The sequence below is a fragment of the Sciurus carolinensis genome, chromosome 15 (assembly GCF_902686445.1).
Source record: "Sciurus carolinensis chromosome 15, mSciCar1.2, whole genome shotgun sequence".
Classification (NCBI taxonomy): Eukaryota; Metazoa; Chordata; class Mammalia; order Rodentia; family Sciuridae; genus Sciurus; species Sciurus carolinensis.
In genome coordinates, this window is record NC_062227.1 from 50417093 (window position 1) to 50705450 (window position 288358).

General features: G+C 36.0%; 1 protein-coding gene across 1 annotated transcript; it reads left to right on the forward strand.

Moving 5' to 3' along the window:
• Window positions 1-76304: 76304 nt before the first annotated feature.
• Pik3c3 (phosphatidylinositol 3-kinase catalytic subunit type 3) lies at window positions 76305-193806 on the forward strand. Its single transcript, XM_047526300.1, has 25 exons — window positions 76305-76446; window positions 79838-80026; window positions 81628-81771; window positions 90608-90737; window positions 105400-105486; window positions 107425-107520; window positions 110534-110605; window positions 111504-111608; window positions 112249-112341; window positions 118864-119049; window positions 125144-125298; window positions 126862-126952; window positions 130769-130836; window positions 138421-138526; window positions 140093-140209; window positions 142815-142946; window positions 146472-146600; window positions 147210-147279; window positions 149299-149363; window positions 150897-150981; window positions 152652-152726; window positions 164038-164206; window positions 171531-171621; window positions 182266-182391; window positions 192702-193806. Exons 1-25 carry the CDS (start codon window positions 76379-76381, stop codon window positions 192714-192716), a joined length of 2664 nt encoding a protein of 887 aa, XP_047382256.1. The 5' UTR covers window positions 76305-76378; the 3' UTR covers window positions 192717-193806.
• Window positions 193807-288358: the final 94552 nt, after the last annotated feature.

A 288358-nucleotide genomic window follows, 5' to 3' on the forward strand; every position in this document is an offset into this window, starting at 1 on the left:
ATAAGATAAACTGGTGAAACTCAAGGAACTCATCCCCAAAGTCTCTTTCAACAGGCCCCTTGTCTAAGTTGCAAGTTGTCTTTGCCTCTTCCAGCACTGGTAGTTATTAACAGAGTCAGCAGGGTAGGAGAGCTAAGTTGCCTAAAAGCATATTGGAAACTAAAGATTGGAGTCAGATCATAGACTGCTGTTTAGGTCCAGGGTGCTGTTGAGGAATCAGCTGTACCTAGTCTGAGTATTAAGTTATAGTTCTCCCCAGTTAATGTTCACTGCATCCAGTCAATTCCTTCTGGCCTGGGTTTTTGCTTCTATTCTTGCCACAAATCCTTGCTGTGACCCCCATTTAGTCAACTGGAATCTGAGCACCTCTTCTCCACTCTCAGCCTCACCCTTTCTCCCAGGACTGGCTCCTGTGTCCAGTATTGCTGTCCCCACCTGGACAATCCTTTCCGAAACACAACTCTGAGGCAGACACTGCAATCTGCCAGCAATGAGAAGTCCTTGCTTCCTACCACAGCTCCCGTCCTTCAACAATAACAAAAAGTTATTGAACACTACTGCATGCCAGTCACTAGAAAATTGTGATATTCATGCAAACAAAATTGAATATGCACAGTGGCAGAGACAGACAATAAACAAGTACACAAAGAAATGATGTCATTTTTAGCTGCTATTAAATGATCTCATTGTTGTATTGACAATCGGCTAGGATTGAACTTGAGTTAAGTCTGCCTTTGATACTTTGTATTTCCCACTCCTGTTCCTCCCAAAGAAATGAGGGTCACCGCAGATAACACAGTCCACTGCCCCCCATGATTACTGAAGCAATCTCCCTCATTTCTTTCTCCTAAGAGCTCCCAACATCCCACAAATTTCAACTCAAACTATTATGAACACTTCTGTGATACTTAATTTCATGAGTCAACTTGGCTGGGCTCTTCAGTACCTATATAGTTGGTCAAATGTATTCTGGGTGTTTCTATGAGGGTATTTTTGGGATGCAGTTTACATTTAAATATGTCGACCTTGAGTAAAGTAGATTTCCGCCAATAATGTGACTGGACCCCAACCAAACAGTTAAATAGCCGAATAAAACAAAAAAACAGCCACCTTGGGCCTCTGTCTCGAGAAAGAATTCTCCAGAAGACAGCCTTCAGACTTTATCTGCAACATCAGCTCTTTCTGGCGCAACAGCAACAGCCTTTGGACTCCAACTGGAACATCACCATTCATGGGTCTCCTTGTCTTACTAATTTTGTATGCACTAGCTGCAAAATTGTGAGAACTATTTCATATAGTAAATATCTACTCCTCTCTCTCTTTCTCTCTTGCTTTTACTCTCACTCTTACCCTCCCCATATATGTGTGTGTATACATATACAAATATGGTGTACATATTTATTTTTATAAGATTATATGAGATTTCTTTTTAAGTAAATGAGTTTACACACACACACATTCCATGAGTTCTGTTTCTCTGGGTACTCCTGTTTCAACTCTCTATGACCACTTGAAGATTAAAAATAACTTCTTACCCCAAACAAAGAAGAGAGACTAAAACAAAACCCCAAATATCCCCAAATGAGATTAAGGCAAATGGTACTCCAACATACACTCACCAGTTGATTGACTAATCCAAAAAAGCATGATACTCATTGCTGAACTTAGAACTATAAATGCAAACAAAAACAAAAGATGAGACATTTCATCAAGAAGTTGAATGAGAACCATTGACTAGAGAATCAACTGGGGCAAGGAATCATATATACTATCTAATCATAAAGAACAGAAATGGGAGTGGAAGAAGGTAAAAAGATGCTTGTTTTATTATCAAAAAGTGCTAAAAGTGGCAGAAACAGAAAGAAATCTAGATCCTTATTACTCAGATCAGTAATGTCAAGCATAAAATGAAGATAATATTAGCACCTACTTCACAAGGTTGTTGTAAGGATTAAATAAGAGAATGGAAGGTAAGCTTAGTGTCTGACTGTACTTGTTAAGTGCTCAGTACAGTTGACTGCTCTATTGGCATTTGCCTATCTTGTATTTTGAAATGTAAGGTCAGGTAAGTTCAAATGGAACAGGGATTAAAAAATAAACAGGTGAATACAATACAAATGGGCTCTGATTCATGATGGTTCTACTTGCAAGTTTTTGACTCCATGGTGGTACAAAAGCAGTTTGCATTCAGTAGAAATCATGCTTTCTTTTTGGAATTTTGATCTTTTCCCTGGCTAGCAATTGGCTGTATGATACTCTCTTGCAATGCTGGGCAGTGGCAGTGAGCCACAGCCCCAAGTCAACCAAGCAATCTTGAGAGTAAACAACTAACACTCTCCAGTGTGTGATGTTGCTGCGCTCCAATGTCCTGTAGGTTAGATACGTTAAATGCTTTTTAACTTATAATATTTTCTGCTTGACTAAGGGTTCATCAGGATGCAACCACATTGTAAGTCAAAGAATATCCATATTATCCTGAGGAATATTAATTCATTAACATGGCTCAAGCCCCATGAAGAGAGCAAGGAAAGGTGGTTTGAATTTGAACTCTCCCCTGAATCTGCCTGGTAGATCCATTAACAGACAAACAAATGCAATTCCATGTAGGAACATTTAAGCATCATAACAGAATTTCAAGTACTGCATTGTGAAAGTTCAGGGAAGAGAAAGAAATAACTGGATATACAGAAATTGTAAAAGCAAATGTGAAGGGGTTGCTTTAAAGAAATGAGATCATGTATGTAGGTGGAGGTGGGTGAGGAGAAGAGAAGAAGATTGTGTGGAAAACATGCAGGTGCAGTGTCTTTGGTAACTTAATGTCGTCCAGGTGACCACGGATGGGGGAAGAGTGCCTCAGGCAGCAGACATAGGAGGCAGATGTGGTACTGGCAGAAAAGTGAAATGCCACAGGTAGAGGTTAAAAGACATTCCCAAGGTCACATGGCTGAGATGAAATTCAACTCCCACATCTGATTTCAAAGCCAGGACTTGTATTACCCAACCCTCAATTTGGAAAAAATAAATTAAATTAAAGCCAATATCTTAACAAAAGTAGTATTGCCATTTAATTCCCTAGCAACAAACACAACTTCAAGCAAACAGTAAGCAAGTATTCTAAGATGTAAAAGAATAATGAAAGGACCACGAGCTTTTTTAAGGCGAAGAATTAGTACGATAAATGAAACTTAACAAAGATATATTGAAATACTTACTAAGCTATATTCAGAATTTTGAGTTGGAAAAATCCCTCAAAAGGGGCTCTGCCCCTTTATCAATACTCCAGTCTCAGTAACCTAGAAAATTCTCACTGATAACTAAATAACAACCACCTCTGTGGGGTCCCATTTCTAACTTCTATTCCAAATCAAGTGAATGTACTTAATCTTTCCTAGTAATCTACAGCAAATTCAAATCTCTATTTAGAAAACCATTTGTAAGGTATTTCACCAATTCTAATTTCTGCATTAACTCTGAGCTCAATTCATGAAGAGATCTGTAGCTGACCCTTGAGCCAGGCTGAGTATTATGTACACTGGTCTAATTTCCAAGGAATCAAGACATGCTATGTGACAGGCCTGAACACAAACTCCTACCCATGAAAGCGTTTAAACATTCCCTGATCTCATAGGCCTGTCCAATGTAGCAATGTTGTCCAGTCAACAGTAAAGTTTTACCAGGCCAGATAAACATTTTTTTTTTCACTATATGGCTTTTTTCTGATTTCCAAATATTCATTGTTGATGCTAGCAAGATCATTTGTGCCCAGGGTGATTTTTTTTTTTTTTCTGGTGCTTCTTTTACTTATAATGGATTACTAGGTTCAGAGACGAGCTTTGGATTTTCTCTTGTCACTTCTCCAAGCATGTGTTTTTTGGCTCCCCGGCCCTTCCAGTATACATAAAGTATGTTACCACTGATGAATACTCATGCGTTTCTACAACTAACATATTTAATGAGCTCCTACTATGTGCCAGACTCTGTGCTGGATGCTGATTAGATTGCCAACATCCCATGAAAACAAATAACATAAATTAAGAAAAAAATACCAAGTTGAGAAACTCAGTAGCCTCCCTGGAAAAGGAAACTGGTATGATCATCCAGAGGATTGAGTTTCTAAGTTTGGATGTGCCTTTAAAAATATGTCTACATTTTTGTTTTTCATATAAAAAATTAGGGAGCAGGACTAAATGAGTAATGCTCCTTCCAGTTCTAAAATTGTAAATTTAGAAATCTATTCACAATTCCCTGAAACTGTTCATGTTCCATAGCATTAGAAAAAAAAACCTTGTCAATTATCTCATTGCAAATTTCTTCAATAAGTCCTCCACTGATCAATGGCCTCCCCAATATAACAATAATTTATCTAAGAAAATCTCCAAAACTTACCTTTTATATATACCTTAATGTCCAGACCCATTTGACCCCTATGTTCTGAAGTCACCCCATCCAAATGTCTTGTCTTCCATTGTTCTCTTAATCTGAAATGTTTTTTCTACCATCTCCACCTCTTTTCTGTGTGGTTCAAGGAAAATGTTTCCTAATTCAGTTGCATTAGTTAGCTGTGATTGTCTTTAGCACAGATTTCCATAGAACGTTTTACCTCCCTAATGAAACTTGTCCTCTCAAGTTCAAGTGTCACATTGCTACTGTCTGTTGCCATTGTGGACTGACTGATGCAGTAATAGTCCCCACTACACTCCCAAGCTTTGTGCCTTTCTATAGTAAGTGGCTTTCTGAGTGAATGACAACCTAAGAGTTGTGAGAGGCTGGCAAATGTTTAACAACGAGTTCTCAAGAGAAAAATTAAATTAAATGTTAATGGGAAAGATGAAAATAAAACAATAGAAACGTTGGTGCTTTTGGCTCAATCAGATAGTAGTTTTTTAATTTGAGAAGAATACTTTCTCAAATTTGTTATAATCATGATGTAATGACTACAGAGACAACACACTTTTAGCCATAATTCATATTATCATCATCTTCACCAACATTTTTGGAGTCCAGACAATCAACAAAATAATAAATCAAGACCTGATTTGTAGTGTTCGCTGATTTCCATGGTGCAAATATGCCTATCATAGTTACCTTTGAGCTACCATTGTAATGTCACTGCACATGGAACTCATGTTTCTAGACACTGCTCAAACATCATGAACTCTAAGAAAGATTTTCTGACCCCTGACTACCATCTCAACTTTCCAAGCCACCACTTCTACCTTTCTATAACATAGGACTGATAGCATGTCCCTTATCTTGGATATAATTTCAAGGCTCTAAACAATGTACCTTAACTTTAAGAAAGCTTGCTCTACACACACACATATACACACACACACACACACAAAGTTAAATATTAAAAAGATAAACCAGGAGACTAAAAGGAAAAGTATAGAGTAATGGTACACAGTCTTTACCATCTCTTAGCTCCACTCTATTGATAGCTGATGGGTTGGCACACCCTCCCTGCTGTGGGTGCCAGGAAAGGTCACTGAGCACTTGTGCAATTGATCAAACAGCAGGGCTGCCCCTCTTGAATTTTGAGGTGGAATCTGCTCCATCTTCAAGAGCTTTGTTCTACATGCCCATCCTTTCAATTGAGTGAACTACTTGAAGTAATTACCAGAAAAAAGGAATATTAGGTCAATCTATGTCCCCCATCTGAAAGTAACATAGAGTGGAGCTAGATCCCTTTGTTGGTCTTGCAGCTTTCCTACTCAAATTCACCAGGTCTCCTCTGTCTCTTGATAGATGGTTATGTGTTATCTGGGCACTAACTGAAGCTCAACTTACTCTTAAAATTTTTACTAATGTTCTCCTCTGAACTAATCTTCAGCAATTTATAAGGAAACTTGTACATTATAATATATTGATAAAATCATTGGAAATCATTATAATATAATGATATAAATATAATTACAATATAATAATTGATATTATACTTGAACTATGCAAATAACTTCCCACTTTGTAATTTTCACTCACAGCAATTCATTCTTAGGAACCATTTGCCACCTCAGATGATTCTGTAGGTAGTAAAACATAGGAGTGCATGCTGGTAGGTGCATCAAGTGCTGCACTAGCACTCAACTAACTTTTATAGTTAATTTGGATGATCTCATCCTTCCCTGCTGCACAAATTTGACCCTTCAGTGTCTTAGAACCTGTTCACCCCTATCTGAACCTTCTGGAAGGATCAAGAAGAATAGCATTTTTTTTTATTACTGAAAATGAAAAAATAAGAAGAGAGCATCTTTCCCTTATGGTATCTACTTCCAAAATTCTTTGTACTGCTCTGGAAGATCCAGAATAGATATCTAAGATTTTCAAAGCAGGAGGTAATTCCTTTGTCTATAAACTATAAAGATTCAAAGGAAGTACAAAGACTGGCAAGGTTGAAGTCAATTAAGTTTTATTAGTATATCTAATAATTGTACTCACCCCTTCTTATGATAGAGTTTCAAGTATAAGCTTCTATGTTGCATAACCTACACGTGTCAACATTTCTGTCTCATTTTCAGACAGACAGAATCAGAGAAGTGAGATGCCCACATTTATTCATTTATTGGTGGAGCCAAATTTGGAGAACTACCAATTCTTAAACCAGCGTGCTTCCATTTAACTACAAATCTTTTTTTCACAATGGTAGGGGAGAGAATTTATGACATTGTAGAGTGTTAGAATTTGGAAAGGGAATGGAAAGACATTTGAAATTTAAAAGAAGAAAACTTAAAATAAAAGTTGCTATTGAAGCAGTTTAGCATAGATGTCATGCAGATAAATCCTCCAATCAAAATACCTGCCTCGGAATCCAACGTTTTTACATATTCTAAGTGTGCCATAAAGCAAAAATACCTCCCCAAAAGCTGCAATGTAGCCAGTGCAGTGGCACACACCCATAATCCTGCAACTGAGGAGGCTGAGGCAGGAGGATTGCAAGTTCAAAATCAGCCTCAGCAACTCAGTGAGGCCCTAAGCAACTTAGCAAGACCCTATCTCAAAATAAAAAATAAAAGAGTTGGGAATGTAGCTCAATGGTTTAGCACCCCTGAGTTTAATCCTTGGCAGACATACACACCCAAAAGCCTCTATCTAATCAGCTGGAAAATGGGGGCTATCAGAGTATCATCCCTCTGAAGGTCATTCTAAGGATGTAGTGAGATAATTCATGTAAAGCAAGCAGTAGAATAAAACATAATACATAACAAAATTTCACAAACTATAATATCAAATAGAAATTTCTAAGTAGCTTAAAATTCTTGTTATGAATTCATAGATAGCAGAACTAGAGTTGTTCTTGAGAAGAATTGGGGTATTTAGGAAATGCTTTTAACTCCTTGATTCCAGGAAGAAGGGCTAAGGGCTTCCACAATCATTTTGTGACTTGCTAGGATAAATTCTAGGTGATGAAACACATATGTATGTATAGAAAATTTGTGTCTGGGTTAATACACCCATGAGATTATTGACTTCTGGAGGGCAGGGACCCTGTCTTCTTCAGATCATCTGCAATCCTCCCAAAGACCAATACACTGCTGCACACTCAATAAAATAATTTTAATCCCTTATTTATTGATGGAAAAAACATGAGGTATTTGGAGAGATTTGCCAACAGCAATTGATCTTGGAAAAGAGCAATTAAACTATCAAGCAAAGTCAATGGCAGGCAGAAACCAAGAAAATAAGCCCTGAGAAATGGGAAACTGAGGCAGCAATTGCCTGATAAAGAAAATACTTATAAAACACTATAACTTTACAGTGAGCATTAATTTTATATTAACCACTGCATTTGATCATCTCAATTCTCCTGAAAGGGAGATATTTTAACATATGACAACTCTGAGATTCAGAAAGATAAAAAGGCTGGCTTGGAGGCACACAGTTAATAAGTTAATATAAAAAGGTAAAGTCAAAGCCGTGGATAAGAAAAAAAAAAAAGGCAAACAGTATTTGGAGAAATGATCCTGTTTCAAATTTCTGTGTTTAAAAGCAGTTATATTGACAATGATTTTCTGACACTTCTCTATCAAGAAAATAATACTTTTGCATCATCAGCGAGTTTTGTTTTTTGATGGAGCTATAGTTGCTAAAATATAATATTTGAATATTTGCTGACTTACTGGCATAAATCTTGAAAACATAAGCTCATAGACTGAAGTGTGTGTGTGTGCATGTGTGTATGTGTGTTCTCTTCTAGCAACAGTTTAGCCCACTATTCATCTGGGGGAAATCTGGTGATTAAGTCATGCTGTGAAGAACCTCGGAGTCCGCCAGCAGAGTAACCTGAGCAGTGAGAAGTCCCCTGGGAGCCTTCGTCTCTCCTCTGTTGTCTCTGAGGAACGTGCCTCTCAGTGCTCACCATTCCACACCCCTTAGGAGTCTTCCTGACAGACTTATGTGAAGGTCCATATTGGTCTGATCTATCTGCCAGTTGTCCTGAAAGTCCCTTAAGATCAACTTCAATTACTTCTCCTTGTACAAGAGCAGGTGCTTGACAAATATTTACTGATGAATGTATTTGGGCTGGGGAATTGTAATGTAATTTAATAACTGTTTGAGAATAAATATGAAAAAATCCATAGAAATACAGAGAAAGAAAAATTATTTCTGACTGGAAGAGACAGACCAGACATTACAGCATAACACTTAAAGTGAGCCATGATGGATGAGTGGATCACTCCAGAATTAGGATAATTATAGTTAGATAAACAAAGGACTGGATAGAATTTTAGTGGTAATGTAGTCCAGCAATACTTTATGAACAGGAAAATCCCTTCATAATTTGAAAAGATTTCAAATTTTTCTATCACATAATATGACTAGGTGCATAATCGTGAAATTAATGAAATAAGTGTGGGATATCATTTATTAGTACAATCCGGATCTATCTAGATTCCATTTATGGTTTAGTGCCATGATTGTGGTTTTATATTCCAGATTAATATTGATGGGGATCATTCAGGCTGTTGGGGCTGGCTGGGACTTCTTACATTACTATAACAATTCTAAGAATCACTTAATTATATAACACCACTTCTACAAACCTGGTTAGGGGATAGTGGGCCTGGAGAATATAAACCCACTTCCCCAGATGGGGTTGCCCATTATTTCCCTATTTAACTTCACTCCCCTCTTCCTATTCCAATGGGCTCCCCTAGTCCTCTACCCCTAAGAAGATAAAATTTAGCCAGCCTCTTCTGAGACAAAAATAAATGGATAGAGGAGCCAGTTGTCAAGTACATTATATGAAAATCACCAGGGGCTCATTATCACAAGATTTTGCTATATTCGATTTCCTTCTATGGCCTATGAGAGATCAATCAACATATGCTTCTGTGCCCCAGTTGTAAAGCAAGCAGTCCATCCTTGAATACTTCCAATCGATATAAATTTATATCCCAGACAATATGCTATTTTAACATACATGATATATGTATATGTGTATGCATATGTATATGTATATATACATGTGTATATATATATATGCATATATACGACAATCTTGAAAGTTAGATCCTTCAGATTTGGAGAAATAGTGTCTATTTACTAAGTTTTTTCCCTGAATTCCTTCAAAGATTGTCTTCCTTGTTCACTAATTCCTAGTGTCAAGAGAACTGCTGGCAATGTGATGGGCACTGAGAAAAGGTGTGCCAAATGAATGAGTAACAGTCTGCTGAAGAAGTAAGTAAATGAATGAATGAAAGGTTTCAAGTGCTTTTGTCCAATGATGGCCATGCCCTCATATGCCTCCGTGCCTCTTAAAGTATTGAACCCAAATTAGAATGAAAACTATTGTCCAGCAAGCACAAAGGGCCAAATTGATTACTACTCTCATCCTGGATGCTAAACATCATGAATGCAATCCAAGACTGACTTCTGCTGTTGAAGAATCCTGTTACTATGGATTCATATCAAGTTTATAGTCAGCTAAGACCCCCCCTGAGATTTTTTTCACAAATCTATTCTTAAGCTACGTCTCCCCCAATTGAGTTTTCTGGCTGAAGTGCAAGACCTCACATTATTCCCTGTAAGTTTTGTCTTATTGGATTTAGGCCATTACTTCAGCATCTAAAGACCTCTTTGAGCCTTGATTCTGACCCCTGACATATTAAATATTCAGCCTAGCCTTGTGCCACTTATAAATTTGATCAGCATTCTCACTGTCCTCACACAGGTCTTCAATAAGTAGCTGGACAAGGTCCTGCATAGAGCCCTGAGACTTGCTTCAAGAGACTTTCCTCCAGATTAGTGGTCATTTATCTTGCAGTTGCATTATTGCCTGAAAACACATGGGAAGAAACAAGAAAGAGAAATAATATATCATCAGAGCTTAGACAGACCTACTTTGTAACCCCAGCTTATCATTTACTAATTGTGTTCATCCTTGCAAGAGATGTATGTTGAACCAGACTGTAGGGCAGGAAGGCTATTCCAACAGATGCAAACAACAAAAACAGTGACTCAGAGTTGGGAAACTAAGGCATACCCAGAGGACAGGGGACAAAAAAAAAGTGTTGCTTTGAAAAAGAGATAAACTCCAAAAGGATTTTTTAACTTTTATGTTTGCATAGAGGTTGCCTAACCCTTTTTTACATCTACTAGCTAAGCCTTATTAATTGGAGAAAATAACCATTTTAAATAACATAATTTATCTCATAACAAGTATTTACATGCAATTTGGTATATCAAAAGAAGACTGAGATTCCTGGTTCTTCATAAACTTTCTTTGTGACATTGCTTAGGTCATTTAATTAGCCTCTTGACTCGTTCATCTCTTACAAGGGAGTTAGACTAAGTTCCCTGTTATTTCTACTGTGGTGATGGGAAGGGTGTGTGTTAAGGGGAAAAGTCTATGGAACCCAAAGCAGTAAGTTCCGTTCAAGTTCATGCTGATACCTGTTTTTCCTTCTTTTAATCTCATTGCTGTTAGGTTTAAACTCCAAGAAATCTTTCTGCCAGTCTATTTTTGGTCCTCGTTAGGAAGAAACATGAAAGAAGAATGTTGGCAGGCCTAGGACCCCACCAGTCATCACAGTATTTAGGAAAAAAGCCCAGAGGCTGGTGAAAAAAAATTCATTGAGTTTCCTTATAAAATGTAGTAAATTGCTGCAAATATTATTTGATTCTGTTCTAAATAATACCTCTTACAGGGAAAGCTAATACTTGTGCTTCAGGTCATGAAGTGATAATGAGTCAAGATGATCAAAATTAGAATTATGGTTGTATTTTCTTGCACAGATACTATTATCTCTATTAGAATCAGAAGAAAAGCTGCACTAAAGATTAAATTCGTAGCAGCGTTGCATGTGCCATATTAGGAGACTCAGTTGGACTGGTTGAGAAACATACCAGTCAAGATCCTCCAGATTGTCAGAGACAGAAACCCTGTTCCGTATAGTTTGAGCTAAGAAGGGAATAATTGGATCATTTGACTAGGAGGGTCAGAGATGGACCCATTATCACATCTTCCTCTGCCCAATTCACATCTCTGCTTCTTTCTCTACAAATTCACACAGTTTTTCTCCATGAAGCAAGGAAAGGAGGGAGCAAGGGTACCAAAAATCCCAGGATTCCATCATACCAGCTTTTCAGCTCATGATAAAAAGGTAGCATTTTGACATAAATAAAATCCCAGGGAAGAACTGTGACTGGTTTTGGACCATAATTCAGTTATGTACCAGATACTATGATTGACAATATGCTTAACTTGTAACCAGAATATTGACATACTGTCTTTGGCAGACCCAAAATAACCACACAGGGTAGAATAAGATCAATCCCTCAAAGGAAGAAATATCCATAATTGAAGAAAAAGGAAAAATAGCTGGACAGAGAAAGAATAAAAGTCCACCTCAAGAAGTCATTGAGTCTGCAAATGACCATTTCTCATAGATGACCTGAATCCACTTCATCCTACGTAAGAATATTCTGGTCATCTCTTTGGTTTCCACTACCAATAATAGCAAGAATTTCCCATACAGATATCTGTTTCTTCTAAAATTCAGACACTAAAACCTAATACTTAGTATTTCTTCAGAGTTAGAGCCTTTGGAATATATTTGGGTCATGAAGGATGAGCCTTCAAGGATGAGTCTTGGGGTTAGTGCTCTTATAAACGAGGCCCAAGAGAAATTCCTCATTCTTCTGTCCTGTGAGGACACAACAGAAAGAAGCTATGAACCAAGAGATAGGCTATCACCAGACAGCAAATCTACCAGCCCCTGGACTTTGACTTCTCCGCCTCCAAAGTGGAAAAATATGCATTCTATTGTTCATAAACTACCTAGTCAAGGATGTTCTCTCAAAGCCCTAAAGCACTGGCAAGTGGGACTTCTGCTACAACAAAGCCCCAAGAATGCATAAGCTGTTTTGGAACCAGATAATGGGTAGGAGCTAGAATAGTTTTGAGGTGCATACTAGAAAAAAGATGTTGCTGCCAAGGGCCTGCTGAGAACAATCCCAGGCTTAGAACAGAAAGAAGAGAGCAGTTGAAAAGACTCAATCAACTTAGAGACTAAGTAAATAATACTGCACAGAAATATTGATAGAAGTATGGATGGTAAAGGTCATTCTGATGTGATTGGACAATAGATAAAAGACTGTCCTTGTTATTAAGATGACAAAGAATTTGACTGAATTGTTTTGAGTCCAAATTTTTTTGTGGAAGGTAGAACTCCCAAGCAATGAAATAGCTGAGGAAATTGGCTGAGGAAATAGCTAAGTGAAGTGTTGAAGGCGTGTCCTGGTTCCTCTTGACTATTTATAGTAAGAAGGCAAAAGAGAGAAATGATTTAAACATGTGATTGTTCATCAGATAGGAGGCAGAACATTTGGAAATTTTTCTGTTTATCCATACCAAAAAGAATAAGAGAGGCTGTTCAGGAGAGAAAAGGAAGGTTCTGATCAGAGAGCATCTAATAAGATCACCCAGTTACCTAAAGAGAAACTGGGAGCTGTTATCCAAGACAAGGGAAGGATGACCCCAAAGGCAATTGAAACATAATTAGGGCTGCCTTTCTCATCATGACCCAAGGTATAAAAACCCCTGCAAGCTCAGGACCACCACAGAGGTCCCTCCTTAAGACAATGCCCAGAGGAAATATAGGGCTGATAAGGGAAGCCGTGGGCATGTGACATGGGCACAGGACCACTGTGGAGCTGTAGATACACAGAGAGCTGCTGCAGGAGCAGGGTTCAGGCACAAAACTGCCACGAGGAGTAGGGCCTCCCAGAGCCACAGGAATGGGACTCCCCACCTCAGTGGACCAGGAGCGCAGAAGGATTTTTCTTGAGCTTTAGCTTTGTTAACCCCACTGGGTAATGGATGACTCTAGATGTGTTGCTCTGACTTCTTTCCTATTTCTTCCTTTGGAAATGACAATGCCTGTTCATTGTATTTTGGAAACATCCTCCTGAGTTCACAGATATACAGATGAAGAACAATTTGCCTTGGAATGAATCATACTTTGAGTCTCATGCATACTTGATTTAGACAATATTATTGAGATGTAGCTTGTATTTGTACTTAAACTCTTGAGTTAAAGCTGGAATGAGTTAAGATTTGGGGATATTGGAATTTCATAAATATATTTTGCATGCAAGAAAGGCATGAATTTGGGAGATCCAATGGGGAAATGGTATAACTGGGATGTTTGTGTTCTCCACGATTCATAGGTTGAAATCTAATTCCCAATATAGGGCAATCAGAGGTGAGGCATTTGAGAGCTGATTAGGCCATAAAAACTGATCCCTCATAAATAGGATCAAGGTCCTTATAAGAGGGCCCCAGACAATGAAATTGACCAAATTATATTGTTATATTATTTGCATGTATGAATATGTAACAATGAATCCACTATTACATATAATCATAATGCACCAATGAAAAATATTTAAAGGTCCCAGAAAGATCCATCATGGGTTGGGGGGACATAATAATAATAGGCCATCTATGATCCAGAAGTTATATGAACACCAGACACTAAATCTAGTGTCTGGAACTCCCTAGCCTCTAGAAATGTGAGAAGTAAGTTTCTGTCGTATATAAATTATCCAGTCAACAATATTCTGTTATAGAAACTCAAACAGTCTAAGATATCTAAATCTTTAGACTTTCTCCTAACAGTGCTTAATGCCTACATGTTCAGGACCACCATGCTAGGGAGGAAGACTAACAAAACAGAGACAAATGAGGCTCCACCCCTAGCCAACTCACTGTTGGCTGTCAGCAGGACTGTTTTATGTTGACCTTGCTGTCAGCAGGACTGTTTTATGTTGACCTTGCTAGCTCTAGAACCTGACGGTCTTTTGAAACTGTGATTCCTACTTTAACCCTCCATAAATATTGCTTCTCTCTTTTATTGTATTAAGGAACATTCCATATTGCCTCAACTCAGCTGGACTCCAAGCCCCTTTGTAGTTTCCAGTTCCTAATGATCCTCCAGCTTTCCATGCATGATCATCAAAGTATATTCTTGCTTTCCCATGTTCTTATGTGGCCTTCTGCAAATTCCAGCACTTTTTCAGTAATTTGGCCCCTATTTATTTCCTCTATAAGTTTAGTCTATTTGGTTTGATTGAAACTATAATGCACGCCTCTAATCCCAGCTACACAGGAGATCAAAGCAAGAGGATTGCAAGTTTGAAGCCAGCCTCAGCAACTTAGTAAGACTCTGCCTCAAATTAAAAGGAGTTAAGGGTATAAATTAGTAGGATAGAGTTCATCTAGCATATACAAAGTCCTGGGTTCAATCCTGTGTATCACAAAGAAGAAAAGAAAAAAGAAACCAGGAAGTCAACTAGGCTGCTATTCATATATTAGTCTAGGTACCTTGGTTTAGTTTTAATAAAATACAAAAGCATATAGCTTCAATGGTGGCTTTGCAAATGAGAAGGCATTATCTTTGACATTGCTTTCTAACACTTGCATTCCTACCATTAGGATTTGATTCCATTGTTTTATCAGATCCATGCTTTGTCTTCTGTTAAGTTGACAATCTTTAGTTAGAATTGGTTTATCAATTCTCTTCCTAAGGTAGAATTTCATAACACTATTTGGAAAAGAGCAGGCAAACTCCAGATAAGTAAGAAGAGGACCAAGAGATGCCAACCTGAAGGTCAAAGGCACAGGACCAGAGACATCAAAGAGGGGTCCTGTGTCTGGTCTTGCACATCCCCAGTACCTACATTTTTGTTTCTGATTTCTTTTACACTTATGACCCAATCTGTTCTTTTCTTTTTGCCCTTTTTGGATTCCCTGACCTTACCCTAATCTTCTTTAGGACAGATGTCCCTTTTATATCAGATCTGGTGATGCTTCAAAGCGTGTGCTTATAGCAGCTTAGACTAAACAAGAGAAAGCTGAGGCTACTGAAAGGCCAGATTAGAGGAGCCCTGAGAGAGATCGGGATCAGCTCAGTGGTGACAAGCTAATGGGGTTGGCAAAGCTGTGACTGGCAGATTGCCAGCATCTTACCTCCCAGAAAAAGGAGTCCTGGTTTCCTGGGTGGTTCTAAATGTTGATAACCGCTCCAGGGCCAGAAAAATGAGAGGCACAGGTCAGGCAAAAGGTCGATAACTCTGGACCCCCCACTGAAGTGTCTTAAATTATTAAGGGTTTTGTTTCTTTGCTTACTTGCCTCTTGCTTATTGTGGTGATTCTTCTTTTGATGATGTGTCCTAGACGAGTCTCTCAGTACAACAATTGTGGATGACGTTCACAGTTGCCATCACTGTTTGCATCATCTGAAAATGTCCAGATGAGTAGACAGCAGCAATGAACAACCAGGCAGCCAACTCTCATGAAGATGAATCAAACTATGGTGATCTGATAAGAAGACTTGTGAGATCTATTTTTTTTTTCCATCCTAAAGGGTGAGAGTTATTACAGCATCTGAAATCGTCAGTGTGATAAAGTAACCAGTTGGAAGACCCACTCTTCATGCTTCACCCAAATGCGCTAACTGGGTAAATAGAGAACCATGGCTCATACCAGCAACCATAAATTTAAAGTTCGTATTTCAGGTCTATATCTAAAGAATGACAGAACATCATCTCTCCTGATTCATCTACCAAGAATGCTTCATCCTTTTTCTCCGAATCTAATCAGGAACACTTCTGCCACGTTCATTTTTCTTTATAAGTGAAAAGGCACAGAATAGATTTAAGCTTTCTCTCCTACACCCTTCTTGACTCAGGGTGGGAGAGGAAGTGGGCTGCATAAGAGCAAAACCTCAAATTCTAGTCTCACCACAGGTACTCTGGTTTTCGCTGGAATCAATTTCAAATGCTGTACACAAGTGCCATCTAGTGGCCATCAATAAACTAACATAGCTCTTTAAGAAAACAAGGGAAGACTTAAAAGTCTTTCATGAATAGCCAAGCGTGTTTTTATCTTTTTTATTTAAACAGGGCAATTTTTCCATATTTGCATTCTTTTTTAGAGGAAACTATTTCTTCCATCTGTTTCTGTTTGGTCAGGATAGAAGCATCTTGGCTCATTTTCTCTCAAAGTACACTTAGAACCATAAAAATGTAGGCTGGGGTTTATTCACAAGGAAGCACAGTGAGAATGTGTCCTTTATCGCCCGTCACTACTTTGTGGAATAAAATGGAGTCAGTTCTATTGCCTCTGCCCTCTAGCAAACACTCCAGGGCTGAGTGGTGGCTGGAATGAGAGGGAAACCTGAGAACAGAGGTTAAGCCAGCCACACCCATCACTCCATGTGGTTGCCCCAAACCAAAGTCCCTACCATCTCACCCAAACTCACCTTTTTAGCCTTTTTCTCCTGCACTCTGCCAAAAAGTTTTATCTCCACATTACCCTGTCCACTGACTCCTGAATAAGCACAAATTTTTGCCAATCATCCTTTTCTTACTCTTACCCTATCTCACCAATCTGATATTGGTCCCTTCCCCTCTCTGCTTATTCAACCCTATTCACTCTGCAAGCTACACATTATTGTGGCAAGATGTCAAAGTCCGGTTTTTATTAAGAGGTGTATTGATTAGTTATTGCTGCATGACAAATCCTCCCCAAACTTAGTGGTTTTAACCTACAAGTTTCCATTACAATTCACAAGTCCTTGGGGTAGCTGGGTAGTGAACCATACATAAAACACTTGAGGTCCAGATTCGGAACTAGCACCTTGTCACTGCCATCTTATGCAGTTGACCAAAGAAAATTAGATCAGTGCAAATTATGATGAATTAGAATCCATCTTCTGATAGAATAAAGTTAAAGATACATTGCACAGGGTTTGGATAAGTAAAAAAAAAATGGTTATTTCTGCAATCAATTTACCTCAAGGACTAAATGGGTGCTTCATTTCACAGTGAGGTGAAAGCCCATCTGTAGAACCTGCTATTAACTCATCCGTCTCATCAGGAGTGGGAGATCAGGTGAGATGCTGTGCTTTGAATATAACTCGCACTCCCACAACGCATACACAGATAGGAAGGGTGAGAAGAGGCTGCCTTCAAACTGAAGTCTAGAAAGATAATTTGTTGAGGACCCCCCTTTATTTTATTTTATCTCTTTTTTTGTACTGTGAATAGAACCCAAAGGCACTTTATCACTGAGCTACATCCCTAGCCCTTTTTATTCTTTTTATTTAAAGTCAGGTTCTTGCTAAATTACGCAGGGCCTCACTAGGTGCTGAGACTGACCTGCAATCTTCAATCCTCCTGTCCCAGTCTCCCAAAGATGACAAATGTGTTCCACCTTGGTCAGCTGGTGAGACCTTTTAAAGGACTTGATATGTCTCTCAAATTCTGGAGGATACTGTCAACAGTTGTCTGACTTACCTGATAAATATAAAGAAAGATCATCTGAATAAAGCACTGTAGTTTTTGAAGATACAAAATCCCACCAACAATGGTTCACAAATGCAAGACTTCCTGTGAGATGGATGTGAACCAAGAGTGGCAGAGAAATGGTGTGAATCTGTCTTGGATCCTTATCAAAAGGGCAACGAAAATCTAACATGGAGAAGAACACAAGCAAAAGGAAGCAAAATGTGTACCACGGAATGCCTAAAAGCCAAGTGACCAGTTGGAAAGGAAAAACAATTGCTCATTTTGAAAAACCTGATGTTCCAAGATCCTTAGTTTGGCAGAAGGAAGGTTCTAGATAACCACAGAGCACCCCTAAAAGAGAAAGAGTCAGCCTTCGGTGCAGAAGCTCAGATCAAAGAAATACCATAAGTCAAGTAAAAATGTTCTTGCTGCCACTGAGTCCTTCACCCTCACCCCAGCTCCCAGCCCCTCCATTACGTTCACGTTAAGGAAGGTGACCTGAGAGCCGCACACTAGGGGAAGAAAAAGGTCCCAGCTCCCACTCCCTTTGCAAGACCCAACTTCTCTTGGAGTAGGGTGGTGGAGAGTCTGTGATTTCAAGAGAAGTTTTGCCTTTTTATTTTTCTACTAGAAATACCAATAACTGAACTAGAACCATTTTTGCTGCTGCGGATTTGCCAAGAGTCTACACGGACCAAGCCTCAGTTTTCACGCAAAGGTAAAGACAAGGATGCATCCTGCAGCGCACGTTTGAATGAATGGTAAAAAATGAGTCAAGTTGTTATCTAATTACAGCTTGTGAGTGTGGAAAGTTCAAAATGATTCCCTTCTGTTGCCTCCTTAGTGCAGCAGTCCCAAGTGCCTATTCACAGCCATTGTCCTCTCTTCTTTTCTAGGTTGATCTGGCCTTTGCTTATCAGAAGGCATAAAGTCCATCTGGAGTTGAAGACAATAAATTGGAGTAAATTTTGCAATTTACAGTATGACCTCAAGTGAGTCCCATAACACAAACTTTTCTTTAAAGAAACTCTACTTTAAAGAAACTCTACTTTCTTCCTTTTATTTAAAAAAAAAAAAGTTAAATACATTGCTGGTAGAGCTGCAAACTGGTGCAGTCACTCTGGAAAGCAGTGTGGAGATTCCTCAGAAAACTTGATATGGACCCACCATTTGACCCAGCTATAACAATCCTCAGTTTATACCCAAAGGACTTAAAATCAGCATACTACAGTGATGCAGGCACATCAATGTTCATAGCAGCTCAATTCACAATAGCTAGATTATGGAACCAACCTAGATGCCCTTCAGTCAATGAATGAAGAAAGAAACTGTGGTATATATACACAATAGAATATTACTCAGTCAAAAAGAAGAATAAAATTATAGCATTTGCTGGTAAATGGATGAAAGTGGAAAATATCATGCTAAGTGAAATAGGCCAAGCCCAGAAAACCAAAGGCTGTTTTCTTTGGTAAGTGGATGATGCTATATAATGAGGGGGGTGGTGGGGGAAAGAGAAGATGGGGAAGGAGAGGGTGGGAATGGAAAGACACTAGAATGAAACAGACAGTATTACCCTATGTATATTTATGATTACATGAATGATGTGAATCTACATTGTGTACAACCATAGAAATGAAAAGTTGTACCCCATTTGTCTGTAAAAATAAAAAAAATTTAATAAAAAATTTAAATGTTAATAATGCCTTCGCTCATAGTTATTGAAAATGTTGAAGAGGTAACACAGATCAAAGGGATTTTTAAACTATTTATTATATTAGAAATTAAAATGGTTTAACCAGGTATAGTAGCACATGCCTATAATTCCAATGACTCAGAAGTGTGAAGCAGGAGGATTCTAAGTTCAAGGCAAGCCTCAGCAACTTGGTGAGCCTCTGTCTCAAATTAAAAAATATAAAGGACTAAATGTGTAGCTCAGTGGTAGAGTGCCTTTGGGTTCAAGCCTCATAACCACCCGCACAAACCCACATACAATTTAAATTATTTAAGACATTTTTATTTATAATAACAATTATAATAAATTTATTCCATAGTTATATAAATAATACACTTGTGTGAAAAATACTGCATATTCCAAAATAAAAGAATTTAAGGAGACAAGTGGCATTGTTTGGTTTTGTTTCTCACTTTTGCAATGTTTTTTTTTTCTTTTAATGTCTACTGCAATAGAAGACAGCTAAATGTTTATATATGTATTTTTATATCTGCTTCTGTGTTTGTATCAGTGAGGGTTCTCTAGAGGAGCAACCAACAGGAGATATATATATCATATATATATATATATATATATATATATATATTTATTTATTTATTTATTTATAAAAGATACATTAGATTGGCTTACATAACCAGAAGTTAGTCCCACAGTGGCAGTCTATAGGCTGGAGAGTTGGAGGAACCAGGAACGGTTCAATCCAAGAAGCTGGAGCCTCAGAACTAGAAGGATCAATGATGTAGCCCCAGTCTACCTCTGAAGGCCTGGAAAGTCACTGGAAAGAAATCTGTTTTGGAAGAATGAAGGAGCTGGAATCTGATGTCCTCAGGTAGTCGCAGCAGCAATCAAGAACTAGCTTGAGGAGAATCAAGCCTGCATCTGCAGCTGCCTCCTTGTTCTTCCAACTTTTGTTTCATCCAGGCCTCCCACCTACTGGACGGTGCTGTCCACACTTAGGTTGGATCTCTGCCTCAGTTTGCTATCCCACATGCTGATCATCCCTAGAAACAGTCTCATGGATATACCCAGAAGCCTCTTAATCTTAGTCGTCTCTTAATCCAATCAAGATGACAATTCACCATTGAAATTAACCATTTCAATATTCAACATATTGAATTTCGATATTCAATATATCTAGTATAGTACATGATTTTGTTTGTAGTACCTAAAGAAAATTGGCTTCAAACAAATATGAAGTTGAAAGAAGGAAGAATGTTTTAGTTGTATTTTATAAAATTATGGATATCTTAATACTTCATCAAAACTCAACAAGTAGGAGTGTGGGGTTGTGGCTCAGTGGTAGAGCACTTGCCTAGCATGTGTGAGGCACTGGGTTTGATTCTCAGCACCACATACAAATAAATGAATAAAATAAAGGTCTATCAAAATCTAAAAAAAAAACTCAACATGTGGTCATTTCATGAAAGGTAGTTAGATATGCTACGGAATCTGAGATCATATCAACATTTTTGTAGTCTGTTATATAAAAAATCCATTGGTTTACTGTGCACTTCTAGTGGATCTTTCATGCATGTGTGATTTTATAACATTATGTATTTGTCATTTGGAAAATATTCACTCACTTAGTTATACAGGTCATTCAAAGGCTGGCATATTTGATATTTCAAACAAATTACACTTGCTAATATTGCTTCTGGTCTTATCAGAAAATTTTTAAAGGACTGGGATGCTGTCATGATCATGTACAGATAACAGATATAAATGCTCCACACAGTTATTTATTTGTTTATTTAGTACTGGGGATTGAACCCAGGGGATCTTAACCTCAGAGTTACATCCCCAGCCCTTTTTATTTTGAGACAGGGACTCCCTAAGTTGCTTAGGGCAGTGCTATGTTACTAAGGCTGGCCACAAACTTGAGATCCTCCTGCCTTAGATTCCTGAATCTCTGGAATTACAGGCATAAAGATAATTTTTGCTTAAAATCACAAATGTTTTTCATTAGCAATAGATATGTTCATGGTTTCCTTGAAGTGATAGACTCACATTGCTCATACCTGTCAAATTCTCAAATCTGAATGGTCACAATTTTTCTGTCAATTTGATTTCATACAAAATAGTGTCCCATAAAAAAATCTACTAGTTAAATGATTGTGAAAGTGTGTTTTCAGTGGGTGTTTGTGATGTTGACTGTGCTATGTCTGGGTCAAGTTGACAAGAACCACCTTCAGTCATATATCTCAATAGAAATTGTATTTTAACCAGAATCATCCAGAAGAGCAAGAGTAGTCAGGTAAATGTACAAATCCTAGCATGATCTTGTGATATAATGAGATATACATATTTAGTTTTTGTCCCTGGCACAATGATCTTAAAAGGCTCATAATTTTCTAAATGACAAGAGTCACAGAAACTCCTTTTGTTATTACATCTGGTCATAGTTCTTGATCCCTAACACTAGAGTTTCTAGGACTCTTGGAATCTCAGAAGTGACTAGTTTCTTTTCTATGCTAATAAGATGACTGGTGGCTGGGGACATCTAATAGCTTCAGGATGGGGTCTGACTGCCAGAAAGACCAAGGTGTGAGGAGAGGGTTGGAATTTTCTGCCTTTACCTCCCAATATCCTTGGAAGCCATTATGAATGATCAATGATTTAAACAATTATGCTTATGTAATAACACCTCCATTAAAACTCTCAAACTCCTGGGCTCTGCAAGTTTACAGGTAGGTGAACACATTGAGGTGATAGGAGGGTGACAATCCTGGAGAGGGTATGGAAACTCCATGACCTTTATTGTTTTGCTCTAGGTCTCTTCTCTTTGGCTCTTCCTGAGCTGTATCCTTTATAATAAATAAAAAATAAATAGTAAGCGAAATGTTTCCCTGAATACTTTGAGTCATTCTAGCAAATTTTCTAGCCCAAGGACAGGGTTACAGAAACCCCAGATGAACAGCTAGTTGGTCAGAAGAACAGAAGGCCTGGGATTTCAATTGACTACTGAAGTGGGAGCAGACTTGTAAGACAGTGCTCTTAGCCTGTGGGGTCTGATGCTAATTCTGCAAATGTCATAATTGAATAATTATAATTGTATATAATTGTAATAATTGTTGGACACCCACTTGGTATACAAGGAGTTGAAGAATTGTTTATTGGTGTGGAAAAATCCCATATATTTCACCAGAAATGTTGTGAGTAGAAAAGGTTTACCTAGAATTAAAAAACATTTTAAACATCATCTGCAGCACCCTTGACATGAGGTCATTCAGCTTCTGACCAAGCACTTCCAGTGATGTGAGTCTCCATAATTCTCTAAGCAGCCCATTCCACCATTCTTGGATAGCTTCAATTATTATGTAGATCTTCATATTATGCCAAAATGATCCTTGGTTCCATGATGCAGAAGAGAATGAATCTATTCTCTCTTCCATATGGTTAAACTTCAGGCACTTAAACTTTCAATTTCTTTGAATTTTAAAGACTACTTTAATCCATATCCTTCTCTCTCTCTCTCTCTCCCTCACACACACACACACACACACACACACACACACACACACTCTTCCACCATCATGGTAGCTCTTCCTTGGGACAGAACCTGGCTTCTTCATTGCCCTTCCTCACACAACATGGTTTCTAGATTCCTCTCATCCTAGACCTCTTCTGCTACTTTGTGTGCCTCTTAACATTAGCACCAGAATGCTATTAAGACATGTTGAATTAAACATCTCTAGAGCAGAATTCATTTCCTCTCTGTACACTTGTATTATGCGGCCTATAATTGTATTCACCATTTCCCTTGTTTCTGTTTGTTTTTAGGAACCACATCAGATTGTGAGCATATGTTGAATTAGTCTTCAAACAAAATAACCAGGTCTTTTCCCCCATGAACATTAATTTGGCTTATTCAATACACTTTTTTAACCTCGATGATATAATTTATATACTACAATGATAAATCTTATAAGTTTATGTTCATTTAGAATTACCTAGATTACATAAATTTTTATCAATGTCAGTGTTACATCTGTAGCAGAGGATGTTTGCTGGCAACCAGAAATCTATTTTCTTCTTCTAGCTACATGACCAGATTACCTTTCTCAGCCTCCTTTGTATTAAATACTACTATGAAAATTGTTTCTAGCCAATCGAATATGAGTCAAAAGTGTGTATACTAATTTAGAGAGTAGCTTAATCCATTTGTGCTGCTTAAACAAAAGATTAAGTAACATAAAAAACAGAAATTTATTTTCCAACAGTTCTGGAGCCTGGGTGTCCAAGTTCAAGGTGCTGGCAGGGTCGGTGTTGCTAATAACTGTTCCTTGGTCCAAGATGCAACTTCGCCGCTGCATCCTGCAGAGGGGTTGGATGCTGGGTCCTCACTTGGCAGAAGACAGGACAAAAAGACACAAACTCTGCTTCCTCACATAGTAGAAGGTAAAAGGACTAAAGGAACAAATGCTATGTTCTCATTTGGTAGAAGAGATGGAAGGACCCTATTCCTGTCCACGAGGGCTGAACCCTCATGACATAGTCATCTGCCAAAGGTGCCAGGTTTTAATGTGATCACATTATCAATTAAGTTTCAACATATTAATCTGCAGGGAAACATTCAGACCACAGAGGAGAGCTTTAAGGCAGCAGCATGCCTACTGTGCCATTTCTTTTCCTCCCTAGCCTTGAACCTGGACATGATGACAGCATTAATGATACTGTTGACAAGAAACTATTGAATATGACAAAGCCATAGGCAGGAGCTGGTTCCTTGAATCTGTGCAGAGAAGAGCTGCCTTCTTCCCTTGAATACCTACCCTGGAATTAAATGAGCAAGAAATAAACTGTTGATTAAGCCAATGAATTTAAGTCTATTTATTACAACAGCTTAACTTACATTAACTAACATAATATCCCACATATTAATGGAGAAGATGAATTAAGATATGCCTTTAACCATGTGTGGATGTATCTTCATCCTCACTGACTATTTTTTCTATGTTTAGAATAATGGTAATAAATATAGTATCTACTAATAAAATTAGGCCTTCCATATGTCTAGGCTTCATCTTTGCTTAAGAAACCTATTTTATTTCCTAGAAGGTACTTTAAGTGCCTGATTCTGGACCTTTTATGCTTTTATCACAAGTAGCCCCCTCCTTGAAGTTCTCTTCATGGTCCCTAGGCAGATTTGGCTCTCTTCTCTAGCATGCACTAAAGCCTTGCCCAAGCTTCATGGCTGGTAATTCCATTAACATTGTTCAGAACTTATCTTTTCCTTAGACTATGCGGTCCTGAACATAGAGACCTTGTTTTACTTTTTTGTATATGCTCAGTCCTGAGCAATATGTGTTACATATTCACTATGTATCACAATTCAATAAATAATTGAAAATAAATCCACAAATAAGCACATGGATACTTTTATATTTGGACCTACAAGGAAAAGAAATCATCAAGAGTTAGTGGTACTGACATCATTAAGTTTCCATTAGTGCCCAATAAAACCTGAATCTCTAAGTACAACTTATAGGAACAGTAATGATTATCCGGAGGTTCTTCCTGGCATTCTGAAATCTGTGAATTCTTTTACAAACTTGTTTTTATTTCTTTTTTTTTTTTTTTTTTTTTTTTTTTTTTGGTAATGGGGATTGAACCTAGGGATGCTTAACTACTGAGCCATATCCCAAGCCCTTTTTTTTATTATTATTTTTTAAATTTTGAACAAGACTTTCCTAAGTTGTTTAGAGTCCTGACAAGTTACTGAGGCTGGCCTTGAACTTTCAGTCCTCCAGCCTCAGCCTCCCAAATTCCTGGGATTACAAGAGTGAGTCACTGTGTCTGACTTACAACCCTATTTTTGCTTTGATTCTCTAGAACAGTCATGGTGTCATGATTATCTATGACAAATCTATATTCCACATCACAATGAATAAGCCCCTGAAAACCAGAGCATGTTTCTTAAACTTTGAACATTCTCTTAAACTCAAGTAAGATGGAAACTACTGTCTTCTTATATTTCTTACTTTTGGTTCGATTTATTTAAGACTATTCATGACAGCCAGATGGTCCACACTAGTTTCAGACAATTTATCACAGTGCTCAGCTGTTGCATTAAATTTATTTCTTAAAGGAAAAAAATCATTTATAATTTTAACAGGAAAAGAATGGAAGATCCAGACCTACATCATAGCCCAGATGTCAGCTCAGGGATTCCTGCCCTTTAGAATCTATGTCTTTTACAAATGTAAGTGGCTCAAATTCCATTCAGTACACTGTGGGAATCCAAAGCCCTCACCAAATCTTCTCTAAATTCTTGAGTCCATGGGAGTGAATAGGAAAGGGAAATTTCCTCTTGGTGACCCGTAGCTTGGAGGTCTTATTCCTACTTATCAAGCACACACTCTTCATTCTGTATCCCACCAACCTATGTATAAAGCCAAGTCCCCTTCTCTGCTCCCCCTAAAAATCCCATCAGATTTGGGGAAAAGAGAAAGGAAAGCTTATACTACAAAACTGCAAAAAAAACCTTGAAATGAATATTAACCTTTCAGGTAGCCTTGTTCTTAAACATTTTTTGTTTCATTCCACAGGGAATTTTTTCCACAGGCCACATCCCCTGTGAGGTCTCAGCCCTGTGTCATCTCACTGACTCCTCCCTCCTTTCTCTTCAATCTCCTAATTCAATTTCTGACTCACTCTAACTCAGAACAGTGCAGTCATCTCATTTGTAACTTGGGTCCCTGCAGAACCACTAAGGGTCTCACTTTTGTCTCTGCATCTTACTGAGATAGTTTCTTAAATAATGAAATGATTTTTATAGGTGTAATTCTGGCACCAGCTGTAAGATAATACAATTTCAAGTCCCATTCCCAAATACATGCTGGGGAAGCGGGCCAGTGGGAAGGGGAAACTGCTGATAGGCAGACCTCAGTCATTTTGTATAGACTTGTCCAAGGCAAGGTTCCATAGTGCATCTGCTGCAGAATACAACCCTGCCTCCAGACTCCAGAATCAAGCGTCTCTTCACCACAGATCCTATCACCAGCCTCTGCCATCGTGTAGTGTTATGATTTGGATTGAGCCATGAGGCATTCTACCACTGAGCTACATCTCCACTCCCTTTTGTTTTGAGACACAGAGTCTCCCTAACTTGCCCAGAATTGTGTCAAATTTGCAGTCCTCCTGCCTCAGTCTCCTGAGTTGCTGGAATTCCAGACAGGTTCCACTGAACCCAGCAAGTTTCAATCTGAAATGTCCCCCACAGGCTATATGCTAAAAGGTTGGCCAACAGCCAGTGTCACTATTCACCAGAGGTGGAAATTTTAGGAAGCAGGGTCTAGTAGAAGGAAGCTAGATCATTGGGGGCATGTCCTTGAAGGAGATATTGGAACCCCAGCCCCTTCTTCTCTCTCTTGCTTCCTGGCTGCCCTGAACAGACCTCTTCTGTCACTCATTCCTGCCGTGATATGCTATGCTGTCACAGGCCCAGAGCAACAGGGTCAAACAATAGTGGACTGAAACCTCTGAAACTATGAGCTAAAATAAACTTTTCCTCCTTTTAAGATGTTCATCTCAAGTATTTGTCACAGTGACAGACAACCACCAACACATGCTGTAAGAGTATTTTAGACTATTCTCCACATGAAATCAGCTCCCATTCGCCTCCTCTCTTTATGACTCACTTTGGTAACAGATCACCTTTCATGTTCCCTGATTCTATTTCCTGGCTTTACAAACTGCCGGTCCCTTTGTCCATGTAAGATTGGGACTCTGAAATTATAATGTCTCTAAGATTAGAACTGCAGTATCAGCTTTCAGTATTTCACTAGACCAGGCTATTGTAATGTTTCCAAGTACAAATTACCATATTTTGTTGATATATATATATATTTTTTTTGTGGGGGGAGAGTGGTACTGAGGAATTAAACCCAGAGCTGCTTTACCACAAGCCATGTCCTCAGTCCTTCTTCATTTTTATTTCGAGCAGGTCTCATTAAGTTACCTAGGGCCTCACTAAATTGCTGAAGCTGTCTTTGAGCTTGCAATCCTCCTGCCTCAGCCTCCTGAATCACTGGAATTATAGGCATATGCCACCCCGCCCAGTTGTTTTACATCTTGAACTAAAATTTTAAACAGCATTTTGGCCATATCTGCCTCCTATTGAAAATGCATACAATGTATCTTATTTTAATTCACATTTTCTGAGTTACTCAGGAAAAATGGGTATTTTCTTATCTTTATCATTTGAATTCACTGAGAATGAAATTACCTTGACAAAGTTTTAGAAGTCGAAATAGAATAGAATAGTTGAGGGATAAAAAACAAACAATAAAAAAAAAAAACCTAGAAGTAGGTACAATGCTTAGTAAACCATAGGAAGAATGAAGTGATCAATATTCTATAGCCAAGTTGGATTGGACATTAGATAATCAGCATTCATTATTCTGACATAGAGCAGTCAACATTTTATCATAAGACTAATAAATGATAAGAACTATATGTGAACATTCCTCTAAATGCTATCATTCACACTTTCATCTCAAAGTTGGGTATTTAAAGAGGGTTTAAAGACTGTTTCAACATGATATAACTGTATCCCCTCAAAAAGTTCAAATACACACACATTCCAGATGTGTCGTCTTTATTTTCCAGGCACCTGGTTGCTTCAATAGCTGGGTGCATGGCCTCCTGCAGGAGGAACATCTGGGTGATTGACTGCATTCTTCCCTATTCATCCAAAAGTTTTGGCAGCTAGTTGCAGACAGATTGAAAATCTTCTCTTGAAACAAGCAAGAGTAGCCTCCGTCAGCTGAATATTGACACAGGATCTGTGGTGAGTTGGGTTTTTTTTACTTTTTTCTTTTTTTTTTTTTTTTGTTATGGCTGTTGTTTTTTTCCCCAAAATCTCAACTACCATCAAAATGTCATTTTCCAGCCTCTGAGCACTGGTTTTTTATATTCTAACTCAAGACCAACTATCTCCGGAATAAAAAATTTAAAAATTCATTTAGTAAAATTTCAGTCCTACTTGAGGTATTTAGATTACAGATCAAGTTATTGAATGCTATACAGGGTAATAAACTTGTGAATATTGGATTATTTGACAACTGAATTATTCCTCATGACTCATTTGCACTTTAGGTACATGGGGGAATTCGGACCTTATCATCTATTGCCAATGAAACTTACGGTGGTCTAGTCCTACGTGCATCCATTTATTTTAATGAGCAGTGGAATAACAAATTAAGGAATTTTCTGAGTTCTGAAGAATAAATGTGGATTCAAATGACTGAAGATTATTGGGCATATGCTATGACAGGTAAATGATGTGAAATGCAGCACTATGTGAGGGGGGTTTTGCCATGGTCTTCTGCAGCCACAGAAAGAAAGCAGAGAAGTGAATAAAATTTAGGTAAGAAGTAGGTATGAACACAGAAGAGAGAAGCAGTCCAGGGCAAATATAATAGCAAAACCACATTTCCAACCCTGCCATAGGTCTGGGAGGTATTATTTAAATTATTTCTCACTATCTGTCATAATGCTGCCTCCAAGTTTGTGCATTCACTCACATGGCTACAGTGCCACTCCTCCATCCACCAAGGTCAACTCCTCAGTCTTTACCTGATGCATTTTCAAATTGTGGGTCCTTCAATTTCTAGCTTCCTTTTATCTCCACAACCCTTCCTGATTTCCCTCTGCTGCAAAATCATGCCCAGTTTTACCACGCATGTCATATTTTTGTACTTAATGATCATCTGTAATGATGCTTTTGTGAGCCTTAATATCAGCCTTGAATTCCGATCCATATCTCCTTCCACATTCCAAGATCAAGACTTCTCTTACTGTGTCCTGGAGTCAGGGCTGACTGCTTGCCCATTTCCTCCTTAACTTCTAAATATTCAGTTTATTTTCAGAAAACACAAAAGAGAATTCTTAGGAAAAAAAAAATAACATTATACTAACACCATTAATGTATACTTAAAATACAAATAAAACACATCTGATAAAAGCACATAGAAATATGAAGGTATATATTAAGCAAAATAAAGTGTCAATTGAAAACACTATGATAGGAGGGCAGCATGAGGTGAACTAATGATGATATGCTGCAAACCAATAATGATAAGTCAAACTTTTTCATCTGAGTTCCTATGTAAATTCTTAATTATGTACCTATATACAGGATCAAAAGTGCTAACAAGATTCCCCCACAGTTTTAAGAAATCAGAACTTCCTCAAGCACGTTTCATTATATATTCCCTGTTAACCCAATGAACAAAAGGGTTGCACATTAATGGGGGAAAACGTTTTAAAAACCTCATAAGAAAATATGAACAAATCCTAAAACATTCAAAATAATTGCTGGGCAGCAATTATTCCTATTGTCTGAAAAAAAAAAGTATGCTATTCAATAGGTAACTTGCTGCAAGGTAAGCTTAAAATGGAACAGCCCAGTTGCATGTGGAAGCATACTTCAATTAAAATGTTCTTCTACTGACAAACATTTACCTCATGCCAATATTGCATCAAGAAAAGCAGCTCGGTTTTGTGTGTGTGTGTGTCATTGAATCTCAGTCTTTCCAACCCTAATTTACACATCACGTAGCTTAACAATGAATAGCATATGTTGAATAAAATACATACCAGAGAAGTCCAACAAAACTTACTTAAAAGTCAATTAACTGACTTAAAAATACATTTTCTATGTATGAGTTAAAAGGTATTTTGGGGATATTTTTGTTTTGTTTTGTTTTGATGTTGATAAGAACAATGTAAGACCTCAAGAGCAAAAATACATGGTGCTCTTTTTTCTGTAATTCCCAGATTTTCAGGATCTGATGATGGCAGAGATCAAGTTAATGATTTTAATGACAGTAAGAATATTGAAGGCAGAAGTATTCAAGACAGGTAAAATGAAAAATCCTATTTTTGAAATGGGCCTTTTAAAATTGTCATTTCTTCCTTTTATTTTCTTCTTTCTCCATTGGCAACAATGAGTAGAGAAATGAATAATTTCAAGCTACACTATTTTCTTTGACACAGAGGACTCTAATGAACACCACCGTTTTCAACCAGGGTGTCATGACATGCTCATTTGTTCTTAACAGGAAGGAAGTACGTAAGGATTAGTCTTAGTGTGTGATGTAATTAGATGTTAACAGGGAAAATGCCTTAACATGTGATTTTAAACCAGTTTATTTGAGGCTCTATCATAAGCAATATTGTCACTCACTTTCTTTCAAATTTTGTTCTCCCGAGAGGGGAAAAATGAAGATATGACTAGTATGCTGAAACTTGCACATAAAGTTCTTTTCTCTTTTGTCCATACAGCAGTCTCATGGTGACAAACTTTCATATATCCTCATTTCAAATGGCTTGTCATCTAATAAACAAGGAAAGATCCCAGCATTCAAATCTGTCAAAATCTGAATCCAGCAATGTGCTTCCCAATGGCAGAACTGGTGCAAAAGTCTTGTCAAATTCTGAATCCTGAATTTTTGCTGGCAAAATATGGTCACCATAGAAATATGCTAAAAATATAATGTTTGTTTATTGTCATATGAACCAGAGAACCATTACAAACATTTAATCTGGTGCAAATCAGATATAAACCAATAATATGGAAACCCAGATCAGTTAAAATTCTTCTTCATTATAGCAAGACATTTAAGTTATCATTTCAACATTCTCCTTCTCCAAACTCTTTTCACCATGTCTGTTAACAAAAAGAAAGAAAGAAAAAGAGAGAAAGAAAGAAGGAAGGAAGGGAGGGAGGAAAGGAGGGAGGGAGGGAGGATGAAAAGAAGGAATGAAGGAAGAAACTGCAAAGGGCATCCAAGCTTCTAAGAATTTAAAAGACCCAAAGGGGAGACATTTGGTTATATTCGTACCTGCAATAGATTGCCAGTCATTTGGAGTGCACTGAATAAAGAATTGCCATTTTCAATTCACACTGGGAGAGAGAACAGGAAAATTCTATAGGTAAAAAGGAAAATGTCACATTCACACAAAATACTAAAAATACAAAGTTAAGTGCAGAAAAAAGTGATAGGGAAGAAAAGGGGAAAAGAAACCTGTGGGTGTCGGGGCAAGACTGAAAGAGCAGGGAGACTGAATTGAGTTTTTAATTTTAAGAGGAGTAGGAATTAAATTCTCTAGCAGAAAAATAAATCAAGGGAACTTTTATAGGGTGACTAATACATTAATAACCCACAGAAAGAGCTGAGCTCTCAGGTGAAGCCGGTTCAAGGACAGAAGGGCAAGCTCCCACTCTCTGGATACTGTCAAGGGAGCGCTAATGAATTCACAGGGCAGAATCATGGAATCTGGATTTCTTAGAGATGCTCATCCACGTCTGGAAAGTCTCTTATGTGCATCTCTGAAAGGCCTTATTATTGACTAATGAGCTTGTCTGAATCACCTATTTGCTTTATTATTTGCAAGCAAACATACAATTATGCCTGAGCTAATTTGAGATTCCAACTTTTCATTTTTAACGCTGCTTAGTTAACGCAGAAAACCTTTCAGTGTTCGTGACAAAAGGTTACTCTTTATTCTTTTGTGCCAGTGATTTTTTCAAAGTGAGCTTCGCTGGATGTCATTTTCTCCAGAAACTTTTTTCCCTCCTTCCATTAGTGGAACAGTCTAATTACCGCATAATCAAACAGAAAAGCATACGCGGCTGCCTAGCTTCACCACATCCACACAATGGTGCAGAATGCGTCTTAACAGTCCAGTGAACTGTCAGCAGCAAAAGTAATTGGAAATTGGGGGCTATTTCTTCGTGGACTGGTAGTGGGAGTTGTTCTTGTGCTTTGTTAATAGGCAAATCACTCTCGGGAGGTTGGGAGTCTGAAGTTAGTTTGTAAAGACTCTTTATAATTTTTTTTTTTTTTAAGTTAAGATTCTGCCTTACTCCCTTCTAAAAAAATTTTTTTTCAATTACACATTAAATGACTTGGCATTTGAGGTAATGTTATCTAGTGTTAATTCACCTGTTAGGAAATTGCCTCTCTCTAGAACCTGGGGTTAATAGAGTGCAAAAGACCATTCTTATCAAGGGGTGGGAGAAAAGCGATTAATTTACACTATAAATTAAAACATAGAAAATGGAAAGAAAACAGACTCTGAGTTCTGGCCTTGCTCCTGAAAAGCTATTATGTTTTGTTGTTTTTTCTGTTTTTAATTTGTTATTTTTATCCACGTTAGCAGGCCTCTAATCATTCCAGGCAGAGCACACAGCATGGATGAAACTATACATGAAAGAATATGCTTCAGGAAGCAAAATTAATTGACATTGCAGGGAACATATTCACAGAGTTCATGGAGTTACAACTGTGTGGCTTCTATTCACATCACAGGAGAATTATTTGTCTGGTTAATATTTGCAAAAGCACATTTGAAAAGGAACACTATGCAGTGCTAAGTAGCCTTGTTGACAAGCATTAATCTTTTTTGTCATATTTCACCTTTAATAAAAATAGTGATGATAATAATGATAAAATCCCTTTGTGCCACATTCGGAATCCATTGCAAAGCAATGTAGGTCAAAGGACAGCTTCCAACAAGTAAGCCTGGAAATAATAGTTTATGGACCACTATGCAGCTCTTTGTTAAGATCAGTTACTATAAATAAAATCTCTGGTGAATTAGTAAAAGAAATAAATGGACAACTGAAGACAGATGCATAAGTTATTCATTTTCATCTCAGGAGCCAAGTCTTTGTTCTCTACTCCACCCCCCTCCAGCAACTAACGGTAACAGCAGATATTGTTAAATGCAGAATTCTAAATGAGCTTCCTTTTTGCTTCCCCAACTTCCAAGCCCCAGCATCCATAATGCTGGGTTTGGCAATTGCCCAGGTGCCTACCCTCAGATGCCTCGAATTAGACCTAACCACTTCATTTCTCCTACTCTGGTGGTACTTACTTTTTCATGGAACTAAGGATTGAATCCAGAGGTGCTTTACCACTGAGCCACACCCCAGCCCTTTTTATTTTTTATTTTGAGACAGGGTTTCACTAAGTTGCTTAGGACCTCACTAAGTTGCTGAGGTTGGGTTTGAACTCACAATTCTTCTGCCTCAGCCTCCTGAGTCACTGGGATTACAGGCATGCACCAGAGCAACGGGTTTTCCTCTTCCTTTCTTTCAAGACTGTGACAGAGGTAATCAAATGTAATAATTTGGTCTAACAACTCCTTATTGTAGAAATCAACTGAGTAATATGTGTAATTTATTTACTACCTACAGGTTTTGTACCCTTGAGCATACTGCCCAGTATCTTAAGCCCTCATTTCATCATTTGTAAAAATTGGGTCAATGATTCTCCAAGGGATGGGAGAAGTTGAATATAAAGCACCTATCCCACTGCCTAGCACATAGTAGATACTCAATAAATATTAGAGAATGGATCATTATCCTCAGAACCATGCACATTACCTGTCACATAATGGGAACTAAATATATGTTTGTTGACTAGAATTAATGAATACAGACAAGTTAGGTCAGATTACCATTACCTAAAATACCAGAACAAGTCACAATCAAGTAGCAATTACCCTATGCATAGAATATCACACAAGAATCAATGTGATTTCAAGAAGAACACACCATTTTAGACTGATATGGATACTTCCTATGGTTAAGCATAGATCACAGATAAAAGAGAAATGGGCATGCTTTCAGTAAGGTATTTGAAGAGAACCCCATATTAACAGTCAAGGAAGCATGGAACCGTTTCCATCCTTGCTACCTGGGATTGTCTGAATTGATAATTACTTAACCAAGATTCACTCTTCCCCGGACAAATTCCAGTGGTGGCCCTAATAACCCATCATTGGTATCTGTTCTACCAACCTATTTTGGGGAAACAAGGGTCAGATTTTTACAAAAGACTATATTCAAACCTGTGATTAAGAAATTTCAATGTATCTCAAAGTATTCAAATCAGAAGAAAAATTGGAAATGTCCTTGGCAAATTTGAAAAGTTGTTTTAAAATAATAGAAGATCAAACAATCAATGGTAACAACCCATTTACAGAAAATAAATAAGGACAAAAAACCAGACGAAAGAAAAATCTCTTGGAGACAAAAGGAACTTTTTAAACAAATGAGCTTGAATTTGAAAAAAGCATTCATCACTTTCTATTTATTTATTTATTTATTTCAATCACTTTGCTATTTAACTTTGTATACCTCAGTTAGCCTATTTTAACTTGTTTTTTTTTAAATTTGTCTTTTTAGTTATACATGATGGTAGAGTATATTTTGACATATTTATACATATATGGAGTACATCTTATTCTAATTAGGATCCCAGTCTTTTGCTTGTATGTGATGTGGAGTTTCACTGGTTATGTATTCATACATGAACATAGTAAAGTTATGTCTGATTCATTCCACTGTCTTTCCTATTCCCATCTCCCTCCCTTCCCTCCATTCCCCTTTGTCTAATCCAACTTCTATTCTTCCCTGCCCTCCTTGTTATGTGTTAGCCTCCATATCCCAGAGTGCACCTGTTTTCTTTTAAAATGGAAATTATAATATCAATTGACAATCCTTAACCCAAAATATCTGAAATCCAAAAAACTCCAAAATCTGAAATATTTTGAATTCCAACATGATGCCACAAGTGGAAAATTCCACAGCAGGTCTCACATGATGTATTGTCATCAGAATGCAGGTGCTCTAAAAATATCAGATAAAATTACATAAAAGCTCTGTATATATGGTGCACATGAAATATTATGAGTCTGGGTTTGGACATGGATCCTATACCCCAAATATTTCATTATGCAGATGCAAACACTCCAAAATAATAATAATAAAAATTCTGAAAACTGAAACACTTCTGATTCCAAGCATTTCAAATTAGGGGTAATCCAGCGGTATATCTCTGAACGGTTCTTGTGAGAATTGCAGTATAAGCATTCTGGGCACCAAGGAACCACTCAGTAAACAAAAGTAGTGGACATGTAGGTGGTGGCCCCAAAAGCAGCAGCAAAGCAGCAGCAGTCACAGTAGACTAGTCTTTGGGGAGTAAGATTTAACTCTAGGCTAAATAAGAAAAGCAATTTCATGTTATATGGGGGAAAAAACCCACAATATTCTGCAATGTGTTTTTATTAAGCATACAATGGGAGGGGAAAAAACAAATAGTCTACAAAAATGAAAGAAGTTTGATTTTATTAGTGACCAGGGAAATGTAAATTATATCATGAAATACCATCAGGCACCTATCGAATGACCAACATTAAGAAGGGTGACACTAAACAATTCCAGTGAGGATGAAAAAGCAGGAGTCGGGATAAAAACTTTAGAGACCAATTATCATCTGCTGTCCAGTGACACTTCTCCACTGGAGATACTGTCACATCTGAACTCGAGGACATACTACAGCATTGTTTATAATAGAAAAAATAGGAAAAATTTGTCTCTTAATGGAATGGATACATTAAAGTGTCATATTCATTAGATGGAATATGATAGAACATTTAAATGAATGAATGAAAGCTATGAGTATCACATGAATAAATCTTATAAGTTGAAATAAGGAAACATGTTGCTGAATAGTAAAAAGTTTTATACTACTTTATAATGGTTCTTTAAAAGAATAAAAACATGAAATAATGGTAGGTGTTTTTATGGAATGAGAATAAGAACAGAATTAGACAGGAATGCCACAGTCTATGTTATTGGATCTCTTTCACAAAAAGCTGAAGCAAATATGGCAAATGGGTTAGATTTCCTTAACTTGGTGCTATGCATACAGGAAGGCCCATGTAATCACATCACATAGACAGGTCTCTGGGGCTTAGAGTCACCATCTGTAAAATGAAGTGACTGGACCGGCTAATCACCAAGTTCCTTTCCAGTTGAGAGAATCCATAACTCAGTGATAAGATGAATTTATAATGATGGGGTGAGCCAGTCAAGTTGTTCTCTCTGTTGTAGAAAGAGGAAATCAATTTAAATTTAAGGAGGAATACTACAAAGTCTCCAGTATCAGGACAGTGTGGTCCTGGCATAAGAGTAGACATGAGGATCAATGAAATAGAATTGAGAGTCCAGAAATAAACCCTTACACTTACGATCAATGAATTTTCAACAAGGGTGCCAAGACCATTCAGTGGGGGAAAGAATAGTCTTTTCAACAAATGATACTGGAATAACTGAAGATTCACATGCACAGAAATGAAGTTGGACTGATATTTCATTTATACACAAAAATTAACTCAAAATAGACCATAGACTAAATGTCAGAGATGAAATTGTCAACCTTCTAGGAAAAAATAGGACTAAATTTTTGTGACCTTGGATTAGACAATGTTTTCTTAACTAGACACCAGAAGTAAAAGATACAAAATTAAAAAAATGGATTACATCAAAATTTACCACTTTAGTGATTCAACAGACACCATCAAAAAAGTAAAAAGAGCCCGCAATGGAGCACTCCTGTAATCCCAGCAATTCAGGAGGCTGAGGCAGGAGGATCACAGTTGGAGGTCAGCCTCAGCAACTTAGTGAGGCCCTAAGCAATTCAGTGAAATCCTATCTCAAAACAGTTTAATCCCTGGTATAAATAAATAAATACATAGGGCTGGAGAAGTAGCTCAATGATACAGCCCCAATGGGTTCAATCCCCAATGCCAAAAAAAGAAAGAAAAGAAAAACACAACACTTAGAATGGGTGAAATACTTTTATGTCCTATGTCTTATATCAAAAATATATCAATAATTCTTACAAGTCAGCAATACAAAGACAAATATCTCAAAACTTAAAATGGGCAAAGTTTTTAGTAGACATTTCTCCATAAGCAAATATAGTACAACTAATACACAAAGGAATAATAAACACATAAAAAGATGCTTAGCATGATTAGTCATTAGGGCAATGTAAATTAAAGCAACTATGAGATGCCTCTAGCATGTCTATAATCAAAAAAAGAGGAACAATAACCAGTGTTGCCAATGATAGATAATGGAAACCTGTTACACTGGTGGCAAAAATTTAAATTGGTACAGTCGCTTGAGAAAACAGAGTGGTAGTTTCTCAAAAAGTTAAATATAGTGTTGGAGTTGGGGTGTTGCTCAGTGGCAGAGTGCTTGCCTATCATGCACAGCATGCAGAAGGCTCTGGGTTCAACCCCCAGCACTGCAAAAAGAAAAAAGAAGTTAACATAGTATCACCATATGATCCAGAAATTCCATTCCCGAGTATATGCCCAAAAGATTGAATTGTACACAAATGTGCCTAGCAGCACTATTCACAAATAGCCAAACAGTTGAAACAACCCAAATGTCTATCAACTGTTGAATGGATAAATAAATGTGATATATCCATACTGTGGAGTATTACTTAGCCATATAAATAAAATACTGATGCATACTACAACATGAATAAATTTTGAAAACATGTTAATTGAAAGAAGTCAGACATAAAAGTCTACTGCTATAGTCTGAATGTTTGTGTCCAACCCCCCACTCCAAATTTATATGCTAAAAAACTTACCACCATGGTGATGGTCTTAGGAGGTGTTGACCTTGTGAGGTGATTAGGTCATGCCCTAGTGAATGGGATTAATGCTCTTATAAAAGAGGCCCCTGAGACCACTCGTACCTTCCACCATGGGAGGACACAGATAAAAAGTGACATACATGAACCAGGAGATAGGACCTCACCAGACACCAATCTTCCAGTGCATTGATGCTAGACTTCCCAGCCCCCAGAGAAATGAATATCTGCTGTTTACACAGTTTGTATTTTTGTATGTATATGGTACTGAGAACTGAACCCAGAGTCCCTCTACCACTGACCCACACCACCAGCCTTTTAAATTTTTTTTTCATATTATATATATATATTTTTTTTTTATTGTAAACAAATGGGATACATGTTGTTTCTCTGTCTGTACATGGCGTAAAGGCATACCATTTGTGTAATCATAAATTTACATAGGGTAATGTTGTTTGATTCATTCTGCCATTTTTTTCCCTTCCCCCCCTCCCCTCCCACCCTTCCCCTCCATCTATACAGTCCTTCCTTCCTCCATTCCTGCCCCCCTCCCTAAACCCAACTCCAACCCCAACACTAACCCTTCCCACCCCCCATTATGTGTCATCATCCACTTATTAGCGATACCATTCTTCCTTTGGTTTTTTGAGATTGGCTTATCTCACTTAGCATGATATTCTCCAGTTTCATCCATTTGCCTGCAAATGCCATGATTTTATCATTCTTTATGGCTGAGTAATATTCCATTGTATATATATACCACATTTTCTTTTAAATTTTATTTTGAGACAGGGTCTCACTAAGTTTCCCAGGATGGCCTGGAACTTGGGATCCTCCTGGCTCAGCCTTTTGAGTAGCTGGGATTACAGGCATGTTCCTCCAACCTAATTATTTTATAATATTTTGCTAAAGCAGCCCAAATGCACTATGATAGTCACATATTATAAGATTTGATTTATATTAAAAGTCCAAAATAGGTAAATCTATAGCAAAATAAAGTAGATTAGTGATTTTCAGGGTATAAGGAAAGGAGGTGTGGAGAGGAATTAATACTGGATAGAAGATGTCCTTTGGAAATGACCAAGATGTATTAAAATTAGATAGTGGTTTTAGGCACAACAGTGCATGCCTATAATTCCAGAAACTCCAGTGTCTGCAGCAGGAGGAGCCCAAGTTCAAGGCCAGCCTCAGCCACTCAGTGAGCCCTGTACCAAAATAAAAAAATAAAATGACTGGATATGTAGCTCAGTGGTAAAGTGTCCCTGGGTTCAATCTCCATTCCAAAAATATAATGATAATAGTGACAGATATACAACTCAATTTACTAAAACCAACTGAATTGTACACTTTAAAAGGGTATGTGTTAAGGTATGTTATTGATATTTCAAAAAGATGATATTTTAAAATTTAAGGAGGAAATTTTTAGGTTAGGTTTTTACAAAGAAGAGCCTGATCATTACAATTATTAGTATTTCCTTGGAAAGCTATAAGAAAATGTGTGGGGACATTATCAGAGAGGGCTTCCAGAAGAGAATGTGCCACAGCCTGCCCTGACATTTTTTATTGTCTGAGGGTATGAGATTCATTCATACTATTTTATGGGATTTCTTCCAGTTTTATTCAATAATCAACCTAAAACTTTTATCACCAAATATTGACTTTTCTTGCATTTCCTTCTTGGGAGTTATTTCTAAATACAAAATATGCTCTCTTTCTCATCAGATTTGAGGAAAACCCTTTGTGGAAATCCAAGTATCCACCATTATTAAGGAAAGAGGTATTCCATCTAGGCATATACACAAAGTAACTGAAAAGAATCCACAGCCAAGCCCACATTGTGTTTTCCTAAATCATACTTGACAGCAACACCTTGAAAATGCTTCTGTGACCAGGTAAGGTGGCAAAACCCTGCAATCCTGTGACTCAGGAGGCTGAGGCAGGAAGATCACACTTTGAAACCAGCTTCAGCAACTTAGCAAGGCCCTAAGCAACTTAGCATGATCCTGTATCAAAATAAAAAATAAAAAGAGCCAGGCATATGGCTCAGTGGTAAAGCACCCCCTGGGTTTAACCCCCAGTACCAAAAAGAAAACAGAAAAAAAAAAAAAAAAAGCTTCTTTTCCTGACTTCTGAAGCCCAAGAACCACACCCACCTTTTTCTTTTTTTCAAGAAGTGGAGTCAGCATTACGATTATGCATGCCCTGAAATTCACTGTTTATTATGTTCTGTCTGACTCTGTACTGGATTGGGTGTCATCTCCTCCTAGACTGTCAGCCATCACTGACTGCTGTTGTCATTCCAAGATGAACTCCATGAAATCTTTCATATGTTTAGAAGTATTTCAAATGTCCCTATCCCTCCACAATGTCTCTGTCAAACAACTTCTTTCATCTCAGTCCCATTTTTTTCAAAAGTTTTTTTACAGAGCGAAAACGAAAATAAAGGCCCACTGCTCTTATTCCCATAATTTTATTTCATCCAAACTTAACTGATGGTTGAGGGCTCTTGAGTCCCATCAGTATTCCTCTGTGTGAATGGCTTGTGGGGGACTCAGGGTTGAAGGATGAACAGGCCCACATTTTTTTTCTTCAGTACCAAGGACAGCCAGGGGAATTGTGATGGGTACTGAGATTTGATTTTCATAACATGGTCACATTCTGTGACCAAAATCCCTTCTCCCATCTCCTCCCTCCTCACTAACGTTCTTTCACATGATGGTAAGGGTGATGGGGAAGGATTTTAGGAGGGGAGGAGGTAACTGGAATCCAGGAGTAGGGTTCATATCTTGATTTATTTCCTTTGAAGTTATAGCCAAAAGTATAGGAAATTATCATACTATTAGTTTCTTAATCTTTCTCAGATATATAACTAACATAAATCAGAATATTCCTCTGACTGCTTCATGTTGTCCAAATAGGGTTCTATTTTTATTCATGTAGTATCTTTCATCTTTGAACAGTGAATATTGGAAGGGGTTTGATGTCTATTTTTTTCTAAAGGAAAAAAAATCTGCAGCTAAGCACATGGCATGCACCTGTAATCTAGCATCTTGAGAAACTAAGGATCCCAAGATCAAAGTCAGCCTCAGCAACTTAGTGAGGCCCTATATAATTTACTGAGACCCTGTCTCAAACTAAAATATAAAAAGGGCCAGGGATGTGACTCAATGGTTAAGCACCCTGGAGTTCAGTCCCTGGTACCAAAAAAAGGAAAAAGTAAAAATCTGCAAATAAAAATTTCCCCCAGACCAGTTCCTTTTTCTTCTTTTGTCTTCCCAACATTTCAGTCTTAGACTATTACAAATAAAACTTAAATGGCAATTTGTTATCACAACATAATCTACCAATCCAGACTTATATACGTTTTGAGTCTAAAGATGGAGCAGATCTCTATGGAAAGATGTTCAGCTTGAGCAATGTCAAGAATGGTTATTACGTGGAAGAAAAGAAAAGTTTTCTGGGTTAGGATATGCGACTTGAGCAAGAGGAGGAAAATGATATCCACATGAGTAAAGGAGAATGAAGAAAGTAAAGAATGCATTCAAAACATCAAGGAATATGACTGGCCACATAGTCCAGTCCTCACAGAGCCTTCAAAATATACGGAATTACACAGGACCCACTAACTGCAAGTGATAGAAGCCAGTGAGTTAGCTGTAGATAAAGCTGGAAATTATTAAGATGATATGAGGGTCTGGGGTTGTGGCTCAGTGGTAGAGTGCTTGCCTAGTACATGTGAACCACTAGGTTCAATCCTTAGCACCACATAAATAAATAAAGCAGTTTTTTTTTTAAAAGATGTTATGAAAGAATGTAAAGGAATAAAAGTGCAAGAACATCTCCAAAACTAAGAAAAGGTTGAGAATCAGACCTAGGAAAAACAATAGATGTGCTTTCATTAAAAAATTTACTTCTATCCTTTTGCTTATTGTGTTTCTCTCTCTCTCTCTCTCTCTCTCTCTCTCTCTCTCTCTCTCTCTCTTTCTCTCTCTCTCTCTCTCTCTCTCTCTCTCGGCTTTCTAGGTTTTCTGTTTATATTTTTCAATCCCAGATCTAATAGACTGGACAACTATAAATTTCAGTGCCAAATCCCCAGAGAAATGGATGCTGCCCAAGTTAGACATCCCCAACAATCCAATCAACTGCACTCCAGAAGGCTGGATCCCATGGTCCCCATACAACTGCTGGGAGTTCACACTGAATTCAAGAGTCACCCAGAGGGAGGTGGCCCATAGGCTCCACTGGCCCTCCACACTTGTCCACTCTGCACTGTAGAAGAGTGATATAATGATACTTTATACAACAAGGGAAAGGCAAATAATATGATACAAGCTATTTTAGGAAAATTATCTTGATAATATGGAGCAGAATACGTCGAGGTCAAAATAGATCAGAGCAGAGTAGATCAAGAAACAGATACCACTGGTCATGATGATGATGCATGCCGGTAATCCCAGTGGCTTGGGAGTCTGAGGCAGGAGGATGACAAGTTCAAAGCAAGCCTTAGCAACTTAGCAAGGCCCCAAGCAACTTAGCAAAACCCTGTCTCAAAAACTAGAAAAGAAAGAAACAGATACCACTGAACATGTGTGCTATTAAAATTAACTGGCATTTTAAAAGTAAATATGAAAGGAAATTCAGTTAAATCATATCAACATTAATGATTATTTCTTGTTTGATGTCACTGGACCTAAAAAAATGGGTGCTCACTCTAATTTCTTATCCCATCACGGGAATGTTGAATGTGACCAAGAATATTTTTAATGGAGCTGATCCAGTTAGTTTCTCAAATTTTAAAGATAAATACACATACACCTCATAACATTAGTAAATAAAACATTGATGCCTTCTGCCTGGTTATTAATGGGAATTTCCCCACTCTTTAAACATTTAAGTCAGAAGAGTTTGCTGTTTAACTTTTCAAGCTATGAATAATATATTTTCTCATATTTTTTTTCATTCAGAATTTATGTCCTCTTTGGATTCAATCCTGCAAGGAATGATATTTTAATGAGGTGAAGAGGGTCCTAGCTTGATAAGTGAAAAGATTGCTCTGAAATTGTAATTCTGCCTCTCTTCATTTTGAGTCCTTGAACAAAGGACGTAGCCAGTCAGATTCTTTTTTTCCCACCTAGAGATAGTCATTTCTAAAAATATTTAACAAATAGGGCTATCTCTTAACCTGTACAAAAATCAACTCAAAGTGGATCAAAGACTTAGGCACTAGAACAGAGACCCTGGAGCCTAAGAGAAGAAAAAGTAGGCCCAAATCTTCATCATGTCAGCTTAGGACCTGACTTCCTTAACAAGAATCCTAAAGCACAAGAAGTAAAATTAAGAGTCAGTAAATGAGATGAATTCAAACTAAAAAGCTTCTTCTCCGCAAAGGAAACAAACAATAATGTGAAGAGAGAACCTACAGAATGGAAAAAAATCTTTACCACACGCACCTCAGATAGAGCACTAATCTCTAGGATATATAAAGAACTCAAAAAACTTAACCCCCCAAAAACAAATAACCCAATCAATAAATGGACTAAGGAACTGAGCAGACAATTCACAGAAGAAATACAATCAATAAATATATGAAAAGTTGTTTATCATCTCTTGCCATTAGTAAATGCTAATCAAAACTACTCTAAGATTTCATCTTACTCCAGTCAGAATGGCAATTATCAAGAATACAAGCAATAATGTGTTGATGAGGATGTAGGGGAAAAGGTACACTCATACATTGGTGGTGGGACTGCAGATAGGTGCAACCACTTTAGACAGCAATATGGAGATTCCTAAGAAAACTTGGAATGGAAACACCATTTGATCCAGTTATCCCACTGCTTGGTTTATGCCCAAAGGACTTAAAATCAGTATACTACAGTACACAGTGTATAGCATACTACATCAATATTTATAGCAGCTCAATTCACAATAGTTAAACTATGGAAACAACCTAGATGCCCTTCAACAGTTGAATGGATAAAGACAATGTGGTACATATACACAATGGAATATTACTCAGCCTTAAAGAAGAATAGAATTGGGCTGGGGTTGTGGCTCAGTGGCAGAGCACTTGCCTAGCATGTGTGAGGCACTGGGTTCAATTCTCAGCACCACATATAAATAAATAAAATAAAGGTCCATTGTCAACTAAAAAATATTAAAAAAAAATAAGAATGAAATTATGGCATTTGCAGATAAATGGATGGAATTAGAGAATATCATGCTAAGTGAAATAAGACAAACCCAAAAAACCAAAAGTCAAATGTTTTCTCTGATAAGCAGATGCTGATCCATAGTGAGGGTTGGGTATGGAACAATGAAGGAACTTTGGATTATGCAGAGGGAAGTAAAGGGAGAGGTGGTATGGTGGGGCTAAGAAAGACAATAGAATGAGACAGACATTATTACCCCATATACATATATGAAAAAAAAATTAATTAAATTAAATTAAATTTTAAAAATATATAGGGCTTTGAACAATACCAAGCAAGCACTGCTTGGTTCAGGCTGAACAGCTGGTGGCCATGTGTCTCCCCAGTCCTATGCCACTCTGTGGAGTAGCATACTTAGCTAGGCATCACTGGTTCCAGCACAAGGCTGCACCCAAGGAGAAGAATACTGCCCTCTTCTGTGCTCCCTCTATGTGCTCTCCATTGCAGAGGACATAACATAATCCAAGTGTGGACATCAAAGTATCTGAACTTGGGTGCAGATGTTAGCCAACATACAGGAAGGTGATGTGTGTGAAGTCAACCACTAGTTATTTACTGATCTGATTTACTTTCCTGTTCTGGGGTAATGTCTGTTACTAACTATCAGTCAACAGAAAGATTTCTATACATGATAATAGTCCTTTCCACTATCTCAATAACAGGCTTGGACCTCTATTTTCAAACACATGTTCTCCCATTAGAACCAAACTTGCATGAGGGTAAACCATGACTCTGTTTGACCCAACTCCTAGCGATATATCTTACCACATTGCCATATTAATATTGGTCTCCCTTATTGAACTCTGAAATCCTAAAATGAAGGTAATTCGGCTTTTCCCTATCCTTTTGTCACTCAAATATTTTATATTGACTAACACAGAATGTAGTAGATATTTGACAAATAGTTATTGGGTAAATTAGATACAAACTATATCTTTATAAATAGAAAAAAGAAAGAAATGAAGGTAAATGAAAATTTAAAAAGTAAGCATGCAGTTTACTTGGGAGGATTAGGTAGGAAGATCCCAAGTTTGAGGTCAGCGTGGGCAACCTAGAGAGACCCTGTCTTAAAATAAAACACAAAAAAGACTGGGGATGTAGCTCAGTGGTAGAGTTCTCCTGTCCTGTATTCAATCTCTAGTACTAAGAAGAAGAAGAAAGGAAAAGGAAAAGTAAACATGTAAATGAGTACCTTACAACTAAAGTTCCAGTGAACCTAAGGATAGGCGTTTTTTTGTTGTTTTGTTTTTGTTTTTGTTTTGATAAAAAGTACAATAGGGATAATTAAGCAATACAACATGCTTTTCTCTCTAGCCCAGATGCTTTTACTCTCCTCCTATCTATAACCATAGCAGGTATGATATGTTGAATTTATTCTTCTGGGGGTTGACTCAGCTTTTTAATGTATAGGTTTATGACTTTTACCAAATTTTGGGATATGTTAGCCACTGTTTCTTTGAATAATTTTTCTGTGTCTCCTCTTTTTTGAAGACTCTCATGTTATAATGGTTAGCTCAGATCCCTGAGACTTTATTTTTTCAAATTGGGTAGTTAATAAGAAATAATAATCTTTACCCTATTACTAAAGAAAAGTAAAATAATGTATGACTTACAAGAAAATACAGTAGATGCAAAAAGTAGACAAATAATCAATGCAAACCATTGCAAGAAAGATAATAAATGTAACACTGTTGGGTATTGAATAGAAAGTAATCAGCAGAATGTAGTACCAGCAATTCGATTAAAAGACAAAAATGTCAGACTGTCTTAGAGAAAACAAAATGACAAACAACCCAACTACCCCTTTACTGTAAAAGACACACAAAAATGTAAAAGGGAAGGAGTCAAAAATATTAAGAGCAAAAAGAAAACACCAATTAAAAGGGAGATGGGATATCTTTAACATCAACTGCTTTTGAGTATTACATAAAAGAAAATTAAGAAATTAAGAAAAATTTTTTCATCAAAAAAATACAATTTTTAATGTGTGTACACTTGATGGCATGACCTAAGAGAACATAAAGCAAGAATTTAAGGACATAAAAATACAAAAGAAGATCCTTGCTTATAATGGGAGATGTTGTTTTACTAGTGGGTAAAACAAAAACTGCAATAATCAGTACATTGACCAGTCTGCCACCTTCCTGAATAAATGGGACAACACTAGTGCCACAGCATCACCCCATGTAGGATATCAGCTCAGTTCCAAGGTGTCTCCCCTCAAAACCCAGAGTATAGGAGAAAAGCATGGGATGTCAACCACTCAGGCCTCCCACTAACTCCTTCTGTTCTGGTCGATAACAGGTTTGGGGAGGGTAGTGGCAGGAGGGGAGCTTGCTTGCTCTGTCTCCTTCAGTCTCATTACCAGTTTCTCACTTGGACCTTGGGTCAACAGTTGGACTTCAGAGGAGTGAAGCACCTGGTCACTGAACCCACTACCCTGCCATCTCACACTGTCTTGTAGGTGCCTAGTGGTGGTGGATCCTCAGCCTGCCGTTGAACCCTGCAGCTGAGCAATAGTACTGTCTGTTTCATTGGGCAGAGGATGAGGGAACAGCCCCTCACTGGGTCTCATATGAGAATTGTAGAACTGCTTCCTATTTCCACTGTGGGGTTGGGGTGGAGGGTCTGCACCCTGCTCAGCCCCACTGAAACCCAAAACCTCAGTGGGCACCTTCATGGGTTTTGTGTTTTATTAAGCCACATTTTCCCCATTGTTTGGCTAGGAGAAACAGGCTTTTCTGTGTCTGATGGTGGTACCAGGTTGAAGGTTTCTGCAGAGCCCCATCCTAGGTATATGAGGAACAATAAGGAAATCCAGAAAACTCACTGAGTCTCAAGTCTTGAGGTTCCCAAGCAGTCGCCTCCTTTCCATAGTTCATGTGTCATTTTGTTTTGAGTGCGGGGATTGAATGCTTGGGCGTTCTACCACTTAGCTATCTCCCCAAGTCCTTTTGAGACAGGTTCTCACTAAGTTGCCCAGACTGACCTTGAACTTCCTTTCTTCAGACTGGGATTACAGGTATACACAACACCCAGTGCAAGCCTTCTTATTCTGTTTTTTTCTGTTACACACGAAGTTTCCCAATTGATGTCTATCTTGGCCAGAATCAGAAGTTCCAGGTGTAATTCTTTTAATTGGGACATCTGAGACATTCCTCAGATTCGCAGGAAGGAGCAGGCCTAATCAGCCATCTTCCCAGGCCAACGCATTTACAGGAACAAATGAATCAGTGAGTTAAAATTGCAGTCATTGCCACTTGATTTAAAGAGAAGTTTTATCTCACTGTCATCCATTTTCATGTGATTTAATACAACCAGTCTTTATTTTCATTTTTATACAAAAAGACATTTTACTAAAACAACTAGACAGATCAGCATAAAAACATTCTATAGTTAATTACAATACATGCATTTTGAGGTTTTAAAGAATAAATACTAACTTATTAACCTAATGCTGGTCTTCAAATTTGATTTTAAAATCTGTATTCTTTAACTATTAAAGAGTTTGTTTTAATTTTTATTAGAAAAGCAATATATGCTTATTATGGAAAACTAGAAAGATTTAAAGAAAAAAAACTAAAAATATCTTTAACCTTACTATTAATTTTGGAATATTCTGTTTGCCCAGACTGTTTTGTTTATTCTACATAGCTACATTAATTGGATTCATATAATATATAGTTTTAAATTCTGCATTTTTTCATTAATCCTGTATCCCAACCATTTTATTATGAGTAGAGATATTGAGAACATTTATTATACTGGTAGCAGAGTTTGCCATCTTAGGGATGTATCTGATTTTATTTGGACAATTCTCCCTGAACATTTAAATGGCTTCATTATTTTTATTTTTTGCTGCTACAAATAGTACTGCAAAGTGTAATTTTTTGAATAAATGTTTACGTTTATATAATTGTGATTATTTTCTCAGGAAGATTGTTTGTCTTCCATCTTTATTTTGAAGGGCAATCTTGTCCCATATTGTTAATGCCAGTATTTTGGTCTGTTCAGTAAAGGTGGAGAAGTAGTCAACTTTCTAGTTTTTCTGAAATGTACTTTGCAGTACATTATAAAAGCATATAAATGTGTATAAGCAGTTATATTGAAAGTAAAAACTTCATGATTCTGGTACATATTTATATCCTTATTATTATTATTTTCCAAGACTTATTAGAACTTGTGAATTTTTCACTGGTCTCCATTATTATTCTGAGTTAGTGATGTGTGATTCTTACCTGACATGTCTGATTTTCCCACTAAAATGTGAAGATTTCATTTTATTCTGAAACAGTGAACAGCATCTTTAAAATAAACCTGAACCTGATTGTTGTTGTTTTAGTTTGGGGGTTTTGTTGTTGTTGCTATTTGCAGTTTTAGGTCTTTATCATGAGAGAATATATGCCATGTGAATTTTTTATTGTCCAGTAGGAAAAACACTGTTAAACATACAATTTGCTTGAGAATGAACATAAGTAGCATATAAATCAGTGGAACGTTTAAATATCTTTGAATTCTTTTAATTGAGACATCTGAGACATTCCTCAGATTCGCAGGAAGGAGCAGGCCTAACCAGCCATCTTCCCAGGCCAATGCATTTAGAGGAATAAATGAATCAGTGAGTTAAAATTGCAGTCATTGCCACTTGATTTAAAGAGAAGTTTTATCTCACTGTCATTCATTTTCATGTGATTTAATACAACCAGTCTTTAAAATGAATTTTTAGGGTGAAACTGTTTAACATTATGAGGCATAATAATTAAACTTCAGTAGAAATGGGTACAAGAAATATCACAAAAAAATTAAACAAATTGTTTGCATTCAGATTATTTGAAGAAAAGACACTGGTTGTCCCTGAGTTCATTTTCTTAAGTGTTCCATGGTAGAAGAAATATTTGAATAAAAGAATTTAAAGATTAAATTTTCTTAAATTGCCCTTTCTTCCTTTAGAAAATAGACACAACATGGCTCTTGGTAGCAACAGATCTCTTCTGCAATTGAAATGATAAATAAATGGAGCAGGGCAGAACCCGAGGTGGTTTGGAGTTTGAGCTGGGAGGATTGCATTTACACTTTCCAAGTTTCCTTTCTTAACTTGTGACTCTGGGGCTGAAATAATGATCTCTTTTTTTCCCTTTAAAATAAATCTTTCCCTGCTTCTCACTACCAGGGGAATATTATGAAAACATTCAGAACTAACATTACAGAACTAACATAGCTAAAAACCGTGCATCAGCATTGTGAAAAGGCCTGTAATCCCAGAGAGAGAAAAACTCCAAACATTGTCAGCAGTGCAGGGCTCTTTACTGTTGATTCTGAGAAGCAGTAAGTTTGGGGTTTTTGCTGCTCATTTAGCAAAAATAAACTTACAGAAAAAGAAGGGGAAAAAAGAAACTATAGAGGAAGCACTTCCTTGTGTCCTTGTGTTATCCCACACCTCTCTATCTCAGGAACCTGGGGTTGAAGATGTAGCTCATTTGCAAGCACTTGCATAGGAAGTGTGAGGCCCTTGGTTCAATCCCCAGTGCTGCAAAACACAAACAAACAAATAAAACAAAAATAGCACATATCTCATGACCAGGTACCCTGTTCCACCCTTACAGGGTAACTACATATAAGAAAGGATAGGAAGAGGAGGAGGGGCAAAGGATGAGGCACCAAGTGAGAACTACAAGCCGCTGGGGTGTTGCTTTCACCTCTATGTTTCTCTCTTCAGAGAATCATTCATAAAATCAGCCATGGTGGCACACACCTGTAATACCAGCAGTTCAGGAGGCTGAGGCAGGAGGATTGCAAATTCAAAGCCAGCCTCAGCAACTTAGTGAGACTCTAAGCAAATTAGCAATATCAAAAATGGATAAATAAATAAATAAATAGGACTGGGGATGTGGTTCAGTGGCTAAGCACTGCTTAGTTCAATCCCTGGTAGTAAAAAAAAAAAAAAAAAAACAGAAGGTCACAAGTGGCAGACATCAGTTTTAGTCCAGTTTCTTTCCTAACTGGTGTGGAACTGGGCAGGGAATCTTAAACAGCTCAGATTAAAAAGGTTAGTATCCTCAGGACAGTTATGACACCCCCTGCCCAAATACGCACAAAATTAAACTCATTGCCACCATCTTATCAAGAATTGTCTGACTCTTTTTCATTATGTAATTACTTCCATGTAGTATGCAAATCTGCTATGTACTTCCATCATTTCATGGTGGGAAGGGAGTGGCAATTATGGATTTGACTCTCTCTTCACTTGATTATGAACAGCTCGAGGGTTTCCTTGAATCCCTAAGACCTTGCAGAGTACCCATCATGCCGTAGGCATTCAACAGGAATTATCATTGCTGATACTTACTGAGTTACTACCCAGGAATCATGTTAAGTGGTTTTACATAGATAATACACACAGAGTTGATAAAGTAATTAGTCCAGGGTCACCAATTACTTGGGTAAAGTTTAGCCTCTGGAGCGGTTTTCCGACAAGAAATAATTCCACCCACATTTGTCCGATGGAGACAGAAAGCTCGCTTGCTCACTCCTCATTGTGATAACCAACTATGACTACAGGTAACGAAAACCCAATAATTTTAAAGAAAGAAATTTTTTAAATGCATCCTTTCACTATCACAAAATATTATTTAACACTTATATACACTGAAATTTCCTCCCTTCTAGGAAGCTAGAATCCAGGGCACTTACATTATGGGATGCACAAATACATAAATATATATAAATATATTTATATATGTATATAGTGAGTGCAGTGGTGCAGGCCTGTAATCCCAGTGACTTGGACACTGGGGCAGGAGGATTGAGAGTTCAAAGCTAACCTTAGCAATTTAGTAAGGTCCTAAGAAACTCATCAAGACCCTGTCTCAAAATAAAAAATAAAAAGGGTTGGGGATACAGCTCCCTGGGTTCAACCCACTGGTACCAGAAAAAGAAAAAGAAAAAAAAAAAAAGATCCCAAAACAAAATCGAACAAACAAAGAAAAATTCCATATAACCTGCAGAATAAAAACATTTCCTAATATAGTAGTAGACCATAAAATAATACTTAGGAAGTCCCATTTTTCAAGTTACACTTAAAACTTCAGACATACACATATTCATATATATATATATACACAGACACATATAAATTGGTAGGTATATGCGTGTACATGTTTGTAAATAGGTTCTTGTGAGAATTAAATTCCTCTATAAATAGGTTTTTGTGAGAATGAAATTAGATAAAGGGTGAAAAGTGCTTTGAACACAATCTGTACTTTACTGGTCATTACACACATCATCACACCAAGAGGAAACAGTCCCTTTGAGGCTAAATTTAGCATTACAGAGTGCAAACCTCCCACCAACTGTCCACATACTTCTAAACAATGTTTATAGCTAACTCACCGTATTTTTCACATTTATGTTTGCCTCTATTGGGGTTCAGGACTCAAGACCTCACAATATGGCACCATGCATCTGAGAAAACAGCAGAAGCAGGAAGGGCACCCTCACCTTCCCTTGCTCCTCTACCCTAAAGCATGCCATAAAAACCTAGAAAGGTTTTCTGATCTTCTCCTAAAGCAGGGGATGAGACCTTCATAGGGCATATGACTTCCCTCTACTCAGAGGAAAGACTCACCTTTATCTCTGAAGGTAAAGGGTCACAGAGAGGAATCTGAACAAATAGGTCTTATCATGTGTGTTAGTCAGCTTTTCACCACTGGGACCAAAAGACCTGACATAAACAACCTGGAGGTGGACAGTTTCATTTGGGCTCATACTTTCAGAGGTTTCAGTCTCTAGTCAGCTAATGCCATTGCTCTGGACCTGAGATGAGGCAGAGCATCATGCATGGAAGGCTGTGGCAGAGGAAGGTTGCTCAGTTAATGGCAGCCAAGAAGCAGAGGGGGGAGAAGGGACAAGATATAGTCCCAAAGGACATACCCCTGTGACCTCCGTTCTCCAATCGACCCCACTTACCTAGTTTCCACCTCCTCCCAATAGTCCATTCAAATCATCAATCCATCAAATGATTGACTCACTGGTAAGTGTAGAGCCCCCATGACACAATCACTTCCCAAAAGCCCACCTTGGACATTACTGCTCTAGGGACCAAGCTTTCAATGCACGAGCTTTTGAGAGACGTTCCAGATTCAAGCCCTTAACACTAAGTTTCCTTGAGTCTATTAGCATTAGATCATTCCTTTGGCTCAATTATAGTTATCCATATCTGTAGCTTTTCCATCAAACCAAACATAAAAATACACAAATTAAAACATTCCTTCAAGATTTTATTTTTTTCTGATGACTCTAGTGTCATGTAATATATTTTTCATATTTTAAAATTAAATAGACTTTTTCTTATTAAAATGCTGTTGTTATAGAATTCTTGGCCATGAGCCTAGGATGGGTAGAGAAAAGTTGTTTTTTGTCAGTTACTGTGGTGCATGTCTGTAATCTATGCTATTCAGGAGGCTGAAGCAAGAGAATCACCAGTTCAAGGCCAGTCTGGGCAACTTAGTGAGATTCTGTCTCAAAATTTAAAAATAAAAAATAAAAAGGACTGGTTATGTACAGTTCAATGGTAGAGTACCCCTAACCCTGGGTTCAATCCCCAGTATCACTGTGAGTGTGTGTGTGTGTGTGTGTGTGTGTGTGTTTATGTACGTGTGTGTGTACAAATCACTCCTTATTTTTGGAAGTCCAGGTCATCCATCATTACCTGAATTTTCATTTCCATTTGGCCATACCAGCCCTAATCTAACTCAACTCCCTCCCTTTATCCTCTCAATCCTTTCACTGGGCCTTCTGGAACTTTATTCTGAGATCCGAGTAGAAAACCTTATCCTCGTGCCTTGTTCTTCATCTCTGTGCCATACACGTAACATGTCTATGTTCTAAGGATGACCTTCTCCTTTTCAGATAGACAGAGGCTATTTTTCTTTCTTTTTTTTTTTTTTTTTTTTTTGGTGCAGGGATTGAACCCAGGCGTGCTTAACCACTGAGCCACATTCCCAGTTCTTTTTATTTTTATTTTTTAATTTAGAGACAGGGTCTCACTGAGTTACTTAGGGCCTCACTAAGTTGCTGAGGCTGGCTTTGAACTCTTCATCCTCCTGCTTTGGCCTCTGGAGTCACTGGAATTACAGGCGTGTGCCACAACAACTGGCTCTTGTTTCTTTTTCCACCTTATACAACCCACTAAGGGCCATGTGTGGATTAGATATATTCTTTTTCTCCATTCCTGCTTCCAACAATCTTTCCTGCACCCCCCCCCCCTTCAAATGAAGGTCAATGTATCCACTGGGCACAGTAGCTACAGGGGTCATGATACTTTAAAGAGGACTAGGAAAATATTTCAATTTCTTTTAAAATCAGAAGAAAAAATGCATATTTTTCAACCTAGGACTACATTCATCCTATCCTAACGCAGTTGTAAAATACACTGTTTAGTATTTTTTTGTAAGAAGGAAGTGGTTGATGTGTTTAGGACCCAGGAGTCATAACGTGACCCTAAATCACACCCTGTCTCTTTCTAAACTTCTGCCATCAGGGTCAATACCTCCATTCCATGACTCACTACTTAAGGACCAGGGGATCTGCCTCTACGTACTGAGGACCTGAGTTCCAGGGCATTATTTTCACAACTGTCCAGACTGCAATATACCGGGATGGTCCCACTGTAGTGGGTAATTGACCCAGGCCTGGATACAAAGTAAACTAAGGAGGCTGTTCGTAAGAATTAGTGCTTGGGAAAAAAAGTTCCCCTTAGCTGGTTTTCAGGGAACCTAATTAGCACCATTCACTCCTTCCTTTTGGATTGTAAAGGACTTTCCCTAGGATCTAACTACTTTCCTTTGACATGTAAAGGCCCGTGTGAAGGTTCCTGGCCCAAGGCTAGAGATTTACCAAAGGCCTTGTAAGAGGAGCGGTCTCCCTTATCACATTCCGTAAACACACTTGCTTGAAAACCCTACACAGGATCATATATGGTGTTTTTTTGAAACCGTGCACACCTATGCATCATTTTAGACTAGAAAACTTAAGACACTAGATAGACTATAAATGTGAAAAACTGATAAGGGGTGCTCAGAACATGGAGTGCTGATCTCTTCTGGGCCCGCCCGGGTAAAATAAAGTTTGGTTTCTCCCACTCTTTTAGTGTCGTTTGCTGTTTCTTGCGTGATGCCCATAACACCATCATGCATTAAAAAATTAATTTCTAGAACAGTCTCTCCACTGGACTGGAGAAGGGGTGTGTGTTTCTAAGTGGGTGCAGAATGGAAGAATAAGGAGGAGGTGAGGGATAAGGTGGAAACAGTATTTCCTATTCATTCAGGATCCTCTCAGACATGGAGAGAGATTGAATCTGTCAGGGCCTAGCAGGCCATGAGAAAAGCTGGGAAAGACAGAGACAGGTGTAGCAACTGAGGCTGGGAACAACTCAACCCGGGTTGCGGGTTGCGGTGTTCACCATTTGTTTTCTATGGATCACTCCCATGCACCTGGCAGGGCTGGATGAGGAAGGGGAGGGACAGTGTCTGCACTTAAGGCCCAGGTGCTACTCTAGGGGCTGGAGGTGTAGCTTAGTGGTAGAGTGCTTGCCTAGGTTCCATCCCCAGGACCATCTCCCCCACCCCACCAACTCCTCAAAATCCATAACTGGCTCAGCAGACCACAACCCGCCGCCTCTGAAAGCAGCAGTGTGGGTTTTCAAGGTGTCTCAACACATCCTATAGGGAAAGCAAATGCTCATCAAAATGGAGGTGGAGAAAAATAATCCTGAATCCTTATTTCCCCTGAAGCTTCCTAAGTTCTTGAAGTGCAAAGTAGAGAGAAGAGAGCACTCTACCTGTGCAGGGGGCCCTTGACTGCTGCACAAGCCAGTCTGAGAGTGGCAGGCAGCTCATTAGACAGGAGCAGGAGAAACCTCTGCTTCAAAAGGCAGGAGGCAAGTGAGCCACTGATGGGGCACATGTTTGTTTTAGCTTCAGCTGGGTCCTGGGCCTGCACTGGGGGGGAAGAAGAATTGCCTGGGGTCAGAGAATGACCCTGCCCCGGGCATCTCTCTCCGTCTCTCTGTCTCCCCCTTTGTTAAAAAACAGATTTACATTAAGAAGCAGTCCAGTTTCATAATGTCGGAGCTGCCTCTGTGCAGATACAACCTCTGATTGATGGGGTGTGGGAAGGAAAAGGAAAAAGGAAAATGACTAAAAGTTTGTGAATTCACTCTGAGATTCTAATCACGTGCACTGCCCCCAGGCCCCGCCCTCTTCAGCATAAAATTGGTCATCTCAGAGATCAGTACTTTGTGTGTTGATGTTTCTCTTTCTCCCTGCTTTCTCCTAATCTGTGTCCAGTCTCTTAACCTACTGAACCTGCAAAATCAAGTCTCATTGCTGCCACCCCAACCGTACAGAAGGCAAAACAGAAATGAATATTCTCCCCCTACACCCTCCCAGCTTTTTTTTTTTTTTTTAATTACCACTCTTCCCTGAGTCACCAGGAACATGAACTTATTGACCTATTGGCTCACATTTTTTTTTTTTTTTTTTTTTTTTTTTTTGGTACTGGAAATTGAACTCAGGGGTACTTTACCACTGAGTTACATCCCCAGTTCTTCCTATTTTTTTTTTTTTTAATTTTTATTTTGAGACAGGGTCTTGCAAAGTTGTTTAGAGACTCCCTAAATTGCTGAGGTTGGCCTCAAACTTGGGATCCTCCTTTCTTAGCCTCCTGGGTTGCTAGGATTATAGGTGTGTCTCACCATGCCTCGGTTAATTGGCTCACTTTTGAAAAAACTTGCATCGAGTTTCTCCAGTGGGTTACCCTGAGGTTATTTAGTTTACTAAATCCTTAAAAGATTAAGGATTAATAAATGGGGATTTGCAAAGGCTCACTGTCGTCTACCTAGAAACAATGACTCAAAAGATGAACAATTTAACATCAATACTTTTAAGTGTCAATATCTGTTTGACACTGATCTGGGACATTTAGTGAACATTAGAAAGCAAATGTCATATTCATGCTCATCAATGGGGGATAGAAAAGCAAATATATGTGTCACAATAGCAAAAAAGAAAAGAAGGTAGCATGCTAAATAAAAAGTACCAACAGGCATAGCAACATATCTTATGCACTCTAACACCATATGTGTTAAATAAATAAAGCTTATAGTTTATGTACAGTTGTACTCATCTGAAATATACTATTTCTGTTCATCTCACCCATACAATATGTAAATCTCAAGTTGCAATGAAATAAAAAAGAGTGTGGTCATTTTCCTGTTGAGCTGAGATTTTTTTTTTTTAATAAAAGAAAGACTAAGTCAACAAACTACAAAAAATTCTATATCATGACTTGACTAGTAAGTGTGCTAAAAATTAACTTTTAAAACAGGAAATCCACAGGAGACTGAGGCAAGAGGACCACAAGTTCAAAGTCAGCCTCGGCAACTTAGTGAGGTCCTAAGCAACTCAATAAGACCCTGTCTCAAAATAAAATACAAAAAAGGGCTGGGGATGTGACTCACTGGTTGAGTGCCCCTAAATTCAACCCCCAGCACCAAAAAATAAAAAATAAATTAAAAAGAAAAAAAGAAAATAAAGAAAGGAAGAAATCCAGGGTTTCTTTACTTTGCACTGAAAAAAAAAAAAGTTGAATACAACTAAGGTTGAAGAGGAAAGAATAATCTCACTGAATTCATAAATTGTTCAGTAAGTCCTAAATTGCACTCCAGAGCTACTTGGAGGAAGTTGGAATACAGAACCCAAACAATCAAAGAAATTGATTTTATCTAAGCTATTGCAATAGGGAGAACACCCCAGACCTGAGTTTCTCAGCAGTGTTATGGGGTGCAACTTAAGAACAGACCAATCACCACTGAGAAGTCCAAATTTGAGAGTCTTTATTAAGCCAGCCTACTGTTTCACACTATGCCCCCCAAAAAATGGCTATTGGGAGAACAGCCCCAACCACAGGATTGTAGGGATTCTTATACCAAAAATCACATCAGTCATAAGTGTCTGTTGCTCTGATTCGAAATTACAAAGTAACATCATGAGATCATCGACAGAGGGGGAAGTGGGTCAAAATGACCCTTACCTAGGTACAAACTAAAGAATGGTTACTAACATCTACGTAATTACTGTTTACATGGTACATTGGTTAAGAGCAATAGAGATCAAGAGAGAGCAATTTTTTATAACATAAGAATTGTCATTTTGTTTTGTTAAACATGTCACACTAAGTAACTGATGATGGGTACAGAGGTGGGGTGTTCCCATGGGAGAAGCTTATTTCTTACATAACATGGAGTCTCAGAGCAATGTGGAGTGAGTCTCTTTAGTCATTTCCCTTAGAGTCTGGCCTACAACATTCTCATGGAGCCAGATCTGCCAGCCCATCATAGCAGGATGGTTTTATCTCAAACTTCTACAGGGAGGAGTAGACAAATTATAGGTGGGGTGATTTTACCTTTGGGACTGCTTTTATAATCAGGAGTTATCTTAGCTGAACAGGGTGTATTTCTCTCTGTGTCTTGCTAATTTGGGAAAGACATACATTTTAGGTAATCATTTATGAGATAATGGGAATTTGGAAGTCCTATGTCTGGTCTTGTCATAGTTAAAAAGGGTTTAATTAGCAAGTTTTATCAACTCAGAGGGGAAGGGATGGTTCTTGGCAGTAAGCCATTTTTCTCAGATCACAAAAACTGAGTTTTTTTTTTTAGCCATCCCTGTTTTACAAAAATGTGGAGCTCAAATAAGTTCAGTACTGTCATATTGAGTTTAGTGTTAATTAGAACTAAACTATCAATTCTCTTTTGAGTTTTCCTAGTATGAAACCTGGCTTATTCATACAGTTGTTCATTTGTTGGTGGATTACTCACTGAACCTCTTATAGCTATGAAAGATAACTTTCAGGAAAAGGCAAAATTATGACTCTCACTCAGATATAAAATGAACATGTATTAATAAATTCATTCTAATTATTAATCAATGAGGGAACTGGAATAAGATGATTGTTAAAACCAGCTCAAAAGTGAATTCAAGCCAGGCATGGTAGGGCATGCCTATAATCACAGGAGTTCCAGAGGCTGAGGCAGGAGGATTGCAAGTTCAAGGTCAGCCTCAGAAATTTAGCAAGACCCTAAGCAACTTAGTGAGACCCTGTCTCAAAATATAAAGGGCTGGGATATAGCTCAGTGGTAAAGCACCCCTTGGTTTAATTCCCAGTACCAAATTTAGAAAGTTAATTCAAAGAATATCATTAATAATTTTAAATTGAGAATATTAAAATGAATATGCAAATTATAGCAAAACTAGTTAACTACCTTTAGAAAAATAAGGAAAGTCAATTGGATTTGGCTATAGGGATTATTTTGCATTGTAAATCATGGTTGTCTTGTATTTGCAAAATATTAAAATAGATCAAGGACAATGAAAGAGGAGAATCATATAACCTGAAAGTGTCACTAAGCATTGCATAGCTCACTAAAGCACACTTTTTTTCTACGTTGTCTTTAAAATCAAGTCCAAACGTTTTTGAGTTCTTTTCCAGGACCTGGCTCCTACCTCTCACCCCTCTATCATTGTCTTTCTTCCCTTGTATGGATTGAATTATAACTCTCCCATCAATTTTTTTAATTTTCTGTTTTGTTTTGTTTTTTGGTACTGGGCATTGAACCCAGGGGTGCTTAACCACTGAGTCACATTCCCAGTCCTTTTTATTTTTTTTACTTTGAGATGGGGTCTTGCTAAGTTGTTAGGGCCTCACTAAGTTGCTGGCCTCAAATTTGCCATCCTCCTGTCTCAGACTCTGGAGCCTTGGGAAGGACAAGAGTACACCACCACACCCTGCTCCCACCAAAGGTTTATGTTGAAGTCCTAACTATCATTTACCTCCTAATGTGACCTAATTTGGAAATAGGATAAATGTAGTTGTCATTAGTTAAGTTGAGGTCATACTGAAGTAGGATGTTTCCCTTACTGATATAACTGGTGTTCTTTTATTAAAAGGGGGAATTTGGACCCCAGCAAAAACAAGAAGAACATCAGGTGGAGGTAAATATAGAAATCAGGGTGATACTTATATAAGCCAAGAAACACAAGCTTACTCACAAGGCACCAGAAGCTGAAGGACTGGCAGGAAAGATTTTTCCTTAGAGTGCCCAGAAAGAACTTGTTGACCCTTTGACCTTGGTCTTTTAGCCTCCAGAGCAATAACGCAATACACTTATGGTTTTAGTTAGCTTTTCCTTGCTGTGACTAAAATCCCTGATGAAAACAACTTAGAGGAGGAAAAGTTAATTTGGGGCTCATGGTGTTAGAGGTCTCTGTTTATAGACTGATCTATAAACTCCATAGCTCTGAGCCCACAGTGAGGCAGTACATCATGGGTGAGGGGTGTGGCAGAGGGAAGCTGCTCCCCTCCTGGCAGCAAGGAAGCAGAGAGGGAGGGTCAGGGAACTCGGGAAGATGCACCCTTCCGGGCCAGCTCCCAGTGCCTCACCTCCTCCACCTGCCTCTCCATCCATTCAAACCAGGATGGACTAATTGGTTTCAGATCTCACAGATCTCTTTATCTACAATCATTTCTGTGTTAACACAGGAGCTTTTGAAGTTTATCTCACATCCAAACCATAACACTTCTACTGTGTATGCCTTTATTGCACATGCCTCCTCTTTTATAATGATACATTGTTGCAGCAACCGTAGAAAAAGGGTACACTCCATTCCACCATGTTGTGCTTCTTTCAAGCTAAACTCTCTTGAGGAACCCAGACTGTTTTCTCTACCCAGAATGCTTTTCTTCCTTCCTGCCCATAGATGTTTCTCTCCAGGTGCCAAGTCAACTTCTACTCATCTTTCAGATACTGTTTTATCCTTTCTTCTCCGAAAGGCCTTCCTTGTCTCACATGCCCACCACAAATGCAGAGTACTGCTCTGATGTGTTCCCATGACACACTCTATTACTTACCACATTTATCATTGCTAACTATAGATGATTCTGGTTATTTGTTAAGGACATATGTATAAACTAATTGTGAACACTAAATAAGCAAATACTGAACCATTTTTCCTAGTGGAAATGCAGGTTCAGACTCCTGCAAGTCACTGGTTACAACATTTTCATTAAATGATGAATATATAACCTTGCTTTGTATGCTTTAACAACCTATTTAATATATATTGTTGATTAACTAATATTGAACTTTTAGCCAGCAGTACTAATCTCATGCCTGAAGGAAGGTTATCTTCCACAAGTATTTTTCCCATGAGGCACATCACAGTCTGTTGCACTTAGGAATACCAGACAGCAGCATTTCAGTATTGTACTTGGACCTTATTTTGAACAGTGAAATTCCCAAGAAAAGACACAAAATGCAAAACAAAAAAACAAAAAGAAAAACAAAATGGTAAATGGACTATAGCGAAGAAGATACTTGTTTATGGTAGGAGAACTGAAATAAGTAGAGTTTTGCCTTGTTTGACCTCCTTTGGTAATGTGTGCATTGGGCAACTCAATTTTTTGCTACTCTGCACAAATCTGTGAATATTTTGGCATTGCATACAAATTAGTAAGAAGGAAATTAGCAAAATAAATAATACATGAATAATGAAGATCAATTAGTAATGTGCTGCATAAAAACTTTTAAGCCAATGATGGACCACATGTATGATGATGATCCCATAAGATTATAACGAGCTGAAAATTTTCTATTGTGTTATAATGGTTTTGCCTATCTTATGTTTTGAGGTGTCCCCCTAAAGCTCATGCCTGAGACAAGGCAAGAAAGTTCAGAGGTGGAATGATTGAATTATGAAAACTTTAAGCTAATCTGTGCATTAATCCCCTGATAAGGATTAACTGGGTGATACCTGTAGGCGGTTGGGGTGTTGCTGGAGGAGGTTGGTTATTGGGGTATGCCTCTGGAGTATATATTTTGTTTTTGGTGAACAGAGTGCTCTCCCTCTCTGCTTTCTGATGCAATGTCCTGACCTGCTTTCTTCCATCACACGCTTTTGCCATAATGTCCTGCCTCATCTCAGATCCCAAGGAATGGAGTCCACCATCTAAGGATGGAGATCTCTGCAACCATGAGCTCCAAATAAACTTTTCCTCCTCTAAAATTGTTCTTGTCAGGTCTCTTGTCACAACAGTGAAAAAAATGACTAAAACATGCCTAGCGATGTCCTATCCCTCACTATCATTGGTGCACAGCACACTACTCGTGTGGTTTGTGGTGATGCTGGTGTAAATAAACCACCTGCACCACCCCTCACACAAAGTACAGCACATACAAATCTGTACAGTACATAATACTTGATGATATAATACAAGATCACGTTACCGGCTTATGTATTTTGTCATTGTTTTGGAATGTCCCCTTCTACTCATGAAACATTGCTATATAACAGTTGTGTTGTTTTTCTCCAGCAGCAGTCTAATGCACTCCTGTTTCCTGCACTCCTTGATTGCATCATTTTCTTTTGTTCTCAATTTGATCTCACTTTATTTTTACTTATCTTGGCCTAGGGGTGATAGTTTATCACAAACACACACACATACACCATATAGTCAAGTTGTGTAGTGGGCTATACTACCATTTGTGCACTTGTACTCTATGATGTTTATACAATGACAAAATTAGCATTACATTTCTGAGAACATATGCATGACTATATTTGTTTAATTTTCTGCCTTCCCTGTGAGACTACACTCAGAGAGACAAGAGGCTTTATTTATGTGCCTATTTTTTTCCCGGTAGTGTGACTGGTCCATAGTGATAATCAATAAATATTTGTTGAAGGGGTTAACATTTGGCAGATGCGATAATAAGTGTTCATACTATTGTGTTATGGCAAATACAAAGAAAAATTAATTTAGCCCAGCTACTTATATAAGATACCCAAAGCACATGCAGATGAGTTCGGTGGTGCAGGCTCCTATTTTCTGCATCTCCCAGTGACTAGGCAGGCAGAGGCAGGAGGATCAGCCTCAGGAAATTAGATCCTGCCTCAAAATTTAAAAAATTAAGAGGGTCAGGGATGTAGCTCAAGTAGAACACCCTGAGCTAAATCCTGAATACTGCAAAAAATAAAACTTAAACAATTTAAAATCCATATACATATCCATGCCCATAAGTGAAAGGGTTTCAAAGACATCTACAAGTTTGGAATATTTGTGGCTAAAGATTAAGGAAGGCTAAATAAAATAAGTTGCTTCTTGAAGTAAGTGGGACAATGAGGAAGAGGAGAATTTTGGGGTGAATATAGTGTGCTAGCAACAAATATCTGGGAAACCTGCCTTGCATAGAAGACTGTAGTTGGTTGGAGCACAAACAAATCTATCCTGAGCCAGGTCTATAATCTCAGCAACTTGGGAGGCTGAGACAGGAGGATCATAAGTTTGAGACCAGCCTTGGCAACTTAATAGAACCCTAAGTAATTTGAAATGAGATCTTGTTTGGAAATAAAAAATAAAAAGGGATAGGGATGTAGCTCCAGGGTAAAACACCCTTGGGTTCAATTCCAACATAAAAGGAAAAAAAAAAGAAAAGGAAGAAGATGGAGGAGGAGGAAGAGAGGAATCAGAAAGTCGATCCTGGGAAGTTATAGGGAAAAAATACAACAAAAGGAGGCAGAGTTAGAATTTGGAAGATGAAATGTTCCCAGAGAGGAGAAATGGTTTTTAATCCATCAGATGTGATTAGCCATTGAACAGTTTTGATCAAGGGAAGGATATACTCACTGTGATATGTAATAGAATATAGACCTGGTTAAAAAAAAAAAAACATATCTAGATATGGTGTAAAGAATGGAACTAATTTTATCAGAGCTTAAAGTCACCTCTTTTTTTGTTGTTGTTTTGGTACTGGGGATTGAAACCAGGGCACTTCATCACTGGGCCACATTCACTGAGCTACATCCTCCGGCATTTTTTTTTTTTTAATTTTATTTGTTCTAATTGGTTATACATCACAGTAGAAAGCATTTTGATACATTGTATACCAATGGAGCATAATTACTCATTCCTCTGGCTGTACATAGTGCTGAGTCACACCAGTAGTGTAATCATGCATGTATATAGGGAAATAATGTTTGTCTCATTCTACCATCATCTCCATCCCCACCGTCCCATCCCTCCCTTCACTCCCCTCTGCATAATCCAAAGTTCCTTCATTCTTCCTTATCCAACCCCCACTATGGATCAGCATCCACTTTTCAGAGAAAACATTCAGCCTTTGGTCTTTGGGGGTTGGCTTATTTCACTTAGCATGATATTCTCCAGTTCTATCCATTTACCTACAAATGCCATACTTTCATTCTTCTTTAAGGCTGAGTAATATTCCATTGTGTATATATACCACATTTCTTTATCCATTCATCCACTGTAGGGTATCTAGGTTGCTTCCATAGTTTAGCTATTGTGAGTTAAGCTGCTATAAACTTTGATGTGGCTGTGTCACTGAAGTATGCTGATTTTAAGTTCTTTGGTTATAAACCAAGGAGTGCAATATCTAGGTCAAATGATGATTCCATTCCAAGTTCTTGTAGGAAACTCTATACTGCTTTCCAGTTGTTGCACCAATCTGCAGCCCCACAACAATGTATGAGTGTACCTCTTTCCCTACATCCTCACCAAAATATTATTGCTTTAATTCTTGGTAATTACCATTCTGACTGGAATGAGATGAAATCTTAGAGTAGTTTTGATTTGCATTTCTCTTAATGGCAAGAGATGATGAACATTTTTTATCTGTTTGTTGATCAATTGTATTTCTTCTGTGAAGTGTCTGTTCAGTTCCTTAGCCCACTTATTGATTGGGTTATTTGGGTGTTTTTGGTGTTAAGTTTTTTGAATTCTTGGGGGTTGGGGCTGTGGCTCAGCAGTGGAGCTCCTGTCTTGCATGTGTGAGGCACTGGGTTCAATCCTCAGCACCACATAAAGACAAAAAAATAAAATAAAGGCATTCAAAAAAGAATGCTTCATAATTTGGATAGTAATTTTAAAACAAAATTTCTTGACTTCTTTATCCATCCTGGAGATTAGTGCTCTATCTGAAGTACATGTGGTAAAGATTTTTTCCCATTCTATAGGCTCTCTCTTCACATTATTGATTATTTTCTTTGCTGAGAAACTTTTTAGTTTGAATCCACTCCATTTATTGATTCTTAATTTTGCTTCTTTTGCTTTAGGAGTCTTGTTAAGGAAGTCAGGTCCTAAGCTGACATGATGAAGATTTGGGCCTATTTTTCTTCTATTAGGTGCAGGGTTTCTGTTCTAGTACCTAAGTTTTTGATACACTTTGAGTTGATTTTTGTGTAGGGTGAGAGATAGAGGTTTAATTCCATTTTGTCACATATGAATTTCCAGTTTTCCAAGCACCATTTGTTGAATAGGCTATCTTTTCTCCAGTGTGTATTTTTGGCACCTTTGTCTAGTATGAAGTAACTATATTTATGTGGGTTTGTCTATTTTGTACCATTGGTGTACATGTCTATTTTGGTGCCAATACTGTACTGCTTTTGATACTATTGCTCTGTAGTATAGTTTAAGGTCTGGTATTGTGATGCCTCCTGCTTCACTGTTCTTGCTAAGGATTGCCTTGGCTATTCTGGGTCTCTTATTTTTCCAAATGAATTTCATGATTGCTTTTTCTAGTTCTATGAAGAATGCCATTGGAATTTTAATAGAAATTGCATTGAATCTGTATAACACTTTTGGTAGTATGGCCATTTTGACATTAATTCTGCCTATCCAAGAGCATGGGAGATCTTTCCATCTTCTAAGGTCTTCCTTAATTTCTTTCTTTAGTGTAGATTTCATTGTAGAGATCTTTCCCCTCTTTTGTTAGTTTGATTCCCAAGTATTTTATTTTTTTTTGAGGTTATTGTGAATGGGGTAGTTTTCCTAAATTCTCTTGCAGTAGATTCTTTGCTTATGTACAGAAATGCATTCGATTTATGGGTATTGATTTTATATCCTGCTACTATGCTGAATTCATTTATGAGTTCTAGAAGTTTTCTGGTGAATTTTTTTGGCTCTTCTGAATATAGAATCATGTTGTTGGCTTTTTTTAAAAATTTGAGACAAGTTTCACTAAATTGCTTATGGCCTCACTAAGTTGCTAAAGCTAGCCTCGACCTTGTGATTCTCCTGCCTGAGTCTCCCTAGCCACTGGGATTACAGGCATGCACCACTGTAACTGACAGCTGTTTTTTCTCTTTTTAAGAAGTTAAAGAAGACCCTCCTTCGCTTCGAGATGGCCTTCAAGAAACTCAAAGAGATTTTGGAAAGGGGTGGAGCAAGGAAGAAGCAAGAAGTAATCAAATATGGTCAGAGGTTCCTAGCATGCCCTGACCAGAAGTGTAATTTGGTGCCTGTCAGCATCACAGTGGTCAATCTCTTATAGGAAATCTCAGAAATTGCAATGAAGTTCCAAATCCATAGTTATCAGTATGACCCTCAGCATTTACTTTATTTGCTACAGGATTAAATTTCTAAATCTATTTCTAAATTAACAACAATGGGTGGTACAGATTAATGTTACTTAGGCAATTTGGACCTCTCAGGAGAAATACAGACTTCAGAGCCAAGTACAATGGTGTAACTCTGTAATCCCAGTGATTTGGGAGGCTGAGGCAGGAGAACTGCAAGTTTGAGAACAGTCTCAGCAATTTAGCAAGGTCCTAAGCAACTTAGCAAGACTCTCTCAGAATAAACAATAAATAAAAAGGGGCTGAGGACGTGACTCAATTTCCAAAAAAAAAAAAAATGGAAATGAAGACTTCAAGTCTACTGAACAAGTCCACACACCCTGAAATGCAATTGTCACTTTACTATAATCCCCACTGAACCCTGCCCACACTGGTCCAGAGAAGTTCTTCAATCCCTTCTGAGTTGGTTCTCATTATTTCCAGATTCCATAACTACAAATTCACCTGCTTGATAAAATGCGTTTGTAACAATCAATACTTACAACCATTTGTGGACATATCCAAAGTGGCAAAAAATTTAAGCATGATGGGCATGTTCCCAGGAGAGGCCAAACAAAGCAATATAATGCCTTCGCCCACTCCCATTCTGTAAACAACTGTCTTTTTGTGCTTATTTAGTGCCATGTACTTGCATTTTTGTACCGTGTGTTGATGATTTAATGAAAATGTTGTGACCAGAGGTTCACAGGAACATAATCCTTATTTCTCCTAGCAACAATGGTTCAGTATTGCTAATTCATGATTCACTATGACTTTATAGAACATCACTATCACAAATAATTAGTCAACTATACTGCTACTGGGTAAAGATGTAGGCATGATGTGAATACGGTTTAAAAGAAAGTCTACTACTGAACTGGTATCCACAAAAATTGAGGAAAGAAATATAGCAATAATTCCAAAACAACTAAAACTTTGCTGGATTTTTGTGTACTCCCTGAGTTCAGGAAAGTCTCTGTTTTCTCTGAATCACTGAGGAGAGCCCTAGAATATAATAACACTTCTGTGTTTTCCTGTCATTTGAATCTTTCTTTTTTCCCTTATGGAATCTCACCTCCAGCCCCGACAAACATTCTGTGTTCACAGAGGAAGTATTAACTTTCAGAATTCTTAAACTAGTTCAGAGCTGAAATTCAAACCAACTCCCAGGCAAACCTCCTTTTCCCTTTTTATTTCAAAGTTTATACAGAAGCTTTTTGTTCTGTTTCTCACTAAAAATTTATTCCTCTGCAGTGAAGGTCTTACCTTCTTTTGGGGCTTCTGTCACTGTTTTCCTGTGCACTTACAGAATATGGCTAGGTGGCAACATACTCATAAGGATGCCAGCGATCACAAGGAATTTGCATCAGTAATTGCCATCTACGGATTCACAGGCTCTAATTGCTCTTCTTTCTTCTGGCTCAGAGATGCAAATCTGAGTGGTGGGTCAGTAACCTTTTCATGATTAAATATTCATGCACAAACACAAATGCACACAGGGCAAGACTATAAGAAGTACCAAGAAATAACAACAGTGCTTCTGTTCTGTGGAGAATGTAGATTCACAAGTAAAGAATACACACAGACCAGAATTGCAGATCAAACATAATGTGGGCTGAGCACATGCTCTGGGTAACAGGTTTCCTGACAACAATGAGTTCTCAGGAATACCTGAAGTCATTATAATCCCACAATATTTATAGAACAAAATAAATAAAGCTCTTTCTGGCCTAAAACATTATAGGATAGGTTGCATGATGACACAGAAAACATATACAAAGAGCTATCAGGAGCGGTACTGTACATGAATGGGCTAGATATTTACTCCCATGTGAGACCATAGGTTAATGTTAGTATAGTGCTTGGGGTAAGTGGTGGTACCTTTTAAGTACTCAGTAAATATTTGTTAAATAAATTGATGACCTGCAAGATTCTGAATGGACCCAAATCACCTTTCTCCACAGAGCTAAACTAGTAAGTCAAGTTGTTTACCTGAGAAAATAATCTGTAGAGAGGTAGAGGGATCAAAGGTAGTGCTAAATAACACTGAGAATGCTAAACATACTAGTGATTTTTTTTCTGTTGTAAAAAGGGGAAATTAGTCTGCAATATTCCCTTACCATTGGATAAAAATAGTATGTCTTTAAAAATCAAAAACACCTGGTTTTGCCACATATCACCTATTAATCCTACAAATCACCTAAACTACCTCTCAAAAACTTTTCTGTAAAATAGGGTAAAAACACATACTTCACTACTTTTTTGAAATAATTAAATTTTAAAAATCCATGAAATCACCTATTGTGATGGGTGGTGTTTCAAGTGCTATCTTATTTCTTACTTTCCTTACTTTCCACATATGCTTTGGGTCAGTAACTAAAGTTAAACACAGGGTACAGTGGTATCTTGGTCAATTTGGGCTACTGTAAGAAAATACCACAGACTGGGTGATTTAAACAGCCAATGTTTATTTCTCACAGATACAGAGGCTGGAATTCTGAAATCAAGGTGCCAAAAGGGTTAGATCCAGGGGAGGGTTCTCCTCCAGGCCGCAGACTGCTGACCTTTCATTGTAGCCTTATGTGGTGGTACTGCAAGAGTTCTCAGTCCTTCTTTTCGAAGGACACTAATTCATTTATTTTTTACCTAATTATTCCCCAAAGTCCCTGCTTTCAAATATAATCACACTGGGGCTTAGATTCAACATATGAATTTGGGGGTACACAGACTTTCAGTTCACAAAAACTGGTAAATAAAATTGACACAAGTTCCCTCACAGATGTGCCTCTAGAAAGGGAGAATTCTGTCAATCAAATTATTATGATAGAAACTCTTGAAGAATACAGAAAGAATAGATTTATTATTAATTAATTAATTAATTAATTTATACCAGGAATTTAACCCAGGGGTCCTTTACCACATCCCCAACCCTTTTCACTTTTTTTTTTTTTTTTTTTTTTAGTTTTTGAGACAGGATCTAAGTTTACTCAGTCTCCTGAGTTGCTGGAATTATAGGCATGTTGCCACTGTGCCCAGCCAGGATAGATTTTTGAATGAGATAATCTAACTAATATTAGGGAAAGAAAGTTGCTTCAGAGGGAGGCATCCCTAAAGGAGAAATCTTAGACTTGCAATTCAGAGACCTAAGGATCTGTGGGAGTAGAGGAGGAGGATGAAAATTCTCCCAGTGTCCAGCACAGCTTTACATAGGTTCAGACTTGCCAGGCACAGTGGTATACAGTCTGCATTTCCAGCAACTCTAGAGGCTGAGGCAGGATGGCAAGTTCAAGGCCAGTCTCAGCAAATTTAGCTGACATCCTGTTTCACAAGAAAAACTTTCAAAAGGCTGGGGGTGTAGCTTGGTATTAGAGCGCCCCAAGTTCAGTCCCCAGTATTTCAAAATAAATAAATAAATAATTAAAGAAAAATAAATAGATATACAAATAAAGGTCCAAACTAGATGGAACTTAAGAGTCGTTCATTAAATTGAGACAAGTACAGAGTGCCCGAGGAAAGCAGTGTGAGAACATAATGTTTTTGTTTTGTTTTGTTTTGTTTTGAGCTTTAACCCAGTGGTGCTTTACCACTGGGGCTACATTCCCAGCCCTTTTTAAAAATGTATTTAATTTTGAGAGAGGGTCTTTCTAACTTGCTTGGGTTCACTAAATGACTGAGCTATCCTGGACCTTGAGATCTGCCTGCCTCACCCTTCCAAGTTACTGGGATTACAGGTGTGTGCCATTGTGCCCAAGTTAGGCCACATTCTTCTAAAAGTTTTTCTTTTACATACAGCTGAAAGCATACTAATCCTAACACAGCATTAAATGACATTTTCAATCTGGGCATGGTGGCCCACTCCTGTAATTTCAGGGACTCCAGAGACAGAGCAGGATGATGCAAGTTCAATTCCAGTCTCAGCAACTTTTCAAGACTCTTAGGAATTTAGTGACATTCTGACTCAAAAACAAAAAATAAAATGGACTGTTAAAGTAGCTCAGTGGTGAAAAACAAAGTGAGAAAAAAGATATCCAGGTGAAGATGACTTTAGTTACTCCACGTTATTATAAAAAATGCAGGAACCTTTTGTTCTTCCATTCTTCCAACTGTAGTATTTTGGTTTTTATTATCAAACTCATATTTCAGGGTTTTCAGATGATTACAGAAGCTCCCGACTTCATTTTACCACCTCAGCTTCCAGTGTAAGAAGAGAGAGTGTTCTTGATAATAGCCACTCTAATTGGAGTAAGATGAAATGTTAGAGTTGTTTTAATTTGCATTTCTCTAATTACCAGAGATGTTGAATACTTTTTTGTATATTTGTTAATCGCCTGTTTGTCTTCTTTCGTAAAGTGACTGTCCAGTTCTTTGGCCCATTCATTGATTGGGTTCTTTGTGTTTTTGGTGTAAATATCATGCTAAGTGGAATAAGCCAATCCCAAAAAACCAAAGGCCAAATATTTTCCCTGATAAGTGGATGATGATATATAACGGAGGTGGGGGGGTGGTCAGAGAAGAATGGAGGAACTTTAGAGGGAAATGAGAGGGAGGGAGGTATGAAAAATGGAGGAATGAGATAGACATCATTACCCTATGTATATGTATGATTACACAAATGGTATGAATCTATATCGTGTACAACCATAGAAATGAAATAATATACCCCATTTGTGTACAATGAATCAAAATGCAGTCTGTAAAAATTTTAAAAATGGGATTCTGTTAGCAATGGCTAAATGGAATTAAAAATTGGGAGGAGACTGCTCAGTGCACACCTGTAATCCCAGAGACTTAGAGACTGAGGAAGGAGGATTGCAAGTTCCAGGCCAGTCTCAGCAAATGAGTGAGACCTTAAGCAATTTAGGTAGACTCTGTGTCACAATAAAAATAAAAAAGTTTGGGATGTAGCTCAGTGGTAAAGCACTCCTGGGTTCAATTCTCAGTATCCGACCCCCATAGACAAAAAAATTGGGAGGGGACAAATGAAAGTACTGGCCATATCATATGCAGAATTTGGGTCTTTGTCTTTGAGAGACTGAACATACACATGAGAAAGGTCTGACCTTACACAACTTGGGCCCGTTCTGCACTTAGCTCAGGGAGCTTCATCACAACCTCCATGGCATTTTGCCCCAAATGGTTAGCACTTCTTACATGCCAGTGTCCCAACTTTTGCTCCTTCTTCCAATTCAGGACCAAACACAAAAAGATAAATATGTTCACTTATAGTTAATTGGCACCAGCTTCCCCTTACCTCCAATTAGGACATGCTGGAAGCTTTCCCTTTTTGCTATCAAGCTTTTACACTACTTGTTTGCATTTGAGTTTTTACTAACTGCAAATGATGGTGGCAACATACAGTGCCATAGCAAGCTCTGAATGAATTGCTTTTCTCCTCCTCCTCCTCCTCCTCTTCCTCCTCCTCTTTCTCCTTCTTCTCCTCCTCTTTCTTCTTTTTTCTCCTTTTCCTTCTCCTTCTTTCTGGGAATTGAACCCAGAGACACTCTACCACTAAGCTACAGCCCCAGCACTATGTATGTATGTATAGGTGTTCTCTCTAAATTGCCCAGACTGTCCTTGAATATGTGATCCTCCTGTCTCAGCCTCTTGAGTCACTGGGAGGACAGGCATGTGCTACCAAGCCAGTCTGTATGTTCTTATATGTGTTGGTCTTTGTTTATAGGAAGAAAAGTATTAGAAGATTTTAAGCAAAAGAGAGTAACATAATGAAATTGCCAGAAAGAGGGGATTTGAAACAACTAATTTTGAAGTAGCTAAATGCTTTAATAATCTAATCCTAAATCTTGCTGCTTTAACATCATTAAAAAATACATTTCTTGTTCATATCCAACCCTAACAGGTGTTTGTAGATGGTTTTCCAAGCATTGATTTAGAGAACCAAAGTTTTTCTACGTTTTGGTTTGCCAATTTTTAAAGTTTCAGAGACCACCACTGGACCATCTCCATCTGACTAGGATATAAAGTAGAGACACACAATGTGATAAATTGCACTGAGGTTTTATGGCCTGGAAAAGTTACACTTTTGTTTTGCCCAAATTCCATCTCCCAGATTTAACCCCATGACTACAGCCTGTATCCCAATGAGACTGAGAAATGCACTCTTCCTGTGTGTCTGAAGGAAAATGAAGCAAGTTGCTCATTCACACAATATTGAGTCTGCCCCCTGGAAGCCATTAGAACAGTGCAGGGAAGAAGTGATGGTACCTGAATCAAGGAGAAGGTACTGAAGATGGAAAGAAGCTGACAAATTCAAAAAAATACTTAGGAGCTAAATTGATAGTGTATGCAAAGGTTAAAAGGTTCTGGTGTATTAGTTCATTGAGAATTCTAGAACTCTAATTCATTGTAGTTTGTGATTGATAGTGGGGATGAGCATACTTTAATTGCTCAAATTGAAAAGTCTCAGGCAAGATTAAATACTGAAAAGAAATTAGCAGGAGGAAAGAGATCAAAGATGTGCCTCCAAGTTTCCTAAGAAGATGAAAATTCAGAAGGTATTAGAATTCAGAGAACAGGTAGAGGCATTGGCCTTAAACAGAGGAATTTATGCCAATTTTATTGTAATAAAGAGAGAAAAAAAGAGCAGACTGGTGCATATGCACTTGACTATATTTAACTTTTTGAAGGAGGTGGTTGGCAGGGGAAGTTGAGTTCTTATCTCATCAATCTTCCCTTCTCTGAGAAGTAGAAGGTGAGACCATGTGCAGACAGTGAGGAAAGGAAGTAGAAAAGTCTAAGGATTGAGAATAGGAGATAAAAGTAGCTGTATGGTCATAGAGAATACAGAAAGATGTTTGACCACAAAGAGCTTTGTGATTAGGAATTCATAATTATATCAGAGAGTCCCGTTGTGGACTTTGTTCACTAGTCATGTATTGTGTGGGAACAGGTATGGAGCTCTGCAATCATGTTGTACTTTCAGAGTTGGTATTTTACCAGGTAAATGGTGTTAAAAGAGAAGTAAAGAGGTAAAATCTAACCACAAGTTTCAAACTAAAATACCCAGAATTCAATGGATATATGTGAACCAATGAAACAGATACTGTTTGAGGCAACTGAGAATTTGGGGGTTTTACAGTAAGTGAGAAAATGCATGCCACACTTGAGTCATAAAGAATACATGGAAAGGCAAATTATAATCAGAAGAAAGCTTGTTGAGCATTGAATCAGCAAAACAGGAATTAACTCTAGTAGCTAATTGACGGAATTCTTGTCAACAGTGAAAATGCTCTTTTATTTATCAGGTCTTCAATCAAGTAACTTGAGTCAGTGACTAAAAAATTCAGAGCTTTAAAATACAGACTCAGTGTAAAAATGCATTCTACTGTCATGTATAACCAATTAGAACAAATAAAAAAATTAAAATAAATGAAATACAGACTGAAACAAAATGTGTTTCCAATAAAAATATTTTAAAATCTTGACTCAAAATAACATAAATAACAGTAAGATCATTCCTATGCTGTTATTCTGCTCTCCTTTCCAGGGTCTGAATACCAGAGGTCATTTCCATAAGGAAGGAAAGTCACCGGCATGTTCCTTGCCACAACCTGATCAGACATCGTAGGGAAAATATAACCTAATTTTATTGCTCCTTTTATAGGCTAACATGCTTGATAGTGGTGCCATTCAATTCCAAGTTTTCTTTGCTCATTTGTGGCACAGAGAGGGGAAACTTCTTTATATAATTGGGCGATGGCAAAGAAGCACACGTGCAAGACATATTTTTATTATTTTTCAGGATAACTCGTGATTTTTATTCTTTCCCTTTAGTAGGTGACATAAACTTCTTTTTGAATGGAACCTGTGAGGTCTTGAGGGTTTCCACACTATGATGACTCATGGTTATGCATCAAACCCACGTTTTCCCACACCATCCCTTCACCAATGTCCATGTGTCTTGGATTATGAGGTAGGATTTGCCAAGTTTCTTAGCACCGTTGTCTGTTCTGTCATGTGATAGAATTCTAAAGTACTTAGGGTTATAAGAAAACTTACAGGGCAAATTTTTAATTGGAGAAAAAGGATTTATAAAATACTTCAAATCTCCCAATATCATATTCATTTGTTCTTGATGGCAGCTCAATAACAGATGGTTGTTTTTTAAGCTATCATTGCCTTTTTAAAATTACAAGCTAAAAATAATAAATTGGGTCATAGAAACTGGCAAAAACAAATCTGATTATCACTGAACAATTGGAGGAATGGACTACAATCAACCAATTTCTAAACCAGTATTAAAATACGCTATTAGAATAATTAAATGTGAAATTGGATCAAGATGACAAAGACAGCACAAAATCAAAACTGTAATTCCAAAGGCAAATTAAGTAGGACATTGTATAGTCAGTGAAATAGGCTATTACACAAAGAAAACACTGATGGCTATATGTAATTTTTATACAGATAGGCCATTGTGGTTTCTTGCAGTGCAAATTATGTTCTATAATTATACATGTATGTTGTATTCATTAATGGGAAGAAAACAATCATTTCTTTTCTTTTTAAGAATAAGATACCTGAAGTTTCCATTTATCCTATGAACATGAACTTGTTAATTGGACTATGGTACTGAAATCTACCAATCAACACCTCCCTGACTTATGGTTGGTCCAAGAAAGGCTCTGTTATTTTTTGCTTCTCTTGTCTCTTCCCATGCATCTTTGAATTATCAAAACTTTCCTCAAAATTATTGCATTTGTTTATCTCGTGGCATTAAAGTATATAACAAATTATAGTAACATTGTGTAGGAAGGATTCTTCAACAATAAATTTTGAATATTGTTAGAAATTTAATATAACTATCTTGAATTCTATGAATGAGTATAAGTACTGATATTTTATTTTCACGCCTTTTACTGAGTTGTTTTTGCAACTCTTTTGGAGGTGGGACAATTAGTGTTAATTTCATTGTTATGAGTTAATGAGAAAAGGAAAGAGTTAGGCTTAAAACAAAAAGATGCTTTGGAACTAAGTTGAAGCCAAAAGACCTTTTGGTGATTATATTAATGGAGACTTCAGGAGGCTAGAAAAGTGAATTGCCATTTGAACTACAAGAGTACATATGTACTGAATTTCAAAGAACCAAAGGAGTAATCCAAGTCTTATGCCATATTCACCTTGCAAGCAATAGCGTTTCAGCAAAAAGACATTATTAAGATTGCTAATTTGAGGTTTTTATATTCAATTTGTAAAATTATTGGTTATATATTTTATTTGTTTATACACTAAATAACATTATAATGAAACTAATTTAAGTAAGGACTCTAATTAGATAATTTAGTTCTTTTTACAGTCAAGACTTTTCTGAAGTTTGAGAACCTGTTTCAGATCAAACCTCACACTCCCTGCTGAAATTATAAACAGAGCACTTGTGACAATTTGTTTTATTCTTACACACTCTTATTACTAGAAATTTCATTTTTTATTGTTTGTTGAAATTACATTTTACATATATTAATCATTTGGAGGTAGTTATTTTAAGGAACAAATCAAATATATTCTCTTTTATAACCTTCAATTATAGAATATCATCACATTTTTCTTTTGTCAGTTTGCATCATTTTATAACTTCAACAAGTATTTTTGGGAAGTATCTTTAAGCAAAATATTGTGCATTATTCCTTTCTATTCCTTTCCAGGCTAAATAGTTCCTTATCTTTCAACCTACCTCTGAAAGGTTTTTTTTTTAAAAAAATCTTTCTCTCTCTCTTTTTTCCTGATTCCTCAATATCCTATTTACTCTACTTTGCACATACTTGGATAATGTCTTTCTTAAAATAAGTCATTTAGAAATTGGAGACTTTCAATGTCATCAGTAATAATACATAGGAATTATTAATTGAGAAACATATTAGGCTCTGAGGGGGGAAATATACATGGCACACTATTCTTGTTTTCAGAGTATTAAATGAAATTGGAAATGAAAATACAATTTCGGATTATATTAAATATTACAAAATAAGCATTATAGGAATTTGGAGAACTCAGAGATCTGTGTACTGAAGTTATTACTGAAGTTTTATAATTGCTAAATAGTGTCGGGTCTTGAAAGGTAGCTACCTTGAATCCGAATACACTTAGGCACTTTGGCCAAAGTAGCATAAATCTTAGTAGTATCAAGAATAAAATCCACGTTTCTTTGTTTTTGATCTTTTCTGTACTCTTTGCAATAGAAAAGAGAAAATCTTGGCTTGAGATTGCACATTAGTAGTCAAATCTTCCATTTATGAGAAGGCGGAATTTAAACTTGGAAAAATGCTAATTTTTGTGGTTGTTCCCCATTTGATATGCAATGAAAGTTGTTCCCATGATTTTGGAATCAAATTTCGTTTTAGATTGTTTCTAGGTACAGCGCAAGCTCAAATGACTTCTGTTTCTTTAAAAAAAGAAAAGGTCCTGTCAAGACAGGAAGACTGGAATGTAACCGGATAGGCTGTGTTTCCGGCATTCTATTTACCCTTAAGCAAGATGGTGGGTGAAGTTTGCACACGCGCAGAGGCAACGTTTGAGAGGGAAGTTCCGGCGCGTTAGTATGCGCTTCGGGCAGTGATTGGTAGCCTGAGAGGGGAGGGGCGGAACCGGAAGTACCTGTGTAGTGAAGCTCAAGTGGTTCAATTCTGGCGTCTTTCCTTTGCCTCTCTTCCCGTTTCAGGTTGTACTTTTACTGAGGTTATCATGGGCGAAGCAGAGAAGTTCCACTATATCTACAGTTGTGACCTAGACATCAACGTGCAGCTTAAGATGTAAGAGCACCCTGGGAACAGGGAGTGAGATTGTTAGGGTGTAGGGAAGGGGAGGTAGGGCCCTGTAGGAGACAAGGGACTGGAATAGAAGATGGTGACTTTCGTGAAGATCAGGACTGGGGGCAACCGGGAGGACTGTGGCCAGGGAAGCCGAGAGCGGATTATGAGGGACCCTGTGAGAGAAAGTTTGACTTGGTTTCCGTAAGAAATTGAGGGATGGGAACAAGCTCTAACTTCCACAGTGTTTACAGTCTTAAAAGCATTTTGCTTTTCAACTTTTTGAGGAGTTACCACTTCCTAATTTTACTCATGAAAAATTCAAGTCGTGAAGTCGTTTTCCTGCCATAAATAAGTGGGAAATTTTTACTTTAGAGCAGGGTTTAAGGTTGCGTGCATGATGCCCTGGGTTTGATAACCAATACTCCCGGCAAACAGCAGCAGCAACAACAAAAAACAACAGGGTTGGAGGGTAGAATAGAGACCGGAGCAATTTTGAAGAGATAGACACGTTAGATGTGATGGTTGAGAGTAAGATGAGCTCATGTGTGCCGTATTAAGGGCATTAAAGGTGATGGAAGCATACATTGAGTGTTTGGGCAGTCGGACATTAAGGCAGGGGCGTTGTGAGAATGTCCAAGATGAGAGTTCCAGTTGCAAAGGGACCATGAAGATAGGAGAAAACATCTTGCGGGAGAAATTTGAGGCGCTACGTTTACAGTTAACCTCAATAGCATGACATCTTGAAATGAGAGTAATGGATTTGATACAATAATAGGGAATAGAGTTGGAAATCATGTTCTTAAAAGGTAGATGTATAGAACTATTTTTGAAGCTATTGGATTATTAATCACAATATAATTCATAATCAGTAAACATTTATTTTTGTTGTTGTTGTTGTTATTGTGGTTGTTTGTTTTGTTTTGTTTTGTTTTGTTACTGGGGATTGAACCCAGGGAGCTACATTCCCAGACCTTCTTATTTTTTATTTTGAAACAGTCTCACCAAGTTTCTCAGGGCCCTAAGTTGCTGAGGCCAAACTCAAACTTTTGATCTTCGTGCCTCAGCCTCCTGGGCTGCTAGGATTACAGGTGTGAGCAACCATGCCTGGCTTAATGTGTATTTTTAATCAATATTATACATATTTGTCATTCAAGGGGCTGAATGTCTGCATCATGTAATAAATACATTTTCTCAGTGCCCTTAGGACATGGTCACTTCAGCTGTCCCAAAGCACTATAAAAAAAAAAAAAAAAAAAAAAAAAAAAAAAAACTTGTCCAAACCTGAGTTTATCATTTACTTACCTGTCTTAACTATAATCTTCCTGTGTTTTCTATTTGGTGATTGTTAGCATGATCCAATTTTGTTAAGACAAGCTGAGTCTTATTGATAATCCTTTCTTACAGTCTCTGTTGTGTCACTCAGCAAGATATTTTAAATCTGACTGCTAAACTTCTTTGTTCCATTCTCCTTTTTCTGTCTTACTGCTCCAGTAGTAGGATACCATTTTCATTTCTATTATGGTGGCAGGTCTCTAATTTTTCTCACTTTCAGTCTTACCCCTCTAGTTTGTATGTTTTTATGTTTAATGCCAAAAGTATAAATACAATCTGATTATGTTATTTTCTCACTTCAGTTAACAGTATTTTTTCCCCCATACTAGGGATTGAATCCAGGGGTCCTTAACCACTGAGCTACATCCCTAGCCCTTTTTATTTTTTATTTTGAAACAAGGTCTCACTGAGTTGCTTGGGACCTTACTAAGTTGCTGAGGCTGGCTTTCAATTGGAGATCCTCCTGCCTCAGCCTCCTGAAGCTGGGATTACAGGCTTGAGTCACCACACCTGGCTTAACAGGTTCTTAAATGTTCATTTTGTGAATTTGAAAGTTACTTATATTCACTGTCTAGCTCCTACTTTTCATTCATTTTTACCTTCTTCCTCATAGCTTTATGCTTTACCTATACCAAACAACTTGCATCTCCCCACACCATATTGCCAGTTTGCATTTGCTTTTGTATGTGCTGTTTTTTGTTGTTGTTTATTTCTTGTTTTTAAGCATTAAGGAAGCAATTTTTATTCAATGTGATATGTGCTCTCACTGGAATAAACAGGAGACAAATACAAGACATACCAAAGTTCAACATCAAAGGGTTGTTTACATCTGATAATATGAAGAATAGTCTGTTAAACAACAGTACACAGTAAAGTCTGGGTCTCTTAAGGATGAAGACAATGGTAGTGGTGGTAAAATGGTTTCCAAAGGTGATTACTTCATAACTGAGACCAGAAACTGATGAAAATATGGATATCACCCTTCCACACAGAGTAATTTTGGTGTGAAATTTTCATAGAATTGAAACTATGTTCACTGCCGTTTGTGCAGAATGGAAATTCCAAGGCTGAGTGAGGCACTTCATCTGGGGAGAGCCTTCTTGCTGGGATTCATGGCAGAGTTCCAAGGTTGGGCAGGGTATCCCATGAGAGACCAACTATATGTACTGTTCTTTATCTTTGAAATGACTTCCTACCGCTTTTCCTCCCTTTTCCTGTGTTTTGTTCAGGATTATTTCAGGCATTTATGTAAGATCCTAGATCCCTGCCCCAAAAGGTTAGGTGTTTCTGAGGCTTTATTTATCTTCCTGTAAAGGGAAGAGTATTGGCTTTGGCTTCCTTGCCCTGGATTTTTTTGGTGCTCTATTGCTTGCTTTGTTACCTTAGACAATATGTTTGAGTCTCTGTTTCCTCACGTATACAATGAGAATATGAGTGAAAGTAATAAAGAAAGATCATGTAAAATGTTTGGACATTATCTGATATAATCTTGACGTCTAAGGAATGCTTCTATCTCTTTAATAATGTCCTGTGCATATCTTTTATGACATGTAACACTATATTTTTTAATTTTAAGAAATGGTCAGATAATAAGTCTATCATTTAAAAAAAAAATAGAAAGAATATAAAAAGAATATCCAGGCAAAAGTAAGTTTTTCTTCTAGAAGCTATGACTTAACATTTCGTCTCACACCATATTGTTTATTTTGTCTTTCACTTCTGGACTCCCATGCCTACTACACTAAACGTTTATTGAAAGAGTAGTTGAATAAGTGGTCAACTTGAATAAAAAAAACTCAGGCAAGAGTTGGTGGCAAGATTTAAGATGAAAAAGCCTAAAATTGAGAAATGTGTTGATGAGGATAGAATATTCATGGACATATTATGATTTTCAGAAAACATTATCATATGTAATTGTATTTAATTTATAAACCTGGAAAATGTTCTTTCATAGTCTAAGATTACTTTGACAGCATAAACTTTTCTTTGTATTTGTTGTGCATTTGTATATTTGCTTGAAAAATGTATGTCTAACACATTATTGTTCTTGTGCTTTTAGAGGAAGTTTGGAAGGGAAGAGAGAACAAAAGAGTTATAAAGCTGTCCTAGAAGACCCCATGTTAAAGTTTTCAGGGCTGTACCAAGAGACATGCTCTGATCTTTATGTGACTTGTCAAGTTTTTGCAGAAGGAAAGCCTCTGGCCTTGCCAGTGAGAACATCTTACAAGGCATTTAGTACAAGATGGAAGTAAGTTTTGTGTTGTGTTGTTTTGTTTTTTGCATGTGGTAGATGTATGAGTGTACCTTTTTCCCCACATCAACATTTATCGTTTTTTGTATTCTTGATAATTGCCATTCTGATTGGAGTGAGAAGAAATCTTAGAGTAGTTTTGATTTGCATTTCTCTAATTGTTAAGGATGTTAACATTTTTTCATTTATTTGTTGATCCATTTTATATGATATTGGGAAAGGTTAAGGGTTAAGGAAGGAATGACATGGGGAAGAAGAGAACAAAATGATATTCAATATAGCTTTTTGGTGTCTGACTAGATCTTTTCATAAGTTGTAGAATATTTAGAGCAGTTTTCAAACTTTTCATCTGTAGGCCTGTTTTCTTCACAAGAACTGTTGTGCAGGAACCCAATATGTTAAACAGATTAAAGTGGAATTACTTTGATTTAAAGAGATTTTGGGGGCTAGGAGTTGAATAGCCAAGGTTTGAGGTGAATGATCATTTGGTCTTCGGCATTGTCTCCTAGAAATTAAAGAACAGAAATAGAGGTGAGTCATTTCATAGTTCAGTTTGAATATTCACTGATTTTTCTTTTTAATTTGTTTCTTGCATTCATTATGGTGATTGAACCCAGGAATGCTTCACCACTGAGCCACATCTTCAGACCTTTCTATTTTTTATTTTTGAGACAGGATTTCCCCAAGTTGCTGAGTGTGACATTGAACTTGCAATTCTCCTTCCTCAGTCTCCCAAGATGCTGGGTTGCTGGGATTACAGACTGGTCCACCATGTCCAGTTTTCCTTAGTTTTAGCCAGAGTTCATTAACTTCTTGGTTAGTGGCAAAAGATGGTTCTATTTAGTATTTTCCTTTTCAGCCTACTCTACCATGTAGTAATTAATCCATATTTAAGCTTATCTATAGAGATAATGGCTTTCTTAAGTATGAAGTTTATTTTTTTCAGAATGTTATTGAAGAGAATGTTTTAATGCTTTTTGCTTCTTAAAATTGATGGTTATCTTCAACTTTTCCTAGAAGTTCTCAAATTTATATGGTGCATAACAGTGATGTGTTCCTTAAGTTTTTGCAAGTTCTGTTCATTTTTTGCCCAATCAAATGTATTTGACCTAGACTGAGGTAAGTTCCTTTGAGGATAATTGAGTAAACAGAGAAATAGGATTCTGTGTGTCTTCTGGGTATTGGTTTGTGTAGTTTGTACAGTATACTTTCAGGATTTTAAAAACCATCTGCTGCCTAATGGAGTAGAACTTGTCAAATGAAACCATTTTAAATGCAGGAGAAAGTTCACAAAAACGAATATAGAATAAGATAAAAGAACTGTTATTAGTGTATTATGAACAAACTTTCCTTTGTGAGATAATACATACAAACATGCTTTGAAAACATAAAGCACTAATATCTAAGTGGAATCAGTATTAATGAAATAAAACTTGAACAACAACAAAAAAAACCCTTGCATAAGATTTTACATGTCTGACTAGAGCAAGCTTGTAACTGTTCATTTTATAAAGGTAGTGGATGCTGTACAGTGACATGTGGATGTGGTTTGGTCATTTGGTTGTGTGTATGTGTTTATGACAACATTATTTCTATAGCTGGAACGAATGGCTCAAACTGCCTGTGAAATACCCTGACCTGCCCAGGAATGCACAAGTGGCCCTGACCATATGGGATGTGTATGGACCAGGAAAAGCAGTGCCTGTAGGAGGAACGACCGTTTCACTCTTTGGAAAATATGGGTAAGTATTCTGTTTCTCTAATCTGTAGGAATAGTGTAGCTTTCTAGCTCATTTCATTTCTGGAGGATTTTAATTATTTATGCCATCTGATTCTCTGCGTGAAAACTAGGAACATAGGATTTCATCTTCCTTGAGACTGAATTTCATGTGCTTCCTACAGGATATGCAGATAGATTAATTAAGAAAACATATATATTACTCTAATGTTAGTTATTGATAATGTGACACCACCTCCCCACCCCCTCCCACCTCCCACCCCCCGCCACCCCCGGTACTGAGGATTGAACTCAAGTTGCTTAGCCACTGGGGTTTTTATTTTTACTTTTTATTTCATGCCCTTTTTATCTTTTATTTCAAGACAGTATCTCACCAAGTTTATTAGGGCCTCACTAAGTTGCTGAATTTGGCTTTGAACTTGCTGTCCTCTTGCTTTATCTTACTAAGCTGCTGGAATTATAGGTGTATGGCACTGTGCCTGGCTGGTGATCTGATTTCTAATAGAAAGTAGATGTTTTCGGGAAATAAAACTTTGCTTTTGGGGAAAAAAGACTATTTGATATTTACTATAACTTCTTTGTTATGGAGTTTTCCTACTTTGTTATAATAGTAACAGGAAGATACAAAGGCTTTTTAATTTTTAAGTATTAATTTGCTATTGATGGTAATGATATTAAAGAAAAGTTGATAAAATTTTTAGAAAAAACTTATAACCAATATAACCAGTAAAAAATTTTTTTATTGTTAAAAAAAATAACAACTCAGTCTTAAAAGTCTCTCTTTTTAAAATTTGGTACCAAGGATTTAACCCAGTGGCACTTAACCACTGGGCCACATCTGCAGCCCATTTTTATTTTGAGACAGGGTCTTGCTAGGTTGCTGAGGCTGACCTTGAGCTCACTGTCCTCCTGCCTCAGCCTCCCAAGCCACTGAGATTACAGATGTGTGCTACTGAACCTTTCTTTTCTCCCCACAGTACTGGGGATTGAACCCAGGATCTCACACGTGCTAGGCAAGTGCTCTACTACTGAGCTACACCCCCAGCTCTCTATTCCTTTTTCCCTTGGAGAAAGGGATCACTTTTTGTTTTTTAGAAAATTGGCATCATTTCTGTTATTTTTTCTGCATTTTATAGTTTGGAAGTTTTCCTAAGAACTTTGTTCATCATCCAGTATTTAGTTATGTAGGTACATTGTTCATACAGGAGAGGTAGACAAATGGTTGAACTTGTTTTCCCATTTACAAGTTTTAAGAATATTGAGTTGCTGCCCTAGTAGCATTTTTATGGGCTGGTGGTGGGAGGGACAGAGGGACTGCACCCAGGTGCACCCTACCATTGGGCTATGTCTTCAGACCTTGTTATTTTTTATTTTGAGACAGAGTCTTGCTAAGTTGCTTAGGTCCTTGCTAACTTGCTGAGGCCGACTTCAAACTTGGGATCCTCTTACTTTAGCCTCCAAATTCCTGGATAAATAGGTGTGTGCCACTGTGCTTGGCTTTACCCTAGTAACCTGAAAAGTTGAGAATGATGGTTTCTTTTTGTTTTGAAGAAACTTTTTTCAATTTAAACATTTTGGATATTGTTTTAGTCCATTGTTTTCTATATAGTGTTCAAAATATCCCATTGGTTAGTAGTAGCCCCTTCAAGTGGACCCCATGTCCTTTCAACAGTACAGTAGTGGTCATTTAGTAGCTGCTTCTTTACTTTTTGGTAGACAAGTTAGTCCAGACTCATTCAGTAATTTCGTATCCTTTCAGGGCAAAACGATGTGTACTTTAATTGTCTGTATTATCAGATGTCTTAATTTTTGTTCATTTTAAAGTTACCCATCTCCTTATTTTGTACATCAGTAAATATAAATGGGTACAATCATATTTTGGTGTTTCTTGATTTTATTTGTTTTATGTAAGTTGCTTTTTGGTACCTTTTGCCCATTTTTAATAGAGATAATTCACATACCATAAAAGTCTTTGCATTTTTTTTCAAGTTGTCATTTTTGTGAGTCCTTGTAGATGCATGAAATTAGTCATTTGTGTATTACATTGCAAGTACTGTTTTTTTCTCTTAGGTTTATTCTTTTGAATTACTGTATGTTTGTTTGATTGCTATTTATGAATCTTAAATTCCTATGTTCATTGAATTTATCAGGTTTGCTTTCTTTTTAATCTGTGAATTTCATGTTTTAAAAAGTTCTTCCTGCTGGGGAGATAGCTCAGCTGGTAGAGTGCTTGCCATGCAAGCACAAGGCCCTGAGTTCGATCCCCAGTACCACAAAAAAAAAAAAAAAAAAAAAAAAAAAGTTCTTCCCCATTTAAGGTTTTTTTTTCCTTCTGCTCTGCTTTATTCCTTCATGTTTGTTTGATTAATCTGAAATTATGTTTCTGAAAGGAATGATAGATAATGCAAATAAGCTTTAAAAAAAATAAAACCCAAAAGAAATGGTTTGTATAGTCCCAATGTTCTTTAGTTTATAAACCATCTTTTGATTGAGTATATAAATTCATTTCTTAATGTGCTAAAGTCTTTTTTTTTAATGGTTGCTTGGAACATTTTATTGGGTTCTGGTAAGTAGAGGGTGGCCAATATGCTATAGAAGTTTGGGGTAATAGAGCAACTTGGTCTCCTCTGGATCTGGATTTATCTGTGGATCTTGACAATTTCTTAACCTCTTTGGGACATTTTTCTTCAATGCTTCCTTTGGGATAGGAGATTGAAGATGGATCTGGACACTGGTCTTGATAATTCTGGAGTCAGAGAAGTTCAAGGGCATGGTACAGTGCTGAGGGCCTTACTGTTGTATCCTCCCATTGTAGATGGTTTCAGAAGTTCAGTCCATGGTCAGCTGACTCCATAGCCCTGGACCCAAGCTGAAGTAGAACACCATGGTGGAATGGGATGTTGGGATTAAGCTACTCAGTTCATGACAGTAAATAAAGAGAGTCTTAAGAGCAGGGAGATATAGTATATTGTGTAGTGGTGAGAAAAGTAAGTTGTAGAAATAGATTATTTGGCTTTAAAGCCTAGTGTCTGTGTCTAATATCTGTGTATCCTTGGACAAATTATTTAATCTCCCTGTGTCTCAATCTCTTCATCTGTAAAATGAAATATCAATACCTACTTTTTAGTTTTTGATCATTATATATTACTAAGTACATTTAATGGGTTTAATGAATATATTTATATATTCTATGTTACATAATATGTATCTGTATTTAATAAATGTTGTTATAGTGGACTCATTAAATATTAGCTATCATTACTTTGTGCTGTTTTGTCAGTTTTGAATAATATTGTAAAATGTTTAATATTAAGTAGAGATAGTCATTATTAGTCTTCCTTTTAAAATGTCTCGATAATCTCCAAATTTGTTTTTCCAAGTAAATTTTAATATTGTTTTCTCAGTTTAAAAATAAAATTCATTGTTATTTTGTTTACACATCTTAGTTGAATTTTTTGTTAATTGAGGAAAGTATCGATGTGCTTATAATGTTGAATTTTTCTATCCAGAAATAGGGTGTGTAAGAATGGCTTCAATTCATGAATAAAATCTAGATGTAATTACATGAAGAATAGCTTGATTACTTATTAATGGGTATTTATTTTAGTTCAGTGTAGCTGTTAGAGATATTTGTTATTGAAATCCATACAGAAATAATACTTGAGACATAATTAGAAGCATTGTAACTTCCAGTTTTTAAGTGTACTTTTTCATAAAATTGTATGTTAAGCAGAATGGACATATTACTAAATCAGTTTTGTTTCTTTTTCTGGAGTGATTACTCCTTTTTGTTTTTGTCTACTAGGAAAGGTTTGCTTGCCACAGAGAGAAAAAAAGTGTAAAACACTTTATTACCTTTAGTGGCTAAATGTTTTCCAGAAATAGCCGATCTCTAGTTTTTTCCTTCTGGGTTCTATACGGGTGCTTTATCTTCTGGAATATCCACTGGAGGTTTGTATAAAAACCCCTATTTTAATATTTGTGTACATTTTAGATGAACTTAGGATCTAATTTCAAGAAGATTTTCTTACTAGACTATAGAAATGCAACAGAATGACCTGCCTAAAGCTAAATAAGTGATTTCTCAGAATGACATACTTGGCACTATTCACTTTGCCTTTGGCAAGTTTTTGAAACGTACATTTTATCAGTAGTAGTCAATCTATAAACAGGAATCATTTGGAAAGCTTACTAGAGGAAGTTCCTTCAGTCACTAATTCAGTAAGTTTGAGGTCTCAGGTGATTCTTTGAAAGGTAGGCTGTGGACCACATTTTGAGAAACATTGTTATTCTTTGTCTTAGTAGTCTATTTATATGACTTATACATACAGTTCTTTTCATACTCTCTTCTTCTTTTATTGCTTCCCTCTGTATTTGTTATTCTATGCATATTTCAGAAAAGAAAAATGTCCATTACATCCCATCTAAACCAAACTGGAAATGTATCTGAAAGACAAATCAATAGTACTTATTTTGCTTAAAAAGGTAATTGAACCCCAAAGATTTTCATAAAGATAGTAGCAGTAATTGGGAGTCAAATTTAAATTTATTAATTTTTTTTGTCATTAATTAAAATAAGATTTTGAATCTTGGAAAACTATCAGTTTTCTCTTAACTCTAACTTGAAAATAGTTCATGCTGTTCTTGCATGTTCTGAACACATCAGATACAAGTGAAATGTTAGAGAGCCACACTGATTCTATGAAATTATTTCACTTAGACCCAGGTTTCTCGTACTTGAGCCATTTTCTCATTACTTTAAAAATGCTAGTCATATCTCTTTACTAAGTATATTCTTCTTTATTTGATATTATTATTTAACCTAGATTATTTTTTTAACTTCCATTTATTTTAAAGGGAAAATTTGATATCCTTGCCACATTATCACTTAACATTGATAGGTATTAGTAAAATACAATGAGAACCCTAAGTTACTAAATTTTAGAAATTGAAGCAAAAAAATCTAATGAAAACAAATGATATTAAAATAATATTAAATATATTTGATTTGCAAAATATGTATGCAATACTTGCAAAGAAAGAAAAAGATCCTTTGTTAGAATGATTCTGTTTGTGCCTAGTCAGATGTAACAGAATATTCATTTCATAGTTGTTTATGGTTAAGATGAGATTTTATGTCAATATTTTCTTTATTAATCCAACCAACTTCTATGTGGTTGTTGGGTAGTTATTCAATTGATAACATTAGATTTTAATCCAGGTCTTTTTGGGTTACTTGAACAGTAAGGAAGGAGTACAGAAATGCTAGATTAGCAGTTTCTGTTCCCCCCTAGGCTGGCACTTATATTGACCTTCCCTTCAGAAGAAGGGATTCTAAGGAACCCTATGTAAGAAAAATAATTCCTTCTTCCCTGTATCCTGGGGCTTTGCTCCAATGGTGAGCTGGGTTGCAGTTGAGAAAAGCCAGGTGTCCCCTGGCAGGCCTATTACTTCTGGTGCAGATTTGAATTGTGTAAGAATCTTATCTTCTAAATGTTTCAAGTACTTCGGGAGGGTGCACAGCTGCTTCTCTGCTTGGCGCCACTGACACCCATGGAGACAAAACAACATGAGTCTTCTGAGTGGTCTCAGTAGGAAACCTATGCTAATTTTCTTCAACCTGTCATCAGAAGTTATATCACATAGTTGAGTATGATGCCACAGGCCTTCGATCCCAACTACTTGGGAGGCTGGAGATAGGAGGAGTGCAAATTTGAGGCCAGCCTAGGCAACTTAGCAAGACTGTGTCTCAAAATAACGAATAAGTGTTGGGGATGTAGCTCAGTGGTAGAGTGCCCTGAATTTAATTCTCATTACTGCACACACAAAAAAGTTGTATCTTATGCCAGCACTGTTCTCATGGCTGAAAAGAAAAGTGCCTTAGACCACAGCTTCCTCAGGTGTTTCTTATGTAGTGTAATAACACCATTTGCCCCCTCACCTTTTTCCCTAAAAGGTCTTAGTACACACATAGTAGCTTGGAAAAGTGGTCCTGAAAGTACTGATAATCTTGTGACTACCAATCTTTGCTATTTGCTAATATCTGCTTTGTATACTTGAGTCAGTGTGAACCAGAACTTCCTGGAGAAGTCTAATGAATAATTGAAAGACTGATCTTTTAGCATAAGGCTAGAATAGCTTATTGTCCTTAATTCGAACATCTAGCTTGTGAGATTTCTAAGTAGCTTAAGAATGGATTGATCATTAGGCTGGATTGGCAAAGTACCATAAGCAAGCTGCAGATTTCTCTTGCAGATGTTTTTTCCAAATGTGAATTCTGAAGTCAAGGCAGTTGCTGCTGTAGTGGCTTGGCACTCCAGGCTGGAACAGCAGGAGCAGCTGTTGCTGAGGCCTCTGCTGAAGTTGAGGGAAGGCCTGCTGTGTTGTGTCTATTGACTTGTCTATTTGGCTTAATTTCCCAAGTGGACATGATGCTCTGAGTGTCTTCTGTCTTGCCACCTGGAGGCTGTGTAACTCTGCAAGATTCCATTAATGTCAAAAGAAAGTAATATGCTCACTTGATCATTTAAGTTGCTTGGCATCACTCCTACCTTCCACATTCCCTGTCCTTAAATCTCTTATCCAGAGCCATCCCATGGCACCTCAGTCATTTAGTAAACTGACTTCCTGCCAAATGTGCTTACTTTTGATATAGTTAAATCCAACCAGATTTTCACTGGGGGGTAGGGAGAAGGAAGGGAAGCCTTTGACTACTTCTGAAGATATTTAAAGTACATTATTACCTCAACTGTACCTAGTTCCTTAGAGCTTAATGTAAGAAGATCTGTTTATGTTGCATGTTTATCTCAGTTGAAAGGGAAAGAAAATTAACTTTATAAAAGATGTGTATATGTATTTTTTGTAATACAACTTTTTTAATGTTTGTCCTAAATAAATATTGAGAGATTCTCTACCACCAGTCAGTGCATTTTCACTTGGGCCTATGTAAGATGTCAAAAATATGGTTGCTTAGAACTAGCAATTCTATTGCCAATTTGAGAAATCTTTCTAACAGATATGGTCATTAATCTTCTTGTAATCATAGGTTTGTAGCTGTCTTTTTTTTGATATTTATTTATTTATTTTGCAGTACTAGGATTTGAAACCAGGGGCACTCTCCTGCTGAGATATCCCCCAGCCACTTTTTAATTTTTATTTTGATACAGGATCTCACTAAGTTGCCAACGCTGGCCTTCAATTTGTGATCTTCCAACCTCAACCTCCCAAATCTCTGGTATTATAGACAAATGCCACGAAGCTTGACTATAGTTATCTTTTATAGTTCCCAATCTAAATGATTATGGCATCATTACTGTATATATTATAATACATATTATAATTTACCTAAAAATATGTATGAAGTTTTTCATTAGTCAGAACATAATAATGGTAAAAATTTATGTAAGACTTTTTCTTCTTTTTTTTTAATTTTAATTTTAATTTTTTGGGGGACTGGGATTGAAACCAGGGTCACTCAACCACTGAGCCACATCCCCGCCCATTTTTTTGTACTTAGGGTCTCACTGAGTTGCTTAGGGCCTTGCCAGGTTTCTGAGGCTGGCTTCAAAACTCATGATCCTCCTGCCTCAGCCTCCTGAGCTACTGGGACTGAAAAGGAATCAGAATATTTTATTCTTCAAAAAATTACTAAATGTGAAATTGTGTAAAATGCTTTAGATTTCCTGTTCTCCTACACTGACTTCTAGTCTTTTTCTTTTCCTTTGTATTTGAAAATTTGTTCTTTCAGCTTTGGTGAATATGCTGTTTGAGTAGACTATATTTTAAAGACCTTGGTCAAAAACACTTATAAAAAGAACACACTAACACAAGGACATCTCTGCCTACTCATGAGAAACAAACTCAGAAACTTTTGACAGTAGCATAATTAAAACATATCATTGTCTAAAGCTTTTTATGAGTTGATGCAACCTTTGCTTTATATTTTCTTAATAGCTCTTTTAAGGAAACTTGATGAGAGGTCATGTGTTCTTTCACTTTAAATCAGGATAGCCAGACTTAGGCTGAATCCTGACTATATACTAAATTTCTAATTGTAAACATTGGAGATTTTTTTTTTTTAACATGAACCAACTATAGTATTTCCTTTTAGAACGTTCCTCTTTTTTTAATTTTTTCATATTTTTAAGAATGTCCCTCTTATGGAAAAGAAGATAGGAGGAAAATCATCCTGTACAGTGAAAAGGATCATTGTAGTGAACCATTGTGGTGTACTTATTATGTGGCAGTTACTATTCTAGATACTTTTTGCTAATAATGATTTTTAAAATGATTTCCAATAACCATGTGAGATATAGATATTTTTTATCAATTCCATATTACACATGAAAAAATCTGAGGGACTGAGAAGTTATTATTTTAAATTATCAAAGGTCATGCCTGTCATAAATGGCATAACTGGGATTCATACCCAGGCATGCTAAATTATCACTAGCAGAAAACAGTTATATGCCTTACAAATTTTTACTTCAGTCATTCTAAATGCAATATTTTTCTGTTGAATAGAAATCTGGTCTCTTGTTTCTAATATCGCTTCTGAAGTAATGAAGCATGCATGCTTCCTTCCTTTTCGCCTTCCACTTTGTAGATTTCTCCATAAGAGTTCTGATTGGTTGGAGGAGAAAAGAATGTCATGAGAAAAAGAATGTTACATGGATTTTAGTTGCTTAGTTCATTGCTATCTAACCAACTGGGGCCTTAAAGCTTGGCAATAAAGCCATGCATTTCTTTGCATAGAATTCTCTTTGTTTTTAGGAATGTAAAATTTCCTGTAATGAACTGCATTAATTTACTTCTGTCTGGAACACTGTCTTTTTCCCTAGCATGTTTCGTCAAGGGATGCATGACTTGAAAGTTTGGCCTAATGTAGAAGCAGATGGATCAGAACCCACAAAAACTCCTGGCAGAACAAGCAGTACTCTCTCAGAAGATCAGATGAGCCGCCTTGCCAAGGTATAAAAAAGAATTTTGAAACAAGTGGAATGTTCTGAAAGATGTCTATTACAGTATACCATGACATTATGAATTGTATCAGACTTTTTTATTTAATCTTTTTAGTAATGTCTTATTGAGATATAATTCACATACCATAAAATTCACTCTTGAAAAGTGTGCAGTTCATTGAGCTGTATAATCATCAGTGTATAATTTTAGAACATTTTAATCACCCTAAAAGAAACCATGTACTCCTTAGCAGTCACTCCCCACTTGCTTCTCCCTGTGGTTGCGGACAACTGCTAATCTACTTTCTGTTTTGATGCATCTTGCCTGTTCTGGACATTTCCTATAAATGGAATCATACATTCTGTGACTTTTTGTCTGAAATCTTATCAGATTTGAAAATGTGATTCTTCTAGTGATATTTTAAATGACTACCTACTTTTTCTGGTGACATAGCCTTAAAGATAAAAGTTTTAAATATTAGAGATACCTAGGATTTTGGGAAATGAAAACTTGTTATACAATTAGCTAATTTAAAAGGACATTCATCCTCATAAATGGATTGAGTTACTCTGTTTTTTTGTTCAAGACTGTTTTAATGTACAAAACTAGACTCAGTTCTGTTGTTAAATTGCAAAAATGTAATTTTTTTGTGAATCCCCCTTTACAAGAACTGTGTTAGATTCTGTTTAAAGATCCTTTTACTAATCTTTTGTTAAGACTTTCTTTTAATTTTTATATGTATTTTTCCACTGCAATTTAATTAGTATGAATAACTAATGTTTGGAGAAAGTTTCAATGTCAACTATTAACAGCCTGTTGCCTGTCCTTACGTATAAAAATAATCTAATAGTAATGATTATGAAGAATACTTTCTTTGGCTTGGCTGTTTTCTTTAACATAAAATTTTTTGTTATGATGTTCATTTTCTGTATTACTCTTTTAAGAAAATTTGATATTTTTTGCAACCTAATAAGTATATTGACCAGTATACTATTGCCAACCTCCTTTCTCTATGTTTAAATAAATAAAATTTAATATTCACTTTAGTTACTCACTTTGAGATTTTGTTTGCATTCTTCCGTGGCATACAGGAAAGTTCATAAGCTTTTCATGTATACTTTCTCTTTAAGAGTTTATTTTGTCAATGAACTTTTATTTAAACTACTCTTTGTGACTTTTATAAACCTTGAATATTAAGACTTTACTAGATTCAGATCATTTGTAGCCTGTCAGTCAGTGAAAAGTGAAAAAGGTTAAATCTTAAATACTAGAGCAATATGGACTATATTGAAGAAACAGAAGGTCTTTAATTTTCTTTTGCAGGCTCTACTATGTTTCATAGTTTGGATAAAATTCTAAATTTGAGGAGTAATGGACAGTCAAATGTAAAGCTGTATATAATGCAATTTGTCCACTTTACCTATTTTTTAAAATTATTTGGACTTGTTCACATTCCTGATTTTTGATGGAAGGTTCAAATTTTAGTTTTTAAAACTGACATTTTTCAAACATCAGTATGTGTAGTATAATCATCTAAATTTGTTCAAATTAGACTTTTGATTTTCCAGTATAGCATTATGTTAGATATTTCTCATTTCTTAGCCTCTGAATTTTTTAGTAGAAAAAAGGTGAGACTTGATAATGATCCATGTGTTCGTGTTTGAAGCAGTAATCCTTAAGAGCTATGTTGGTTCATATTTATGCTTTTCTTTACCTGTACACATTAGCAACTCTAGAAATGATCACCAAGCATAAATAGAGCTAAATGAGATGTTGGGAAGAAGTCTTCTTAATGTTTTTATTAATTGTTACTAATAATTATCAAAATCTTTGGAGTATATTAAGTTGGGCTCCACTTTTTCAAGAGATAGTTATTAAAATTCATGTGCTACTTGTTTTGCTCAGAATGGTTATCCATTTTCAGGGAAGTCTTTATTAATGTGTAAATCTTTAAAATGGGTATAAAGTTTAATGATAATAAGCATTTTGCAGTTTTATTGATGGTAACTGAAACCTAGCACTTTTCTCCCCTTTTTCCCTTTTTTGTGCTTCAAAAGTTAAAAACTGCTGAATGGAGTGGAGACTGCAGAGCTTACTAAGCACCAATAGCTTGTGTTAGTGTTAACTTATGTTCCCCAAAGGCTAAACAGAAACCAGCAAAGCTGTAATTACTTAAGGGAAAAAATGGATCCTGTGTTTAGCATTGTTAAGGAACTGCTCCTTCTTTGAACTAAACTATTTCTTAGTACTTTGGGCTAATATATTCCATTTTTCTCAATACAGCAGCTTGTCATGCTTTTGAGGTTTTAGCACCTATTATATCCCTGCTGCTATTGAAGAACTGTGTTTAAAATCAATGTTTTAGTGTTATGGTTTGGATAGGCGGTGTCCCCCCAAATCTCCTGTGTTAATGCAGATATGTTCAAAGGTGAAGAAATCAGATTATGATTTCTAATCAGTTCATCCTGATTTGAGTGGACTAATAACTATAGGGGCATGGCTAGAGGAGGTAGGCCACTAGGGGCATGTCCTGAAGGATTTGTCTTCCCTGGACCTCTTTCCTCTCTTCCTGCTTTCTAACTTCCATGAATGTAGCGGTGCTTCCACTATGATGTGTTACCTCACATTGGGCCCAGACCAATGGAGTTAGCTAACCATGGACTAAACCTCTGAGCTGTAAGCCAAAATAGATTTTCTGTCCTCTAAGTTGTTCTTGTCAGGTATTTTTGGTCACAGCAATGCAAAACTGACTAACATACTTAGGTTTGGTGATATTGGTAGCTTGCACGCTAGGCAGCAATTTATGTGCAAAGAACACTGTATCATGAGTCAGAATTTTGGCTATCCTTCCAACTCAGGGAAGATTGTTTCTGAGATTATAAAATCATAAATTTAGGATGGTTGCGTATGCACATCTATAATCCCAGTGACTTGGGAGATTGAGGCAAGAGAATCGCAAGTTCAAAGCCACCCTCAGCAACTTAGTGAGGTCCTAAGCAACGTAGTGAGACCCTCACACAAAATCAGTAAAAAAATAAATAAAAAGGGCTGGGGATATGACTCAGTGGTTAAGCATTCCTGGACTCAATCCCTGGTACCAGACAAACAAACATTGAAAAAAAAAAAAAGTGTAGAATGGTTGGTTTCCCATGTAGCTCTTTACATTCTATAATTCTAAAAGTTCTGACATGGCAAGTAATTGGGATTGTTTATCCCCTTGGATTTTATATTTACCATCTTAATAGAGAACAAAACTGTGATTATCAGTTTGCAGTTGTGGAGGTGTTATGATCATGTCATTTCTTTTCTTTAATAATAGACAAGCTGTGAGTGTTTTCCAGGGCTTGTCTGAACGTGAATGATGTGGCTGTGCTCTAAGGCTTTGTTGTCATTTGGTTAGTTCTTGATTCTGAAATGTTTCAGGAGACTTCCTTAGAAACAACTTTCTTCTTCAAGCAAAGCAAGGTTCATTTACCTTGATAACAGAGAAAATGCACTTTCATACCTATTATGATTTTAACATGATAGTTTACCAGAGTATGTTCTTAACTTGAAATTATACTTTGATATTGTTTTCTTAAAATTGTGCCACAATAATGAGGGCATACACTTTCTGCCTCTCTTGCTTTTTAGTTTTCTGATTACACATTGAAAAATGTTTGTTCAGTTAGCTTGACACTTCCTAGAAACATTTTTGACACTGTCTTTGGTGTATAATTTTTAAAAACTGAGAAGGCATTTGTATGTCCCATTCTTCATTTTTTACAAAAGAAACAGATTATAGATGTAATCTTATATTTCTCATACTGCCATTTTAAGAAAAAGTGAATATTTAAATATATGAAGTTTAAATGGTTAGAACTGAACGATTTATTTTTTCTCACATTTTGATTTTCCAGCCAGTGAATTTACTATGAGTATATATAATTGTTGAGAAGACATTTGGTTTAAGAGTAAAAGGTATACATAAATCTTAATAATAGCAAAGCATAGTTACTCTGCATTGCACCCCTGAGCCTAAATAAATAGCTTAGTGACAATTTTCAAACTGCAATATGGGAAAGTTTATTAAGTTTTAGACTGCTTCAGTCTTGGTTGCCTAGGGGTAATGAGACAAGAGGACTGTGAAATGAAGATTAACTATTTAAATGGCCTGTGAAAAGATGTTATTAGATAATTATTAAGCAAAGAACCTCAACTCCAAGCTGGACTTAATATTCTTGCTCTGATTTATTTCTCAGCTATGGAAGTTGAATTCTAACTACAATATGAATAACAAGTTTTAGAAACTGCTTTCCAAGCGTGACATTTTTTTCAGAAGTCAAATACTTTTGGAATGATTATAATGGAATTAACTTTCTAGTAGTTTTATGAATATGCCTAGTTTTCTTTGAGAAAAAGTGAATATGAGAAAAGGAAATGAAACAGAATAGTATTCAATTTAGGTCTTGTTTTTATAACTTGGGTTTCTTAGACTTTGAACAGGACAAAGTGAATATTGAAATACACTCTTCTCCCCCCATCTTCCTCATTCTTTTCTTTACTGTTTCTAAATTTCCCTAATTTAGTTTTAGTAGCAAAATATCTTTCTGTTTGAATAGATTTGTGAAAATATTAAAAGGTCAGGCATCTGGGCATTTGCTAAGCTTTCATTGTCCATGACCCAGCCTTTTAATTGATTGTGGGCTTTAACTTGAATCAGTTTGCATGTTGTTCCCATCTATTTCATTTTTCAACTTGTCATATTATGAGGATTTTATGACTAGGATGCATATCCACCTGGGGTTTTGGATGTGACTACCAAGCTTTAGTGTTTGATTTATATTTGAGTCCATGTCTTTGGACATGAAAGGTTAGTGCAAAAGCATGCTTCTCTACTGTCTCCTTTTCATTTTAGCAGCTCTGCTTGATGTCTTTGGAATGTGCTTTAGTTTCTGTCAAATTGATTAAGAGGAGGCAAAGAGAAAATAACAAGTAGATGAAAAATGCTTTGTGGTCTGTGTGACACAGATAGGTTTGGGAATGTTGAGAGTGTAGAGGTGAGCATTGTGGCAGTGAAGGTTTTCTAGGCTGAACCTCGAGTGCCTGCATGGGCTTACTGTGGTCCAGGGTCTGAACCCTTAGCTCTGTTGCGTTAATGTGATAGGAATCCATGGATTCCTCATAGGATTTTATTAGTTCATCCATGAATAATTAATTTTTTGAGGCAAGGTTCATATCAACCATGTCAAGGTTCTTGTTTTATTTTGTTATTTTGCACTAGGTATTGCACTCCAGAGCACTTAACCACTGAGCTACATTCTCAATTCTTTATTTTAAAATTTTGAGACACAGTCTTGGTTAGTTGCTGAGTCTAGCCTGGAACTTAATTGAACTTAAAATGCTTCTTTCCCTTCAATAATTATGTGATCCAGTGTTTGCAGAATATAATTGGAAGTTTCTAAAAATACTTTCACTTGAATATCTTTCTGAAAAAGTTGATATTTTTTAAAGATATATCTCTGTATGGTTAGCTGTTCACTTGGTTAGATATTTCATGTAAAGAAAATGTCCTTTTTCTGTATTGCAAATACTTTATAATTTAGATCATAGTTGAAGTATCCTAATAATCTGTAGTTCTTTACTTTCCCATCAGTTCACTTATAAATTGCCATTATGTATGATTTGAACAACATATGCAGTGCTATATTAGACTAGGTGTAGCATTTTAGGTATGTGTATCTAATCATGTAATCCATGTGTAGGAAAATGTACTTATAAGGTACATACAGTGTTTTGCTGTGTTTTTTTTGGTCTGTATCACTTTTACATTTTATTCATAGTCTAAAGCAGTTAAAGATTTGACCATGTAATGAATACATGATGAATAATTTAATAAACAACAAATTATGATAGCAGTTGAAATTATTTAGGGCTAGCAAACTTGTTCATTGGTACCATCAACCTTAGTAAAATTTCTCTTAAATATAGGTTTTTATATGAATAATATCTTAACATTTATAAATGTAGCTTATTTGCTTTCGTTATGTATTGTCATTCTTTTGTGTTTTAACAAGGGTCTGTGAATATCGTGTACATTTATTCCTCATGCTGCTTGGTAGCATCTTTTTTATTAGTCACTTGGTTTGTAGTCTAAGACTGTCAACACTTTTGGATTTGTCTTAAAATTAATGATATCAAGTAGACTAAATTAGTTTTTGCCAGTGTAAGATTGAACCTTAAAACAGTATTGATTTATGTTCTGAAAAATCTATTGTTTGCCTTTACAGCTGTAGTTCCTGCCAGAAAAGTATAAAGTTAACATGCTTTTAAAACTAGATTAATCTCTGAGAAGTTTAACTAAATGAAACTTTTATGAGGCAAATACTTTTCTTCCTGAATGATAAGATTTATGTGTAAAACTTGAAAGTAAAGTTGAGGAATTTATAGTCATGTGCAAGCTCTGAAATATACACACTCGTGTACACACAGCTTCTTTTAATCTCACTCATTCAAATGAATTCTTATGTGCAACTATATTTTGTCCTAAATTATAAATTACTTTATAGCTTATATTTGATTTAATACAAGTAGGACTCATCACCTTATGTTTTTTGAAGAATTGTAGTTTTTAATAATAGAAATCTATGAGCCATAGTGTATCATATGAATATATTAGTAGATCAATAATGATATTTTGTTCTAGTTTTACTGTTTTGCTCAGATCTATTATAGGCTCAAGGCAGTATTAAAATTGATAGAGTTCAGTTGTGACCTTTTACTTGAGGGGATTTAGAGGAAGAAAATATGAGGTAGTTGAAAAAATCCAATCCAGCATAATCATGCTGAAAAAACGTCTGTATGCTTACTACCAAGCATTATTATTAGCAAAAATGGCTATTACTCACATATGTTCTGTGAATTTGATAAGCCACATTGGTTTTGTTTATGTATTTCTTTTTCTTTTGGGGGGCGGGGTTTACTGTGAACTGAATATAGAGGCACTTTACCACTGAGTTACATGCCCAGCCCTTTTTATTTTATATTTTGTGACAGGGTCTCACTAAGTTGCTGAGGCTGGTCTTGAACTTGTTACTCCTCCTTTCTCAGCCTAGTTGCTGGGATTACAGGCATGTGCCACTGCACCAGACTGTGTCAGAGAAAAGTGGGAAAAAGCAAAGTTTTAGTAATTTTCTTTTCTTAGATTGTTGAGGAAAGTGTGTGTGTGTGTGTGTGTGTGTGTGTGTGTGTGTGAAGAATCATATCTGTCGTATAGCTATTTATTTGCAAACTTTCTTGTTATTCTTTCCAAATCTCTTGACATAAGTTTTGATACTTAAAGAATATAAATATCCACTTGTAAGAGTTTTTATTAAGCACATACTGAAAAATTGTTGCACTGATTTATGTAGTTCTTTAGTTAGACCTCATTGAAAGACCTTTGAAAGAAATAACTTGAGAGCAATTCTTTTAATTCTTGGTTTTGATTTCAGATGATCAGATTATGTTAATCAGATGTCTTTATTCTTTGAATTTAATTATTATGAAGGAAAATCACTTTAATTCACACCTTATTTCTCATTTTATTTTTTGATTCTTTAATTTATGTATTTTTTGGATTTAAAAAAATTCATATCTTTATAAACGTTAATCTTTATTGATTTTCTTAATAGATTTCTCTACAGTTTTCAAAATAGCATCAGGTTTTAAATAGCTTTTGTTAATATTTCTTTTTACAAAGATAATGTAAATCATCTATAAATGTAGAATATTGTTAAAACTTTTTGGAACCCCCGCCCCCCAGCCTACCACCCAGAAGTTACCATCATTAATATTTTGGTTTATGTGTTTTCAGTAAATATGTAAGTGTACGGGTATGTGTTGATTTTTAAACTGGGATCATTGTGTATGTGTGTATGTGTGTTTATGTGTTTGTTTAAAAGAATCCTTTGTTTATACTTATAATGTCTCATAGTTGTTCAAGGTCGTTTAAGATACTTCTACAACTTATTTGTAAAAACTCAGAGAGTTTACATACTATTTATATTACCATAATTGATTTCAGCAATGCTCTATGATTGGAAATTCAAACTGTTTACAATTCTGTTCTGTTACTAAGGCATTGGTCTACTTTAAATTTTCTATTGGTTTGAAATGAAAAGTGAGGCTTGGGTTTTTTTAATTGTTTTTAGTTGACTTATTCATATCTTGTGTTTCTGATTGGACAGTCATAAAGCATATGTAAATACTTAAATCAAGATCAAAGTTTAGAGAACATCTGTGACTTCTTTTGTTGGATCAGCTACATTTTGTCTTATTTATCTTACTTTTATAACTAGTATTAAATTCCTTATACAAACAATCTCTTAAGAAATAAAGACCTTTTAATAGTATCTGTGAAGTTGGGCAATGCTAGTATTGTGTGACAAATATATATTTAGTTATGTGTAAAGATGAGTGGGTATATGAATGTGGAAAAACCTGGCTAAGCAGTTATAAAGCAGAAGTCAGTTGTCTGCTATTTCCTTTTGCGTAAATGTCCTATTTCCTTCTGTCTTTCTCCCCTTGTGCCGCCTCAGAGATTAATGGACTGACTTGAAACAAATGAACGTTAATGGTTTTTCAGTACTTCTTACTCTGTTTTCCCTCTTTTAACTTAAATTGTAAAAGCGAATTCCTAGTGTAGCATCTTATATTAATATAGATCTGCTCACCCTTCACTTCGAACAGAACTTGATTTATTCAGTAAGTCGTTAGTGAAGGCTACTACTATTTTGGTCTCAGATCCCTGGACAGATCAGGTTTGTTCATGTGCTGACAACCAAGCTATTTCCTCTGCTTGGAAGGTATCATTCTGTTTGGCTGATCCTTATCTTTCAAGTCTCTGCTTAAATGTTACCTGTGGGAGAGACCTCAGCACATATCCCTCACTATTACTTTTGATTTATAGTTACAACTTTAAGCATTTAACCATATAAACACTTAACATGTGAATGCCTCTCTTCCCACATTATAGTTCTTTTAATAAAGATTCTATACTTATCTGCAGGGCAGAAGACATTATGGAACTTCATTGCTTCAGTAGCAATAGAGTAACACATTTATGTTGACTGTATAAATTCTAGCAAAAACTCATTAGGGGCAGGAATCATGTTTTTTTCCTTTCTTTTGAATATTCTTTTCTTTCTCTAGCTCTTGGACAGAATTCTGAAGTTTACAAATACTTATTTTTCCATCTTATTTGTCACCTTTCCAGATAAAATTTCTTTCAAATTTTCATTAAACCATGAGTGCTAGATTTTACTGTCCTTTCATAGTTTTAGCATGAAAGAAGCTTATATTCTTGTAAGACAAGTAAAAATAAGCAGAGTGACCTGTGAGTTGTGATTGTCCTGCAAGACTGTTCCCAAGGATCACTGTTTAACATTCCTTTTTCTTGCTAATCTTAGTCTAGATACAGTGCAGCAAGTTGGCCTACTTGTAGATTTGTTTCTGGTACTTTAATAAACACCCACTGATATGAGATATCTTCCTCAAGCACTTTATTTCTGCCTTTCCATCAAATTTGATATTACATGCTTAGTACTCCAAGAAGTTTCCTGGGCATGTTATTTGGTTCTTGGGTATTCTTTTATTTAAATAGCTTTTATAACCCCTTGCTGTTTAATTCTTGGAGAAGTTAGGGCCCAATAATTGTGCTATTATTTTTGTGACAGTAGACTTTTCTTCCAAACTCTATATGACTTCTTGTGAATCCTTTAGAAACCTGTGTTCTTTAAAAAAGAGTGAATGACACTTTGACTGTTTTCTTGACCTATCTCCTTCCTAGAATGGGCACCCTAGTGAGGATGACTTCCTCACAAACAATTTAAAACAGATTGTACTACTTTTATCCTGCTGTTTAACAGAATGCAGATTTTTTTCCTTGGAAATAATGTAGGTTACTGACATCAGACCCAAAATGAAATATACATTATTATATCAGTAATAAATAACTCACTACTTTTACCTGTTCATTCTTGGTCTTTAGTAACTGTAGAAGTTCTGAGATTGCGGATAAATAAAAGCTGTTTTAGACTGTTGAAAACTGCCCAAGTCTGTCTACCTTGTTATCAGCACCAACAAAAGATGAAATAACATAGGTTATGGGCTAACTAGAATAGTTACTTAGAATTTTTGTAGTGTTTTATAAATTTATACAATTTTAAAATATTTTCCATTTAATTATTTATAATTATTAACTATTTCATTAAGCCCCCCAAAAGAAAGTTCTTTTTTTCTTTTTTTTTTTTTTTATTGTAAACAAATGGGATACATGTTGTTTCTCTGTTTGTACATGGCGTAAAGGCATATCATTTGTGTAATCATACATTTACATAGGGTAATGTTGTTTGATTCATTCTGTTATTTTTTCCCTTCCCCCCCACCCCTCTTTTCCCTCTATACATTCCTTCCTTCCTCCATTCTTGCTCCCCTCCCTAACCCAACTCTAACCCTAACACTAACCCCTCCTACCCCCCATTATGTGTCATCATCCACTTATTAGCGATATCATTCGTCCTTTGGTTTTTTGAGATTGGCTTATCTCACTTAGCATGATATTCTCCAATTTCATCCATTTGCCTGCAAATGCCATAATTTTATCATTCTTTATGGCTGAGTAATATTCCATTGTATATATATATATACCACAGTTTCTTTATCCATTCATCAATTGAAGGGCATCTAGGTTGGTTCCACAATCTGGCTATTGTGAATTGAGCAGCTATGAACATTGATGTGGCTGTGTCTCTGTAATATGCTGATTTTAAGTCCTTTGGGTATAGGCCAAGGAGTGGGATAGCTGGGTCAAATGGTGGTTCCATTCCAAGTTTTCTAAGGAATCTCCCTGGCTGCACTAATTTGCAACCCCACCAGCAATGTATGAGTGTACCCGAAAGAAAGTTCTTTAGCCTGAAGAGACAGTGTGGTTGGAGTGTTGAGTTTTTTGAAGCTCGAAGGAGATTATTTTGAAGAAGGCAGAGACTTGATCATTTTGCAGTTGTCGTAGCTAATTCTAGACTTTATTGCTCAGCTAAGAGTAGACTTTGCCATTTAAAAACTCATTTGCAATTGAACAATCAGTTGTATTATGTGTTTGGACTCTTTGTTAAATAAGTGTTGTACTAGCTAGTCTCCAACTGGCTGTCAATGAAATATGCCTTCTGATACTCATACTCTTCCATAATTGATCACCCTTAGCCTTGAGACTTATTTTCACTGATATAATGCTGCATAAGTGAGGCTGGGCTGCTCTAGGTAAGACACCTTGGCAGCGTTTGTTTTTATACTTCTTGAGGACACTGAGCTACTATAACAAAAGTTTAGCTATTTTTTTGTGGTAACCATGTTGAAAAACCACTAAAGAAGGAACACCACTGAGAGAGAATGCATAGGGAAGGAGTTTGGCCCCAACACCCTCGTATCCCTGCCAAGCCCACCCTTTCCTATCAAGGTATCAAGACTGGTGAGTGCAGCTATCTTGGACGCCCCACCTCTAGCCCCCAAATTACTAGTTTCCTGAGCAATCATAAATAGGATCAAAAGGAAAACTGATCCATGGGTCTTTCATTTTGTTATTTCTCATGACTTCTGGAGAAATAACAAAATGAATGCTGTTGTAAGCCACTAACCTTTGGGGTGGTTTGTTCTATAGTAATTGGTATATATCACAGGGGACTAGAAAACATTGGTAACTATTCAGTTCTCTAGAAATTATAGAGCTAATTTAAATAGAGAAATGCTAGTATTTCTGCTCTTAATCTCAAAGTCTGATTCAGAAGATGCATATATAGTCACATAGAGTAAATAGTACCCCTGATTTTGCACTTACTTGAGCTCTCAATACTGTTTTACCCTATTGAGCATATAAATTTTCCTCATTCTTTTTAATTATAGCATTGTGTAGTGCTATATGTGTACTCTCATGTGCTTAATATTTCCCACTGTTGCTGGATATTTGCATTCTTCCATGTGTGGTTTTTTTTTTTTTTTTGTATTAAAAATGGTACACAAATGTGAATGTTTCCAGGATGATTTAAACTTGCCCTCCAAAATGGCTTTAGCAATTTTAGTGCTGCCACACTGATCAGACATTCTTTGTTAGCTCTTCAAAACATTGAGAATGGTTGTATTTGGTATCAAAACAGAAAAAAAGCTAGACATGTGCTGTATAGAAAGTTTTATATATTAGCAACAAACAAATTCTAGGGCTAATGCAGATGGCTTCAGGACATTTATGATTTGTCTGAATAATTTAAAAGAGAAAAGCCCCACTACATTCTTCCACAACTAAACTTTATTGACAGCTCTCTCCTCAGAGTAAATTAGTGGTAAAATAGTAGTAAACTATTGTATCATAAATATGGAACTAATGTTCAACAAATGAGAGAAATTAGTTGAACTTAAGTTTCTTAGTAAGAGTGCACCAATCGAGAATGAGTAACAAAGACTGATAGAAGGAAAATGTTCTATGGGCTTTTTTTTTTCTTTTTTTTTTTTTTTTTTCTTTAAATATAGTGGGAATTGAACCCAGGGGTGCTTTACCACAGTCCTTTCTTAAATTTTTACTTGTTTGTTTATTTTATTTTGAGACAGGGTCTCACTAAGTTTCTGAAACTGACCTTAAACTTTGGATCCTCCTGCCTTAGCCTCCTGAGTCACCGAGATTGCAGGCATGAGTCGCTGTGCCTAACTGAAAAATGGACTTTAGAAACCTTGAATTTAAATTCTATACCTGCCACTTCATAATAGTAATTAGCAAGCAATTGTAAACTGGGATCAAAACTGTCTTCTTAGTAGTGTGGTTAATAAAAGTGCCCAAAATTTGGATGTAAATGTTATTTTTCCCTTCTTTCCTTAGTAAGTATATAAACTAATTTTACCAATTTATACTGTTACTTTATTCTTACAAAGGAAGGATGTAATATTGTCTTTTATATTTTTATTTATCTTGAAAAGCAGTTTGGAACATGTTAACAAGTGAGTAAGAATATAAACCTTAGTGACTACAAGGAATTACTACCACCAATTATGTTTTGCATTCATTATCTTACTTGAATTTTGGGAATAGCTGTAGAGGATAATACTTTCAGTTTATTGACGTGGGTTCAAAATGATAGAGTTTGAAAACGGAGTGTTAGGTTTGGAATCCAGGTGTCTGACTCGTGGCCTAGTACTCTCTTTTAGTTCACATTGCTCTATCTTCATTGGTTCCCTTGTTATCCATTTCTCGGACTCTTTCATGGTGCTAGCATATTTGTCTAATGCTCTATCATTAATTACTCAACAAATTATTTAGTCCCTGCTTTGTGACAGCAATTAGCCTAAGCACTTATTGATACCTTTTTATCCATTTTCATTTAGAGATTACCTTATATAAATCTGAGTTTATTTGTGCTGTTGATATTATTTTTGTATTAAAATGAACCTCACATTTTTTGCATGTAGTTACTGTTTTCATTTCCAAAATAGTCTGACCGAGTAGTTGTGGTGGGAGTTTAGGAAGATAATATTGATGCTGAAAATTTTAGTTCTGTGAGAGATTATATTTGGTGGTAGTGTTGCCCTCATAAGAATATTGTCATGACATGGACAGTAAAGAGGAAGATAACTGATACAGATAAGCTTCTATAAAAAAATTTTGATATCCAGTTGTGCTTGATGTTATGAATTTGTTTAGAAAGAAAGAAGGTTTTGATACATTAAATGAAGCTGATGTTTCTAACACAAAGCTAGTTCTAATAGAAAAACTAATTTTAATTTGAGGGCCTTGGAACTTATTCCAAGTTCTCTGTGGATTTGAATAGTTGGTGTATTATTATATAATTTATGAAACCAAGGATAGAGTGATATGTAAGACCTCATTGGACGGTAAACAGCAACTCTAGATATTTTAAATATTTTCACATTAAAATAAAAACATACATTCATATATATGTGCCTAAAGTTTTAATTTATGCATCCCGAGAAGTATGTGTTTATAACTGTCATTTTTACAATGTTTTTTAGATTAAAAATGGTGATAAAAGAAAATGTGGTTTATTTAATCTTAAAGAAGCCATTATTATTATAATTCCTATCTTTATAATAGTCAGAATGTAAGAAATGTCTGTATTTAGTATAATAAACATTGCAAGATTGAAGATATTTTAGGGTTTTTTATTTTAATTGTTTTTCTTTAAATTTTTTTTCTGCCAAGTTTCTTGTCCCAGTGGTTACATATGATTCTGATGTATATAAAAATGTTTCATATGTGTAATTGATAGTACAGTTTCAGTATCCCTTTTCTGAAATGCTTGAAACCAGAAGTGTTTTGGATTTTCCATATACATAGTGAGATATGGGATGGGGCCCACATATAAACAGTAAATGTATTTATTTTTCATATACACATTTATATTTATATATATATATATATACACATACTGTAAATAATGCATTATTTGTAGTGTGCCTGTGTTTTTACTGTGACCCCATCCTGAGGTTAGATGTAGAGTTTTCCACTCGTGTCATGCCAGCACTGAAAAAGTTTTGGAGTTTGGAACACTACAGATCTGAATTTTCAGATTCAGGATGCTTAACCCATATCATTCTTTATTGTCCTTTCTTTAAAATTTATGTTAAAATTTTCTCCATTATATTTTTTCTGCAGCTCACCAAAGCTCATCGACAGGGACACATGGTGAAAGTAGATTGGCTGGACAGATTGACATTTAGAGAAATAGAAATGATAAATGAGGTGGGTTATATCCATTTTTTAATTTTAGAATATTTTCTGATTTCTAAATCAATTTTTTGAGAAGAATTGCTTATTGTTAAGTATCCAACAGTTGTAGGGTTTTGGGGCTTAAATTTCTGTAGATGTAATTCTGTGTTAATAAGTAGAAAACTTGGCATATTGCCTTTCTTAAATTTTAATGTAATGCTGAACCATGAAATACATAATCTATATTATAAATATATTAAATATAAATATATTAAATTGAAACTTGTCGAGGTTTGATTCCTCACTTGTGTGTTTTCTCTTATGGCAGCTCATGTTCAAGTTCAAGTCAATGTTGGTTAAATCTTCCCTTCAGCCCAGTGCTTACTTCTTAATTTCACTTACCACATGCCATCTTAGGGATGTTTTCTTTCCAACTGATATATTGTTTATCTTGTTTCTACAAATAGGACTCTGAACCTTTAATAAAGTTACATGGTTTATTTTATTTTTTTCCTTGACTTCATTTATTGTGCCAGTGTTACCTCTCTTTAAAAGATGACTTCAGTGAGGGTTTTTCCAAATGTTATTTAAGAAAGATTTTCTTTTTTCTGTATTTGCTTTAAAATACCAGATGCTTGGTCTGATTCTTTAGATACAAGTCTAGAGAATAAAAATAACAATTATATTAATCAAATTAGGAAAGAAGAATATCACTGTCTGGCTTACCACCATAGTGCACAAGTGACTTAATTTTTATTCTCTGAATAGTTCTCAGAAGGTAGAAAGAGAAAGCCTTTAATTTTACAATGAACCATTGTTCTTTTTAAAAATGAATTTAGTGGTGATTAACATTTATGTTCATTTTGAATATTGGTTGTCTTTTCTAAATTTATTCATAGTTTGTTCTCATGTACAAACTGAGAAAACTTTACCCTTGCAATTTTGATAATGCCACATTCCAAAAGTGATTTAACCAAAATGCCTACTGAATTTTTCTGTATTTCAGTTTCAGTGCCTATAGGTGTAGAAAATGTAATGTTGCCCATCCTTTCTCATCTTCCGCACTCCCTTTTTTTAAAAGAGGCAATCATTAACCATTACCACAATAGACTATGATGTGCTCGATAAAGCTGTACAATTTATAGAACCTCTTCAGACCTTTATGATTTTATGTATTTGATTTAAAGCCATTTATAAAGCTTGTTTGGACAAGACTAATCACTCTTTTAGACTCCATTGTTATTTTTCACTTCATTGTCATAACGTTTGCTTTTTTCATAAAGGGGACACATTTATACAAAGAATAAACTTTTCTTATGTTGAAGGAAGATGTAATTATTGCCCAGTGTTGATAAAAAATTTACAGATGAAGGACTGTAATGTAGTCCAAGTAGGCACCACCAAAAATAAAAAATAAAAAAACCAAAAACATTACAAATGTCAAATGGCCTTAAGACAATTTGTAAATTATGAAAATCTTCTAAAAGTTACACTTGGTAAGGCACAAATGGACTCCTTAATTTTGTACTTTTATTCTTTCTTTTTCTGCCTGTTCTTAAAATTTTATTAATTCCTAGAGTTGGATTAGTCATAGCTTAAGGGTGAATTGTTCCTTTTTTCAATAGTTAAAAATATGAAATATCTTTGCTTTTGAAATAAAACAATTCTCATGGCAATGTATACAGAATGTTTTCAAGACTTTATATTATAAAATCCAAACTACTGAATAAATCAAAAAATTTTTATTAAATTTGAGGAGGGAATTATAAGTGAATAATGCACATTACTGGGTAAAGCAGTATATAAAATAGTGCTATATAAACCACTACATATATATTATGAAAAAAGCTTGTTAAATCTTAAGTTATAGTTGATTGATACATGCATTTCTGAATTGAGAAAAACAGTGCATACTGATCTTTTAAGAAAATGTCGAAATTGATCATTTTTCATAAATTTTGTTTTTTTCAGAGTGAAAAACGGAGTTCTAATTTCATGTATTTGATGGTTGAATTTCGATGTGTCAAGTGTGATGATAAGGAGTATGGTATTGTTTATTATGAAAAGGTATTTTCCTTGGAAGGTTTTGTGATCTCTGAAATACTGGGTAGGGGAAACATTAAAAAATTACTTTTGTTCCTGCTGAGATGAATTATTTTGTTGCATGATAGCAGCAGACAGCTGTCAGCAGCAGCTGTTTATGTATACACAAATCAAATCATATAGCTACAATAAGATTACAAAAGCCAATCATTCATGTAATGTAGTTCTGGGTTAAAAAATTCAATAAGTATGCAAGTGATTAAAAAATTTTGATTAATTGTTCTACAAATTTGTAAGTAGGACACTAAAAAAACGACTTTATTTATAATTATTATTCATTTGAAAAATAAAAGGGGGAAATTATAAAGTGTTAACTGTTGAAAGTCAAGGCAAGGTTTACTGTTTGAATATATATGTAGTATGTTGGAATTCTATATGTTGCCCTAAATTAGTATACTTAGGAAAAGACTTTAAATGTGCATTTAGCTATATAATATATGCAAAATTTAAAAAATCATGTTGCTATTGGACTGACTTAGTGACAAATAACACAGTTATAGGTTTGTTATGGTCTGTTTATTATGAAAAGGAAAATAGTTTGTTGTTTGATATGTATTAGCTACTTGAAAAATATCTACCCCGAGGGAGCTTCATTTAAATACAGAAATAATTGAATGTTTAGTTTGAAACCATTTAAACCAGGTATCTTTTATTATCTTGGAAATAGTAGACAAGTCACAGGAAATGAGAACTGACTTTTGATACATAGTATAATTAATATTTCTTCTGGTATATAACCAAGTTTGCATAAAATGAATTTGTTTATTTGAAGTGGCACTTTGAATTACGCTTACATTTTAGTGTTATTTGTTAATACTGTCACAAATGATTTTTAAATATATGTATTTTTTTTTTTTTTTGGACTGTATATTGAACCCAAGGAGGACTTTTCTACTGAACTACATCCCTTCTCCTTTTTATTTTTTATTTGAGACAGGGTCTTGCTGAGTTGCTTAGGGCCTCACTAAATTGCCAAGTATGCCCTTCGACTTGGCGATCCTCTTGCCTCCGCTTCCCAAGTTGCTGAGATTGTAGGTGTGTGCCACAGTGCCTTGTGTGTGTGTGTGTTTCATACTTATGAAACTATATATTGCCCTTTGAAAGATTTTCATAATAAAGGATTTGGATTTATTTAGTTAATTTATAATTACTTTCATAGTTGTTTTTCAAGTTAATATTTATGTCTTTTTCCTTTAGTTTGTATCCTTTTTACTTTGTTTGAAGATTAGGAAAAGTTCACAGATTTTGGCCCTTTAAAAATTATACCTCCTAGGAAAAAAAGGTGATAAGAAGATAGATTATTTAACACTAGTTAGTGTTTCAATTCGAACACTTTGTCAAAAGAAAGGGAAATGTATGTGAGTTAAATTGTTTTGTCACCAGTACATTTTAATAAAATTGTATTTTATATTTTATACTCCATGAATTTCATGAAAAACAGTATTTGCTGCTCATATGGAGCTTATATTGCAAAAAGATGCTAATGGAGGGTGAAGGATCTTTTGAAAGACAGCTTTGATAATAGATGAAATAATAACAGAATAGAAATTAGAAGAATTTCAAGTAGTTTTGAAAAGGTTCTTGACCCCTTTCTACTGCTTCTAGAAAATTGGTCGTAAATTAATGCCTGTCTGCCCACCCTGTCATATTTCCACTTAGTGTAAAGATTGCTGGGCCAGTGTATTGAATCTAATGGAAATAGACTTTCTTGTCACCTGTCTTTTGTGACAGATAGCCTTAGTGAAGATTACTTGTCACAGTTGGGCTGATAAATGTGTTTTCTGGTTTTGTGACTGAGAACAAGCCTGTTAAACAACAGCTGTGGGAATTTGTGGTTTTCTGTAAGACTCAATTACTGAACTAAAGTTAAGTCACAATAGTTCCTCTCTTGCAGTCTCTCCTGATTTTGTTGAATGTATCTAAAATTGAAAACTTACTAGCATTTGGAAATTGAAAGAAAAGTTTGATGCTGGTATACAATCATGAGGAAATGAATTCCAACCTTAATTAGTTTAGCCTTTTCCAGTATATTTGGCAGTGACATTTATTATGCTAAATTACCTCCATGCCTGAATAGGATAAAAATAAAAGCCAACATTCTTCAAAAATAACATCAACAAAATGAGACAGCTTTATTTCTTAAGAACTGATTGATTGAGTCTTGTTATTTAAGTTTACATTGTGTTGTCCCTCTGAGAAACAGTATTGCTACATCTCTAACTATGCATAAATTTAAATAACATCAAGTCCACACTTAAAATTCCATTCCTTTCATTGAATCTCAGTTGTGATTCCTTGAAAAGTTAACAGCATTTACATACTTTTTGGAAATGGTGAAACACATTAGTTGTGCCACACTTTACTTGTGCTCTATAATTTGATTTTTCAAGTTCGAGTATTAGAACTTTTCTTTTTTGATGAACCATCATAATAACCGCCTTAAAAAATAAAGTAATAAAAACAATTGCTAATTTCCATATCCCCATATCTCTGCAAAAAATACAAGTTTTTGTTAGATTTTATTTTTTTCCAAAATATATTATCAGTAACCAAAGATGTAAAAATATATTTTCTAACATAGGTGAAAAAGATAAGGATGATGATGATGATGATGATTTTTTTTTTTTTTTTGGTACCAGGAATTGAACCCATGGACACTTTATTACTGAGCCACATCCCCAGTCCTTTTTATTTTTTTATTTAGAGACAGGGTCTCACTGAGTTGCTTAGGGCCCCACTAAGTTGCTGAGTGAAGCTGTCTTTGAATTCACTATCCTCCTGCCTCAGCCTCCTGAGCCACTGGGATTACAGGCATGCACTGCACCCAACAAGAAAAGGACCTTTTTATAAGGAAGAATAATGCTCATTGAATAGAATTAAAATATATGATAGTGTGCAGTATTATGTTTTGCTTTTTATCATTTGACTAAACTTTCTTTCTTTTTTTTTTTTTTTCACTTATTATACTGTAATCCAGGATGGTGATGAGTCATCTCCAATTTTAACAAGTTTTGAATTAGTGAAAGTTCCAGACCCTCAGATGTCTATGGTAATTTTGTTGTGTAATTTTTTAATAAAAGTACTTTTCTCCAGAATGATTATAAGTTAGACCCATACAGTACCTTTTTCTTTTGGAAAAGTAATGTGTGTCCACTTCAATTATCTAGAAGTGATTTATAAGTCTGCTTTAGCTACTACAATCAGATATCAAATGGAAATTTGACAAGGTACATTGACAGCCTTAAAACAAGGTCAGAATAATATAGAGTTAGGCATCCTTTTTATTAGAATTGTTAAGAGCTGGGGAATGTCATTAGAGTGGAAACTTATTGGAACAGGTATTTGAAAGAATGTCAGAAGATAAATTTGTATAATTAGGACCTGACAGCTAAGATCAATGAATGAACATTTTTGGAAGACAGACTTTGTTGTAAAATAAGAAAGATTGTTGTAGCTACTAGAACTACTGATATATAAAGAGCTCTTAAAAGTTGAAGGACAAATGATCAAAAATCAAAAGTTAGGAAAAAGACATGAACAGATGATTTACACATGCAAAAAAGTAAATGTGTTAAGAAATCAAAGTAAATATAAAACTACATATTTCTTTAAACAATGATAATGTGGTTAAAATTAATAATGAGTAAATTAGTCAACACCAGATGTTTTAAGAGACTTGATGGCATGTGCATATTGTGACACTAGTAGAGCTTAAGTTATTCACAGTTTCCCAATCTTGAAATGGGTACATATTTCTAAAAGATATAGAAGGGACTAAAATTGTACCAAGATAAAATGTTAAGTACTATAAAGTGCTTTTAAGTAATTATTGACTTATATTTCTGACTAGATAGCTATTGAGGTTTTTTTTTTTTTTTTTTTTTTTTTTTTTTTTTTTTTTTTTTTTGGTGAAGTTTACATTCTCAGTATTTTAAAATAATTTATAGGAAAATTTAGTTGAAAGCAAACACCACAAGCTTGCCCGGAGTTTACGAAGTGGACCTTCTGATCATGATCTCAAACCCAATGCTGCCATGAGAGATCAGCTGAATGTAAGATATTTATAAATATGAATATGAAAATAGTTAGATGGGTAATTTAGAAGCAACTGATGGTACATTAGCTTAAGAATGACTTAGATACACATCTTTTCCAAGTTGATCAGCCCTATATAATGTCAGCATTTTTTCTGTCTGCATTTAAAAAAAATTATTTGGGAGCTTTTTGTAAATATATTCACTCTGGAAAGAGTATAAATGGTTTTTACTTTCACAATGTAGCATTCTTAGAACATGGCCCTAAGACATTGCCTGAGAGAGAAGATGGTGTGTAAATGTGTATTATTTTATGTATTGAGTTGATAAGAGAGGAGGTTGCTTTGCTTTTGTTTTTTTCCTATTTTGTTATGGGGGCATGGTTTGTTTTGTTTTCTGTTGAATTAAATGAACTTTGTAGTTATAAACTTACATATGAAGTTTGACTTTTTCATCTTCTTTTCCCCCTTAAATCCTAATACTTTTTAGATGGATAAGTACAGCAAATTTATGTCTTACTTGACTGAATATACCTTTTCCGTGCTTGTATAGTGATTATATTATTGAAATATTTAATAAATGAAAAATATTAAATGACATGGAAATATATAGGAAGAACATACTTGACAAAAGGAGTTCTTTTTCTGCTTTGTTATAGATTATTGTGAGTTATCCACCAACCAAACAACTTACATATGAAGAACAAGATCTTGTTTGGAAGTTTAGATATTATCTTACCAATCAAGAAAAAGTGAGTATCTTGAATATTTTCTTGTCAAATTTACCTACAGATTTTCTTAGTATTAAGATAAAAATGCAATCTAAATGCAGTTATTATCAACTTAAAGTTATTACAGAGCAATGTGTCTGATATTCCATTGGGGAAAAAAATAAAGAGGTAGGAGTGCAGAACATGTTTCTGTTTGTTGATAACATAGACAATATCTGAATGGGTTTTGAAGTCAGATTCTTGGATTCAGTTTCTGAAAACTACAACTTGTATTTGTTAGAAAGATCAAATTACTTTTCCTTGTTATTCTAATGGAGACAGCTTTCTTTCACAGGAATAATAATATTAATGAATAACCTAGCAGAGTATAGGTGTATTCTTTGTGTAGAGTAAATGTTTTGTATTTCATTCCTCATACCTGTTTGAATTTGGATGGCTAGGAAAATATTTACACTATTAAAAGAACTATAGAATTCTGGAGATGTGTCTAAAGGGAAAATATTTGGAAAATAAATGAGAAGGTAGAAAGTGAATTAATGAAGAGTCAAGAGAATAGAGGTGATTTGAGACATTTGCTTTCTATAATGAAACCATGGAGTGAATAGTTTCTGGAGAAAGAATTGTGATGAAGTCATTAGCCCTAGGTTTGAGTCTAGAGACTTGGTTTTGAGTCTTCTTATTATCACCTAGAAGGATTTTGAATTTGGGCAAATTATTTCACCTAGTCAAGCTTAGCTTTCTCATATTAAATATGAGATTATCAAGCAATAGTGTGAATTTTAGGTCTCTTTTAATTCTTAATACAGTCTGTGAAGTTTTAGGACAAAGGGCCAAGGATAAACTTTTAAAGTGTTAAGAATAATAACCAGCATTTATTAAATAGGTGCTATGTGCCAGGGATCTTTAAAATTCCATAATAACCCCACAATGTGCATAATGCTGACACTGTTCTGCAGATGAAGAGACTTGTGCTTTAGTGAGATTAAGGAATCTTTGCAGAATCACAAAGCTTATACATGGTGCCTCTGGATACTGCATTTATAAAATAGAAGAGAAGGAAGTCAGTGAAAACAAAAAAAGAGGATTTATAGACAAAACATTTCCAACATCATGTGCATGCTTTCTTTAGCAGGAATGCTGAAGTGCATTAGAAGCAGAGCAGGGAAGCATTAGGAAAATTAATATCTGTCAGGAAGCTGTTGTATAATTATGTGAAAATGAATTAATATGTTCTACAGTCTCATGAGATGGTCTTTAGCTACTTTGTTTTAACTTTTTTTCTGAACCAATTTTCCTTTCTTTAGCTTCTGAAGTAAAGATAAAAATCTAGTCATAGCTGATCTTGACTCTTGTGCTTATCTTCTTTATCATTCATTGATGATATGGGCAATTTTTTGTAGATGAATCATATTTATTCTTCGTTATATCCATAATAAGAATGAGAGAGGAACTTAAGATTTACCATAGCTTTGAGTGTTATTTTCTTCACCACTGAAGAAAAGGAAATATTCATCCGCAAAAACACAGATTTGTGATTTTGTTTTATAAAGATTAAGTTAGTATCATGATACTGTGTTAAATGAAGAGGAACCTTGGTCACAGAAATTGCATTTTGAATGCAGCACAGTGTTGTCTAAAACACACAAGAAGATATTGAATTAAACCTGTTAGGATGTATAGGTTCAAGAAGCATAGAATAGATTTACAGAGCAGAACTTCCTTAGATAGAAAAGCTTGGAAGAAAAATTGTTTGTTTAAACAAGTAGTCACTTCCCACTGAAATTCAATTACTTCTAGATATGTGCAAAAGAAATAAAATGCTCAAGTGATATAAAGTGTGTGACAAGTTTCATTTAACTAGTTGATTTCAAGTTTTCGAAAGGTGGTGATGGAACTTCAATTCTCAGGACATATTACAGGATTCTTATGATCACTAGAGTAGTGTGAAAGATATTTTTTAATGTTTGGGAAGCACTTTTGAGTAAACAAAATATATATTGGCCTTGAAGTGACCAGAGGAATTATTCACACAGCCACATTTGTATCCTTGTAATAATTTAAAATGGGTTTTGTAGGAAACAAATAGTCCTATGAACCACTTCTTAATTTATTTACACAAAGACGTGTTAGATTCTCAGAAATTGTGATTTAGCATTTGGGCCCTGTGGCTGAAAAGCTTTCCTAGAGAAATGGGAGTGCTCAGAAAAGAAATTGGAGAAGAAATTGGAGGAAATTGGTTCTTACAAGGTTTTCTTTTTGTTATTTTTTTTGTTTTTTGTTTTAATTAAATTTGGTTTTTCTACCTGTTTTTTTCTACATGGCCTGTCTTAAATATTCTGGAGAAATACGTTTCTTGTGCATAAAGTTCACAGTAATGACCTGATCTAATAAAATTATTTTCGTTTGTAGTCCACCGTGGATAGGAAGTGACTTATCTTTTGTAGAATTCAAAATGTGAATGTTGTAAATTTTTAAAGCTATCTTTAATAGTAGCTTTTCTTTAAAAAGTGTTGCTTGAAAATAATTGTTATATTAACTCCATGATCTTGATTATGCTTTGGAGAAAAAGCTGTTAGAAGAGTCACATATAGTGAAGATAATACTGATGAACTGCTTGTTCTTAGGAGGCTTCTTCTGAGACAGTGACAATAGGACGATAATCATATCTGTGTCCATTAACAAGAGGTTGATGCAGAACTATAGCTGAAATGAATGAAGGTCAACAAGCATTTATTCACTTTTGGTCTAGCATTACACAAGACTCTAGGTATTATGTCCACGTATTATATAAATTAAATTTGTTTTAGGCAAAGGACGTTTACACATAATTAAAATGGGGAAGTATGGGGATAATAATTAAGGGTGACCATTTTAGTAAACATAAAGGTGATAGTTGTAATGAAAATATTAAGGGTAGCAAGATCGTTGTGGTGTGAAAAAGGATTGTACTTAAATTTGAGCATACTCTGATGACATTATTTACATGGTGATCATTTTTCACGGGGAAGCTAAGAATGAGTAAGGCAGGCTGTTCAGGAAACAAAAGTTAGTATGGAAGGTTATTTAAGGAAAAGAGGGCAGCAGATTATTTTGGTTCTTGAATTCTACCCTTAGGAATTGGATTTTATAGGCAACAGGAAACCGCTAATGTATTAAGTGATATTTTAGGAAGACAAATTTAGGCACTTTGGAGCAAACCTGACAAGTTTTTAAAAAGAAATAATTAGGAGGCTCAGGTACTGACTTACAGAGCAATGATGGAGAGCAAGGGAGTGGGAGGAAAATGTACAAGTAAGTTGACTTGGAAACGAGTTCCAGAGGTTTGGCCTAAGTACCAGAAATAAGGAAATAGGGTGAGTGGAAGGAGAGGTTGAAGAGAATTTTTATTTTGAATATTTTGAATTGGAAGTATTGGAAGAACAACAAAGTAGAAACTTCTAATAATTGAGTTTGGTAGTAGTTAAAGCTCTACTCTAAATATAGTATTTTTAGTATTGAAGTAATTGTGATTCTGGCAATAGGAGAAAACAGGTAATTGTAAGACCTACAGGTAAGATTAACAAAATAATTAATATAAAATATTATAATAAATGCAGTAAGATGAACATTTGTTACTATACTCAGTGTAAGAAATAGAATAACAATAAGTGGTAAATAATGAACATTTGTCAAAGTGTTTATTATGTGGAAGGCACTATTCTAAATGTTTTACTTTAACTTACTTAATCCTCATCATAACTGAATGAGATATCTAGTTAAATAATTTATTAAATAATTTAAAAGTTAAATAATTTATTCCAAGTGATTCAGCTTACATATTGTCACAGTTAAGAATTAGGATTTGAACCCAGACACCGTGGTTCTGAAGCCTATCCTCTGTCTTTGGAAATTCCAGAAATAAAATTGCGTATGAATTCTGTATCTTTATAGAGATGATAAAGCATTTTTAAAAGAGCAAGCGTAGGGTAAATTTTCATCATTATTGTTGTCTTCAAATTATTTATCATTTTTCTTCTTCCTTTTTTCATTCCATTGCCTCTTGGTTTATCATTTGTAACAGTTACATTAAAAATTGTGATTTTTTTATGTTAATTCCTTGGCAGCAGTGTACACTAAATCTTATTAATTTATCTACAAATTGGAAAATCTAGGAGTTAGATTGTTTCAGTTGTTGAATCAAGTACATTGGTGTGCTGTAAGATTTGCTAATAATAGGTACCTGCCTACTCATTCCTATTAAGAATGTTGATGTACTGTGAAATGGAAAAGCTTTCACTGTAGTTACTTTAAGAAGTATTGCTTTGTTTTCACATTCAACCTATAAATACCTTTTCAAAGTGAAAAATAAATGCATGGAATAAGTTAGGATGGTAATCTGTGTTCTGTATGAAGAGAGGGCACATTATTCTGAATGGCATTTTAGGAGCTACAGAGGAAATGGACAACTCTCCTTAGAGCTCTCTCTAGTTGTAGAGATAAGAAAGTTCAAAAAGCTTTTGGTAGTTAGAAAACCATCATTTAAAATATAGTATTAACATGAGCCAGAGTCTAAAGAAAAATTTGAAAATTGCTGAAAACTCTCTGGAAAAGCTGTTTTTAACAAGCTTATCTTAAAGGTGATAGACTGTTGAGAATAACTTAAGAAAGGGTTGTAGACAGGGAGAATCATTGTAAAATGGGTTAACTTGACTGAATCCTAGAAAGGCAATGAGAGTTCAATAGAGGAGAGATTTGGATTGTGGTGGGAGGTGTCAGTGAATATTTTAAGAAAAAAGCCAAGCGTTATTTTTCATCTAAATGTATGTATTTACTTACTTGTGAACTAGAGTGTCTCTCATCTCAATAAATCCACATTTTAAAGGTTTGGCAGTCATCTTCAGATAGTGGAAGGGCTGTCCATATGTATGGGATTAAGTTTATTCTCATTATCTCCAGAGAATGAAATAGATCAATGGAAAGAGGTTACATAAAAACTTTTTTTTTGTCTTGTGGTTCATTACTGTAAAAACAAACAATATATAGCTGTCTATAAATGTAATGGCTATTTTGTACTTTGTAATTTATTCACTGGAATTATGTAAATAAATATTGGATTTCTTTTGGCAGGTATATGATAGGTCAAATTTCTGCTGACAATAGATTTCTGCTAAGATCACTTACAGCTTTTTTTTTTTTTTTTTTTTTTTTGTACTGGGGATCAAGCTTAGGGGCATTTAACCACTGAGATATATCCCAGCCCAATTTTGTATTTTATTTAGAGGCAGGGTCTCACTGAGTTGTTTAGGGCCTTGCTAAGTTGCTGAGGCTGGCTTTGAACTTGAGATCCTCCTGCCTCAGCCTCCTGAGCCACTGGGATTACAGGTATGAGCCACCGTCCCTGGCACTTGTAGCTTTAAGCATGTAAATGTTTGTGTGATATAAACTCGTGTTGAGACTCTGCTGGCTTATCAAACTCTGGGTATATGATATAATGAGAATCAGACTGAGGAGAAATTCAGGAAATATTGCTAGGACTGAGTGCAAATTCAGCAAATATTGTTAGGACTAATTGACAGGAAGTGGTAATGAATTTCAAAAATCAGTGTAAGTGAAGGAATGGTTCCAAGGGGCAGGGCTTGGCTAATTAGGGAATGGTGTAGTGCCTTAATGGTAAGGAGGCACCATCTGTTGGGTGAAATTTGGGACTGATTCTGAATTCTAGGTTTAGCTCATCCACATTTTGAGGTGATAGGTACACCTTTTATCTTTGCTGAATTCACATATAATTTAAACAGTGGACTAGATAATCTCCATAGTGCCTTTTCTTTCTTTTATCTAGTGAAATCAAGAGTAAGTTAAGTGATGGTTATGGAGTTTGATTTTATATTCTATTAACCAGAATTTGTGTTTTGTTGTCCAACCTAACTAATAAAATTATTTTATGTGGGCACATCAGGAATTTAAAACTTAAAGTTATTTTTGCTGAAGAGATAATTCATAGATAGATTTGTAGTGGAAGAAAAAGACAAAGAAAACACTTGGAGTTCTCCCAGGAGAGTGTCACCAGTAAGGAGACACGGCAGTAGGGGGTCACACTGTGTAGAAAATAAGTGCATACCTTTATTAAAAGAGCAGGCAGTATTTATGCAATCATGAGCTTTATCTGCAAGGTAATCTGTTTAGCTGACAGTCTTGTGAAAACTTGTGTGTTGCCTGTCTAATTTAGAATTAAGCTTCCAGAAAGATGCTGCAGTCTGTTGAGTCAGACTATCCCTTGCTGCATTTGTATGCTTATTTTTTTCAGATTTTGTTTGATCTTCTTTTCAAGTAGTTACTTCTCAGAGAGATGTACTTATTCTTATTTTAGCCCTTATTGGTGGGTATGTCGGAAAGCCAGTAATCATGCCCCAGGGAGGTGATTGAGAGTGAGGCTAGTGGTGGGAGTGTCCCTTGCTTGTCTGGTGTTTTTGTGACACACCGTCTATACTGCCTAATAACCCTTGATCTTTCCTAACCCACACAATAGGATGTTGTCTCTAATACTAAAATCTTTTCTGATTTTAGGCTTTGACAAAATTCTTGAAATGTGTTAATTGGGATCTACCTCAGGAGGCCAAACAGGCATTGGAACTTCTGGGAAAATGGAAGCCAATGGACGTAGAAGATTCCTTGGAGCTGTTATCTTCTCATTATACCAATCCAACAGTGAGGCGTTATGCTGTGGCCCGACTCCGACAGGCTGATGATGAGGTGTGTTATTATTCATTTCTGTCTGATTAGGTAGATTTTCAACTAAAGCCCAAGTGCAGACTGTGTGTGTATATGTGTGTGTGGCGGGGGTGGGTGTGAGGGAAGCAGAGTGCAAGTGCTCTTGAGCACATGCACGAGAGAGATTTTCAGAAGGAAAGAGAATGTACTGGGTGTATTTTCAGAAGTAAAATTAAAATATTCCTCTAAGGACTTCTCCGTGAAATGAAAATTTACTTCCTGATCTGTTACGTGATAGGACAATCTCTCCCAAGACACCTACCTGGTAGCAGAGCTTGTATTGCTCTGTCTGGAAAAAGGAATTCTAATGAAAAATGGTTTAATGCAGCACCAGCTGGGGAATAATTCAGATCCCCTCTATCAGTCAGTATACAACAAGGCACATTTAATTGTGGCCTTGAAAAGCCTTGGGGCCTTTAAAGCACAAAGATGCACAGTCATCTTAACTCTCCTTTCAACTCCTCCTTTAAACTTCGAGCTACTAACAATTATATGTGAATATTTATACACATGTGAGGCCATCATAAAGTAAGGAACACTAGTTAACACAAAGCATTGCTGAAGTTTGAGTGTTAGCAATTTCTAATGAGGTAAACTAATCCATCAATTTTTCTTTTTATAGTGTTAATGTATCCTCAGATGTAACCTAGTAGTTTATGCTGGGGCTTATGGGATATGAAATAACTCCTCTGAGGTCCAAAGAAGACAAATATATATGTGTATGTGTGTGTGTGTGTGTGTGTATGAATGCTGATCACATGCAACGCCTATTGTCAATGATCTCTAGAAAAACAAAAATAGTGAAATCATTTTGAATTAATAGTGACTTCTGAATTTCAAGAAACAAATGAGCCATTTATTAAAGTCTATTTATATGTATGTATTTGATTAAAATAAAATTCAAACCATAAAATATAGTGAACCCTGCTGTATAATTCATCTATCTTCACCAGTTGTCATCTACAATGCCACTCACTCTCTACCCTCCAGTAGATTAATTTCTGGTACCCTCTGACAATTGACTACAAATTAGGGATTCTCTTGATATCCCTTCTTGGGTTTTATATTGTGCTACAATGACTTATAAATAAAACTAAGGGAAACATTACTTCCTTTTGCCTACTTATCACCAGGTATGTTTTAAAGGGTACAAGGGACCAAACAGATGAAGAGATACATTGGGTGAAGTCCTGAGCGCAGGAGCTTCAGTTCCCATGTGGTTTGGATACCCCAGCTTCCTGCTATCTAGACAATTTCTTGTTCATCAAACTGGAAACTTTTTAAATTCTGTCATTTTTAATTTTTATTGAGCTGTCATTGTATAGGCATAATTGATGAAATCACTGACCACTGGTGATTAAGTCACATTCTTTCCCCCATACTCTACAGGTTACAACCTCCCAATCACATGGCTGCTTTGTCTGGCAACCAGCTACCATCTGCAGGGACTTTCCAAAAGTTACCTTATTAAAATTAACTCAGATATGGTTGAAAGGGGCCTGATACTCTCCTTTCACCTTTGTGACTCTTTATCACTTAGAAATTATTAGTTTTAAGGGATCTGACTAGGAACCAGAGATGAAGACCAAATATATTCCTTTGATATAACACTATCAAATGTAGCTTCTAATATATTCTTTTTTTAATTGTAATAATATAAATGTGTAGTGGCTACACTATCACCTAAAAATAATACAAATAGGATTGTTCTATTAAAAATTTGCCTTATTAACTGAAAAGTTTATCTTGGATGTTTTCTTATCATTTATGTTTCCCACCTATGAAATGTAGAAACGTAGATAAATGAATATCTATGATATGGTGAAGGATGTTAATCTATTAAAAAATATACTGTGTTCTGAATTCTATAAACACCTTTTATAGGGAAGAAAAACCATTTTTCCTCCTATATTAGATTTTTGCTAGGGATCTGGCCAAATACAGATAAACAAGGGAAACCATACAAGGGAAAGACAGATAAAGAAGGGAAACGTATGTCATATAAACCTTATGTTTATAAGGTTAAACATAAGGTTTATATGACATGGGGACCTTTGTAATTAAATGATGACCTGAAAAAATGGTTACACTTGAGCATTTTTATACTTGGTTTAGTGAAAGGTGCAAAGTCATAGAAAATGTGATAGAACAAAGGAAGGAAGAATAAGCCAAGAGTAGTAAACTGGGAGACAGAAGAGCCTGTTCATAGAGATAGCTCTCTATGTCCTCTGTCTTGATACACTCATGCCTCCAAATATATAGGGAGGGCTCTTCTCACTTTAGGGTCTTAAGGACAGTTCAGAAGAATGCCAGAGTGTCATTTCTGCACTTGCTTTTTCTCAAGCTTAAAATATTTGCATTCAACTCAGATAGTCAATTGAAATATTTGAATGTTGAGGTGCTATATTTTTATGTATTCTTTTTGAACAGCAGCATAATATTGTACTGTGACTTTATTTTATAATTCATTTAACCATCGAACCTCTTTGTATAGGCAGTTAGGCAGTTATTTTCACTCTTTTGATATAACCGTGTGTGTGTGTGTGTGTGTATGTGTATGAATTGCTTGCATTGGAATTATTGGGTCAAAAGATAATATAATTTTTCCATCTTGCTGATAACCCACTGTAAGTCTTCAGTTTTTGTGCTTGTATCATACTTTTAAAACTACACTAGCTTTGTGGCACTTTAAGTATATTATTAGATAAATTCTTTCATTCTCTGACTTTTTAAAAATAATTTTCTTTATAGTTTTTGTACATTGATTTCCATGAAATTTAGAATAGTTTTTTCATTTTCTTATACTTTTTTACCAGAATCTAGAGTTAAATTAGAAAATTAATTCATCTTAATATTAAATTCTCTTTCTTGGTACATAAGATTTCTTTTTTATTCATTCACAGCTCAGTAATCATTGTTTTTACAGTTATGATTGCCCTTATCCCTTTTATCTCTTATTTTACTTCTCTTTAGTTATATACATGATATAATGTATTTTATCTAGTCACTTGATCCATTTCTCTTAATGGTTCTAGTAGACACTAGGTGGTGTTCTCATTTCTTACATGTAGAAGCATGCTTATCCAAAAACATATGTATGTCTTTTTTTCAAATCTATGTTATTTTTCTTTCACTGCATTAACTCAAAGAAGCTAATAATGATGAATAACAGTGATAGTGAATAGTGAATTATGAAAGTGATAGCTATCGCACATTTTATGGGAATACTTTTAGTATTTTACTCTCTAATGTGTGTTTCTTACTGGTTTTCTTATTTATGTTAAGAAAATTTCCTTTTGTTTGGACTTATGAGTGTATGTTTAAATAAAAAAATGACTTCTGTAAATTATCATTCTTTTGGCACTTGTCTTTTACCTGTAAATTGTTGATCTACTTACTGGTAAGTATTCTATTTCCTAAAATTTTTTTTTTAATTTTCTGAAATTTTTATGAAGCATATACTTGTAAAATTAATCTTTTAATAACTTTGTTAATTTAATTTGATAATATTCAATTTAGAACTTTTTTAAAAAGTCCTCTTACTGTTGTGCCATTCAAGTGAAGTTGTACATTAGAATTTAATGAGGAAGTGACATTTGAGATCAACTTGAATGAAAGTTTAGAATTCTCAGCTTGAAGTTTATATCCCAAGTAGATAGAGCAGTATGAGCAGAAGCAAGGAGATTGAAAAGTACACGAAGAACAGAAAAGAAAATATTTCACTTTTACAAGAGTATGGGTATATAGCTGTTATAAGGCAAAATCAGAACCCGTGTCACTAACCGAAAATGCCTATATGAAGTGTCACTCTCAATTCAATAAGGAGTGGGAAGTCAATGAGTAATTTTAACATGGAGCTTTGCATTCACACTCTGAAGTATTAGAATTAACTTATTCTTCGGAAAAATGGTGATCTCTATCTTGATAAAATGTTATGTCTCCTGGGAAATTTTTACTGAATTGCCTGAGATGGAAACCTGATTTTTATTTTTTTACATTTTTTTCTTTGATTTTACTCAAATCCTTATTGTCCTTCATACTTGGAAGAATTTTATATTTTTCAAGATGTGATTATATAATGAGAAAGTAGGATTTATACTTAACTATTGACATTAATTCATTTTTATATGTATGAAAAAAGTGTAGTTTGAACATAGAGTACTGAATTACAAGCAAATGAGATAGTGGTAAGTGCATTAAAAAGAGGAAAGTTTTCTGAATTTTCCCTTCCTGGGGAATATAATAATCTTGCAGTCTTTTTGATTTCATTTAGTTCAATCTTTTCTGTAATTGGGAAAAAACACTAGTGACACATTCTGTGGCACTCATAATAAAGGGTAATGGTAAAACCGAATAACTTATACCTCCAAAAGAGGACACTTGACACTTGTCATGAAACTTACTGATCAATTTAATGTTATATAATACACTTTATTTCTTAGGAAAAAAACATGTACTTATATAGTACCATATATCTTAAATATGTTTCTAGATAATCATATGTCTATTGTTCAGATTTCAAAAATGGTTTTTAGTAGAAGGGAGACCAGTAACTTAGAGGAATGGGGCCAGAGGAAGGAACAGAGATACTGAGAAATAAAATTGACCAAATTATATTGTTAAATTTTGTGCATGTACTGATATTTCAGAATGAATACCATTATTATATATAATTATAATGCAACAATAAATTTAAAAAATTTTTATAAATGTTTTTCAAAAGCAGAACATTATACAAGTGCTTGGATACAGTCATTTGATTTCCCTGGTCACTGACATTGACATTTGAATAAGAATTAGCCAATTAACCTTTTTTAAAATTGATGTTTATGTTAAAATCATGTGTATTACTCCTCATAGTTGCTTCATTACAAAATTTTCACTATGGTGATGTAAAATATAAAAGATGAAAACAAGAAATATATGATGATATTTAAGAGGAAAGAGGTTGCCAGCAAGTTGACTGTCATCATGATATATATAAAATTATTGAAAAGACAAGGAAGTAAGCAAGTAATTACAAGTGCTCTAGATGTTATATGAAGGAAAGAAAAGGGTGGACCATGAAATAGTTACTGAAAATTTAGCCTGGTTTAGAGGGTAAAGAGGAGATTGAAGTTGAATTGGTGGTCTTATCATCTCAAAATTACCTAATTATGAGATTCATGTGGCTAACTGGCTATTAGAATTGGAAATAACGAATACTTTTTTTTTTTTTTTTTAATTTTGAGTTTTATGAGTTTCTTCAGTTTTTGTTTTTAGGAGTAAACTTTATTAGCATTTTCTTAACAGTTCTTGAGAAGAATAAGAACTACATTTATAGAGTAATACAGAAAACATTTTTATCCTAAACATAGAGTCTTTTTATATCAGAGAAAACTCATAAAATTAAAATATCCTTTGTTACCACCTTTTTAACCTAATTACTCCATTGATTTTCAGTAGTAGTATGGAGGCTTACACGTTTTCTTTTTTCTTTAAGTCTCCTTTGATACATGATGGGAAGTAAGCATTTCCCTTTATCAAGAGTATTAAAATGTTTATTTTATAGGTTCTTTCATTTAAGAAGTACTCTGAATTCTCTAAAACCTAAATTTCAAGGAAAAAAAGAACAAAGGATTTTTTTTTAGTACTGATGAGAAAAGGTCATGAAATAAATTCTTCGAAAATTTGAAATTGCTTATGTAGTAAGTTTTTAAATTGCAGTTATCTTATCTGCTAGGAAAATGAATCCTTTAAATTTCTTGGTTCACATAAACCACCTCTATCTCCCCTCTACAGTTTTGTTTTATTTTATGCTCTTCAGATGCTACTTACTGTGTGCCAAATGCTCTACTGTAACTTTCTTTTGTTAACTGATTTAATGTTCACATCTCTTTCTGATGTTTTTATTATGTTCATTTTATAGCTAAGAATGCAGTGGGGCACCAAGAGCTTAATCATCTTAGTAACATACCAAAGGTGACACAGCTGAAAGATAGATAAAATTAAAATGTTAGCTTGATATTTAGGAATAAATTATGTCTATAATCATTTTGTTTTTGTTTTTCTAATATTGGCTTTGTTTGTTTTTTAGGATTTGTTGATGTACTTACTACAGCTGGTTCAGGCTCTTAAATATGAAAATTTTGATGACATAAAGAATGGATTGGAACCTACCAAGAAGGATAGTCAGGGCTCAGTATCAGAGAATTTGTCGAATTCTGGAATAAATTCTGCAGAAATAGATAGGTATGGATATTCAAGGAGGATGTGCTTTGAAATTTGATAATTTGCCCCCTATTCAAGTTGTTGCCTTCTTTACTTTTTCCCCAGAAATACAAAATCCTAACTCTTAGTTTTGGGGATTATGACATATATATTCACTGAGCACAGATTACTATTTTGTAGAACAGATTTTCACAGGCTATCAAGTCAGAATACCTTAGTTAAAATTTCAACTCTGCCATTTAGCAAACTTGTTTAAGTTACATATTTTTTGTGGCCCCATCTTTTTATAATAAAAATTAGTATAGCATTAGTAACTGATCATCAAAGATTGAAGATTAAATGAATTAAGATTTAAAAAGCATTTAAAAGATGGTGTAGCACATAGTGCTCAGTAAGTATTAGCTACTGTTACTATTCATGTTAAAATAAAATTAGTTATTTGAGCAATTTAAGGCTCAAATAGTTTAATGAATGTATTTTTTTACTGGTTTCTTTTCTTCAAATAGCATAATATTTGAACTGAAAGTCAACCCTTAAAAATAACAACTGAAAAGTCCCAACTGTGTACCTGACCCAGTGCTTAGTGTCAACTGTGTACCTGATGCAGTGTCACCTAATAATGACTATCTCTGAAGTTGATATTCATATTCTTAACTTAGAGATAAAGGACATAATGCCCAGGTTTATGTCTTACAAATTGTTGTCTCCCAAGTTCTCCTGCTTTGCCATTTCCTTTTTATAAAATCTTAAAAATATGAAATATATGGAATCTTCTTTTTAAATAGTAAAAAAAAAAAAAAAGTGAAGTGGGAGTGATGTAAAATATAAAGGTAAGGAAGTTAATGAACAAACCAGATTTAGAATTCATATTTCCTGAATCAGTCCAGTCATTTAATTTATTATATGGTCCCAAGATTGGAAATCTGAATTTTCCTTCATGTTTTTAATGCTGCTATGGTTTCTCTTCTGTGTATATATGAAGAGCTTGAAAATAGGAAAACACCATTTCTGCTTCCCTATACTACTATATGTTTTTCTAGTTTTAAGAGAAGAAACCCTATAGATTGGAGCCCTTCAGTCTTAAGTCATTATTTGCCTGTTCCTTACTTATGCCACCTAGTAATGAAAAAGTAACTAGTAAAGATCTTTTCAAAACTTTATGAGAGGATGCAAACTGTAAACCAATGTTTTCCAAATTATGATTGGACACTTTTGTGTGATTTTTAAGATCAAAGTGGTGGGGATGATCTTGCAGTCAAATATGATTGAAAAATGCAAGTTTAATGTTAAATAGACTTAAAAAAAAAAGTCAACCAAGTCAAACAAAGTAAAATATAACCCTGTAGTATTTATGAAAACCTCTACTAATATGCATACTTGCACGTAAATCTGCAAGAGGCTGTTATCCATAATCATTGACCCTGGAGGGACTTTTTCCCAGAATATAGTGTGACTCTAGTGTTGCACAGAAAAAAATAAATCTTTAGGAGGACATGCGTTAACCAGGCACAAAGTGAACTGTTCTAAAAAAAATGTGTTTTCTCTTAGAGTATGTTTCAGTGATCTCTCCTCATACTTTTTCAGCTCACAAATTATAACCAGCCCTCTTCCTCCAGTGTCTTCCCCTCCTCCTGCATCTAAAACAAAAGAAGTTTCAGATGGTGAAAATCTGGAGGTGAGTACAGAGCTTTTCAAGCTTGTTATAGGAGAGATCCTACCAAACACCTTACATTGGTCTTCAAAACATTGATTTTGTTTACTCTAAATATTACAACTTTGTTAAATAACTTGTTTTATGATACATATTTATGAATTTTCCCCTCAGTTAATGTGCTGGGTAATCTTCAATTCATTTTATTGGTGTTTTGGGCATATAAATGGATTCATGTGCAATGTGAGAATAAACTAGGTTTAAATATTTTATTAGGGAAACTGAATATTTATGGTTAATGTATTTATAAACAGTACTGCAATTGTCAATGTAATTACAATGTAGAAATATACAACTTTGGTACTAGGGATAATATACTAAGTGTCTGTTTATAACTCTACATATAAGTGCATTCATTTTTGATGTAAAACAGTCTTCTTTCTTAGACTAGTACTTCTTGGAAAGTATATTTGGAAGTGCATTCTAAAAGCTGATATAGAGCATTTTGTTAAATTTGTCCCCACAACTTTTAAGAACCATTTATACTCCAGAAGTTGAAAACAAATAATGCATTACTAATTAATAATGCAAATAAATATTAGAAAGTTCAGTTGATTTTTTTAGTGTTTATATTTATTTATACATATATATAATATAGCTTTCAGTCAGATTTAGAAACTGATGATTGAATAGATCATTTGTTTTAGCTATTAATTATTGATTGAAGTTTACATGTTTACATACAAACATATAAGCCATATTTAACTGTAAAAAATTTTTAAATTAAAAGATTATAGAATCCTTAGATGACCCCTTTAAGGAACCTTTCTGCTAAGGGGTCATTTGCCCTTTCAAAGCTAAGAAATTGATTCAGTCGTTCAGCATTTGCACATATTTTTGGTTCCTTTTTATGAACCAGAAACTGTTCTAGGTACTGGGATTAGTGAAGCAGAAAACAATAACATTTACCATCTTTGTTGCTATGACACTTACAATATAAGGTTACTGTGCAGAATGTCAATAATATCTACATGTAGGAGAAGAGAAACAAACCTATTTTTAAAGGAGAAAAATAAAGGATGATGGCGAGTGTTGGTAGTATAAGGTGGCTGCAGTTTCACAAAGATTGGTCAGGAAGGCTTCCCTGAAGGAGTACATCTGCAAAATGAGCACACTAGGGAACAATGACATGGATGTTAGAGAAGGGCATTTTAAACAGAGGTAATGGCAAGTAGAGGTGCCCAAAGACCAGTCCTTAAATCTGTGACTGAGGACCAACAGAGACCAACTTGTTGTTTGTGGAATGAGGGTAAGAGATCATGGCAGACGATTGATTCTGAGAGAGAACTACAAGATCAGTTTTGTATGGCCTGTAGGCCATTGTACCAAATGAGTTTTACTTGAAAATTATTGAAATAATTCAAATGAGACAGATTAGAGGTATGAGCCAGGGTGGCTTACATTGGAAGTGATTGGATTTCAAAAGCTATGTTCAGAACATTCTTTTTTTTACTACCTTGCTTTCAAAACTTTTAGGTTAAAAATTTTAAATAAGTGTTCATGTATTTCTGATATGTCTCTTGTGAATGATGAACCTATGTGCTGTTGCTCAATTAATAAGTCACTTTAACCTTTTCTTTGATGATAGTTCAGGTAATCCAAGCTATATATCAGAGAACAATAGGAATCATTTTGATAGATATTTCCCTCCCTTTTCCCTATGCTAGTAAAGTAATAATAGTGTATAAGCAGTTGTCACCTTGAAGTTGTAATTAAACAACGTGAGATACCAACCTTCTTTTCTCCTCCCTGATACTTTGGCATTATCTCAAGTTTTTCCATGTTTCTCTCATGGAGGTTTAGAAGACCATTTTGTAAGTCTGGCCACATATTTAAAAAAATATAAAATTCAATTCTCATTGCTTAAGTATGGTCATATTTCATAAATTCAGAGAGTTTTTATTTGAAAAGAATTATTTGAAAAGAAAATGTGTCCCTCATCTGTTGGGTACAGCATTGTACATATGCCACAGAGTAAACTTGCTGTGTTGTCAACATCTTGTACCCTTTCCTAAAGTTTTTTTCTGCTGTATGAAAGACCTAGGGTAAAATTCCCCTGAATAATAGAATTATTACTTTCTCCACGTCGTCGTTGTTTGCTTTAAATATTTTAATGCTTTTTTTTTTTTTTCACTAAGTGCATTCAAGTAATCTGAATCTTCTGTCACTGTTTAGTGATCTTTATATCTAATGCTTTGAGGTTTTTTTTTCCCTTTGACCTTAAAGTCTGTTTTATCTGATATTAATAGAATGTTGTCTTCATTAGTATTCTCTGGTGAGTTTTTTTTTTTTTGTATTTTAAATATTTTCCTGACCTTATATTTTATTTATTTCTTTGGTACTGGGGATTGAACCCAGGGTCATTTAACTGATTTAACCATTGAGCCACATTCCCAGCTTCCTTTAAAGATATATTCTTTTCTTTTTCTTATAGAAATATTCAAATATGTATTAGTATCCCCATCTTAAAAATTCAGAAAAGCAAAACAAATTTTTCTTTTGATATAGCTCATAAATATAGCACTTATTTTCTTACCTTCATAATCAAGATTCTCAAAGTTGTTTTTATATACTTATTCTTCCCTTCTTTTCCAATCTTTAAGCTCCATCGTTTTGACTTTTGCTTAAAACTTACCTCACTAAATCTCTGAATGACTTTAATGACTGCACATACTTTTCAGTTCCATTGAGTGGTTTGGGCGATACCATACATTCCTTGTCACCTCTCTATTCCTTCTCAGTTTCCTTCATCAGCACTCTCTCCTCTACTTGACATCTTAATGTTCCTTAGGATGTTCTATATTCTCAATTTACACTTACTCTAGGCTATACTGATAAACTCAGATTAACATTCTAGCTCAACTCTGTCATCTTGAGTTTCAAATTTATATCCAAGTACTTACTTGATCTCTTCTGTATATTTAACAGGCATTTCAAACTTAATATTTCAAAACATATCTGTTTCAGTTCTTAGACTGCTTCTTATGTTTGCTAAATCCAGAAATTTGGGAGTTATCATCACTTCCTTCCATTCCTTCCTGTTTCCTCTTTATTAGCAAGTCCTATTAATTATATTTCCAAAATAGTTCTTGTCTTCTTGTCATTGCCACCCCCCCCCCCTCACTTTTCTAGAGTACTGTAATAGCATCCTAACTGATCTCAGGTCTGTACTTTTTCAAGAAACCAGGATATTTTCTTAAAATGTAAATTAGATCATCCCACTCTCCTTTTGACATCTTTCACTGGGTATCCTTTGCTTTTTAAGTAAACTCCATACTCAGTAGTGTGACTTTAAAGATCTTGCATAATCTGACCTTGTCTTCTCTTTTCAGCCTCTTAATTTAGTTTTTACTATATTTTAGCAACATTGTGCCCTTTTAAAATTCCTTGAACAAACTAAGCTCAGTGCCTTTGTATATAGTATCATCTTGATTTTGTTTAAATTGATGTCCTCATCATTACCTTTTCTGATCTCTTAATCCAGATTATTTCTGTGACCATTTTTTAATGTCTTTCTCCTTTTGGAAGTGTTAAGTTCCAGGAGGACAAGGGACTCTGTGAACCGTGGTGTGCTAACTTGTTCTATATTGCTTGATTTAGAGTAAATATTGAATGGCTGGATAGAGGATGGAAGGGAGGAAGGGGTATATGGATAGTAGAAAATCTGAACCATCACTTAAGATACACAGATGAAAACTCATATGCCAGTGTAGGCTCTTTTATTCCCCCTCCCTGTTAATAGCAGATTGTAATACGTATACATTTCTTTTACTCTTTCAGCAAGATCTTTGTACCTTCTTGATATCAAGAGCCTGCAAAAACTCAACACTGGCAAATTATTTATACTGGTATGTGAAAATAAGTTTGTTTATTTTATCATCACTTTTAAGAACTATTTTTCACCATGCTGTATACATTAAAACAATTTTAAATTTAGATGTGAACAGTCATTAAAAGCCTAGATACAGTATTTATGTTTACCTGCATTTGTTTACAGCTGTTTTTATGGAAATGCTTGTTAGCATCACTTCGTCTCTTCAAGAGCTAAGATATAGCTGTGTAATGGAATGCTGCTTTCTTTTTCTTTTTTTCTCCTAATTTGTTCTGCTTGCCTTTTTGCTATCTAAATAATATATATTACTTCATAATTTTTTGAGAGTGTGTTTTCACATTATTTACCAAAACATTGGAATCAAGCAAAAATAGAAAACTGGAATTCAGTTACCTTATTTAATTTTAAAGATGAAGAAACTAAGGCAGAATACACCATAACCGAACTTGGTATGCCCTTATTTAGAGTTAGATTATTTATCTATTACTTTTCCATTTTCAGAGTATTTTCAGTGACCTTCTCTCATTTTTCCCTGTGTTGTTGAATGGAGCAAGTGTAGCTATCTCTGTGTTATAAAAGAACAATATCCTCAGTGAGCTGAAGGAAAGAGAGAAACTGAGACACAGAGAAGCTGACTTCCTGAGACACAGTTAGCATGAAGCATGGCTTCATCTGTTGGTTGTAGAATTCTGAAGGGTAGAAGACAAGTAACTTAAGCCACTGAGTTTTTATTTTTATTCAATAAATAAATTTATTTATTCAATAAATGAAAGCACTAGGATTAAACATGAGATAAATGAGTCATTTCCAGCTTTACATAGCAAACTAAGGGCAGAGCCAGCTGGATCTGCTCTACTTGAAGCCTTCTTTATATTTGACAAAATACTTAAAATAACACTTTTTAAACTTTTTGACATAGTTTTTAACCATAAAAATTATCTTTGGTCTAATCTTACTGTTTCATTTGTAGCCTTAACTTAAAAAGTACAAATTAAGAGGTGTACATTCTAAAGCTCATTATTTTAAAATAACAATGAGGCATTTTGCTTTTCATGAGGAAATTAAACAGAATACTACCGTGTTTTAGCCTCATTTTGGAGAAACTGCCCATGGATTGAATTAGACCTTAACTTCATATTCCTGGATACTGCCCTGTAGCCAAGAAGTAGACGACCCAGTCAGCTCTCTGGTAACCCACACAGGTGCTGTTACTTACATTAACAATATTTATTTATGACTTTTTGGTTCTCTTTACCACACACAAAAACACTTTTAACTAAATCAGTCATTTTCTTCTTTGTTGGAAACTGCCTGTGGATGGTTTAGAAACTGTGATTTATTTTTCCCCTCTGTTGGCCTTGAATAATGGGAAGAAAAATAATTCCCTGCTTTTGTTTTAGCAGTTTAATATAATATTCATTAAAGTACATTTCCCTCATTTTAAATCTTAGCATGCCCCTGAAGATATGTCTACAGAATATTTTGACTAGTTGTTAATCATCATTTTTCCTTAGAAGTTTATACTTAGAACTTGTCATATTACCAAATTTCTATTTCCTTTTAATATAACATTTTGCATCCTGATGTTCCCTATATACCAGTTTGAACTCTTAAGTATATGTCCATTCACTGGTATTACAAAAAAATATTTCCTCATGAAAAATCTAAGTAAATATTTAAAAGAAAGTAGAGGAAAAAGTGTGTAGGCCATGTTACTGAGTTTTTGAGTAAGTATTTCTAAGTTTCTTAAGTATTTTAAAATTAAGGTTTCTATGTTTTCTTTAATTCATTACTGAGTATTTCTTTATAGATATTTTGTCCCCTTGTAACGTTCATGAGTTTTTTTGGCTCGGAATTTATAGTCTAAAGTAGGCACTATCATAAAAACTTTGTGTATATACTGATTATGTGGTTTCAAAATTACATATATTCTTTGGATTTGACTGTAGAGCAGATTTCATTGTAAAATTTGAAATTAGTTTTGATAGAATCTCTGATCTCTTTTTTTTTTTAAGTAGGACAAGCGTTCAAATCATTCTGAAAGAAGCTGAACAGGAGGAAACAGATGAACAATTTCCAATTTCTGTTCAGAAAGTGCAGTTTGTTTTCTCTGTAGATAATAAAAAAAGTGTAGCCCAGTTCCCAGTCTTATGAGCATTCCATCAAACTTAGATTTGATATGTGTTTTTCCACTATATCTCTGATTCATTGAAACAATTGCATGTGCTATATCTTTTCCTTCTCTAAGGAGTAATTGTTTTGCCCATTTTTATAGTATGCATGTTACATATTCAGAAATACTCATGGGGGAAAAGGTCATTCATGTGGATTCTTAACTTTGGTAGGTACTACTTTGGGGAATGTACAATAGCAGTGTAGGAAATAATTTCCAAAGTTTGGTTTGGAATGATCATTCTTTTCCTTTGAACATGGACAGAATAGTATAAAATATTAATCAAATGTAAGAACTAAAATGCCTTTCACTAAGCTTACCTCTTATATGTATTCAAATATAAATTTAATTGGATGTGCTATTTCCTTTTAAATATTTTATATTTCTTTTTTTATTTGTTCCCTTTCCAGTGATTTAAGCAGAATTCCTGCTGTAGCTAAGTCCTTAGGGACTGATAGTTTTGCAGACAATCCTTTTAAAATGAATAGTGTCAACCTTTTAAACCACAGAGGGGAGTTATAGTCTCCAATCTGTAAAATGTTGGACATCAGAATCTATAAATTGTTCCAGTTTTTTATTTTTATAGTCGTTCCAGTGTGTTGAAATTGAAAGTAAACTTTGGATGCTTTGACATGTTTTCTATAACTTTTAAGACCTTTCAAGGTAATAAAGGTTATTTACTCCACAAAATGAAATTGCCAGGAAACAGGTAGTCCACTGATGTCATCTTACAATGAGTACCTAGACAATTTTGTCTGCATTTCTACTTTAAGATGACAGCCTTCAAGGGAATACCTTAGAGTGCTTTGTAGAATCTAGTTTATTGGCATGAACAGTGACTCAGTGTCTTCTAGTCTTGATCTAACCTTGTCTTTCATATTTGTAGATGACACTATTATTTTTATTTTAAATGGGCTTTTTCTTTGCAGGATGACTTGAATAATATGTGTTTGATATTTGACCCTTATCATGAAGATTAACATACCTTCAGTTGCAGGAAATAGCTACAGCCATAGTCTTTACTTGATGATCAAAATGACTTGAACACAGCAGTTGGTTCTATATATTGTGGCCATCTATATGTTCGCTTGTAAATGAGTTTGCAGCATAGATATACAGGAAAAGAAACTGAATATACAAAGGTGATAAAGACAGTCAAGAACTTAAACCAATCAGGATTAGATTTTAGTAAGATCCTATTGACAGTTATATAGTTAGAACCACTGTTTTTGGATATTCTAGGTATCATCCCGAAATGACCAAACATTCTAGAACACCATGAATAAAAATATGAATTTATTTCTTAGCTGTGTAATTATTATTCTAGAACAGAGCAGTCCCATAGAACTTTCTGCAGTGATATAAATGATGTTTAGTTCTACATATACAGCTATTCAGCATGTGAACTATGGATAATGTGATTGAGAAACTGAATTTTTAACTACTTTTAATTTAAATAATCTTATAGTTTAGTGCAGCCCTGAAAATTCTAGAAAACATTCTTGATTAAGCATTCAACAATGCATTCTTGAATCTTTGTTAGAACACTTGTTGGGAATATAATATAGAATGTCTAGCGTCATGGTTCAGCTCATCATGCCCCTTTGCAGAAAATTCTGGGTTCTACATCTGTACTACTAGAACATCTTATTAACATGATAGAGCATTGCCTGGAGAGTAGAGAAGGAAAGGTTCTTTTTAGACCCTATTTGGTATATCAGTGAATACTAAAAGTATTTTAGTCAACTTTTTTGTCACTGTAACCAAAATACCTGGCAAGAACAATTTAGATGAGGAAAAGTTTACATGGGGCTTATGATTTCAGAAGTCTCAGTTGACAGATGGCCTACTCCAGTACCCTTGACCCAAGTAAGGCAGCACATCCAGGGGCAAGAGCCCAGTGAAGGAAAGCTGCTCAACTCAGAATGCTGTCAGGAAACAGAGAGAGTGAGGAAGGTGCTTCAGTAAGAACAGCTCTTCTTTTCTCAGGCATGCCTCCAGTGACCTGCCTCCTCCAGCTATGCCCAACCTTTCTAAAGTCATCACCCAGTTAGCCCTTTCAAGCTTGGTTGGATTAACTAGGTTATAGCTTTCATAATATAATCACATTATCTGAATATTACTGCATTAACAGAAACTTTTGGCAACACCTCAGATCCAAACTATAACAAAGTTTTTAAGATACGGTACCTGGCATCAGTTTCCTTGTAACCTATAAAGAGTGCAGAGAGTTAAACTGTGATACATTGTAAAACAAAAAAAACATTGTCAGCACAAGTTGTGTGAGTCCATGCCTTTTAGGAAGTAAGAAGGAAGAGTTCTGAGAGTCTTCAAAGACTTCTTGGGAGAGATAGATGTCAGCTATGCTGAAGTATGGTAGGAAAAGTACAAAATAGATGACTCTGGTGTAGTAGAGGACTGTCTTGACTGGGCCATGAATGCACACGCTGGGGTTGATGGAAGTTTGCATCAGAATCTGTTGTAAAATGATAGAAAAGAGGGGAAATACTGATGAGTTTGTTAACAGTGGAATGTGATGAGGGTACCTTAAAGAAGAAAAATTTAAGATGACTGAATTAAGCAGTAAGTAGTTTTTAGAGATGGAAAGGCCAGATCTGTTGTTTGATACCAGGTAAGGTCAATAGTATAGAACCATTGTAAGAGGCATTTAATAGGAAAAATCCAGTGTCTGCTGAATAATCTAGTATAGGTGTTTAAGTCAGGGGACGGTGAGTTAAGTTTGTACGTAGCCTGCAAATTATACAAAAATTGTCAAAATGAGTTTTAGATAGGACTTGGGTTATATGGTTTGGCTGCAGTCCTGCTTAAGCTTTTCTGAGAACCTTGTTTCCTGCCATTAAGAAAACTTAAATTTGTGAAGCCTGTTACATGAAAATTTCCATTCCAAATGCTGGATCTTTTTTGTTGTTGTTTTTCAGCATGGGGTATAAATCCAGGAGCTCTTTACCTGAACTACATCCTCAGTCATTTTTAAATTTTTTGTTTTGCTGAGTTGCTGAGATCAAACTTGTGATCCTCCTGCCTCAACCTCCTGAATTGCTGGGTTACAGTTGTGTATACCTTGCCCAGAACTCTTGAAATGCCGGAAATATTGATAGTACTCTCTATATTGGTGTTTAGTGTGATAAACTCAGTGTTGTACATGTTCTGTTAAAAATGACTGGCACTATCTTGAAAATTATTGTAGTCGAATGTGAAGGCAAGTCACATAATGTAATGCAAAATTAGGCCCTAGGTATATATTCAGACTTGAGAATTATCATTATCGAGATAATGGCTAAATCCATGAGACTGGAGGAATTTCTTCAATCAACAATAAAATGAATGTATGACCTAGGCATGGAAGTGCTGAGAGTATAGTGAAAAATAAGACTGGAAGCTCTCCATTCTTAGAAAGTTCTAGATGGCTGAATGTACTCTTCCCAGAAATGGTAAAAGGGATAATGAAAAGCATCTAGAGTTGACATTTGGGAACTGCTGTCATTTAAGGAGGTTGAAAAGTTTCGTGTGGTTTTTTTAAGATAACATATTGTGAGATTCAGTTTAGTAGCCCAAAATCCTGAGTTCTGATCTTAGCTCTACAATCACCTAATTATCATCCTTGCCAAAATTATTGATAAACAAGGAAGTTGATCTAGACTTGTGCTTTTCTTCTTTTTAATTCTAAATTTTTAATTTGTTTTTAGATACACATGACAATAGAGTATATTTTGACATATTATACATACATGGAGTACAACCCATTCCAATTAGGATTAAGGTTGTACATAATGTGGAGTTACATTGGTCATGTATTCATTTATGAGCAATGGAAAATCATGTCTGATTCATTTCACTGTTCTTTCCTGTTCCCATCCTCCCTCCCTTCCCTTCATTTGCCTTTGTCTAATCCAGTGACTTCAGTTCTTACCCTCCCTACCCTCCCTTGTTGTGGGTTAGCATCCCCATATCAGAGAGAACATTCAGCCTTTGTTTTGGGGGGACTGGCTTACTTCACTTAGCATAATAGTTTCCAGTTCCATCCATTTACCAGCAAATGTCATAATTTCATTCTTCTTTATGGCTAATATTCCATTGTGTATATGTATCACATTTTCTTTATCCATTCTTCTATTGAACGGCACCTGGGTTGGTTCCATAGCTTAGCTCTTGTGAATTGAGCTGCTATAAACATTAATGTGGCTGTGTCACTGTAGTGTGCTGATTTTAAGTCCTTTGGGAATAAACCAAGAAGTGGGATAACTGGGTCAAATGGTGGTTCCATTCCAAGTTTCCTTAAGAATCTCCATACTGCTTTCCATAGTGGTTGCACCAATTTGCAGTCCCACCAGCAATGTATAAATGAATCTATTTCCCCACATCCTCCCAACTTTTATTGTTACTTGCATTCTTAATAATTGCCATTCTGACTGGAGTGAGAACTATATATATATATCATGAGCTATTGAAAGCAATGTTAAAACCTTAGACTACAGCCTTCATTATTTAAAGAAAAATGAAATAGAACTGAATAGGTGTTAAACATTAGCAAATATTAACACTGCTCATAGGGTATGGCTTTCATTTTTACATAGCCATGTGCACACATAGCAGTGTTTACCAAGCTGTGATATTAAATGTAATTCATTATTCTGTTTTTTTCTATCAGAACATTTAGAATCACTTGATCAAATGAGCTGTGACACATATCTTTGCTTATATGATTTTTTTTATTGTATAAGGAGTTTAGTTTTTTTTTGGATGCTGGTGATTGAACCCAGGGCCTTGTGCTTACAAGGCAAGCACTCTACCGACTGAGCTATTTCCCCAGCCCCCAGGAGTTTAGGTTTAAGAAAACATTTAAATTTCATTAACTCTCTAATATAATGGTTTAGAAAAGTTTAAGATTACATATGGGTTTTTGAGAAATGTGAAATTGGGTGGGAGAAAAAACTCAATTTAACATTTTATTAATCTTTCAAAATTATGTTAATGAGAGAGGTTGCACCAGAGTGGTTTTCAGAATAAGAAAGCCTTTTGTAACTTCAGAAATATACTGATGTGTAATTAATAGACTTGGTTCTTGAGTTACTTGGTAGATATGTGAACTTAGGTAATTTCAGACAATATTGATATCTTAAGTATGTCATAAAGTAATAGGAAAAACAGCTTGCTTGATAGCAAAATTTTTAGAAAATTTAGAATATTGCACAAATTAAGACATTATTGCTATTTATGTTTTATTGATGGTGTGCATGTTACCCCTTAATTTTTCACTTTTTATAAAATGGTGGTAAAATGCATTTCTGTATTCCCTTTTAATAATTTTTAAAAATATGAGTCTGTTTTAATGAAATGATATAGATACTTATAAGATGAATCCAAGTTTTATTTCACATCATTTGAGTAACTTTAACAATTTTGAAGGTACGTGATAGTTGAATGTGAAGATCAAGACACTCAGCAGCGAGATCCAAAGACCCATGAGATGTACTTGAATGTAATGAGAAGATTCAGCCAAGCATTGTTGAAGGTAACCATTCAGATGGGCCAAATCTGGTCTGGTACCTGTATTATTATGACCTGTGAGCTAGGAGTCGTTTTTACATTTTTTAAGTGGTTGAAAATAAGTCCAAAGAAGATACTTTGTGATACCTGAAAATTATTTTAAATTCAAATTTCAATGTTTATAAGTAATTTATTTGGAACATAGTCATTCCCATTCATCTATGTATTATCTGTGCCTGCTTTTGCACTACAGTAGCAGTTGAATATTTGTAATTAAAACTGTGTGGCCAAAAAGGCTTAAAATATATACTCTGACACAACAGAAATACGATGACCAATTTAATGAAATAAACCTCTATATGGAAAAAATAAAATAAAATAAAAGGTTTGCTTTTTAATTTTCCTTTTTTTGAGTGTGTTTTTATCACTCAGAAATCTGAAAATATTCGTATTGTACATATTCTCTATATTACTGAAGTGTTTGCTTCATCAACAGTTTGTAGAGATTTATAAGGCCATTTTTTGCTTATGTTCCTTTGATGATAAAGCAGGATCCCAGATCAGCCAGCAGAGGGTGCAAGGGCAGTGAAAAGAAAATTCATAACATCGATCTGTAAGATTGCTACAGAAAATTGTATTCATAGCATCTTTTATCTGCTGTATCATGTTTTGAAATTTTAAAATTTAAATTACATCTTATTAAACACTTTGAGAGAGACTCAGTTTGTATATAGTTCTCAGAGCTTAGACCATCTTAATATTAAACTGATTGACAATAAACTGTTTATCCTTTCTTCTAATCTCACTTTTGTCACATAGCTTTTGCTACCCTGTGAAGGCATTTGAGTTTCTCTGAACTTTAATTTTCTCATCTTTGATATGGGGATGATAACATTTCCCTAACTGCTCTTACCAGGGCAAGGGAAGATTAAAGGGGAGTAGATATTTACAGTATTTTCTAAAGTGGCAGTTATTACAAAAGACTATAGTTTCTAGTTTTTATGACCTAATATTTTACTGAACAAGCATGTATTTGACGTTGTTTAGGTATATCCTCCCCCCCACCATGATTCCCCCCCTATACTGGGATTGAATCCAAGTCTGTGTTATCACTAAGCTACAACTTGGGATCCTCCTACCTCAGCTACTATACACAGCCTTTCCTTTCTTTTTTAAGTAGATTTTTTTAGTTTCTTGAGAGTAGTATTTTAGTTGCTCCTATATTTGTATGCCCTGCACATTTCTAAAGATATCATCAGTTTTCAGTTATTTATTGAATCAGTCAATGAAAGCATTTTGGGGTGAACAAATTCTGTCTTGTCACATGGTTATTTGTGGGGGAAAAGGTTTTGTTTTAGACAGACCAGTACTCACTGAAAACAGATAATTTTTGACTACAAACAGGTTGGTGATGTTTACCTAAGATAGATTTTTCATTATCTTGAAGCAAAATAATTAATCTTTTTCAGTTTCTCTTTCTGTTGAAGCTTACAGCTATTAGAAGAGGAAAAAAGATTACCCATGCTGTTAAAAAAAACCCTGATCGTCACACGATATAGAACTAATTTTCCTTTGCTTTGATTCCCTTCAGGGGGATAAGTCTGTCAGAGTTATGCGTTCTTTGCTGGCTGCACAGCAGACATTTGTAGATCGGTTGGTGCATCTAATGAAAGCAGTCCAGCGTGAAAGTGGAAATCGCAAGAAAAAGGTAAACCTACCGAGTTGCTTTCTGTTTATGTCTAAAAGTGGCTTGGTATCATAAAATAGTGAGTTTCAAGCACTCTCTCACTAGGTCAATAGATTATATGAACTTCTTATGATGTAATTGTAGGAATGTTTATAAACACTGATTATGTACGAGGTCCAATTTTTTGAGTTTACATATGTTAAAGCATTTAAACCTTACAACAAATTCTATAAATTAGGTATTATTATCCTAAATGTGAGGAAAAGGAGGCATAAAGAAGTTAAATAATTTGTCCAGTGTCATACAACTAGTAAGTTTTAAGAGTTGAAATTTGTACCTATGCATTTTGAATCCATATTTTTATGCATACTTTATTGGTTCTCACTTTAGAATTTTAGAATATATTTGATATGGATAGTACTTCTAGAAATCTATAGACTAGAATTCTGAGAAAGGAAAATCTCAGAGTAACTTGCCCAAGGTTGCAGAACGGATTGTTAAACAGTTACAACTCTGGCTTCATGTCTGTTCTGGCTAGTGCCTTAATCTTTGAACCATGAACCTTCTACTTATGAGCATATAGATGAATATCTATTCTTCACAAGTCATTTTTCTGATTAGTACCTTAAATGATATGAAGGATTTATTTGGTATCTTCTTTTTTTCCTGATCCCATTAGATAGTAGACAGGATCGTCATCGTAGTTGTCGTCTTCTTCCTTTTGCCTTCTTCATTCTTCCTCCTCCTCCTCCTTCTTCCTTCCTTCTTCTTTGTTCTTCCTCCTCCTTTCTCCTTCCTCCTCCTTCCTCCCGCTCTCCCTTCTCCTCTTCCTTTTCCTCCTCCTTCTGTTGTTGTAGATGGACACAATAACTTTATTTTATTTATTATTTTTATGTGGTGCTGAGCACATGCTACGCAAGTGCTCTACCATTGAGCCACAACTGTGGCTCCAGGGCTTTCTTCTTGATCTTTATAAAATAACACAATACAACACATCTACTGTTATTCTCTAGACTTGAAAGAGAAAAGTTGAAAGAGGAAAAGATGAAGCATTAGAAATTCAAAGACAAGGGATCATGTTTAAAGAAATGCAAATACAGGAGAGAGGAAATATTGTTTACCTGGTTAGGGAGAGAATGTAGACTGAGGGGAAAATACAGTTTTATTCAGTTGCTATTTTTTTGCTGTTGAGAAAAATCACAAATTATGGTTAAATAAATAAATCCTTACTTACTGTGCACCCTGGATGAAGAGTATTGTATTCACCAGCAGGGGGAGTGGCTATACATCTAATGTGTGCAGTTTGGGGCTTTTTGTTTTAGCATGGACACTCTGTTTGCATTTAATGAGTCTGTAGGGGGCAAAAATTGTAAAGGAAGACCAGTGAGGACACTATTGTAAAAACCCAGATGAGAAATGAAATGGCTGTTCATGCGAAGATAGAGGTGTAAGAAAATTCTTTATTTTACCTTTATTATCTGCCTTGTGGTTATTTTTTTGTTTATGAGCCCTTGAACTAGGAATTGGTTATGATAGAATAACTTGAAAGTCAGATTAACTGACATTTCTTTGTATTAAGTTTATTTGACCATCTACTTCATTATAGAGCAGATATATTAATTTTTATAAAACATGTATTGAAATTCATACCAGTTTTCAGTTGATTCTAATTTGAACTTGTCATCATTAGAAGATTTGGAGTATTACTAGAGGAAAATAATTTCATGTCAGTCCTTAAAACAGTTTTTTCTTTGAACTTCTGTCTCTCCCCGATTCCAGAATTCTTTCCTTTGGTACAGGTTTTGAGCACTACAGTTGAAGTGCTTTATGTCAGTGAGATTGGCAAGTCAAGTTTTCCTCTGAAAGTGCAAGCTCATCCATTCAAAGATGCAAGACTCTCCCAGCTTTTCAAAAGATAGATTGTTCCTTAAAAATTGAATTAAAGGGCTTCTAACAATGTCAAAGTTATTTCACCATGACTTTTCCAGTTTCTGAGATTTTGGCTCAGTTCAATTTGTATATGAGTTGAAGAAACTGAATGATGATGATACCTTAGGAAAAATTAGATTACCTTCAGTGAAAGGTAGAAGGTAGGGATCAAGTTCCAAGTTGTTTCCTTCTTACATCCAAAAAATGCATTGGGGCATCATAATGAAAATTTCAGTTAATATTTGGTCATGGAAAATTAAAACTTCAAATAACATTAGTTTTTCCCTGTGGCTTCATAAATCCTTTGGAAAAAGAAATCAGATCTTTCAAGTTTATCTTGAAGCAAATTAAATGTATTCTTTTCACAGTAAGGGGACTACTCTTTTAAAGCATACTGCTAAGGCTGGGGATATAGCTCAGTGATAACCGTCCCCCCCCCAAAAAAAAAAAAAAAAACAAAAAACTTAACGCTGCTGCTATTGTTACATAGATTATTTTCCTCCTTCTGTTGTAGATGGACACAATAACTTTATTTTATTTATCTGTCTCACGTACATACAATCTGCCTTATGTTAATCTTCATATATTTTATGATGTTCTGCACAAATCTTAAAATTAATCAGTTTTTCTGTCTTTGTGTTTTATGAACTGCTTTTTCATTTTAACCAAATTAATCCTTCCTAATTCATTCTCCTAGAATGAGAGACTACAGGCATTGCTTGGAGATAATGAAAAGATGAATTTGTCAGATGTAGAACTCATCCCATTGCCTTTAGAACCCCAGGTGAAAATTAGAGGAATAATCCCAGAAACAGCTACACTGTTTAAGGTAATTATGATGGATCTTTAATGTATATGATTAGACTCTAATTCTCTAAAACTACAGACACTGCCTTGGAAAATTAGTACATTGCTTAGGAGTATTTCTAATTCTGTTTGATTGAGGAAATAACAGAAAAAAAAAAAGTGTCTTTTATTTATCACTGTGGCTTGAATGAAGATCTTCCATGTTATGAGTACATAAGCATGTTTTACAAATAACGTGTAAAATATTTTTATATCTCTATTTAAAAAAATTTTCAACTATTTAATTATTTGAACCATTGTTATTCAGAGCCACAACTACTTTTCTCCCTTAGGGTATTTTTTTTTTTAATAAAAGAAAACAAATTATAAAACTTTTACATTTAGTTCATAAGTTCAGATTGTTAGGCATGAGGACCAGTTACCCTTTTTTAAACATTTCTCAACCAAATACCTGTTCCCGTGAACCTTAAGCTTTTTCTTTCTTTCTTTCTTTTTTTTTTTTTTTTTTTTTGATACCAGAGGGATTGAACTCATGGGTGCCTAACCACTGGGCCACATCCTCAGCCTGTTTTATTTTTTATTTTGAAACAGGCCCTAAGTTGATAAGGGCCTTACTGAGTTCCTGAGGCTCACTTTTTTGAACTTATAATCCTACTACCTCAGTTTGCTGAGCCACTTAGCTTATAGGCATGTGCCACCATGCCTGGCTTTTTTTTTTTTAATATTTTTAAGTAGCAGTTATTTAGTCCTTAACAGCACACTCAACTTTCTTTAGTCTGGCCACCAATTGCACATGTGGAACCAGCAATGCAGTTGCCTTTCTTATCATACCACAAAGGACTGAGCATCATACCTGCCAAGCCACACTATCTGTTGGGCATCATACAGAAAGTTTTCTGAGACGTGGTGTTTAGGTTTTGTGAATCCAGTGAGGAATTTCATAAGTTGCTTTGAACCTTACTTTGTATAAGATAAGAAACAGGTCATAGAACAACAACTAGTATAGATGAAAAAATCTGTAGTTATAGTACAAAATAGTTCACATTTTTTAAATGATGTATTGTCAAGACATGTGTTGGCAGCCTAAGTTACACAACTGAAACGTGGGTTTCATAAAACAGTACTTAATCTTATGGCATGTTATTCTTTGAAAAAAAATTTTCTAATTGCTTTAATATTTAAAAGTTTCTTACAACCCATTTAAAAAGATTTAAATATTCACTGATAGATTGCAACCTACAGGTATAGGAAATGCTATGTAAATATTTCTTCATGCTTACATTCCACTGGAGTCTCAAGTATAGAAAGTTACGTACAAGGCAGTATACATGTAATAACTAGCGTTTCTCTGGATAGAACTCCAAGCAAGGCCAATTATGAATATTCTTTTTCTCTAAGACTAATTAAGAATAGTGAATTAAAAAGGTACTTTTACCCTTGTTTGTCAAATAGTAGAAAAGTATGTCTAAGACAGAGCAAGAGTTTTAAGAGTAGAATATAAGAATGTACATCTGCCATTATTGTTAGTGGATTTTAAGCCTGTGTTCTCTTTAATTATAGAATATCACAATTTTGTTTTATGTACACAAAGTAAATAGTCAATAAAATATCATGGAGAATCTTCTTGATAAGAATATTCAGTCCCGTTATTTTTTTCTAGCCTTAAGTTTCTGGGCATTCTTGAACATTGTGAATTGGAGTTTAGAAATACTGGTCCTTAGTTACTATATAACTGTTCAATCATGTAGAGTAACTAGTTATATAGTAAATCTCAATGTAGAGTTATTACATAACTCTAAGTATAATTCTTAATTAATTTGGGAACCTGGATGCCTTTGAGAATCTTGCCTGAAAGTGATGGATTATAATGTACTTTCGGTAGTCGATCTGCTTATTCACACACTGAAATGTGTATGGTTGCAGGGAACCCATGGATTCCTGTTGTATTTTTATAAACTTCTGAAAGCTGAAAAGGGTAAGGACCCTTTTATGTAATAAACTTAAAGATTTTTTTGTAGATCTTGGCCTAAGAATCAAAGTTGGACCTTGGTGGAGAATGGTTCACTTAAGGCACTGGTAGTAATGCTAGTTATTCTGTGGTTACCATCTCCTTGCTTCAGATTTCAGATGAAATCTGAATTTCATATTTAGTTTTGATTCTGAAAAAAGAAATTTCATCAAAGATCCTCTAACCTGTCATGTTTAGGAAGATCACTTCCAACTGTTATTCTTGAGGTTTTGTGAACTAGGATTTAAGGTAATTTATAAAGTACATTTTGCCAGTAGTGATAAAACAATACTCCAAATTTAATTTAAAGTTCAGAATTTTAGTCCACTAGCATTTTTATGCTCTGAACTTAACATTCTTTGAAGCATTTTTCATGCCTTTTTCCCCATCATGTTATAGAAGTGATTTTTCTTTTTTCTTTTTTTTTTTTTGTTTTTTGTTTTTTGTGGTGCTGGCAATTGAACCTAGGACCTGATGCATGCTAGGTAGACACTCTATTATTGAGTCACATCCCCAACCCCATAGGAAAGTTTTCAAACAGTGCAAAGTTGAAGGTGTTTTCAGTAAGTATCTACCATTTCCATTTTGTCATTAGTATTTTGCTTTGTCTGCTTTGCCATGTGCCTGCATCCCTCTGCATGATGCTTTTTGTGCTATTATTTTCTTGGTTTATATAAATTAGAGTTAGTGCCATTTGTGTTCTTTTTTATGATACATTTATATTCTGTGTATTATTTTAAGTTTCTCCAGATTTACATCTTATATTTTCTGTCAGTGGTCAAAATCCATAAGGTCTCTTTCTCAGATCAGTTTTCTGATCATTTATCTCTAAAGTAATAATCTCAGGATGCCACTCTATGTGAGATATTATATAATTCTTTCCAAGGATAATTTTAAAAATTATTTTTGTTGATTTAAATCTGATGCCTAAACTGATTTGGAGGTTTCATACAATTTGTGGGAGGATTCTGAGGGAAAACAGTTATTTCAGAATAAAAGATGCGGATATTCGAGATCTCTCCTGAATTAATAAATAAAGATTTTGAGTCTCAAAGCTGCACAACCACTGGTATATAATTGCTATTAAAAGCCACGACTGTGTGCTTTTCATCTGATACATTTTTGTTCTCCACTGTTTGACCTTATTACTCCATTATATCTCTAATAATAAAATTAATGATAGTAGACATATATAGAATGTCTGCTATGTGTCGGGCCTGGTGTGAGACCCTTCTCATCAACAGTTTCTGATTCTATTTTTTTTTTTTATAGACTATGCATAGGATTGTTTGGCTGGTACCTGGCGGAGCCTGGATTCATAGCCAGAATTGTTTAATTGCAAAGCCAGTGCTCTTTCCACCATGTGATTTGACTATTAGCTGGTTCGTTGTTCTCATGTATCTTACTGACAACCCATCTTGTTTCTTTAGGTCCTGTTCACCTGTTTTTAAATTATGTGCCAGCACTTTCTTCTGGCTATAGCAAATCTTTATGCATTAATTTACATTCAAATTTGAAAACAATACATTTCTTTTCCAGAGTGCCCTTATGCCTGCACAGTTGTTCTTTAAGACAGAAGATGGAGGCAAATATCCAGTTATATTTAAGCATGGAGATGATTTACGTCAAGATCAACTTATTCTTCAAATCATTTCACTTATGGACAAGGTGAATATAATTTATGTTCGTAGGGGACCTGTTTTTATTTTAGAAAACTGTGATTTAGTATACATACTGTTCATAGAAACAAAAGTGTTCGTATCATTCGGTTACAATCTTAAAAATATTTCGGTAATCTCCACTTAACCTTGACTAAATATAATTGTTTTTCTATACTTCAAAATTATTCTTGTGATGAGTATGAAGCTTCATGTGTTCCATAAAACCTTTATTCCAAATTTAAATTCTCACATTGTCAGATTCAGTAATTTCTAGATTGTCTATTAGATCTTTAAAAAAATAAGAAAACATCCATTCTGTCTTTGGCTTTTAAAGGAAGGTTTCCCTCATTTTTTAAAATTTCTGTATTCTAAAGTACCTTACATACTATAAAGGAGAAACCCCTAATTTTTGTTGAAAACTCATCATGGAGAATGGATTAAGAATTTGTCATAGTATCAAAAATTAATACATTTATTTTGCCAAGTTTAATTAATTTAGTAAATCTTACATTAAAGTTATATCTTTATTATATTAAACTACTCTAGTAATTTTCCATAAAACTGTTTCATAATAATCTTTACATTTGTTTAAAGTATTTTATCTTTCGATCTAAAGCTATTACGGAAAGAAAATCTGGATTTGAAATTGACACCTTATAAGGTATTAGCCACGAGTACAAAACATGGTAAGTTTATTTTACATAAGGATTGTTTATCTTTGATGTCTAATGAGCATGCTTTCCCTCTTTTAACTGAAAATTCTGAAGAATGTTAAGAGATTGAACTTTTATAGCACTGAAGGTGAGCTGGGCCTTCCTCCTTTTTTCTCTTACCATCCATCCCTCCTTCTCTTCTTTCCACTCTTTCCACATGTCCTTCCTCCTTTCTTTTTATCCTTGTCCTTCTGTTTCTTCCTCTGTCTCTTCCTTCTGTTCCTTTACTCCCTATCTCCGTCATGCATGCATGTGTGCTCTCACTTTGTATTTTTATCTCTTAAAACTATAAAAACATAATATTTGGGAGAAAATTTAACACCTCTATTATGTATTTCTTTGCATTTAAACTGATTGTAATCCGCAGAAGTTTTTTGCATTGTACTATGTTTAGAATCATCCTTTGAGAATTACTGTGACTGAGAAAGGCTTTGCACTGTGCTCTGCTTATAAATGCACTCAGCAAATGATGTCAGTAAAATTCTTTTTTATATATTTTGAGTGTGTTTGTGTGTGTGTGTGTGTGTGTGTATTTGCATTTGCATATGCACATATTTAACATGGATGCATGTATCTAGCATGTAAGTATTTTCAAGATAGAATAACCTCTGGAATTTTGGTGACATTTTCCCTAAGAATGGTTGACTAATGCTTTTTGTAAATTCCATACTCTTGTGCTTTATATCTGCAGTTACCTTGGAAAAATAAAATAATGGTTGTAGGTTTTTGCCCTTACCTTGGCCACTACCAGGTCTATTTGGTGATTTCATTATTCTCATTTTTCCTTCAAAATAACTTTTCTAAAAGTGCAATGTGCTTCTTTACTATCCTGCCTAGGTTTATTTGGTAGCTTTTGGGGCATAGACCCAAAGACTTTACCTAGATTTTAACTTTTTCTATTGTGGAACATCTGTACCTATCTTAAATCTCTTCATTTACCATTGTCCTCTTGCTTTCTTTAGCCAAAATTTGCTACCTTCACTTGTCTCTAATGCCCCATGCTCTTTTTGCTCTTGGGACTATGACCATTATCTGATACATCCTTTCCTACATAGCATTATCTATTAACTTTATTATTGTTGAAACAATAAAAACATGATTCAACTGCCAGATGTCCTTTGATTCTTCCATAACTTAAGTCTCCCTGCACTATTCAGTTTCATGCTATGCTTTCATTCATAGTGTTTAAGATGTTTAGGTAGGATCAAGCATCTGTTTTTGCTTTTTGACATAGCTCATACTATGTAGTAGAAAAATAACAAATACCTACTAAGCAAATTATTGTGGACTACTGAATATTTGTGATATGAGAATAAATGAGACTTTTCTTGCTCTAAAGGGGTATCATCTGCATGTGAATTGCTACAAGACTGAAAATTAGATCATTTCTGTTTCTAGTTCTAAAATGTTTCTCATTCATCTTTCTTTTTTTTCAAGTATTGGTTGTTATATGCTCCCATTGTTGTTCTCAGATTTACCAGATGTTTTTTTCATTCTCATCATCTCACATACTGTTCCCTCCTAATTCGTCTTGGTAGTTTATACTGCCCTCCCAAGTCATTTCCAGGAAGTGGCAGAAGATGGAGTGTTAGACAGAAGGAACCACTGGACATATACAAATTGGATTAGGTGATTGTATTCCAGAATTCTTAGAGTAATCTTAAATTCATACTCCTTTTGATTACTATGTTATCAAGCCATAGGGAGAAGAAAATTTTGATGATAGATTTAAGATGCTTTGTCTGTTGCTTTGTGTTCTTATGTTCAATAATAGAAATTCCCTTAGACAAATAAACAGAATAATTAGCTTAAAAAGTTTTTCCTGGTAGTTACAGTGTCAATGCCAATGTAAACTGAATATAGTGTTCATAGACCTTTTTAAGTTGTTCAGATTTAGAGTATATCTATTACAGATGAAGGTTATTCTTAGTAGAACCTTTATTTCTATCACCTAATAGGTATGATAGATACTGTATGTTCATTTCTGTGTAGGTTTCATGCAGTTTATCCAATCAGTTCCTGTTGCTGAAGTTCTTGACACTGAGGGAAGCATTCAGGTATAGTAGCAATTTTAAACATTTATAAAACTCATGTATATATTCTTCATAATGAAAATTTAAGACTTCATGGAGAATATATGGAATTAAATGAAAGCCTCTCTTTATCACCTTTATTTCTATAAGCCCATTTTTTCTTCAGAAGTGAGCATTATTTGTAGTTGGAAATTCTTCCATGTCAGTGTATTCAGATGCTCAATTTCATGAACAATGCATGACATACAACAGAGGATTAGAATTAAAATTTAAAATATGTTAAAGTTTATGGTTGCATTATATTCCAAGGTGAGGAAACATTGCAATTGATTTCACCTTTAATTATGAACATTTTCATTATTTCCAATTTTATTGTTCAGAAAGTATTATAGTGACATTCTTGCTCATACATCTTTTGTACAGTTATACCTATAGTACTGCAATTTAAAATTTTTAAAAAATATTTTTCTATTGAAGAAATTCAGGGCTGAGGATATAGCTCAGTTGGTAGAGTGCTTGCCTTGCATGCACAAGGCCCTGGGTTTAATCCCAGCACCAAAAAAAAAAAGGAAATTCATATGCTCAGTAGATCCCTGAATCAGAGAGAGCTAGGAGTTTCTCCAGATTTTTCTAGTATATTTTTTCCATGACATTCTTACTGTGTATCGTTTCACTGTAACAGACCTTAGCGGTAGTACAAATAAATGTTCAGTCTGTGGGTTCTTTAACAAATCAAATTGTCAGTGGTCTTGAAGTCATTTTTTTTCATAAAGTTATCAATTAAGTATATTATTCTGAAATTAGGATTTTTTTTAAAAAAGGAAGACAGTGACTATGTATACTGATTTCAGGTAGACTCCATTTCTGATCTTTGTAAATAGTTTGATTGGTCATAGGGTATTCTTAACTTTACCTTTAGTTCATATTTCAAAGATGCTTTTCTAAAATAGTTGTACCTTTTTTTGTTTCTCATTGCCACATATTCTTGCCTAATCTTGGTATTATCAGATTTCTAGCTCTTTGTATCCATTTGTGGTTTTAATTTGCAATTCCCTGATTATCCACAAGGTTTAGCATTTAAAAATCTATATAAAAGCCATGAAGCACTTGCCATCTTTTGTCCATGTTCCTTTTTGGTTGTTTGTATTTTTCCTGTTGATTCATAGGAATTCTTTATACATTCTAGATAAAAATACTTGGTTAAACATAGTATTCAAAAACTGAAAACAAGATAAACCTATTTTTTAACAGTATTTTAGTTATACTTTGAAATAATATGCTGTATTTTCTTTAACATCTGAAAATAGAGGAATAGGTTGAGTTGATAATCTTAAAAAAAAAAAAAAAGAAATACATTAAGCACCGTTTTCCCAGGTGTTGCCAGACTGTACACTCCATTGCATTTATTGAACTACAGTCATTCTTCAGTTGAGTAAGCATTTAACTGTATTTTGACTAAATTTTGGACTAGACATTTATTGATTATTTTTACAATTTCAGAATGCCTGATTTGTTTAAATGTATTGAATTCTAAACAGGTAAATAATGTCTTTTCAGAACTTTTTTAGAAAATATGCACCAAGTGAGAATGGGCCAAATGGGATCAGTGCCGAAGTCATGGACACTTATGTTAAAAGCTGTGGTAAGTTTTTCAGGTTAGCCTTCCATTTATGTTTGTGTAATAAAGCCAGCCATCTGATGGAATTGCAAGTTACCTCTTCTTGGAAGCTGTTAATTTTCCTCTAGTTTTTTCCTGTTTTTGAATAACCGTAAGTAAGTAGACTATGGGGAAAGTATTAGTTAGAAATAATTGTTTTCAGTAAAAACTTTGGATAGAAAATGAGCTCAGCCAAGAGTGCTTTAGATAAAAACTGAACTCAGCCCGGAGTGCTCTGTAGAGAGAGTATTTCTCATTGTATTTTGGAATCAGTACTCATTCCTAGAAGTAGCATGCTATGAGAATTAATTTGTATTCTTCTATCATTTATACCTATCTTTATGAAACCTGTATTCTTGTATTTTTTATCTCTTAAATTGTTTTTTTATAACTAGGTTGTTTAAGGGAAGATAAATATAGAAGTTGATACTAGAATTGAGCCCTGAATGATATGTGGTATATAATGGTCAGACCTATTTTTTATAAATATTTAGTTTTAGGTCTATATTTATGCCTTATACATAAGTTAGCAAAGCTGGGGGGAATAAGGCTTTATAAATATTTAACAATTGTATTTAAACTTACATATTATTGTATGTTTTAGAAATTGCTTTTTTTATATACATAGTATTTTTTTATTTTTCACAACACCCCTATGTAGTAAGTAGTATTTCATATTTTTGGGGGCCTCATGGAACTTAAGTCAAATGAACCTTAATATTAATTGAATTTGAACAGGAGGATTTCCTGTCTTCAGATGGTCTTAATTTTATTTCTACATAGGAGGTAAAATAAACATGTTTTTGTAAATATTATTATGTGACAATGCTGTAGTTTTGTAAAAGTTGTTATAATTTATATATTTTCAAATTATATTATTGTTAGGATACTGATGTGAAGTTAATAAGTGCCTTTGCCACTCAAGTGAGTGCATTACATTTTGTGCCTTCTGGCACATCAAGATTGTTTCTCTGTAAACTTGTTTTAAAGCCCTTTATTTACTTTTGTTATCTTGTAGGTAATATAATTATAAATTATAATATGAGTGACAGTTTATTAAATGTATTTTTGTAGATAATTCTTTTTCATTGTCAGTTAAAGTGTTCAATTTGAACTGAGAAATGCTAGATACATAATTATAAGTCTTGAAAATTGGTTTAACTTTTTGATAGAAATACTATTTATAATTTGTCAAAATTCTACAAGATTTTTTTCTATTGTAAATAGTAATTTCTTTTGTGTTTCAAGTCATAGACTTTTATTTATTTATTTATTTGGTACTGAGAATTGAACCCAGGGCCACTTAACCACTGAGCCACATCCCCAGCCCCTTTTATATTTTATTTGGAGACAGAATCTCACTGGGTTGCTTAGGGCCTTGTATAATTATTGAGGCTGGGTTTGAATTCATGATCCTCTTCCCTTGGCCTCCTGAGCTGCTGGGATTATAATGTATTCCACTGTGTCTGGCAAGTTATAGATTTTTTTAAATACAGCCAAACGAGATTACAAATTTGAAAATTTAGGTTAGAAACCAGACATTACAAAGCAAGTTGAAATTAAAGTAGCACAAATTGCTTTCATATTTAGTGGGATACATAACCTGATTTGCATGTTTTTCATAATTTTTTTTTTTTTTTTTTTACTCATTTCAGCTGGATATTGTGTGATTACATATATACTTGGAGTTGGAGACAGGCACCTGGATAACCTTTTGCTAACAAAAACAGGTAACAGAATGAATGGCTACTAGCAAACACACTATATATGCCAGTGATTTTATCTCTAGTATTTATTACCAACAAAATAAAGTTTCATAAGTTAAGATAAAGCATAGTATCTTTAAAAAGTTGGTACCTTGGAAGAACATTTAGGGAAACTCTCATCCCTGTAACAGTTGCTTTAGTAATAATCCTGCAGATGGATGCTCATCCAGCCTCTATTTCTGAACTTGCAATGTCTCTGGTAAAAACGCATAATGTATGCAAGCAGTTTAGTTTCTTCCTGTGTAGCTCTAATTAGAATGCTTTCTCTTAAAAATATGCTTAACTCTAAAGTAACATCCATCTCTAATTATTTGCTTTTCTCTTAGATTTTCATGAAATAATCATTCTTAGCCCCCTTCTTTCTGATAACTCCTTAGTCCCATATGTTTAAACACCATCTCTTTGCAAACAATATTTAAACTAAAAGCTCTCTGTGTCAATCCATTTCATTAACTTCAAATTGAAATATCCAGCTGTTTACTTGAAATCCTAATTATGTATAGCAGTTATAAAAGTTATCCTCTTCCGTAGTATACTTCCCTAAATCTGCTTACCTCATTTTCTTATCTCATTAAATAAATATCAATATCATCCACCCATGTTTACACCCTAAACCCGAGTCGATCTTAATACTGCTCTTGACCTCATCTCACTTACCAAATTTATTAGCAAATCTTACCTACACCTTACTTCTAGAATAGATCATGAAGTTGCCCAGAATCTGCATTTCCATTCTTCTATTCTACTTGAAGCCACCAACATATTTTTCTCAATTCAGGTATCATCTGAACTGTTTACTGTAATTCTGTGACTTGCCTGTTTTAGGGTCTAAATGTCAGATCATTCCTGCCTCACAGCACGTACCCTTGTTGCCTCTTTTTGGAAAGTTCTAAAATCTTTGCAAGACTGACTTTGATTATCAGCCAAGTTCTAATGTCATTTCTTTAACAAGCCCCTAAACTCCTCTCTCTATAATAACATACATGTCTTATCCTCTATTATTCTCTACATACAACTTGTTTTGTTTTCTTAATATCACCTGTCACTAACTCAAGATATCTTTTTTTGTTTAATTCAAAATATTTATCGAGTACCTACTAGATGCTGAAGATACCAACTTAAATAGGACAGAAACTCTTGTTCTTATAGAGTTTGTTGACTGATTTCCCATTTTGGGTGCAAGTTCTGTTGCTGCAGGGCCCTTGTGCATTCATGCTTCTACCATACCTCTAGAGCCTTGAACACCATGTATTTAAAGTGTTTAACAAAGCAGTGTTAAATGAATGAATGAATATCTCATCTCTTCTAAGTAGACTTTTTTGGGTCAAAAAATCCAAGTTTCAGCCTTCTGTAGTAAATAGATTTTCAAATTATCTTTTAAATTGATCTCTCAAATAAAAATATTTTGTTTTTTTAGTATTCCTTTATGTTATTATAGCCAGAATTTATGTCATATATCAAACATAGCCTAATTAGTTATATGATAACCCTATTAATTTACATAATATATCATTTTATATGTTCATTTAAAATTATCACATGTGAAGGATCATCTGCAGTGGAGTTTGTATCTGTGATACCATGTCTGTGTCTAGACCAGGCAGTCCCTTTAAGGAGCATAACCAGTTGGTTATGGAGGTTCTCAGCTAAATTAGCAGAGATATTGTGAAACACATTATAGTATGTTTGGAGAGAATTGTAATTTGGAAGTTGTTTTCATCTAGTTTTTTTGTTTTGTTTCTCGTTAGTTCTTTTTGGTTGAATCTTTTAACTACTAAGAATCAAGCTGCCAAAGTGATTCTGTTTAGTTTTAGGATGTAATTATTTTATATCCACAATGGAATTCTCTCGTGAGTAGAATATCATTACCTCTATAATATTACACTCAGGGATCCTGCTCATCTCTTTTGAAAATTTTTAATCAAATTTTCAGGTAATAAATCTTTTTCTGTTGGATTTTGAGAAATGCTTTCTCTCCTTTTGGTTGATATAAGTATTTTAAAAAAGTAAGGTTTGGAAAGAGGAGTCTACCTAATGTACTCTTTTGGCTCATGTCTCCATTACTACTACTTTGAAAATTTAATTGTAAAATTTCAGAATCAGAAGTTTTGAACTTATATGAGTTTTCCACTAGAGGGTGCTCCAAATTTGCCTTTAAAAAACAAATACTTCCTTTAAAAATGTGCTTGATAAGAGGCACATTCCTTTGAAAACAGCAGTTCAGTTTACTTAGCTGCTCTGTATTTCATCAGATTACATCATGCGGTTAGCAACTTAAGTCTTCCTTACTAGGAAAAAATTTTCAAATTCTCAATTTAGTTTGAACAAAATTAGATTACATAGTCTTATGTCAAGACAAATAGAATGGTAATACAGCCCTCAACTTGCAAAAATTTATTTTAAAAATTTCTGTCCTTAGTTGTCTTTTATTTTTATTTCAAAGAAATTTCAAGTTATATTAGTTATATATATGATATAAATACACATATATGTTATAAATGTGTGGCTTAGACAAAGTGAAATTTGAATGTGTTGTTTTGCAAGAAATATATTTCAGTGCCTTTATTTAAAAGTAACTCATTACTATAAAGTATCTTTCATTGTCTATTTGGGGTACATTATGCCTTTAACAGATTTTTATATCATTTTTATATCATAAAAATTTAGAAGTTTGGATTCTCTTATATGATTTCCAATCTCTCAACCACTAATGGAGCATTTTTTAATGTGTCAGGCAACTTGTCTCTCATTCTTAAAAATAAAATACCTTTGTCTACAGTTGTCATTCACCAGCATGGAAAGGTTTAGAGTGTGACTCTGCTTTGGATGAAAGGGGTTGTGAATAGTAACTAGAGTTCCTTTGTATCATCCACATCCTGTTCCCTGCCATGAGAGATGGAGCAGAGAAGGGAGACATCCAGATTTCATTTCTCTGATCTCTTTTTGAGAACTTGACCTCGTCAAGCTGTTCTGTCTTGTGAATATAGATGAGGCAGAAAAGGATTTGGCTAAGACCTCTAGGCATATGAAAAACAAAATTATTTACTGTATGTGGAGAATTTCAAAAGCTATACAAAGGTAAAATGCTAAAATGCAAACTATGGGTCTAAATTTAAATTTCCCAGAAATTTCTATTGCCCCTTCTGTATTTAGTTTTGGCTACTTTTAGCTTGGTGGACATTTACTCATCTTGTGCAGCAGAGGGCGCTGTGTATCCATCGTGAAGGTAAAAGCAAGGAAATTCTTTTGTCCATATCCTGCCATCTGGTCACATAACATGGTTTTCTTGAAACAGCTTTAGAGTGAATGATGGTTCAAATATTAGTGCATTACTATAATATTCCCTGGACAATAAGTTACAAATTTAAGCTACTGAGAGATTGAAAAATGTATTTTTTCCCCCAGAATTGTTTTTAGAAAAAGCTTAAAGAAGTTTATTCAGGATAATTGATTCTAATAGAACTCAAATGAAACACAGTTCAAGTTTATTCCAACTCTGTTGAGAAAGGTTTATTTTGTATTTATTTTTGAGAATTTGAGGGGGAAAAAAATTCATTATAACTGAAAAATATTCATTGCTCATGTTAAGTACACTTTATAATAGAATTAATAGAAAAGCATTCACAATTGAAAACAGGGAAATGGGATTAAAAATCCCATTGGGATTTTCCCAGTGGGAAATTAGTTGAGTTTCTAAGGATGTCCCTCTACTCTTGTTTTCCCTCTGGGAGAGGAGGAATATGTTTTTAATCTCTCCTGGCACTTTACAGTAATATGCTTTTGAGCCTTTTGCTAGAAAGCTGAAGCTCTAAATAAAGAACAATCATTGCTATCTCAGTTGGATTTTTTTTTTCCAATACATCACCTATCATGATCTTGTCTTTACTTAATTTTATGTGAAGTTTATTAACTTTTTTTTTAATTTTGAGAAAAATTTCATGTAACAGTGTGTCAGAGCTTTAAAGTCAAATTTTGGGAGACCTTGGGTAAGATACTTCATATATGCCTCTTGATTTGAATGTATGAATACTACTAATATCTTTCCCTTGGTGTTGTGGGGGTTGAATAAGGTTATATGATAGATTTCTACTTGGGTCCTAAGCACAGAGCACATACCTTAAGGGCCAGCTGTTAGGTGTTGTTTGTTTATTTTACCACCATGAGATAAGGATGTCATCCTTTCTCTAACGTATATGGTTATTTGAACTCAAAAATTGAGAAAAAAAGAAAATCATTACTATATTTTAAAAATTCCTTTTTTCTACCCTCTAAAATCCAAACTTCTTTAAAGGCACTTCTTTTTCTAATTCTCTTTTGAGTAATACTTTAACAATGTAGGAGGATTTTATAAGAAAAACAGTTAATGTGATTATTGATTTAATGTTATTCTTTTCTATATTTTAAGATTAACCTTTATATTTTAAAACCACAGTTTACCATGCTTATTTTTTTTCCTCAGGGTATAATGTAGTTTATAATATTTGAAATCTTCTCACATAGAAAGATCTTCATTACTATTCAGATGGCAATACCTCTTTACCTATTTGTATTTTCAGCTATTCAGTTTGGTATATTAAATATACCATAAAGTGTAAAACCACACACTTAATGTGCTTTCTTACTTTCTGGAATGTAAAGGAAAGGAATTCAAAAAGTCTGAAGCATTTAGTAGGCAAATGTTTTTAAAATGAATAAATGAACTAGGTTTTTCACATCATTTTTATCTATCCTTTAGGTTTCTAAGAAAATCTTTCTTTCTTAACTTTATTATTAATTACCCATTTGACTGGTTTGTTCAGAGAACCAGCCACAAATACTTTTTATCCATACTTGATTTTTATCAATCATTCCTTCAGATGCTTAACAATTAGTTCTTGTCTTCATATTTTATTATTTTATTTTAGATGTAAAAAATCTCTTCTTTTGAAAATTTCTTGACTATTTTTAGTCCTACTGATCTTTTTCATCATGAGAAAGATGAAGGTTACTATAAGAATATCTTTTTATGTTTTCAAAGTTTTAGAAGGACCTTTTTGTTCTCATAAGAAGTAATAAAAAATAATAAGGTGCAATACTCTGTATTTCTAAGAAGGTAGAAATTTCCTTCTTTCCATGAAGAAAGTATCCTAGGCTAAGTTATGAAGAAAGTGTTGGGCTTGTGTGGGATGCAAAGAGAGAAAAGCACACACATTGCAGCAAAAACTGAAATAAGCATTGTCTTTGAATCTATTATTTAGTCTCATTTAATTTGAGGAAATCAGTTTAATTCAATCAGAGCAAATTTATATATGTAATATTAAAATTTCAAATGTACATTTTTATATCAGCTGATGCATTCTTTAGTGCTAGGTAAATACTATAATTGTGTAGCTTTGCAATGAATAACTTTTTGTGAGGCTAAATTTTAATGTTTTACAGCACTTAATATTCTACCATAGAATAGGAACCATAAACTAGATTACTGAAAAGTTAACACTTTTTGTAATGACCTTTTTGAACAAAACATGTCAAATGTTAAGGTGATGGGGTTGTACAACACAGGGAATCCATATCTACTAGTCTTGACAATAAGTTTTAATTCATTTAGGTTTTTAATCAGATCAGGATCCCTCCACAATAATCTAATTGGAATTGTGAATTTTATCAGTTAGTATAAAATACATCATAAATCCCCAAATTCTGTTTGTGTCAGAATTTCCTAAGGAGCCTGGTGAAAATACATATTGCTGGGCTGCAGCCTCAAGAGGTTCTGAAACTACTTGAATGCATGGTAGGGTCTAAGAATTTATTTTTGTAGCAAAGAAAACTATCCATAGTTATTTGAAAAAACTATTAAAATACTCTTTCTTTTTAAAAATACTTATCAGTTTGAGAATATATTCACTTTTTTTTAGTATAGTGTGTACAGCATATAATGTAGAGTAAAAGAAAAAACAAATAGGAGAATTAAGCTTATAGTGTCTCCTCTAAGGTAGACATTTAAGACTTTTGCAGAACATAAGAGTGCCCCCCTTCTCATTTTTAAAGTTATTTTTCACAAAAAACAAATTGTGTTAAAATGTAATAAACATTTTTACGTGTTTTTAAAATCCCAGTTTTAATGTTAAATATAGTAAATAGTGATATTTATAACCCACATAAAAACGTTGTGGAATTCTCAATTTCAAGTTCATCAAAGCGGTCTGAGACAATTTTTTAGAATTACTCATCAAAGGCTTTGTTTTTAATTTTCAAAGGGTGACTGTTCTACTTGAGACAGTCATATGGCTCTCCAGATGAGAGGAATTTTTGCAGGGAATGCATTTTTATTGCCTCAAAGACTGAAGGAAAATGAAAATACATAACATTTTAAAGGGTATTTACTACTATATAGTTAGGTATACTGTCCAAGTAGGTATTGTTTCTTCTGATTCATTAGCTTAAGTTTGTATTCATAAGAATGCCTTCTTAATAGTTAAATGTGAAATAACAGTATTGGAAATGTAAAACAAAGTTCTACCATTACACTTCTTTTTTCTTGGTTTTTTTTTTTTTTTTTTTTTTTGGACTGGGGATTGAACCCAGGGACACTTAGCTTAACCCCTGAGCCACATACCCTAGCCCCAGTGCCATGCCCCCCTACACCTTTTTCTTTCTTTCTTTTTTTTTTTTTTTTTTTTTTTTTTTTGTGTGTGTGTGTGTGTGTCTTATTTAGAGACAGGGTTTTGTGCTGAGTGCTTAATGCCTCACTAAGTTACTGAGGTTAACTTTGAACTCGGGATCTTCCTGCCTCAGTTTCATAAGCCTCTGGGATTACAGGTGTATGCCTTGGCACCTGGTCTTAAAATATATTCAGTTTCAGTAGTGTCTATTCTCTTTAATCCCAGAGCCTCAAATGTCTTGAATTACAATTTTAGAAGTAAGTTCCTGTTACTTGCATAAATAACATGAAAATTTGATTACCATCTCATTCCATATGTAAAGTTGGAGACAATGGTAGGTAATTGCAGTCAGTGATTGCTTTGTTTTATATATAGTTTACCTTTTCATGGTTTAAGGTGATAGATTATAATAAGATCACACTTGTTAAATTTCTTAATTAAATATTTTTTTATTTCATAAAGCACAGTTTTAAAACCCTTACAAGTTTCGTTTATAGATGTTAACTTTTTAAAACATTCTCTTTGGTATGTATAAGGGTGAATTTTCTTAAAACATTAATAGCTTCTTTTCAAAATACATGGGTCTTTGAACTTGCAAAGCATAATAATGACTTCATTGTTCAGTACTGAATCTTTTATGCTTTATAATTGAGCCATAATCCCGTTATTTGAGAGTTTTCTTACAAGAAGGATAGAAATATACCCTTCATTTGTAAGTAGTGATGCATAGCCCATTGGAGTTCCAGTAATGTCTTGTAACGAAATGAAGAAAATTGGACCAAGTTTCCTGTCAAAAGATGGCACCCATTAAGGAAGTCATGTGTTACAGCAGTTTTGTACCAAAGACTGATCAGATTGGTCATCTGCTCAAGTACTAAGTATCATTAGGAATTACACTGGTAACAAAATGTTATTTAAATAATTAAATGATACAAGGAGAATTCATCTGTATTTAGAATACTGAGAGCTTCTCAGTCTTTTTTTTTAACCTCTTAAAGGGTAGAATGGTTTGTGACCAAAAAATATTAAATAGTTGGGATCTCCAGAATGAGAATGAAGCACCAAGAGAAATGATTGCCATAGTTGGACAGAGACTACCTGGTTAGTTAAAGGCTGTGAAATCCTTCACAGATATTGACCTTAGACTTTACCAACTCATGGCAAATTAAATTGATAGCATATCCCTTGGACCTTAACAGATTAGACTATAATGCTTTTTCAGTATCAAATTCCTATACTGATACTGTTCCTCATATTTTTTGGTCTTAGCTTCCCTTAAGAGTTTAGTGAAGTATATGGATCTCCCCAAATTTCAATTTCATTGTGTCTAGAGACTACTAAAGCCCATTTCAGGATTTTGAAAGGGAGTCTCCTCTTTTTCCTCTCTTCTCTTCTTTAATTTTCTATTTTTGTGATAGGGATCAAACCCAGCACCTTGCATATGCTAAGTATGTACTCTACAACCTTAGTTAAACCCCCAGCCGCTGAAAAGGAACTTTTTTAATAGTGGAGTGATACACAGGTCTCTTAAATGGAAATAATACTTCCAAAGGTAACATATTTGATAATCTTATCAAGTACTATATAAAACCTAACGTTACTTTCTTGTGTATCCACTTGCACATAAATTAAATCAGTATTATAAACTGATACAATTTAATTTCAGCAACATTAATGTGAAAATGATACACTGTTGAAACTAAATTGCCATTCACAGTGGGATTATGATGTAGATAGTATAGACTGAGTTTGAGTTGGAGTGCTTTTACTTTCACACCTCATGTAAAGATTCTTAAACAACTTTTCTCTGTTTATACTGTAAAACTTGTGTTTGTTCAGAATGCTATCATATAATTTTAAGGTATAGTCTCCTACTTAGAATGCTTCAGTTTTATGCTGATATGAAAATTATACATAGTCATTAAAAACTGCATTTTGAAGTTTTACTTTTGAACTTTTCTTGAAATGGCAATGCATGGTATGATGCTCTGATTATGCCGGGCAGTGGCAGGAAGCCAAATAAAACCATCAGTGTTCTACAGTGTTCTACTGTGTTACTAAGCTATGATATTTTGTAGATTAATAAATGCATTTTTAACTGATAGTATTTTCAGCTTACAGTGGGTTTGCAGGGATGTAACCCCATCCTACGTCTAGGAATATCTGTATAACTTACGCTGTTTCTATTTCGTTAGTATTAGTTGGCAGCAATAGCATCAGTATTTGATACCAACCCCAAAATACTGAAATCATAGAGGGATACTAAGTACTGAGTAATAAGCTGGCATTCAGATGATCCATACTTGGTCTTTGTTAATTTTATTATAGATCATGATGAAAATAAATAAATTTAAAATAATTTCTTTTAAGAACTATATCATTTCTAAGCCAGGTGCAGAGGTGCACGCCTGTAATTCCAGTGGTGCAGGAGACTGAAGCAAAAGGATCACAAGTTCAAAACCAGCCTCAGCAACTTAGTGAAGCCTTAAGCAACTTAGCAAGACCCTGTCTCAAAATAAACATGGGCTGGGGATATGGCTCAGTGGTTGAGGGACCCTTGGTTCAATCCCTGGTACTCCCCCTCCTCCCCCCAAAATACAAAGAACTATGTCATTTCCAGAAGAAGATTTCTTACCAGCAATGTTAAAAAGCTGCCTGAGCTAAAAGTGTGGAATTAAGATGTCATTGATTTACTTAATATAAAATAAAAGCAATGCATGCTCCAATATGTTAGGAATTATCTTTGATTTCAGGACTGTAACAAGTAAACCATAATTCTTGATTGTAAGATCCTTACTGGTTCATTAAAAGGTTAGTTAGGAGAGAAAGGTAAGTGCACAAATAATTTTAATATACACCTAGCTAAGGGATTGTGGTAAATACAGGTGAAGTAGCAGTTTGATTAATAACTGCTTACCAAATGTCTATGGACATATAGGCAGCCCTAGAGTAAGCTAGAGAACTGTTTAGCTAAGTAGTTACTATCTTTTTTGTGTTTTTGGAACAAAGTCATGTTTCTGTTTTCCATGGTTTCCTTGCCTTCTATATTCAATTATAATTCCCTCTCATCTCACCTCCCTATGTGCCATTTACTATACTAGCAATATTCATTTTTAAAAAATTAGTTCTTGTAAGATTTTGACCATTTGTCAAATTGGACCAATTTAACCTGGAATCAGTTAATAAATAAATACATTAAAAAAAAGAAAAGTAGATGATATGAATAAAAGGAAAATTAGTTTTTTAAACTGCTTTTTCAGTTTAGAAAGAAAGATTTAGAAGGATTAGACAACTTTGTCAAGGCTACATATTCAACCAAATGAGATACAAAAATGTCTTTTGTACTTTAGGGCAACTAACTACAGCCCTGATTCCAAGTACCTGCCAGTGCCTTCCTGTTGACCGAGGACTTCATTGTCTTATAACCAGAGGCAGTTCTATGTCCATCATTGTCTTATATTTTCCAGTTACCTAATGACAGTAATGATACTCAGGCAAAGTGTTAGGGAGAAAGATATCACTAACATCTTAGTGATAGAATCAACTTGTAAAAATATTTTATAAGATAGAAGAGTGTTCAGAAATTTAATAGTGTGATTGAAGAAGGAAAGCCTTTGTACCCTTGAGGAGAGAAATATTCAGGTTCCTCAAATAAAAATGGAGGACAAGTTCCCACATGAAATAGGTTGTAATGTATTATAGGATAGGCAACAGTAGGCAGGTTGCACTGGAGAAATTTTTTGGTTAAATTTTAAAGTGAACTAATTTTTTCATTCAACAATGAATGCCTATAATGTGCCTGAAACTGTTCTGAGGCCGGGCACTCAGCAGTGCACCAAACAGACCTAAGTCTTAAATTTCTGCCCTGGAAGAACTTAGATCGTATGATCCATGAGATTACTAAAATGTGTCCATACTTTATACCTACTTGTAAATTACAAGGTGTTATATGAATTCTGTGGTGAATCATCCACTAAAGTGAAATGCCATGTTCTTACCTGCCTGCTATATGAATTTAATGACTACTGTAGGTTTTTTCTTAGGGGAACTACAGCTGTGTTTAGTGGTTAGCAGACATGAATGCTGTGTTTGGTTTCCTAGTCTGCAGCTAGTGAGTGACACAGATTAGTTGAAAATGGCTCAACTAATGAAACTAACAATATAATTTGAAATTTAGGGGGAAGTTCTTCTTTCTTCTATATTTTTTTGAGTAGTCATAAAGAAAGGATTCATCTCAAGAACACTCAAATAAAAGAAATGGTCTTCCACAGCATGAAGAGGAGTTCATTTAAACTTACTGTCATGGGAAATTTGCTCACTATAATTATTTTCTATGCTGACTCCTTAAAATGTTGTCCAGACTTTGGTAGTCTTTGATTCTGGAAAAGGAGGACTTAAAATTTTGAATTGATATTGCTGTGGGATGATTTTTAGTTTAATTTCATCAGAATGATTGTAAGTTAAAATGAACTAAAATTACTCTGAAGGGTGCTCTCACACTTGGAGGTACAAAGTCAAACAGTTTAATTTTTTTTTTTTTTAATGAAGAGACTCTGCTTATACAAATTGTATGGCATATCTCCCAGGTTTTAAAGGTAATTCTGGAAATAAATGACTTTCTCGTTAACATCCAGGTAAACTCTTCCACATAGACTTTGGTTATATTTTGGGTCGAGACCCGAAGCCTCTTCCTCCTCCAATGAAGCTGAATAAAGAAATGGTAGAAGGAATGGGGGGCACACAGAGCGAGCAGTACCAAGAGTTCCGGAAACAGTGTTACACAGCTTTTCTCCACCTTAGAAGGTAAGTGGATTTGCCTGATACAGAGAATTTTAGTATGTATTATCGATCATGTGAACAAGTTATTCAAATGCATCTTTAGCATCACTTTCAGAAGGACACTGGCAATAATATTTCTTATGTTTTGATAAAGTCTCATATCAAAGGCAAAAGATATAAAATGTCTTTCTTTCCCACTAATTATGACATTACTAAATCCATCCAGTTAGGAAGCCGGCATTATGCAACAGTAGGCAAACAGGGAACTTCAAGGTCAAGGGCATGACATCATTTTACTGAACATGCTTTGCCTATTTTGACAGTACTGAGACAGAAAGAAGGTTAAAGACACTTCATACCTTTCAGATCTCCCTGAAGGCAGTCCTGGAGTGTTTCAATCACCGTTCTTGGGTCCGAAGAATGCCTTTAACTTATTTAGGGTGATATTACTTCAGTCAATTTTGATCTTTAGCACCTTTATCAATTTCATTTTTTGGATGCTCTTCAGGAATATTCAGAAGTTTATTGATAGAAGAGTAAATGTTATATATGATTTCCTCTTTTTTTTAATACCTCATTACTCATTCTCTATAAAAATATGGATTTCTTTTCTGTCCCTTCTTTTTTCTTCAGTGTTATGCTCTGTTTCCTTGATTCCGATTTGCTTAAGACTGAATAATGTATCCAGAAAAAAAATGTCATGTTTATTATTTAGGACATGGTTCTTACAATTAAGTAAAAAATGACAGGATTATTTGACTCCAGTGGTATTTTAACCTAACTGTGAAAAATGAATTTTTTTAGCCCAACAGAAAACCCCAGTGCAGAAAACATGCCCTCATACTCTTCCAGGTGAAAATGTAATCATCAGTAAGTGAGTTGTGTGTGCATATGGGTTCTGTTATTGTTATTTTTATTTTTATTCTTTGTAACTTTAGTTACTCATGTTGGACTTGAAACGTAGGCAGTCAGTGTATGTTTATTGAATGAGAACTCTCAGTATTTTAAGAGAACCCTCAAAATTTCTGCTTTGAGGTCATGTTCCTGGGTGATATTGATGCTGCTAGTTCAAGAATTGCAGTACTGTATTAATCAAGTTTTCATTTTTTGTTCTTTCATGATAAACTCAGAATCTTTCATGTGTCACAAACCCTACACCATGCATTTTACAAATGGCTGCATTATTTATGCCTTGGGTCGCAGAAAAACTCAGTTTTACTCTCCAGCAATGCTAAAAGAATAATGAGATGATCAGTGTTCTTTCAATTTGCTTGGTGATGCAAAAACACTTTCAGAGAAGAGAGTTCCACTTTAATATCTGGGATTTTTAATTTAAAATAGTCAAAACCTATAGAAAACTAGATGGAACCTTGGTGATCTCAGTGACGAGGCAGACAGGGTGTTATGGAATGATAGCTAGAGAATGTCAAAGGTGATCTACCTTTTTGAAGAGGGGAAGGAAAACAATGTGCTTTATAAACTGTCATTGGTAATGAATTAGTAGCAATTCAGTAGAATGAGAAAACAGAAGCAAGTTATTAATTTGGAGCTAAAGTTAACTTTCTTCAATACAAAAAGAAATCACAAAGGAATTAATCTAAATAATCTTATGCTAGATATTTATGAAGAATATTTTCTTTTTAAAAATTTCCCTGAATTTTAAAACATACTCTAATATTTTGATAAACACTTCCCCCACTCTCTACCAGTACTGTTGATTTAACTCAGGGTCTCTAACATGCTAGGCAAGTGTTCTACTACTGAGTTATATTCCTAATCCTTTTATTTATTTTGAGGCAGTATCTTGCTAAGTTGCCCGGGCTATCCTTGAACTTAACAATCAATCTGTCTTACTATCCTAAGTAGCTGCAAGTATAGGTATGCCCACTACACCTGGCTAACACTTTTTTTTTTTTTTTTTTAGAGGATGGTTCATTTATTAAAAAATTTTCTCTTGGACTAAGGAAATTATATGGTTAGGTTAGAAATACCATTAGAGTCAAATGATCCTGTCATTTTTTACTAATCTTCAGACATGTCCTGAATTTAACAAACATGACTTTACTTTTTTTCTGATTAAAATTTTTATTAACTTCACATATTTTTTTCTCTTCATTAAAAAGCCTTTGGAATATAAGAATTTAACCAGATGGTCAAAAGTTAGTTTGGTATGCCTTTTAAATTAAGTCAGTGAATTTTTACACTTGTATAGAGGAGAGAACACATTTAATGGTGTGGTGATTTTCATGCAACAGAATATTTTGTCATCTCTTGCACTAGTTTTGAACTCTCATGGCAACAATACTAATACTGAAATGTTTTAAAATCTTATGTGTTCAAAGAGAATATAACTTTTCCTCCTAACCCATGTTTTTGCAAATAGCATGCTAGAGGCTGATAATGCAAAGATGGCCAACATTTTGGGGTAAAAACATCCAATACAAAAATTGGGACTTCAATTAAATATATCAAGTAAGACTCTTATATTGTGTCAGAGGATGTTTCATGATTCATCACATATCTCCCACCTTTCTTCCTTAACTATAATATTTCAACTCCTTGCAGTAGTACTCTTATTAAATCTTTTTACATAGTTCAACTAATGTTTGTCACGTTCAAAATGACTAAATGTAGGGGAAGTAGAGCTCAGATAATAGTGTGTGACCTTTACATCATGTAAATAAATGTACTTCTCTTTTCAGTAAAGTTTTTTTCCTGAAAAATTTAAGCCATCTTATGTTTAACTAGTGGGTAGCATGATGATTGATATAAAGTAGGTAAGAAATAGGGTATGTTTTCCTTGAACACTACAGCACACCTACTCCTTTTATAACCTTAATCTATGTCTGAACTCAATTTTATATACTTTCTCATGCTGTCATAGTTTAACCTTACTCATTTATCTTTCAATACTGATTTTAAAGATTCCTTATACTCCTAAAACATATTTTGCTGGGTAGATTAAATGACTGCCCAACTTCAATATATACTTTTTATTTTAGATATTCTGTCTTAAGTAGAAAATGCAGGTTAATGACAACAATCATGAAAGAAATACACATTATGCATTTTAGTCAGCTTTTTCGCTGCTGTGACTAAATGACCCAACCAGCACAACTGTAGAGGAGGAATAGTTTATTTGAGGGCTCAATGTTTCAGAGATCCTACTCTATAGAAGGCCACCTCCATTCCTTAGAGCTGTACGTGAGACTGAACACTAAACATCATGGCAGAAGAGTGTGGCAGAGGGAAGCAGCTCATAGCATCAGGAAGGAGAGAGAGAGGGTTCTACTCTCCAGATATAAAATATATACCCCAAAGCCACGCCTCAATTTCCACCTCCTCCAGCCACACCCTGCCATTTCAGTTACCACTCAGTTAATCCCTATCAGGGGATTAAATCACTGATTGGGTTAAGACTTTTACAGCCCAATCATTTCTTTCTTAACCTTCTTGCAGAGCTCTTGGGGGACACCTCACATCCAAACTATAACTTATGCTTCCTAAAGTCACATATTCTAACATAGGTCCTCACTGTTAATTAAAATTACCTGGGGATCTTGGGCAGTGAGGAAAGGCCTGGGATTGGGATCAGACCTTAATATGTTTTGAAAATCTCTAAGGTGAATCTATTGGACAACCAGGTCTAAGCACTTCTGATATATCACTTTAAAAGTTGATTCTTATATTCTCCTTCCTGTGTATGTTAGATTTCTAAGGATTTCCCCACGACAAGGTGGGAAGAAACCATAAAATCAACAAAGCAGAGCATGAATAATCAAGAGCTAGTTGAAAGAGCACCCTTATATATATGTATATATCATAATGTGAAACAGCTAGCTGTACTATGCTGATACCACCTCTCTTGTGGCCCTCTCAGGTGAATCTTTTTTCCTTAAGAGAAGGGTTTGGTACTTGGTGCCCCTATCTACCTATTACTACTTTTAACCCATTTCTTCATTTGAAAAGCATAGACAGAACTTTATTCAAGATGACACTGTCAGATAGATCTACTGCTAACTGCCATCTGCTTACCTCTGCATCACTGTCAGTGTGTGAAAACTTTCATTGTCATTCTCATGACTCCTGCTGTGGCTTCAGCATCTACCTGGGGCTGCCCTGCTGGGCTTGTACTCCTCATTTAGAGACTGCCTTGGCCATTCCCTGTAATCAATAATGGTGAATTTATCTCTCTAAAATCTTAATCCCTAACTTCATACTCTAAGCAAGATTTTGTGTCCTTTAAGCTTTTTAAAAAAATATTTTTTATTCTTTTGTAAGACAGGGTATCCCTGTGTTGCCCAGACTGGTCTTGAACTCTTGGGATCAAGCGGTCCTTTCTTCCTCAGCCACCTGAATAGCTGGGACTACAGACACATACCACTGTTCCATTTCTCAGCTCATTTTTAATTGAGCTCTGCTTTCTGTAATTCTTCTACTTCATTGATATGTTGTCTCATCAGTCTACCACCACTGTATAATCTACCTTATATTGTCATTTTTTTTCTTTTCCCCCTAAAGTTTATGACCTAAGAGTACAGTCACTCTTACTGGCCTTCCTCTAAACCCTCTCTGGCAGTTTTGTCCAGTCCTGTTCCTTCATCTGTTGAAACCCCAACTCTGGTCAGAACTATCTACCTTCCTACTTCATGTGTCCAGAGGAACAACTCTATGCCACTGAAGAAAATCCCAACAGTCATCATGTTCTGCCACTGAGTTTTAAATCACTGGGGCTATTTTGAACTCCCTTTACCCTGGAGGGTACATTTTGGCAATGTCTGGAGACATTTTTGGTAGTGAGAGCTGGATTAGTGCCTTTGGCTTTGAGTTAGGAGAGGCCAGGATTATTGCTGAACCTGACTCTCTGGTCCTGTTTCTTAATGCTCCTCCACAGCAAACCTACATTCTTACTCTACTAACCCCTTTTCTTTCTTCTGCCTTCTGCGTAAGGCTTCCATTCCTATTCTGGTAGTAAAACTATTTTTATCAAAGTGAATACCAAATACTTATACCAATTCCAGTAGGCACTTTTCTTACTAGCAACTTTTGGCATAATTGACCACCTCTTGTTCCTGAAAACCTTTCTTAGGTTTGGTGTAACCCACTTCCCTAGTTTTGTTTTGCCTGCTGGACACTCCTGTTTCTTCCCTGAATTTTTCCTTCTTTTGCCTTAAATTTTACGTGTTGAACTGTATAAAAATTTCTTTAACTTTATAGAGGTTTAGTGTTAGATCTTCTCTTTCCATTGAAGTTTTTCCTTGCCCATTTTTATCCAGTCCTGTGACTTTAAGTATGAATCAACTGCTGATGACTTTAAACTAATACAGCGAGCTCTGGGAACCCCTTGATATTTATCTAACAGCCTACCTTGACCTATGTACTAAGACATGTAGGCATTTCAAACTCAGTGGGCATAAAATGGAGTTCTTGCTTTCTTACCTAAAATCCTGTCTTCCTCTATTCAGACTTTGCTGTTTTAATCAGTAACCCTCAGTTACTGAGGCTAATTAAGTCCTTGGCAACATTCTGTTCCTCTATCTTTTCACCCCACCTCCACTCAGTCAGCAAGTATGGTCTATTGTATCCCCCAGATGTAGCCCAAGAGTTTCTATGTTGCATCTTTTCCAACTGAAGGCTTTTTTTGTGTTTTGGTTTCCCTACCTCCATTCATACTCCCCATAAGATGGCCAGGCTGAGATTTTTTAAAAACTGTGTATTAGAGTACATCGTTCTACCCTTCAAACTCAGTTGCTTTTCAGTACATTTAGAGTAAAACTTGCCTTTTTAAGATGCTCCTTCTCCCAACCCTGTCAATTTCTGACCCATTCCCCTGGGTGATTTTCCTTTTAAAAATCTTTCTGTCAGTAAACCAGGCATAAAATTATCTCTATCAATTTATTATGTGAGTTCGCACCCTTCTCCACAGTGTAAATTTCATGAATGTGAGGACATTGTTTTTTTTATACACTACTATATCCCTAGTGCCTAGGTGGTATATATTGTATTTTTGGGTAAGTGAATAAAATTATTATATGAGTAGAAGTAGGATATCTGCAGTGTGTTTTTATTGGTCCCACAGGAAATCAGTAACTTAAAGTTAGGTTAAAGCTATTTAGTTTTCATCATAACCACTTTTTAAGAGTTTAAGTGGGTTTGAGCCAATTTGATTACAAGACTGTATCAAGTTAGAAGTTTTCATTTTAGTTCCTCTTAATTTTCATAGGCAATATAAAATTCAGAAATAATGATAAAATAGGTAATTAAAAATCATACATTGATAGCCATTTTGTATTCAAGTTCCATTATCATTATAGCTCAAGTATTAAACTGCTTCTGAGTAACAGCTTGCACATTTTTTATTGTAGATGGATACATTACTCTGTTAAAGATACTATATACCTAGCCTCCAACTTCTGTTCCCTAGAAAAGACAAAACAAGGCACTTATATTGACACTTTTTCTGAGAATAACTAAAAAAAAAAAGCCTTCATTGCTTAAAAATCAAAGTTATTGTACTCATGTTCATCCCCACTGTCAAACTTGAATTCTTTTTCTGTCACAGTCAAGCTAATAAGAAGGGCCAACCCAGCATAAATGCTCCAGGGGTTAGTGTTGTGGAGCAGGGGCCGGGGTGTGCCTGGAGTAGAATGACTGACACCACTCGAAGGCTCCACCTCCACACATGTGCATTTGGAATAAGTAGCATCCTTTTTCTGTGTTCGAGGGAAAAGGAAGAGTTTGAGGACCAGTAAAGACTTAGTTCTTGTTAGAGACAAGCATGTCCAAAGATATTACTTAGCAGTTTTAAAGCAGTGGAGTACTAACAGATTTTCCTTCATTTAGCACTACTTATATTCAGACAGCCACTGTAGTTCCTGTCATGATTCATATCCCTGGATACTCACCTGTGACTCATGGAATGATATTATTTCCCTCTCATTTTGCCATGATATAATGAGGTAATCTTAGGAGAACAAATACATATTATCTAACAAAGACAGATCTTCAGTAATATAAAGTACTAATTAAATAGGATGAGGATTCTTCTCAGATCCTGTCCAAAAAACATATACTTTCTTAACAATGAAAAGAATGTCATTATTAGATGGTTACTCCAAAAGTCTATTCCATAGTGACCTAGAAATGATTCTGTACAAACACCCAGGATAAGGTTGTTTTCAAGGATTGTTATTAAGATAGTTAATGAAGAATCTCATATTTTCCACTGAAGTAGTAGTAGTCATAGAGATCCAAGTACCACCACTTATCGAAGTCTTCTTAATGTGACAAAGAAATGCCAAATTCTAATTCAGTGCTGTTTTTTTTTTTTTTTCCTGCTCTCCTTTAGGTATTCAAATCTGATTTTGAACTTGTTTTCTTTGATGGTTGATGCAAACATTCCAGATATTGCTCTTGAACCAGATAAAACTGTGAAAAAGGTAAGTTTTGTACATTTTCAGATATCATTTTTAGTCTTCATGTGTTAAAAAAAAAGTTAAGGTTTTAGCAAACCACTTCTCTTATTGTACCAGCCTGTGGATTATTAAAGAGCATAAACTAAGAGACCTTTTATATGGTTTTTTTCAAATTTTAGAATGCAGTAGTCTCTCAAGTTCTCTGCAACCAGTGCTATTCTCCTCCCTTGTTGTTCATGCCAAGGTCTCAGGAAGAGGTCACCATATCTGGAGAGACAGTTTATTACTACATTGCTCTTTGTCCTTAAAAGTTTAACTCTTCCTTTAATATTCCAAATAAAACTAATGCACTCCCAAGAAAAACATGCTGATTTTAATATCATATAGAAGAAAACAGCCACTTTTTATCCTTTGTATTCATACCTTTGGTTAATTTTTGTTTGTTTTTGTTTTTACTGTGTCAAAAGTGTAGAGACTTCTTTATTTAAAAACTCAGCCTGAAAAGAGGACAGTAAAGGGAAGCCATCGTGTAGACAGTTAAGCACAGGTATCTTACCTTGAATTCTAACAAGCAAGGGGAGGAAAGGCAATGGATTTGAAGGTTCTTACCTGAATTAATTTCTCATTCTCTAAATCATTGAAAGGAAAGCAATAAGTAAAGCATACTTTTTATCCAAAGGTAACATAAGATGATGTTAAATACCAATATGATTATCAATATTAAACTTCAAAGAAAGATAGTATCATTTTTCAACTTGTAGAACTATAAAAATCACTGGAGGGTGCTGGCACTCTCATAGGTGAGAGTTGATCTGGTATTTGGAAAATTATAAGGAGCACCTTAACGTTCTAATTTCTAACATAACTGACTTTGAACAATATTAGACACCACTATAACTGAACATAAAGGAGAGTAATCTTTTTCCTAATTTTATACATCATTAGCAAGCAGTGAGGAATTTTAATATAAATATTTTATTATTTAACCATTTCGGGAAAGTATGCTCTTATTAAAATTCCTTTTTTCTTTCTTTTTTCTTTTCAGTGGCACATTTACTTTTTCCATTTTTCATTTTTCCGGCTAGTACTATTCAATAAACATTTATTTTTTTCCTTCAGTAAAAAATATACTACTTACCACACTACTTTTTGGCATGTCTTATTTTTTTAATCATTTTATTTATTTTTTTATTGACTAAAGCTCATCTATCAGGAAATATAATTGGTTGATGAAAATTTCTTTAGCTATAATCAATGACTCTACTATTTCAATGGTTGTTGCTTTTTTTTTTGTTTGAATCTGTTATATTTGCTGTTTATTTTAAATCCATTTATCTTATGTCTGTCATATGTTCACTTTTCCTTGACTGCAGAATGCTCAAAAGTCATTTACTGAAAGTTCTAACAGTATTTGTCAAACTGAGTGAGACAATTTCTTTGCTAGTTAAGCAGTTTTTTTCTGCTTCTTATTAGATCCATCTCTGTCTATTTTAGGAAGTCCTAAGAGTTCCCCCTTGTTATCAGCTATCTTTTAGAATTGTCTTTTAAAATATGAGCAGTTCATTTCGTAAAAGCAAAGAACAAAAGCACATTCATTAGTCATTTTTCTTTTTGACGAGTGTTCTCTAGTTGTTTATTATGGTTTCAGCTAAATAAATCTTTTTATTTAAAAAAAGATATTTTAGCATATTGTTTCTGAAAAGGGTATTATAAAAATTTACTTTCTGATGTTTTATCAAGAATCTGAAATCAATTTTAGTATGAACTTGGAATTTAAATCATAATATTGAAAAATTTTACTGGGATTGGCTAAAATTTATGTTGAATATTGGTTGACTTTTTCAAGAAATAGATTTTTGTACTTTGATGAAATTGTGATTGCTAACACTACAATGTTACTAATTGGAAAATTTTCACATAGGCCTCATAAATCAAAGCCAGCTAGAGAAACAAAGTAGTGTTTATCTTCAAAGAAGTACACATTATTAATATTATTTCAGTGGTCATAAAAACATGGCAGTAATATTTTCCTGTATCATTTTAACTTACTACTTAATGTAGTTAGTAGTAAGTTAAAAAATTTCTATTTAAACAAGTTATGTGTGCGTGACAGTTTTGTTAATTAGAATTGTTTGTATTTTGGAAAACATGCTTGCCCAAAAATTTGAGATGGAGTTGACGGGGTTTAAAAACAAAGTATGGTACCTTGGCATTTAAGAAAATAGCAGAAGCAGGAAGGTCACTCTCTGACCTCCAACCATTCTGTGCTAAAGCAGGCCATAAAAGAATTCTCTTGCCAAAAATAGGCCATAAGACCCGATTTTCAGAGGGGCCTGTTCCAAACCTTTTAAAAAGAAATGTATAATGATGCCAAGAAAAATCTTCAGAGAGCCCTTGCTAAGCTTCCTTCGTTTTGTTACCATTATATTTTACCTTTTTTTTTTTTTTTTTTTTTTGTCTCTTTGTGTCTTCGTTTTCTGCAGGCTCCTATGTTGCATAAAGCATTATATTATATATTAAAAATAAAATTATATTCTTTTGTTAATATTTTGGGGCGGGGGAGAATACTGGTAGTTTAACTCAAGGGCACTTTACCTCTATGCTACCTCTCCAGCCCTTTTTTTTTGTTTTTCATACAGAGTCTTCCAAAGTTGCCCAGGCTGGCCTCAAATTTGAGCTCCTCCTACCTCAGCCTCTCCCATCACTGGGTTTATAGGCCTGTGCTTTCCCACCCAGCTAATATGTTTTTTTTATGTAGATGTCACAGCCATGAAACTTGTGATGGGTGAGAAATCTCCCTCTACAGGGTCAAAATTTTAAATATAAAGTTATCTGTCACAAACATTAATTGAGTGATAATTACTTTAGTGTGTCATGCAATGCTTAGTTCTATAAGACACTCAGAAAATTACTTTAATTTTTTATAGCTAATCATTTATATCAAAGATCTCCAGCAAAGGTATCTAATAAAAATAATACATATTGTTAAAAACAAAGTATTGTGCTGCTAGTATAACTAAAGTGTAGTAGATAATTTTCAGCAATGAGCAAATCTTATTAGTTTAGTGTGTAAATATGATACTTATGGTTCTTATAAATAGTAGCAAGTATTTATGAAATATTTAAGTCCTGTAAAAATATAGATGTTTACAGAATAATTATCCATTACTCTAATGTCATTCACATTTAACAAACGTTAACATTTTACCCTCTTTACATTAGATCCTATTGTATTAATGAATGAAAATGCTATACCTAGTATTATGTTGTGCCCACTCACATTTTTCTAATAAAGGTAAACACTTTTCTATAGTGTGAGCATAATTTTCCTTCAAATATGTTGAATACTTCATTCATTCACTCAACAGTATTTTTTAGCTATCTGTTATCTGTGAAGCACTGTCACAGTGTATTTATTATTAAAAAAAAAAGAATGAAATGTCCCTGACCTCATGGAACTTATCTATTAAAGAAATAGACAAGAAACCAGTAAGTAAATACATCTACTATTAGGTAGAGGTCATTATTCTGGGGGAAACTATAAAGGAATGGAAATGAATTTTGAGTTGAAAGTGACAATGGAGATTTTAGATGTGGTGGCCAAGAGAAGATATGAACTCTTTTGGAAAAAATTCCAAGGAGATATTTCCTGTGGTCCATAGATAAGACTTCTTGTAAACTTCTGTAACACTAGGAGATGAAGGAACCTTAGAATATTTGATATTTAAAAAATATGTATTCTCTACCAATTATTAAATTTGCTGCTGGGGATAGTGTAACTGAAAGAAAAGAAGTTACCTTCAAGGAATTTTAAATCTTCTCTGCCTTTTTGTATGACTCTATTCAGGAAAATAAACAAAGCAATAAAGAGAAGATCTAGTCCAGTTAATAAGCATATAAACATGATCACTTAACCACCAGTGCTTTTTGACTCATGGTTCCTTTAATTCAATAATTAAAAAGAAATCTTTTAAATTATGGTAACAAGTTTATTCAGAGTAATTTTAGGTAATATTGTTTTGTTCTGAAGAATTAAATGGTATGTTCCTCTAAATTTATGTCATACTAAACTTTAAAACAAAGGATTTAAATTAAACAGCTACAAAATAGCTGAGGATCTATTTCAAATGACCTGTAAAATTAAATGACCTTTGATGCATATTAGCAGTTATACAAACCATAGTGTCAACACTGATGGATTTTGGCAATGTATGGTTTTTAGATTTTTTTGTTTTGTTTCCTCATTAGTAATAAGTGATACGTTTTACTTCAATTTTCAGCATTCTCTTTTAGCAGTAGTTGGATGGGAGTTCAGTTTTCATCATTTTTTTTTAAGTTACTCTATTTTAAATTCTTGTTTTTATTTAAGTAAGGGATTTTTTGTTTAATTTTAATGAAGTGCAGTTAATAAATGAATTCATTAAGAAGGTAATGTTTAGGTTGAAACTTTTCATCCTAATGATTCAGATTTGTTCCTTTGTTATAATCACTGTGATTAAATTATTTTAAAATTGGTTCTGGAAAACCCTTTTTTCCTAATTCTAATTTTTTGAATAAGAAGAATTTAATGAGTCTGCTTTTCTTATTTTAATGAAAGTTGTTATTTTAGAGCTGCTAAACATTAAATTATTTTAAACAAAGATCTTTCTGTGTTAACGTTTAACTAAGTTTTAAATGTTGTATTTTGAGTTATCTAAGGGTAAAGAAGAGGTATAAAAGAAATCACTGTTTCTTATGAAGGACTATATAATTTAGTCTTGTGTTGCAGAGTTTTGTTTTGGGATAGCATTGCACACCCAAGAATGTAGGTGCAAAGAGTGTACCTGGAAATGCAATTAGAGACAAAATTTAATGTAAGGCAATAACTAGATATTAAAAGTCTGATGACTATAACTTAGTGGTAGAGTACTTGCCTATCATGAGCAAGGCCCAGGTTTTAATCCCCAGCACCGTGGTAGGTGGGGGGGTGGGTAGTGGATAATTGGAATGTTAGGGATGTATGTAGAAAACTTATATTTGTATAGTTCCATATGGTGCAGAAACTTTAGGCTAATCTATGGCTTTTGTTTTGTTCAATTTCACAACGAATAAATTGTTCTTTAAAAATGAGATTGCCTCTGACCTGTGATAGCCCCATTAGTACAAGGCAAATGGAAGCAGGGGAAGATCCTTGCTTAGCTGTTCAGTCTCCTGATGTCTTCCAGAATCTGGTCTGGCAATGGAGTAAAGTAACAGATCAGAGATGGAATAAGGTGTCTTACCTTCTTCACACTTAGATAGTTGATAATTACGGTGCCCAAAGTAGCAACCTAGAATGTAGAGTTATCTTTGTTGCCAGAAATGAGAAATCTAAAAAATAGTACTAGCCACCAGAGATTTGTCAGACGAACAGATTTAGTAACCCAACCTCTTGTTTCTTAATGATAGTTGTCTTTCATAATAGCATAGTCTCAGGGATAGATTAGAATAACATAGTTTTAAATTAGTCTGACAAATTTAAGAAAATTTGTTACTTATTTCTATTTGGTAATCATTAAATGTTTACACTTTTTAAAAGAAAAATAAGATATGCAGTTTTTCCGGCTTTTAAATGTATCCAAATTGAAGTTCATGAAGCTAATTGGAAGAAAAATTGATATGACAAATCTGCCTTGAAAACATAAAAGTCACATAACTTGATTATGTACGTGGTGGCAAATACAACCTTTCCAGTGAACATCAACAACTGATGATTCCACTGACATTCAAGGAATTGGTAAACTTTAGGAATATTAGGTTTTAATAGCACCCCCGCTGTCCATTGGTTACAGTGGATGTTGCGAAACGCCCAGGGCTTTCTTTAAAAGTTATGCTGCCAAGGACATGTTTTTAGAAAATCACCTTTCAGATGTGAAGTGTCCAACTATAATGAAAATATGTTTTCTGTAATTAAAAGATAGTAAGTATGCAAATGCTCTCTGAAATTGATATTTAAATACTCAGGAGACTTGCCTTTTTTGTGTAAGATCTACTTCAGTACAGAGTATGTGTGTCATTACTTATAGCTGCTCTAAAATCCTTTCAGTTGAATGATAAAGTATGTTTTTAAAGCATGCAGGTTTTGTTTATTACATCTTTTTGTGCGAAATATAGAAATATATATATTTTTTTCATAAAGTTATTCTAATATATCTCTAATCATTATTTTGTCATGTGATTATTGATGGAACCCAAACAAGAGTTTATAGGTAATTCAGTTGATGATAAGACTGATAATCCAAGGGAATAAATAATTACCTCTCCAGCACAATTTCTGAGGTTACCCGTTAGTGTCCCGTTAGGAAAATAGGACTGCCTTTTGGTAAGTTAAAAAAAATAAAATAAAAAATATATATATTTTATTATAGGCTAGGTGTAATGCTAGTTTTTTTTTTTCAGATTAAACCTTTCCCTTAGTTCAACACATAAGTTTTGCAACCATGTATTTAGGTGTAAAATTCAGGACTAATTATTGTTGGCAAAGAAAACCCCAATGGAGACTATCTTAAGAATATTGTAGCTCTTCAAATGAACATGATGGAGTCCTCCATGCCCAGTGATATTTAAAGGGTTTGATCTGTGGAAGACAAAAAGACAGGAGAGAGGTTTAATCAGGGTAAAAGAAATATATAGAAAACCCAACAAAGATGCACACTTAGGTGACTCTGAAGAGTAAAACTAAAATGAAAAATACAATCAGGTGTTGCTTCATGACAGGATGTGTTCTAGAACAGCACCTTTTGGCGATTTCATCATTGTGTGAACATCATAGATCTTACTCACACCAGCCTAGGTGGCAGCCTGCTCAATCCACACGTTGCCTATGTGGCACAAGTATATATATACTGTTGCCCCTTGGCACTAGAGTCATAAACATGATGAACAAAACCCACAAGATTCAATCAACAAAGATAAAATAATGTTATCAAGAGATGTAAACAGAAGACATGTGAAGCTACTGCTGGTTCATTTGCATAAGGTCTTGTTGTTGTTGTTGTTAGTAAGTAGAAGACCTATACTTAAAATTGCAACAAAAATTATAGTAGATACGTAAACCAGTAGCATACTAATTTATTTTGAAGTGTTGTTACTATACATAATTTTATATGCTGTACTTTTATACAAGTGGCAATACAAAAAGTTTGTTTACACACGCATCACTAAAAACATGAATAATGCTTTGCACTATGATGTTAGACCTCTGTGATAACCCTAGGTGTGAGGGCTTTTTCAATTCCATTATAAATGGGACCACTGTCATAGATGTGGTCCATCATTGACTGAAACATTATGAGTGGCCATGTTTTAGCTCACCTGTTCTTTTAGATTCATTAGAGCAGCTGGTAATGGTAATAGTAAAATGGGCTTCTCAAAATATAATTAACCACTGCTGAAATTTTATTATTGACTTAATGACTATCGGAGCTGCTTTGTTTCCTGCAAATGATTGGTAGTTGAAATGATTCTAGTATGACGTTAAGATTGCAAGTGGATCATTAGTGCTGGGGGTAGTGATTGCATTACAGTAGATCCTGTGAACAGATATTAAGTTATTTCCCTTGATATTCTGACATATCCCAAGGCACTAAGCATTGGAGTACCCTATTTCAAAGACAGACACTGATCCAGATAATTTTAAAATACAGAAAAAATAAATAATACTTTTTGGAAGCATAAGGAGTAACCAAAGCCAGACATAAATACAAAGGGTGTCTACCTTGGAAAGATGAACACCAAGGATGAGATTTTTTAAGTTTGTAACCTCTTGCTTGAAAGTACTTTCCACATTGTTTTGAGTATAGGCATATCAATGAGGTATAAGGGGACAGTGTTTAGAGCTAGTGTGATAGCCAGGAAGTTAGGAAAGAAATTCTGGAAAAGTGAAAGTCACAGAAGTGAGCTCATCCTTGCCCCAGTCTCCATGTACACTCTTTCCAAATCCTGATTGAACGTGGAACTTCATAAAACTCAAGTTTCCACCTGGAAAAGCAACAGTCAGAAACTTCAAAAACGGAGCAGAATTTTCAGCACTGCTCATTGTTTGAATTTGATTTCAGTCTTCATAGGAATGCAACAGAATTTAGTTTTTGTAACATGATAATTCAGAATGTCTAGTGTTCTGATTAAAAAAAATCACTAGATATATGAAGAAACAGACAATTATGACACAAAAGTCAATGAAAAGAAAGTAGTCAGTAGAAACACTCTGAGATGACCCACATGTCACAACTACTAGAAAACTTTAATTTAGCTATAATTAAGTTGTTCAAGGACCAAGGGAAAATATGTAATGATTTAGCAGATGAGGATCTCAACAGAGGAAAAAGTAGCAATTAAGCAACAAAAAACAATGAGAATTCTAGGACTATACGATAGCTAAAATGAAAATTAGTTGGATAGCCTTAAGAGCAGATTGGATATGACATTAGAAGGAACAGAGAACTTTAAGATAAATCAGTAGAAATTAAGTAATCTGAAGAACAGAAAGAATGTGGCTCAATAAAAATGATTAGAATTAACCAGGTAAGGTAGCACACTCATGAAATTCCAGCAACTTAGAAGACTGAGGCAGGAGGATTGCAAGTTCAATGCCAGCCTTAGCAACTGGTGAGTCCTGTCTCAAAGTAAAAGGGGCTAGGGATATAGCTCAATTGTAGAGTGCCCATGGGTTCAATCTCCAGAACCAAAAGACAAAAGAAAGGAAAAAGGAAAAAAAAAAAAATGATGAGACCCTTAAAAACCCAGAGAACAATAACAGTAGTCTAACATAAGTAGTAAATGTGATACAAATAGTTATTGTGTGTGTGTGTGTACTGTGGATTAAACCCAGGGGCACTTAACCACTAAGCTACATCCCCAGCCCTTTTTCATATTTTATTTAGAGACAGGGTCTTGCTGATTTAATTTGTGCCTTGTTAAGTTGCTGAGGCTGGCCTTGAACTCATGATCCTCCTGCCTCAGCCTTCTGAGCCACTGGGATTATAGGAGTGTACCCCCTTGCTGGCTACAGTTAGTAGTTCTAGATATATTTAAAATAAATAAATAAAACATACCTCTTTAAAGAGAAAGTTTTCATATTTAGTTTTAAGAGCATTTTCTTTTTATGCAGTATAGCTTTTCTAATTCAGATATTTAATATGTAAGCTTTAATAAATTGGTCTAGAGTTTTATTTTTACACTCATGCTCTATAATTTTTTATGTCCTTAATCATTAGACATGCTGTCTCTAAGTAGAAATCAAGGAAAACAAAGGATTAAGCTTAAATAACATGGTTATCATTATCTGGGATCTAGAATTAAAGATAAACCCTTACATATTCACATTTTATACCTACCTCTCTTTTTCTTCTCTTCTGAGGCTGCAGAGCTGTCAAATCATATGGTATATATCCAGTCCAATGCACTAAGCTTGAGCTGTAGGTTTTTGGTATAACTTTTCATTTTCTTAGCTTTCTAGTAGTTAAATCCTATACTTAAAAGGAAATACTCAATGTGGACTGCATTTTTTTTTTTTTTTTTAAGTTCTGACACTGAGAATCCAACCTAGGGCCTCGTGCATACTAGGTATGTACTCTATCACTGAGCTATATTACCATCCCTTTTTACTTTATTTTTAAACGGGGTCTCACTAAGTTGTCTAGGCTGGCCTTGAACTTTTGATCCTCCTGCCTTGGTCTCCTGAGTAACTGGAATTATAAATGTAAACCATTGTGCCTTGCTGTGGATCACATTTTACCCACTTGGAAATCCCATTTTCTTTTAGTGTACTCTCCAGAAGTAGATATGTGTCATTTATAATAAGAGAAAGAAGTAAGATGTGATGGTTATTTGTAGTGACATGAGATTGACTAGAAGCATGCACCTTATTGTGAATTAAGGTCCGTGGTTTAGCTTATTGTCTACCTTAGTTTCTGTATCTTGTATATGGAGATATTATCTATTTTGAGGCCATCAAGGAGTCAGGTGAAATGTTGCATATGTAGTGCTTTCCATAGAGTTTTATACATTGTTGTTCAGTAACTTCGACTTTTATTATTCAGAGCATCACTTAAGTGCACACAGATACATACACATAAACTAATTTTTCTAGTACTTAATGCTGTTAAAGATCAGTTGTAACTAAATAGGAGCTAAAAGAAAAATTCTCTAGTCTTTGGAAAATATATATCATTGAAGTACTTCTTTGCAGGGCAACTGTAGCAGAAAAGGAGACATTTTAGAAGATCTGGTTTAGTTTATTTTGCCATTGATTAACATAGTTCCCATGAACTATGGTAATGAAGATGGGAAGAATGTTAAAGGCTCTCATTAGCATATCCATTCCACAGTGAACAACAGGGATAAAATGAAGGGAATAATTAATGAAGGTGTTACAATTCAAGTCACAGTAGTTCTAGATCTAATATTTTTTTAAAGAAGAAAAGCGTCAGTTGGGTTAAAAGGACTATTTTTTCCTACTTTTGAAGGAGTAAGTTTCCATACTCATAAAGAATGACATTTGGAGTTCCTTTTATATACTATAAATCTCTTATTTTGCATAGAAATAACTCCTAATATATTTTAATAATGTCTATATCACTTTGAGTCTGTCTGTCCAAAATATATTTCTGGTTTTCTGTATTAAAAAACTAATAGACTCTCATCTTATAGGTTCAGGATAAATTTCGTCTAGACCTGTCGGATGAAGAGGCAGTGCATTACATGCAGAGTCTGATTGATGAAAGTGTCCATGCTTTGTTTGCTGCAGTGGTAGAACAAATTCACAAGTTTGCTCAGGTAAGTTCTCTGAGGGCAGTGCATTTTTTTCACTTCCATGTACTATTTGAGAGTCTTGATAGCCTCACTTTTGCCTCCGAACTGACACTTCTCTGTTGTTTTTTCATGCCTTAATGGAATCTTGCCACGTCAGCCAAAGTGACCGCGTTCCATGCCTTATTAATTCCAAAACATTTATTTTTCTTAGCATGGACTAAATTGGAGGCACCTACTTATATATAATTTCTTGAGAATGATTCTGGGTTTAGTAGAAACTTTGGTAAGGGAGACTTAGATATTTGTTGGGTTTTGATTAAATGCTGAAGTACTAAGCAAAGAGTTTAGAAGCCTTGAAAAGCAATTCACATCACACACTATAAAGTTCTCTCAATACTTACTGTTAGCTGTATGTATATATGTATGAAAGGGAAGATCTTTAAAAGCTAGCCTGTCATGATGATCTTCAGATTTAACATCTGTGTTATTTGTGAATTTCATAATGCAAGTGATTTTGAAAATGGTGAACAAACAGAAAAGTTAGGCTGCTTTCCTTGTGAATGCCTTCCTGACTTTATACATTCACTAAATAATGTTCCTAATTGCCTAAACTCAAAGCCTATCTATGATTTCTCCCTGAGTCATCATCCAATAGATATGTCAGCTTTTTTTGGGGGGGGGGGGCATGTACCTGGACTTGAACCCAGGGACCCTTAACCACTGAGCTACATCCCCAGCCCTTTTTTACTTCTTTGAATTTTGAGACAGGTCTTGCTAAGTTGCTTTGGGCCTTAAGTTTCCGAGGCTGATTTCAAACTTGCAATCTTCCCACTTCAGCTTCCCTAGCCACTGGAAGTACAGGCATGTGCCACCATTCCTGACAATTCAAATCTTTCTGAGCATCCTTATGTTTATTCTTATAAATATTCTGATCAGATAACATTTTAACAAAATAATATTTCACCTTTTTAAAATTTAAATGTGTTCAGTATTTTCCCATTGCTTGATAGTGAAGTCCAGCCTCTGACAGCTCAAGACCTTCCAAATACTGTGTTCTGAACTACTTTCCAAACTCTCTTTCTCTGAATATCTTGTTTTCTTTCACTTCACTAACCACTTTGCTGCTGCTATTTCTTTAGCTTAGAATGTCCATCATCTTAATAATGCATCTTCTATAAGATTCTGCACACCAAAATCCATCCTACCCTCCAAAAGCTATTTATTTTAATGCCACTGTGATTCATTGTTCTCTGAATTTTCCTAGTACTTTATACTTCAAGAGTTGCACTTGCATTTTGCTTTCTATTACAGATATTTGGATTGCCTTTTAACTCCTAAAATGCAATATTCATGAAGACTGATCTCCTGTCAGTCACATAGTAGTACATGCTTTGTGTACTCAAAAATATCTAATGAACATAAAGGAATTTCTTCTTCTAAATGTTAGCTTATCCTAACACCTATTGGGACTGTATTTTTATTTTAAGTGTTGCCCTTCTGCTTTATCATAACCAGTCATTTATTGAGATTAAACCATAACTCAGACAGTAGTAGTTAAGTGACTTAAGTCAACCAGTTCGCCAGTGGTGGATATGAATCTACATATAGCATGACAGTTAGTCAATAGCAGATTATCAGTCTAAATCTTGCATAGCAGAATATGTTAGTTATATTGGAAAAAACCCAGAAGGGTACAGTGGGTTACCCGATATCAAGTGCCTATATAGAGTCAGAACTAACACTGACTCCCACATCCAGGTTTTGCTATTTGTGGTATTGGAGATTGAATCCAGGGGCTTTTGACCACTGAGCTACATCCCAGTCCATTTTTTAAAATTTTATTTTGAGACAAGTTCTTGCTAAGTTACTGAGGGTCTCAATAAGTTGCTGAGGCTGTGCTTGCATTTGTAATCCTCTTGCATCAGCCTCTTGCATCAGCCTCCTGTGTCACTGGGATTATAGTAGCATGCCACTGTGCCTTGCCATATCTAGTATTTTTGAAACCAGTTCTCTTAATGCTCAGTATCTTGCTGCATGCTATACTATATTATGTGTCAGTAGGTCACAGCCCACAAGATCCAGTTAATTCTGTTTCTCTGTGTGTACTTTTATTTTTCTTCTTTTAAACTCAAGTAGTTAACAACATGCTTGAGGTCAGAAACTTTGAACTTCTCTCTCTTTGGATTTCCATAGCAAAGCATTTGCCTTTCACAGGTATTCATTTCTCTTTCATCTTGCTTCATCCCTATGTACAACAGTAAATAATTGTTTTTATGGGTTTTCCACTTGCCATACTGTAGATTCTAGTTTTTCTCCTTTATTTTCTTGATCAGTCACAATATATAATAGAGCTCAGGTGTCACATTTGAAATTATCAGTGTTGCCTAGTACTTCATTTCAGTTTTCTGTAGCTAACCAACTTCAAACTCATTAGCTTAAAAAACAATAATAATTTATGATTTCTTACAGTTATTCAGTTAGGAATTCAGTTAGACCTCAGCTATGCAGTTCTTTTGCTTTCTGTGATGTCACCTGGATTCATTCATTCAGCTCTCTTCAGCTGGTGGTTGAATTTGTCTGAGAGGTTCAACTTCATTTACACATCTGGCAACTTGGTGCTCCTCCACATGGGCAGTCTCCTTCCACTTCTCTCTCCTTTTAGTAGTCTAGCCTGAGCAGCTGCTCTATAGCACACTGACTGGCTTCCCCAAAAGCATATGAAAGCAAAAGGTGATAGGCCTCTTAAAATGAGTCATACAGTCATCCCAGATTCAAAGGGAGAAGAAATAGTTTCAATCTTGATGGGAGAAGAGGATAGCATTGGCAGAGAGGAAAGGAATTAAATGTGGCATCTTTAAATCAATATGCCATACTTTGGCACTTTAAGAGTGGCATTTTGAATTAAGGGTGGCATCTTAACATGCCCCAGCCTAGAGTTTGAGTCTTCAAGTTCTGTTAAATTTATGATGTATTTTTTTATAATGATTTTTGAAAGCACCAAGAAACCACTCCAGACACAGGAACTCACTCAAGAGATATTAAGGTGAGAGTGAGTGAGAGAGAAATGGAGGGGAAACTGTTCTCAAGTAGTGGAATTTCATGGACTAGTAGCAATTGGACCAGTGGCTGGCAAGGAGGTTCATGGGCTAACAATCTGGACCAATGACTTAACTCGGAAGTTCAGGGGCCAACAATCTGGGTTGTAAAATGGTGAGGGGCAGGGGCTGAATACTGTCGGCAGCAAAATGGCAGATCTGATGCCAACAGATTGGTTTTTAAATTCTATTGTTAATTTATAGAACATGTCTATTTGCTATCTGGATCTAAGAATAAAACTATTTTTCATAATTCTGGAGAAGAGGAAGAGCCTGGTTAAAAAAAAAAAAAGAGGGCTGAATTATTATTTGGGGGAAGTAGTAATAGAGGGACCTTGGTTTGCTGATGTCTCTAGGCCTTAGTTTCCACATCTATGGAGTAGTTGATACTGAGGTAAAAACTACCGTTCATTTTCTTACATAAATTTAATATCAGAGACGCACAAAGTCTGATTGCTTTCCAAATATAAAACTAATATTGACTACCATTAAAGTTAGTGAACAGAATTTGCCTCCCCTAGCCCAACTGTGGTTAAATTGAGAAAGTTGTGGAGAACTTTTTTGAGTTGTTGACTTACAACTTTTCTTCTGCTCATAGAGAAAACAGGAATACAGATGATGAAAGGAATTGGTAATAAAGATAGACATTCACTTAAATTACACTTTTGCAAGATCATCTTATAAGTATTAACTGAGAGGTGATTTTATTTCTTATTAAAAAATTGTCTATTTCCTAGTTTTCTGTTTTTCAGTAAAATAATACAGAAATCCTGGATAATTAATTAGCATTAATTAGCATTGTTGCAAACTCTTTTGAACTAAAATTCTTGATAAGATATTATTGAAAAAGGGTTAGAGAAACTGGAAATAAGAGTTAAGAGCAAATGTCTGAACGATTAGAGCAACTTATGGATTATTGTCATCATTCTAAACTGTGAAAATAGAAGTTTAATGCATCATGAATATGTAGGTGAACTTTTTAAAGATCATATTTCAGCTCTCCATTTTATAATGGTAGACACAACATTTGGGACAGTAGCAACTTTGCTATTTATTTCAACTTTGCAGTTCATGTACTTCTTCCCCATTTTTTTAATGTCATATAATCCTTTCTGTAACCATATAATGTTTTAGTCACCATATTACAGATGAAGAAACTCTACCAAATAAAAAGTTGTTTCGTGTCACATTCAGGTCTTCTTTACTAGAATTCCGTCTTCTTTTATTCTAAGAGATGAGCTTTAAAAAGGTCATGGTATTGTTTAGATTTTGTTAAATAAGTCATTTATGCCAATGCTATTTTACAACTGAAATAATATTAACATAAGAATAAGAGTAACCTAAGTAAATTTGTATCATTGGAACTTGCTTAGGCTTTAAAGTCTATGTTGGATACTAAGTTAGGGTCTTGGCTTCCTATAAGTCTTTTTAAATTACAAAATAATAGGAGCACAACTCTTTCATCTAATCTCAGAAGTTTATTTTCTCTTTGAAACCCATGTTTCAGTATGTTTAAGTATTAATACTAACAAATCACATGCACATTCAAATTTGTGTGACCAACATCTGGATTTTGTCATAGTGTTTATTATAATAATTCAAAATTGCTGATTGACATAATTTTGGTGCATTTCAGTTCATTGGTACGTGTTATAAATCTGATGTTTTTTAAAAGGGGATGGGTTGATACATGTTGCAAATGTTATAGTTATTTTAGCATAAAAGAAATTATATACTAAGAGAATAAAAATTGCCCGATGCTACTATTACATGAAATGCTGAAAAGGCTTATTTTCTTCCATCATGCAATTTCTTAGGAAGGGTAGAGATTAAACACTGTAATATTCGTTGCCTAGCAACACCCACCTATTAGTGGTATAAATTTTACACCAAAACACACTTATTTGGGTCATTGTCTTTGAAATTATATTATCAGACTCCACTCTGCAGAAATGATCTTTAAAGAGCTTTATAATCTTGTCTGTATCAGAAGGGTAGAGGTCACATAATTTGTGTCACTTAAAGCAGTAAAATTAGGTTTTTCATTGGTAGTCTCTCACATTCCAGTGTGTTTCCTCCATATCTGCTTTTCCCTGTCTCATCAGTGATTGATAGTGAGCCTGGAGAATAGGGTGTAATTTCCATTCATCTTAACACATACTGAACCTAACTATTGAATCTCTGCAGATTAGAGGTAGAGACTTTTACTTTATCAAAAAAAAAAAAAAAATATCAGTAAGAACAGAGATTTAGTTCAGAAAGGTTACCTAATTTCCAACTCAAAATGGTAGCTCCACATCATTGCCATCCATTTAACAAGAATCCTTACTTCCACCTGTGGTGTTCAAAGAGTAAAAGCACAGGTCCAGGCACAGGGGCACCTGGGCATGTAGTTAACATATTCTTATGTTAAAGACCACGAGCCTTTAGTTTAAGGGAATTCATTACTATACTTGGGAGCATTTCAAAACAAAACAAAAACAATGAAAGGAGGGGAATGATGTAATTTATTGTGTCTGAAAAGCCTATGTCCTGAATAAATGTGGAAGTTCTCTTTAAATATGTTTATATTAAATTTATGTACATAGTCAGAATTCCTTTGATAGTCTAGAAATCAGTACATGTAGTAGTAGATAGTCTTCTATATGTTTCAGTTGTTCCAAAGTTGTTATTTCATGAGTCAGAGAAACTTCTTTAATATTTTTCAGCAATGACAAATGTAATGAATAGTAAAAGTTAAGTTTATTTCCTGACCCTAGTGTATTTATTCTTTTTTTGTTTTGTTTGAGACATAGTCTCATTAAGTTGCTTAGGACCTTGCTGTGTTGCTGAGGCTGGCCTCAGACTTGTGATCCTCCTGCCTTAGCCTCCTGAGTCACTGGACTTACAGGTGTGCACCATCATACCTGGCATATTTACTCTTAAATATACTGTAATGTATTTTCACTTATGAACTAAAGGTGTTTGGTCTTACATGATATGTTAATGATACTCTGTTTAGGGCCATGCATCATCTAATAACCATTGTGGAAAAGGAAAATGAGCATGCACAGCACAAGAATTGTTGTTTACTGTATTTCTTTAATATTTCTATTTAAAGTCCTTATGCCTAGACATAAGAACTTTTAACAAATGCATACTTGATATTAATACTAAAAATGCCCATAAAACTCTTATTTCATGAATTTATTATTTCCTACTATAGCTGTTAAATGGCATTTACTCTAACTGTGATGCAGACATATGAGTGTAAATGCAAAATAGAATTAACTACTGCAGGTTTAAAGCATTTTAGTATTCATGGTAAGTATAAGTACAGATCTTCCTGTGTTTGTTTTGATTTTACAGTGTTACTTTATTCAGTTTTCCATTTTTTCCCTTTTGATGATGCTTTCTCATTTCATATTTTCTATTTGTTTTTTGAAACTTCCCTATTTAAATTGACCAGTAAAACCTAATTCTGCTTAGTACCTTACTCATACTTCCCATAAGGTTGAATGCTCTTAATCATGTTCTAAGACAAGAAGTTAATGTCACTCAGTATACCTTATACACAGTCCCATTTTATTTTGCTGTCCTTATCTTGCCTCTTTAAATAATGTGACTGTATAATATATAAAATAGTTTTGGATTTCAGATCCCATTCTACCTTCTACTTGCACACTGACTGTAATTTCTGGGTTTCCATTGTATGAGTCCTATTTTACCATCAGGAATGAAGAATAGCAGTGTAACATGTTTTATGGAACAAACCAAGAAAATATTGATTCTGGAGCCAAATTAAAATTCTTCTCTAAAACCAAATTTTTTAAATTTAGTAATTTTCTAAGGAGTCAGTTGATTCCCCTACCGTTGGCTTAAATATATTAACATATCATTGTTATATCATACAAGTCTATTTTGTATCATCTCATGTCCCATATCTGTTCCTAATTTATTTGGTTTATCTAAGGAGGAATTAAAATAAATAGGGGCTGGGGAGATAGCTCAGTCGGTAGAGTGCTTGCCTTGTAAGCACAAGGCCCTGGGTTTGATCCCCAGCACCCAAAAATAAATAAATAAATAAATAAATAAATAAATAAATAATAACATCTATGAAACAATAGCAAAAATATCAGTAACCTTTTGGACAATTAAATGTGCCAGGAATAGGTAAAGTGTATTCTCTGTATCACCTTATTTAACTCCCATTCTTTTAAAGTAGATTTATTACTAGATTTGTTTCATAGATAAGAAAACCAAAGCAAAAAGGTGACAGATTCCAGATTCAGACCCCAATCTGTGATATTGAAATATATATTATCACTAAATAATGTTTTTCTTGATTATACATCTAAGCCTTAATTTCATTACACATGACTAGATTTATTGTGAGTAGTGAGTTTTTAAAAAACATTTAAAAAATTTAATGTGTTTTCTTTCCTTATTCATCTGATCATCAAAGGGAAAAAAATAATTGGCTGTTCTAACAGCCAAGAAGCTATAATATACAGAGGAATCACTGGGAACAGTTTAATCTGAGATAATGATAAAATGGGTTAACATTCATTTTTCACATTGACCAAAACCAGTCTTGAATTTCACTGACCCCATGTCCTATCATACTGACCTACAATCTGCACTGCTGCATGGTACCTCCTCACCACATGACAAGTGTTGAAGTCTTCCAGTGGTTAATTACTGTAATAGCAGCAGGTACCAGAATGCTCAATGATTTTCGTATAAAATGCCCTGAAGTTTACTTTTTATTCATTCAAATTTAGCTTCCTTATCTTCTCTAAGGAAGACTTTAAACACTTAAATGTAATCCATGGTGGGGCATGCCCTCGTTTGGTTCATTAACTAATTCTAGTGAAGTTGTTTTATAGTAATTGTTATTTTTTACCCCATGTCTTTCATATGTGTTAAACACTTATATAAAAATTCTTCAAATGAATACACACACACACACACCACACACCACACACTTCCTTGGACCTGATAACCTGCAGCCCCCACCAGCATTGTGCTTTTCTGGAAGGAAAACTGTGTACATGTTATGAGTGTGTGTACATGTTATGGTTCTTTCTATGTATACAGATTTGGTCTTCATGGTTTAGTCTGAAGCATCTTAGGTATCTTCTGCAGAACCTAAACCAGTTCCTGGCACATATAGTTTCCAAATAAATGTTTTATTCTCTGATATTGCCTTTAATGAAAATACTTAAATTGCTTTTGAAATTACAAATGACATTTGTAAAAGTAAATCTTGCCATATTCTTTATAGAATTGCCATGTCAAATTGTATAAGATTAAAATTAGTGAACATCTGGTATTTTTCACATTTTTACATATGCTCGGGTATGTGTACACATAATGTGTCAGTGAGATTTTTTTTGCTTCTCTTTTTTCTGAGCAGAATAATGAGGTATTCATAGACACAACAAAGGGGTACATAAGATGTGAATGACTGTTTCCTTACCCAGACCAAGAAATCTTCATTTCTTTGACTTCTACTTGATATCCTAATATTGAACACTGTTACCATCTTTACTTCAAATCAGCTGTTCTCTTGGCTGTTTTTCTTTCAGGATTACTTCCTTTGTTTTGGCTTTCAGATCATTTGTTTTTTTTTTTTTTTTTTTTTTTTTTCCAGTTCAGAGACTTGAGTTATTGTTCTGGGACCCCTCTTACCTTTATTTAAAAGAAACTATTTCAAAGAAACTACGAATAGGAGTTAAAGTATGTACAACTCATTTAAATATATCTTTAATATCACCACGTGATTCCCCAGGAGCTCCCAAGTTTCACTTTGTGTGCAGCTTTCCTAGTCTCCTGATACAGAACGAAGAAGGCAGAATAGGTGGAGACCTCCAGTTCTGGAGACAGGCTTTGTTTCACAACACTTGTTAGTAGCAATGTCCTAGGCAGACTGTATAGCTTTTCTTTTTTTTTTTTTTTTTTTTTTTTTTTTTATTTTTATTTATTTATTTTTTTTACGTTTACATAGGGTAATGATGTTTATTATATTTTTCCCCTCCCCCCCACCCCTCCCCCCCTCCCACCCCTCCCACCCCTCTTTTCCCTCTACACAGTCCTTCTTTCCTTCATTCTTACTGCTCTCCTTAGCCTAACTCTAAACCTAACCCTAAACCTAATGCTAGCCCCTCCCACCCCCCATTATATGTCCTCATCCGCTTATCAGCGAGATCATTTGTCCTTTAGTTTTTTGAGATTGGCTTATCTCACTTAGCATGATATTCTCCAATTTCGACCATTTGCCTACCAAAACTCTACACGAAGAATACAAATAATCCAATCAACAAATGGGCTAAGGAAATGAACAGACACTTCACAGAAGAAGATGTACAAGTAATCACCAGATATATGAAAAAATGTTCAACATCCCTAGTAATAAGGGAAATGCAAATCAAAACCACCCTAAGATTTCATCTCACCCCAATTAGAATGGCGATTATCAAGAATACAAGCAACAATAGGTGTTGGCGAGGATGTGGTGAAAAAGGAACACTCATACATTGCTGGTGGGGTTGCAAATTAGTGCAACCACTCTGGAAAGCAGTGTGGAGATTCCTCAGAAAGCTTGGAATGGAAACACCATTTGACCCAGCTATCCCACTCCTTGGCCTATACCCAAAGGACTTAAAATCAGCATACTACAGAGATACAGCCACATCGATGTTCATTGCTGCTCAATTCACCATAGCCAGATTGTGGAACCAACCTAGATGCCCTTCAGTTGATGAATGGATAAAGAAACTGTGGCATATTTATACAATGGAATATTACTCCGCAATGAAGAATGATAAAATTATGGCATTTGTAGGCAAATGGTCAGATCATTTGTTGAATGAAGTGACTGAACTCTGGAATAAGCTATAGAATTTTAGAGCCTGTCTAACTATGTGCCATCAAGAACTGAGCACACTACTCACAGTATTAATCATCGGATCAGCACACATTCCAGTTTATTTCTCATATAGTAATTGGGTCATCTTGAGCTTACAGTCAGCAAACAGCTCCTTCCTCAAGTATTTTCTTCCATGAACTGAGTTTTAAGCTAAGTCTCAGGTATCCTGTACACATTGTGGTCAGTTAAAATCCTGTGTGAAAACTTTTAGCAAAGTATATTATTCACTTTTTATTTTAATGGAAATGTTTTTTGAAAACATAGACTTTTGTTATCTATCTTATGAACAGTGAAGTAAATTATTTTCTATTTGTTTTTAATTTTTGTAGTACTGGAGAAAATGAAACAGTTTGGCCCATGAAGATGTATGACTCAGTAAGAAAATCACATTAGAAGCATCTGGTGTATAATGAAGACTTCAGAATAACAAAAAATGAAGAGAGAGCTTCCTGAATGTTACATGATGCCTGAATTCCATTTCCTTGAATGTCACTGCTTAAATATGATTTTAAAGGATTTGTTAAAATATTGTATATATTTCTTTTCTAATGTATACTTTGTTAATAAGAAGTGAGGACCTTATTCCAGGATTATGTACATAAATTGGGAATTCTGGAGAAATTTCATGTAGAAATAGTAAAACATTTTAGTTCATAAGTTTAAATGTCATTTTTTTTTTCTCATATTTTACACCAGGGCAGCAGGTATATAAGTTGGGATTAATTTCTCTGTCTAGAAGTTGTTTATTTTTGTCTTCTTTCTCCTTTCCTCTTTCTTTTATTCACCTCCCTGTTCTCCCATTTTTGTTCATCTGGTTTCTATAATTTGCATATTTAAAGTTTTACTGGAAAATTTAAAGTTATACACATTATAGCTCATTCTTTACACTTGAAGAATTGATTTTAGATAGCCTCTCTTTTCCAGTGTGGAGCAGGTGGTGGTCCAACCAACTCCCAGTGGTGCTGGTAATGTGTGGGTTCAAGCATTGGCCATGGTGCTTTGTGCCCTGGCCCTGCTCCATTACTCTAGGCAGTACTAGAAGCTTTGCGGGAGGCCACTGAAGCCTGTGCAAAGACACGCCGAAGAGTAGTGGCAGTTCCTGGGAAGCTGTGCTGCATCCTGTAGATGGGTAGAGAGAGGTGTGGGAAAAAGAAATTTGTACTTCAAAGTGTCATTTTTTCTACTTGTAAATGTTGCGTTTTGGGAAGCGGTGTTGTCTTTTTGTTTCATTTTTAGCTACAGCTCACGTTCTAAGTTGTAAGTAGAATGTGGCAGTGTAGTCTCTGGATAACTGGACAGAAGGTAATGTGACTGCAAGTTTTCATATTGAGCATAAGATATTTTTATGTAAGACAATGTGAATTATCTTTCTGCAATGAATTCTTTTTTGATGCAAACTGAATTTTCAAAAGTTTTTAAAACAGCTTACCTAGACCTGTTCATGTAATGCATTCTTTCTGATTGACTCAAAATAATTTTTGGTTTTTTAGGACTTGAAGTCCTTCTAATCTGTCTGGCTTTTTTGCTTCAAGGAACTTGGGGGAAATGAACATTACACAAATGATCTGAGCAACATGATAATGTTTGCATATGAATATTACATAGTCACACAACTCCGTCTTGGAAGAAAAAGAATATTTAGTTTTTTTGGTTCTGAATAAATAGTAAGTATCAAACGCCTAGAAAGATGAAGGTTAAATTATAGTACAGTTTCTGAGAATTACATTAATTATTCTATTTATTTGTCACGAAATTCTTTTCCCTGAGCTTGCTGCCTCTTTAGAATGGGGTTACCAGCTAGAAAGCAGGCATATCATTAAGAAACATCCTACAAGTGTATGTGATATGATGGGTGGAATGCTTATGCAGATTTAGAAAAATGATAAAAGACAAAAAGAATTTTATACGTCTTCAGAGAGTTTATGCTTAAACTAATTGGTAAGTTCTATCCTCTACTTTGTTTTTCTCTTTCCTTCACATATTTATGTCATTTTTTTGTAGCCTCAAAGCTTTCACACCTTCTGCATACTTGTTCTTCTGGTCTCTTTTCTTTTGGGACCACCTCCAAAAGTTTTCTCCAAATGGTCCTGTTGAAAATTATCTACCTTCCAAACCTCTGGAATTACCGCTTTTAGTTGATATTGAGTAAAGTTGGCTATTATTGTTATATTTGCATCTCCTATTTCAGGGAATGACAGACTTTTCTTTAAAGGGTCCACATAGTAAATATCTTTCCCTTTGAGAAGCACATGGCCCTAATTCAACTCTATTGTTATAATGGAATCGCAGCTACAGACAGACAGTATGTAAACAATGGGGCATGGCCAGAATGGATCAGGCCATAATTCGCTGACCCCGTTTTAATTCATTGTTAGGCAAAATTGTATCATCTTATTGATCTTAAACTCCACAGTACTGCATAGAGCATAGTATGTCTCTAGTAGGGCTCAGTAAGTAATTTTTGCATTAATACAAAATTTTTAATTTAAATACTGACAAGAAGTAAGAAGAATGTTCCCTTGGTTCCCTGATTAAGAAGCATGATGAAATTGTTCTAAAGTATTAGCAAGATATTGAACTGAGGACTGGGGTTGTGGCTCCATGATAGTGCACTTGCCTAGCACTTGGGAGGCACTGGGTTCAGTTCTCAGCACCACATATAAATAAAATGAATAAAATAAAGGTCTTATCAACGTCTAAAAAATATTTTTTTAAAAAGTCATTTAACTGAGGTTTTCAGATCTTGGTGATTCCCTAGTTCCACATTTGAGTTTCAAGTTGGGCCTGGTGAATGTATTTTAATATGAAGTGCTAATAACAAAGACATATAAACTAAAGTCTTGAATGGAATTTAAATCCTTACCTTTCTCAAGGATTTGAAATTTAGAGCTGCATAGAATGTTAAGTAGGTTGGAACAAAGGAAAGAGTATCATGAAATGCAGTATAAATGGAAAAATTCCAAGTGACTCAAGTAATTGTAATGTTTGGTTCTTTAATTCTTTTCAGTTCTGAATTACTGAACTAGGATCCCTGAATGAAAAAGAAAAGACTATTCTTACTGGGAACTTTAAAATAATTCAGATTACACATGAGGATATCACCAATCTTACCTGACAGAATTTTCTCGTGTTTTTAAATAGGAAAATGATAATAAATATGAGAGAATACTTGATGAATATGGGGAGGACAAAATGCAAAAATTCTTAAAGAATATGAGGAATATCTGGCTAGAAGTGCATAAATTAAAAGTTATAATGTATAACCTTGTTTTTAAAGGTTTAAAGCCAATAGTTTAATTTAGAGGTGTGCGTGTGTTGGTGGAAATAGTTTTACAACATGCTAAAAACGTTTTTCATTAGCTTTTAATAGTATCATTTTCAGTAAGGTATGGAGAATGCAGTAAATTCCATAAGGCATATTAGTTTGTTCCTACATATTAGTTTACATGAAATATTTTTATTTTCAGAGAAGAATTTTGAATTATAATAATTCAATCATATTAATTATACAAGTTAGTGGGCATTTGCATGCACACATATATTATAGTTTGACTGTATCTACCCTCCCTACTAACCTCTCTTGTCCTCTTTTCTCTTCCCCCTCCCTCCAACCCTCTTCCCTTTCCCTAATAGTCAGTTGAAGTACTTTTGAGAAGTACCTTGGACTACAACTGCAAAGATATTTGAACTATTAACTAAGACATTTTCATCATTTGAAGGTCTTTTCTGCTATAGCTAGAGGTATCTTTATTCTGCTAAAGCAGTGTAGTGATTTACTAAACTAAGGTAGTTTGCTTTTTAAATTTGCTTAATCAATTACTTGTCCACATTTATAATTTCCATTAAAGTGACAGTTAATGTTAACAATGCTTTATTATGGTTTTTTAATGTGACAGTAATCTATAATTAAACTGTCATCGCGAGATATTTACTACTATAGTATTAATATAATATTCTTAAACATTCATATAACATTGTACTGGGTAAGGTGCCAAGCACACTTTTATTAGGATATAACCCATCCTATATTTCATTGAAATTTCATTTTTTATTTTCAAATACAATTCAGCAAGCTTTAGTCATGTTCTTTTATTGCTCTGAAATGTCAAACTAAAATGAAAGGAAGAGATATTCATTTCTGTTAAAGATATGTTGTAGCAGTTTCATTAAATAGACAACTTCTAGCTTGTCAGACTAAGGATAAGCATAGCATATGTAATTAAATCTGAGAAATTTGCTGAAGTACTATCATTCCACAATTTAATAGCAATAGCATTTTACTTCCTTTTATGATCTCTTCCCCAATAGAAACCTAAATAATAATGAAATGATCAAAAAATAAAGCAGTGGGGACACACAAACCGAACAGTTGTCCATGCGAAACTTCATACCCAAATGTTTATATCAGTGCTGTTCACAATAACCAAAAAGCGGAAACAACCCAAATGTCCACTACATGATGAATGCAGAAACACCTGTGGCATTTAATACAATAGAAATTATTTGCTAATAAAAAATTAAGTTGATATTTGAAACTTGAAAACATGCCAAGTGAAAGAAGGCACAAAAGACCATGTATTCTATGAGATCATTTATAAGCAATGTCCAGAGCAATTTATAAAGATAAAAAATAGATTAGTAGTTGCTAAAGGATGGGGAGGAAGAGAGAATGGGGAGTAAGTGCTAGTGTGTATAGAATTTCCTTTTGGGGTGATGAAAATATTCCAAGGTAAGACAGTGGTGATGGTTGTATCACCATATTATCATATGTGAATCATATTTCAGTAAAACTGTTATTTAAAAAATTGGTAAGGTAACCTAGGGAGAAAGGTACAGAGGACATATAAGTCTGATATGTAAGAAACTTGAGTGCTTTGAGTTTGGGGTGGGGAGAAGGAGTGGACAAAGAATGGAATGGCCAGAGAAGTAGGAAAAACGTGTGGGTTACACAGGTCAATTAGGAATGTTTGACAAAAAAAGAGTGGTGAGCAGAAATACTACCAAGAGCCTAAGAGGTTGAGAACCAAAGGATAATCATTGGTTGGGCAAAGTAACATTAGCTTTATCTCCTATTAGACTAAGTTCCTTGAAGGCAGATTGATGACAGTGTCAGCTTATGTGGAATAGAGAAGAGACGTAACAGGCAAGTATGTGTGTAAGACCCCACCTGAAGGGCTGGAGGCAGTAATTGTGGACATCTCTTTTTTGCCTATTGCATGAGCAGGCAGGAGACAGCTAGTAGAGGGTATTAGGCAAAGGGAGTGTGTATGTGTGTGTGTATTTTTGAAAACATGGAAGATACTATAGCCATCACAAATAATTCAAGGAGGGCAGTAAGTAAAGGAGGGAAATTCCCAGGAAGAGGAAAAGGCATGTCATTGCAAGTGGGAAAATGTACTTGAAATAGAAAAGAATGATTCTTCCATTGTTAAAGGAAGGATCAATGAGCAAGACTCCCTTCCCAAGGTATGCAAACTGCTTAGGGAAAGGAAACAGGTTAATTCAGCATGGCATATGGGAGACTCGAAAAGCTACCTGAAATGATGAAAAACTGCCTCTTCCACAGTTCAAATGTTTAACGAGTGTGGCTGGTCCTCTTTGTATTTCAGCCAGTAGGTAATACCTCTACTGAGGGGCTCAGCCAATCCAACTTTTTGGCACATATATAATTGAACTTAGCAATGAAATAACATTCTTTATTGTACTTTTTTGATGATCTTATTTTGCAACCCCATTCCTGCCCACTGTGATAAGAATGACAGGAGTTGTAAAAATTCTTCACACACATTCTTGTTCTTGCATTCTCACTTCCCTTCAGCCTTCAAAAACATGGTCATGTTATACTTCATGGGAGTTTTGTGATAGACAGGACAACCCTATATGCTTTCCTTTCTCACTATTTCCTAAGTTAACTCTCACACATATCCCAATTTTGTATATTCTGCTTAGTTGAGAATACTTAATCATTAAAAATGAATGTTGCCATTGAAAAGCATCATATGCTAAAGCATTCTGCAGATTGTATAGCCCTTATATTTACTATATCAGAGAAATTTTAATCTTTTTAAAGTCATAAGCAGCTAGGAGAGAAAGAGAAAAAGAAGGGTCATTTGAATCCCTGATCTATATAAACCTGAAGTGCCTCCCTGGTCTTTCCGGTTATATCAGGCAATAAATGAATTCTTTTTTTTTTTTTTTTGCTTAGTCTACATTGAATTGATTTTCTACCATTTTTACCTCAAAGACTCCCAACTAATATAATTATACCTAATAGGGTAACTAGATCCAGATCAGGCAAAAAGCCTCAAAATAAACCCCAAGTATAGTGCATAGTAGTCTCCCAATTATTAACCACAACCTTAGTCATTTTCATTTATTCATTCATTCATTACTGAGCACTTGCCACTGCAGAACACCTTAACTTGGGATAGTCAAAATAAAAAAATAAAAATGAAAAAAGTAAAGGAAGCAGTAGAACAAGTCAGAACATGGTAAGTCTGAAATGACCTCAAGTTGTATTGCATATGGAAGGTCTGTAGTAGGCCTCTTACAGCAAGTGGGAGCCCCCTGGGACATTGAGGTCTCAAGTACTTTGAGCCGAAAGCAATATGGTTGAAATGAAGATTTGGGGGGAAAAAAAGAAATCTCTTCAGCCAGGATTTTCTAGTGTTGGTAACTGTGGTGCCCTTAGGGTAGTTTTATAACTTTTTAATGGGCTTTGTTTTGTTTTAAATATTTTCTTTCAATTTAGTATTATTTGTAATGGAGTAAAGTTGGCACAATCTGTGATGAATTTATTGAATGAATTTTAAGAAGTTTACAAAATATAATGGGTAGCATAATCCTGTTTTCATTGAAAATAATATATGCACATAAAGGAGGATCAAGAAGGAGATAACATGCCAGTGTTATCAGCAGGTGACTGGCAGATGGGCAGCAAGGATATTCATATATTCTGCCTGTTTGTTTTCTGATATTTTAGTAATGAGTGTATGTAACTTGTAATGAGAAACTAACAATGATACAAACCTGAGCATTAAAAAATACAATTAAAAAAACCCTGAAAATAACCAGTGTAATTTGGAAGGGCTGGGTAATAGAGGGGACAGGGACATCTTGCCAGGAATGAACAATGACAGAAGCTGAAACCTGCGACTTGGGAGAAAGTATCTTGTATGGGGGATTGGGAGGGATGAGAAAGTGAGCAGAGCCTTCCTGGTAGCTACTTTGGGTCATCAGTATTTTAAAACTCAGGATAAAGTATTTCAAAAGACAATTTCAAGTGACATATCAGTAGAAAGGCACTACTTTGGGCTAAGAGTGAAATTATTGAAAAGCCAGATTTAAAAATACACATCTAGCTGATTTTTAAATTCTGCTTCAGTTCTTCGTTGGATTCTGAATATTCTGGCGACAGATGAGCACACTATGGCAGGGGAGAAATGAGACTTCATCAGGCCCACAGGGAAAGGAGGGAAAATGAGGAAAATGTTCCCCATCAGATGAAGACCACTGCCTTTGTTGCCTTGTTCTTAACTTTGAGGAAAATACAAAACACAAAGATAATTTGCAGTCAGTCATCTAGAATGAGAGAGTTTTGAAAAACAGAAGTGACATTCAAAAAGGAGGAGGAGAGACAAAGGATCATCAGGTATCCAGTTATCAGCTGCGCTCTCCAGGAACTTGAGAAGCCAGTGGGTTGAATAGGATGGAAGGGATCAGAAAGCAAGAGTTAGCAGAAGCTCTGTTTTCTAAGTCGCTTAAATCACTGCATGGGGGCGGGGGGGATAAAACAACCGAAATAGGTATTTTGAACTTGCCTGTTAGAAGGTTCAGTAGAGGAAAAAAACAAGATACTAGTGACAACTTTCTGTGAACTGAATCTGAACAAGATTAACTAACCACAGAAGAATTGAAATCTTAACAACATAGTTCTGAAAATGTTTTTGTTTTAAAAGGAAAGCTAAAATCTTGAAACATTGACATCATCTTTAAAATCAATATCTTTTGGAAAACTGGTGAGTGTAAATTTTTGTTCTAAAACTCTGAATTATCAGTCAATGCCAAAGTCTCACAAATACTTTGGGGTCACTTCTCTAGTCATAAGCTAGGAAGAACAGAGGAGCACTTATTTGCTGGCAAAGTAGAATTTCAGATTCAAGAATTTTTAGTGATGGGTTTATGGGTTTATGCAAATCTGGAATATACTATAATATTTTAGCAGCATACAATATAGTCAACACAGCTTGGCTCAGTGAGTCAACAAAGCTGACATCCCTGTAACTCTGATGAGACCCCAGCCCAGCCCTCCCTGTCTGGTTGCTTGTCCACCTTCTCATTTTCTACAACTCAGTCCTGTCTAGGCTCTTGCATCTGTGCATGCCCTTGGGAGACAATATATGTCCCCCTCTGGTCCCTCTTCAGTCATTACTTTTGCTAGCATTGTTTGCGTGGAGGAATTACCTATGTCAGACTCTGGAAACCTCTGGTCTCTGAATTGTAATACATACCCAAAACCCCTACTCTGCTGTCTAGAGCATCCTTGTATGAAGGTCAGGCTCCTGTGTACATTGTTAAACTGCTCTTTGTAAGGCTGCTTGCTTTTTAAGACTCAGTAGCAGGGCTTCCCCACTTCTCTTTTCATCAGGCAGGTGACGAGCTCCCTCTGCCCTTTTTCATTTCACCATATTGAATCCCATCCCCTGTCTCTTCTCGCCCTTGGCTCTGTGCATCAGGTCTGGAAAAGCACGTTCAGGTCATGGAGTTCACCTTCTTTTCCCCAGTACACATGATTCAAACCTTCACTCTGGTAGTCTGCATCTGTATTTGTGCAGTTATAGCCCCTCAGAGGCACATCATGGCACTCTCTAAACATTGTTCCCATTCTTAGCAGTCCATGCAGAAGGATGGCAAATCAAGGTCAGCCTGGGTGAGTAATTAGTGATACCCTGTCTCAATATAAAAAATAAAAAGGAATGGGGATGTAGCTCAGTGGTAGACTGCCCCTAGGTTCATCCCCGAGTCCTGAAACTGTGTGGTCCAAATTCAATCATACATTCCCCTCCCTCTTCCAATTCCCGAGCATGGGTGAGTCACCATAAGTAGGCAAGAAGGGTAATTGAGCATTTGCTCCCCTATAGGCTTCTGCTACATTAGAGGCTATAATCATGAGGAAAAGTAGGCACAATGTGAATCAAGTCTTTCTTAGATACCTGGTAATGTGTATTTAGGATCTTTATCCTCAAAGATCTAACAATCTGCTATTGCAGGCAATACCAACCATTCAGAACGACTAGCAAATTGTACACCAAACAGGGATTAGGAGGAAGATATACCTAATAGGGGAGGTAAGGAAGCAGGAAAGCCTCCCAAACAGAAGTGGACCTTGTCAAAGCCTTAAGGAAACAAATCTCAGCAGTAAAGATCATGGTTTTATTATGGAACTAAGAATTCAAAGGAAGATGGGCCATAACTCAGCCGATCTGGTTTATAAGAGTTTCCCCACAACAAACCCTCTCTCTGTTCTGATGTTCTGATAGTTTGCCTTTGTCTTCCCAAAGACCATCTTCCTCTAATAGTTTTACATTTCTTTGTGAATCACTGAAAAAATGAAACCACCCACTAGCAACTTATATCAAGACACACTAACAAACTTGGTATCTACTATCTACTCCATTTCAAAAGGAATTTCAAGAGACTTCAAACCTATGGCATTCATAGATCTCCAGGGAGAGCCTTCTGAGGATTCCAGAATTGGTGATGTGCTTCCAGTCACTCAGACATCATCCTGTTGGGCCAGTAAGAAGAAGGTGACTCCATGCCTTGAGTGGCCTTGGAGTAGCTCTGCCTCCTATTGCACATAACTCTGGACCTTCCCTTCTGAGCCTCAGTTTCTTCCTTGAAATAGTGGAATAAAATATATGACCTCTGGTTTTCGGTCCTAACCTAAAGTTCATTGAATCAGAAAGAACACGTATTCTTATTTTTTTATCTTATTAAATGAATAAGAAGCATTTGTTTTAATATCAGGGAAAAGAATAAAGGAAATTGTATCAGGAAGGCTACAACCAGAGAAACTAAACTACTAGAAAGTCTATATTAGGTTTATTGCAAGGAGTTGACTTACATTGCTGAAGGGGTTGGTGACCCAAGTCCAAAATCTGTAGGACAGACCACCAAGAAGGGCAGGTTGGAAATCTTGTTTCAGAATTTTCTCTTCTGAGAACATTAGTTTTGCTCTCAAAGAGATATGTTTGAATCAGATCCATCCAATTCTCTAAAGTCAGCTGACTATGAACTTTATCACATCCCCAAACACCTTCAAAGCAATACCAAGTGTGTGTTTGACAGAATGGAAGGATTATTGCCTACATAGTAGGCACAGCAAGCTGACTATCACATCTCCATCAGTGACGAGTTCCCATTCCATAGTAATTTCTGAGGGCACAATCCCCTTGGCATGGAGAGCATCTCCTTTCTGTTGTCACCTTAATCAGTTTCTCAGAGGCATTCAAGGGTGTTGGTCAATCTCTGTTCCCACCTGTTCTACCTTGGTCCCCTCGACATGGCACTCTTTGAGTTTTCTCCTACCTCACCAGCAACTCCTGAGTCTCCCCCTCCTCTGCCAGACATTTATTTCATTCTCTACACTCTGTCTTGAAATAATGCCATCCCTTCTTCTGCTATTGAATACTGTCTATGTACCAGTGACTTCTCCAATTATATCTCTATCTCAAAATTGCAGTCTCATGACCAACTGCTGACATTCCTCATCACCACATCCAGGGATCTCAAAGTTAACACATTCCCAGTGGAGCCCTCTGTCTCCCACTACCAAGCTGGCTCTTCCCTGGTCTTTCCCATCAGGGCAGATGGCACCACTGTCCACCATTTCTTACACCAGAGATCATCCTCCTTAATTTGATTCTTTGCTCTCTTCATTCATTACATCCACACCAACCCCAAAGTCATAGTTTTTTTTTTTTCCTTCTGCCACCAAAGTACATCCTACATTCCCACACTGTCATTACCCTACAGTTTTGCCACTCTAGTAAAACATTGCGGTTGCTGCCAGCAGGATTGCAATGGCCTTCTAATAAGTCTTTTTATTTTTGGCTTCCTCCAGTCCATTCTCCTGAAAGCATTTCGGTCACCAGGAGGATGTAAATCAGGTCACATCACTGTGCTTAAAAGTGTTTCCTACTTTACCACACACATAGACTAAAGGTGCTTTGTTCCATGGCCTACCAGGGCTTCAGTGTCCAGGTTCCACTGACATCTGCAAGCTCATCCATTTCCTCCCTTAGCTCCCAGTCACACTGGGACCATCACCCTCTCTATGCCCAGCTCCTTCCTACCTTGGTGCCATTTCCACATGCTGTTCCCTCTGCCAGTCTCGCCCTTTCTTGGCTCTTTGCATAGTTGTTTTCTCACCCTTCAAGTCTCAGGCCCAGTTTCACCTTCTCAGAGATAATTTTTCTGACAAACCTATAGTGATAGGTTTCCTTCAGTCTTCTGGGTTTCTTCGCTTCCTTTTCATTCCCAGAGCTTTCGTCAAGCTCGTATGTGTGGTGATCCGCTCGCTGGACTTCTTTCTTGTCTGTGCTATGGTGTCCTCGCTCATTTCAATTATCTTGCAGGGCTGCTGTAGGGAATTAGAAATTTAACTATGAAAATAGAGGATAAGCACACATTAATAATTAAGAAATTAAGAATGGTATTAGCATGAGTTCTAGGAATTACAAATTGAGTCAAAGCTGAGTTGATTTAATCCCTTCTGGAAGCAATGATTACAGTCTCTGCTTTCCCTTTATCTAGTGTTTGTGCAGAAAAGTGGAATCCACTTTTCAGGCTTACCTTAGTTCTAGATATTAAGTTTTTATGAATAATTCATAGGTGCTTCCAGGTGGCTACAAGTCTGATCTCTTGCTTTGCTCTTTCTATAGATTACAAAAGAAGGATGTGACTAGAGAACAGTGTTGGTCCCAGCCCTTCAGCTTTTTTGCTGCATGACTCGGGGTCTGTCAGCACAAGCTCTAAGTGGCAATACTGAGCAAGCAGAACTCTTGGGTGCAATCAGGAGAGCCATTTCATTTGTCCCCCTCAACTCCTTCAGACTTGGTCTGTGGTGAATTCCTCTGCCGCTCTAAGATGGAATTTGACGAATCTCACGGGTTTTCATGTTTAGATAAAGAAGTTTCCTGTAATTGTTCTATGCACAGACACAGCTTCAATTTAACACTTAGGCACAAGTAATAGCCAATGCTTCCCAGCTTCACCCAGAATCACAGAAACTCTCCTTCCCCAGGCGGACTCAATGCAGGCGGAGCCCTATGGCTGGTAAAGGGGATGGTAGGAGGGACCATCATCTGACTTCTCTGTGTACCTGTCCTATCCCATCTTTCTAAGGTAGCTTTTCCACCCTTCAAAGAGAGAGAAGTGGTGAAGGAGAGGTGAGGGTCCTTGAAAGGCATCACTTGAACAGCCCTGCTCGGGATAGCTTCGATGTTAGCATCCAGTGTGTGCATGAGGCTGTCTGTTTTCCAGAAGGCTTTTCAGGGGCCTCCTTTAGGGAATATCACCAATGACTTCCCCAAGGCCCTGCCCTGCCCTCTGTCTTCTTGGCAATTTATATCACAGACACTGTTCTGGAACCTGTTACCTTTCTGGCAGTTTTCTTGTATGGGATCTAACATAGCTGCAGGCCAGCTCTTTCTCCTATGACACCTGGTTCATGAGAAATTCATATGTATTTTTTTGCCCCCAACAGAGCAGTGACTACTTACCCTCTGGAGCCACAGACTGACTTTCTCTCATCCTGTGGGTTTCCAGGACTGAACCAGTTTATTGAGCACTCTCCTTACTGCAGGAGACCTACAGAGTTTTTTTTTTGTTGTTGTTTTTTTTTTGTTTTTTTTTTTTTACCAATAGCCTCTTCTCTTTAACACTTAGTTACAGGGTGGACTGCTAGAGAAGCGGGACCACAGGAGAAGCTGGGCTGCAGGAGAAGCTAGACCACAGGAGAAGCTAGACCACAGGAGAAGCTGAGTGAGAAAAACAACCTGGGCTCAGATCTTTTCTTCCTTTCAGTACTTGCTCTAAATGTTTCTTCTCTCCCCCTTTACGTAGACTATAGTTTTCAAAGCCGACCACTCCAGAGACCCTCTGGACATGTAAAATGAAGATAATAACAGGTCCTACCTCATAGGGTTGTGTGAAGGTTAAACGACTAGTGGTGTGAAAGCACTCACAACTGATCCTGGCACACAGTAATTGCCATGTAAGTATCAGTTATTATCATAATTACAATGCCATGCAGATGAACACCCTCTTCCTCCTCCTAGTTCCATGGGCTTTCAGCACAGAGGTGGTGGTGAAGCAACAAGGATTAATTTTGAACTGGAGACTGGCAACTAAGAGTAGGGGAACTGAGCATTTTAGGTTTATTAACTTGCTAGAAAGAAGGAAATTACAAACAAATACTCCTGAATATTTTTGAGGGAAGCTTCAGGAAGAGGAGATGTTAAATAGCCGGACAATGAAATAGTTACATTATGCATTTGGCCAGATTGAAAAGACAATGAATGGAGCATACTAGTTGTGAAATATAGGCAGTAATTAATCCTTTATTCAGTGAAATAGGTAAACTTTTAAAATCCCTGATAATTCTTCAAACATATTTAAATGATTTGGCTGAGATTTCAAAGGGACTCGGAAGCTCAATAGGAATTAAGATGCCCAATCATTAGCCTGCAGGCACTCAATACCTACCTGTCAGCTCTACGGTCATTGTCCATTTTAGGCATTGAGCTGCCATTGTGCTCGGTGTTCTTAGGCTACAGAAAGGTGCAGAGCCTGGGTACCTAATGCAAGCAATGTTGGGCAGCACACACTCAGTGAGTCTCACTGAACACCCAACACTAACCTGCAGGGTACAGTCACCCATTACCTGAGGATCCAACAATCTTGAAAAGTCCTAGCTTCTCCAAATTGTATTAAATTAACTTATTCTTTACAAAGAAATACGTTTCCTCCAACCTGAACCAATAAGCACTATTATCAATATTCCTCTCTTTTAATTGTTTTCTCCACTCACTCTGGGACCTGGGTTCTCCTCAGCTCTGTGGGCCTTGCTGGTGCAGCTTCAGGAGCCTTGCGGATCAGATCAGCTCTTCCTTACTCTTTCAGATCAGACTGGTGGTGTCTCGTCTCCCAATAACTGCATGTAAAGCACAGGATGTTGTACATGTTTTAATTTAGCCACATTGATCGTATCGATGTCTTGTCACATGCTCTGGAGCCCGAGGCCTCATCAGCCACATAGGACAGATCAGAGATGGCCCTCTGGTCTTTTGACCCTGATTTTCTTTCTTTTTATTCTGATTTTTTCTCTTGGCATTGTAGAATGATGTGGAGAAGGGGAGCCTAAGGAGCGGGAGGGAAGTGATCAAGGAGGAGGGAGTAAGAGGTCAGTGCTCACAGACACACAAGAACAAAGAATTGCAAATGGGGATCTGGCTCCACAGCTACCTCCACTGTGGAAAGTCAATACCAAGCCATTCATCTCTCAGATCAGAGATCAGCTCAGAGCCAACTTGGACCAAGAGAGAGTTGCCTAGTCAGTCTCTTGTCAGTCTCTGCCCAGGGCCAGCCCTGGGCAGCCATCCTGCTTTCCCCAGACAAGACTGCCCACTGCCTTCTGGGACTTCACACCTAAATTATTTATTAAGGGGACAAAAGGAATAGTTGATGAAGCCTATGATCAGACAGCAGGAGTTAGCCATGGGCAGCTGCTGCAGATAGACTCTTGCTTGGTGCTATGGTTTTAGATGTGAGGTGTCCCCCAAAAGCTCATGTGTGAGACAATGGAAGAAACTTCAGAAGTGAAATGATTGTGTTAGGAGAGTCTTGACTTAATCAGTGCATTAATCCACTTGAATGAATTAACTGGGTGATAACCGTAGGCAAGTAGGGTGCAGCTGGAGGAGGTAGGTCATGGGCATATGCCTTTGAGGTATATATTTTTTCTCCGATGAGGTAAGTTTAGTCTCTCTCCTTCCTGATTGTCATGTTCTGAGCTGCTTTCCTTTTCCACACTCTTCCACCATGATGTTCTGCCTCAACTTGGGCACAGAGAATGAAGGTGGCCATTTATGGACTGAGACCTCTGAAGCCATGAGAGCCAAATAAACTTTTCCTCCTCTACAGTTGTTCTTGTCAGGTTATTGGTGGCAGTGGTGAAAAAGCTGACTAAAACACTTGGCAAATGTGAGATCAGGTTTATCTTGTTTTTATTTTGAGAGGATTCTTTTTTTTAACATATCCAAAGATGATATGTGCCCTAATTGCATTTCAGAACACTTTTGACAATTCAGGTAATCTATTGGTTTTTAAAATTCAAGTCTTAGCGTTTTGGAGGTTTCTACAATATTTGAATTTGGTTTGTATGTGAAGGCGGACTGGGATTGGGGAGTATATGAATAATATATGCAATTTGTAACCATCTGTAAAGCTGATTAATAAAATAGATTGTGTGTGTGTATTTGTGTGTGTGTGTGTGTGTGTGTGTGTGTTTGGGAGAAGGGATAGTCTCAGTATTTGCATTCTATATTTGGAATTTAGAATTTTAAGTGAAACTTGGTGCCTTTATCTGACCCTGTCAACATTATAGATGATACTGTATATTTAAAGATATTTGCATATCTTTTATCAGGATGGATGCTTTTAGTTGATTTAGTATTCCAGCTTCTATTTGGAAAATAATTATATTTAAAACTAGGATGAAAAGCTTAGAGAATTTGATTCAATGCTAGTTCTCGGGATCCCCTTGCACTTGGATCTGTGATCTTTTAGGGTCAATGCTGCACATGGTCATATTAATGAAATAGAAGGTTCCCTGTTTCTTTCACTTTTGTTACATCCCACCTACATGTTGACTGCCTATCCAGATCCTCACAGGTTTACCTGGATTTTGCTGTCCCCTGGAAGATGTAATCTCCTTTCTATTGTGTTTTAAATGAATAATCTTGAATAACTGAGGTATCCAAGATAAAAAAGAATAACGTTCTTTAAAAAAAAATCTTCAAAACAAAAGCAAACTGGGTAGATAAATAGTTTTTCACTGTGAGCTCCAGCCTCAAGATATGAAGGCTCATTTCCCCCTCATTTGAAACACCCTCCCACTGTGATGCTGCCATCTCTCTCTAATGATGGATGGGCTGGGCTTCAGGCAATAGGAAGGGAAGAGAGGATTTTTTTTTTTTTCTTTTTCTTTCTTCTCTTTTAGGTAGGCAGGTTTACCAATACTCTTGAGGATCACCTTCTGCCCTAACTCATCTAGAAGAACTGAGTAATAGAGTAGAATAGACTTGCAATCAAGAGGAATTCACTTTCATCCAGTCTTGAAACTCGTGTGATCTTTGCATGGTACTTATCATCTCTGATTCCTAGTTTCACCTTCTATAAAATTAAAAAAATGATGAAGAACTGTGAAATTTGAGTTGTGCATATAATGTTCCTGGCTTACAGGGAATCATTGACACATGGTTTTCCAGATCATTAACATTCCACATCTTCACTCTTGCTTTCTCCATTTTGAGGACAAGAAAACTCAAATAAGAGGATAGTTCAGGTTGCACGGATGGGTTTGGCTTGGGGTTAATAAAACTGATCTTAATTCAAATAAGCATGATTTTTTTTATCAAATGGCAAATTGATTCCGTCAACTTTGGGTTTCTTACATGAAATAAAGCCTTCCTCTCCCCAAATAGTAAAAACACATGTCACTGGAGTTCTCATTTTTGTGCCAGGCACAGGTGATGCTGTTCATGAGTATGAACTCAGTCCAGAAAAATGTATCAGTTTTCTCAAAAGAAAGAGGAAATTCACAAGATGTTGTGGAAGAACTCTGGACTCGTGGGTAGTGATACCGCCGTTTACCGGTGACGAGTTCTGCTCCTTCTAATGTTGAAGATTGAACACTAGAGAGGCACGCCAAGGCAAGCATATTAAGCAGGTTTTATTTAAAGGTATTAATACAGACTTCTCCCGCAGGAAGAAGGGGGCCATGGCTGATGTTTTAAAAATCCCCCGAAGTGAGCGCACCCTACATCTTTATATGGTTAAATTCTCTTTTGTTCTCCAGTTCTCTCCCCCCTTATCTCTCCTTCCTGCCTACGTGAAATAGGCCTGTTTTGCATTAACTGAGAAACCATGGACAGGGGGAGGGCCAGGGTGATTCAGGCAGGTAAGGGCCAGGGGGCCCAATTAGCAGCCCCTTGTTTGCAAGTCCTTGATAAAGGCAGGTAATTTTGGTAATCAATGGGCTCCGGAGATCCTTGACATTCCATTCTTTCAGGGCACTCTGCAACTTCCAGAGGCAGATGACTTATGGCCTCCATTTCCTCGATTTGACCCGATTTCCTATTTCTACACTTACTACCTGTCCTTAATTCTGGCTTCAGTAGTTCACTGACTTTTGTCACAGAGCTATTGTAGGACAGTGCCTAGTAGACAGTAGGCTACAGTAATACAGTAGAGAGTAGATATTACATCAGCAAAGAAGGGTGTGTCATTTGCAGGAGACAGTTTTCTGTGGTCTAACTAGTTTCTCCATAGCATAGGCACTGACTCTCTTTGTTCCTACTGTTGGTCTTCATTTGCATATGGAGAAACTGTGACCCAAGTGACACTGGTGACACCTGGTGACACCCAGTGACTAGGGTAGTGATTGAACTGAAAGAGCTTCAGGTTTTTTTTTTTTTTTTCAAACTCAACTGAAAAGACAGAAAAAGTGCATCCTCCAATGCAATTTTTCCTACTTGAAATATAATACTTGAAGAGGGGCGATGAATGGGTATAGATGGAGTGGGGGACTGGGAAGCAGAGACTGGGAAAATATTCTCTTCGCATTTTATAGTCACCATTTAAAATTGCTATATATACAAGGGTGCTTGGGGAAAGCTATAAAATAATAATAGTGCATGGGAGAACATTATATTTCAATGTCTACATTTAAGAAACACTTTGCATATCTGTTCAAGGCTTCCAATCATGCTCTTGAATGTGAATGAGAGAGGAGGAAACAAAGGAGACCCAGAGGCTAGAGAAAAGCAATTAGAGAGCGGCAGACAGGGCACATCCATCCCTGCAGAATCCCAGGCACGACCTTGTGCCAAGCACAGAAGTCTAAGTCCAGTTTTGTCTGGTTCCTTACTGAGAATGGGGTCCCTTTTGTGGCCCCCTGTGAGATTTACCCTTGTTTACATCAGAACGGTGCCCATAATTTTCCTTCATAATTGGCTTGTGTGGGCCAACATGCAATAAAGGTTATTGGGCTCTAACCAGTCACTTCATAAACTTTCAGATGCACTAATTAGTTTTATATGTGTCATGATCCTAGAAGGAGAGAAAAACCAATAGCTTTCAGCCAAATTTATCTACACTCCAGGGTGTTGAGGAATTCTGCTTTTTCTAGAGCAGAAATTAACTTGCAACTTTCAAGAGCAGCTATGAACAATAAAGACCCGAGAGACTTTGCAATTACTTCACATTTTTTTACCCCAGTAACTAAGATAGGCAAAGCAGTCACTGTAAGAAGATTGGCAGAGCAGTCACTATTATCCCCAGTTTTATGCACGAAGCAGCAGAGGCAGAGGTAAATGATTTTCCTGAAGACTTTCAGCTAGTGGTTGGTAAAGTGGAAACTAGGAACTTTTTTCTTTCCACTAGATGGCGCTGCCCCACTAAGCTAGAGGCTGGAGTCAGGCGCTGCTCTGTCAATGGTCCACAGAGCTCCCTCTCAGTGCAGGTTTCCCTCTTAAATACCTAAAAGAAACTCCCATTATATATTGAAGGGACTTTCATGACGTCTTGGTTCAACCATAGTTTAGTGCGTTTAGTGTCATTGTGCAGATCTGAACGTGGCCTTTCTCCAAGAATCTATTCTTTTACCGGTGTTTTGCAGGCAGCATTATACATTTCTGAGGATGGATTCTAAAAAAACTTAAAATAATTAAAATGGATATAGCTATCAAGAAAAGAATCCTACATCCAGATAAAATATGGACTTAGAGAAACAAAGCTAAGTAGCTAAAATATACCGCTAAAAGAAAAAACATACTATTTGGATAAGGTTTCATAGTGATAACTCAGAATAAATAACGAGAACCATAATACCTTGAAATCTCATTTTCTCTGATTTTCAGACAAACAGGGAACAATGTTAATAGTATTCAGAGTTCCAGTTTCTCTGTCTAGTTAATATGCTCTTTCTATTTCAAATATTTTAAAAATATTGTTAATAAATATGGACAATATTGGCTATTTCTGGGTATAGTCTGTGTTACTGCATATTTCTGTCTTGGTTACTGTTGATAGTTGCTTTTCAAAAATGTTAAATTTTGTATATTTAGTAGACTTATATTTTAGAGGAATTTTAGAAAAATTGTCCAGCAAGTAAAAAGCATTGTCATATCCTTCTCCCTCCAGGTTCCTTCGTTATTAATATCTTGCATTTGTGTGGTCCACTAATTAAAATTGGTGAAACAATACCAAGACACATTGTTACTAACTAAAATTCATAGTTTAAGTAGGGTTCATTCCTTGCATTGCACTTTTTGGGTGGGGTTTTAACCAATATATAACTGTGTATCCACCATTACAGAATTAATACAGAATAGTTTTGCTACTCCAAAAATTCTCTGTACTCCATCTACTCATTCCTCATTCTCCAAGTCCCAAATCCTGGGAATCACTGACCTTTTTACTCTTTCCATAGTTTTACCTTTCCCAGAATGTCATATAATTAAAATTATAGAGTATTTAACCTTTGTAGACTGGCTTCTTTCACTTGGCAATACGATTTAAAATTTTTCTCCATGTCTTCTTGGGCATTTAAAAGAATCACTGAATAAAGTTCACATGGATATACCTCAGTTTGTTTATCCCTTCACCTATCGAAGAACGTCTTACTTGCTTCTGATTTTTGGCACTATGAATAAAGCTTCTGTAACCATTTAGGTGCAAGTTTTTTGTGGGCATCAGTTTCCAATTCATTTTGATAAATGCTCAGGAGCAGGATTGCCAGATTATATTTTTAGTTTTGTAAGAAACTGCCAAATTGCCTTCCAAAGTGACTTTGCCATTTTACATTCCCATCAGCAATGAAGGAGAGTTCCTGTTGCTCCACATCCTCCCCTGTATGCAGTGTTGTCAGTGTTCTGGATTTTGGCCATTCTCATAGATATTTGGGGGTACTGCACTGCGTTTTTCATTTTCATTTCCCTAATGACATCTGATGTTGAATGTCCTCTCCTATTCTTATTTGCTATCTGCATGTCTTATTTGGTGAGGGATCTGTACAGATCTTTACTCCTTTCTTAATTGACTTGTTATCTTATTGTCCAGATTCAAGACTTCTTTTTATGTTTTGGATATGTGTTCTTAGTAACTATGTCTTTTGCAAATATTTTCTCACAATATGTGACTTGCTTTAATCTTCTTAGAAGGACTTGCTTTTAAGACCTATTTTAAGGCTAACAAGAAAATTTGATTTCTTATCTTGCTTCCTGCAGCTTCTTCATGGTAAGAAGCCTCTGGATTTCAACACAGGCTGTGCCTCAAGACAGGGAGAACATCTTCCTCTCTCAGCATCAATTTGCTTTACATGTAAATACAAAGAAATTGAGTTGGATTATTTGTAAAATTGCTTGTAGGCTGAATATCAATGGTTCTATTTGATGGCTGTGAATTACAAATATGGATTTTCCAGAAGCTGACTTTCTCTACATGGATGCTATTATGGGAGATTTTTCTGATTCTTCATATATATACATTGATGTTAGAAATGAAGAGTTTGTTCTTCAGATTCTGTTCTATTCTATCTTATCATAAAATATTCATAATTCTATAAGGTCAACAGAGGATTAATTTTGGAACACTGCATGGTAAGACTTACACACACAAAAATAATGAAACAGAATCCAAGTTGGTGCAGTTGGAGAAGGAAGAGCAAAGGACCACTAGAAACTCTGGGGCAGTCAAGAAGACTGCTGGGAAGCTTGGCGACATCTGCCTTAAGGATGATGTTCAATACTTGGAAAAAAAGAATGAGGCTTGCCTTCTGTCCTCTACACCAGAGAAATTAGGGAGGCTAAACACAAGGACTTAGGGAATAAATGGAAACTGTACTTAGAAGTTCAAAGAAGAGAGAGTGAACCATGGGTATGATCCAGTAGGATACTTGGAGTATATTTGATCTCAATTAACATTGAGTGTCCTCCAGGGTCTGGAGTTAGCTTACTTTAGAACGTGCTTCCTGGTTTTCCTCTCTGTGTGGGAGGCATCCATCCCTCGTCAATCACCTGATCCTTGCACCGTCTCCTCCACCCACCCTTCCTGATACCATCACAGCAAACCAGTTTCATTTACCCAAGATCCCCATGTTTTCTCTCTGTCCTTGCCTGCTTCTTGATATCTTTTCTGACACACTCCTCTCCTGTATGAGCCTCTTGTCCCACAAACCATCTCACTAGTTTCTGTAAGAGCTATCACTGAAGCTTTTATAGAGTTCATAGAACTGCTTCCAAAGTTCACTCCTCTCCCCGATTTTTGCAGACTTGGTAACTGTCATTAAGGTATCTCTTCCTCAAGTGAAGCTTCCCCTGACCCCTCAAACTAAAGTGGACTCTGTTACCCTTTTTGTCATGCCCCAAATAACCTCCATTTCAACCTTCTACTAAAATTTTAAAATTTAACTTTTACTTCTATTGATAAGTTACCCATATGATATTTAACTACTTTTGCTATTATATTTTAACCTAAGAATTATAAAAATGAACCAGTATATTTTTTGGATGGTGATCTTTAAAAATGTATTTTGGTATATATATATATATATTTTTTATCATTGTACACAAATGGAGTACAACTTGTCATTTCTCTGTTGTACATGATGTAGAGTCACACCATTTGTGTAATCATACATGTATGTAAAGAAGTGATGTTTGTCTCATTCTACATCTTTCCTTCCCCCCGCCCCTCCCTTCCCCTCATTTCCCTCTACACAGTCCAATGTTCCTCCATTCTTCCCTTCCCCTCTTTCCCCCATCCCTGTTATATATCAGCATCTACTTATCAGAGAAAACATTCAGTCTTTGATTTTTTGGGATTGGTTTATTTTACTCAGTATGATATTCTCCAACTCCATCCATTACCTGCAAATAACATAAATTTATTCTTCTTTATGGTTGAGTAATATTCCATTGTGTATATATATCGCAGCTTCTGTTTTTTTTTTTTTTGAAGATATTAATTTATTTATTACCACAGTTTCTTTATCCATTTATCTATTGGAACCCAGGGCCTCCTGCATGCTAGGCAAATACTCATCCCCACTCCAAATAATATCTTTTCTCCTCTGAAATTTCCACAAAATTTGATCATCATTATCTTTTCTTTTAAAAATTCTCAAATAATTATAACATATTTATAATTATTTTTGCTCATTGCTTTCTGTATTCTTCTTCTGGGTTTAGTTTCCGTTTTGTGAAAGTATGTCTCTTAGCTATCTCATTAAGGATTTGTAAGTAGTTAACACTTCCAGTTTTTGTGTTTCTGCAAATGTCTTTGTTTTGCACTTTGGTTTTGAATAATCATTTAGTTTCCTGTCACAATCTATTCTGACAATTATTTCCACACTATCTTGAAGATATCAGTCTTTGTCTTCTGGCATCTGTTATTATTTATAAAAATACATATTATTATAATGCTTTGATTATAGGAATGCATCCTGAAAAGCTTATATTTTGCAAGTGTGGTCCCCAATACAGCAAGGTTCAGAGACGGGTCTTTTGGGCAATGATTAGAACTGTAACCTCATCAGTGGATTAATCCTTTTAATGTAGTAGTAAGCTGGATGGATTAGTGGGTGGTAACTGTAGCAGGTGGGGTGAGGCTGGAGGAAGTTCTTCATAGGGATTGTGCCCTCAGAGATTATTTGTTGTCTCTGGATCCTGTTTTCTCTCCCTCTTGTTCCCTACTGCCATTAACTGATCTGTTTTCTCCCACCATATCCTTCCTCCATGATGTTCTGCCTCATCTTGGGCCCAGAGAAATGGAATTAGCCAACCATGGGCTGAACCTCTGAAACCATAAGACCCAAACAAATTTTAAGTTGTTCTTGCAGGTATTACAGTCACAGGACAGAAAGCTGACTGACACAATTATCAATCTAATTGGCATTCCTTTTTTTAGGATTTTTTTTTTTCTGGTAGCAGTTGGAATTTCTCTTTTTTCTCTTTAGATTCTTTAACTAAGAAGTGTCTAATATGCATTCTTTTCATTGGTCTTTTTAAAATTTTTAAATTTTTTACAGACTGCATTTTGATTCATTGTACACAAATGGGGTACATCATTTTGTTGTACACGATGTAAATTCATACCTTTTGTGTAATCATACATGTACACAGGGTAATGATGTCTGTCTCATTCCACCATTTTTCATACCCCCCTTTACTTAGAGTTCATTGTGCTTTTTAAATCTTGGAATTCAGATCTTTCATTAATTTCTACTCCCTTCTATTATTTACCTCCTTCTGCTCTCACTGTGCTTTATTTATTGTTCTGATTCTAGTGTCTTAAGGTGGGAAGCTAATGTCATTAATTTGAGGATTTTTTTCCTAATACAGATAATTGATGCTATAAATTTCTTCTAAGAGAAATGTTATAATTGAAAGGATTTTTTAGAGATTCATACTTTCTTATTTTATATATGGTGAAAGGAAACAAGTACAGAGAGAATTGGCCAATGTAGGTCATGACAATAAATAAAAACAGCAAATTGCCAAGAAGATATAATTTTTCATGTGTCATTTATGGAAAAACTCAGGCTTATAGGGATTACATGATTTATTCAGTGTTACATGAAGTGATAGAGGTGGAATCATGTGTTTATGAAGTGTGTGTGTGCGCGCATATGTGTGCACACGTGTGTTTTTACATACTTCTAGTTCTTTCTTGAAAATCTAGTTCCTACTCTCTGTTCCGAGACCTTGGACTCCTTCTGCAGTACCCTGGAGTAAACTTATGAAGTCCAAGAACTATCTGATTCATAGGATTCTGAGACTGTGTATGCCACAATATTACCATGTATAGCCAGAATGAGGACCTCTCCTCCCTAGTTCTAGAATAGTAACTTTAAACAATATCTATGTCAAAAGAGAAAAATCTTTTTCCACCTCAACATTTCATATCCCTCATCAGTTTCACCTCCTCAGTACACTGCAGACATCTGAACCATGTAACCCAAGGAGAGAGAAATGCCCTGAAAGAGTCATGGTGGGAAGGTGGGACTTTTCCAGAGTATTTGACCCAAGTATCAGCAGGGGCTTCGCCCTCATGTCTAACATCTATCAACTTGGAAAATATTGAAATGTATCAGTGATTTATGATCTATCAACTTGGAGGTAGGCAGAGATGAAAGCACAAATTCCAAAAGAAGAGAATTACAGGTTATAATTAGTTGTCTCTGCTTAATAGATTAAAAATTGCATTGGCAGAACATGACAAAAACTACTAATTATACTGGTTTGATTCCAGAACCCTGATGTTGAGCAGGGACCCCAGAATTCTCCTGATTTTTACTGTAGTCAACACATTCATCATTTTACCCTATTCAGGGTTGATGTCATTAAGGCAAATGATTTGAAAAAACAGAATAGAGCAAAGAAAATTTTGAATAATGGAATGATCTGTAAATATCAAATGGTGGTTCCTTTTGTTCAAAGTTTCAATCTTGTTGGGAATATTTTGAAGAACAAAATTGTTAAGATTGCTTCTTAAAATTCTTGTCATTAGATTTTATTAGATTTAATCATGGACCCCCTTTATGTATAATTCAGTGTTAGTTCACATTTGTGGTTGATATAAATGTCAGCAATTGGAGGGATCCCATTTTCACATACATACAAAGACATTTGAAACAATTGATGTTGGCTTATGGCATTGAGACTATAATACCAATTCAGAGCAGACAATGAGATGCACAGCCGTGGTGACCATGACATAACTCAGCAGTATGTCCCTGGAATGCTGGTGGCTTCATGTACCATTTAGAGAAGGGTAGTCCATTTATAAAGGAATACTGACTTCTTCTGATATTATTTTTAAATTTCACCAAAGCACTGTATGCTATTATTTTGAGAAGTAAAATAGTTTCCAAAATCTACCCCCAATTTCTCTCACCTAAAGCAAACATTTAAGACTCTAAGCTTTTCATTGCGGATTTAATATTTTCTTTCAAAATAACATGTGTAACAAATGATATTTTTCATGATCTCTGCAATAAAATCTCCCTCCTGTGCTTTCCTTGCAATATAACATTGTGGGCTTCCAATTGAGAGCTGGTATCCATGTTTCTTTCATTTGAATCAATGTGGGCTTATGACATGGTAGATTTTGTGAATTTGTGATTTCAGTGACCAAGTCATAAAAAAATGATTCAGCTTTCTAGGACAATTGCCTCTGGAGCTATAAGCTCCCATATAGGAAGTTCAAGGCCACCATATTCTAAAGAAATCTATAGAGTATGAAAAAGCCATATTGTAGTATTCCAGCCACTAGCCCCAAATGAGGTCTCAGACAACTGGCAGAATCAACTCCATTCATACAATAGATAAAAATAAACAATGGTTGTTGTTTTTCAGCTGCTGAGTTCTGAATGATTGAAATATTCATGTATATTGCTACCTTTTAATCTGTTAATTTTAAACAAAATCTATTGTCTTCTATGGAAAATTGAAAGTAAAGATCTCTGTTTCTTCTTATCCTTTCGATATAGTTTTAAATTGTAAATTTGGTTGAATGTGCTTATGCTTATGCATGTAGTATGTTTTTATTGTTTCTTTTCTTACTCCTTATATATCTTTTTAAGTAATTGAGTAATTGCCTTGATTTTTTTTGTGGGGGGCAGGTACAGGGATTGAACTCAGGGGCATTTGACCACTGAGACACATTTCCAGTCCTATTTTGGATATTATATAGAGACAGGGTCTCACTGAGTTGCTTAGTGCCTCATTTTTTCTGAGGCTGGCTTTGAACTCTCAATCCTCCTATCTCAGTCTCCCAAGCCACTGGGATTAAAGGCATGTGCCATTGTGCCCAGCACCTTGATTTTTAATCTGCCTAATTTTCTTGAACTCAATTGTTTTCCTCTCATTGCAAGAACCTTCAGAACAGTTTTGGATAAGGTCAATTATAGGAGGTAATTTAACAATTTCAATTTTTTTCTTGGAGTCATCTCACCTGCAAACCTTCATTTTCCTCCTATCTGGGCTTATTGTTCTCATTTTGCCCATAGGTCATCCTAGAATTTCCTTAAACTAGCATTTTAGAAAACTTCTTTGACTTTCATCCATTTGGATTTCCTGTTTTCTAGATTTCCTCTTTTCTTCTTATTTGGTTTAATTCCTTACTTTGATGGAACACAGTCTCCATGTTGAAAAGATGGTACCACACAGCAGAGGACATGATAATGAAAACTCTGAATAATCCTGTCTCTGCAGTCCAGGGTGGAATAGAGATGTGAAAATTTTGGGGACCTTGCATATCTGAAAATGTCTTTTTAGAATTTGGTGCTTGAAAATATCAAGGTTCCTTTGCAACAACTTTATCTATGTTTGAATGGAAATTTTCAGCTTTTGAGAAAACAGTGAACTGCTATAGTAGACACATGTGTTTCTGTAAAGGAGCTGAACTTGAATGAGAGAAGGAGAAAAGAGACGACTAGGGTCTAATAAGAAACCCAAAAGAAAGACGAGGAAAGTAGATGAACATATTTATGAGAATCGTGTGTGAAATAAAATTAGGGACATTGGAACCCTTGCCCATTGCTAATAGAAATGCAAAATGATTCAGTCATTATGGAAAATAGTTTGGCAGGTCTTTGAAAAATAAAACACGGGATTATGATATGATCCAACAATGCTACTCCTATGTACATAACCCAGAGAATTAAAAACAGTTGATGATATAAATCCTGTGCACAAATGTTTATAGCAGTAGTCATCACAGTAGTCAAAGGCTGAACGCAATCTCTGTCCATCAGCAGATGAATGGGTAAACAAGATGCGCAATATCATATAATGGAATCTTATGCAACTTTAAAAGCGAATGAAGTAAAGCTACAGTGTGGATGGACCTTGAACATTCCACCCAACAAAAGAAGCCGGAAACAAAAGGTTTGATTCCATGTAGATGAAATAGAACAGATAAATCCAAAGGGATGAAAAATAGATTGATGGTTGCCTGGTCTTAGGTTGAAGGGAAAATGAAAAGTGATTGCTTAATGGGTACAGGGTTTTATTTTGGGGTGGCGAAAATATTTTTGAACTAGATAGAGATAATGTTTGCACAATATTGTGAGTATACTAACTGCCATTGAATTATTCACTTTAAAATGGCTCATTTCATGTGATGTGATTTCACAAGCTTAACTTGGATGAGCAAAGCAGAAAGGGGAGTGTCTGGCATCTAATATGATCCTGTAGGAAGGACTACTACGCTCTAGGCTGGGGGATGGGAAAATACGTGAGTACCTTTGTGAGGATTGCATGTAAAATAAGAGAAAAATGTGGGCACTGCTCTGGGTATATAGGAATCTATTTTGACTTTCTAAAACACGGTTTTCCTTGCTTACTGCTTTGCTATAATAGAATACTTTGGATGGGAAAGTGTTCCAGATTGGTTAGTTCTGAGTCGATTCTGAGCCACAAAAATACATATTGTGATAATAATTGAAAAATTTGTGATTAAATGAGAAAATATCTGAGGAAAAAATGACAGTAAAAATTAAAGACAAGGTAGTATATTTAGGGATTTATACATCTGGATTAATATTCGCCAAGTGGTTTTTTTTTTTTTTTTTTAATCCTTATAATTAAAAGCAAAATAGGAGGAGATGGAACACCCGAGGAGGTAGGAGCCTCAGCGTGGTGGGCCTCCCTTTGGCCCGCGACAGCTCTCTGTTTGCCGAGTGCATTTCTGTGCACAAGTGAGCGCTGCTCTTCTAGAAGCAGCAGGAGCAGAGCTTGCCAAGGAGCCAGCAGCACGGCCCCTATTAAGCTGTAGCCCTGGAGCCTCCGGTTTTATTTTATTGTTTCTGGGATGCGAGTGTTGTGCAGTTCTTAGGCAACTTTCTTTCCAAGCAATTAAGTCCCCCATATCCCCATCTCAGAAGCCACAAAAAGGAAGTAAATAAGAAGGGGAGGCAGCAGCTTGGTGGGGGCTTCTAGGTTATTTATTACTTTAATAAATCTGAGCTCCTCCCAGCCCGCCTCAGACTCCTGTTTCTGTCAAGCTCCTGAGGACAAACGATCGCTTAATTGTAGAGTTTGTGGGCCGAGGTGGGCACCAAGCACAGTTTATTGTGCAGGAAAGGCTGTTAAGTAAGACAATATGATAGTACCCTGGCCAATAAGTCATTAGGCAGAAATTAAAAGCAGAAAACTTCCAAGTGCCTTCCCTCTAACTTGTATTAACCTCTTAAAGGAAGAGTTGGAAGTATCAGTAGCTGAAGGGAAAGGACAGGTGGCCGGAGAAGGTTTTGTCACAGGAGGACAAGAGGAGAATGGCTGGCTTTGGCATTGCCATGGATGCACAGTCCTAACCTGCTCAATCCATACAGCAGCTGTCTTGCCTGGAGAGGGGAAGGCTACCAAATACCTGGCAATGTATTTTCATCTGTCATCTTACTGGGACTTTATTGCAGTCTTGATACATATGGGGCATGTTGTGAGAAGGTGACTAGGGCTTCTGAGTCTCGCTTGGGTCCTTGGCCACCCTGACCCCAGCTGTTGCATTTCATTGGGAGCAGAAAACTCTGACCTCATGGAATAGTCTCAGGCTTGAGCTGGAGTTCATTGGCAGTGTAGAACTATCTTTAGGACCAGAGTAAGGTGTCTTCCTTCTGGGGTTAAAGAATACGAGAACCAAAGAACTTTGAAGAACGGCCCATCAACTGATCACTGCTTGTGACAGTGTGACAGAGAAATCCAGGGCAAGTGAATAAAAAACAAAGGCCATTTCAGCTTGCTTTTCCTTCTACTTATGTTGGAGTGCTCTGTCTTTGCAGGTACACTAGTCCCCTCTTACTCATGGTTTTGCTTTCTGAGATTTTGGTTACCCAGTCAGTCATGGTCAGAGAAGTATCTTTTGTCAACAGAGAGACCATATTCAAATAACTTTTATTACAGTATGTTGTTATAATTGTTCTATTATGAGTTATTAGTGTTAATCTCTTACTGTGCCTAATTTACCAGTAAAACTTTATCATAATTATTTATGTTTAGGAAAAATTTGCCCTATAGGGTTTGATACTATCTGTAGATCAGGAATCCCTTGGGGGCATGGACTATATCCTGAAGATAAGGAGGGATGACTGTATCCTCCCACTCTTTGTAAGCTCTTTTTATTAACTAGTTTTATTTACTAGTTTTAGAGCAGTTTAAGGTTCACAAAAAAAATCAACCACAAGTTATAAGGATTTCTGGCATACATCTTTGTCCCCACAACTATATAACATCCTCTGCAATCAACATCCCTCAACAAAGCAGTCCATTTATTAATTGATGGGCCGACATTGATGCCCATTATCACCCAAAGCCCATGGTTTGCATTAGGGTTCACTCTTGGTGAAGTACATTGTATAGCTTTGGACTAGAAGATGGCAAAATGTTGCCTCCACCCTCTTTGTATTTCTGTCTGGGACTGAGAATTAAACTGACAAAAGATAGACTAATAGGAGAAAAGTATACAAATGTTTACACATACATAGGAGCTGGCATAGAAAAATAAAAAACTGAAGTGGCAAAATGTAAATGTTTATATAGTAGGTGGATGAAGAGTGGCACCCGTGGAAAAATAACTAAAGTGTACGGAGGCCAAAGGAGGAGAGAAGTTATTTTAACCATGTCTGTACAGATTTTTCTCTGCCTTTATCCCCATCTCTGTGACAGAATGCATTTCTTTTTTTCTGATTACGGAGGATACTATTCACATTTAAGTTTCCTCCTGTCTCTGGGGTTAAGAATGTTCCCATTTTACTGGGATGGGATGGGATGGGCAGAGTGACATTTTTTATCTGTTGTTTTTCAAGTGCCTTTAGTTAAAAGTAATTCTTATGCAAAAGTGTCATATTTGGGGGTGGCATATTCTGGTACCCTTCAAGACAAATAAGTACATAACATAACATGCACTATCACATAATTACACAGGACAGGACAGCTTAAAAAATCTTTCCTATTCCACCTTTATCCCTCCTTCCCTGCTAAGTCTGGCAATTGCTGACCTTTGACAAGTTCCATAGTTTTGCCTTTTCTAGAATGTTCCATAGTTGGAATCACACAGTCTATATTCTTTGCAGCTTGACTTCTTTTGCTTAGTAATATGCATTTCAAATTCCTCCATGTATTTTCATGGGTTGATAGCTCATTTCTTTTTAGTGATGAATAACATTTCATTATCTGGATGTACCTGTTAATTTTTCCATTCACCTACTATGTTACTTGTGAGTTTTGATGATTATGAATAAAGCTTCTATAAACATCATCACTGTGCAGAATTTTGGGTGGGTCTGTTTTTGACCCCTTTGGGTTAATGATAAGGAACACAATTGCTTGATCATATGATGGTATGAGCTGAAAGTTTGTGTCCTCCTCAAACTCCTATGTTGAGGCACTAGTTCTCAGTACATTAGTGTTCAGAGGTGAGGCCTCTGGGAAATAATTAGGTCATGAGGTGGTGCCCTCACAAACAAGATCATTATAAGAAATGATGCATGAGAAATGATCTCTCTCTGTGTCAGGGATACAGCATGAGGGTAATGGTCTGTGATCTGAAGAAGGACTCTCACCAAGAACCCAACCATGCGGGCACCATGATTTTGAACTTGCAGTTTCTAAAACTGTGAGAAATAAATGTTTGCTATTCAAGCCACCTGTCTATGGCATTCTATTTTAATAGCCAAAACTGATGAAGCCATAGGGTAAGAGGAATTTTATCAGAAATGACCAAACTGTGGTATAGTGCTGTGCCACCAGAGATGAATGAGAGTTCCTGATGCTCCACATCTTCACCTGCATTTGGTCTTGTCAGTGGTCTGGATTTTTCCACGAAGTGGAATCTCACCGTTGGCTCATCTCTTTCAGCATTTCTGCTTCTTAAGTTGCTTCTCCTTGTTAATCCTTGTAGATGGTCATAAACAGATTTCTGATTCCTCCAGTCTTAATGCCCCTTCCTTTGTTCTTTCACCCCTTCATTTTTATGTCTTCGATTCCTGCCTATTTCATTCGTATTCCTTCTTTCTACTCTTTTCTCATTTCTTATCCTTTTCCTGCCTTCCCCTCTTTCTTACATTTCAACATACACAAACATGAAATTGAAGAGTAATATATATTTTGAGTATGTTTTGATTGTATTGAAAATATTAGTTAGCTCTTAATTAAAAATAGCCAGAGCTGACCACTTTATATTTCTCTCAGGGAAACAGAACCAAATAAATCAAATTCCTTTTTGTATGTAGCTCTTGATTTATTTTTGTCTATGGAGTCAGTAAATCTCAAAAGTGATTTCCTTTTGATTTCCTACTCCATTATTAGTCTGTAACCTACAAGGATTTTTAGTAAATGGGAAAAAAATTGATTCTCAACATATTTCTAATCCTGTAAAATATTGTATGCTCGATCCTATATTGTTCAGATTGAAACTGAATCTTTTTTACTCTTAGGCAATCCATAGCTGAGAGTGTTGTGTTTTCTTAATAATGCACTTGAGTGGAGAATTGAAGGATGACCTTGTCATCCCAACTGTTCCTTCAGTTTTAATGATGTTTGCTTCTTCTGTTGTTCTCTACTTATATTCTGTCATTGTTAAGGAAAATTACCCAAACTTAGAAACGAGGCAAAATGATCCTGTGTGTCATTTGATGTCATACAAGAGTGTTTTATAACAGATCCACTCAAAGGTCACCTCACACTCTGGAGACGGTAATTTTGTTTAGTTTATTATTTATTATTAAATTAGGACTCAGACTCTGTAAAGTTAGACGCTAAATTGTGGGTGGTTGACATGTTGCAAATGCTTTTATTGGGTAAAATAGATACCTCCAAAGGCTATGATTGTATTGCTGTGTTGGACATTAATCAGTTTTCAATCTTGTTCTTTTATACCACTGACTTATATCAGTTTCTCAACTTGCTTTTTCAAATCAGCATTTGCCAGGACATTTTCTCCACTGAAGAGTTAAATACATCTTTGATCCATCCTTCTACTCATATAAGAATTAACTTTTTGAAAAACACTCTGTTTCCTTCAAGTCGAGGTCAAATGACATGCAGGGACTGTCCCTTATTACTTTTGCAACATTCATCATGTCTTTCAGAATTTTTGCAATTGATTGAAGTGAGCTAATATCTCTATATTTACCAACAAAAGTGTACACTTTTAGAGGCAGAACCTCTGTGGCACACTTCCTCCATACCCAATTCTTATCTGTGACAAGAGAGACAGCCTCCTTAAACCTTTATTGGATTGAATAGGATTGAACTGAATCTGTCTCCATTGTCTTCAGCCTTAGGCTGCTAACAATAGCTGCGTGGAAAGAAACTTTCGCTCTCACAGAATATCAGGTATGGTAGATCTCCATTATGGTCTCTTGGGAGCATTTATACTGACTGGTGTCCATTTCTGGCCCAATTTTGAAACCTTTCCCAGAGTCTCTCTGTTAGCAGCAGAGAAAGTTTGAGTCATCTTCCTAATGCCAGTGAAATGTCACCCAGTTTCCACCTTAGGCCATTGCATCATTCCTTCCCTATCTAGAAATTGTACCCACCACGGGCTAGGTTCTGCCTGGGAATTAGATATAATGTAACATTTATGCCCTTCTTTTTTTTGTTTTCATATGTTGAAATTAATGTGTCATTGGGAAGATTCTAAACAGATGGGGAAAGGTCAAGGTTTCTTTGTTGCTAAGTGTGTTTCCATGGCTACGGCAATATGTGTGCATTATCAGAAAGCATCATTTGTTAGGCTGCTGGTGGCTCATTAGAGGAAGGAGGAGCCCCGCCTTGATGGTTCTGTTTTACTTTCATCTTGCTGTGAGAAACATAGTGATAGGTTGAAACACAAATAAACCTGGTGGCTGTAGGTGAAGAATACTCACAACAGGTTCACACTTGCATATAAATAACTCCCCCAAAACTTAATTGAGACAATTGAACTCAGAAGAAATAAGTTCTGAGTAAAATGAAGCAGGTTCCAATAAGCAAACATCTGGGTTCTGCTTGTCTCATGACCTCACCAGTTTGTATGTGACCTGCCCCTTCTAGTCTCCTATTTCCTGGAACTTGGCTTCCAGTATCCAGGAAATGCTGGGGAGACCCATTTAATTTGGGGATTACTGGAAAAGACTGTCTTCCGTACCTGTTGTTTTTGTCAGCTCTCTGGTGATTCTGCTCTAATGCAATCTGGGTCTGCAGCAGAGATCATGTGAAGAGGAACCCCTTGGACCAGGCAGCATTAGGACTAGAGGAATTGACCAAGATGATCCCTATGGAGTTGATCTTTAATGAAAATGATACAAATGTTTGATAAACAGATTTCTTTCAAGCAGAATTGAAGAGATTCTGATGGGGCTAAAATGTGACAGTGTTTGTCATTGAGTGTAGTATGGATGTTGGAAGTCAGAGCACGTCAGGCTATCTGTCTGGTTTTGAGTGGGACCCCAGTTAGTAGCTTGAGATTTGGGGCAAGGGCTCAGGAACCAGGAAGAGAAATTTACAAGGCAGGTTTTGAATGACCTCATCTGAGGAAGACTGAATTTCAAATCAATATATTAACCACCATGAGTACATGAAATGGGCACTAGTTCAATGGATCTCATCCAGGCTTAACGACAGCAAAGGTAATTCCAAATTCCACTAGCCAGTGGCTCCAGGCTCCTGGGTTTGCATGTCCACTTCAGTAAAGTACGGTCTACCCCAGTAAGGACTCACGTAAGTTCTGTCAAAAGCCTGAGATTTATTTGTGCCTGCATTTCCAGCATGCAGGACCACGGTTCTTTCATAGCAGGGTTCAGTAATGTGTGACTTGAGAGGACTGTGCCTGAGGGTCATAGAGTTTGTGCCTGGAGCTGTGAGAGACTAGAAGAGCCAGGAACTGGGAACTTCCACCATCACCATCAAGAACACATCCCCAGTCTGTGTCTTGGTCTCTCTGGAGGATGGTTGACACTTTTCAAGATAAAATTTTGGTATGTGAAGAGGAGTATTAGAGTCCCAAGAATGGGACTGTTCTCTATTTACTACTCATTTTCCATGCCTTAGGACTGTTCTCTCTCTTCTCTGGGCTTTAATTTCCTTGTTGGTCCAATTTAGGACTGAGCTTAACGATCTTCTAGTACTTAATGATGTTAATGATTATCATTTTAATGTACACTAAAGCATCAACAGTATAGAACTGCTATCTTAGGCCATTTGTGCTGCTGTCACAGAATATTGGAGGCTAGATAAATTCCAAAAAAATCTGAAATTTATTTTTCAGTTTTGGAGGCTAGGAAGCCCAAGATCGAGGCATCATGAGGTTTGGTGAGGGACCTGACCTCCTCTTCCTCTTTTGTGTCTGCATCCTCTGAAGAGGGTGAACACTGAGTCCTTACATGATGGAAGGAATGGAAGAGTAAGAGCTGAACTAATCCCCCCACCTCCAGTCCTTTCATGAGGTGCTAGTTTATCAATTGACTTAATACAGATATCATGTATATATAGTTTATATATATATATTTAGCATATATCATAATATATATGACACTAATTCATTTAGCTACTTAATCTCTTACTACCACTACAATAAGGATTGAGTCTGAACTTTAATTTTGATGACTTCATACAATGAAACTACTGCAATTGCTTGGTACCCAAATCTTAGCTTTTTCTGTGCTTGGAATTAAACCCAGGGCCCCTTGCACGTTAGGCAGATCTTCTACCACTTAGCCACATCCCCAGCCTTTGATATCATAATTTTAAAATGAAATAAATCCATCTTCACTTAATAGCTTCAACTGATACTGCAAAAGAGCCCACCTACATCTGATGGTGGAGAAATATGTGTCTCTTTGCTGCTATTTGAGCCTGACCATCACGATTTCAGTCAGTCCTAGTTGATTTCTGCAGCTGACTAACCGGTCTTTAACTTCTCTATCCAGTTCACTGCTGCCAGAATTATTCTTCCTAACGTTATCATTTGTCTTTTTGGAAGACTTCCTTCTGTGCCCCGCCTCCTCCAGGATAAAGAATACACTCATTAGCTCTTTATTGAAAGCCATGCACGAGCCATCTTTATTTTCCATGGCCACTGACATAAAACAGATTGGCCGGGCTGCTTGCACTCCCCCAGTCTGGCCATTTCCTCCCTGCATGCTCATGCTCTTCTGTGCCCTTGTGCCCTCCCACAGATTGGTGCTTTGCTCGGAAGTGTGATTAACATCTCCCATTTCACCTGGCTCATGTTTTGCTCTTGGCCATACCAACAGCACCCTGGAATGCTTCTGTCAATATGATATGGAATGTGTCCCTTTATACTGCCTCTGTCTATCTGGGGGGGCAATTAATAGCTTATCACATTCATTACAGTCCCCCATTCTGGGCAAATATGTTGGAATGAACTGACTACACATCTCTGCTCAGGTTATTTCTCCTTTTGGAATCTTCTTTTTCCCTTAAGTCTCTCTTCTCTCCATGCCTCTCCAACTCTGCTGCATTTTGGGGTTGGTGAGTTACTGTCTCATCTTTCAAGAACCCACATATTCATCTGCTCTCTTGGGAAACCTCACTTGCTTCTCTTCTCCCATTTAGTTTCATTGCGAGGAGTTGGAGGGAAGTGACTGGGCAATTCTCAGTTGTGCCCTGAGATCTTAGCCCAGCCTCGGAGTACGTGGTTGAGAAGTGAGTATTGTTCACTTGTATTTCTAAGAATAATTTCTTCTGATAAAACTAAAATGTTACAAAGATAGGGCAGATGATAGGAATCTTTTTTAAAAATATATAAAAAGATCATGGAGTGGTACAAATAGAACTTGGTCGAGATCAGAGATTGAAAGTAGAGGATGTGGGACTCAAATTCATTATTTTTTATTTAAACGGAATTATGTTTTCACTGTTTACAAAGTGATATCATTGCCAGAGTCCCCTGCTCATGGACCTTAGAAACCTACTCACCCACGTGGGATTACCCAAAGCCTTTAATATGGTGCCTCCGGTTCTCCCTAAGTCTCTCCTGGTCTCTCACTTCTCTGTGAGTTGGCAAAGCCGGTTGCTTCTTGTGTGTGAAGGGAAGGCTGACGTTTGTTGAGTTCCAGGTGCTAAGGATTTCATTTTCTTTACATAATTTTTATAAAAACCCTTTGCTCTGCTTATTTATTACTGTTTTTTACCCTCTGTGGCACTGGGGATTGAACCCAGGGGTGCTCTACCATTGAGCTACATCTCCAATCTTCTTTATTTTTTATTTTGAGACAGGTATCACTAAGTTGCTCAAGTGGGCCTGGAACTTTCAGTTCTCCTGCCTCAGCCTCCTGAGTAACTAGAATTACAGGTATGCGCCCCTGTACCCAGCTTGTTTATAATCTTTTATGAATTTTTGTTGCATGCTTTGTAAATTCTTTGGTGGAGAGTATATATTTTTGATTATCATTTCTATCAATCTGTATGTTAGAGAAGCTGGGCTCAAATTCTTATTTTCTGGCTTTGGTTCTATGGCATTTCCATCCACCACTCTGTCTAATGCAGAAAAGGAGAAGGTCATAGTCTCTTGGACATGAGCTATTACATTCTTCAGACACACATTTGAAAAATTTCTTTTTTTCTCTACCCTTTAGGAATTCCCTTCTTCTCCCAGGAAACTAACAAGCAACCGAACAACATCTTTGGTCCAATTTGTTCTTCAAAAAACCAGAAAAGCATGACTTCTCTATCAGAAAGTATAATTATTTTTCATTTCTGTGCTCAGCTCTGTCTCAGAAGTAACTTGAATTTCAGGAAGAATGCTTTTGATACAATGTACTCTTAGTAATCCCAAGCTCTACCAGGGGAGAAATGACAAGGGAAGAAAGGGGTTCTCTGGGAAATACATACTGGACATGTTTTCTTGGATGAAACCTCTGCTGTGAGCAGTGATTTATTTTGTGAAATTGAAATGTTGGGGGAAAGAATAAGTAGATGGTCAGGTCACTCGTTTAGAGAAGCTTGAGAGAGGAGAAAAAATCCTAGCATGAGAATTATAGATTTAAAAGTGTCAAAAGCCCTCAGAGAGAGAATCTCCTAGAAGTATGTTTTCCAAAACACTGTTTATAACCTTTTAGTCAGGCATGAAATTAGTTCAACATCAGCATAAAAAGAGAATAAAACAGAACCAAAATAGCAAAGTGCAATGGAACAATAAGATTGATATTGTTTCATGAAAATTCTGTTTCACACACACTCACAGACACACACATGTGTGCGCACACACACGCACGGATGCTATCTGATTGCTGTGTTTCTTACTAGAGGTGATGTCAAGATTTTTAACAACCATTACCTTAGACCTAAGGCTTAATAAGGCCAGGAAAATACCTGTTTTGTTTATCACTGAATGTCCTCAGTCTAGCACAGTGCTAGTCCAAACAAATATTTCATAAATATGTGTTGAATAACTGATCTTTCCCACTCAGTTATCTTAGTTATAATACAGTGACCCAGAAAAAAGAAACTCCTTTCTTAAAGTCATTAAATTGGTTAGTGACACAATTAGGAGTTCTTATTCTTTGTCTTCATCCTTCAAAAATATTTTAAAAATTATTGGTATAATCATTATTGCATTGGTGATGATCTATTTTCCTTTACATTTATATGACATTTTCCCTTAAAACATGAATCTCCTTCTTTGACCCTTTCCTATCTCCCCAGTCTTTCCTATGTCTACTCACTATCCTTGTTCTTCTTCATCAAGGAATAACCTACCCTGCCTTCAAACCACTGGTCATCATCTCACCCCTCAGTGTGCCTAGAGTTCTGGTCATTGTTTTTTCCTTTGGCTGCTGCTCTGTTGTCTTAACTTCCAAACTCCATGACCAGGACATGGGCTTCACTAACTCATATATTTTCTGGTTTATTTTACTTAGCTCTGATCACATCAAGATGATAATTCTGCATTCTACTTTTTTTATTCTATTGATACTTTGAATGATGACATGTTTAGTGATATCGAAATGCCCTTAGAAGGAGGGACTCAGAAAGATGGTATCTTTTCAGAAGACTCAAACTCCAACAATCTCTACATGCTAATCGGACAAAAGAAATTGAGTTTTGGGAATCACTGTTTCCTAAGGCAAAGGCGATGCATCTTTACATTGGGCTAGAGACCCTCATTTGCCATTGCATGTCAGAGCAGTTTGCCGTAAAACCCAGAAAACTTTATTCCTGATCAGTGCTGCTCAACATGATTGTGTGAATCTGACTGGATCATCCACTCCCTCTCCAGTGTCATACTGAACCATGTAAGGGGAGGGATGGATTCTCGTCGATGATGAGTTGGAGTAGTGAAGTGTGCTGGTGCCATGATCCGGTTTCTGACTTTGGTCATGTGTGAGAGTGTGGTAACTTCTTCCTGCCTTGATAATTATATAAGTAACGGAAGAACAAGGAGTGACTGAGTAACTTAGGTGACTTAAAGAGCAAAGGTTTTTTTATTGTTTGTTTGTTTTTTGTTTTTGGGTACCAGATATTGAACTCAGGGGCACTTGACCACTGAGCCACATCCCCAGCCCTATTTTGTATTTTATTTAGAGACAGAGTTTCACTGAGTTGCTTAGCGCCTCACTGTTGCTGAATTTGAATTTACTATCCTCCTTTTATTCTAGAATGAGAACAATGTTTTATACTCAGGTAAGAAGATACATTATAATTTTTTTAAAGACATCAGATTAGAAGACTTGAGTTTAGTTCCTGGCTCTATCTCCAGGAACCTGGCTATTTGGGACCAGCCAATTCTTTTGTTTGAGCCTCAGTTTCCACATCTGTGAAATGAAGGTTTGATAAGACCAATGGTTCTAAACCATGGGCAAACATCAGAATGACCTAGAGAGATTGGTGTGTTTTTTCCACTCACAGAGATTTTAATTTAATTGGACGAGAATAAGGTCCAGAATTAGGTATCAAAACAACATTCCTCATTGTTGTAATGTGCAATAAGGGCTAGGTGACCTCTAAAAGTCTTTCAATGACAATGACAGTGAAAGCATTGCTAGGTATTAGGCAGAACACTATTTTAGTTGTGGCAGAAATACAACTCAACTCAATAAGGGGGAAAAAATTAACAAATGGCTCCTGACTGCAGGTCTCCCTTTCTAACCATAGTTGAACTTTGTTTCACTCTTTGGATTGATATTAGTTATTTCTGTGACATGATTTGGATTTCTATATGTGCTAAGCAAGTTGGCAGCCCTGAGTTCACCTATTTCAGTTTCTCCAGTGGAAAAAAGAACTGCTTCCTATTAATATCTATGCATCAATTCCATACAAATACTGTTTGACCTTGCTTTCTCCCTCTCTGAGTTGGATTATTGACTGACATTCCCTCTATTTGGGGGTCATCACAATGTTCCACTCAGACCTCCTTTTCAGAAAACCTGCTGTAAAGGCACAGATGATTGACAGCCTTCAGCTGCCACAACTAGTGATTCCGCTATATCATTTGTACTAGGCTGTTCCCAGTCTATGACCAGCACAGTGGGTGTGGTCAAACCTAGCCATTGCTGCCTGAGGAGGGACTCCCCTAATAAGCTCTCAGGAGTTCAGAGACCCCCACTGGCTGGTTGAACCCCTTTTATAACTGCATTAGAGTCTGAGATCCTTCCTATCCATTTCTCCTTTTCTTTCTTCTTGTATAGGTATCAAACACATTATGATCTCAATGAAGCTTCTTCCTGCTTATTTCTTATTTCTTCCTCTATCTTATGTAGGTATTTACTCCAGTAAATCTCTTGCTTTGGCGTTCTATTCTTGGCTTGGTGTTCACTTCTGGAGGACCTGAACTGATGCAGACTAAACCACATGGAGTGGGAATGAGATTGTTCTCCTGAGGAAGGGATGTCAGATGTTCAAAAGAAAATACACCTCCACTACAGGATGCAGCTTAGGACTCTGTCTAGTATAGGTCACTCGACAGAGCAAGTGCCAAGGTATAGAATGACGAGGCAGGATCCAAACCCTTAGGTGTCCTCTAGGGGATGGATATTTCCAAGGGTTACTGAAATCCCTAAGGGTCAAGACAAAGGCATGGTGTCTAATTGTTGAGGAATTTATTAAAAATAATTAATCTAAACGCACAGAGTTGTTCCATGTGTCACTTTGAGCTCCCTCTAGACATTAGCATAGAGTCACTTGTGTTATTAATATTGCACTGTTCATTTGATGTCTCCAGGGCCCATTTTGCTTATTATTTTAAAATTTAAAAAACACAAGAATTATAGCCTCTACTTAGTCACCACTGGGAATTGAAAAGCTACTACTACTACTATTACTGCTCTGTCTCACACACATAAACATATAAGTATATAATTCAGAATTGATTTTAGTGGTTGTTTTAAAATTCTATTTTTTCTTTTTTCTTTCTTTCTTTCTTTCTTTCTTTCTTTCTTTCTTTCTTTCTTTTTTATACTGGAGATTGATCACAGGGAGGGGCACTCTACAATTGATCTACATCTCTATCCCTTTTTAATTTTAAATTTTGAGACAAATTCTCAATAAATTACACCGGCTGCCCCTGAACTTATGATCCTCCTGCCTTAGCATTCCAAATTACTGAGATTATAGGAAGGCACCATTGCATGTGGCTTTAACAATTCTACTTTTAAAGGGGAATTTCATCAGGGATCAAGGCATGAGAAACTTTAGTGGAGGAGAATTCCCTACTCCTTAAGCATTACATGCAAGATACTGACCCTGGGATGCCATTGGTTGCATTCATTCTTTCTTTGGGGAAAGTTATTTAAGAGCCTATTATCGACATATTAGTATTTCTTAGAGGGTTACTTTTCATGAGATCATCCTTTATAAGCTCTTCAGTGTGAAGAACTCATCAGCTCAGATTTCCAGCTGGGAACTTGCTGAGAGTGGAGTGAGAAAGAGGGAGCACCATGTATGTGAATTTGGGGGTAAGGAACAGAAATGGCTGGAGCATGTCTTACAGTCTGCTTGGAAGGAAGGCCACCAGAGTCAGTAGTGCGAACTGTCAGGCTACCAGGCATCACTGGAGAAGCCAGGCTGGAAAATGGGGAGATCGAAGAAGAAATGAGGAAGGACGAAGGCAGAGGTTTTTTACTTTCTGAATCTGCCAAGGGCCTGGCTTGGACTGTCTCCCTTTGCAGGAAAATGTGTGAGAGGTACAGTGACATCCTGAGAGAACAGGTGGTCACAACCTCCCCTGCATCTCTCTAGCCAGAAGGAGGTTAACGTCCAACCCCTGGTGAGTCCCACTCGATTCATCAGGCAGAGCGGGATGATCGGAGGATCTGTGCCAACCCTCCCGCCTGGCCAAGCTGTGAGACCAACTGTTCCTTATTTTCTAAGCATTGAGCTGCTTCTGGACTTTGCTTCTTTGTTTAGGAAATGGATCCAAATTCCTTTCCTCTGGACTTGCTTGATCCCCCGGGCCTGAAGTCAAGCCAGCATTGGCTATTAGCTATTCTCTGAGCCACACATTTAGTAATAACCATACCACACATTTATGGGTTCACTTCTTATTTTCAAGGGCTACTGATCTGACATTTAAAAACAAATCTCTACATTGAATTAGGCAGGTGTCACCACCTGTTTGACCAATATCAGTCCTGAGACCTGGAAAAGTTGACAGAAAGCTGGTGTCAGAGCCAGGAGTCTGACTTCAGCCTCTTCCTCTGTGGTCCAGGGATCTCAGCGGGCAACCCCTTGGGAAGAAAACCCAGTCTTGCTTTCTACTGGGCAAAGTCTAAATGCCTATGGAACTTTTGTCTTCAGTTCTTCATCCTACAAATAAAGGAAATCTGACATTAATACGGTAGGGAACAAGGCCACCCACTTGATAGGCGGAAAAGTAGGAACTTGTAGGAGCAGATGGTTATGCCTGTGATTTAATAGGAGGAACATGAGAAATAGGAGCACAAGAAAACCTGGATTTTATCCTGACTTTCCAATGAATCAGCTCTGTAATATTTTTAAATTCACTTATTCTCTCTGAGGTTTGCTCTCCTCTTGTTTTAACCAGAAATTAATACTGCCATGTGTATTTTGTAGGGCTGTGAAGACAATTCAATGAAACTGTGAAATAAAACTGCTGTTAAAGTCATAAAACTTTTCAAATTATGTTTATAATTTGAATAGAAAGGTGTTTTTTGGTATTTTAATTATTTGCACAAAGAAGGACTAAATATCTACTGGAAGAGTGACTGAAGAAATGAACAGATTATTTGGCACTTTAGAACACCTTACCTCTTTAAAGAGCTCTTGGAATCTTTTAATTTCTCTAATCTTTTCTTTTGTGTTATTTCTTCTTGATTAAGGAAAAAATTGTTTTTTTCCTCTTTTCCTTTTATTGGTATCAATCTGCCAGGCACAACCTTGACCCCAAAGTTATGTGTTTAGTCACAAAGAGCTATTCAGGAACCCTAAAATTAGCAGTGGCAGACTCTTCCCAAGCCCCAAAAGCTGAGAGGGCTTCCTGAACCTAATGATTTCCCATCCTGCTCTTTCCTCCACCAACAGGAAAATTTGTTGCACCAAGTTTGTCAATAATTAAACTCATGGACAACACAGGGAACACAATTATTCAAAGAGCCTTAGAGTTAATCAGCTCCTGAGAGACTGTCTTAATCACCTTCCTTGTTCTATAGTTGCAGATGCTGTGGTTCAGAGGACCAGAGAGCCTGCATGGTACTCACACATCCAGAAAGCACAAGAACCACTAAGATCCAAAGATTTGGATTTCTTCTAATTTGTAATTCTGAAAGAAGACTGCAGAAAAGGAAAACTGAAGGAACCCTCAGGATTATCTGAACTTGGGGCTATTTTTAGATGGAAGGGAAAGTTTCAAAAGGTCTATCTCTGGTATCCACACCTCCCAAATTCAAAATACTCTCTTTGAAAAGTTCTTCATCCGAGCCACAATACTCCCTAGTGCTACATCCTCCGGAAGCTCAACTATGCTATACTTCATTATTTTCCCGATTTACACTGTAGAGGACTCCAGATTTCATGACCACCTTCTTCTTGTTTGACCATTTTTTAAATGTTTGGTTTCATAAGAGGGTGAATTTAGTTGAATTGTTAGTTACCTAGCAATTTTACTGAGGAAAGTTGTACCTTAATAATCCCAATTATGATGACTAATGTTTGAACAAACTGGAGCAGACTGGGACAAGTCTCAGCGACCATATTGCTAGTTTCCAAGAAGTTGAGCCTTTCAGTGTGCAAGCTAGCACAAGGAAAATTGCAAATTGTTTTTTAAGGAAGTTTGGGTCTTCAATACCAATTGCACTTGCAGAATATTTGTAGAAGTATAGGTGTCAAACAGACCATCATTTCCCAAGTGACCAGGCATGGTCAAGGGGTCAAGGGCAGCTCTTTCCTCTTTGCACTCGGTGACTTGGTCAACATCTTTGATAACTCATTAGATAATATTGATTTTTCCTTTTACAACACAACTCCTGGTTCATACTAAAGTATGTACATGGCACCAAGAACATAATAATTTCAGAGATAATAGATTGTTACTTTGGAAATGGGTAATTTTAAGACGCCCAAGGGAAGACTCCAAGTCATAACCAGATAGTTGACCTTTGTCATGGTGTGACTTTGATATAGTTCTTATGTGTATAAAATAGAATATAAATTATAATATGCTTTCATATTTATAATCTTTCTATAGCATCCTTTCTTTCATTAACTTATTAAATAAATTTTCTTGTGTTCCTAGTATGTACCGGGCAATCTAGATAAAAATTTTACTTATCAGGTGAAAGCTCTTACTAATGTAAGTGGGTGTGATGGTGTATGCCTGTTATCCAGTGGCTCAGGAGGCTGAGGCAGGAGGATTGCAAGTTCAAAGCCAGCCTTAGCAACTTAGTGAGGCCCTGAGCAACTTAGTGAGATCCTGCCTCAAAATAAAATATTAAAAGGGCTGGGAACTTAGCTCATTGGTAAAGCACCCTTTGGTTCAATCCCCAGTACAAAATAAACAAACAACCCCTCCCCCAAAATCAAAACAACAAAAAGCTAAGGTCAGCAATCTTGAACTTATTGCCAAGACTTATAGTGAGGATAAGGAAGTTTTCAGAGAGGACTTCAAATTTGGAAGGTGGAGAAACCAGAGACAGACCTTCTAAAATTTACATTTCTATCTAAAGGTGTTATGCTTTGAATGTGATTTGTTTTTATCAGAACTCATGTTGAGGCTAATTCCCCAAAGTAATGGTAAGGAATTAGTGGGGACTTTATAGAGGGCAAGTAAGTCATGGGATCACCACCCTCATGAAGGGACTGATGCTGGACTTGAGAAGGGGTTTGGGTGTCACAGGAGAAGATTAGTTCTTGCAGAAGTGGTTTTTATGCAGGGCCAAATTTGGTCCCTCCCGGTCCGTCTCTTGCTTGCTCTCTTACCATGTGTGTTCTCTTACATATGTTCCTGCAGGTGATGCTGTTTGCTGTGTTATGACACAGCCCAGGGACCATCTCAAGATGCCAGCACTATGCTTTTCGAACTTTCCAGCCACCAGAATTGTGAGTCAAATAATTAATTTTCTTTATATATTATCCAACATCTGATATTCTGTTATAGCAACAAAATGGTCTAAGATATATGCTATTTTTTTTCTTTTGCAGTGTTGGGGATCAAAACCAGGACTTTGTATGGACAAAAGATGTATTAAAATTTTTTTTGTTGTTGTTGTTTTGCTTTGGTGGAACTGGTCATCTAACCCAGGGTCCTGTGCATGCTAAGCAAGTACTCTACCACTGAACTTCACCCCCAGCCCTGCAGTTGAACTTTCTGAGATATCTCGTGTTGGGTCTCCTGACTTCTGTGACAGGTAGTGTGTTCTCCTATCATGAAACAGACAATAGGTACGAAAGAACCAGGCTTGGATTTGAATCTCATAAAGTAATAGTGTACAGTAGAGAATTTTTCACTTTTTATTTGTCATGTCAATTCTAATTGTCCTACATCCATGCCATTCTGATTGACAATTATTTGGACTTCACCTGGTTATGACCCTGTCCCACTTCAGTCTACTTTGTCTTTAAACAGAAATAGCTGCTCAGCATTGGAAACAGTGTTGACTGGAACTGCTTCAGCCCCTTTGGTTCAGGTGTAGTTTATTCATTGGTTGATCCCTTTGAGTGTGCTCTGGGATCCAGCCCCATCCATGCCAGGTCCTGGAGATGGGTCAAAGGGGTTGCATGGAGAAAGCAGTGTGCATACCTCATTTTCCTCATCTCTAAGATTCTAAAAACTTATCTCTAAATTATAAATTCACAGAGTCCTTCTGAGGACCAATCAATAATAAAATCTGTAGTGGCACCTAGTAAATGATAACTCCTGAGGGAAATATCATGAGGTGTTATGTGTTTTGTACAGGAGATGTAGGGAGATGCAGAAGATGGTTACTGTCTGTAGCATCCTGTGCACATGTATACCATCCATCAGCCTCTCAGGTGGGAGCTGGTATTGCTCAGTGTGGGACTCTTGGCCTCCTAGACAGGGTGTGGCACCTGGTGTTTGAAGAAAAGATAGTTACCTGAGAATACAAGGGCATATACAGATACTGAAGAAAAAATACAGAAAATATATCCCATGGAAGTTCACAGAAATGAAGAAATTCAGTCATATGGAGATAGATATGATACAGAAACTTTTGTGTAGCCTTAATTTAAGAGAGAAATTTCTGAAACTAGAACAAACAACCATGGAATGAATTATATGATTATCACCAATAGAAGTAAATTGTCTCACCCTGAAGTATTCAAAGGAAGACTGGAGAAATTATCCATCAGAAATTTGTACTGCATGTAATAAAAATCTAGTTTTTTGTGTAGTCCTTACACATTTTCAAAGTAATTTGATATTCATCTTTTCTTACTGTGGTTATAAGACTGTGAAAATTATAGCATTTGCTAGGCAGTTTTCTAATATGCTTATTTTTTAATATATTAATATTTATAATTCATATGAATTCAAAACCTTGTGAGACAGGACATTATTAGTTGTTCTGATTAGACATACAGTGCAACTAAGGCAGCAGGAAGTTCTGTAACTTTCCTAAAGTCACACTGTTTGTAAATGGTGGAACCATACCACTATACCCGCATCTGTGCACTCTTAAACATTGCACTGTGTGGCAGACAAGCACACTGATGCTTATCTGGAGCCTGAGTCACGTGGGCAAACCAGAGTGTCTGCCCCATTCCAAGAAGGTACCAGACCATCAATTCCAGGTGATTCTTGCTATGCTGAATACATGCTGAATCTTCTGATTTCTTGCCACATCTTCTGAATTTATATGGCATCACCCCATTTTCAATGCGTGGGTTAAACAAATCCATATGTAACATATTTACATGTGTTTGCAAATGTATATTAAAATACACAGGCTTGTATGTATATATACATATGTATCTGATATACACACATGCATATATATATGTATCTGATATACACACATGCTATGTATATACGTTACTGATATACACACACACATATATATACATGTATACACACATATGTGCATGAAGGCCATCTTCACACTGAACATGTAGACTAGTTTTGGCTTGCATGATCTGTTTTTGCCATCTCTAACTTTGCTGAAACCTAGGAACACTCCACCTTGTCCAGCACAGAGAGAGAGGTTAAATGAAATGTTTGGGTGATAATGGTTAGTTGACTCTGGGCATAAGGAATTCCTAGCATTATCTCACTTTCGTGATCATTCTACACCATTATTACATAAAGATGGGGTGAAGCCAGGAGCAGCAGGCAGTGAATGTTCCCTGCACGTGGAATCTCAACATTCTGGTAGTAGAATAAAAGACAAGAGATTCTTTGCTGTTTTTATTATTGAGTGATGGAAGGAAAGTCCATCTCCCCTAGTGACTTGCTTGACCAATAAAATTTGGCAGAAATGATGTTCTGGCTTCTCTGAGATTAGCATTAGAAGCCTTGCAGCATCTGCCTGGTCCTTCTGGTACACTTGCTCTTGGGATACTTCCTCTGGCACTTGGCCACCTGCTGTGAGAAACCCAAGCCACATGGAGAGACCAAGTGTCAGCTCTCCAGCCAACAACCACAGCTGGGCTTCCAGCCATCAGCTAGACTCAGTTGCCAAACGTCAGAAAAATAATTAAATCCATCCATATGGGATGCGAGTCCTGCATCCACTGCCCCAGCTCCCTCAATCAGCCCTGCTGGTGCTTCCTGGTTAAGAGTTCAACTGCCTAGTTCAGTCTTCCCTAAATTCCTGCCTCACCAATGTATGAATTAAATCAACTAAAATAGTCATTTAAGCTACTACATCTGGGGGTAGTTTGTGGCATAGTAACAGATGATGAGAATGAACCATTTAGGCAGTTTATCCAGATAAATTCTCCCAAACTACATCCTCTTCTTCTCTTTCGAGGTCAAGTTTTTATGTAGGAACATCTTTCTATCTTTTACTGCTAGACTCTCACCCAGGCCTGGGGGTATAGAGAAGTCATTTTTGTAAATGATGACTTTGGAGGTTCCATTTTTATTTTGGATGTAGTTTTCATTTGGGCATAGTTGGTAGGGAAAACCCTCAGACAAGGGGTGAGTAAAACATGAGGGCATGTTTCTGGCATAAACTTTCTCACCCCTCTCAGTGGGCCTTTGGAAGACAAGTAGAATTGGGAGGAGGAAAGGTTTTATGATTTGAATTTTAAATATCTTCCAAAGACTGTATCCTAAAGGCATGGATGCCAGCCTGTGGTGCTATTCAGGGATGGTTCAGTCTTTTGGAGACCAGGCCCAGTGAAAGGAAGTAAGGTCATTGGGTTGTGCCCTTATAAGGAATATTGGAACCTCAATTCTTCTTTTTCTCTCTGTTTCTATTTTCTGATTGCCAGGAAGTGAACAGCTTTGCTTCACCTCATGCTCCCTGCCATGATGTTCTGCCTTGTCACAGGCCCAAAACAAAGGGGCCAAGCGACCATGGACAGAAACAGTGGAAACCTCTGAAACTATGAACCAAAATAAACCTTTCCTTCTTTTAAATTGATTAGCTCAGGCATTTTGTCAGAGACACAAGCTGACTAACAGAAAGAAATCTGCATGATGACCTCGGGCCCTCTTAGAATTCTGCCTGGGTTCAGTGTGATCAGAAGTGATGAGAGGAGAGAGAGAGAGAGAGAGAGAGAGAGAGAGCGAGCAGAGTGTGGGTCTAGGCTTGCTGTGCCTGACAGTCTGACACTTGTGAATGGCAGCAGGCATTTCTGTGCTCCTGGACAGCCCTTCATCTTCACCTCACTGCACGCAAATGCTAGGGCTGAGGATGTTTAAATGAACAAATATGACTCTATCCTTAAAAAGTTACAGATTAAATGATATGTTTGTGTGTTTGCACATACACACACACACACACATATAGAAAAATGAATCAATTACTTGAGCTGACATTTGTAGAGTATAAGCATAAAATAGCTTTATTTTTCTCTTACATTTCCCCCAGCATACTTTATCTTATCTCATTTCTCTACCTTGCCCCTTGATGACATCTTGGGAAGATTCCATAGCTGTCTATTCTTTTTTACCTCTTTGTGACAGGTCAGAATCCCTTCTATGTATTAAAAAGCACAACTGTTTCTTCTTTTTAAGTTTAAACTCACAATTAAGTTGAAGCTTCCTTCCTTCCTTCAGAGAAGGCTTACCTCTTGCCTGGGAGGTTAGGGTGGGGACCAGTGTGGTCTCTCTCCGTTCTTCACTTTCTCCCGCTCTTGCTCCATGTTTCTCCAAGGTTTGGGGGTGGGAGGAGGAGAAGAACTGAGGTCTGAGATTGGGGATTAGATACTGGAAGAGCAAGGGAGGCAAGGGCTTGTATAGCTAATGGTTTGTGAGGCAGGCATCTATGTTCATGGCCTTACCAAGTCCAGGTGCCATAGAAGGTCTGATAGTAATTTTTCACACCACCCCGCCCCCACCACCACCAACACAGAGATTTCTGAAATAAAGTTTCTTGATGCAGATGCCACATTTTCCAAATGACTCCTTCAACCTCTTTCCAGTTCTTGCGCCCCTCTGAGGTCAATGCAAAGCTTCCAGTTGTCTTGGCCATAATCCTGTAAAATACCCTGGGCTCAGTCATCCTTTACCTGTGGCATAGGGAATTCGCATGCTCTTCTCAAGCACAACACTGCCTTCCTGCTGCCTGCTATATCCTCCCTAATCTCCTGGGCTTCCTTGGTCAGCCCTGTCCCCCAGAGTCCTCCAAGTGGGAAGCAGGTCCCATCCTTGCAGTCCATGCATGCTTCCAAACTCCAGTTCTGCCAAGATGGCACTTGCAGTTCTTTGCTTCATGTAAACCCCCTGCTCTGTCAGGACTGTAATTCAGGGACACAACAAACATCCCATTGGGGAGTGGACTTCCAGCTTCCCCTTCTTGTAGCCATCCCCAGAATCTCTAAGGATTCACTTCAAGACTTTCCCCCGGCCTCTGGTTTGAGAAAAGCCAAGAGCTTTTGATTTCCCCTCTGAGCCTCCTTTTTCATTTCTAGGGTTCTTTTACATTGACTGAAGGGTGTAGTGGTTTTTCGTGTCTCTTCTATGAGTACTAAAGTATGAGTACTCTCCTGTCCTCAGTTTTAGCCCAGACTCTAGAACAAGAATTTAAGCACAATTATGGACCATGCTGATAATTACTAACTAGAGCCATGCATTGAGCAAATTGAATGGGAGGAAAAGGAGGAAGGCCTCAGGCGGGTGGAGGACAAAAGGACAAAAGGGGTTTCCCAAGGAAGGGAGTGAGAGGCTTGAGAACAAAGGCTTTGTGAACTCAGGACATAGCACAGGGGCCAGTGAGGCCAGTAGTGAAGGAGAAGGAAGTCAAGACAGCACAGGTCACTGGAGCCAGAGCAGGGAGGGGGAGCCATGAGAGTAAGGTGATGTCTATCTCTAGTTAGAAGGGCCTAGGAAGGAAAGCAGGGAGAGCTGTAATAGAGTCTCATCACTTCTAGAAGCCTGGTGATGAGCTGACTGGGTGAAACTCAGGTCTGTGGTGGGGTGACCTTTGTCCAGGTTCCTGGGTAATCCCATTTTCTTTCAAAATTTTACCCTTTGCATCTTCTTTAGTGTACTCAGTTGTATTGCGTACCCTAACCCCCTCACCTCCTATGATCCTTCCTAGAAGGGTGACAAAACCTGGTGGCAAATTACTTATTTAGTGATGGGACAGGTTCACATGGCCATAGTCTATTTTTGATCACCTTGGTAAGGCTGAATGAAGATGTCTGAAAATATTCTATAAAACTCTAACCTTAGAAAATATAGATGTTCTTATTGTCAAGCAGTTATTGTTTGTGCAGTTCATTTGGCAATTAATCACAAAATCCCCGAGACTTTTCTTCTCATTTCCTGGAGTTATTTGAGTCTATAAATCCTCTTGCCCCATCCCTCAGGACTCTGCTCCTCCAATTCTAAGGTGAAATCTAGCCGGCAGGTAGATTAACCATGCTAAGTTGTTAGTTGCTACCCAAAGGAAGCAACTCTTTGTAATAACAAGCATTTGAAATCAGGTAAAGTTCAAGTTTATTTACAAAGAAAAAATTATTTCAGATTCAAAGTATTGACCTAGATAATTTTAAATTATAATATTAATTGTATAGATCTATGCATCATTTGAGTGTGCCAGATATGCTGCATTAGTGTGTAGACTTTCATTGACACTGAACAAGACTTTGTGCCTTTATCCTAATGTCAGGCTGGCAGGATATTTAATCTTGTCCTCATTAGGGTTCACTGCATCTCAGCTAACACATCTACCCAAGGTTGTGCAAATGTCTTGGAAGGGGCTCTTAAGTAGTGGCAAAGCATGTAAGCTACTGGTTTCACCAATGATCAATGGCCCTGTCCAAATCTACTGGCAAATAAAACTCCATTCTGTTCTCCCTCTAGATCTCTAGGACCTAACTGCCCAAGGTGTGCTAAACATGCATTAACCCCATCTTTTTAAATCTTGCCTCCAGGAGAAGCAGGACATAAATTTCTATCACATGACAGACCTTCAGACCTTCATCTCCTTCAAGATTTGGTAAATCCACCATCACTTTCTCTACTTCTTCCTCTGTTCCTAGCCAGGGTCTCTGCCTTCTTCCCTGGCCTTCTGGTGAACTCAGCATATCTCAATAGTGAAGCATTCACAAAAGGTCCTGTGTAACATGTTCCATAAGTAACTTTGGTTGTGGTCCTGCAAATGCTTTCGTTGGGAGAAAACCCAGGTAACCGACTACCTATTATAATGGAAGTGGTGGGTGATATAGTTTACAAAATGATAACATCTCAATCAATTCTCCTACCCCATATACAGATCTAAGAGTAGATATAGCTTTTTAATCCTTCTAGATCTTAACTCAATAGCAAACACAATGAAGTTATTAATTAAATACAAATATGGACCCTAATAAAATCTATTTTAGCAATATTACTCATGTTGACAATGGTATTTGAAGGAAAATCATCATTACCAACATCACAATGACTGACTTCTTTGCATGGCTCTTTTGAGGTCAGCATGGGTCTACAGTTATAAGCTGAGTGATGGTGACTCAATCCACCACCGGTCTTTCTGTTTTAGTTACTGTGACCTCTTTTCATACAACCGGTTGTGATGCTATTTGGATTTCACATTGTGCCAAAGTCATTATTTACATAACAAACATACTATACTCTTTTTTCATTATTCAGGAACAATTAAAGTAGTACTTAATTGGTGCCAGTTCTATCGCCAATGCAAACATGAGCTTGGATATGGAAATTATAGTCTAGTGTTGGATTATTAGATGGCCATTAAATCCATGTAAATGCATCATTTCAAATATTATTCAAATGCAAATGGAAAATTTTTTAAAAAATTGATTGAATGTTTGGAATATTTAGACCCATGTCTATGAAACTCCAGAGCCCATGGAAGCCAGTTTGGAAACATTGCTACAGTTGTATGCCTATGAGCTCTGAAGTCATAGCTGAATTTGTGCTCTACCTCAGTTTCCATATCTGTAACATAGGAAGGGTAATACCTTCTTCTGTGTTAGTTTCCTAGTACTTCCATAGCAAAGTAGTACAAAGTCAGTGGCTTAGAACAAAAGAAATTCATTATCTCACAGTGCTAGAGGATAAGCATCTAAAATTAAATAATGGAAGGGTTGTGTTCTCTTTATAGGCACTAGGAAGGTACCTGCAACATGCCCCTCTCTTAGTTTCTGTTAGTCTCAGGCATTCCTGGGCTTGTAGATACACTGCTCCTATCCTTTGTCCACCAGGGATTCTCCCTGTGGTGTCCGTCTCTGTGTCCAAATTCACCCTTTTTATGAGAAAGTCACTCATTGAATTAGAACCCATCCTAATACTTCATTTTGGCTTGATGACCTCTACATCTTGGAACCTCTATATTTTCTGATAAGGTCACATTCTGAGATACTAGGGGTTAAGACTTCAAAATATCTTTAGGGAGTAAGGGCAATATTCAACCCCTAACACCTTCCTTTGGTGTTCTGAGCATTTGAGATGATGGATCTAAACTGCTAGGCTCATATTAAGTGCTCAATAAGGAAGCATTGGTGTTTTTCATGACAGGATGGCTTATGGCCCTCCAGAGACACATTTCATGGCCTTATTTGTATTCTGTGTACTTGCCGTAGTTTGGAATTTCTGGCACTACAATGTGTCAATGAGAGAAAGGCCCTTTGCTACAGATCAGACTCTACCAGACTGTTGAAGTACACTCAAGGCTAAGACTGTCAGATTTCTTTATTCACTGTGTTAGTTTTCAAAAATCACCTTGGACCAGATTGTGTATCTTTTGGTCCTGCTCATTGCTCTGTCTCCATTATCCCACCACAGATTTGCAAACACCAGCGCCTGAGTCCTTCCAAGTTTAGACTGTGAGTTTCTTTTTGCTTGAAAGAAGCAGGCTGCTATGTATTTTTCTTTGCTTTTTTTAAACTCAGTTGGATTTTGGGACTGAGCCTGACTCTCCCACAAATGAAGAAAATTAATGCCAAGCTAGAGGCAGTGGTAATGAGGAACATCTAAGAAAAAGGACTTTGACAGAAAGGAAATATGTGTGATGTTGTCATGCACATGGCCAACTGTGTTCAAAGACTTTAAAAATTCCACATCTAATACTGGCTTGTTATATTCTGTGCAGATTAGGTTCCCAAAGCCATCTCTGAATAGTAGCCTTTGCTTCCTAGACATAACAATTTTCTTTATGGAGACTCATGCCCATTAGAGCAGGGTTGGAGGCCTGCTCATCAGGCTAGTTGAGAGTTTTTATGTGGTGGAGGTAGAGCAAGGGGGGACCAACTTTATAAAGTGCCCTATCAGGTAGATACACATTTGACACAAGAACGCTGAGTTATCAAGTTTTCTCCAAGGGCAATCATATATCTTGGGAATCCAGAGCCAAATTATATTTGACATTTCATTTAAAGCCTGAGACATCTTGATGTTAAACCAAGTCTAAGAGTGCTAAAGCATGAGGCTGTTCAATTTGACAGAGCGGATGTTGCTATTCCTATCTCACCTGCATGGGTAATAGACAAGTCCTGATAGTTCTTCCTTATTTCATCCAGATGAAAATCACTGAGTTAGCTCTCTGCTGAAATGACACTGGCTCAAAGTTATTTTTTTTCCTCTGGCAATATGAAGAGAGCACATCTGGAATTATTTGGAAGCTGTATCATGGCTAGTATTTTTTATGCAGTGGTTAAGAAAGCCATATTTACATGGATTACATTCCAGATTGAAGAGATGTGGGACATTTTTGTGTTTGCATGACACAAAATACATGAGAATGACTTCCATCAAATGACATTTCCTCCAGATGTAGGGGGTGGGGCAGAAGGGCTGGAAGAACTGCTTTTAACCCAGTGTGATGGTGGTTATCATATCCTTCTTTTCTACTTGTAAGAATTTTATACTTGTCCATATGGATTTGGGAGAAAAAAGGAACCTTAAGAAAGGTAGTTTAGTATTTTCTAGGAAATAAAATGATTTATTGGCTAAGCAAAGAAAAATTTAGATGTATTATTTTTTCAATTTTTTTCCTTTTTTATTTTTTAGGCATTTTTTAAGGTCAGGGAATCAACTATTTTGTTTTTAAAAATTTTTATTGATACATTATAATTATACATAGCAGTTCATAGCATAGTTCATATACATAGCAATTCACTGTTACATGTCAGTGTGGTGGTACATATAAATAATTCATATATAAAAAGATGAGAGATGATGATTTTTTTCTTTTTACTCAGGAAAGCACATGATTAAAAACATTTAGAGATAACCAGTTCGTGATTTGTACTCATTGGTATGTATTATATGTCTCAGAAAGTTGTTTCAAAACCGGAGTCAGTTCATCTTGTAGTCAGTAATTACTTTATGAATGCCTAGCATGTAAGTAGTTCTGTGGTGAACTTTGCAAAGGAAACTCAAGAGTGTGTGTGGTGGCCCTTACCCTCAAAGTACCACCATCATGGGGAAGAGTGAAAGTGTGGGATCCCACGTGAGCTGCTGAGAGCAGGGTTGTGCATCTATCTTTCTACACCCAGCCTGACAAGGAGCATGAGATCAAAAAAAGATATTCACAAGAAAAAAAAAAGAATTGTTTGAGAAGTGAAGGGATGATTGACTGAAATTGACTGAATGAATAAACAAATAAAAAGGCACAGTCAGACTTGGGCAAGAGAAAGCTCCCAATGAAGGGGAGCTATGCCCACAGAAAACTCTAGAGAAGCAGAAAAAACTCACAACTGTATATTTATATTTTATTTGAAAACTTGTACAAATGCAGACAATTATTTTAAATATCCTAAACAGGTCCCCTAAGGTCAAAATCATCTCCTCCAAGGATGAGGCAGGAACATTGATTCATCCCTCAAATACCATCTATCATCGTACCTCCCTGCTCCAAAATGTCTGATTCGCTTCATTATCATTTCTTTTAAAAACCATTCCTGTAAAGTTGAAACCAAATGTTACAAGACCAGTGGGAGGAGAACTATGGAACCTTAGAAAAATAACAAATTCAAAGAAGGAGGTCCTCATAATCCAGTGGGCACCATGGAGCACCTTGCCGCATATCCAGCAGGGTCTGTCTGTGACATTACACACCAAAACCAGTCCATACTGAATGTGAGGTTTTGTTAACATGCCTCTTTTTCCAGTGATAATGTCTATCTTTCTGTTTTATTAAATGTCATGCTCATCAAATAATCTTTCAATGACATTCAGATGACTTACAGTCTGTTTCTTCAGTATCAGTCCAGGACCACACTGAGCCAGGTTGTTCTGTCACCTAAGGGGTGGCGTGATACAGCTGGCTTGTACCATGTATAAGACCAGACTGTCAAGTTTTCAGGGATTATACAAGATAGTTGATGTCACATAAATAACTGGAAATTGTCTCATGGGAATATTTACAACATGAGAATCAGCAAGGACTATAAATTAGGTCCCCATCACTCCAAAATGGTTGGGAAACATTACCAGCATGACTTTGTCCCTAGTCTATTTTATCCTAACACAGTACCTTCCACACATGCTATTTTTTTTTTTTTTTAATGAATGTGACTTGTTTACAAGAACAGGTTAGTTGTCCTATAGAATATAGTCTTCTGCATTTGTCTGGCTTATGTGATTTAGTCACTTGTCATTAAGTCCATATGTTTCTTTCATTTCATGAATGTCTCCTATACTGAAAGTTATATCAAAGCCTTAATGGATTAAAATTAAGCATTACTGACTAATGACAGATGATTTTAGATAAATAGTCTTGTAGTACAAGAAGACATATTATTTGGTTGATCCATCATTAGTTATACTAGCACTGGCTCCTGGATTAAAGTAATGACAGTTCAATCCCTCTATTGTAGAATGGCATTTTCTCTTGGGACCATACAAACCGTTCACCAGTGGTTTTGATATTTATTGATAAACCTTACAAGAAACAGTTAATTCAATTAGCGTTTCTTTTTATCCTTTTCTTTCTTTCTTTCTTCCTTCCTTTCTTTCTTTCTTTTGTTTTCTTTTTTGTTTTTTTGTTTTTTTTTGGGGGGGGGTGGGCAGGGGTTGAACCCAGGAGTGCTTAACCACTGAGCCACATCCACAGCCCTTTTTAATACTTTATTTTGAGACAGGGCTTGATAAGTTGCTTAGGGGCTTACTAAGTTGCTGGGACTGGCTTTGAACTCTTGATCCTCCTGCCTCAAACTTCCCAGCCACTGGGACTACAGGCATGCGCTATCACGCCCAACTAAGGGTTTCTAATATGTTTCAAAAATCCAACCACTCTTTCTTCATTTGATATGTCATATTCTTAGGTAAAGAAGTTTTCCTCACCAAGTAGGCTATTTTGTTACCCTGAAACACAGTTCCTGCCAGAAGGGTAAGATAAATGATGAATTCTTTCATTTTATTTCTTAATTTTTGAAAATAGAAACTGTTTTAATATCTACTACAAATGAGATTCCTATGACTTTATTTTTAAAATTTCATGATGAACTTGTTGATTTTTCACGGATCTGATCTGTTTCAATCCACTGAACTCATTATACTTTTTGAGGATCTGATTCTCACAACTTCGCCCAGTGGTAACCTCCTCATGTTGACTCCTGGGTCTGTTGATCTTTGTGGGCTCCCTTGCTTTCTGGCACAAGAACTCTAAGGCTCAACTTGTTCCTTCCCTGCCTCAGACTTGGACTCAACCATTTCTCCAAGGAGCCTTGGTTTTCTTTCATGGGGAACTGAAATTGGGCCACACCTGGTGACCAGAGTTGCTCATTTCTTCTGAGATTGCATTATTTTCAGGATCTTTCAGGGCTTTTAAACATATATTTAAAAAGTCAAGAACTCATATTTATAACTTAAGTTGAAATATTAACCTTCAAATATTTTTACTTTATAAAATTTCATATTTGTTTTCCATTTTATACTGAAAGTTTTGATTTCTAACACTGACATCATTAAAATGACTGTTTTAATGCATATTTTAAAAATAGTTTGAAAACCCAACATCAAATTACAACAAATATTACAATTACTGTGGGAGTTTTAATAATAGGTGTGCACATGTGCGTGTGTGTGGGTGTATGTGTGTGTGTGTGTGTGTGTGTGTGTGTGGTCATAGACTCTTTCACATTACAAATTCACAATCAGAATCCTGGACTTTTGATTCCTTTGAATGGAATGCTTTCTTTGTTATTAATCTGATAAAAACATTAGGTTCATTTTTTTTAATTTGTAATTTTTTTCAACTTGAGAAAATTTTTTTCTAATTTAATATTCTTGGAAATTAATATATTTGCATTATTCAAAGGTCAAAATAATACAAAATGTGTGAACATGAAATCCTTGTTTTCATCACTTCTTTCTCCTCCATTTCAGGTAACCATTTAATGATTATTTTTATCATTTTAGTCTTTTTCACATATAATACATATACCATTCCATGTCTTGTTTTCTGTTATTTTATAATATTTATTGTGATCCTTCCATATTAGTACATGAATATTATTCTCTATATTTTTTCCTCTGTAGAGGACTTATTGAGGACATGCAATAGCTATTTAACCTGTCACCTTGTAGGAATTCTTTTCAATATGTTCTTTTTACAAGGCCCAGCTATGTATCATACTATCTAACACTTGCGCAGATGTGTATGTGGGATAGGGTCCTAGATGGAAAATCTTAGGGCAAAAGAGTAAATCCACTTGCCATTTGATTAGGAATTGCCACTTCTCTGCTTTAGAAGTGGTACCATCTTGTTGTCTACCAGTGGCATATCACCATCACAATAGTGTGAAGTCTAATACCTCAACCACAGAGTGTGTTGTGAAGCTTTGGATGAGAAATAGCATTTTTCCTTTGTATTTCTTTCAGTGTATGTGAGATGTTGGAAGTCTTTTCCTATGTTGGAGGGAGACCTGTGTTTTGTCTGTTGTTTTTCTCCCTGGCCCTTTCTCTAGGGTTGTTAATCGTTCTCTTCTAGATTTCTAGGAACTCTGCCTAATTATCTTAGCTCTTTGTCTAAAATGTCAGTTTCGGGTTTTGGGTTGTCATTTCTTTTGACTTTGGCAATAATGCCTTTTACCATACATAAGTTTTTGTTTTCGTGAATTCCCATCTGTTATTGCTTTCTTTTCTGTTCTCTCCCTCTCCCTAGTTTCTTTCCTTTACCCTACTGGTCTCCTTTCTATTTTCATGAGTTTCCCTTCCACACACTTTCTCTTTTATTCTCTCTAGCTCATACATATAAGAGAAAATATGCAATTCTTGACTTTTTGAGTCTGATTTATTTTACTTAGAATATGTTCTTAAGTTCCATCTATTTTCCTGCAAATGATATTATTTCATTATTTCTGGCTGAATAAAACTCCATTGTGTGTGTGTGTGTGTGTGTGTGTGTGTGCGCGTGCACACACACTACACCCTCTTTATCCGTCTATCCATTTATCCTAGGTATATTGACAAACACCTATGCATTTGTGAATTGACACCTTTGACTATTGTGAATTGTGCTGCTATAAACATGGGTATGCATGTATCACTGTAATATACTGGCTTTATTTCTTCAGGATAAATACCTAGGAGTAGTATAGCTGGTTCATATGGTGGTTCCATTCCTAGACTTTTGAGAAACCTTCATATTAATTTCTATTGTGTTTGTACTAATTTACAACCCCACCAACAGTGTGCAAATGTTTTTTTTTTTTTCTCTGATATCTACTGTGCCCTAAATCATGCCTCATTTTCTCTATTTTAGCTCCTTGGCTCACATGATTCTCCATTACATCCTCTTTCTCTGTGTTTTCAAAATTTTACTTTTCCTTTAGATCCTTGAGTGCCCTATCTTCACTGATGATATTGGTGACCAGCACAGTCCATATTTGCCTCAGCATCCTCTGAAGTTTCTATAACATTTGCTGCTGGTATTTCTGTCTTGGTGGAAAATTTATTGCTATCTTGTTTAGCTCGTGCCTATATGAGATACCTAACCATTGAAAAATCTCTTGAAGTCAGGAATCATATTTAATTTTCTATGTGCCTCCCTCAATTTCTAAAAATCCACCTTCCTGTGTGTCCTATCCCAGATCTCTAGTCATCTAAAGCATTTCTACCAAGAACAGAACTAAACAGAACAAAACAAAACAAAACAAAAAAAATTCTCTTAGTGCTTTCTAGTCCACTGAGAAATTAGCTGTCACTACTACATTGCCTAGAGAAAAATCTCATTAAATAAAGATTCAGGGCAGTTTATTAAATTGAACAGAAAAGGATATAAATATAGCATGTGAAAATTGCAATCATGGTAATGACTCTACTCTTGTGGTCAATGGTTTTAACCTCTGCATGGAGGCCATTGGTATTTAACTAACCATGGGACCAAGATCTATTCCAAGACAGATAAGAATAGGACCTGCAGGTTTCCTGATGAATGGGGGATTTGAGGATTTGTTTCCTCAAAATAAGTGACTCCAAAAAAGGTATTCATTTGCAGTTAATGTTTCAGTCTATAAGTGATATGGGAGGTGGAGCCCGTTTTTGCGGAGTGCCTTGGAGAGCAATGCAAGAGGGAAACAGCCCTCTAATGGTTATGGTTACAACCCTGGGTCTGCTGCAGGAGGAAAAGGGAGAGTGAAAACAGAAGGGGAGCTGAGAAAGCAAATGACTTCTCTATTCCTTGGGAGAAGTCACATTGAAGTCAGAGTGGGAAAGTTCTGATTTATGCTTGGTGTTTAAGAAGACCATGAACTGGATAATATTTTCTCAGCTTATAATAGACAGGTGTCTTCCTTCTTAAGTTAAAACTTTCTTCAGTAACTGAGTCCTCACTTGGTATGACAAGATGTGTCTGTGACAAGATGAACCTGCAAATGACAGAGAAGAGTCAGCATTCTCCATGGCCTACCCCCTCCATTGAAGCCAGGGATTGAACCCAGGGCCTCACTCATGCTAAGCAAGCTCCTGATTTCTGAGTTAAATCCCCAGTTGTTTTCATGATTTTTCATCTGTTTGTTTCTGAGGCAGGCTCTCACTATTGCCCAGACTGGCCTCAACTTGTGATTCTCCTGCAACAGCTCCCCAAGTAGCTGGGATTACAGGCATGTGGTACTGTGCCCAGAGAGTCAACGTTCTCTAGCTAATATTGGGACCATCTCCAAAGAGATCCATTGAAAGATGAGGGGCTGATGAGTTCAGACTGATGATTGATCTTACTGGAGTTATTGCTCATGATCAGACCCTGAAATTTTGCACTTAACTGATGAAAATCTGATGTAGCACAGATGAGGCTGGACACCTGATGAATTTTCAGAAAGCAGGTTTATTTAAATTGCAGTGGTGCAGAAGGTCTAATGTCTAAAAATCTCTGGACTTCAAGTCTGGAAATTCTTTTAGATTTATACTCAGTAGGGTGGTTGCAGGACATGAGTGAGCACATAACATGTTCTTAAGACTAGATAGAGGTTTCACAATTTTTTACCATGGAAAAATGGAGATAGTCTCTTTTGCACAACAGTAAGCTTGGTTATAGACCTACCTTTTATAGGAATGAGAAACCTGGCCTTTACAACAAAGAAGAAGCTTCAAAGCACATTGAAATCTCTCTGTGAAATTCTGTTAACATTCTTTGTAAAGATCTTGTTGACTAGGAGAGAAGCTTAATTATGGCAGGGGGTCTCTTTGGTGGCGGGGAGAGGGTATCTGGTGGCTACTTCAAATTGACTGGTACATAGTAAGGGAATATGAACCATATAACTGTGTTCATTTAAAACTTCACTCTTTCACTGATTCAACATATAGTTACTTACTGTCTACTATGTTCTAGAAACTTAACTAGGCCCTGAATATACAAGGTAAAATATGATATAATCTTTTTCTAAAGTCTTCTACTATAGAGCAATAATCTCTTAGTTTTTTAATTGCCTGCCTCAGCATTCAACACTTTTCAGCATGCATCCCAACTACCTTTAGTTATTCATAACATAACATATTTTACTATTCTAATAGAAACATTATAAAACTTATACAAAAGCAAACTTTGCAAAGGGTTTCTAAGACTATAAATCAAAAATTTAATATTTTTGTATCTTTGAATGGCTTTGTGAAAATTATTGAAGGCAATACAAACATGATATTTGCTATTAAAACATTTTTCACAGGGCTGGGAGTGTAGCTCAGTGGTAGAGGATGTGTTTATCATGTGGGAAGATTTTTAGCACTAAAACGAAAACAAAAACAGAAACAAAAAATAAAGATAACCCATTGCACAACCAAGTAGAACTTAGGTCAACAAAAATGGATTATGTCTAGCATCTTCTTACCTATCTCTTTTTCCCCATCTAAAGACCAGAAAATGTGGTTGTCTAGTTCAATTAAACCAAGACCAAAGGAATTTTTCTTTCTTGAAAAAAGATGTAGAGGGACAATTAAAAGAATATTTTGCAGGGGGAGGTATGACTAATGTAATGTTTATCACCATGTTAATGGCAAAAGTCTTGAAATTGGTTCATTCACATAAGGAACAAGGGATGTCCTAAGGGGTATGGTTACGGGGCCAATCTGGATCCAGGCTTCACTTCCTTCTGGGCACTCTGTAATATTCTTTTCTCTGACAGTTAATGCTAATGCATCTCGCTCTTAATTCAAAGGCTCTATTACTAAGGCATAGTCTATATTTAAAAATGTACTCAAAATAAAGCCTGTAAATATTGAACTTATATTTATTGATCTTGGTAAAGAATTTTCTGCCTTACTGTGGTCTCAGAGAACTGGAGTCCAGTTATGGAATGTTGCAACTTTCTTTGTTTTTTTTTTTTTTTTTTTTTGGTAATTTGGGTCTTCTTGGTGAATAGAGTCTCTGAATTGTATTGTTTGACGCTTGAGGTGTTAGGAATGAACCCATTTTGCAGACTTTCCTTTTGAAATTCTGGTTAAAAAAATTAGTCCCCTTACTGTGCAACAACAACATGAGCACCATGAAATTTCCTCCAGGCATTACTAAACATCTCCATGGCAACAGCAGATTAGGACCCTGCATTAATCATTCATGTCCAATATATTGCATGTTACTATAAGATAATAATGTTAGTGCTAAATATTAAAATTTTAAACTTCAGACTTATACCCTAAGTTTAAAGGGAAATTTAAGCAAAGTTTTTAAAGTGTTCCATAGGAAATAGGAAATGATGATTTCTAATTTCCAAAGTTGCTTGTAAACTGATAACATGGCTCTGATAACATGCTTGGAAATCATTTACAAATATTGCTTAAATATCTCTCACCCTATTCCAGCAATCTATTTCACAATATTAATGTACTTAAAAAATTGACTTCATGGAAAACTTAGCAGTAGAGTGCAAGTCAGAAATATATGGATTTCAAATGAAACAATCCCAACTACTGAAGCCTTAATAAACTTTCAGGCCTGGTATAGAGATAAGCTAAAAAAAAAAAAAAAAAAAACCAAGAAGCAGCCAAGACTGATGGTGATGGTGAGAGGGTCATGGGCCAGTGGAGGCCTCTGTTGAATGACTCAGTAGGGGCCATGCTCTCTCTTCCTTCCCCCATCCCCAGTCATCCCCATTTGCAATATTAACATAAGAACATGCATATACACATATTTATGGTGTGCCTCCTTTCCAAAAAAGGGCAGACAGTAGGATTAAGTCAAGTGTTTTTATTTCCCCAAGTACTTTATGAACAAAGCAATTGCTTTCCTTGACTCTGGGGTGGAAAACCCCAGTTGTCTCCAAGCCACCTAACCATGGTGAGGAAAAAAAAATGATGGAGATTATGACATCATTTTCAACTGAAGATCAAAGGACATAGCCTTTAATGCAACTATTGGGATTCATAAATATGAGTTTGGAAAGTTGAAGTTTTCTCAGCGAGCATTCGATTGTCCACGTGGCCTAGCAGCAGAGAAGCAGTGTTTTTTTGCTAAGATGATCATGACTTGTTATTTGCAGCAGCATCCAAGAACACTTACTGGCTCTTAATTGGGTGCCATGCAATGCATGTGCATATTCTGAGCACTCTGCACCTGCACTTCCCCTTATAGCCCTTTGATATTTGCAGTTTATGTTTGTGTGATTATTTTGTTAGTGTCTATATTTCCTTGGACCACCTGCTCCATGTATGCAGAGACTATTTCTGTTTTATCCCCAGTTTCTGCACAGGGACTGGCAAAAAGTAATGCAAAATACCGATCGAAGGAAGAAAGAAGGAAAAATGAAGGGAAAGAGGAAAGAAGGATAGGAGAAAGTGAGAGAGGGAAAGAAGAAAGCAGACAAGGAGGGAGGAAGGGAGGAAAGGGAATACAAGATGTGTAATAGTCATAGTCCTTGGACTATTGGTTAAGGCCCTTTAAATGTTTTGGAGAGGCAAATGTATTTCAGGTTACTCAGCCTTTAGGTCATGTGACATGGGTACGGAAACCAAACTCCCATATGCCTGACTCAGTCCCTACTGATTTTTTTTAACCTGGCGTAATTATTCATAGGATCCCTTTTCAGTCTCAAAGGTGTCCTTACTTGGCAGGCAAATTTTACAGAAATCCTTGGCAAGAGGATGTGGAAATAGGGTCTGTTGGTCTGTAGTTATCCCCTGGCCATTCTTTTCTGAAGCTACATCTCCCACACATCTCCTTAAATTGGGCTCATTGCAAGTAGTCTACAAGGATCCCTGGATTAAAATATTTAGATATTTGTCCATGGTTTGATTCTTCTAAGGTACAGTGTCTCATTTCAGTTTTTTGGAAGCCAAACAAGTGAAAGAGCTAGGAGAAGGGGTGTTTTCCAAGTCCCTTAGTGCTATCCTCAGTTCTTGCACGATAGAGACTTTCTGCAGTAACTGAATGCTGCAGAATGTAAGAGTAAACCCTAAGCTAGCAGGGTAATCTGGAATTTGCAGCCTGTTGTGTGAAATTTGAGTGTGTAGCTGTGACTGACTTTGGTCAGTCACTCATTCTTATTCTGGCTGTTGGGAAGAAGATAGTGGATTTGTTGTTGTTGTTGTTGCTTTCGTTGTCGTGGGTTGACATTTTGAACAAACATACTTTTCCCCCCTTTCAAAGCTCTATTTCTGGTAAAAGTAAATAGGGCACTTAATTTGTGATACTCAGCATCAGTGAAAGACCGAGGCTTCTCTCTTCAAACCCAGATGTTAACACATTGGGACACAAAAAAGAGTTTGGTCACTAAAATATCTGACTGTTGCATTGATGTGGCATCCTCATGTAGATAAGGGATTTGGAAGTTGTCAGAATGTTCTGATCTTTCTCTGTTCATCTGAGTTTTTTTTTTTTTTTTTTTTTTTTCCATGTATAGCTAGTACTCATCTGGTTTCATTCTTCCTTGGGAAAGACAGCAGGGCCAGACTAGCCAAGGGCTTAATTGCAGCTCATTGTGGAGAGAATGAACACTCAAGTGAAAATCACAAGCAATCTGCTCAGATCATTAATTTCAAACCTGTGAGGAACTTACCATATCCTTATTTCGGCCAAAGGGAAATTGAGGCTCAGAGAGGTTAGGTGACTTGCTGAAGGTCACACATCTGGTAGCAGAACACTGTCACCTCTATTTCACACTACTGATTGAGTAGACTATAGACAAGACATATCAAACTTTGATTTCTGTTTCTCTCAATGCTCTCAATGTTGGTGCAAAGCCAGAGTTGTTGCTTCATAATGACTGTGCTATAGCAAGATAATTGAAAAATACCAGGCTCTTGGAGGAATTTGCAGCCTGTTGTGTGAAATTTGAGTGTGTAGCTGTGACTGACTTTGGTCAGTCACTCATTCTTATTCTGGCTGTTGGGAAGAAGATAGTGGATTTGTTGTTGTTGTTGTTGCTTTCGTTGTCGTGGGTTGACATTTTGAACAAACATACTTTTCCCCCCTTTCAAAGCTCTATTTCTGGTAAAAGTAAATAGGGCACTTAATTTGTGATACTCAGCATCAGTGAAAGACCGAGGCTTCTCTCTTCAAACCCAGATGTGGCTCTCACCCCTGGCTACTTACACACATTGGACCATGTACTTCATCCATCTTAATTATGCAATTATTTGAAAAGATTCCGATATTGTCTACTTATCAAAGGTCTCTGGAACACACCCCACACCCCTCTGATTAGGGATGATTAGGGGTGATTAGAGAAATACCTGGTATCAAACTGTTTTCACATTTCCTTTTGCATCGATTGTCCAAAGGGTGATTATTGTGGCTGCTCAGCCAGCTGTTCTCATTAGGGCTCCATTGATCGAGGGTTGGTTAAGGTTCCAAACGCCAGGAGAAACATGCTGCTTTCGATTCATAGCGTGAGGCACCCAGATAAAGAAAAGAAATATTAAGGCCAGCATTTTATTGTCCAAGCTCTGGTTAAATTGCTCCATCCTTAAGGAAACAACACTAATTAGTCTTTTTGGCTACGCAGACTTTGGAAGCAATACTCTTGATATATTGAAGGCTGCATTATTAAAATTATCTGCTGTGTCTGTCCTTAATAAGGTCAAAGAAAGAATCTATGAAAGCTGATTCATCACAAAGGCCCTGGGGATGCACATCATTGAGAAAGCCAATTTTATTTTCCTACCACAAGACAGAACCGGGTTATAACCTCCCTTGCTTATCAGAAAGGCAAAGCCCAGAGAATCCACCATTAATTTGGAGAAAGCCCTAATCAGTCTATCTGGCTTTCTTTGTGGAGGATTCCTACAACCAGGTTGTGTGTGTGGGATGGAGTGGTGAGGGAGGGTTTTAACTCTCTAAGTGAATGATAATTCCTCTTGGGAGATGCTTGTCAGAATAGATTTCCCTCTGAGATCTCAGCCTACATTTCTTTAATCGTTATTAATGCCACTGTATGGGCAATGCTCTTCTCCTGCCTTGATAAAATCTCCCCAAAGAGGATTGCTATCGAGTACATTCAGCAGGATTTAAGAAGACAAGATGCAGGGAAAGAGAATTGATTGTCCCTTTTCTAGTAGAGGACAATGATGGGGACATTGGTGTGTCTTGTATCATTAAGTCTGTAAATTATTTGAAAAGTACACAGAATTTTCTTCATAATATCTTCAAAATGTGTTGACCCCAACTTGGTCTATTTAATTTATGTTTTCTGAAAAAGAAAGAGCTTATTTTCTATTCCTAAGTAAAATATATATATACAGTTCTTGATAAAAAGAGTTTTTTTTTCTATTTCTAAGTTATATATACATATATATATATATATATATATATATATATATATAGTTTATATATATATATAGTTCTGGGGGACAACTAGCATAAGCAAAAAATAAATAATTAAGTGGCCCTGTAGTGCATTATAGAAATTATCCAGGGAATATTTGCTGACTTGTGTACATGTTGCCAAGATAAAAAGTTAAAATTCCCCATGAGTTCATTTTAATATAGCTTCCATTTACACCAAGTAATTAGAGCTTGATCTTTAACATATTTATTAAAAAAGTGCAATTATACAACTGTGAAATCCAAGCACTGGAGCCTCTCCAAGCTCTGATTTGCATAAAATGTAGGTGTCACCTCCTAAGTCCTACTTCAACCTTCATCTTTGGACTCATATCATTTTTTTTTCCATTTACAGATCTACAGCAGTCTTTCTTAGATGATGTTTTTACTCTAGTTAAGTTAAAACAGGTGTATGAATAAAATGAGTATCACAAGCAATTTCTTCTTCAGAGTCTTGACAATATCAGACTTCTTTTAGCACAGAATGCCAGGGGAAGTCCCAATCACTAGGTCATACTGGGGCATTTTTATTCAACACACTGAAACATATATTTGGAAATTTCTACAGGATTCCAAGTCCTTTGCTTGGGGTAAGAGATACAAAGATGGCCAAGCAGTGGTCTCTATCTGGTCAAGTCAAGTGGCTAAATTCTTAAACTGTTAGGAGGCATGAGATCCCAAAAGGTTTTCCCAGAGGAGGGAAGGTTGCGCACCACATGGGCAGTCAGTTGGGTGCATCAAGGCAACATCCTAAAAGATCAGAGTCTGCTCTGGAAAACTTGTTCTGATCAAAAATGAGTATCTGGAGGAACCTTGAATCAGATCCTCCTGTACCACACTCAGCCCTGGGCAGACTGTCCAACTAACTAAAATAAAGTTATAATAACCAGAGTCAAAATTTAAACCTTGGATGACAAGATCATCTCTGCCCTTTAAAAAATTGTGTCCCTTCATAAATTCAAAGGAAAAAGAAGGAATTCAATTCACAATATGCACCATATTGAAAATAACCTAAGATCCAACCCTCCTGGGCCATTGCAATATTTCAGTGAGGGTTAACTTTTCATATTCCTCTCAATTATTGCAATAATAAACTTAGAGTTTACATCCCAGTGGGGAGTTTGCTGATATGTGTCTCTCAGTATAAAATCGCAGGGAAAAATATTATTTGTAAGACTCTGCAGATGGGATAAAATATCCTGGACATATTCTTCATTTGACTCTGATTTACATAGTAGCTCTCTGCAATGAATACCCTAGGTACCTTCCTGATGCTGACCTGGATCTTACTTACAGCTGTCCTAAATTGTGTTACCATGGTATACCAGTTGTTCAGTATTCAGCCTTGTTCCTCTGTAACTTAATATTATGATTTATTTCTGGCTTGGCTTTTCTTTATTGAATGCTGAAAAGGTTCATGTGGAAATGTGCTTCATGAAAAAAAAAAAAAAAAAAAAGCATAGTTTGGCCTCAGGGCAAAAACATGGTTACTGACCCCAGAATATGAGTACAGAGAGAGGTGGCACCATGAGGACGTAGCAGCCAGCAAAATTGGCTCATCCATTTATCTTTTTTACATTCCTAAATGTTGTGCAGTGGTTCAAATTTTAGTTCAGAAGGTAAAGTTAGGGAGCAGTTGTTGTTCACCAGCAACCTGTTCTTTCATTTTTTAAAATTCAAAAATTTGCTTGAAAACTTATGTGTTCATTTTCTCTTGGCCCAGTGGAACAAGTTTTAAGGTATGTCATAGCTCTGATACCACTCAAAAAGCCAATGTTTCCCACAATCTACTTCTGGATTTGAATGAGCTCAAAGTAAATGACTCAGAGATAGATTAAATGTCCCTTGAAATACACCCAAGCTTAATAATTAGGAGAAGAGTGCTTGAATAAACACATTTAGAGTGCTATTGAGCATATACAAGTTTAGATGGTCCATATTTTCAAAAGGCTGTGAGTCTATAGGATGTTCCTGGGAGCTGAGCAAATTATGCCATAAATAAAAATGGCAGAGGAGGCATTTGTTTTATCATTCAGTTAGGTAGGAGGGATTCTTTCACATCTAGAGTGGCTTAGGAGAGACTAATGATCAGACAAATCTAGTAAGAACAACAAAAAATAATAAAGCATTACTAGTCAAGAGTATAAAATCACTTCTCCTAGTGTTTTGTGGGATTTCATACTTGTTTTGTTGGTAATATCAAACTAAATTTTCCCCTAAATCATGGTTCTTAACACACCTCTCAGGGTTACAGTCTCCTGTTATTCAACTAAACATCTCCATGTGTTTCCAGTCACTTTGTTTAATTTCTCCAATGTTCCAAAACTAACTGGATAGAATGTTGCATGGTAGACATAAGAGTATGTTTTTTTTTTTTTTTTTTTTTGAGGTACCCTTTACAAGAATGACTTCAAATCTCTATTTCTGGTTTGCTTGTCTTGAGCAAGTTACTTTGTATATTTGAGCCTCAGTTTCTACATCTGTAAATGAAGGGGAGGGATGCACCAGCAGCCTCCAGGGGATGCTCTGTGGATTGAGGTAACCCAGAAGGTTCTTGGCTGGTGCTTTAACTCAGTCTAATCCAACAGTGACCCCTCTTAGCATGCACTCAGACATGCCCTTCCAGTCTCATCCTGGGCCTATCTCACACATCTCCTGTGGTCTCTGCTGACTGTTGAATGGTCCAGTTCACAAACACCCTGAACGTTGCCCCATATTTTCACTTGCCTCACATTATTCTCCCGTACCTCTGATGACTGTACCATCTTTGTAGAGAATCTTTGAAAAAGAAATATTACTGTCCATGGCAAAGATATAAATAGACTCATGGTTGGGGAGGAAAGTGAGTATGATTGAAGATAAAATTGTGCATTCCTTTGTGACATGCATGACTAAATAGCAAGTACTCATCTTCCACTAAGAAGAAGAAGAGGAGGAAGAGGAAGAAAAGAGGGAGAGGAAAGGGGGAGGAGGAAGAGAAGGAGATAGGGAGAAGAAATAATCTTCAGAAGAATATTCAGGTATCTCTCTGCCACTACCGTGGTTGCCTTGACGATACAGACAGACTTGCTTTCCCTGTAAGGTTGAAGATCCTTCCTGACAGGTCAATGCTGCTCATTACTGTTTTCCCAGTGGTCCCTCCAGGAAAGGCTCAAGTCTTCCTCCCCTACCATTCTGAGTCAGATGACATCATGTGCCTCATTACCAAATGGATCTTTGCACAAATTCACCTTGCTTGCTTCCCCCCAGCCCAGATGGTCTATTTGCCTGGCTGTCTGCCCTGACTCATTCCTAGTCCCCACTCTTCCTCTCTGGTGGCCCCCACTCTGCACATGTCTGATGCTATTCCTAAGGGCCACTTCAGAGAGTCTCCTGCTGCCTTGTCTGTGGCTACTGGACTCTAGACTATTTCTACAGTCGTGTTAACACCTACATAGCCTATAATGGAATTTGTGCTCAGAGAACCCTTAGGCCACAACATCTTTCAGAAGTTCAACTGTGAATCTCACCCCCATGGGGCATGTCAGACTGTTCCTTGTTCTTGAAGGGGGCAAGTCAAATCATCTTTCCATCTTAACAGAGTACATCTTATACTGGGCTGGGCATAAAAATGAGGAAAAGGTAGAAGGGAGCGAGATGACTAATATGGGAGGTGTCCATGAAGGCACCAGGGAGGGAAGTTGACAGAGATATGCACACTGAGGAGAAGGACAGAGAAAGGGGAAGTAAGAAGGAATCTAACCAAACATCTGTATGGCAAAATTTTGCCTTGAGCTGGCCTGCTCTCTGCAGCACATCTGCAGGTTTTCACTAGACTTTAATGAGAGGCCACAAGCATCTCTCATTAGAGGCAAAGTTCTTCATTGTGAAGAGCACAGTCCATTTATTTAGAGAATGAAAGTCCCATGCAAAAGCTAGTCTTATTAGAACGGTGTTCGGGTTTTCAGAAAAGCCCAGCACTAGCACATTCCTTATCAGCTTTGAAGGTTATAATAAATCCCTCCTTCTATTAATTCATAAATCCTTTAGCCACATGCCATTTTGGGGCCATATGCTTTCCTTCCTCCTTCTAACCCTGGGAAAGATCTTTCACTTTCAGTCTCTGTAGATATCTGAATGTGAAATCGGGTATGGTTATCTTATTCCTCTAAGCAGAAGGTCAGCAGTTACCTGTGGCTTTTCCATCTGTCCTCCAGATGAATGTTGGCATTTAGTAAATCAAAAATTGGTTACAAATTAGCAAAGCTGACTGGCTCAAGGAGATCCAGCCTGGGGTCTTTGCTGGAAGGGTATAAGTTTAAATATGGTTTGAAGGGAGATTCTAGGTGAACTCTATTTGTCAAACCCGCGTAATTTCAAAGTGGAAAATGAGAGATGTTCTCCTGGGGAAAAATGTCAAGTCACATGGGGAATGAGAATATTTCACTGGGTGATTATTGAATTTGAGCACAGCTCTGATGGATTAGGTGTAGGATTTTTTTCCCCAGATTCAAAGGAGTACCTGGAAAAAACTATTTTAAAAATATTTCAGCTCAGAAATCAGTTGGGAAGTCTTTTAAAGGTGTTCAGGTATTAATTAGTGTGATACAAGGTGAGTCTCGAAGTGCACAGAAACATATGTTAAACAACTGATAAGAGAGTGCTAACCTGTGTGGTGTGAATTCCAGGCACCAAAAAAGGAAAGGATAGTGATAATTTGAAATTGCAGGGATTCTTCATGAAAAAGTAGTCTTATACTGGGTCATCATATGTGTGTGTGTGTGTGTGTGTGTGTGTGTGTGTTTTCTATAGCAGGGGTGAGAAGAGAGGAAGTTGGAGGCAGGGGCGGGGGAGGCATAAGTACTGATTAGAGCGGAACACAGAAAATAATTCTATCTAGCTGGAGCTGAAGGTGGGTGCAGGGCTGGTTGGGGAGGACATGATAGGAGGGCCTGAGCAACTGGCCAGGACATTTATAGTTGATATCTCAGATCAAAGGGATCTATTGATGTTTCTCAAAAATAACATAAAAGAAAAATAAAGCTAGTGCACTAGTAGGTACCTGGTTACTGGGTTGAGACTGGGAGGAAAGTCCAAGAATGGTTAGCGATGTTTTCCGGGCTTGACTGGATGAGCCTGGTCTGCAATGGTGAGGTGGTCAGAGGAGACAATTTGACAGTGAACAATATAAATGAAAAGCAATGAGACCATCACAAGACAAAAGGGGACTTCAGATAACTTATATCTCCCCTAGTTATGCAGGGGAGAAAAAGACTTTTCCGTTGCCAGGAGTCTCCAATGTGATCATTTTAGATAAATTGTGCTGCACTTTGGTGTCTGTGGTCACTCTCCTGTGTAGGTAGGGTTAGGAACCAGCTGGTCTCCTTGAGATCCTGATGTATCCCAAGTCTGGATGCAGCCTGCAGCTGGTCCCCTCTCAGTGGTGCTGGGTGGGCCTGCCAGAAAGACAGGAGGTGGAGAAGCTTGAGTCCTGTGCAATGAACATTTCCAGGCTATTCTGTTTGTGGAGGGCTCTAGAGCTCCCTGGCTGCTTTCACCTGATTTTAGGTACAGATTTTGATTACACATGCTGGGCAGCAGGTATAAAAGGCATGGAAGGGATGGGGTATCTTATGGATGAACCTGGCTAACCACCCTCATTTGCATCTCAGAATAGCTGTGCTTCCTTTCCAATCACACACCTGTACATTTTAACTCTTTTGGAATGTCCAAAAGGGGACATTGAATTTTTTTTTCCTTTAGAATTTATTGCATTTTCAGTCAGTTGTGGTGGAGTATGGCTAAAATCCCAACAACTCAGGAGTCTGAAGCAGGAGGATTACAAGTTCAAAGCCAGCTTGGACAACTTAGTGAGACCCTGCCTCAAATAAAAAAAAATAAATAAGTGAATAAAAATTTAAAAATATTAAATAAGGGGCCTGGGGATGTAACTTAGTGCTTGCCTGGCAGTGGGATCCTGGGTATCATACTCAGTCCTATAAGAAAAAAAAAAAAAAAAGAATTTACTGTGTTTTATATGAGAAAGAACCATTTGCAAATTTAGGCAACAGGAAGAATCTCTGACTATATCTACAACCATCAAAAGTGCAGTAAAATCATCTTGGGGTCTGGGCCTTTTCTTGATGTTGCCAAGATGTGGGAGGACAGAGCAGGTGGCAGGATGAACAAGGAAGGGGCAGAGGGGACTAGGGCTGCAGGATCAGGACTTGGGGGCTGTACTGGGCAGTGCAGGGGGATGCTGAGACAAGAGGAAGAGGGCTGCCCGCCTGCACTACTGATCTAGAGCCAACTTTGATCACAGCCTTCACTCACTGTTTCCTGAAGGCTCCAGCTTGGGGAAGATAAGCAAGGGGCCAGCAGTGACTCCATTGAAGCCCAGATTGCTTCCTGCCATTGATGAGTTTTCTGAGCTGGTGACAGAGGCAGCTCTCATTCCCCAGTGTGGCCTAGGCTTTCTGAGGATGTCAGACAGATACTGGATTCCTGAATCCCCAAGGCCATCACTGTCCTATTTGGTCCCTGCAGCTGGGGCTGAAGGCTCTGAAATGGGGTGTGTAACTAGGGCTCTGACTCCCCTCAGTAGTCATTTTCACACTGGCAAAAAATGATGTATTTTCCCAAGCGGGTGTGTGGCTGCCTCTAGCTGCCTTCAGCTAAATGAAAGCATTCTTGTGGTCTCTGGGGAACCAGCTGCTGACAGATGGGCTTCCAGGATTTAGAATTTCCTGGGTTTATTATTTGAGCCTAACAAAAGAGAAAAATCCATCCTGGATGCAATTAGGCCATTTTTTTTTCTTTGTGTGTGTGTGTGTGTGTGTTTTCTCCCCACCCCCAGAGAAAAAGAGAAAGAAATGCAAAATATGGAGAACAGAATTTTACTTCTGTTATTGGTAATTTTAAGCTCAGTGTGGGCGAGATAATATCTGTTAACAAATAAGAGGTGTGTGTATGTGTGTGTGTGTGTGTGTGTATGTCTTTTAAGCTCTTTGAAAAGATCGTTAATGTGCCACGAATACTTTGGGTATGAGGGAGATTCTCAGTGTATTCAAATAAAGTAAAGTACAATTTTCTCATGACCACGATGCTATCCGGCTTCTGTGAAGGAGGAAGCAGTTTCAGAGCAAATCCTACAGACTGAGAAGGGCACTTGGGGCTTATGAGGTGGAGTGGGAGGGGACATGCATCCTAAAGAGCATCACCTGTGTCGTAGGTGTGCAGTGATCACTTGCGAGGTATGCCTGCCCCAGCTTGTCACTTCTCAAAACACTGGCATGATTTTTAAAATTAACTTTGTTGAGTTTAATTAACTTATAATAATGAAATGCAGCAATGGATTGACCTAAGTGCAATTCATTGAGTTTTCGACAAACGGCTATGGTCATGTGATCTCCATCACTATCAAATTAGAACACTTCCCTCATCCTAAAATTTTCCCCTTGCCCTCTTCCAGTTGGTCCCATCATCCCCTCCACTCCATGACAGCCACTGGTCTGCTTTCCATCACTAGAGTTCTTTCTTGGTTGATCCTTTACTATTTTTCTGAACTTCCCTTCTAAGTAATTACCACATGGTTTATGTAACAGTGCTAAAATGACTAATTTCCTTTTAGCCACGTTTTCAGTACCTTACAGCCAAGCTGTCTTTTTAAGGTTATTTTGTCAGTTTTTAGTTTGGTGAATGCAAACCACATGTGATTGGAGTTCAGCTGTTCCTTTCTTTTTTTTGCCCAGGTTCTCATTGTTAGAAGCTGTGAGCCAGGCATGGTGCTCACACTTATAATCCCAGGGACTTGGGAGGCTGAGGCAGGAGGATCACAGGTTCAAGGCCAGCCTCAGCCACTAAGTGAGGTCCTAAGAAACTCAGTGAGACCCTGTCTCTAAATAGAATATAAAAAGGGCTGGGGTTGGGGCTCAGTGGTCAAGTGCCCTTGGGCTTAATCCCTGGTACCAATAAATAAGTAAATAAGAAGTAAAAGTAGTGAAAGGAGATCTCCATGTGCTGGGGGACAGAGTGGGGTCAAGAGGAGGGAATGAGCAGAAAGAGAGGGGAAGGAGGGGGCCTGATGTCATGGGAGAGGCGAGCATCACTAACGGTGCAGGGCTTAGCTCAGGAGAGATGGGGCATGAGGTTGGCTTGGTGGGCGGGGAGGGGCAGTGAGTGGAGACACTTCTCCCGGGATAGCATGTTAATACACATAGAGTCCACAGGTTAACCTACAGGTGAAGGAAACACCAGCAGGTCAGATGAAGACAATGACTGCACTAGATAGCAGTAGGAATTCTGAGGAGTGCACCAGAAGTTTCTAGCTCAGAGTGGAGGTGGGAGAATGAAACATAGCCATGGCTGCTTGTCAAGAAATAAATTACTAAGGGGCACTGGGGAGCCACTTGTTCCTTTAGTAAATGTACCACCTGGGTGCTATTTTCTATGGGTGCTCATTTGATCAGGCAGATCTTTAACCCACAGCTCAAATACATTTTTCAAAAAAGTTTCATATCTACAGAAAAGTCTCCAGAATATTCCATTGTTCTCCTTTGTCTTTCATCCAACTGCAACCCATGGGCAAGACATTTGCTGTCTCTCAATTATATAAAAGCACTCACAGTACTATTCTTATATTTATTAGGCTAATTACTATCATCTTGCTGAATCATTTGAAAGGAGTTTGCAGAGCTCATGTCTTTCATCCCTTCAGCATAGATTTTCCTAAGAACATGGATTTTTTTTTTAACATCACCCAGTGCAATTCACAAAATCATAAAATTTCACATTGATATGATAGTACTATCTAATAGCAGGTTCATATTCAAATTTCTGCCAACCTGGGGGCTTACATTTTAAATGACTTTTTTGAAAAGCAGAGTAATCTTGTGACTCAAAAAAGTAATATTTTGGGGGAAGAATAGGTCCTGGGGTTGCTGTTTGAGCAAGTGATATGCCCTGACCACACTTGAACTTAGTCTTTTAGAAAATGTCCAAAAAGTATTTGTTTAATTGACCTAAATTATTTGTATGTTGATTAAAAAATCATTTGCTTACTTTTCATTTTTTATTCTTAGCTTTGGGGGTTTTGATGGCAGTAAATGGGCAAGTCTTGGCCATTAACTATTTGGAACACTCCATCTCTGCTCCATTCCTCCAGTGACTTGTAACAGGCAGGACTACACAGAAGAAAACCCCAATTCATATCAATCAAAGGCCAAGGAAAGGATCCTAATATCTTTTTAAAATGTTTTCATTTATCTTGGAGTTTAGTTGTCATAAAAACTGTGTGTTTAAAGCGTCCGTTGGGTGTAAATGGTCCCATAAACTTGTAACTGAGTGACATGTGATAATGAAAGCACCTTCACAAAGAACAACAAAATAGATCTTTTTTTTTTATTGTAATCATCAAATAGTGTGCCCTAAGGTATTGATTGAATTATACATAAACCTGATATGGAGCTATAAAAAGGATGATAGCTTGCTGGTTCAAAACAAACCTCACACAGATTAGTCTGCAAAAATAACCATAATTCTAACAACATCGATAACATTTGCTGGATGGCTCACAAAACAAAATATTTCTGGATGAAAATATCTCCTGCACATATGTAAATTTCTAGGGTACACAAGGATGAGTTTAATCAATCAAAGGTAGGAAATGTGTATTCAAAGAAGAGAGGTATCTAGCCAGGGACTTGACTAACTATAGAGGAATTTGACTTATAACCCAAGGTAGTGCCTTGAGATGACACTACAATGCAATTAGTGTTCAACCAAGGTCAAGGTCTGGAAAAAATCTGAGAAATTTGTATTTTCTACACGAAGTGTCAAACTGTTTTAAAGAGATGTGATATTTCTTTTGAGTTTTTAGCTTTCAATTGATTAACTGAATGGGTGGGTCAATTGGGCGGGATATTGGGATTTGGAATTTTGCTTTCATTGGATCATTTTCTATCAGAGAAAGCAATCCTTTAAGTGTCTTTATCTGCACAGAACATTCCAGAATGGAAAATACCTCTCTTTACATTTTCCTCAGCTTAGATGCTTTTCTCTTTCTGTGACTCATGTTTTTCATCTTCATGTCTGTGTTCATGCTTTCCACTCGTTCTGAAATTCACTTCTCCTTACTTCTATTTGTGTGAATCCTACCCTCCTATCAAGATCTACCTGGATGCCTCCTTCAGTGGGAAGGTCCCGTTGATTCTCCTGCTGGGAATGCTGTCACCTTCCTTAATCTCTTTGAATACTTTCAGTTGTTCTCTTATGACCCTTACCACTTGCTATTTGGTATGATAAGTCCATTTCCTCTTCTTTCTTGACCTGTACTTCTGAAATCACTAATGTACATTGCAGATTCTGTTTCAGAAGATAGTAGCTATGTCAGCACATACCTTTTTAATTAATTTAGAATAAAATGCATCAAAAATTACTTAGGGTTTCTCCACAAAGGCAAATCTGCACACAGATGGTCAATTTATTTTTGATACTGGTGGTCCAGGAAATTCAATGGTGAAAGAACAATATTTTTCAACAAATAGTGCAGTATATATGACTAATTATTCAGGATATATATATAAACTAACTCTTTATCTTAACTATTAACTTGAAAGGATTCTAAGTGTAAAACTAAAGCAGAAAAACAGTCAAAAGAGAACGGAGGCAAAATCCTAGCAATATCAAGTTTAGCAAATAATTTTAAAACATTACTAAGTGCAATGTATAAAAGCAAAACATCAATAAATTTTTCTTCATCAAAATTAAAACCTTTGCTCTTCAAAAGACACAATAAAAAAAAGGCAAAGCCTCTTTTTTGTGAAAGAAAAATAGCAAAATATACATCTAAAACAGGACTTATATCCAGAATGTGTAAAGTACTCTTACAACTCAATAAGAGGAAGACAAAATACCCAATTTTAAAAAAAGGACAAAGGATTTTAAAGGTACCTTACCAGAGAAGATATGCAAATGGAAAATAAACATATGTAAGGATGCTCAATATTACTAATCACTAGGGAAATACAAATTAAAAACAGTGAGAAAAGAAAGGGGTGAAGTCTCATGCAAATCAAAAGGAAACAGTAAAGTAGAAGAAAGGGACCAGGGGCAGGGAGAAGGGGAGGCAAAGGGGAATTATTGGGAAATGATATTGGTCAAATTATTTTGTCATATTATGTGCAGTTACAGATATATGACAACATATCCCACAGTTATGTACAACTGTAAGGCACCAATAAAAATATGAAAAAGAGCCAGTGAGATACCAATACATTTCACTGTAAAGGCTAAAATGTAAAAGACTTAAATACCAAGGTTTGGCAAAGTTTTGGAACAACTCATTCTCATGTATTGCTGATAGGGGTGTAAAATTTTGTTACTACTTTCAAAAGCAGTTTCAGTTCATTAAAAAGTTAAAAATATACCTCCCATAAAATCCAACTGATCTACTTTTAGGTATTTATCCAAGCATTGGGGAAGGGAGAAAGAAAGTATAGATCCATACTAAGACCTACACAATAATTTGCATTGCAACATTTTTTTGCTGTAGCCTAAATCAGGAAACAACTAAAAACCCCATTAGAAGTGAACACATAAACAGATAGTGGCATATTCACACAATGGAATATTGTTTAGCAATAAAAATGAATAAACTATTGACACATGTAGCAACATGCATAAACCTCAAAATAACTATACTACATGGAAGAAGCCAGAAAAGAAGAGTATATACTCCGTGAATATGTATGACGTTCTAGAAAATGAGAACTAGTATATAATGAGAAAAAGGATATTAGTGATTCTTGTAAAGGGGGAAAGGATTATACAAATATTCTCAAATAATTATAGAAAAACTTTGGGGGTCATGATTTTTAGATGCTTATTTCTCATTTGTGAGGCTGATTTCACATATGTTAAAATTGTGTACTTTAGGTAAGTGTATTTTATAGTATGTCAACATTCCTCATAATGCTGTTAAAAAATCGACCCCAAACTGATATTTTTGCAATCTGTGTTGTAGGGTCAAAATGATCTGTTTTTTCTTTGGAAGGCAGATGCACCACATAAAGACTACTGGCTGCTTAGTGAGGTAGATATGAACTTGTAGCATTGGTCTGCTGCTTTCCAGAGGATTATACTCAGGTAAATTCTTTTGAGTTTTAGAACCTTCGTTCCCTCTCTTCTAGAATCCAGGCATAATAAAGCTACCACACAGGATGGATGGGCAGATTACACAATGCAGCCAGCACCCAGCACAGAGATTCAGTGGACCATCCTTTCCCTTCCTTTTCCTCTCCACAGCCAGGCACAGGTTGGCTGTGTAACAAGTGCTCAGTACATCTTTAAATTATTCAGCATTTACTTTTTTCAATTCAGTTAGTAAAGCATCTAAAATAATAAAAAAATTGTCTAATTTTGTTGGATACAGTGGTACATGCCTGTAATCCCAGCTACTGGGGAGGTTGAAGCAGGAGGATCACGAGTTTGAGGCCAACCTTGGTAATTTAGCAGGACCCTGTCTCAAAATTAAAAAAGAAAAAAAGAAAGAAAGAAAAAAAATTTTCAATCTTGCTGTTTAAATCTTGCCTTAAAACAGGAGAGGAAGGTTTGGGATAGTAGTGGTCTCCTAATAGAGCACATGCTCAGGCCATCATGCCCTGGGTTCAGTCCCCAGCAACCTCTTCCCTGCTAAAAAAGAGAAAAGAAGAAAAAAAAAAAAAGAAGAAGAAGAAGAAGAAGAAACAAAAGTAGAAACTTTGTGCACATTTAACTAGACTACATGGAACAAATTTGTCACCTGACACAATTGTATATTCACAAAAGTACCTGCCTGTAGAAATGGGATACCCCCCATGCTCAAAAATTGACACTCAAGATTTGATCATATTTATAAAACAGGAGATTCTTGATCATGAAAATTTTTTTAAAAAATTTATTTATTTTGATTCATCATATACAAATGGAGTACAACTATGGTTTCTCTGGTTGTACATGAAGTAGAGTCGCACCATTTGTGTAATCATACATGTACATAGGGTAATGATGTTTGTCTTATCATAAACATTTGATTGGAAAAATTTATATTATTATTTATTTTGAAAGTCCAGTTATCTATTTCTCCAAATTATGTAGTGCCTATTTCTTTAATTCTGAAAAGACAAAAGGTTTCCATCATTTAAGAAAGCAGACATTCAGGAACTCAAGGTTCAGGAACTCCATATGGAATATGTCATTGATGGTATTTCTTTTAAGCAATTCCTTCTTGCCTCCTTGGTCTAATATGAAAGCCCAGGAAGCCACTGAGAAAGAAGTACAAGTATTCTATTTTTAAATAGCTTTAGTAAGGTCATGGAAGAGTTCCCTGTTAGCCTCCAGCATTCTGAAGCCTTGGTCCACACTTAAAGGCAGCGTGCTTCCCAGGATTGATCAGATCAGACAGAAAGTCCTTTATACACTATTAGGAAACCAGCAAGGAGTTTTATAAAGCTGCAGTCTGGGCAGAAACCATTGCTTTAAAAAGCTGCACTATCAGCTGGAAAAATGTAAAACAGCTAAATATCTTGAAGCTGCTGTTTAGTGACCACTTAAAATGCTACCATCATATCAAAAAGCAACAAGACAACAAAGAAAAACAAAAACTTCACAAACTCAGCCTTGATTATTTTGGATTTGTGTTGCTCAAATAATGCTTGGACTGAAATATGCACTTGTTTTAGGAAGTCTTTTTCAAAGATTTTTAACGAGATTATGCTGTGATTATAATAGAGATTCTTAAAATATTCAAGGATGTTAACCTCTTCAAGAATCTGTACATGCTTTAAAATTTCTCACTTGTAGAAGGTTTTAGGCTTATAAAAAATAACACAATTCAATTTCATCTCTTCCTAAAATGTAAATTCGTGAAATTTAAATCACTTTTTAAAGAAAGCGGGTAATTCATGAATAAATCAATAAGTAATAGGACCCTGTAGATGACATTGTCAATTCCTACTCACATTCCTGTGGCAGTAAGCTTCATATGTGACTTCCAAAACTCTGCCTTCCACAGCTACAGCTCTACCTGGATGCTTTGTCTAGATGTTGAAGCCTGTTTTAATTGTCCACTGAGCATGTTGCCCATATATCCCACTCCCATTCAGGTGGGTGGTAAATACCCCAACTCCTTACCCCAAGGAGTGGAATAACTTTGAGGATATGTTCTATTTTCTGGTTTTCCTACATGAATTAAGCTCGAGTTATCCACAGTGACAACTGGTTTGAAGACACAGCGTTTGTTGGTCCTTTTCTTTCCTACCTCATTTCTTCACTCTACCAGTGTCTTCTGGGATCATTTTCAAAATAATTCTTGTCTTAGATTCTTCACTCCATGATCCTCTACTGTGAGAATACCAACTAAAACAGACCTTGGATTTAAGCAGTGCTTTCTCTGGAAACTTCTTTAGAATTCACATGCTCTTGGCTGGAGAATCACTCCTTAAAAACTTGGCGTGAGTTGATTATCATTAAAAACTGGTCATTTCTGAAGGCAGAGTGTCAAGAAGGAGGATATCTCCAAAACCCAACGTTCTTATTTATACAACTCCTTGGATGACTTTTGGAAAATCACCCCTCTTTAAAGTTGGGAAGGACTCTTAGAATGGACACATCTACTTTCATTCTTGGCAAGTGTTGCTTGAAGTATATGTCCTAACATATTAGTGGAGAAAGTGATTCTGTAAATTTACTCTGAAACTCTCAGTCACAGTATAGAGAGAGCACTGTGTATGGGCAAGTGTTGCTTTAAAGCTAACCTCAGTTATAGCCTGTAAATGATTCTGTGTGGTTGTGGCAAGTTTAAAGACCTGCTTACTGCTTAAAGCTTGATGTATTTGAAGTGAAAACACACACGCACACTGCCCTCTTCTTGTAGTAATTACAGTTTGCAGTGGGGTTAGCATCAGCAGAGCTATGAAGGATGCAGTAAAGACTTATGGTGTATGTTGTATGGTGAAGCCAGTGCAAAGGTCTGTCTGTGGTTGAATATGGTGCTGATGAAGCTATAGCCAAGGTATAAGTTTCTAATTGATTAGGTATATTTCATACCATAAATAAAATGGTCCTGAAATCCTAGACAGGAATCATAAACCCAACTTCTTATATCATGCAAAGTAAATCATGTCTTGCTCTGTATTCATATGAAAACATAAAGTGTTGGAAGGACACTTATTTTCCAATAATGTCATGTATGCTTACTGACTTCATTCCAACTCTAATTATTGAACCCCTATGAGTGAATTTGTTTGTCTGCTTCAGGATGGGTGACTTATAAAATAGAAATTTAGTTTTTATTTTATTGATTCTGGAGATTAACAGTGCAATATCCAAGGGGTGGTCAGAGTTGGTTTCTGCTGAGAGTGCTCTTTCTGGCTTGCAGATGTCACCTTCTTGCTGTGTCCTTGTGGCATTTCCCCTCTACTTGCAGAAAGTGAACTAGCAAGCTGTGGTGTCTCCTCCTCTCCTTCTAGGGACAGCAGGTCTATTGGATTAGGACCCCATCCTATGACTTCACTAAATCTTTATTACTTTCTTATAGACTCGACCCCCCAATACAGTCTCATTGGAGGTTAGGGTTTTAACATATGGGTTTCTGGGGAAGACACACTTTAGCCTATAACAGTGGTAGTTCAGAACTGGTGGTGGCAGGTCTGAAATAACTTCTTTTCTTCCTCCATCATTCCCATATTAGGGTTATGAAAATGTGCTCTGTATTCCATAATCCAGATGCTGGATGTGGGTGGGGTTTCACTTGTAAATATCTACTCTGCAGCAGACTATTTGGTATATCACTTTAGTTCTGGTACTGATTAAATTCTCTGTAATAGGTATTTTCTTGCTTTCTAGACTATGGAATTGAGGCTTTAAAAAGTTAGCTAGATGAGCCAGAACTTAAAGGCAAAACTATATTTCTTCTACTCTGTTACCATGATTCTCTCACTGAGGAATTGTTTTGATGATTATGGTCCCAACTTTCTGTACTCCATCCTGATATTAAGCCTTACCAATTGTTAAAACTTAATCATGAGGCTTCCAGATAGAGATATGTAATTAAAGGGATATAGTTTATTAAAAGTTATCTTCCATAAGAGATTAATTATACATAAATAAATAAAAGCATTTTCAATATATTATATAAATTAATGAAAAGTGATATTAATTCAACAAATATTAATCTAGAAGAATTTTTCAGGAAGAAAATTTGTGAGGGTAGTAAAGGTTGTTAGACAGGATGGACTTACATTTTATGCAAATCAAGGACAGTTAGTTGTTCTCTTACTACATCATGCACTTATCTATTCTGAAAGTACATATAGTATCTTTCGTTATATAATTTTGTGCTAGGCCCTGCACTGGCATGTATTAGTGAAGAATGTATTGGAGGTACTTTCATTCTAATGAAGGCAGTAAAGACACATAAAAAACTACTGAGGAGTCATCGGCAGGAAAATGGCACACCACAGGAAGGAACCTGCCTTAGAGTAGCTGCTTGCCGAGATAGAATGGAAACCACAGTTCTGCAGGGACACAATGAGGCAGGAAGATTGTGGGAAAGTGCCAGAAGGCAACTCAGAAAGCTACAAGCAAGGGAAAACCAAAAATACTGGTTTTTAGAATCAATAAGAAGGAATAGACTTTGGAAATACCGGGTGTGCAGTGGCTAAATGAAGGAGGCAAAGTTCCTGTCTGAGGACCTGAATGCTTCCTAGTGAGTTTAAGAAAAAAAAAAAAAAAAAAAAAAGCAGGCTCTGCTGTCCAGCAAATTCACAGTCTGATCAGGAAAAAGACTCAGATTCTGCAAAGTAAACCTGTGCCAGAGAGAATCACTATGCTTTCCAGGTAGACTTAATGAAAGTGCAGAGACCATGTCAGAAGATCAGAAATGTGTGCATTTTTTCCTTTCCTTTTCTTTTTTTCTTTTCTTTTCTTTTCTTCTTTTCTTTTCTTTCCCTTACTTTTCTTTTCTTTTCTCCTCCTCCTCCTTTTTTTTTAATGTGTGTTATTCTTGGTTGACTTTTTTCTGTGTACCCAAGACCCAAGGTCCTGTGATGGTTAATATGGATTGTTGACTTGATTGGTTTAAGAGACTTTTGTGTCTGTTGATGAGGGTGTTTCCAGAGATTATTGACATATAAGGCAGCAAATCAAGGGGAATAGAGCAACCTGGAATGTGGACAGTGCAGTCCAATGGCTGGGGACATGGACAAAAGAGAGCAGAGGAAGCCAAGGCAGACATGGGTGACATTTTTATCTCAGGCCAGTTCTTAGAATGATGCTGCAATCATCTAAGTATATCAAACTGCTGCTCCTTCTTTTCTAAAGTAAACTCTTACCAGTGACTATCTATTGAGTTCCAGGCCTCCAGCGTTGAACTGGGCTACATCATTGGTCCCTCTTCTTCTGAGGCTCCTGTCTCTTGGACTGAGCAGCTACTGGTTCCTCTAGCTCTCCAGCCTGCAGATGGCCACTGTGTGATTATTCAGTTTCTGATCCTGTAAGCCAATAAATTCCCTTTTACAGCCAACAGGAGATCTCTGCTCCTTTAGAAAACCCTAAGACAGATACTTTTTATCTGGGATGCACCCTTTGAGTGGTTGCTCAACCACTGAGCCACATTTCCAGCCTATGTTTTGTTTTTGTCTTTAATTTTTTTTAAAATTTTGAAACAGGGTCTTGTTAAGTTGCCCAGATCTAGTTCCTTGTTAAGTTGCTAGGGTGACTTTGAACTTGTGATCCTCCTGCCTCAACCTCCCAAGCCACTGGAATTACAGGCATGTGCTGCTGCCCTTGGCTTCTGCATTACTTTTCACTCTTTCACTGAGCATCCAAGCCATGCCAATCTGGGCACAGGAGTGAAACCATTAACACAGACTGAGGGAAAGCTCTGGGTGTTGATGGCAGTCACAGCTGACAATCTGAAGAGTAAAGAAGGGTGGAAGTAATTTTTTATTTTAAATTGGTGTCTGAACTCAGTGATAAGAAAGTTTGACAGGGAGAAGTGTGTCTGGACAGGGTTGGGTGGAAAGTTGCTACCCACAGCATCCTACCATAGCCCTGGCTACCTCCAACACATCCAGAAGTGTCTGGAGGATCTTTTGATGTGATCTGGGCGCTTCCAGCACACCTGTCTCCAGCACATAGACTGATGCTCTGAAAACAAAGGGTGCATCTCAATTTGTGTACAGGCTGCCTGGGTGAGAGGTCTGGCTAACAGCTCCTTCTAGAGTTACTTCCATCCCTAGATACAAAAAGACAACCATGTTGAGGGCGCATTCTACTCTGAAATGCTCCCCCAATACTTGCTACCAGGCAAGGACTGGGCAGAGCTAAGTATGCAGACTTCCCTCACAAGTTTAGCCATTTTGGGATCAAGTATTTTTTGGAAAAGTATGTTTTATTAGCAAATAAATTGTATGATATTTGCATCTCACAAACATTCTTATAGATGGAAGATTCTAAAACTGAAACTCTGAAAAAAAAAGTCTTTTAAAAACTGCAGCAAGAAAAGAATCAAATCTTTCTATGATTATGGCTGCATAGCTGTTTCGTGTAAAGTGTTTTGTAGTATCTTGCCTCATTATTTTTATACTTCTAGTTTTACATATTTTTTAAATAATTAGATTTTTTTCTGGATACCTCTTTTCTTATTTCTCATCTCCCTTCCTTTCCTGTCTCTTTCATCCTTTTTGCTCTCTTCATTTTATGTTCTATCTCCCTTCCCTTCTCCATCTTTCTCTTTTCTTTATTTTTCCCTTCTTTCAATATAATTTGTATCCTATCATTAATTCTTAACTTCCATTCTATTTTGTACAATTTCTTAACCACTTTTCTCATTGGTTTTAAAATATATGTTGATATATACTTTACTATTAAGTTACCATTGTTACTGAAAGTTACTCTTTTCTTCTTGAAGTGATACTAGTGGTTGAACTTAGAATCTTGAGTATGTTGATTGAATGTTTTGATGCTAAGATGTGCCCCAAGCTCAGGGAAAATTATAAAGAGATAACTGCTCACTAAAATACCCTTGCATAATAGAAGAAGAGTAATCCATTACAACAGATGTGCAAACCATCTAGAACACCCCAAAACATGAAGAAATAAATCATCAAGATGTGCACAAAAACTGACAAACTACTCTAACTGAATCTATAGCCATCAACATGGATAAAGTCTCAAATAATTAAAAAAGTTGATTGTTAAAATTATTAATGAATCAAAAGAAGATCTAGGGAATTAACTAGGGGAGAAAGAGCATTTTAATAAAGAGAGATCTTGAAAAAATGAAACAAACAAATCTTGGAAATAAAAGGCTCAATAAGTCAAAGAAAAAATTTGGTTGAAAGTCTCTTTAATAAATAAGTCAGAGTCTCAGAGTTTTAAGACTAGGAGTCAGCTTTGAAAATTCAGACTGTATTAAAAACAAAATAAGAAACTAGAATGTGCAAGAACTTTCAGCAAACATTAAAGCCAAACTTAAGGCTGGTAGAAGTTGAGTAAGGAGCAGCAATACAGGCAAATGACATTGATAACCTATTCAGTGAAATAATGGTAGAAAATTCTTCAGACCTCGGGAGTAAGATGTACACACAGATACTGGAGGCATTTGAAACTCCGAATACACAAGACCAGAAAAGAACATCTCTGTGACATAATGATAAAAATGCCAAAAATACAAGTCAAAGAAAGAATTTTAAAAGCTATACAAGAGAAATATCAGGCCATCTCCAGAAGAAAACCATCAGAATAGCAGCAGATTCTCATCAGATATCTTAAAGCTCAGGAAAATTTAGAGTGGTGTGTGGGAAGCTGCCCATGGGAGCTGAGCCGTGAGATACAGAGGTCTGACTCCCAGGAACTGGCAGTCATGAGAGACTGTTTCAGATAGCCTGGGATAGGTGACCCTGTACAGAGTTGGCTCACCATCTGAGGAAATTCTAATTCTCTAAGCAAATGACTTCTCTAAACTCCACCCCATTCTGTTCCTCACAGAAAATGCCCCCCCCCAGATCCCCTTTATGTGCAAGTATAAATAAAGGGAAGGTGGGCTTCTCTATCTTGTTGGAGGTTAGATCTGACATGGCCCAGTCTATCACACTCCCATCCATTTGAAAAGATTATTGGTTTTTGTGTTTATTTGATTAGATACCTTTCTTAGTGATTAATTGATAGCAAACACCATCCTCCGACAGAAACTTACCCTCATCCACATAGGAATTGGCAGGAGAACCCTTCACAATGGTATATTTCAAGCTCTAAAGGATACAACAAAATCTGCCAACCAAAATTGCTGTATCTAGCAAAGCTATCCTTTAGAATCAGTGGAGAAAAATAAGGCTTACCAAGATAAACAATACCTAAGAGTATTCATGATTACCAAGTTAACATTGCAAAGGATATTCAAAAGAATTTTACGCACAGAAGAAAATAAAAACAGCCAAGAGGGCTCAGAAAAGAATAAACCTCATTAAAAAAATAGATAAGCAAATGAGAATTAGGATCAAAACAAACATTAGAAATAAATCAAACTAATAGGAAGTAGTAGATACCTGTCTGTGATAACCCTGAATGTAACTGGTCTTGATTTTCTAATTAAAAGATGTAGATTGGCAGATTGGATTAAGAAACAAGATCCAATTACATGTTACCTGAAAGAGATATATCTTATAAGCAAAGACATCCGCAAGTTACAAGTGAAAGAATGGAAAATAACGTTCTGTGCAAAGGAACCCTGAAAGTAAGCAAAAGTAACTACCCTCATTCCCTATAAGGCAGACTTTAAGTCAAAATTAGATGAGATGAAGAAGGTCATTACACATTGGCAAAGGAAAAAACTCAATGTGAAGTTATAACAATAGTGAATATTTATGCATCAGACATCAGTGTGCCTAATTACATAAAACAATTGCACTCAACATAAAGGCTCAGATAAGCCCCAATACATTAATGCTGGGTGAGTTCAATGCACCTCTCTCACTAACATGTCATCCAGATATAAAATCTACAAATTACTACAGAGTTAAATCATACTGTAAATAAGATTCACTTAACATACATCTATAGAATATTTCATCCACAACAACTGAATACACTTTCCTTTTAGCTGTCTATGAACTTCCTACAAGATGAAACTTATTTTAGGTCACAGAGCAGGTCTTGGCTAATAATAATAATAAAAAAAGTTGAAGTAATTCTGTGCATCTTTAAGATTGTAATGGAGTGAAATTAGAAATCAACAGCAGTAGTTTTTCTATACAGGAATTGAATAAACAAATAAAGATGAAACAACACACTTTGTAATTATGAGTGGATCATCAAAGAAATCAGAGAAATTAAAAAATTCTTTGAATTATGCAAGAATAGAAATACAACATCCCAAAATTTCTGAGACACGATGAAGGCATTTCTAAGAGGAAGGTTTATAGCTATGAATGCTTACATTAAAAAAGTCAGAAAGACCTCAAATAAATAACCTAATGATGCATCTTAAGGTTTTAGAAAAATAAGAACAAAACATTCCCCAAACAATAGAAGGAAAAAAGTAATAAATATAAGAACTAAGCTTAATGAACAGAGAATAGAATAATAAAATAAAAATGATCAATGAAAGAAGCAGTTGGTCAAGCACAATAGTGCACACCTGTAATCCCAATGGCTCAGGAGGCTAAGGCAGGAGGATTTCAAGTACAAAGTCAGCCTCAGAAACTTAGCAAGACCCCATCTCAAGATGAAAAATAAAAAGGCCTGGGGATGTGGTTCAGTGGTGGTTGAGTGACTCTAGATGCAATCCCTGGTTGAGAAAAAAAAAAAAAAAAAAAGGAAAAAGAAGAAAGAAATAATTGAATAATTGGTTTTTTGAGAAGATAAGCAAAACTGATAAAACTGTAGCCAAAATAAACAAAAGAGAGAAGGTTCAAATTAATAAAATTACAAATTAAAAAAAAAGATACTATAATAGGTACCATTAAAATACAAAGGATCAATAGGGACTATTTTGAAAACTTATATTCCAATAAATTAGAAAATTTATAAGAAATGAACACATTTCTAGATACATATGACCTAAAATAATTTAATGAAGAGGCTATAGTAAGCCTAAACATGCTAATAAAAAGCAATGATATTGAAACAATAATAAAAATGCATCCAAGAGAAAAAAGTAAAGGATCAGATGGATTCACAGCCAAATTCTACAAGATCTTTAAAGAAAAACTAGTGCCAATGCTCCACAAATTAATAAAAAGTAGAAAGGGAAGTAAAACTTTAAAACTCATTCTATAAAATTAGTATAACTCTCATACCCAAATCAGAATAGGACACTTCAAGGAAGGAAAACTACAGATAAATATCCTTGATGAACATAGATGCAGAAATTTTTAATAAAATATTCACAAATTGTATTCAATAATACATCTTAAAAAGATTGTGTATAATGATCAAGTTGGTTTAACTTCAGAAATGCAAGAATGGTTAAACATATGAAATCAATAAATGCAATAAGCTACTAAATAGAATCGAAGTAAAATATCTCATCATCTTGTTAATAGATGTAGAAAATGTCTCTGACAAAATTCAACAGACATTTATAATAAAATCCCTGAGAAAACTAAGGATAGAAGGCACTTACCTTAATCCCATAAAGGCTACATGTGGCAAAATCAAAATAACATCATACAGAACGGGATAAAGTTTAAAACATTGCCTCTAAAATCAGGAAAAAGAAAAGGATGCACATTTTCACCACAATACAATACTTGAAAATGTAGGCAGAGCAATTAAAAAGATAAATAAGAAAATAAAATGGATGCAAATAGGAAAGGAAGAAGTCAAATTGTCCATGTTTGCCAATGATATGATCCTATACTTAGAATATCACAAAAGTTCAGCTGAATACAGAACCAACATACAAGACCCAATAGCTTTTCTGTACATGAATAGTAAGTCTACTGAGAAAGAAATCAGGAAAACAATTCCACTGACAATCATTAAAAAATAAACAAATAAATAAAATGCTTAGGAATAAATTTAAACAAAGAGGTGAAAAATTCCTACAAGGAAAGTTACAGTAAGTTTAAAAAAAAAAAAAAGAAATTAAAGAAGGCACCAAATGATGGAAAAATCTCAAAAGCTCTCTCGTGTTCATGGATAGGCAGTATTAAAATTGTTAAAATGGCCATATTATCAAAAGCAATCTACACATTGAATGCAATCTCCATCAAAATACCAATGATATTCTTCTCAATACTAGGAAAAACAATCCTAAAATTCTTGTGGAGGAACAGAAGACCCAGAACAACCAAAGCAATTGTTAGCCAAAAGAGTAAATAAAGTTGGTAGTATCACAATAGCATATCAATATATGTTATCTTGTTCACGTGACTCTTAAGATACTGGTCACCCTCTTTAATTTTTAAAGGTACTTACAGGTTCGTTGCACTTGTTCCCAGTTACACTTACAGAAAACTTCCTATGGAGGCAATTAATTTCTAAGTTGGTGAGTGATATCTTGAGTTTTCTGCTAATTACTCTCACACAAACACATACACATAAACATGTACATACATACCTGCTCACATTGCTCACATTGACCAATTTCATGGTTAACAGTTCAAGTCAGTCAGTAATCATTAATAGTGACTATTACCATGAGCTCACTGTCTGGAAGAGAGCCTTCTTTTTTTAGAAAGAAGATGATGTGATATGCCATCCCAAACATTGATGTGGTTCTTTAGGCTCAAGGTCACAAATCTACTTTAAGATGGCAGTCCTATAGTCTTATCTTTCTTTCTTTTCTCCATCCCAAATAATCTCCCATTTCTTCAAATGTTGCTTGGGTCTCATGTTTTCTAAACTACTTATTAATGTGCTTGCTTTTCTGGTTTTATCATTTATCAGTATGTCTTCTGAAAAATAGCATCCACATGCAACTACAATATTGATATGTGGTCCCTGAGTGTGGTAGTGATATAAGTACTTGTTTTCAAAATATCACATTTCTACTCATTTAAGCCATATATTGCAGAAACCACACACAAAAAAAATTGGTATCCCATAATTGTTTGATACTGGGCTTACACTCAACCCAGAATTTTCCTTTGAACTCTGGCTAACCCAGACATTTGCTGTTAATAATTATATTTTCTTTAACAAACTCCATAACCACTCTGAGCCTTTTCTTGAATAAATCTAATTTTCAATCATTTCAAAGAAAAAGGAAAAAAACTTTTTGAAAAGTGTCAAATGTTACTCGACACTTGATACTTATTAATTAAATAATATTTTTTAATGTTCATTCTAGTCACCAATATCTAAAAAAATGGTGGACTATAATTCAAGAATAAAAACCTCTCCATGATATAAATTCTAAATTTAAACTTTCAAAATTTAGATTTATCAAGTCTATTTTAACATATGATATTGTGGTTTATGATATTAGGTTAAGAAGGTCTTAACCTAATCATTGAATTAATTCACTTGTATGAATTAACTGGGAAAAAACTTTAGGTAGGTAGAACATGATTGGAAGAAGTAGGTCACTGGGGGTGGGCCTTTGGGGTTTATGTTCTGTTCCTGGTTGATGGAATTCTCCCTGCTTTCTGGTTGCCATGTCCTGAGCTCTGTCAGGCCCTTCTGCCATGATGTTCTGCCTCACCTCAGGTCTAGAGCTATGGAGTTGATCAACCATGGACTGAACCTCTGAGTTGGGATGCCAAAATAAACTCTTTCTCCTCTAAGTTTTTCTTGTCAGGTATTTTGGTCACGGCAATGCAAAAGATAACTAAAGAATATGGTTAATAAGCACTTTCCCATATATCACCTCACTTGAGCAGTGTAAAAATCTGTGAGACAGGAATAACAAGTATCATCAAATCCATTTTGTAGATATGGGAATAAAATCACAGGAAGGTTAAGTGACTTGAGCATCATCATTTAGTTTCTAAGTAAACAAAATACCTTTGATTTCATTAACTTTTTAGTGTGGTAAAATAAGATGTATTTTGTTGTTTATAGAATTTTCAATAATTGCCAAGAGCTAATAGTGTAGTTAAATGTATTTTTTATTGCACAACCAGAAAAAGTTAAGTGGATTTTAAAAAGACATAAATTACCTCAATTCGTTAGTCTAACAGAATAGCTGATTTCATTTAAGCATCTTGTTTTAATTGTTTTGATTAGTGTACAACCATATTTATGTAATTATAACAGGAACTGTACATTCCTCAACTAATTTTTTTAGTTAATACTGTTATAAATACCTTTTTCTTGTCATTACATAGAGTTCATTGTTATTATTTTAAAGAAGCTATATAGTATTTATTAAGTTTAATAGATTATTTAATTATTATGTAAAAATTTATAGTTTATAAAAATAGTGCTACTGTAGGACCCAGAAATTCCACTATTGGTTGTATACACAAAGGAATTGAAAACTTTATACCAAAAAGTTTCTTGCACTTCCATGTTTATGGCAGCACTGTTCACAATAACCAAAGTACAAATTCAACTTGGATACCCTTTAACAGATGAATGGGTAAAGAAAATATGGTGTCTTTACACAACAAAATGCTGGTTGGACATAAAGACAATGGAATCCTGCCATCTGCAGCAACATGGATGCAACTAGAGAATGTTGAGTTGAGTGAAACAAACCAGACACTGAAAAAAATACTGCACGTTCTCACACATTTAAGGTTGTCAACATGTTACCCTCGTAGAAGTGCAGAATGGAATAGTGGCCTCTAGAAGTGGGAAAGGAAAAGAGAAATGGGAAACAAATACCAGAACTTCAATTATACTGCAAAGAAATAGTGAAAAAAACAGCATGGTATTGGCATCAAAGTAGACAGGTAGATCAATGGTACAGAATAGCGGACATAGAGTCAAACCCAAATAAATACAGTTTTCTCGTACTAGACAAAGGTGCCAAAAACATGCAATGGAGAAAAGATAGCCTGTTCAACAAATGGTGCTGGGAAAACTGGAAATCCATATGCAGCAATATGAAACTAAACCCTATTTCTCACCCTGCACAAAACTCAACTCAAAATGGATCAAGGACCTCGGAATCAGTCCAGAGACCCTGCACGTTATAGAAGAAAAAGTAGGTCCAAATCTTCATCATGTCAGCTTAGGATCAGACTTCCTTAACATGACTCCCAAAGTACAAGAAATAAAAGCAAGTATCAATAACTGGGATAGATTCAAACTAAATAGCTTTCTCTCAGCAAAAGAAACTATCAGCAATGTGAAGAGAGAGCCTGCAGAGTGAGAGAAAATATTTGCCACTCATACTTCAGATAGAGCACTAATTTCCAGAATATATAAAGAACTCAAAAATCTTTACACCAAGAATACAAATAACCCAATCAACAAATCAACAAATGGGTTAAGGAAATGAACAGACACTTCACAGAAGAAGATCTACAAGCAATCAATAGATATATGAAAAAATGTTCAACATCTCTAGTAATAAGAGAAATGCAAATCAAAACCACCCTAAGATTCCATCTCACCCCAATTAGAATAGCAATTATCAAGAATACAAGCAGCAATAGGTGTCGGCAAGGATGTGGGGAAAAAGGTACACTCATACATTGCTGGTGGGGTTGCAAATTAGTGCAGCCACTCTGGAAAGCAGTGTGGAGATTCCTTAGAAAACCTGGAATGGAACCACCATTTGATCCAGCTATCCCACTCCTTGGCCTATACCCAAAGGACTTAAAATCAGCATACTACAGAGATACAGCCACATCAATGTTCATACCTGCTCAATTCACAATAGCCAGATTATGGAACCAACCTAGATGCCCTTCAATAGATGAATGGATAAAGAAACTGTGATTGATATATATATATATCAATCTCTCACCCTGCACAAAACTCAACTTATGTATATATATATATATATATATATATACACACACACACACACACACACACACACACACACACACAATGGAATATTACTGAACCACAAAGAAGAATAAAATTATGGCATTTGCAGGCAAATGGATGAAATTGGAGAATATCATGCTAAGTGAGATAAGCCAATCCCCAAAAACCAAAGGATGAATGATCTCGCCAATAAGTAGATGATGATACATAATGGGGGGGTGGGAGGGAGGGAAGAATGGAGGAAGGAGGGACTGTATAGAGGGAAAAGAAGGGTGGGAGGGGTGGAGGGAAGTAAAAATAGCAGAATGAATCAAACATCATTACCCTATTTAAATGGATAATTACACAAATGGTATGCCTCTGCTTCATGTACAACCAGAGAATCAAGTTGTACCCCATTTGTTTACAATTAAAAAAAAAAAAGAATGAAGAGGAACTTGTAGGAATTGGGAAGGGTGCTGAGGCAGAGGACACATGGAGGAGGGTCAAGAGTAGAAAAGGGTGGGTGGACAGGATTAATGTATATGCATGCAAGCATGGGCATATCACAGAGAATCCCAATTTGTACAATTAATACGTTAACAATTATCACTTAAAAGTTTTAATAAAATTGTTAGCAAACAAACAAAAGCTATAATACAGATAGTGTTGTTGCAATGACTCCTTTGTAAGAATATTATTTCCTTGATATAAAACCAGAAACCATTAGGTCAAAAAGTGAGAGTATTAGTCATATTAATGTGGTTCAAGTTTCACGTATCTCTGTCACACTGCAAAGTCGTGATGTACCAAGCCTATAACAACATGAATTTGATCTAACATTGTGTTCTTAGAGTGAATTTAATTTTGCAATTATTTTGCTAACTTTGATGTAAAATGCTATCATATATTTTATTTTCATTTTTGGCATCTTTTTAGAAACTATACCTCATTTTTTTATCCATTTGCCTACTTAAAAATATTTATTAAAATTAGCTTTCTGTTTAATATTTCTGAATCCTAATGAAGGATAAAGCTTAAGCTGTAATTAGACATAAAACTGAATATTCCTGAAAGGAAAAAATTCTCCATATCTGATGTATCATTGGTGGTGGGATGCAATGTTTATAAAGGGCCCAGGTGAACTCCAGTCCCGCCCCCAGTGTGCTGGAACACCCATTCTCTTAACAGAACAAACACTTCAGGCAGGAATATATGGACATTTCTGTGGGTTCCAGGAGAGGAACTTCATACTCATTTACTTTCGCCCTTAATAGGGAGATCTTCAGAATGACCTTTGTAATGGGGAACAAAGACTTCCTTAGTCACAACAGTGTGACCTTAACTGCCAGCTGTTGGCATCTGTGACCTTGTGGGAAAACTGGGTTTCTAGACAGCCGGTCATACTTGGAAAGAGTGGCTAATCCCAGCTTACTTATGCTCAGTGGCCCAGATGGAGTTTCCAGGGTTGGTAGGAAGGGATCATTCATTGGATTACATGCTTGTATGTTCGGAGGACTCAAATGAGATAAAACCCTTGGAACCATTTTGAAATATAATACAGTAGACAAGTTCAAGGTCCAAATGATTCCTGACATGAGCATTTCTCTATTAACAAGGGTATGGAATGATGGTTTCTAACTATTTTGTAATTCTAACATGTGGGTGTGGAGAGGTATTTGGTTTTGAGAGAGAGAGAGAGAGAGAGAGAGAGAGAAAGAGAGAGAGAGAGAGAGAGTGTCACATTTGAGAGAGCAAGGTCAGAAGTCTGATAAATCACATAATAATTACAAAGAAAAGCAAACATTACCTATTGCCCATTTGAAGTGTATTTGTATATTAGATAATTGCTTGACTTTGTAAAGATTGAAAACTTGAGTTTTAATTTGACAATAATCACTCCTGCCAATTTAATAGCTTTCCATTTCAAACATTACTCTAATGCTCTTGTGTGATATGATACTTATTACCTTATAAATTTTCATACCAGTATTTCTTTTCTATGATCAGAATGAGATTAAAATCAAAAGATCAAAACCTCAAAATGAAACTTTTTTCTTCTTGAGGCATTTTAGTAGAAAAGCAGTTACTTCCTTCTAAGATGAACTTTTTATTGAAGTTTAACTACATGCACAAAAGTGAGCACAGCAATACATCTCAATTTTCACAAAGTGAATACACATGTGTAAAAGGTGTCAGATGAAGAAATCAATGTTAATCAACTCCTATCAAAAGAAACCACCATCCTCTAGTTCTATGGATTAGTTCCACCAGTTTGTGAAATTTATATACAAGAAAAGTGTGATATTTAGTCTTTTGTATTAGTTTACAAAAGATAAGTAAATTTGGTTAGGGAATCTCCATATGTGTGAAGAATGTATTTGACTATTACTTTTTCCAATAAAATTCTTTTGCAGTTACGTAAGCCATGCGTGATCCTTATAGAAAATTGAAATGTATAGAGGAGTAGGAGAAAACAAGGATCATTCGTATTCTTATCACCCA

Coding starts and splice junctions, on each gene's coding strand:
- Pik3c3 (XM_047526300.1), top strand. CDS start 76,379: ATGGGCGAAGCAGAGAAGTTCCACTATATCTACAGTTGTGACCTAGAC. Junction 80,027..81,627: donor GCATTTAGTACAAGATGGAA/GTAAGTTTTGTG, acceptor TTATTTCTATAG/CTGGAACGAATGGCTCAAAC. Junction 140,210..142,814: donor GTGGAAATCGCAAGAAAAAG/GTAAACCTACCG, acceptor TCATTCTCCTAG/AATGAGAGACTACAGGCATT.